The sequence below is a fragment of the Rutilus rutilus genome, assembly GCF_951802725.1.
Source record: "Rutilus rutilus genome assembly, chromosome: 1".
Classification (NCBI taxonomy): domain Eukaryota; kingdom Metazoa; phylum Chordata; class Actinopteri; order Cypriniformes; family Leuciscidae; genus Rutilus; species Rutilus rutilus.
Window position 1 is genome coordinate 8,858,841 of NC_140209.1, and position 288,358 is coordinate 9,147,198.

Consider the following 288,358-nt stretch of genomic DNA (forward strand, 5'->3'; position numbering starts at 1 on the left):
TGTCCAATATGCAGAGATCCGTAACATCAGTTTCTGTCATAAACAAGAGCCCCGTCATGTTCAAGGCCCTGGTTTTCCTGACATTACACCATCAGATGAAGAGTGCAGGGTGTTTTTTGAGATGCTTCATCACAGTGAAATGCAAGAGACAAAGCCAAAGAAAAGTGCCATCCTTTCTGTCATCGAGGGCCACTCCCACAGGTACACCGTGTTGAAATATAACTAAGTGCATCCAATAACATAATGCATATGATACTTTAATGAAGTATATACCTGAGTTTTGTGTCAGTTTTACCTGACACAACATATTTTACTATGGTATTTTTTAAAGGGATAGTTCACTCAAATATGAAAATTCTGTCATCATTTACTCACCCTCAAGTTGTTTCAAACCTGTATAAATTGAGATACAATATCATGCTTACAACATCATGCATATGCACACAAAAATGTATTTTAAAGAATGTTTGTAATCAAACGGCACTCATTATCTTTTTATAGTAGGAAAAAAAATACTATGGAAGTCAGTAGCTACCGTCAACCGTCTGGTTACCAGCATTATTTAAAATATCATCTTTTGTGTTCAGCAGAGGAAAGAAATGTATAAAAGGTTGGAACAACTTGAGGGTGAGTAAATGATGACTATCACTTTTTCAAGTCAAATATCTGAATACATCTTCCACCACTGCAGGTACATGCCAAAGGTGATGCAGCTGGACTTGCCCACTCCTTTGTCAAACATATATTCAAGCACCTGGCTGGAGATGGACTTGCCCACGCTACTGGTTGAGAGTGCCAAGGTCTTTGATAATCTACATCTGACACAGCAACAGGTAAGTATAAAAACTAGGGCTGTCAAAAGATTCATCTCGATTAATCGCATCCAAAATAAAAGTTTGTGTTTACATAATATATGTGTGTGTACTGTGTATAATTATTTTGTATATATAAATACACACACATGCTTGTATATATTTAAGGAAAATGTGTAATTTATATATAAAAAACTTATATTTATATATAATATAAATTATATATAAATATATACAGTATATGTATGCAAATATTTCTTAAATATATACAAGCATGTGTGTGTATTTATATATACAAAATAATTATACATATTATGTAAACACAAACTTTTATTTTGGATGCGATTAATCGCGATTAATCTTTTGACAGCCCTAATAAAAACGTTACCAACTAATTACTACTAATATTTCTACCTGTGCAGTTTAAATTCATGACTATCTAGATAATTGACTAAATAACTAACAAACCTTTCTCCAGTGTTTGGTAGTTGAGGAGGAGACCAGGGAGCAGAGTAAAAGTAGGGTATGGTTTGATCAAAGGGCAGGGAGAGTCACAGGGTCAGTATTCTACGAGGCAGCCAAAGCAAACAGACCGGTATCCATGATCAAAATAATTTGCTATCCACGCTCTTCTCAGTTTTCCACTGAGGCAACAAGGTAAATAGAATAAAGCACAATTAAACATGGTTACTTACCATGATGTAACCTCTTTAGCCATTCAATACAAGCAAATGAGAAGCAGTTTACAAGCAAATTAGAAGCATAAAGGCATTTATGACAGTTTTGCGGTCAGAGTGCAACACCTTAAGGTAAATGTTGATAGGCAGTAAATGTCATTCTGACAAATACTTTTTAATAAACAGTTTGTATTTACATTTTTGTCAGATGGGGTCAAGTGAATGAGGAAAGAGCAAGGGCACACTATACATCTATGATGCAAGATCACCATGGAGACTTCCAGGTCTTTCAACAATTAATACAAGTACAGCCTATCAATATTTATTTACTGTTTATCTATATATTGTGTATACATTCCAGGTTAAAGCATCTGGATTCATCATCAACCCAGACCTACCCTGGATTGGAGCATCACCCGACGGCATGGTAACATGCACTTGCCATGGTGACGGCGTCCTGGAGATAAAATGCCCATTCAACAGCAGGGACCGTTCACTCAACGAAAGCTGCAGAGATTCATCATTCTGTCTATGCATAGGAGAGGATGGGACAATGGAGCTTAAGACTGACCACAAGTTCATGTATCAAGTGCAAGTTCAGATGCATGTTTCCATGGTGAGTTACTGTGACTTTATTGTATGGACACCGCAGGAGTTTTTCATCCAGCGGATCAAGTATGATCCTGTTTTCTTCCACAATGCTTACCTCAAAGTGGTTGAATTCATCAAGACTAGAGTACTACCAGAGCTGCTGGGAAAATGGTATACAGCTCCACGCCATACTCCCACACACACTACAACCACTGAACAGCCATCTGAAATGGGATGCTACTGTGGTAAACCTTGTGACACAGATGACATCACCTGCACATCTGGACAATGTACGCGGAAGCACTTTCACAAGTCTTGCCTTAAATTGAGCAGGGTACCGAAGACATGGAAATGTGTGGAGTGCAGAAGAAAACGTGTAGTTATTTGACGTGTATATATTTACAAAAGTTTTTTGATTAATCAGTTTCACCCCTTATTTACATCATCCTTTCAACATAATCTCCATGAAACTTGTGCATTACAAACTAAAATAATATTTGACGGTTACTAAAGTATATCATTTTTTTTTTTTACCATGACTTAATAAAGTTGTAATATACCTTATTTTATGAATTATTATATTATTATGAATAATTAACAATGAATAGAATAAAAGCAATGTAGTTTACTGAAACCTGTTTTTTTTTTATTGCAAATATAAAACAGAATTGTATAAAAACAAACAACAATTCATATTATTATGTGTTACACTGGGAACACAATGTTACCCTCTATTCTGAGGGCACAACAGATGGGCAAATATTACACAAAGCACAGCAGACTTTGACCATCTTGTCCAGAGATGTAAGTTCTCCTGGAATTGTAGTCTGGCAAAGAGAGATTGGTATTGTGCTTTGCAAAATTGTGTACTTGTTTCTTACAAGACCAATGACGCGTTCCACATGGATCCGAACAGCTGCTAGTCCCCTGGTAGTTTCAAGTTCACTTGGGTGCAGTTGCTGTTTCCCTTTAGTGAAGGCAGGTAATTTGAGATGAGCACTGTACAAGCCCACAGCATCTCCTATGGTAAACCCTCGATCTCCCAAGACGACATCACCAGGTGACAGGTTTTCCAGGTAGCCGCAGTTTTCAGTCAGATGCTTATCACTTGTTCGCCCCCCCCCAACCAGTAGAAACAAATGATATGACACCCTGTGGTGTTATTGAGATCAAATACTTAACAGTATTATGATGTTTGTACTGTGAATAAGTTTGTGCTCGCGCTCTCATGTTCTTAGGCTTCTCAATGAAAATTTCAAAACAATCTATGATGGAAGTACAATTTCTGTAATTGCTGTTTTTGAAACACATAGGTAAACTGATTTGAATCTGCTCCTTGCTGGGCCACACTATGAATGAAGACAACCTACTGTTCATGACATTTAATGTACTGTTAAAAATTCGACTTACAGTAGGCTTTGACACGTGAAATATATATGTAAAAAAGTGGAGAGGTAGATTCAATCTCATTCTCATTAGAGTCATTAAAAAGCAGTGAAAAGGAGTCAGCCCAGGTCCCGCCTTTAGGAAACCTGACAAGAAGGTGAAGACGACCATCATCTTGGAATAGGATGGAAGTCCAGTTAAGTCCTGGACCATCTCATCATTTTCTTTGAACACCTCCTGCTGGAAAGATAACTTGCTTGCCCTGTCCCTAAGCTGATGAACCTCAGCCCTCAGTCTGGTACACTCTTCCGTCAGTTTCTTCACAGTTTCTCGACAGGCTTCATCAGTGCATGCTACACGGCTCTCAGTATGGATAGGTTCTTTAGAGTAGCTGTGTTCCCCACTCTGCCCGCTGTCAGTGTTGTCAATTTCAATGTCAGTAAGGTTATCATGGGGTGACACTGACACATCACTGGTACATCTCTTCCTTTTAACAGCCTGTGTCTGCTCATATTTTTTATAGCAATTTATTCTTCTTTGTCGTTGCTCAGATGACAGGTAGCCAAAAATACTTGGCACATAATCGGGGTTCAGAGGATTTTCACTTTTTTTGCCTGCAGTGGTAGAAGATGAGACACCAATTAACGTTACTTACTCAGAATTAGTTACTGTCTAACAGTGGATATAGTTAACTTAACGTTAGCAGAGACACAGATGACCTATTTTGTCTGGAAATGTTAGCTAGCTAGACATTAACTAATTCAATTTGTATGCAAAGGTTGATTGGTAAGGAACTAGTGATAATGTTAGAACAGCTAACGCTAATGCTAACCTAGCCATTATTTACCTGAAATAAAGTGCTCACTGCAGAGTCTGGAGTGTTCTGTAGGTGTCCAGTGATCCCTCTTTATAGCAGCAATCCATCTCTGACGACGCTCAGGGTTTTTGGGGATATTGTAAAACGTTAAAGGGGTCATATAATGATACATGCACTTTTACAAGTTGATTGCACTGAAATGTCTGTTGGCAGTGCCTGTACACAACCATCCTATCATGATAAAAATCCATCCAGTGGTTTTGTTTTAATCTCCTTATATGTTTGACCATCTCTGAAATCAAGCCGTTCGATATTGTGACGTCATAAGATCGTACGCCCCTCCCGCTATTGTGATTGACAGCCGTGTTTCAACACAAGACCCGCCCTGAGCAAGCTGTGACAGCCGTCGTCATAGTAGTCCGCCATTGTTGATATGCTGGAGTAGAATGGCGTCTAAGCGATTGTGGTGTTCTGTTCTTAGATGTAATAAGGAACACAGCAGTCATTTGGATGTTCCTAAATCCGAGCCGTTGAAGAAGCAGTGGCTGAGTTTTGTTTTTGAAGTGATATGCCCAAAGGATTGACGCGGGGATTCCCTCACGGGGATTCCCCGACGATCGTCTGTGCTTTCATGTTTGCGCGAATCATTTCACACCAGACAGCTTCACAAACGAGAAAAAACGGATCGGTACCAACGTGTTCCTGCTGAACCTCCAGAATATGTGAGTGTAATGTTTTATTAACCTTTATATTAGTATTTATATTAATCTTTGCGAAATTTGCAAACCTTGCTGCAGGCTTCACGATGAATGCGTCTAAGGTTTACACTCAGGGTACATTACAGCATGTTTTCTATGTACGACGTTCTCAATATAATTCATAATCCCACGTTTATAATGAATAACACGTGGTTATTGTGTTAGATACGGTCAGAGAATGTCTAATACGGTGTACCCACAGAACAGTGGGGCGGGGTGAGCAAAGCTCATTATCATTTAAAGACACATGCACTGAAACGGCGTGCTGAAAACAGAGCTGTTTTTGACCAGGTAAAATTAGTGTTTTCTTACAATACTAATGAGAATTTTTAATTAAAGTATATTACAAACTTTTAATTTAGACCCTAAAGAATCATATTAGCTTGTACAAAAATGGCATTATATGACCCCTTTAATTTCTCATTTCTTTGAGATTTGCTGTTATCGCAGCTTACAGCACAGCAGATAGACGGCATGTTTGGATTCGGTCCTACAAATGGCGGCCACACCGCTGTGTGACGTCACGTGAAACCCGTGAATTGGTTTTTACCACATTCACCCGAAAAATTCACTGAAAGAACGTGTTAATCACTAAAACCTGAGATGTTTCCATCCTTGGATGTAGCCTGTAAGCGTTTGTAGCAGCAGCCGTTCTGCAACTGCTGCCACGTCCGTCTTCAAAGAATCCAGTGTGAAGGGTAATCGATCCAGTGGACTATAAACTCATCTTTAACACAATTCTTTCTGGGACCCGTTAAAAACATTGAAAAATCACTGGACACAAAACATAAAAGTTAAGCAAATTCTTTAGAATTTATTGATTAATAACACAATATGATTGATATATGCTTAATGATTTTAATTAATGAGTGCATTTATGTAATGTATTACTAATTCTAGAATAAATAATGATACAATCTATTATATATATATATATAACATTTATGATTATTATCAGTTGTACGGCTTCATATTTTTTGTGGAAACTATGATACAGTTTTCAGTATTCTTTGAATAGAACTTTCAAAAGAGCAACATTTATTTGAAACAATTTTTTTTAAAACAATTTAAAGGTTTTTACTGCAACTTTTGATCAAATTAATCTATCTTTTCTGTATAAACATTTTTTTCAAAACAATGAATCTTTAAAATATTGAAAATGTTTATAAAACAGAACAATGGCCAATTATAACCACATTAGAAAACATTAAAGGGATAGTTCACACAGAAATGTAAATTCTGTCATTAATTACATACCTTCATGTCGCTCCAAACCCATACGACTTTTGTGGAGAACACAAATGAAGATATTTTTAACAGATGTCTTATGTGCGCAAACAATTACATCTTTATTCACAAATGATGTATCTCCAACGCATTTTGCGCCATGAGATCGCTGGTTCACTCGCCAACACAACACTGATGAATCGTGGTGCTCCGTGAACACGTGTCAGAGATGTATATTTTGTGAATAAAGATGCAATGGGTTCTTTTGCACACACACAGCATTCACTTCACTTCATAAAGTTGAGGTTAAACCACTGGAGTCATATTGATTATTGTTATAATGTCTTTACTACCTTTCTGAAGCTTGAAAGTTGTAGTTGCATAAACTGTGAAATGGAGGGATAGAAAGCTCTCAGATTTCATTAAAAATATCTACATTTGTGTTTCAAAGATGAACAAAAGTCTTACAGGTTTGCAACGACATGAAGGTGAGTGATGAAAATGTTTGGTTAAATTTTACGCATTAGGTAAATCAGTTCCTCAGGGGCACCAGTAGATCTCTTCCTGATCTCTGATCTGCTCCTTCCACCATCCCAGTCCTGGATTATTGAGCCACGACAGAAGTTTCCACTTTGAATGCTTTAGTCTGGCTGTTTTTTCTCCAGCATCTAAAGTGAGAAAGAAAACAATAACCAAAATGTAAATGTAAAAAAACAATGGTTGTCCAAAATGTGAAGTATACACTTGAGTTTTCCCTCTACATACTTGTGGAAGATTTCAGTCATAAATAAATTGTAAATGTTTGCTTGATTAGACATTACCTGTCTAGAGATGTTATGTTTATGCTGAAATATAATATTGATTTGTGTTTTACCTATCACATGTCATTTTGTAGCGAACTGTCTCGTGTGATAAAGTTTTGTGCTTCAGAACTTCCGATAACATAGTGAGTTTTTAGGGAGCGAATGTTTCAGTGCACTGTAAGGATTTTGTGATAAAGACGGCCACTGACTACTGAGATAGAGACCTGAGTGATATGCACCCAGAGTTTAGCACCTTGATTAGCTTGTTCAGGTGTGCTGGACTAGGTTGGAGTAAAGCTCTGCATGTAGCCTAAGTGGACCTTGAGAGACAATGTTGATACTGTATCTCCTGCAATATGTTCTGAACTTACAACACTGGGACACCTGAACACTGAGACCAAAGTTCTGCAGAGTTTCTGGTGATCCTGGATCAGCTGCTCAGGTCTGCTTAATTGGGTTTGGAGATAAACTCTGTGATCAGGACTAGATGGCAAACAATACTGTAAACGGGAGAAGACAAACAATATTATTTTGTTGTAAATAATTTGTTCTCTGTTCATCTGCTTACCTGTACAAAGTATGCATCATGAATAAGCGGTAGGCTATATATTTAATTTGATCTTTTAATAACACTGTTTTACTACATTAATACTAACTACAAACCTGATAAAAATGACTGGGCAGTGGAGGAAAGCCTTAGTTTGCCCTCCAGGTGGGCGTAATGGTGTGACGTCACCTGATAACTATGAATTAACCATACAGTGTGTACTTTTATATAAATAAATTAGCTTATTTCCATTCATCCATTGACCAATTGTCAGCAAAACCTTTACAAAAATATCTCATCTACATGTCACCGGTGCAGGCCGGGGCGGACTCGGATGACCAGCCGCCCCTGACTCCAGACACCACCGTGAGGAGCCGACACCACAGGCACACGACAGACGGACAAAGGAGGAGGCAAGTAATTTAGTTCACAAGTAACAATCTTTATTGAATAATAATCAACTTGAGGAAAGAATGAGCAACTCTTGTCTTCTAAGGCTATTCGGCCGGAGTAGCCGCTGGATCGACTATTCACTGTCTTCGAGACCCAATGGTGTAATAGTGGCTGGGAAGGCTTACTCCACAGCGTTGCTGCACATCTGCAGGATTCAGACAGTAAGTAACAGGCAATGTTTCTTCGCTCAGCAGCAGATTCTCTTATCAGAACATGCAAGGGAAAACGTAACTTTAAAACTCACTTCACAGCGTTGCTGCACATCTGCAGGACTCAGACGGTAGGTAACAGGTAAGGTTTCTTCTCTTAACAGCAGCTTCTCTTATCAGGTCGTGAGAGGGAAATTGTGACTTTAAAACTCACTTCACAGCGTTGCTGCACATCTGCCGGACTCAGACGGTAGGTAACAGGTACGGTTTCTTCTCTTAACAGCAGCTTCTCTTACCAGGACGTGAGAGGGGAATTGTGACTTTAAAACTCACTTCACAGCGTTGCTGCACATCTGCAGGACTCAGACGGTAGGTAACAGGTAAGGTTTCTTCTCTTAACAGCAGCTTCTCTTACCAGGACGTGAGAGGGGAATTGTGACTTTAAAACTCACTTCACAGCGTTGCTGCACATCTGCAGGACTCAGACGGTAGGTAACAGGTAAGGTTTCTTCTCTTACCAGGACATGAGAGGGAAATTGTGACTTTAAAACTCACTTCACAGCGTTGCTGCACATCTGCCGGACTCAGACGGTAGGTAACAGGTAAGGTTTCTTCTCTTAACAGCAGCTTCTCTTACCAGGACGTGAGAGGGGAATTGTGACTTTAAAACTCACTTCATAGCGTTGCTGCACATCTGCAGAACTCAGACGGTAGGTAACAGGTAAGGTTTCTTCTCTTAACAGCGGCTTCTCTTATCAGGACATGAGAGGGAATTGTGACTTTTCCACAGCCATACGATTCTTCATGAGACTTGAACTTTCAGAGAGAGGGAGGGGATTAACAGGAACCTTCAATGAGGAATTACTTCACGACAATATTCAGTGGAAGAGAGGACAATACAAAACATTACTTCACCAGTTCAGTTGTATCGTTCTGGGATTTAGATGGAGACCAGTAGATCATCTCACAAGAATGAAAGCAGGCGTTGGAAGACTCTTCTCAGCATAGCACACAGCACTCGTGTCCACTACAGTTCCACAGCATTAATTCGACGTGCATCAGGTAAGGCAAACAACTGCAAATCACTCACACAGTAGGGCTGATCAGAAGCCTCGCTTCATCCATGCATTTCAACGGAAATATTCAACTCTCAATTCCTCTCCAATATATCTGAAACAGATGTCCTCCTCAACAGTAAATTTCACATTCACAGTCTTTTCTTCAAGCTTTACATTTGATTCAATGATGAAATTAATTCACTTATCTTTCTTCCTTCCTCTTCCAGCGCAGATCCAAACAGCAGTTCAATCCAGTAGTATTCCACAACAGTTACAGGAGATCTTCTACCCCAAAACACAACGACTGAGACCCAGCCAAACAACTGATCAACTGAACACCGATCTACCTTTACCAGTTCCAACCTTCGCCTTTACCTAGTGATGGGACATTTGAACCGAGGCGTCGGAGCGTGTGTCGAGAAAAAGTGGGCGTGCCAGATGAAGCCGCGATTCGAGGCTTGTGTTGTTAACGTGAAAATCACGTGACTAATGACAAACGAGGCCTCGGTTTGTGTGGATACGTCATCGGTTCGGTCTGAGTGTCGCTTCCGGATAAAAGGCGGTTCGAAACTCGCGCCTCCTTGTGGGTGTTGCAGGAGTAGTAGAAGAAGTTGTAGTAGTGTCAGAGAGTCAGAGAGTTAGATGATAACTGTTGTGTCATATGTGAGGGCTGTATATTATTACATTATCAGGTTAGAATAGTTATAGTAGCCTATATTATTATTATAGTAGGCCTAGCTATATTATAGTCTTGTTATATTAATTAGATAAGATTATTTGGATTGCTCTGGATTTTTGCATCTGGACTGGACTGCTTTTTGATTTGGATTGCCTTTTTGGATGTGTTTGCTTTTTGTGACTCTTCTTTTTCCTGGTAATGGAGCCAGCAAGAAAGAGGGAATCCTCCCCTGTCTGGGCTCAACAGAAGCATCAGTGTCCTCATTTGTACCACTGCCATTTTTACGTTCCCCTGCATCCCCTGTTCCTTGTGAAAGGATATTTTCCAAGGCTAGAGAGATTTTGTCCAAGAAGAGGAATCGTCTAAACCCCAACACACTTGAAATAATTCTGTTTCTCAATAAAAAAATCTATTGTAATCCTTCCTTCCGGACTATTCTGTTGCAGTTTACTTTGATAATCTGTTATCTATAATCTGCTAAATGAATAAATTGACTTTATTACACTCCCTCAAACATAAGCACTGCACTCAACACAGTGTCACTGTTGTTGTTCATACTGTCACTATCCAAACAATTTATGAATAATTAATAAACTGTGTGTGTGACTCTGTACAAGTAAATTCAGACAGAGAAAGATACATATTTTATAATATACACAGTAATGGACAAATGTCTGATCATGTCTTTTTATTATTGCAAATGAAAGGTTACAGACATCAACAGTGAGTAGCCTACAAAATAAATAAATAAATATTTGTATTTATAAAAATATTTTTATAAAATATACATTTAAATAAAAATATACAAATAAATATAAATAATTATTTGTATATTTACATTACAAATAAATATTTGTATTTCTAAAAGTATTTTATAAAATATACATTTTTTATTAAAGAAAAAAAAAATGTATAGAGAGAGGGAGGGAGGGAGGGAGGGGGGGCGTGGCTCTGAACACTGGTTCAGAATGAATTAATTTGTCTGCTATTTCTTTGCACAGTAGCTAGGTGTCACTAGTGAGCAATGCTGAATGAAGCTTCGAGTAATGAACCTTTGGCTGAAGCAATGGACTGCGAGGTCTCAGTGGTTCAGGAAGCCTCATTTTGCCATCACTACCTTTACCAGTTCCAACCTTCGCCTTTACCAGTTCCAACCTTCGCCTTTACCAGTTCCAACCTTCGCCTTTACCAGTTCCAACCTTCGCCTTTACCAGTTCCAACCTTCGCCTTTACCAGTTCCAACCTTCGCCTTTACCAGTTCCAACCTTCGCCTCAACTCGACTTCGAATGGCTCTTTTATCCTCCTCCTGTGAAGCGGAAAGCCTGTGCAAACACCGCTCCTCTCTCCCTCACACCTGTCGCGCATCGGCGGTAATTAGTTTGGACAATATCTCCGCTACACCCGGAACCGGAGTGAGGCGTTACACCAAAATAATTCCCCTCGGGGAACATGGAAAGAAAACAAAGGTTCCGCTTTTCCCAGCATTTTGTCACCCGTGACATACACTTAAGTGATTAAAAGCCCAAACTTACAGCTCAAGTCTAGTCAACCTAACGTTACCTCAACGTTAGCTAGCTAAAGTTAGTTAGATGCTAACGGACTTTTTCGAAGACACTAAACCATTTCTATTAAGTAAATATTCAACGAAAGCGAGTGATTTACATGAAAGAAAGTCTCAGAAACATTTGTATGTACTATTTGTGTAATTTTATGTACTAAACTTACCTTAAAGTTGTTAAAACAACAGTGATAGACGGAGTTTCGCTGATTGTCAGTTGAGCTGCTGCCTCGTTTCCATGGTAACGCCCTCCGCTCCAGTTCAAATGCGGCTTGAATGTTCAGCGCGCGCGCCCATTAAAATACGTAAAAGTCACGCAGCATTTACATTTAGATTGATGGAATGAATTATTTGATAAGCAGCTAAAATATCATGAAACTTGATATATTATTAAGTGGATAGTGGGCCTGTGGCCATCGCTAACTGTAAATTGCAGACATGGGGACTTGTGACTTGGTGACTTGGACTCGAGTCGACTCGAGTCGCTATTTTTATGACTTGTGACTTGACTTGACAAAAAATAAAATACTTGAGACTTGACTCGGACTTGGAAGTTCAAGACTCGGGACTTGACTTGACTTGAGACACGATGACTTGAATGACTTGAGTGTTAATCACATAATTTTTTCAGTTTGAATATAAAATATATAAATTATTTAAAAAAAATAAAGTTGATTACCCAGCTGGAGCGCAGGCTGAGAATAGCATTGTCATGACTGGATCACTACACTATCATCAGTCGCGCCCTCTCGTACCTTGCACACCACGCCCACTTAGATCAGATATCACATCAACATGTCAGCCGGAGGGGTACCGAGGGTCATCGCTTTCGGCCTCGAGAATTATTCACAAGATGGCAAAAGACGAACAGCGCTTTGCAAGACATGCACCATTAACATCGCGGCCAACTCTCACGCATTCACCGTGAGACACACGCGACACTGACTTTTCACACGCTCTCATTCATTTTCTCACGCACAGAAAAATCGTGACACAAGAGCAGGTTACGATATAAAAAAATCTCAGCTCTCAGATTCTGTCATTTTTATTACGAAATTCAAACAATAAATACCGTTTTGGCGCTTGTAAATGTGACGCAGATCCCTAGCGCGGCACGTGAACCGATCATCTCTAGCTAGTAAATAAACACGAATGAACAATGTTGAAAGATACAGTACAGCTGAACTTACCGAAATGTATATTCCTCATACATAATATCGACCAATCAATCAAACAAATGGGTCAATAAAACAGCTGGAGAACAATTATGTCACATATTTACCTCAGGAAAGCCATTTGATGACCATATAGGCTATAGCACGTTAGTTGGCTATAAAACGTATTTTGCTAAATATGTGTAGGCCTACTATATTACATATTAATTATATTTTTACTTATCATTAAATAAAGTTGTTATTATAAAAAAAAACGCATTATATCTCTCTGTATGTTTACAGCATTAGGTGAGTTGTTTTTTTCTTGAAAAAAATTAGTGCCTATCTTGTGTAGCCTACCTAATATTTATCCAAATGAGTCAATATTAAGTCAGATCACAATAATTGAATTGAATTGAAATAATAAAAAAGCATAGCTTACCAGAAATTGTACCATGTAAACATTGTAACATGTTGTCACTAAACCGAATACAATTCAGTTTAGTTACTAAAATGTTTTGACAATCACAATACACTTATTGTAAACACAGTTTATGTACAACATTAAACTTTGTTACATTTTAAACACTGTTGGCCGAAGTGAAAAATAAATAATTTTATGAAGTTACAATTTTGCTTGATTCCATGATGTATTTTACTGAACATGAGTATTTACAATGCAAATCAAAATTATTGTAATTTATTGACAGTAACTGAGATCTTGTCTTTTCACTTTATTAAGATCAGATTCTGCAGGTAAAATTACAATAATAAGGTGACTTGACTTGGACTTGACTTGACCTACTACAGGACTTGACTTGACTTGACTTGACATAGCCTGTGACTTGACTTGACTTGACTTGCCCAAGAAAAAAATACTTGGGACTTACTTGAGACTTGAAGGTTAAGACTTGAGACTTACTTGAGACTTGCATATGTATGACTTGGTCCCATCTCTGGTAAATTGAATGAAACTATGAAAGCATTAAAAATGTAAAACAATGTTTCAAATCATTTATATACAGTATATATATAATAGGCTACATTATAACATAATATATGTCTACCTTTAGAAATGGTAAACGAGGTGTAGAAATAAAATAGCAAAAACTACATGATATAGGCTAATTATGAACATATTTTCATAAAGTATGTCAATCATCATTAGAGCGTCACCCTCAGGCTGCATGAATGCAAGGACATTAACATTTTTCCAAAAGTGCGTATGACATGTTCAGTGATGATTAGCGTAAAAAATGTTATCAGAAAATGTATAGGCTATTAAATGAGAAGAGACAACTGAGAGTAAGCATTCACATATCACCTCCAAGTCCTTTTGATACTTGATAATCAGGCTGCCTACAGCGATCTCGGCTGTTAGGCGGCTACTCGGTCAATGAAGAATCGCTTTAATGTTAAAATGTTATACTGTTATATTTTATACACAAACAGAACGTACCATTGGAGATTTGGCATGGTTGTATTAATACTGTCGTGACGTTTCTTTTAAAACCTATTTCAACGTGCAGACTACGTTATTTTAACACCTAAATAAAATGTCTCGCCGAAGTTGCATTTTGGTCTGGTTTTGTTTTCGCAGTAGACGAACGTGATATTTACGTTTTTTTGACTACCTAAAGAAAACATACCTGGTTGGTATTTTCACAACGTTTCTAAAACGTTTTATTTTGGTTACATTATTTTTTTTTATTTTAGGTGTGGTTTCTTAAACGTTTTTAAAACGTTGCAGTGCAACATTACCTAATTGCAACCAAAAAACAACGTTGTGAAACGTTGTAAAAACGTTTTGTGTTTTGCTGGGCTTATACGTTAAATAAGTTATCTCTGTGTGTGTTTTTGTACTGCTGTAGCGATATAAGCACGTCTTTCAATGCAATTTAGTACCATCTGACATTGCTGTGTTTTGTTGTTGGTAGTTAACGTTGTGTGTTTAATGTTGTCAGCTAACGTTAGTTTAAAAACGCATGAGAGGTAAAAAAGCGATCACACCTAAGGGGCCGATCACACCTAACGCGTTTTTTGCAGTGAGAGGCGCCTGTTTTCAATTGGTTTCCTATCGGTACGTTCACACGGGGCGTCAGCGTCAACGCTTGACTGAAGGCGTGGCTGAAGTTTGGCACTGACGCCATGGTCATAGCAGCGTCAGCCAATGAAATTAGACAGGAACTCAACAACAAGCTTCATTGCCGTGATTGGCTGCGGCCTGGCTACTGTATTTGCATAGAGCGATCCTGATTGGCTGACGCTTCCGTCTGCGGCGCTTCACTGGCGTTGCTCGCGGCAGAAGTTGAAAAATTCTCAACTTCTGCCGCGAGCAACGCCAGTGAAGCGCCGCCGACGGATCCACAATTCTTTTCGGCAACGCTTGACGTCACCCATTCAAAGTCAATGGGAAGCGTTGACGCTGACGCCCCGTGTGAACGTACCGTATGGCAGCGAGCATTCTGCGCGCTGTTTATGCGCCTGCTGCGCCTCGCGTTTTACCGCCCGCTGCGCCTCGCGTTTTTGAAGTTGAAAAAAAGCAACTCCGAGCGGAAAAAGCGCCCGACGTCATCGCGTTTTTTTTCACTGTCCAATTGAATGAAGTGAGAGGCGGGCCTTCCGTTTTAGTGATAAAAGCTACAGTTGCTTGAACGCCAGGAGAGTGCGAGGATGGAGGAGAAACTTGTGGTGCTCTCGCAGGTTCCCAGGAGCTTAACGACTTCACGACCGTAACTACCACAATGTTAACAGAAAGTAAATATATTTAATAAAAGGCTGATTTGACGTTTACTTGACTGACAGGATAGTTGTTTCAGTGGTTGCCTAGCAACATAAAAAACGCAGCGCACTGCTCGTTCTGTGTGATGGTAAAAGCTGTGCACCTCGCGTTTTCGAACCTGAAAAACGCGTTAGGTGTGATCGGCCCCTAAAGTGATAAAACAGTCATTTATTCATTAGAAGTTTACATAACCTCTTCAAACACTGATAACAGTATTGAAAATATATTTGTTTAACGTTACAATTTTTTTTTTTTTTTTTAGATCAAGCATTGGAATATTTTTTATCTGGGGAGAACACCCAACAGAAAGACCCATTCACCAACTAACTGTTACAGTAAGTTAATTTTACCCACTGTTCAAAAACCTACACTGGGATTAATATATAGTATTAAGTATGATTTTCACCTTTAAAGTAAGACATTTAATGTTACTGATAGAAAGTCTGAGTAACTTTTTTGTCCTTTTGTGTTTCTTCTGCTGAAGTGGCGCACTGAAAGTGGATTCATGTCACCTTCATCAGTCCTTTCTTTAATCTCTGGACACCATAAAGGGAAAGACCCTCAGACGTGTCATAATAGGATAAATGGCTGCAGGTAAAATTATTTGATGGTTTGATTTTGGTACCAATTGTTTTTTTGTGTGTGTGTGCTTCCCTTGCTATTATACACATTTCTGATGGGATTGCCATGCTTAAAGTTTATGTTTACATTTTTAAACATGTAACAACTAACAGTCTCAAAGATGACATTACTAGGGCTAGATTTATTGGATGGGATGCGCGCTACAATGTTCCATTCATTCATCAACTGAAAACAGGATGACTAATCGATTCTTGGGATTTAAGAATTGATATCGTTTCGTAAAAATGAGAATCAATTAAAATCGAGAAATCAATATTTTTTACCCAGCCCTTGACATTACTCAGTTCATGTTGTGTGAATGTTATAAGGCAAACGTTTTTACACTTTAAGATTGTTTAAAGGAATGATATAAAAAAATACTGCTTTTTAAGGACTTTTCATTGAATAATTTCTTCTTTCCCCCCTTCAGATTCGCCAAGGATCCAGATGATTACTGGCAATTTGGTGGAGGATTATTCTTTAGCTGCTACATTGCACTATCACTTCTGGTACAGATTCATTGGCCTTTTGTGTTATTTTTTATTTTACTTGATTTAATAAATTACTTTTAATTAGTAGCCTACAATGTATGGTTAGGATTCTGAATTAAAACAGTGTAATGTTTCTCCACAAATATTATCAGAAATATACGGAGCCCCCAGGGGTCAGGCAAAAATTGTTGAAACAATATAAACCTGCATTGAAAGATATAAGTCAAAGAGCAACAGACCACAACCCTCTCAGCTCAACACCACAATTTGTTGATTTCTTCATCTGTTTTAAAGATGAAATCATGACCTTATCATTATAGTAATCGTAACTGACACATGGGAGTAATATAATTTTTTTTACAATTCCATGTTGGGGCTCTGAAGAATTGCTTGTGTGAATACATAAAATGTGTTTTAGAATGGATAGTGTTGTATAGCCTACTTTGTTTTCTACCCGACTAATTGAACTGTAAAGTGAAAATCTTGTACATTACTTATTTTGTATTGAGTTTTCTTGCTTTTATTTATACAGGATAGTACAGACAGCGGGCAAGAAGTGAAGAGGAAGTGATGGCATCAGGAGCAGCACAACCAAAAGCTTGTGACCCCATGGAAGTTGTCCGAGTGCGTGGAAGAACAAGTGCAAGTGCAGAAGCCGATCTTAGGATGTAGTGGAGGGAGTGTATATGAAGAAGATATAAAGGAGCCAACTTGTTTAGTTTTTAAAATTGAACTAAGAGCCAGTGGAAATGTTGTAAAACAGGAGAAATATGTTCTGTAACATAACATTAGAGCGAGCAGACTTTGTAAAGTTGCTACTACTTGCATGTCAAGTGATAATCAATATTTGAGTTGGATGAATGATGGGCAAATGTTTGGTTTTCTAACTTGTCCTGGCTGGGAACCCTCAGTACTGCACACCCACTTCAGATCTTGCAGTTTCTATAAATGAGCTAATGTGATGAATCAGGTATATTAGATGAGGGAACCGTACAAAGTCTGCATCTGAAAACTTAGGCAGCTGACTCATTGCCTCGCTGCCCTATCAGGCAACGACTTAGCAGGCAGCGTTTACACACTAAGATGCCTCACAAAACCGATTCAGTTTAGTTTAGTTTTTATGTATTTGAGCAGTAACCATTCTGATTTCAGACAGACTTATGAGGCAGCATAATGGTTTAATGATCTACAACACTAATTTCTAGAAATTACTTCAAAAGTGGTAAAAGTTGGTCGCTTCCAATATGTGCAGTGTAGGGGGTGTTCCAGGACAGGTTTGCAAACCCCTTATCTAGATACACTTGATGTGGGGCACCAAAAGGCTAACCTGACACATCTGATTGAACTGTGAAAAGGAATTAAAAAAGTGGCATAATGGTTGACTGATTTATTTTCTCTTTTCAAAGGGCCGTTGGGAGAGCGACAACTGAGGAGTGAGAAGCTGCACGGTTATTGTTTTGTTTGTGAAATGGTTAATTTTTCAGATATGCATATATAACGTGTATGTATGTATATGTATATATATATATATATATATATATATATATATTTTACTTTTTTCTTTTCTTGTTTTATGATACTTGTACTTGCTTAATAAAGTAACTTTAAAAGTGAACTACTGGTTTCTGTTCATTGAATACCTTTAACATTTTAGTATAGTTTAGTGGATTACATGTAATGATTGTATTTAGGGGTTTACTGTAAAATAAGGTAACCCAAACAGACAAATATGGTAGCCCATATACCCGTTGTGGCCCTTAAGAGCCCTAGATAAGACCTATCTGGGTCCCATCATCAACCCATGTGGGCAGACTCCTGTAGGCCCTAAATGGGTGCTACCTAGGTTACCCATATGGGCCCGATATGGACCCCATCAAGAGCCCATCATCAACCCATCTGGGCTAACACATGTGGGGCCACCACGGAAACCGCGGCCAAAATTATCTGGGTTCCCAGTTGGGTAGCCCAGGTGGGCCCCGGATATGAGCCCATTTGCAGCCCGTTTGGGCCCCACATAGCAATATCAATATTGTTGTGTTAAAGTATTGCATTTCAATTATTTGCCTGTTTTTCTGGTTTAATACACAGTGTATTTGTACATACTTGAATTTGGGCAATTTTGCAATAATTATTAAATGTTTTCCTTAATGGTACATTTTTTTTTTATTATTATTATTTTTTTTTTTTTTTGGGATGGTGCAAAACGTTGGTATGGTGTTGGGAGGGTGGAGCCATAGGTAAAAAAAAAAAAAAACCCGACTTATTTGATTAGTGCAAAATCTTAAATGTATTTTCACATCATGATGTTTCTTTGTTAAAATATTGTTTTAATCCTTTATTTAAGGTACACTATGTAGCTTTTTTGTTCAAAATAAACAAAATTGTAAGTAATGAGTCAAATACATTATCAATCCTTCTTACAAAACATGATTCACTGATTCACTATGGTAAGCCTGTTATAAGTGTTTATATTTTAGACCTGTCGGACCAGTTTTCATGGGAAATTGCGGACATACATCACTCGCCTGTGCGTGTCTCGTCATATACGTAAATAGAGGAAGTAGTCAGGTCCGAATCTTCAAGATTGCGTAACCCTGTAGGCATTTTTGAGGAAAAGTTGTTATACCACATTTTTAGAAAGTTCAATGTCTCCTGAATAAGGATCCACCGTATAACATTGAAATAAGGGTCCCATTTTCTTGTAATTGTTATTGAAACAATAGGTGCATTATTCACAGCCGAAACACTACAGGTGGACAGGGTAAAATTTTTAAGTTATAGATATCACCATAAAACCTTTCCAGTTTTTCACTTACATAGAGACAGACATTTTTTGTATTACAAGTTTTCTGAAATGTCATGTTTACATATGCAAATGAGGCATACCAGTATATATATATATATATATATATATATATATATATATATATATATATATATATAATTCGAGGGGCAGGCATACCAGTACGCGGTTCTCCCTTTCGGGCTAGCCTTGTCTCCTCGCGTCTTCACGAAGGTTGTCGAGGCAGCCCTTGTTCCTCTCGACGACTGGCTGATCCTAGCTCACTCTCGAGACAAGGTTTGCGAACACAGGGACCTAGTGCTCCGGCACCTAGCTTGTCTGGGCCTTCGGGTCAACTGGGATTTGTTCAGCTGATTTGGGATCAGTTCGGGGACGCACAGGTAGATCTGTTTGCCTCCCACGACTCGTCCCACTGCGACCTGTTTTATTCTCTGACCGAGGGCACGCTCGGCACGGATGCACTGGCACACAGCTGGCTGCGGGGCCTCTGCAAGTATGCGTTTCCCCCAGTGAGCCTTCTTGCGCAGACTTTGCTCAAGATCAGGGAGGACGAGGAGCAGGTAATTTTGGTTGCCCCGTATTGGCACAACCACACCTGGTTCCAAGAACTAGTACTCCTCGCGACAGCACCTCCCTGGCCAATTCCTCTGAGAAAGAACCTGCTTTCTCAGGGACGGGGCACCCTATGGCACCCTCGTCCCGATCTTTGAAATCTCCATGTGTGGTTCCTGGACGGGACGAGGCAGGTTTGAGTACCCTACCACCAGCGGTGGTGGCTACCATCACTTCCGCTAGAGCATCGTCCACGAGACATGCCTATGCGTTGAAGTGGAACCTCTTCGTCAACTGGTGTTCTTCTAAACTTCAAGAACCCACGAAAGGCCCGATCAGTGTCGTGCTTTCCTTCCTGCAAGAAGGGTTGGAGCGAAGGCTGTCTCCCTCCACCCTGAAAGTGTATGGTGCCGCCATTGCCACACATCATGATGCAGTTGATGGTAAGTCCATTGGAAAGCACGACCTGATCATCAGTTTCCTGAGAGGAGCGAGGAGACTGAATCCTCCTCGCCCTCCTCTCGTTCCCTCTTGGGACCTCTCAGTGGTTTTAACTGCTCTGCAGAGTGCTCCCTTTGAGCCTCTGCAATCAGTGGAGCTTAAGTTCCTGTCAATGAAGACAGTGCTCCTGGTTGCATTGGCCTCCATCAAGAGGGTAGGGGACCTGCAGGCATTTTCGGTTGACGAAGCGTGCCTGGAATTTGGACCGGCTAACTCTTACGTGATCCTGAGACCCCAGCCTGGATATGTGCCCAAGGTTCCCACCACACCCTTTCGAGACCAGGTGGTGAACCTGCAAGCGCTGCCCTCGGAGGAGGCAGACCCAGCCTTGGCACTGCTCTGTCCAGTACGCACCCTCCATGCTTACGTAGACAGAACGCAGTGTTTCAGGACTTCAGACCAGCTCTTTGTCTGTCATGGTGGGAAGCTGAAGGGAAAGGCTCTCTCCAAGCAAAGGTTGTCACACTGGATAGTGGACGCCATTGCTTTGGCTTACCAGCAGCAAGGTCGACCATGCCCCCTTGGTGTGACGGCCCACTCCACCCGGAGTGTGGCATCCTCTTGGGCTCTAGCGCATGGCGCCTCGCTAACAGACATCTGTAGAGCTGCAGGCTGGGCGACACCTAACACGGCCTCTGGGCGACCCCCACGTGTATAGTCCACTGTAAGCCTCTCTGAGCATGTGTCTTTCCCTCGGCAAGCCACCTTGCCACCCCTGGGTTTGAAATATTCCACCTGCGGCTGGACACCCCAGTGATTCTCAATATGCAGCCCCCTGGGGTCATGTGTATTCCAAGTTCCCCCCTTTGGGCTGGGCATAATTGCATATTTCCACTGATATATGCTTCCCAGTGTACCTTGGTACCTTGGCATAATTCCAGCAGCCATTAAAAACTGTCCCTTTCATGTTAACCCCCTGAGGTCGGCGGTATCGCCGGCGATACCAGCTCGCTTTTTTTTTATCAGTGTAAAATAAACTCATAAATACTCTGTTGACTTTGATTTTCCATAGGAGTTTCATACATCAATCGATTCTGTTAAATGTGTATTATTTTTCTGTATACTCACAATAAAAACAAAGTGTTGTGCTTTTCGCCAAATTAAGAAAAATAATCACGGAGCGAGTTCTGCCTTCTCTCTGTCCGTGTAGTCCATTCTGAAACGCGTCCGAAAATGAATCATAACTCAGCGAATACTTCTCACACAGGCACGTGATATATGTCTTTATGAAGCTTGAAATCTCTTCTTTTAAATGAAGTAATTAATAAAAAAAACAAATGTTTTCAACTCATGTAATCCGTTTGAAAGCAAGGAGAGGTACCGTTTTTTCCTTCTGCCTAATTATCTCTATAATGAACTGAGGCCGCCCCGCCCCCGGCGCTATTGACATGGTAAATAGTTTAGGTGATCTATGCTTCGCACCCGCCCCCCGATCAATGCCTTGAAAACACGAAGTTTCATCAGATCAGATTCACTGATAGTTCATCGCGTTTAGAGAGGATGGCGCGTTTCTCCGGTAAAGACGCTCTTCAGATGATTCTGGACAGCGAGGAATAACTCACCTTGGCTTTTCCTCAGAGGAAGATTGTAACTCAGACGAACGGCAGCATGTTCAAGAGCGAATTGATCACGCCGAGTAAACACCGAGTTTTCACGTGAGTAAATACGTGAACTCAAGTGGTCTAGTGGTAGAACATTTGCCTAGCGTGTCAGAGGTTCTGAGTTTGAATCCGCACTCATATAGTTTTTTTTTTTTTTGTCAAATCAGATTATGTTTATCAGTGGTTGTATATCAGGCAGAGACATGTGTGTGTGTGTATTTTGTTTTGTAATTTCACTGGAACGAAAAGAGAGTCTCCACAACGGATTGAAGCGCGCGTCCGAGTGAAGACTGCGCGAGCCTAAAACAAACACAGTATCCGCGTCTGACTCGCGGGAATCCACGGCGCAAACCTGTGAGGGGCTGTGTTTTCTCGTTTATATTCCTTTTAGCATTTTAGCATTTATATTCCTTATAATAAAAATGAAAGACCTATGTTACAGACATATGAAAGACAACATTTCGTTGATTAGTTTTGGATAGATTATACATTTTTACTGTAAAATATCTGCCACCTCAAATAAGCTTTTATTTGCCAATTTTTTTGTCAAAAATAATCAAATAATCAATCAAATCCTTAACTTTGAAATATGTATGATAAAATGTATACTTTAGTTTGTACAAAGAAAGATTACACTTGAATTGTTGTTTATTTAAATATTTACAAGGTAGATGTAAACAAACTATTAAAAGGTAAATATAAGCCTTTTCTTTAAATAATTTTTATTGTGTTTTATTAGTGACAAATTTGGGGAGAAGATAAATATTCCAAAACTGAAAATACAGTATGAGAATTAACTGCACAATTACATGTTTTCCTTGGCTATTATAGGCCAAATTGCAAGCACAATATGTGGAAAAATAAAAAAGAATTGAGATGCTTCCAACTGTTGCTCTTGCATTCTTGTGGCTCAGTGACTCACCTGAATGAATGGCTCATTAAGTATGCGGTCCTCAGGTGTGAACCACTACATATGCATGATCTGTGACGCCCACTCCGCATATGACCTTTCCAAACAGAAAGTGCTTTGCAAAATTCAAATCAATGTATTGTGTTATGTGAAGGATTAGGCAGGGTGATTTTCACATCATTTTGAAGAAAAAACACTAGGCGATGACATCCATTAGACAAAAGTCTTATTGGCACATATTTAGTGTGTGTTTTGTGGTCTTATTTCAGAAACTTTAGTTTTTAGTTTTTTCAATAACCACGCATAAACATTATTCTCTCAAAAATGCAGACATGTACATTCTTGTTGCTCACATATTATGGTAGCCCTGTTTGTGCTAAATAGTGTGTAATTTTTTTTTGCCATTACTATGTTTATAAGCAACTGAAAAAAGCACAAATGTCAGGGCATGTCAGAACATCTCAAGGACCCCAAAAACACCTCAGACCCCAGAGGGTTAATGTTGTTTTTTCATTGTTTACATGTTTAAATATTCTGAGAATGCATAGTTTAGTTATAATGTTTAATGTTTAAACTGCAATAAATGCATTAAAACGTTTTTTTTTTTTTTTTTGCCAGCCATTTTGTTTTTATTGTTTATGCCAAAACAGTGATGTTTACAACTTGTTATACGGCAGAAATGGATTCAGCACCTAAAAATCATATAGAAACAACACTTGAAGTACTTTTCCTTAAAAATGCCTACTGCATCTTATCCAGGGCTATTTATCTATTTTGGGACTCGACTAAAGGTTGCTCTGGCTACTTTGCCATGTGTCTGGTGTGTGAGTGGCAGGGGTTAGCTTTCACATTATTTTTTTAGTCTTCACACCCGTTATAAACAAACACCGAACAGACGAGAGTCTGCTGGAGAAAATAGAACGAGACAGAGCTCGTAATAAAACAAGAATCAACATTAGCTTGGCTTTAGGAGATGGAGAGAACTGAGGGATTTGAAAAGTTGTAAAAGCAAAGTGGAGATGGTGTTTTTATTACTCAAAGGTGTTTTATTGAACAGATAGACTGTCTAACAGAGTTCACTGTAAAGCATCTATTGTGAAGCGTCGCCTTCATCTGCACTGTCATGCAAAGCTGAAGCACGACCAAAACAATGTTGCATGCCTTTTTGTGTTTTAACCGGTAAAGGGACAAAAGTTACATACTGTACCGTAAAATTATTAGTTTAATTACATGAAAGGTCATTAATGGTAAAAAAAAAGTTTTAGAAAAATAACACAAGACTTCCCTTTAACAGCCTGTTGGGCAGGATGGACTGCCTTTGGAAGCAGATGCTTCAAGTTTTTCTATAATCCTCAAACATGGAGTGATGCAGAGGTATGATACATTCATCTTCTAATATGACATAAAAATCATATAAGTATATTCTTGGTGAAATACAACTTAAGCTCTGTAAACATCTGTGACACATGTTAATTATTGCAGGAAAATAATTTCATCTTGTTCCTCAGTTTAAAAACAAAAATATGTTAACAGTAAAGAAATTACAATGGAGCTCTAGGGTGTAAACATATATCACTGATAATAAAACATCACAATGGTATGAAAATAAAGACAACACATTTCATGTTATCATGAGAGGATAACTGAAAAACTTTATATATTTGAAGTTATATCTAATCTACATCTACAGTATAGTCACGATGCGGTAGGAACGGGGAGAAAGCAGGATACACATGCAGGGGAAAGCAGGCTGCGCAGGCGACCAGGGCGGAGCAGACTGTGCAGACGGCCATGGAGGTGAAGAGGCTGAGACGACCCTTCAAGCGGCCAGGGCGGAGACGACCCTTCAGGCGAAGACAACCATTCAGGCGGCCATGGCGGAGACAACCCTTCAGGCGGCCATGGCGGAGCTGGCTGAAGAGGCGACCATGGCGGCGCGGCCTCCATGGTCAAATCGCGGGACCTACTGCCCCCCCCCCCCCCCCCCCCCCAAAAAAAAAATTTCTTGGAGACCACTACGGAGTCATAGGTTGGGGCAGGCACCGGCTCAGGAACAGACACCGGCTCAAGAACGAGCATGTCGGCGGCCATCTCTGGTGAGGGCTGAGGTTTACGCGTGTACGTAAAAATACACGCATATTCTCATGAGATCACGTTGTCCATGCACAGCCTGATAGGTGCAGGTAGATGGCAGGAACGGATTTAAAAGACAAAAATTCAAAACACTCTACTGCACACTATTGACTTTACTCTTTTATTTATTCAAAGCGAGCAACACGTTTCGCATATAGCGTCCTCAGGTTCGCTCAGTTAATGGTCTGAGCTCTCATGTTAATTACCTGTCACATGATCAGTTGTTCTTAAAGTCATAATATTTTAAATGCCAATATCCAACACATTGCCATAAATACCCAGTTAAGAAAATATAAGTCACAACCTCAAATAAATCAACACAATATACATAATTGTCATCATCAAATATACATAATTATCATCATCAAAAGCCTAACAAGAGCAAAACGTTTTGTAGAAATATATATATACATATACACATTACAGACATACATCATCAATATTTCCACAATGTTACATGCACTGCAGTGAGGATAATAGTCAATACCCTTGACTACGTAAAAGGTTACGTTTTGTTTGTTTGTTTTGTTTTGTTTGTTTGCGTAGTGTTGGCGCCAATGAGCACATCTACCACATCTATAATTCCCATAGACTTGTTGAGAAAGCCAGTTTGTCTATGTGGGTTCCTGACACATACTCAGCATATTTATATGGTATTAACTTAAAAACAAGCAAATAATATTTCTTTGAAACAGGTAAATAGCAATATCAATATCCAAAACACGTTCATCAGCTATGTATCTATTGTTATCTTCATAGTTATCGTCCTTACATTTATTAATTAATTTATTTTAAAAAAAAAAAACTTTTTTTACATTTATGCATTTGGCAGACGCTTGAATTGCATTTCAAGGTACACATCTACATTCTTATCAGTTCTTGCTTTCCCTGGGAATCAAGCCAGTGACTTTGGTGTTGCAAGTGCCCTCAGACAGGACACATAAGCCCTCAAAATCACACACACTACAACATTGTCTCAGACACTGGTGCAATAAATTCAAAACAACATTTCCAAAACTGGTAAGTTATGTTATGTGTGCTTTTTGATAAATGGCATTATGGTTTTGAAATTTTAGGTCAAAAGCCTGGTTATAGTGTTTAAGCAATCGAGAAAAACTGTAATAACAAGCAACCACTTTTGATCACATTAGTCAATTTTACTTTATGATGATGAGTGATGTATCACCTGACCATCTTTGTTAGCTAATAGTGACCTACCACATTCAGCAGAGTTATTAGAATGTCAATAGTGTATTACTCATTTGTTGCTGTGTAGTTATTCATTAATGAAGGAACAGTATTCAAAGGTCATACCATTCATAGTATATTCCAGTAAGCTACTTTCTCGAAAACAACAAATATTACCCAGAATTCATTGTTTTCCACGGTATCTACGGTTCATTACAGTCTTAATGGAAAATGTATGTTACGGTCAGAATGTGGCAGTTTTTTTTACAGCAAGGTTTTACAGTGTAAATATTTGTACATATTTGCTGATGACAGCAACAATCCTCCATTCATTCCAGGAGAACAAAGAGCATCTTATGAAGAGTGTGAGTAATAAACCATGTACATACTGTAAAACATGCACACTGATGCAATTACAGAATAGATGAATAATATCTATTTATTTATTCTGTATACATACCAATAACACACATAAAAGACACAACACAATAATGGTATTATAACAGAAGTGGCTCAAGTTCAAACTATACAAAAACAGTGTTTGCACAGGAAGAGCATGTGATGGATGATGCTGATAAACACACTACCTTCCAGTATATAAAAAGATGAACCAGGGCTCCGCTCCACAACACAATATCCAGACGTTGACATTGAACTACTGAACTGGTTCGTGTCACAAAAATAAAACTTTGTAATAATTAATTCTGTATATTTCTGTTTCAGTATTCAGAGAAACAATGGTGGCCTGGACTGTCTACCTGTCTCTCTGTCTTCTCATAGCTTTGACTGCTTCAGGTAAGAGTTATTCCACGTTTCACATCATAACTGATATTTTAACATGAACTATAGCACACCTGGGATTCTGTAATGACTAATCAGAAGAAGGAACTAATACAGTATGTGCACTAAAGTAAACCTAAGTTTGTTTCTTAATTATTATGATGACATTTAGACAATAAAACAACAACAATTATATTAGCTAACGTTATTGATTCTTATGAATGTATTTTATATTTGTATTTGTTGACAATAAACAAATACACATGTTAAATCTGTAGTATATTTATTATTATTAATATTAGTAGTAGTAGCAGGGCCGTTTCTAGGCATAGGCATTCTAGGTGGTCGCCTAGAGCCCAAACAGCTGGAGATCCGCCCCACCAATAGATTTGTTTTATTTATATGTATTTTATTATTATTATTATTATTATTATTATTATTATTATTATTATTTCATACTTTTGCTATTTCGAGGCATTATGATTACTTGCGAGTATCTGAGTGACAAGTCTCCCTGGTGATAGTGGCCGCTGCTGTTAGAGAAATGAGATGTAGCCTAGAAGGCGGCAGGGAACGTCGTCATAGCCGAAAAGGTCAAAGCCATCAGGGGCTCAGTATCATAAAAAGAAAACAGGATGAGAAAAAGAAAGCGAAATATACAGGTATGTTACTAAGGGGTTAATTGTTCTACTACAAGCTGGTCGCTCCATCATCACGAGCAAAACATGACGGTGACTGCATATTAGCACCACGGGACGGATTTACCACACGTAATGCTCATTTCAGCAGCGGAATATTATAGCATAGTAAAGTAAAAAAAAAAAAAACATTATCAGAGGTGGCTGTTTAGTGTAATTGACCAAGTGATAGTGTCATAACCATGACAAGTTTGATAACCAGTGTGGACCTGCCAAAAAACAGTTTCAACATAATTTTTTTTTTTTTTTTTATGAGTTTTACATTAATTCAGTTTAATTAAACTTATGCATACATAAATAACTGACAGGGATTGTGATTTGGGTGTGTAGATTATGAGAATCTGTTTGTTTATGCTGAAGAGTTTTATATTAAAGGGTTTGTTCACCCAAAAATGAAAATTCTGTCAGTAATTACTCACCCTCATGTTGTTCCAACCCCGTAAGACCTTCGTTCATCTTCGGAACACAAATTAAGATATTTTTGATTAAATCTGAGAGCTGTCTCACTCCTCCACAGGCTTATGGACACTATAACTTGCTGGCCCAGAAAATGTATTAAAGAGATCGTTAATATAGTCCAAGTGACTCCAGTGGCTCAATCTTAAGTTTATAAAGCGACGAGAATACTTTTTGTGCGCAAAAACAAACAAAAATAACGACTTTATTCCACTATTCATTTCATTCTCTCTCTGTGCCTCGAGTGAGTTCACGTAGTGTTTTTGCGCAGCGCGTCTGTGTTGCACGTCACCACGTAGGCTCACTATTGGGCGATGCTGGTCATGTGTGTGATGCGTGTGACGTGCAACACAGACGCGCTACGCAAAAACACTACGTGAAAAGACTCGAGGCCCAGAGAGAAGGAAATGAAAAAGTATTCTTGTCGCTTTATAAACTTAAGACTGAGCCACTGGAGTCACTTGGACTATATTAACGATGTCTTTAATACATTTTCTGGGCCAGCAAGTTATAGTGTCCATAAGCCTGTGGAGTAGTGAGACAGCTCTCAGATTTCATCAAAAATATCTTAATTTGTGTTCTGAAGATGAACGAAAGTCTTACGGGGTTGGAACAACATGAGGGTGAGTAATTACTGACAGAATTTTCATTTTTGGGTGAACTATCCCTTTAATGGTTCAAACATGTCAAATCATGACAGGTGCAAACGACACATTTTTGGAGATACACATGACAAATGCTACTGTAGGAAGAGAAGCATCAGAGGCAAGCCCCAGTCCCAACTGTAAGTGTTTACTTCTTGTTTACAGCTTAAGCTATATAGAATAGTTTCAAAAGGGTTTATAATGGTATGTGGCAATGCCATGTCTGATTGTACATGTGAAGACAACACATCGGACTCAGAGGCAGGCAGTGGATTGACACCAGGGGATTCTGGCCAGACTACACCATCAGCAGGTGTGTGCATGTTTCTCATATGAAATATTGCTGTAATAGTTACTCTCATACACTTGATAGGGTACTAAATAATTATAGAACACAAGTGAGTGGTGTATTGCTATTGATCAGTGTATCAATATTGTTGTGTTAAAGTAATTTCGTTTTTTTTGCATTTCAATTATTTGCCTGTTTTTTTCTGGTGAAGTTTAATACACAGTATATTTTTACATGTTTTAATTTGGGCAATTTTGCAATAATTATTAAATGTTTTCCTTAATGTTATGTTTAGTTATTTTATGGATGGTGCAAAACGTTGCTATGGTGTTGGGAGGGTGGAGCCATAGGTTAACAAAAACAAAATACTTTGATTAGTGCAACATCTTAAATGTATTTTCACATCATGATGTTTCTTTGTTAAAATATTGTTTTAATCCTTTATTTAAGGTACACTATGTAGCTTTTTTGTTCAAAATAAACAAAATTGTAAGTAATGAGTCAAATACATCATCAATCCTTCTTACAAAACATGATTCACTGGTTCACTATGGTAAGCCTGTTATAAGTGTTTATATTTTAGACCTGTCGGACCAGTTTTCATGGGTAATTGCGTATACGTCACTCGCCCGTGCGTGTCTCGTCATATATACGTAAATAGAGAAAAGTTGCTCCGGCTACTTTGCCATGTGTCTGGTGTGTGAGTGGCAGGGGTTAGCTTTCACATGAGCAAGAAAGGAAGAGATGGAGCAGCTAAATCTCCAACCTCTTGAGATTCACCCTGTAGACTTTGAAAAAAAAAAAAAAAAAAACACACCTATGGGTGTCTTCACACCTGTTTTAAACAAACACCGAACAGACGAGAGTCTGCTGGAGAAAAGAGAACGAGACAGAGCTCGTGATAAAACAAGAATCAACATCAGCTTGGCTTTAGGAGATGGAGAGAACTGAGGGATTTGAAAAGTTGTAAAAGCGAAGTGGAGATGATGGTGTTTTTATTACTCAAAGGTGTTTTATTGAACAGATAGACTGTCTAACAGAGTTCACTGTAAAGCATCTATTGTGAAGCGTCGCCAAAACAATGTTGCATGCCTTTTTGTTTTTTTACCGGTAAAGGGACAAAAGTTACATACTGTACCTTTAAATTATTAATTTAATTACATGAAAGGTCATTAATGGTAAAAAAAAAGTTAAAAAAAAGAACACACAAAACTTCCCTTTAACAGCCTGTATGGACGGGTGGACTGCCTTTGGAAGCAGATGCTTCAAGTTTTTCAATAACCTTCAAACATGGAGTGATGCAGAGGTATGATACATTCATCTTCTAATATGACATAAAAATCATATAAGTATATTTTTGGTTAAATACAACTTAAGCTCTGTAAACATCTGTGACACCTGTTAATTATTGCAGGAAAATAATTTCATCGTGTTCCTCAGTTTAAAAACAAAAATATGTTAACAGTAAAGAAATTACAATGGAGCTCTAGGATGTAAACATATATCACTGATAATAAAACATCACAATGGTATGAAAATAAAGACAACACATTTCATGTTATCATGAGAGGATAACTGAAAAACTTTATATATGTGAAGTTATATCTAATCTAAATCTACAGTATAACCAGAACATTTTCTAGAAAAGTAGTCCCACCTCTAATGGCAGATTTTAGACTTAACCAAATCAAAAAATAAACAGCACGAGTAAAACTTATTTCAATGGTAACTGAAGGCATGTCACAGATTTTGGAATATTAATTTAAAATAATACCTTTTTTTTATTATAAATAGTGGTGTTTGTTCATGTCTCCGCCTCTACAGAAATTATGTTTGGAGATGGAGGGGAACCTTGCTTCTGTGCACAGCCATCAGGAGTACGCTTTTATACAGAACCTGATTAGATCTGAAACTAAGGCCTCAACTCATACCTGGATCGGAGGCCATGATGCTGTTCAAGTATACAATTTTTTTTTTTTGATCATGCTTTTTGTGCTACTGGGCATTTACAGTTACATTAAAAAAAAAAATTCAAAATGCGTAAAGATAGATGTGTTTTTATCTTTTTTTTTTTTTTGGTTCTTATAATAGTTAGTTTAGGGCATTGGCAACCATGAGATGGGCACCACCACATAAGCCCTTTCTTAAGTATTTTTAACATATTCTTCACTGATACCCTGTTTGTGAAATAATTTCTGTTCATTTCTGTTTAGATTTCTGACATTTTTAAAGTGGAGACAGGGTCAATGCTAATGTGAAATAATCTTTTAGATGAATAAAGATAAAATTAAGCCATGTGAGCTGTGGACATAAACACAATGTCTTTTTTCTCTTCTGTTCACAGGAGGGAGTTTGGTTCTGGAGTGATGGATCCAAAATGAACTATGAAATATGGTCGTCTGGAGAGCCCAATAACAATGGTGGAAAAGAGAACTGCATTGAGATGAACTATGGCAGTAAGTAACTGCTGTTAATGCTCATAAACTATCTAAATAGACTAAATAAACAATTCGTTTATTTTTATTTTTATATATAATCAAATGATTAAATGATTAAAACAATGATTAACACAAATGATAAAAACAAATATTTTGTTCTGTCTTGCAACAGATGGCAACTGGAATGATGACCAATGTACTATAAAGAAGCCGTTTGTGTGTGTGAAGTGAACCAGCATGTGAAAAATCAATAGAAGAAACACCTTTAACTCATTTACTTTCCTTTAGAAATGTTCAATGGAGGTAATAAATGTGTTTTAAAGAAGGTTCATTTTGTTTCTTTGATTGTGTTTTGTTAATGACAAGTTAATGACTTGGTGACGCCTGTTAAACACCATTTTTTTTTATAATTTGTGTATCACTCCACAGTCTCTCTTTTTTCACACTAACACAAGTTAGAATAAGTAATTTGGCATCCTAAAATGGCACCAAGAGTTAAAACAACAACAAAAACACACACAGAGATTGCTAGAATAAATCCCAATAAATAAATAAATGAATAAACAAGTAAAATTATAATGTGAAAAAGTTAGTCACTGTGGAAGAAGTTTAATATGTTCTATATGTTTGCATTTAATTATATTTATAGAATCTTAGAAATATGATGGTAATTAGATTAATGTAGTGTTGATACATACCCTTATGAATATGTATGTGTATGACCTTGTATATGACCTGACAAAAGTTAATGTGTGACTAAGTGTATGATCGAGACAGAGAGTCTCCATTCAAGGGTATAATATGATTAATATGAGACAAATCTAAACAGTGTGTTAGTTATGGCAGAGAGATATCTTCATTTACCCTCTGGAAAACAGCCTTGGGGGAGGAACAACTATAAAGAAGGAAAGATGCCCCCACTCGTGGTCACACTCTGCAAGCTCTTTGTAATGACTGTATGACTGCTGACCTTTCCTTGCAAGAAAATAAATAACCTTAAAGACAATTGATACATGTTTGTCTCTTATTCGGTAATATAAATTTGTTTGCCACCACATCACACTCACCCAATATATATTAAAGCCACTCTTATTTTGTGTCTCACTACCAGGTTATTGTCCTGTACCTTTAATAAATGTCAAGTATTTACTCCACTTTCTCCAAAACCAAGTAGTCTATATGACATTTTTTCATATGCATCAACTTTCTGTAAGGCATGAAGGACGGCGATCATGGCAAATCCACAGACTAACTCGTGATGACGTGATTGGCTGCCAAAAAAACCCTGTTAATCTTTAAGGTTTTATAAATTTAGATTTTATTTATTTATTTATATGTATTGTTTTATTTATTTTAAAGTTTTTATGGGATACCAAATAAAATATACGTTTTATTTTTCATAAACACAAACTGCCCTCCACCCAGTGTTATTCCATCCAGTTACATTTTAACACACATTGTGTGTTAAAAATCTACACAACATGTGTCAAAATACCATAAACACACTCTGTTGTTTTTAACACATCTCTTTTTACAGTGTGTAGACTTTAAGATCCTGTACGCAACGTCTCTTTAAAAACTAATGTGCAGATAACGGCGACATTGCTGATCTCGTGCTGTACAACCACAATCATAAAAACCTTTTTAAAAGTCACCAATCAGACATTACACACTTGCTGAGATTAACAATACTGTATAATATTATCATATGATTATATTTTTCATAGCACATGGCTATTCTTGCTGCTTCAAAATAAACACACAGTTAGTGTAACCAGAGAAAAACTAATGTTAAAGAGTCAAGGGCCCAAATAAAGCTGACACTAATCACGATTCTGGTGACTTCAAATGAAACATTCAATGAAACGTCTACATTTAAACATCTGTTAATTCTCAACAAGCACTTCTGTAGACGTCTGACAGAAATAAAGTCGATCTGGTGACGACATAAGGGGGAAATTCAAGATCAACCCCATTTTTTCAAAGGCAGAGAAAGATAGCCAAAGCTCGGTTTACACCGACTGAAATTTCTAGCCACTTGGGGACCATATACAGGCTAGGGGAACTCATATTAATGTTAAAAAACCTTTTCATGGAATGGGACCTTTAACACATCTCTTTTTACAGAGTAGACAGAGAAGAAAGGACACCGACTGAAAGCCCTTGAGAAAGTCCAGTGATTAAATGATGAACAAAAAAGACATTGGGTGAGATGAAAGAAAGCTGGAGAGTGTTGGCGAGTAATGGAGGCTTTCCTCACGTCGCAGGTTTGTAGTGTTGAGGGCAGAGCGATTTCAGGTGCGGGTCCTTGCAAAAACTACAAACATGTGAGAATTTACACTTAGGATAAGTCCAAACAGATTTGTTGAAATGATTACACCATTAAAGGAAATGATGGACAGGCCTCTTATATCTAATGGAGCGTCTACAGATTCAGCACCATGGACAGCAGACCCGGCAGATTCAGCACCATGGACAGCAGATCCGCCACATTCAGCACCATGGAGAGCGGCTGGAGCTTTAGCCAGTAACAGACTAATCTGGTGTTGAATACAGAGATGTCTCCACAGTTATCAGATGTGTTATTATGTGTGGAGACACAGTAACAGCAGCAGCTGGAGACGAAACATATACTCGAAACCAGCGCTGGAACTGGAGAGGCAATGATGAGACGCTGAAGGAGGAGAAGACGCGGCAGTGCAAATCCATTTACTGAATTATACTAACTTGACTGCTTCATTTCCACTGTAAGAGTGTCATTAAAATGCTTCGTGTTGCAGTTACATCAGAATCAGCTCTTCCTCATCCTCTGGTCAGCTGGAAAACCCAAAGCTAGAGCTGATGTGTGCTAACAAGTTTCTATAACTCGTTCATTTGGACAATCAGTGTGAAATGAATCTGATGAACTCTTGTGACACTGAACAGAGAATGATACAAACATGAACTGTAATTGCCCAGTGGTTTTGTTGTTCAGACACACACAGGGCAGAAGTGGAAGTTCAAAGGTCATCAGTGAGAGTTTGAGGGCAGAATTAGAGATTTTGATCACAGTATTGTGTAATAAACATTATTTTCATGAGATATATTTTAGTAATGTCTAAGTAATGAATTTGAGTAAAGACTGAAATACTGTCAGCGAATTAAAAAATCTGCTATGGATCATTTCAGTTTTATCATTTCAATTAATTTCAAGTCAAAACTATATTTTTCATAATACGAGGTCTGTATTAAACAAGTGTAAAAGGACACTGGACAAGGTCAGTAAATTCAGTGATGTGGACATTATTGAGTGAAGTAGTTTCCACTGGAGTTATTTTGATATAAATCAGATCGACGGCTCTGAGATGTTTAATTTGCCGTTTATTTCTCACACTTTCCTCCAACCGTTTGATCACCAGCACTGCGCTTACAAACACATTCATATATGCACTTCAATCATATTTCAACAATCTATCATTAATATTCGTATCACAGATCTTTTTCAGTTCATGATGGAGATTAAGCTGTTTTTATTAGTAATAAACTATAATATTCATCAAGCATTTTGAACTTTATCATTTAGGCATATGTTCAGAAATATGTTTTTTTGTAGTTCAAATCATGTATGAGGAACTGGATCTTGTCTTTAACTCTCGTCTGGTGTATTTGATGATTATATCTGTGATCTGAATCTGAGAGAAGACATAAGAGTCTCATTCTTTATCTGCTTCATTATATGTATTTATCTAAACTCTCAATAGCTTCTTGTTTTAAGTATTTTCTCCATTCAGCTGGAATCTCACCACTCCCCTCAAATGTTTTACTGTAGTGTTTTTCCAGATCTTTCTGGAATCTGCACACAAACCACTTCCAGTAGTTCAGTTCAGAGAGATCAGGGCTGATGCTCCAGTCTGCATAATCTCCTCCTGCTCTTCTGTAGTCTCTATATTTAAACCTTCCATGTGGTGTATTAAAATCCTGATGACTTGCTACTAAATTTGTGCAAATATTAGGACAGAGATTCAGTGTTGGATAGTTCAAAACATATAAATAATTAGTCATTTCTGAACATTGACTCACAGTTTTTATTCACCTTTTTCTCACGTTTTCTCAATAAAATTAATAAAAGTATAGAATATAATAGCATATTTCTAATAGGGGCACATTGTAACGCAGTGTGACAACATGCCCCCGCCTGCACAACTGGGATTTAAACCCGGCTAGTGTCTTCTGCTAGTTAGCGAAACATTAAATAACTATATCAACTGTTAAATAACATCTTGGAGATTAAAATAATATTAGATTTGTCTTATTTTAAATAAACACAAAAAAAAAAAGATGAAAAATTAACTTAAGTAAGACATTTACTTTTGGTATGGTTTAATAAATGTCTGTGGATATGTTCCAAAAATAAATAATTTTGGCGGAATTTTTGTTTTCTATATAGTGTTGATATGGCAACTAGTAAATACACAAAGTTTCGTCATCCAAGCATGTGCGAAAGTATTTAAAACAAGCGTGTTAGGTTGTGCCCCGCGCTCCCCTATTTATGTTTGTCTCTCTCAAAGAATTCTGACATTGATTTTTTCACTTCTTCACTTGTCTTTTTCAGTTCTCTTTGAAGATCAGTTTCCTTAACCTCATCAACCGCTTCATTGTCTATTTTGTTGTGTAGTTTGTTCTCAGTTTCCCTCGTGGCACTGCGAAGACTCCAGGACCACTTGCTGTATTCGAGCTACAGTCTCCTGTAGGCTGAAATCTCCAGAGAATTTCTGAAGCTGAAGACGAATCGTTCATTCAGTAAAGCCTCCCAGAGATCTTTAACACGATCTTTTAGGTTTATCAGCATCATTCCATGTGATTTTGAGGCATGAGATATAATAGTCATCTTGAGGTCTTGTATATTCTCACAGTAGTTTGGGTTTGGTGGTGCCATTGGTGGGCTTCCCTCCCAGAGCTTAGCAAAATACTTCACATCATTCTGAACATCAAATCTAATGACATCACTGAAACGTTCTGCATCAGAGTCTTCCTCTTTAGCAGCGAGTTTTGTCATCTCATCCAGTGTCTGCAGCAGTCGTCTCCTTCCGTCCATGTTTTTCTCTCCAGCTGTGATGTCTGAAACGTTCTGATGCACAAACACACAGCTGGGATTCAGTCTGACCGTCTTCATCCTCATGAAGGCCTGAACAACAATCTGAAGAACGTCCTGCATCTCAGATGGGTTTTCTCCAAAGATGTTGATCAGTGTCAGATTTCCAAGACCAACAACAAATGTGGCCAATTCATTATCATGATGTCTTGTTGATCTTCCAGCCAGTTCTAGAGAACAAAGACCCTCAGTATCAACAACCAGAATATAGTCAAAGTTCATCTGTGTTTTCATCTCGTCTGAGACTCTGACCAGCTGCATGAAAGCTCCTCTGGTGCTCCTGCCAGCACTGACGGCAAACTGGAGCCCAAACATGGCGTTCAGCATGGTGGATTTCCCAGAGCTCTGAAGCCCTAAAACTGACAGCACAAAGACTCTGGTCTGGTGTCCCAGTTTCTGGATGAGTTCATCTAGAACAGCAGAGATCCAGACCAGAGGAACATGAGCAGCATCTCCATCCATCAGCTCCAGTGGAAATCCAGAGATCATCATCTCTGCTGCGAGACTCGGGAGAGAAGAGAAGTGAACCTGCAGGTCTTTCTTTTGTTTCTTCACAGATGAACATGATTCATAGATCTGACCGATCTCCCTCATGATGTGCTCCAAACCAAAAGCTGCAGCTTGAAGATCCTCAGATATTCTCTCAAGTTCAGTTTGTTTAGCTTTGAGTTGTTCAGATTTATTACTGTTGTATTTCAGTCGTAAGACTGCTGACCATTTTTCATTATACTTGTGATGTAGAGCAGAAAGGTCAGCTGATGTGTGTTCATCCAGGAGGATTCCGAACCATTTGAGAAAAAACATCTTCCCATGTTTATTATTTGAGTTCATTTCTTTAATGAATTGCATCATAAAATTATTAATGTCACTTTCATGCTGTTGTTCACGGATTTTCTTCATCTCTGTTTTTTTCACACTTGTTACCGTTTCTATATTTTCTCCTTGAGGTCGATGTAGTTCTTTGTTCTTCTGACTCCACTGATGCCACAGTTTCCCCTGATGAGGCAGAAATGATTCTTTGATTTCTATCAGATGTTTCTCCTTCAGTAAACTCATCATCTGCTGTGCTGCTTCTCTTCCTCTCCTGCAGTCTTCATCATCTTCCTCATCTACTCTGATGCCTGAGTGTTTGGCCACATCTTCAAGTCTGAAAGTGGAAGATGATTCAGAGAGACAATCATTTATCGCTCTTCTGAGTTCTTCAGATACATCTGACTGCTTTCTGTCTTTCAAACCAATCTTGAATTTCCCTTTCTTAACCTGAGTTAAAGAAGATTCACCCTCAGTAAAAAGACAAATGAGTGGCTTTCTCTCACTGTACAGGTTTTGGATTATTGTTGCACTAGCTTCTGTCATTCCTGTCCAGTTTTGGCAGAAGAACAACATTGACTGTGGCCATTTCAGAGAGGATCAGCAGCTGTTTCTCATGGTCTCCTGCATCACCGTGTAGATTACAGAACGCAACACATTCAGTGAATTTATCCGTGTCTTTCCCAGAGGGGCAGAACCAGGCGATCTCCACCACTCCATCCATCAGGACTCTGGATCTGCTGCTGCCTGGGCTGTTCCTGTGGAAGAACGTGTTGTGTCTCTCATTGATCAGACTGTTCATCAGCTGAGACTTGGATGAAGACACAGAGCCAAACCTGAAGAAAAACACCATTGGAGTTTCTGCCTTGTAGATCGGCTGGGTTTGACTCATGATTTCATGGTTGGTGTTTCTCATCTTCCAGCTCTTGTTGATTTGTCTGAATGTCCAGAGAGGAAACTCAATCTGTTGTGTGAATGGATCAGGAACAAGCAGAGGCAGAGCGTACTGACACTGGGACAGTTTAGTGACCATCAGCTGCTTCAGGAGACCATCAGCACAGTGAAATATGGCCATCTGAACATCCATCGGGTGAATGAGTTCAGATTGACTGTTTCCTTTATTAGACAAATACATATCACCAAAAATATCAAACTCATCTTCACATGAATAACTGTATATTTGTTGTGTGTAATCCTGTTCATTAATCTGTTTAGTTTTAATATATCTTGCTCTGTAGTTCATCATCAGTAGTTGTTGTGTGAAAGTCTGAATCAGCTCCTCTTCAGCACAAGACTCATGTGACTGTAATGAATGTTTGGTTATCTGGAGAACATCTGAAGCTCTCAGTTTATTGTGAAGATGGAGTCTGTGAAATAGATGCTTGATTGTTTGTCTTCCACTTCTCTTCAGTTTTTCTTCAAAGTTTTGTTGTTGATCTTCTCTTATGTTTATTTCTTCTGATGAAAATGTTTCAGTGGAGAAAAACTCTCTTCTGTTTTCTTCCACCATCTTCTTAACGTTCTCCATCAAAGTGGACACTTGTGTGGTGGGACCAAAATATAGTTGTCGTCCTCCATCAATGACAGCTTGTGCTTCTTCATTGAGCTCTGCTGTCTGATGCTCTGAATTCTGCATTATGAGGATCATGATGTGTTTGTTGATTCTGGAGCCATCCATTTCTGCTTTATCTTCATTATTGAGTGCAGCTTCAGGAACTGTGAGGAGGAAAACATGAACTCCAGGATCACAGAGAGACACACAGCGCAGAGTCTGACGCATCACTTCCTCCTCTGAGAGCTGAACGAGAGCTGGAAGCTCCACCAGACTGACCAGACGCCCATGAAGCTCCTCGTCTGATCTTCTGATCAGCTCTGATATGGAGGATTTTAATGTGCCGTCACTTCCACACACAACCAGATTCAGCTTCTCTCCCTCTGAAACTGATCAAAGAAAAACAAGAGCTAGAATTCACACACATAATACACGTGCAGAATGTGTCATTTTGTGGTAATTCTCCTGCTTAGCATTTACAGTGCTAAATATTAAAAACTGATCATAGACACAGTTCATCAAATCTGTATACTGTATATAACTATATCATAATGCAGTTACTGTAAATCAGCTTAACGTACAGTTGGGGCGATCCAACTCTGGACTTCTTCTTTCCACTGAAAAACAAAAACACAGATTGTTAGTGGATCTATTACTGCATATTACAGGATTTAATGAATTAAATGATTCAGAATAAAGATATACAGTCTGAATCTAGAAATAATATCTACAATCTTTAAAGTCCCCCTGTGGTGTAAATCAAGCTTTTAATGTTGTCTATATGTCTGAACTTTAACTAAATACAATGAAACTTGTCACACAAGTACACATGATCATTTCATTCATTCCATTTCATGTAACTAAATAACCATTAATGTCAGATTTAGATTTGTCTGTGTTCATCACCTGTGCAGTCAGGGCTGGACATGTTGATATTCTGTTCTCTCCTCTGTTTCTCTAAGTCTTCAGCTGATCATCTTCTGTGACTCCTGACATCTGTCTGTTCATCGTCCTGCAAGACATTCTTCACAATATTTAAACTGTGTTCATGTCGTACAGAGCAGCTCATCTGCTGAGAGTCACAGGTTTGAACAAACACACTGATCAAACATTCAGCTTCATTTCACTGTTAGTCACTTTAAAGCTACAATATGTATTTTTTTTCGCCGTTAGGGGTTGCTAACTTCTTCATAACAATATCAAAGGCGTAGATTGATGATGCAGTGAATAAGCGGATTGGAACTTGTCGTCATGCCGATGGATCTAATAATGTTTATGGGAAATAATGTTTATGGATGAGTGAATACATTGATGTTTTTAACATGACTGTGGTGTGAAGCAGGGCACGATTGCTAATGTGAGACAGACATCAGCGCCACACGCGAGTCCTGCGGATATAAAGGAATGAGGACATTTCAGTTTACCAAACTAACTTACCCGCAAGTGCAGAATAATACTTACACAGGTCAGTTTATTAGACAAATTAAACTTGTGAGGTAACGCAGTGCTGTTTCTCTTGCTCTACACTATCAAAGTCTGCTTGCCATGGTCCATAATGTTTGAACGAAACAACAACAGCGTGAGCATGCCGCTAGACGTAACGCAGTTGTCCACATGTGTCGCCATGGTTACTATGGCAGTACGAGCGGAAACCAGGGATAACACGGATATTACGTCATTGACAAGTGACAAGTGAACCGGGACGGGCACTATTTAAAATTGTGAATTTCTCTGAATTTACATATTCTTGGAAACATTTAAGATAATGTAAGTACACAATTTGAAAGAAATATATAACACTGTGCAAGTGTTTTATATATATATATATATATATATATATATATATATATATATATTGATACAAAATTCCTACATATTGTACCTTTAAAAAAAAAAGCATCTGCTGATTTACTGATGTAAATAAGATGCTCTCTGCGACTTGGTACAATAAAAAAGTCCAAAATATAAAATCAGTTCAACAACATGATATAGATCTTTAATCTCTACACTTACAGTTTATGCAGTCATTTGACATTGTAAAATATCATTGTACATGTTACAACTTTCACACACCGATTTGCTTCTGATATAATGAAACTGAAACCCACATTACAGCACCTCATCAAGTTATTAATCACATTCACCAGTTTTGTTACATCTCACATTTACATTTCACATACCAATCACAAAAAGAGGATTTGGTTACACTTTATTTTAGTGTCATTGTTACAGAATAATTATATATTTAAGTACTGAGTAATATTATGCAACTACATGTACTTACTATAGTGTTAGGGTAGGGTTAGGATTTGGTTGAGGGTTAGTTGCATGTAATTATGCATAATTTACTGTAATTACTATGGTAAGTACATGCTACATATGTAACAATGACACTGTAAAATAAAGTGTTACCAAGGGTTTTTTATAAGGAAACGTGATACATGTGTCGAAGTTTCATTGAGTTTAGATGTTTCTTTCTTGCCAACATGAAAGCAGGAAGAGGTATTGGCTGGAGTCAGTCACATTACAGAAGTAAAAACCTGTTTTAATCTGGTCCGACAACAAGTGCAGGTTAAAGTTCAAGATACAGTTCCTATAGAATATGCTCTGTCGTGTCTGCTGGAAAGATTACAACACAAGCATCTGCTGTGTAATCACATCATTCTCTTTACTGAACTGAGCTCGATCCTCAATACACTGTATGTAGATCACCACTAGAGGGCATAGTTACTCCAAACACTATGATACCTGATAGTGCATTTATTACACTTTCCTCCCCACTAGATTTATCTTACTAAGAAACATAAAATATAAATCTATTAACCCCTTAACGCCTGAATTTATATAGCTGTATATATAAAAAAAAATTATGTGTGTTTTTGCCTTTAAGTGGATGGTAAATAATGTTGAGATTATCAATTTCACTTTTGCACACCAAATAAATAGAATTTTTGGTATGTTGCAAATTTGCAACAACGGGCATTTAGGGTAATGTTTTTTACAAAATGGTAACATTAATAAAACACATTTTCCCATCTCAGGTATGTAGATTTTATTCATGGCACAAAGTTGTTAGAACTTATAAACTTTAATTGACAAATTAATGAATCTTGACAACAGCAAGAAACAAAACACTCTCCTACTCCCTAACATTGACAGTAGTTTTTATACATTCCATGTTACACTCTATTTAACTCTTTCCTTGTTTCTCCAGTGCATACATAATATATTCTTATAGTGTTATATCCTAACATGCTATTTTTTGTAAAAAAAATAAATAATAATAATAAAAAAAATTGGGCTGAAACCATCTAAATATAGCATTATTATAATATGTAGCCATTAGCCAAATCCAGCCGTTATGGACCAATGTCGCAAATTTGCTACAAACAGAAATCTACAAAGTACGTAAAAAATATTCGTCACATGAAGTCTATATGAATAACATAGCTATAGAAGCAATCAATAAGCTAGTACATATTTTTATCTTAGCACAACTTTTTTTCATTTTGGGCAATTTCTCCACATTTGTGCCCTTGATATGCGGATTTTGCAAACCAAAATATTAGCTTCGGTGACCCGGATGTAGTTTCCACTCCGACCGCTCCTACGAGAAACCAGTGCGTGCAAAATGTTCCTAGGTATGTATTGAATGTGCACGAACAGGCATTGGGGGAAAACACACGCTATCTCGCCTGCAGTCTGAATGGAAGGGGTTTGTTGCAAATTTGCGACAGTGGGCGTTATTCTATAGTATTTACAGTTAACTTAACACAATGCTGCAAAATGCAAAATAACTACAGATCAAGCATTTGTGGAGGTTTCCTACATCTCTCAAGATACTCTGTGGTTCAGGTGACACTGGAATTGTCACATCTGGCCTGTCCTGTCTTTGACACCTGATGTTAACAAGCAGAATCACTGAAGGAGAAAACTGAAATTGGTATGTTACCATTATGGTGATCAGTGTTTGGTTTAGTTGGACAGTTGACCCATAAGTTATTTACTTTAGGTTTTGTTTGACTGTTGTATCTGAGTTATAACAGCCAGATGAACAAAGAGAAAAGGAGATCTGATGGTGTTGGTTGTGTTTTAACATAATCATTATTTCACAATAATTTAACCTGAATCACTGAACTCATATAGATCCCAATTTCTGAGTTAGATTTACTTTATTAATTATAGCAGCACTGTCCTTGAAAAGCATAATATTTTTAACTTTTACAATGAAATTCAAATAATTTCTTAAAAGTTGTTCACATCCAAAAAAACTGTTGTTATTTTGGATCTATTATCAATCTATAAGGTAAACTTAACTCAGAAATTCTGCTCTCCAATGAGTTCAATGATTCAGGCCAACTAATGATTATGTTAAAACACAACCAACACCATCAGACCACCTTTTCTCTTTGTTCATCTGGCTGTTATAACTGAATTACAGCAGCCAAACTAAATGTAAAGTTAAAAAAGTAAGGGTCAAAAGTCCAACTAAAGCAAACACTGATCACCATAACGGTGTCTTTACAAAGTTAGATTTTCTCCTTCAGTGATTCTGCTTGTTAACATCAGGTGTCTTCAATAATGGTCAATCATCACTCAATGAATTACTTAATTATCTCATTAACTTTAACTTTGCTTCAGTGTTACTTATAACACTCTGAGTGTGCACTCATATAAACACTGAGCAGTGTTCGTTTAACACTGGGGATTTTGCTGTCTATAGACATGTGCTAAGACTTCTTGTCCAACTTGGAAGTTTCTTGAGGGTCTGTCCTTCATGTTCACGAATTGTTTGTTTTCCACAACACGTCGAACATCGGGTTTGATGAGATCCAAGCGAGATCTTAAGTTCCTCTCAAGAAACATCATCGCTGGTGTTTGACCAGTCGTGGAGTGTGTTGCGTTTCTGTACATGAAAAGGAAGTTGTCTATTTTGTGTTGTAGTGAGATGTTGTCATTGTCCTTTGCTTTTATTGCTTTCTTGATAGTCTGTACAAACCTTTCTGCCAAGCCGTTAGTGGCAGAATAGTATGTTGCGGGAGTGATGTGTTTGACTCATGAATTTCTGAAACTCATCTGAGACGGACGGTCGTCTGTTATCCGTGCACATCTGTTCTGGCATCTGAATGTTGTCCTTAACACAGAAACAGTCTTTTCAGATGTGGTTGTCTTCATCTGAACAACTGGAGTCCTTGAATGGTCCAGCAACTAAGTGGATCAGCACCTGTATGGCTTTCTGATCAGTTCTTTAATATGACTTAACACACTGTAAAATACGTTTTCTTGTTGACTCAACTTTTGTAAATTTCAGTTATACGAACTGAAAATAAGTTGTCTGTGATACAAACAAACAAATAAAAACTTTAGTTGATTCAACTTGACATTATTTGTTTTCTGGAGAGGTGCAACTATTCTGTAACAAATATTTTGTAGTTGAGCCAATTCAACATTTTTTTTGTCTAGTTTGAAGTTTAAAAGTAGTTTGAAGTTTAAAGTAGTAGTAGATAGATAGATAGATAGATAGATAGATAGATAGATAGATAGATAGATAGATAGATAGATAGATGAGTTTATTCGTTTAAATGAGTCTCAATGGCTCACAGCAAAATGGCTGCCCACTGTTCCGGGTGTGTGTGTGACCATGTCTTTCTTAACGTGTGTGCACTAACTTGGATGGGTTAAACGCAGAACTTTCACTTCATTGTATAACAGGAAAAAAAAATGTATTTGCCAGAAAACCTGAAAGAGTGACCAGCTACAACTCCAGTCTGCCCTGCTGCCTTCATGATCACTGATCTGAGGACTACGTTGGCAAATCAACATCAAAAGTCATTTATTTGATAACCAACTGTTTTGCTTTACATTACCATCTCAGACCCCTTTAAAGCGAACTAAACCGAGATCATTTTGGGAGGTGATCTGGGACCGGTTCGCTTTCAGCTTCGGTTCGCTAAAAATGTCCATTGTGAACACAAATCAGTCCGGGCTCGCTTTATTATTCCATTTGAGAATAATGAGGTTTGGTCATCAGATGCCTCCGTAAATCGGCTGTTCATCATGGCTGCTTCTTCTGGCAGATCTAAACAAATCATTCGTTCACAAGGTGCACGTGTACGAATAATCAAATATTCGATCTGTAATTATTATAAAAAAAAAAAAAAAAAAAAAAAACCTATTCGAATTTTACTACGTTTTAATTGTGTCAAAAAAAATAAGTCTTTCTCATTAAACGTCATTTAAATAAACGAAAATTGGATTTTTATGAGCCCAAATATTCGAACACAATATTTTTGAGAAAAGCCCATAGCTACTTCCGAACTGTGTAAGAGAGATGTGCCTGCATGCCTTGCCCGTTTAAAATTCTTGGCCTTAAACATTTAGCATGCAGCATTCAGGAAATTATTATATATTTTTTTTTAATTATTATTTTTTTGGTGCCAATTACACTGAATAAGAGATAATACTTTTAAACTGGACAGTTTCTACACAAACACATTGTCAAACTAGTTAAATGTACTAGTTTTGTACATTTATACAGTTTAATGTATTTCTATAGTTAAATGTAATGAATTGAATGTGAATGGAGTGAATTGGTCAAGTCTGGTCTAAATTATGAAAATCAAACCTCTTTCATTTAATACATGTGTGTGCTTCTAGTAAACTTCACACACAACAACACAACCCTCCTCCACATGATGGCATCTGAATCAGAAGTCAAAGATCTCTTCTGGAATATTCATGGCCTGAAAGCAAGACTTCGCTGTGTTTCTACAAGAGACTGATATTGATGAGAAAGACTGGGATAAAATCACTAAGGCCTTTGGAAAGGAATATCACATGGAAAAACTGGAAGATGAGAAATTCAAAGGGCAACTGGATGATCAGAGGAGGACGATGTATTTAACCTGCTTCAGTTCAGACAGCAGAGGTGTTTCCATCCTTATTAATAAACCACACAGCCGTCTGGAATCATATAGTGATGGTGGAGATTATGCTTGGGTTCATGTTGAGATCGGCAGTGAGAAGTACACCTTTCTGAATGTGTATTACCATTCTAAAGGTGACCATCTAATCTGTGATCTCATGGTAAAGATGTTCAGCAGCTTCTTAACAAGTGAGTCAGAAGCTTTTAAATGCAGGCCTGTGATTGGTGGAGACTTTAACACAACACTTGATGGCCTGGATGTGAAGATGTTAACTTAGCGCAGTTGGGATACAGCGTGACAATCTGTGTTATTAACAGTAAGTAAAAATGACTTTTTCTTGCACATAAACACTGCACATGAATGTGTGCACACGATATGATCGCTCAACTGCAGTAGCTTAGTGAATTACACTGGCAATAAAGACATTCTCGTATCATCTCATGTAAGTTCACTTCGACTCATGTTTAAAAAGCTTAAACTTAACTTTTAAATACTTAATTGTATTTTGTATTGTATCTTATCTCATATATATATATATATATATATATATATATATATATATATATATATATATATATATATGTTTTAATTTAGTACTACCCATGAGATTTATTTCTTAAACTCATTCCCCCGTTTTCATTCTCTCCCACAGACATTATGGACGCATCAGCGCACCATGAACGCCTCCGAACCCCCGTCTCCAACTCTCCTCTGTTTCATAATGTCATTGTTCTGTGGACATTATACTGCTATAATAATAACACATCCTGAAAAAACATTCAGATCCATGTCACACACGCAGATTGGGGGTCATAAACACACAACCATAAACACACCGGACATACACATGGTCAAATGTCACAAACCACCTGCTGGTTGTAAAAAAAAAAAAACACATAAATGGTTATATCATGTCATAGGGTATCAAATCATAGGGTCATAAATAGGGCTGGGACGGTTACCGCATTACCGCAATACCGCAGTCACGTGATGCCTACCGCGGGTCTGAGCTCGTCACGTCATCACCGCAAAAAAATAAATAAATAAATAAGACCCTCATAGATCTGTCCCACACCTGCAGATGGAAGCAAGGTCCAGAATTTCTGCACCAATCTCCAGACCACTGGCCAATCCACCCTTCAGTGCCAGTAGAAGATTCAGAAGAACTTCGTAAATCCACATTCTGTGGTAATGTCACAATCAGTGATGCCTCTTTACCTGATGTAGAAAACTGCAAATCATGGGACGACCTCATCATGACCACATATCAGTCTCTGCATGGTTCGGCAGCACCCCCTATGTCTGAAGACTGAAACTGCTGTACTCTAGACATACACAGACTGTTTCCTAAGGAAGTGCATGCCCTTAAAGCCAATAAATCTGTGCATTCAAACAGTCGATTACACTCCCTTGCTTCCAACTTCACTCGAACCGCCTTCTGCACTGTACAATTTACAAATTTAAAATGTGTATAAATCCTATATGACTTTAATTTGACGAGCATATGACTCAATATAAGAACTTTAAATGATTTGTATATGAATATCAGTTATTTTCTACTAATACTATACACCATTGCATACGTTTGTCATGTAAAGACTTTTTACAGTATTCATATATAATGCAAACATCCCCTACAAGTTGCATGTGTGCTATGTAGCATGAAGGTGGCCATAATCGGTCTGATTTTGTATAGGACATGTATTGGCCTTGCATGAAACACAGAAGGTAATTCTGGCTGATTTAAGTAAGGAAGATATATGGTTGCTGCATATGAACCATGCAGGGTTTTTGTTTTCATATGGGTATATTCCCTGTGTTCTTCCTCTGTCTGATGTTGGATAGTGTTTCTCCATGTAATGTTGTGTTATATGATTAAAGTCTTCCTTCTACAGTGAGTACTTATATGCACCACCTGACATAACAACCTGGGGTCTCTTGCCTTAATAAAATAATTATTGACAAATGTAAAATTTAGACAATGATATGAAATTTAAAAAATCACTTAATTCACTGCATCAGTCCATTACCAGATATTTACAACGTTTAGAAGACTTATGATTGTAAACTTGCAACAAAAACAGTTGCACTGTTTATGAAAATTATTTACTTGCAATAATTATGTTTATATAAGACATTTCTCCAACAGGCTGGTGCCACAGGTCTACAGTATGCTGTTTTTTATAGTGTGGTTTCATGTAACTTGTAGTGTTTGGCCAGAGCTCTTCTCTGAGAGGCTTCCCATGAACACATTTTTTTTCTAGAACATTCCAATAATATTTTAGCCAGGGCCAAAGCCCCTGCTTTACCTATGTGTCAAACAGAAGGTTAATTGTGAGAGGGCTACACCTGGCAGTTTACTGACTGTATAGCAGTTTTACAACAATTGTGCTGTTTCACTTCAGAAAGTAGCTTATCGAGGTAAAGGCACAATAATTACATTTAGAATGATTGAAAATGCTTGTATTTCAGGTGAGTGTCGAGTAACAGTAAAAGCAGTTGTAAATAACACGCACCTGGCTCTGACTTCTACTTCCAACTTTTCCTCATTTAGGCTGAAGAAGGGTTTCTTTGGTGTTAAAGTGATGTTGAATGCCGGGAGAACTTGGGATCAAGGATAAATAGGGTTATTCAAACCATGCATGCCAGCAGCTGAATGTCTGCACCCATGAATGTGTATTTAAAATAGGTCATTTATGTCGAAGAAATGTGAAGAAATCTTTGAATTTGGAGCTTTCTAGACTGAGAAAAGCCAGAAAATGTATTTTTGGCTCATGTGGATGAAAGACAACAACTCCCAGAATGCACTTGCTTCGCTGCCCTAGGAGGCCACTCCCAAGCCACGCCTACCGGTAAGAGAGCGCAGTTGAAAACAACAAGGCTAGGCTACTAGCGAGTCTCCGTGACGAGTTTGCCAGGGATTTCGAGATCGGCCAAAATGTCCGGGATTCGGCTTTTGCGTTCTACAGTCGCCATTCATCATGTTTACTGTGGCGAGCAGGACGAGGCTGACGGCCGCGGGAGAACGGCAAGAGGCCGGTGGTGTCATCAATGACACCACTACAAGATTCTTAATACGAGTATTAGTAGACTGTTAGGGTAGTTAAAAACTTACTTACATCTGTTATGGAGCATCAAAATCAGATTGGCTCGGACAGGCTGAGCGCCTCTAGAAAGATATTCAGTTTGGGTCCAAGTCTCAGACTTGCTGGAACTAGCATGATGAACCTGACAGTATGTGTTTGTTTACACTGACCAGACTGGGAAGTTATGTACTTACTTTGGTGCCCAGTCAAGAGCTTGATTGCCACTGTAAACACAAACAAAATACCTACATGTATCATGTCGTTCCAAACCCATAAGACTCCCGTTCATCCTCAATGCCAAAACTATATTTTTAATGACACATCAGAGATTTCTGCTATCCACCCAAAACTTTGACGTTCATAAAAAACATTGTACAAGTAATCTATAGTATTTGAGCAGTTTAATCCAAGTCTTCAGAAGAGCAGATCATTTCATATATTACAAACAGATTTCATTTACACTGTAAAAGTTAAGCAAAAAAGTTGTTGTTTTTTTGAGTGTAAAAAAAACAAAACAGTTTTAGTCTTTCTACTTCACGTTTTAATTCAATGTGTTACGTGCTGTTGCGAAAAACAAGTGTTTACCTTTTTATGTATTTTGTTTTATTAATCATGGGCTTCTGTTGCTCTTCTGAACTACTGAAACTAGTTACTCAAGATTGTCCTCATCTGTCTTGTTATTTGATTAATAAGTGGAAAAAAAATACATACATAAATAAATCACAAATCAACCGTTAAAATTCAAGAAACCTTGTGATTGGATATCAACAGTACCCATAAAAGCGGTGGAATAAGCAGCCTCAAAATGAGAAGATGGCAACAGTGGGAAAGCTGAAATAAGAAACATCCCTCTTCCTTCTAAAGCAAAAAATATATATATTTTGAAAAAAAAAAAACTCAAACACTCTTGGCCTCTGAATGGTGAGGAGACCACATAGAAAGCTGTAGTGCTGTCAAGATTCGAGTAGTTGAGTTTTCATCAAATCAATTTACGATCCATGATGATTAACCGAAAAAAACCCAGAAGTGCTGCGTCCCACAGACCAGAATCTATGAATCGCATGACATATATATTGACCATCACACTCACACACACATCAGATGGACTTTGTTTTCAGTTTGCACCATTTGTCATTTACATTTATATAGTGCTTTTAACAATATAGACTATTTCAAATGAGCTTTACAGTGATAATAGGACATTTTACAGAGATTGTTTTGGCTTTACAGCAGCTCTAGAATAAAGTTATTCTCCAGCTAAAGTTATTACCTTTTTTGTTATTACCTTGTTACCTAAATGACCTTGTTTGCCTCTTGTATTTACAGTAAGTTCCTGTGTTTCAGTTCTTAGTTTCGTCTAAGAATATGTGTGGTTGTGCTTAACCTGTTTGGATCTATGTTTGCCTTTTGTATTATATATTAAATATGTTTATTTGATGACTTTCAAATTACTATCATTTGATGACTATAAGATGACTTTCATCTTCATCGTCGTGTGCCTATCTACAACTGCTAGTTTTGACAATGAAATTTGAAATCATAATATGTAATGGTACTATTATGAGGGCAATCTGACCAATCATAACACTGCATTTTGTCTGAAAAACACACAGGAGAGTTATATGTCAGTGTACTCAAACTTAAAATGTGGTGTGCATTGACGTCTTTCTGCGGTTGAAACAACAAACCTTCTGATGTTCATTCATGTTTATTACGTGCTATAACTAGAAGAGATGATCGGTTCACATGCTGCTTAAAGTGAGGTGCTACATACAGTATAAAACCTTATTTCACTTCAATAGTAACTGCTCTGTCTGATCTGTTGGTGTGTTGTCAGTGTCCTCTTTGCTCTACGATGGATTTTTCACTGCGTGAGAACATGATGTTTGGTGTGAGAGCCCCATGGCTTATCAGACGTAGCAACAGTGACTACATGTTTCTCAGAGCTGTTCCATTAACAGTAAATGCTGCTCCACACAATCTCAGTCTCTGCATGTACTGCTTGTTTGGGTTTCCAATAAAGTGCATTCGGGGACGCATATAAAGCGCATATGTAAGCGCATATGCATATGTACCGTTTTATCAAAGAAATAAGGTACTCGAGTATTATGAATAAGTCACAACTGAAGGGTGTTGTTAGGCATGACGTGAAGCGGAGTAACCGGAGTAACGATACAGCACTAGCCTCCACACAATAAAAAATATTTAAGCCAAAAAATATGTATCAATGCATCTTTCATGAAGTAAAATCACTAAAAGCCTTCCTTCCACTAGAAAAAAATAGTCCCTGACCGTAAACAGCAACAGAGTGTTCCTATGCGTCATCTCATGGAGCTCAAATAGACTGACTGCTCCCATACACTGTGTCATTATTTTTATCTGACATTTCCAGCACATCTACTGATATGTACACAGTGACTAACAGTGATTTTGCCAAGTTAGACATGATGTTGTTCCAGGAACATGTTGGACTGTAAACACATCATATAATAACAGCATTCATTGGTGGACAGGTTTGCTCTCATTGGCTGCTAGGCTGTAACAACATCACTCTGTATACCTTGTCTAACCTCTCGAAAAAGGTGATGTTGTCAAACTTACCTCCGTTTATCTCTGATGAAGCGGTTTAGAGTATTTTAGCTCGTTATGGAAAATTGGTTGGCCAATTAAAATGATTCCTCTGGGTTTGAAAACCCCAGAGTTGAAACACGTCATGTCATTCAGACGTCAGGCTGTTATAATAATAAATGCTGAATTCACAACACTTTATGTGTCTGTTGAAAATATATGGTCACATTAAAACTAGGGGTGTGAACCTACACTGCTCTCACGGTTCGGTTCAATATGATATCACAATGCATCACCGAAAACCTAATCAGAGATTAAGAGTATTGGGATGGTGGGGTTGATGGATAAGTGTTTGAGTGAATGTCAATGTTGAATGTATGTTAAATGTTGTGGTAAACATGGATACTGTCATGTAAGAAACATTTCAGACTTCAGTCTGACAATAAAGTATAGAGTAAAGTAAAGTATCACGATGCACTGCATCCTCGATTTTCAATTTTACTTCACAAGTGATCTGTGCGTACGCCTGTTTGCCTGTTCGGGAAGTCGCAGTGACATTCCAGTTTAAGTTTCAAGGGAGTAAAGCCTGTTTATGCCAATAAGAAAATGAAATTCTGTCAAATCAATTTTGTTTTAAAGAAATGTTCATTTAAAAGCAGCACTCAATCCCTTAGTGTATTATGTGATTAGATGCAGGAACCTTGGGCACATATTCAGATTTGCTGAGAGTTAGCCAGCCCGAATTCCAGGCACGATTCGTTGACCGAAAATGCGTGCAAGTCCCTACCCTCTAGATAGAGACCAAACAAGCAGGAGAACTGTTTCTCTGAAACAGGATTTTTAACTCACTGCCTGCAGGGCTCAAGGGAGGTCTCTGCAGTGCCAGATTTAAGTCCCAAGAGGGTAAAGAGCGGGTTCTGTCTCCTTGCTCCCCTCAGTAACCTAACAAACAATCAAGTCGTGCTTCCCACGGATTTGTATCCACTGCATCATAATGTGCGTCAATACAACAACAACATTTTGAGGTGGAGACAGACAGCCCTCAGTCCAACCCATTAGCAGGAAAGAAGCACTGAAGTGATTGAACACCTTCGGGATCTCCACACAGAGAGAAGACTCAATTCAACGAATAGGTTCCACTTCTAAGGGGGAGCGAGCCTCACTTTGAGAGGGTGCTCTCACAGAAGTTTTTTTTTTTTTTTTTAACCTAAAACCACGTAAACACATTGCATTTACCCAAAATAATGTTCTTTTTAGAACCATCATAATATGACCCCTTTAACAATACAGACTGTTTCAAAGCAGCTTTACAGTGATAATAGGAAATTATAGTGCACATCGGCCCAATGGGAAAGTGCCAACATTATTAAAACATACTGGAACAGATACTGAGAAATACTTTACAGTGAGCCTATAATGAGCCACGTGAGACATTTTAAATCTATACATAAATGTTAATATAAATAAATATGAATACAGTTTGACAGAGACTTTTTTCAATGTCGGTTTTTGTACATATAAAAACTGTAATAGGTCAATGATCTAATTACATAATCACAGTGAATGCAGTTTTAAAATCAGACTATATATATATGGACATATTATGGTGCTGTATTTATTAAGGTGTATTGGTTAATGAAATTGAGTGTCATTGGTGTTTGTTTTTTATTATTGATGTTGAGAAGAACTGGGCAAGATGGGCAATATTTGAGAAAGTTAGTTCATACTGTGTTTTTTTATTATTTTTTTAGTTTATTTTTTACTGAAAGTTATGTAATTTACTGGAAAGCAGACATATGATGTCTCAGTAACATGCAGATCCTGATTGGCTGGCATACATCTTACGTCACATGAGTACACATATATAAGCCCACAATGTCGTGGTAAAAGAATACAGCAAAATAATTCAAGAAAACAAGACACATCTCTTATAAACTATCCAGCAGAAAAACTGTTTGCTGTTTGGAACACAGATTTCCTCAGGTTTGACTTTTTCACATTCACATTTACATTTATTTGTTATTTCACTTTTACTAAAACCCATGTAATATTTATTTGATTCATGCACGTTCTGTGAATGTTAGTACCGTTGAACATTCCCAGAACAGAGCCTATATATATATATTTTTTTTTTTTTGGTTATTAAGAATGTATCCTGTGTTTTATGTTGTGCATGTGTGTCTAACGCAGGTTATAGGCAGATTAGTGATTGTAAAATGCTCAATGTGGAAGTGCTGAACGTGCTTTAATGCATTAGACAGTAACATTGGAGGATACACCTCATCTAAGCAGCCCTCGTGATAATCTCTGTGGTTAGTTAAGACACATTAAGTTCAAGAACCTTACTTTCAAAACTTTTGCTTATCTCATCATGCTCTACAAAAAAGAGGAAGTCAAATACAGTTGTTTCTACATTAACTCCATTTTAAGTTATGCAGGCTCTTTCCAAGCATTATTTAAGCATTGCATTTCAACCCAAGGTCCATACCAGCCTGGTCTCATTGTTAATACAGTACGTACGTAATAGTATGTAATTTTCAAAGATAGAAAATGTACTTTTTGTATGTTTGTATAGATATGGACGTATGATATGAAACGTATGACCAACATAGCAACATTGTTTCGGCCCAGATCTGGGGGGTTAGTGGGGATTGGGGGAATGAAAAAAATTATTGCATCACAATAAGTGTATTGTGATTGTCAAAACATTTTAGTAACTAAACTGAATTTTATTAGGTTTAGTAACAACATGTTACAATGTTAACATGGTACAATTTCTGGTAAGCTATGCTTTTTTATTATTTCAATTCAATTCAATTATTGTGATTTGATTTAATATTGACTCATTTGGATAAATATTAGGTAGGCTACACAAGATAGGCATTCATTTTTCTCAAGAAAAGAACAACTCACCTAATGCTGTAAACATACAGAGAGCCCATAAGCTGGCAGTATTTAAGGTTAAAAATAACTCAAATTAAATATAATGTGTTTTTTATTATAATAATTAAATTTAATGATATAAGTAAAAATATATTAAATATGTAATATAGTACACATATTTAGCAAAATACTCTCTATAGCTCTTTTTTTTCTAGCCAACTAACGTGCTATAGCCTATATTATGGTCATTAAATGACTTTCCTGAGGTAAATGTTATGTGACATAATTGTTCTCCAGCTGTTTTATTGACCCCTTTGTTTGATTGACTGGTCGATATTATGTAGGCTATGACGAATATACATTTCGGTAAGTTGTACTGTATCTTTCAACAGTGTTCATTCGTGTTTATTAGCTAACGTTAGAGATGATGGGTTCACGTGCCGCTAGGGATCTGTCGTATCACATTTACAAAAGCCAAAACGGTATTTATTGTTTGAATTTCGTAATAAAAGTAACAGAATCTGAGAGCTGAGATTTTTTTTTTATATCATAAGTAATCTGCTCTGTCTAGTCTGTCGGTCTCGTGTCCTCTTTGCTTCGCGATTTTTCTGTGCGTGAGAAAATGAATGTGTGGCGTGAGAGCGTGTGAAAAGTGTCAATTGCGTGAGTCTCACGGTGAATGCCTGAGAGTTGGCAGCTAAAGTCTTCTAACTGATTGTTATACTATTGCTGGATCTCACACAGGGTTTGTGATGTGAATTTATTAATGGTACAACACAGTTATTAGCTTCAAATAACATTAATGCATCAGTTTATTTCATGATGATTATTAAACCATCAACAGGTAACTATCATCACCTGATCTCATTTCACTTTAGCTTTATTTGCTGCTGCAAATGTGTTTGACAAACACACTGTCACAGCAGCCAGAAAAATACAATAGATATATTAAGAGTTAAGAGCCCAACTAATGGAAACACTAATCACTGTTATGGTGACGTCAAATGAAACACATTAGAGTTAAACCTCTGTTAATTCTCAATAAAACCTTTTGTAGACGTCTGACAGAAATAAAGTCAGTCTGGTTAGTAATAAGTGAAGCTGGTAATGCTGTTTGTTGAGTTGTTTAATCCTCCTCTGCTGAGATCTTCACAGATTTAATGTGAAGGGGATGGTCCGCAGTAGTGCGGAAGTGAGAGGACGCTGGCGCGTTTTGGCTGCCGCTTCTCACACCGGACGAAAAAGTTTGTTTGCAACTAAACGGTTTTACCTACTGATTTTGTTTGGTACCGGTGGTATCTGTTCCTGCCTCAAGATCTGGACTGTGTCTTTGCCTGGTCGCCGCATCTGCTGCCTGTCACGTTGACTCTGCTGAGACCGCCAACAACAAGCTAGCTCCCGGGGTTGCCTTCGACCCATCCCCGCTGTGTTCTGCTCGAGCAGTGGATTACAGCCCGGTTACTGGCCGGCCTGCACTCCGGAGCAGCCTGTCAGCTATGCGGATACTGTTTATGACCTTCGTGCTGGCCTCTCTGCGGCTCTTGTCATCTACGGCTCTGACCATGGCGCTTCGATACACGTCCTTGCAGCTTCTCGGATTCAACCACCGCGCACCTCCTTCACTGGACATCATCTCTACTCTGCAACAACACTGTCTTCTCCGTCGTCGCCCTTACATCCACCGAGGCTCCCGTCGTAATCTTCTCTACTACTTCAGTGCCGAAAACAGTACTATTCCATCTTTCTGGTCCGGCCGTTGTTCACTCCCGCCTGGACACCGGCGAAACAACAACATCCGCATACGTCATCCGCGCACTCTTCACGTGACTTCATCTAACCTCCTGCCTGTCTCAACTTCCGTCACTTGGATTTCACAACAAAAGCCTCTTAAAACAGCGCTATTCAATACAAGATCACTTAACAATAAAAGCCTGCTCCTCTGTGAATTCATTATTGACAATAAACTGGATTTTCTCTGTCTTACTGAAACCTGGCACAAACCCATGGACTACATTGCATTAAATCAGACCACCCCACCTGGATACTCCTTCATCGACAACCCCCGTCTGGACCGGCGAGGAGGTGGCATCGCAGTCATTCACCGCAGCAATATCTCCATACGCCCCATCCCCATCCCGGTTGTATCCTCATTTGAACACTTGGCTTTCAGACTTCCTGGTTCCCAATCACTCACTGCTGCAGTCATCTACCGCCCTCCCAAAACTTGCCCATCATTTCTTTCTGATTTCACTGACTTCGTAACTCAGCTATCCGCTATTTCTCCGTCCGTTCTCCTCATTGGTGACTTCAACATTCATATCGACTCTCCGGAAGCAAAATTCACATCTGACTTTTTGGACATCTTAAACTGCCTCAACCTCACCCAGCATGTCACTTCACCTACACATAATCATGGACATATCCTGGACCTGGTCTGTTCCACACCCTCCCTCACCATACATAACCTTTCATTGACCGACCTCATAATTTCTGATCATCTGGCCATCACCTTGGATATCATTACCCCTTCTCCTATCGTCAAACACAAAAGAACAATTACATTTCGAAACCTGAAATCCATTAGTCCCATCTCTCTCACCTCCTCCATATCCCATGCCATCTCTACTTCTTCGTTTCCCTCTGATCCGACTGTCTCTGATCTAGTCAACTTCTACAACCACACACTCTCCACCTGCCTCAACCAAATAGCCCCCCTTAAAACTGCCTCAGTCTCCTTCTCCACCTCTGCACCTTGGTACACCCCAGATCTTCACATTCTCAAAAGACAAAAAAGACAACTTGAAAGGATCCATAAAAAATCCGGTCTCACTGTCCATGCCCAAGCCTACAAACATGCCATAACCACATACAATTCTGCTCTCAAAACTGCCCGGTCCAACTTCTACTTCCAACTCATCCATTCAAATTCTTCCGACACCCGCACCCTATTCTCCACATTTGCAAAACTGACCAAACCTAAGGACAATATAACCTCCACATTCACTACAGACAAATGCAATAACTTCCTGTCATCCTACCATACCAAAATCCATACCATACACTGTTCACTTGCACCCACTTCCTCCGCTTCTCCTCCTTCTGAATATCAACTCACTCCGCTCACACACCACAGTTTTTCCTCCTTCTCTCCTCTGTCTCCCTCTGACACCTCCAAACTCCTCTCGACCATGAAATTCTCCAACTGCCAGCTGGACCCGATCCCTTCTTCCCTCTTCAAAACCTGTCAACAAATCCTCATCCCTCTCATCACCATTATCATCAACACTTCCCTTGCGTCTGGATCTGTTCCATCTCCTCTAAAACTTGCGTCCATCACACCCCTCCTGAAAAAATCTGGCCTCAACACTGACAATCTGGACAACTTCAGACCCATCTCTAATCTACCGTTACTGTCAAAAATTCTGGAACGCGCCGTCATCACACAACTCCACCAACATCTCCACTCCTCTCAACTCTTCGAAACATTTCAATCCGGATTCCGTCCACACCACAGTACAGAAACAGCACTTCTTAAAGTCACAAATGATCTCCTCATTGCTGCCGACTCTGGTTCCATATCCATCCTCCTTCTCCTCGACCTCTCCGCTGCATTTGACACAATAGACCATACTGTCCTCCTCCATCGTCTTAAATCTATTGGCATCTCCGGCACAGCACTTCTCTGGCTCACCTCCTACCTCTCTGACCGTCATCACTTTGTCTCTGTTAACAACTGCAACTCCCACACCTCCCCTGTCACCCATGGTGTCCCCCAAGGTTCCGTGCTCGGCCCCCTCCTCTTCACCATCTACATGCTTCCCCTCGGTCAGATCATCCGCCACCATGGACTCCATTTTCACTGTTACGCCGATGATACCCAACTCTACATGTCCACCAAATCCATCACCCCGGCTATCCTCTCCACCATCACCAATTGCATTTCCGACATAAAAACCTGGATGGACAATAACTTTCTTAAACTCAACAGCAATAAAACAGAACTCCTTATCACCGGCCCAAAATCTCTCCTCTCTTCTATTCAGAACTTTACTCTCCTAATCGACGGACATAATGTCACCCCCTCCCTTTCTGTCCGAAACCTTGGCATCATAATGGACTCCACCCTCTCATACCGAACACACATCAACCATATCACTAAACTATCTTTCTTCCACCTCCGCAACATTGCCCGCTTTCGCCCCTCCTGTACCCTGTCAACAGCGGAAATCCTCATTCACGCATTCATAACTTCAAGACTTGACTACTGCAATAGCCTTCTCTACGGACTTCCTACCAATCAACTACAAAAACTGCAATACATCCAGAACTCAGCCGCCCGCCTCCTCACCCACACCCGGTCCCGAGAACACATCACCCCTGTTCTCCAGCAGCTCCATTGGCTACCTGTTCATCATCGCATTCATTATAAGCTCCTCCTCCTCACCTACAAGTCCCTCCATAACCTGGCCCCGCCCTACCTCACTGAGCTCCTAAATCAGCACCAACCCACCCGCCACCTTCGTTCAGCTGGCACCAACCGCCTCACCCCGATCGTCCGCACTAACCGCCGGACCTTGGGGGATCGAGCCTTCGCTATCGCCGCCCCCACCCTCTGGAACTCACTCCCTACATCCATTAGAAACTCAGACTCATTACCAAACTTCAAATCAGTACTCAAAACCCACCTGTTCAAACTAGCTTTTCCTTAAAAACCCCTTTTGTTTTGTTTTGTTTTGTTTTATTCCCCATGTGAAGCGTCTTTGAGTGTCCAGAAAAGCGCTATACAAGTGTGATGTATTATTATTATTATTATTATTATTATTATTAATGTCTTCTTTTCTCTTCAGTTGATTTCATCTAAGGCTGTGTCTGAAGTCAGTTGTAGTTCTTGTGTTTCTGCTCGTCTCTTTTTCTGTTCTCTTCTTTCCTTCAGTGATTCTGCTTGTTAACAGGCTTATTAAGGCTGAGATGACTTCGTATTTAATATACACAGGTTTTGTGGCTCAGATACGGTCCAGTTCAGGTTTATTTCTTTGCTCTTGGCTGACATGTGGCATTGCTATGGCCTGCTTGTGGCCCAGATCTGGCAAACAGGAGAGGGCCACCCAAGGGCCGTCGTTCCACGCTGCATGTGGGCCAGATCATCTTTCCACGTGTGCCAGATGTGGGCCGGATCTGGGCCGAAACAATGTTGCTATGTTGGAATTAATTCCTACCACAATGACCATTTGGAGTTCCAAAAGGCACAGAGGTTTCTGATAGTGATCTAGGCCGTGCCTGTAGGCCAAAATGTTTGTACTTTGGGGGGTCGATGAATTGTCACACCTTTAGTTCGGCGGGGGAAGTTGTAATTATCTGATTGGACAGTTTGAACGTCTCACATCTGGGCTTTAGTCACATGGTCAGGAAAGGATAATAGAAGATTGTAACTGTTGCTCTGTCTCTTTGATGCTCTGGCTCTCTTCTTCTCAGGGTCCCTTTCTTGGGGGCTCTCTTCTTATTCTTGGGGCTCTCTCCTTTTGCCTCCTCTTCTCTCTCTCTCTCTCTCTCTCTCTCTCTCTCGTAACATTTCACATGCTGGGTAAGATTAATGGTATAAGTTATCATCATCTCATACATCTATTTTGTAACTGTTTTAAGTGTAACCATAACCATATTTTGTCATTAAACCTTTTCAATTACAACTAATGTGCTAACTAGTTTTGATTTGGTATTGACTTTGAAGTGCTACATATTGCAATACAACATCGTCACTCTCTATAGCAACTCTCTACCACAAATTAATCTATTGTAATTGCGCTTATTTACGTCGTTGGTATAAGTGGCAGTGGGTGGAATAGACAAGAAATGTGCAGTTCCCTTTCAAGGGAACTCGAGCTGCGTTTGAGATGCAGTGGGAACGCCCTGCGTGATTGCGTCGTGAAGCATGTGTATAATCAGTCCAATGGAAAGATGAGACGTCGTAGGCGGGTGACGTCATCGACCAGGAAACTATAAAGCACCCCCTGAACAGTGTTGGGTATAGTTACTTTGGAAAGTAGTTAATTAGGTTACAACGTTACCATCAATTAAAAGTAATCAGTTACGTTACAGCGTTATCTATTCATAAAAGTAACGCGTTAGAGTACTCATGCGTTACCAAAAATTAAAAGCCGTTTGCAGCGGCTCACACATGACAGACACAGCCCCCGGCCCCTTTAAATGCACCTAGAAGTCGTGACTCCTGACAATGAATAACGTCAGTCATCCGACTAAATTAACACTGCAGGATAACAATAACAGTAAAGACAGTCAGCAATAGGCTATTCCACATGGCGTTTTATTTATTTATTTATTATCACAGAACATATTAATCAAAATTCGCACCTACCCAGCCCGAGTAGCCTAGGCTACTGTAGGCCTATATGAGCACCATACAAGATAACTCCTGATTTTTTCTTTAAATCTAATGCAGTTATCAAAGTGTATCAAGTGTGCTTACTTGTAAACACAACCTGAGGTAAACAGGCTTGCAGATTTAAATCCATTTAGAAATGAACAACCAGTCAACGATCTAACCGAAATTAACAGCTGCCTGTCAAACAAAAATGATTACAAACCGAATTAAATGTTTGGCGGTCGACAGAAGCTTTTCACCAACGCAGAGTGTGCATTTTCTTTTCCTTTTCGTTGACAAATTAAACATGATGTGCGTACTTCCATAATCCAAACGCTGTCTTCTCTGCCATCTTGCCGGGAGTAAAAAAAAAAAAAAAAAAAACACACACACACACACACACACACACACACACACACACACACACACACACAGGGTCAGACTCAGGCGCATGCAGGGCACAGACGTATCACAGCCATTGACTTTACGATCACAGCGCTTCGGCTCCGCTGATATACCCGCAGGTGGCAAAGTAGACCTAAGCCTACTGTCTGACAAAAAGCAGGCTGCAGTCGGGATTTTCCTTTCCTTAAAATAACGGATTACTTAAAAAAAAAAATAACGAAGTTACTGATTACTTAACGCAAGAAACTAACGCGTTAAGTTACACATTTCACGAAAAAGGTAATTAGAGTACTCTAACAACACTGCCCCTGAAACAGATCGCGCTAGCTTCTGTGCCTTCAGCAAGTGATCTGTGTATTCTGTCCTTGTCATATTTATTGTTGTCTGTTAAAGTTGCAATATATATATATATATTATGGCAAAGCGCAAGCAAGCGTTGTGTTGTTCCCTGCCCGCGTTATATCACGGGTGTGGACACACACTTCAGCTTTGTGTTGCTTGTTTGGGAGTGGAGCATGCCAACAGTCAGTTCTCGAGGAGGCTGACTGTGAGCATTGCGAGAAGCTGTCCGTGAGGACGCTCCGCTCCCGCAGGCCGTTCTTCGAGGAGGACGGTTCGGTGCGCGCCGTCCGAGGCGCGGGTCCCGCTGCTGCCAAGGCACGGCGTCGACTCGCATCTTGGGGATCGCAAATGGTTCTAAACAAACACCTGTTGGATCCAGTGTCTTATCTCGGGGAGAAGCACGCTCTGCGGTTTCTCCTCCCCGGGATGTTTTTGTTTAAAAAATAAATAAATAAAAGAAAAATATCAAAATAAGGCAGATGTTTATGAGTTTTCAATAAATAAATAAATAAGTCAGCTCATAACTCTGTTGAATAAAGAGGAGCTTATAAAGGAGGTTTTATCTAGTGCTGTTGCTAAGTTAAATATTATTGGCCAGCCGAACATATATGAAAGTGAAAATATAAGGAAAACTCTATATTTCGAGCCTCCTCGTCGGGGAGTGCCGTTTTTTTTTTTTTTTTTCTATCTCCACACTGAGGTGTCGAGATTGTGGAATAAACCGGTTCTATTTATGTGTTTAATCCCTAAACTTCTACTATAGTAATGTTATGGGTATTAAGCATCATGGTCATGATCTCTCTCCTGGGTTGGCGTCATCATAACCCCGACGGTACCCACCAGCCATCATAAATAATAGATAAATATTATTAGGCAGCACTGGTAGGTAAAGTATATAAGGACATGGATGAATGTGAGGATGTCAGCACTGACGCTATTCGAGAATTGCGTCGCGCAACATATAAACTTTACCGGGGAGGGATGGTTTCGAGAAATCGTTTCTCCTCGGCGTCTCTCTGAGGAGGGTCGCAACGTTGCCAGTTCGGTTGTTTCCTGCTGGTGGCCACTGAGTGATTATATATATATATATATATATAGTTTTTCTGATGTAAAGAATAATTCAGATAAAATATGTCTGTTCTTCTGGACGCTCCGCTTTAAAAAAAACGAAGAAATAAACGCAAGATTTGAGGACTGTTTTATCTCTAAAATAGCTTGGAAGAAGAGGCCCTGACGCCGAGGCTGGAGGCTTCTGAGGGTGGTCCCCTCCGGGGTAGGAACGGTTTTTAGAAATCGTTTCTCCTCGGCGCCCTCTGGGGTACAACTCTCTGAGGAGGGTCGCAACGCTGCCAGTTCGGTTTTCCTGCCAGTTCGCCGTTTCAGGACACCGAGGTGTCAGTGACCCCAAACGATCCTCAGAGGAGGGTCGTAGAGCAGTCAGTTCGGTTTCCCTGCCGGTTCGCCGTTTCAGGGCGCCGAGGTGCCTGCTTTTTCCAACGATCCTCCGAGGAGGGTCGTAGAAACAAAGCTAGTTAGAGGTAGGCAAGATCTAAGGACTGTCATTATCTCTAATAAAACCTAGACAGGAAGTCCTGACGATGAGGCTATCAGGCTTCTGAAGGTTCCTCCGGGGCAGGGACGGTTTTGAGAAATCGTTTCTCCTCGGCACCCTCTGGGGTGCGACTCTCTGAGGAGGGTCGCAGCACTGCCAGTTCGGTTGTTCCCTGCCGGTTCTCCATTCAGGGCACCGAGGTGTCAGCGTCCCCATACGATCCTCCGAGGATTCAATCAAATCCAGAGGCCAGTCTCGAGAGACTGGTTCCCCTAGTAGAATTTCTGGCAGCATGGAAACTACTGCCACATATTTCTCAGTGGGTCCTGCACACTATATAAAAGGGTTTCAGAATTCAGTTCGGTTCTCGTCCGCCCAGATTTCTAGGGGGCCTCCACATAGTGGTGGACCCCGAGCAGGCTCTGGTTATGGAGCAGGAAGTACTGACACTTCTTCAAAAGGAGCTATAGAAGGGGTTCCTCCTCCCAGCAGACAGTCAGGGTTTTACAGCCGTTACTTCATTGTTCCGAAAGAGGATGAGGGGTTGCGTCCTATTCTAGACCTGCGTCAATTAAACAGCAGGTTTCAGAATCTCAAGTTCAAAGTATGCTTAAGCTAATATGATTGTGTCACAGATTCAGTCCGAGGACTGGTTTGTCACAATAGACTTAAAGGACACTTATCTATCCATCCTCATCACAGGAGGTTCCTGAGGATTGCTTTCGGGGGCGAAGCATACCAGTATCGGGTTCTTCCATTCGGCTAGTTTTATCACCCCGCAACTTTAAAATATGCGTAGATGCAGCTCTGGCTCGTCTGAGACTCCAGGGCATTCGCATATTATACTTTATCGATGATTGGTTGATCCTAGCTCAATCTGAGCAGATGGCAGTTCGGCATCGAGATGTCGTTCTGTCTATTTTAAAGATGTTGGGGTTGCAGCTTCGCCGTAAATGGGGTAAAACTAGGCCAGTCACTCTGTGTGGAACAGTTTCAGACTGTTGGGGCTCATGGCAGCTGCGTCCAACGTAATCACTTTTGGCCTTCTGTACATGAGACCCCTGCAGTGGTGGCTCAGGACCAAGGGGTTTTCTCCGAGGGGAAATCCATTTCGCACGATCAAGTTCACGCGGCGATGCCTTCGTGCCTTGGTCATGTGGAAGAAACCTTGGTTCCTCGCCCAGGGCCCAGTGCTGGGGGCTTCTTGTCGACGCATAACGCTTTCGACGGATGCTTCCCTCACGGGATGGGGGGCGGTCATGAGTGGCCGCTCGGCAAAGGGTCTTTGGCAGGACCATCTTCCTTTTGGCACATAATTGGCTATAGAAGTGATGGAGGTATTCCGAGAATCTCAATACTTCCTGTCAGACCCGAGAGGTCACCATGTGCTTGTCCTTCCGGACAACACACTGATGGTCTCGTATATCAGAGCAGATATCCTGTTGAGTCAGGGGCTGAGGCCCGGGAAATGGAGACTTCACCCTGAGGTGGTGGAGCTCCTTTGGGAGAACTTCGGTCAAAACTCAAGTCTACCTTTCACATCGTTTATACAACACATTGCCCTATGTGGTTCTCTCTCAAGCTCTGCTTGAACTAGATGCAACATATTAGGTCTGGTTGAGGCTATACCTGTACGCATTTCCCGATATCTTTGCTCCCGGGAGTTACTCTCATTCGGAGTTACGAATACTGTCGGCTCGGCCTCTGAGGGGGCCCAGCTCATAGATTCAGGTCTCTCGACTGAGGTCGTGGAGACCATACTCCAGTCTAGAGCTCCCTCCACGAGAAGACTGAATATGCATTGAAATGGAAACTGTTCTCTGCCTGGTGCGGAGAACACCTTCTGAATCTTGCTATCTGCCCTATGGTACAGTACTTGATTTCTGCAATAAATGTTTCTTTGCTGGGTTATCTCTGAGGAGAGATCCTTATTTCGTCTTCTCCGTGGTACATGAGGCTGAGGCCTGCACGTACTTGGATTTGCACCTGGTATGGTGATAGTCTTTATTCCACCTTTTCTAGGTTGTATTCCTAGGTCCCTACTAAATTTGCGGGTCATTTGTGCTGCAGGCCTTCTGTCCTCCACCTTAATACCCCAGATCAGGAAAAACTTAATCTGTTATGCCCTGTCCGGGCTTTGGATGCTTATGTCCACAGAGCTGCCCTGTGGTGTATATATAAGAGCAACTATTTGTCTGCTTCGGGTTACCTAAGATAGGTTGCCCTGCATCTAAACAGATAATGAGCAAGTGAGTAGTTGAGGCCATCTCACTTGCTTATGGAGCGGCCGGACAGCCTTCACCTTTGGCTGTTCGGGCCCATTCTACGAGGAGAATGGCTGCCTCTTAAGGCTTTAATTTTGGGAGTTTCTCTTCAAGATATTTGTAATGCGGCGGGCTGGTCCTCACCACATACATTTGTCAGATTTTATGATCTAGACATCTCCACTCCTGGGGCTAGGTGGCTTGCTTTAGGTTGCTTGCTTCTTAGTGTGCGCAAGGACTTCACACAGAACAACCATTTGGCATTATGGCGTAGTGGGTATGGGGTTCCCACCGCGTCTCAAACGCAGCTCAAGTTCCCTTGAAGGGGAACGTCTCAGGTTACGAATGTAACCCTGGTTCCCTGATAGGGAACGAGACGCTGCGTTCGCCTGCCATACTTACTGCATGCCCTGATCGACTTGCTTCAGACTTTTCAGAAGCTAGCGCGATCTGTTTCAGGGGGTGCTTTATAGTTTCCTGGTCGATGACATCACCCGCCTATGACCTCTCATCTTTCCATTGGACTGATTATACACATTCTTCATGACGCAATCATGCAGGGTGTTCCCACCGCGTCTCAAATGCAGTGTCTCGTTCCCTATCCTCCAGCCGGGATTTCTAGATTCTAACCCTAACCCAAAATGTCTGTGATTCTGCTTTTGCTTTCTACAGTCACCATTCCTTATGTTTACATGCACAACTTTTGTTTCAGTCGGACTGAATTCATTCTGATTGATGAATCTGAATGTATTGTTTACATGAACACTAAACAAGGGATGTGCGTTTTTGCATTGCTTTAGGTCCCACCTTCTCACACGCCACCATTGGTTGGTCGGTCATGTACGTAACACACAAAACATTGGTCAAACTACATGTTGTAACAAAAAAGCAAGCTTCCTTATTTTATGGTTTAAATACTGCTGTTGTCGCCTGACTGGATGACTTTTCTGATCTTCTCTCATCAATGTTCCTGAGCAACTGAAGAACCTTACAAAAACAAATTACCATATTCCAAGGTAATTTACTTTTACATTTAATCATTTAGCAGACACTTTTATCCAAATTGACTTACAAATGAGAAGAGCAATATAAGCAATCAAACTAACAGTAGGACATTCAGACTCAGTTACAGTACATGTAGCAACGTTTATATATATAGAACAGATATAGAATAGATATAGAATAGTAAGTGTTAATGGGGTCAAGTGTTAACAAAAGAGATGCGTCTTCAGCAGTTTCTTGACAATGGCTAAAAAATTAGCAGCTCGGTTTGAGTTAGGCAGGTCATTCCACCAGCTTGGAACAGTCAAGGTAAAGTCCATAATAGTGATATTGTGCCTTTTTAGGATGGCACCACAAGGCGCCATTCACTTGCAGAATGCAAGCCTCTGGATGGCAAGAGGGTATTTTAAAAGATTTCAAGGGATTAAATGTATTATTCTTATTAATTCCTTAATTCATTATTTTCAAATGGTTTGCTATCTAGGACACCAGGGTAAAACTGTATTGTGAAACATTATTAGTGTGTAAATCTGTACATATTCCTGATTGGAGATTTTGTGAAATACTGTTCTCATTGTCTTTCATCGTCCGTTCTTCACTAGATCTACTAGATCATCTGAAGGATTTGACTGAATCAAAATGCTGCTCATCATTGAAGCTCTTCTTCTCATTTTAGCTGCTCTAGGACAGGTAAGCTTGTGTTCTAGTTTGAATATTACAGACATGAATACTGATGATGTGATCATTATGATTCATGTTTTTTGCAGGATCACAGAGCTGCTGCTGCTGCTGTTGAAGGACAGATATATCCATTGGATATGGCACCGAATTCAGTTGATGATCAGTATATGGCCTGTGGGAAAAAAATGGCATATTTGGTGAGGAATAAATATCTAAAGAAGGAAATCAATAACTCAGCTGAATTTAAAAGGGCTTGGCAAGAAGGTGAAAAGAATGCCAGAGCACCAGAAGATAAATTGACAAAGAATCATTCTATTGCCTTGTATGTGTACACTAACCTTAATTCTAGCATATATAGCAATCTTGAAATGGCTGTTTATAATGGTAAACAAAACTACAGAAACCGGACATTCAAATGGTATTCACTTCAATTTTTGCTAACAGATGCAATACAGATATTGACTAAAAAACAAAAGGAATGCAAGTCAACATATCGTGGTACAAAAGCTGAATTTGATAAGAATGTCACAGGCACAGAGATTCGTTTCGGCTCGTTTGCTTCATCCTCTCTTGATCGTAAAGTAGCACAGGGTTTTGGAACTAAATCTTGTTTTGAAATCAAAACTTGCAACGGTGTTAATGTGATCAAATACTCCAAGTATCCTGAACAGAAAGAGGTGCTGATTCCTCCATATGAGACGTTTAAAGTCACTGCTGTCAAGACAAGAAAAGAGCAGAAAAATCTCTGGTGTGAGACTGTGTACAAGTTGGAAAGCTCTGGAAAAAGAAGTGAGCTGAATTGTTCAGTGGCTTTCGGGAAATCAGCTATATCTACATGCGGATGCTCAAAGACAACGGGCCTTTGCATAATGTATGGAATATCACGGTAAAGCTACTCTGAAACTGCAATCTGTATTGTATAAATAAATATATAAAAGTGACAATAATGTCTCCAAGCAATCAGTATGAGGGCTTTTTCTAGGCTGGAACAAAACTGACAGGATAACAATTGAGCGAACTCAATCCCACTGAAGGAGAAATTCACATTAGGCAGAAAATTGGTCAGAACGGCACTGCCATTACTTTTTGTATTCCCTGTTATTTGATCCCATGATCTTGGCATTACTAAAGCCTTGCTGTACCGCTTGAACTAAAGTAATACTTCAAAATGTATGCTGAGTGCTTTGAATTTACATCCTTACATTGTTTACTTCACTTCCACACTTAATTACCAACTTTTTTTTTTATTCTTCGAAAATAATTTGGTTATGTAATTGTGACGTAAATGATTTAAAGATCTGTATTGATTTCTTGTTTTTTTTTCCTATTACTGTAATCTTATGTTGTGTGCTGTATTGTCTTAGTAAGTAAGTTAGATATAAGCGAATGACAATGTTGTGTAGCAGTTTCCATTGCTTTTGCTTTGCTTGAATAACAGATGTTGAATTTGTGCTAGTCAGATGAAGATTATTCAATAAACACAATAAATGTTAATTTTTATTATAACTTGGTCTCCTGAATCATGCTCTGTCTGCATCAGTTAGTTGGAAAGAGTTAAGCCTGGTTCACACTGTATGATTTTGGCCAATATTTGGGCAACTTTTGTGAATCCTAAGCGATTCTTTTCATCCTAGGCAAAAATCTCAAGTCTTCCATCACTAGTTTGACATGTTCGCCGAAAGCTGATTAATGACCATTGTGATCAAGTTTTACCTCCGATGAAATTCTGGCAGTGTCAGAAGTTTTGAGACACAGTACTGCAGTGTGACTTCTTTGACAAACATCACATCAAAAACCAATAGGAGCACAGAATCTGAAGACGCAACTTTAACGAGACAACAACAAAACACCACTTGCTCCATAAATAGATAAACTAAAATATTGTTTCAATAAAAGCCATTTATTTACTGTAGTTGTTAAAAAAAGTATTAAGCCCATGAGAATGAACAAACAACACAACAAAGTCAGCAAAAACAATATCAATAAACAAAGCAATAAACACATATCTTATCCTTAAGAGTTGAATTACAGTATTAGAGGCCATTCACCAAAGATGCATTGACATATATTGTATCTGTACATTTTCTTATTATTCTGCTCTCTTTGCCACTGACAGGCAGAACTGTACGATAACATGTTACGAAATTTGGCAGTTATAAGGGCAGTTTCTGAAAAATAATCTAACCAAATTTATTAGTCACTCAAACTCACTAGCGCCACCAACAGGTCATATTTTATTTCATTTTTAGCTAACAATTTTTTTTTGAATAAACGGTTTAACCACATTTAACCCTCCTGTTACCCTCAAATCTACCAACATTTCTTACCCAGCAATTTAAACCTCCAGAATGTGACAGTTCTTGTGTTTCTGCTTGTCTCTTTTTCTGTTCTCTTCTTTCCTTCAGTGATTCTGCTTGTTAATACAGTGCAGTCACCCTGTCCCATGTGCAGAAAAACACCCCCAAAGCATGATGCTACCACCCCCATGCTTCACAGTAGGGATGGTGTTCTTGGGATGGTACTCATCATTCTTCTTCCTCCAAACACGTTTAGTGGAATTATGACCAAAAACTTCTATTTTGGTCTCATCTGACCACATGACTTTCTCCCATGACTCCTCTGGATCATCCAAATGGTCATTGGCAAACTTAAGACAGGCCTTGACATGTGCTGGTTTAAGCAGGGGAACCTTCCGTGCCATGCATGATTTCAAACCATGACGTCTTAGTGTATTACCAACAGTAACCTTGGAAACGGTGGTCCCAGCTCTTTTCAGGTCATTGACCAGCTCCTCCCGTGTAGTTCTGGGCTGATTTCTCACCTTTCTTAGGATCATTGAGACCCCACGAGGTGAGATCTTGCATGGAGCCCCAGTCCGAGGGAGATTGACAGTCATGTTTAGCTTCTTCCATTTTCTAATGATTGCTCCAACAGTGGACCTTTTTTCACCAAGCTGCTTGGCAATTTCCCCGTAGCCCTTTCCAGCCTTGTGGAGGTGTACAATTTTGTCTCTAGTGTCTTTGGACAGCTCTTTGGTCTTGGCCATGTTAGTAGTTGGATTCTTACTGATTGTAAGGGGTGGACAGGTGTCTTTATGCAGCTAACGACCTCAAACAGGTGCATCTAATTTAGGATAATTAATGGAGTGGAGGTGGACATTTTAAAGGCAGACTAACAGGTCTTTGAGGGTCAGAATTCTAGCTGATAGACAGGTGTTCAAATACTTATTTGCAGGTGTATCATACAAATAAATAGTTAAAAAATCATATATTGTGATTTCTGGATTTTTTTTTTTAGATTATGTCTCTCACAGTGGACATGCACCTACAATGACAATTTCGGACCCCTCCATGATTTCCAAGTGGGAGAACTTGCAAAATAGCAGGGTGTTCAAATACTTATTTTCCTCACTGTATATATATATTTATGCATTTGGCAGATGCTTACATTGCATTTCAAGGTACACATTTACATTCTTATCAGTTTTTGCTTTCCCTGAGAATCGAACCCGTGACTTTGGTGTTGCAAGTGCCAACGCTCTACTGTTTGAGCTTCAGGAAAGCTGTATTCCTGTTTCTTGGTGTGAACGGGCCTTAATACTGTTATTTCTCACAATATGACATGTATAAAACATAAATAACACAAAAACAAACACTAATGACACTCGTCTTCAACCACTACAGATAAATAATTACAGCAGCATAATACGTATTGAGATTCATATGCTGATTCTTGACGTTTGTGTGTGTATCTAAAGTTTTTTTCTTTTTTTATGAAATAATTAATTAAATTCAGAATGTTTGATATCTGACAAGAAAGCATTGCTGCTGAAAATCTATTAATAACAAGCAACAACTTTTGATCACATTAGTCAATTTTCCTTTATGATGATGAGTGATGTATCACCTGACCATCTTTGTTAGCTAATAGTGACCTACCACATTCAGCAGAGTTATTAGAATGTCAATAGTGCATTACTCATTTGTTGCTGTGTAGTTATTCATTAATGAAGGAACAGTATTCAAAAGTCTTACCATTCACAGTATATTCCAGTAGGCTACTTTCTTGAAAACAACAAATATTACCCAGAATTCATTGTTTTCTACGGTATCTACGGTTCATTGATCTCAGTACAGTGTTAATGGAAAATGATATGTTACGGTCAGAATTTGGCCTTTTTTTTACAGCAAGGTTTTACAGTGTAAATATTTGTACATATTTGCTGATGACAGCAACAATCCTCCATTCATTCCAGGTGAACAAAGAGCATCTTATGAAGAGTGTGAGAAATAAACCATGTACATAAAACATGCACACTGATGCAATTACAGAATAGATGAATAATATCTATTCATTTATTCTGTATCCATACCGAGAACACACATAAAATACACATAGAACAAACTATACAAAAACAGTGTTTGCACAGGAAGAGTATGTGATGGATGATGCTGATGAACACACTCCCCTCCAGTATATAAAAAGATGAACCATTCTTTCTTTTTTTTTTCTCTCCTCTGGTGTATGTTCCGTTTCGTGTTTTCATGTTGATAATTTTATATTTGTTAACTTGTGTTTCTTTATATCTAATAAAAAAAAAAAATATATATATATATATATATATATCCTATATAAAAAAATAAAAAAAAATAAAAAGATGAACCAGGGCTCCGCTCAACAACACAATATCCAGACGTTGACATTGAACTACTGAACTGGTTCGTGTCACAAAAATACAAAACTTTGTAATAATTAATTCTGTATATTTCTGTTTCAGTATTCAGAGAAACAATGGCGGCCTGGACTGTCTACCTGTCTCTCTGTCTTCTCATAGCTTTGACTGCTTCAGGTAAGAGCATTATTCCACGTTTCACATCATTACTGTTATTTTAACATGAACTATAGCACACCTGGGACTCTGTAATGACTAATCAGAAGAATGATCTAATAGAGTATGTGCACTAAAGTAAACCTGAGTTTGTTTCTTAATTATTATGATAACATTTAGACAATAAAACAACAACAATTATATCAGCTAACGTTATTGATTCTTATGAATGTATTTTATATTTGTATTTGTTGACAATAAACAAATACGCATGTTAAATCTATAGTATATTTATTATTTCCCAAGCCCTGAAAGGGCGAAGGCCCTATTGTTTGCGTTAGGATTATTTGTTATTATTATTTTTTTCTACTTCTCGGGCACTTTTGGGGCCCTTAACATGCTCGAAAACTCTTGAAACTTTGCACACAGGTCAGATACCCGCGGCCATCAGGGCCGGACTGAAGCTGGTACCCGGGCGTGGCAGGGGGGCTTGACAGCGCCCCCTTGAACGGGGTCCGAAAACTTGGTCCATATATCAAACACGCTTGGATGAATTAATATGAAACTCGGTACACATATAGATCTCATCGGGCCGAACAACTTCCGCACTCTAAGTTATTAGGAAGTCGGCTATTATGGGTTGTTTGAAAAACGCATGCTGTGGAATTTATCTCAAACGGTTTTGCTATGGCGAGGGATTAAAGTAATGTCAAAAAAGGAAACACTAAAAGCCTCATATCTTCTAAAAATATAATTAAACACCATTTATTTCTATATAAAATTATACAAATATCAGAACAAAACCCATTTTATTCTTTTTTTTTTCAATTTAAGAATTGTTTTGTTTAAAAACAGCCAGAATGTTTTATTTTTGTCCAAAAAATAAATAAATCATGTTATTTATAGTGCTATACTGCCCTCTTGTGTTCAAAATCAGGTAGGCCTATTGTATCTATATAAAAATAAACTAGGTATGTGGATGATTTTTTTCCGTCGATATTGGAACACAAGTGAAGTACAAAGCCTATAATAAAGAATTTAGCATCCAAATACATGGCAAATGTTGAAACATTTTGATTCTAATGAGAGGGTTACGTGAGACCAACACTGCTTACTTTCGTTCTTATTTTTACATTACATTTAAAGATTTGTTGTGGAATATTTTGAGTGTATCATCAAATCAGAATAAGGCAAGACAAGTAATATTTTCTGTCTCGTCAAGTGAGGTTGCTTAACTCTATCATATGTTATAAAATAAATAAAAACTCCATATTTGTAATTTTTATAATCAGTATGTTGTTAACTGGGTTTCTTTTTTGTGTGCTGCACTCATTTGTTTACATTTCTCCTGGAGAAGCTGCACGAGCCTCAGCAGCGCAACCTTGTTACCATTGATCAGTAATACATTTATTATCAACTGTTGATTGCAACTTAAAATGAATGTAATAAAATTAGAATAATCTCTCGTTTTAGTGATTCCCAAGTTATTTTTTTGTCATTGACGTTCTAATCAGGCTACTCTGGTCGGGCAAGCTAAATTCTCTTTCAGGTAGGCCTATTGTATTTATATATAAATATATATTAGGGATGTGACTGTGGGAAAATTTTCCCACCGGTTAATCGACGTGTGACACCGCTGGGGGCTTTTAAATCACTAACTTAAAGTAAGATACAGACGTCTGCACAGACTTTAAAGGTCCCATTCCATGGATTATTTTATTATTTTATAATGTTTCCTGGGGTGCCCTTATAATGTTAGTATGTTTTCTAGATTTTTTTTTTAATATAATTTAGAAATAAAATGCATATTTCCTAGCCTGATTCCATCCCCTGATCTGAACGCTCTGTTTGAAGGGGCGTGTCTGCTGTGAGACTTCAGCGTAAACGCCCTCTGCTGTGATTGGCTGACATGCTTGCATATGAAATATCTGGCATTACATGTAGAACTATCTGGAAAACTTTTACTATTACAGCTATTATACGTTTTTACTATTACAGCTATCGGGATTAACGAATCGTGAGAAGTTTTTTAAGTATTTAGATATATTTCAATCACATAAAAGGTTGCAGTGATGAGCATTGAGCAGATGACAGCCTGCTGATCGCGTGAATGAAGATCTTATCATTGCAATGCAGTTTCTGCACTCTCACTAATGATTTCACCAATGCAAACATGAGGTATATAAATACAGTAAGAGCTTCGTTGTGCAGTGTAACAGCGTCATTGATTTCATAAAGAGTTTTGGCAAGTGTCCAGATAAACTCGCGCTGTGTGATTGACAGCTTGGGCGATTGGAAAGGGATTGTTCTTTGATCGCTTTCTGTATATATTAATCACAGTTTAAGTAAGATTATTTTCATCCTACTAAGAGAAACGATGTGAAGTTGATCGCTACTTCCATAGTAAATCACTACTTACCGCTTGCTGGAATATAGTTGAAATTGCCCCCTTCGTCAGTAAGAGACGCTGAGAGAAGCCTGCTTGATACTGTATTATCCCAGGTTAGAAAAACAGTCCGTGGTGAAATGGACAGAGCAAACTAACAACTTCGAATTAAACTTTTGCGGTATCCGATTAACGTTAGATAAACATCAACCACGTCTGTTGACATTTCGCCATCAATACGCCTGTATTCCTGTGGGCGGAGGTTAGTCAAAAAACGGTTTTACTGACGTCATTAAAGAAAGAAGTAGAGGGGTGTAGTCCAATCCAGCCATTTTCAATGAATTCCTATGGAAGTAGGAATGAACTAAAAAACGTTCGCTCTGTTCTGCTCGTTCCTCGCTGTGGGCGCACACAGTTATGAATGCCTGTTTAGCCATGAGCTTTTAGTTTAATTTTAAAATTAACGCCATTTTTGGGGGCGGATTGCTTGAATTTATTTTACAAAAGCACAATGTTGTGTTTTATTGCGAGTGTACATAAATATAAGTGAACACTTTGCAGTTTGAATGATGTCCTGAATGAACAAAATTACAGAGTATGTTTTTATGTGTCTACTGTTAAATCACACACATATTCCAGCATTGCAAACTTGACATCGCCGCCTGTTCATTATAGCCTTAATAAAATATAATAATAAAATAGTCAACCTAACATATAAAAATTACACTGCTCTGTTTAAATAGTCAGTAGTACAATTCGTACATCCACAGTAAGCAGAGCTCCACTGTGATTTTTCCAAGCACATTTTTGCACGTGTGAAGAGGATGATTTTTTCCGTCGATATTGGAACACGAGTGAAGTACAAAGCCTATAATAAAGAATAGTTTAGCATACAAATACATTGATTGCAAATGTTGAGGGTAATGTCAGCCCAACACTGCTTACTTTCGTTTTTATTTTTACATTAAATTTAAAGGATTTGTTGTGGAATATTTTGAGTGTATCATAAAATCAGAATAAGGTAAGTCAAGTAATATTTTCTGTCTTTTATATATATATATGTATGAGGCCGATCTCATGGATATAAATATTGTGAGTCGAATGAACCTCATTGGTTGTTCCGAAGTTGAACGAAAGTTTTGGAACAACATGAGGGTGACTTGGAAGAACTTTTTGGAGAACTAACCCTCCAAGTAAATTCTATAATCGCTGGTACGTTTACCTTGAAGGTCGTCCCAAGACCCAGTGTGAGGAGCAGAGAGACAGTTCTCACCTGCCTGGAGCTTTCATCCCTCAGTGTAATGAGGAGGGTCAGTACAGGCCTCGGCAGTGCTGGTCGTCCACAGGTTACTGCTGGTGTGTGGACAGTAAGGGGCAGGAGATACTGGGAACCCGAACTCCACCTGGAACCCCGCCAATAAACTGTGTCAAGCCTGGTAAGCATGTCTACCTGAACTTGAAGTTTTTTGTAGAAAATTGTCATAGTCCTCTCTCAATAGGTCACTTGTCCCATTTTAAATAACTATTTCTAATGTTTTTTTACTAATTAATTGTCTTGGGATCTGATATAGAGAGGTAGCAAATGCTTTTTTGTTTTTTGGGGTCAGTTTTAAAGTTCTTAAAATACGTCTCTTCTGCTCATGAAGGCTGCATTTATTTGATCAAAAATACAGTAAAAACTGTAATATTGTTAAATATTATTACACTTTAAAATAACTGTTTTATGTTATTAGGGCCCAAGCCCTGAAAGGGCGAAGGCCCTATTGTTTTCCTTAGGATTCTTTATTATTATTTTTCTTTCAACCTTTCGGGCACTTTTGGGGCCCTTAACATGCTCAAAAACTCTTGAAACTTTGCACTCAGAACCCGCGGCCATTAATATGAAACTCAGTACACATATAGATCTCATCGGGCCAAACAACTTTCCCTTTGTCAAGTTTTACGCCATCCCAACAGGAAGTCGGCTATTATGGGTTGTTTGGAAAACGCTTGCTGTGGAATTTGAAATACCCCTTCTAGGAAATTCATCCAATCGCCACCAAACTCGGTCAACATTAAGACATTGAGGATGCTAAATTGCGGACAGATTTTTGATATCTCGAACGCTTTGGCAGTGGCGAGGAAACTAATTTATGGCGAATAAGGGACACAGGAAGTGTATTATAACTTCAGCGTACATTAACTGATCTTGGTGAAACTTCAAGCAGTGTGTTCATTGTAAGAGGCCAATCACATGGATGCAACTATTGTGAGTCAAATTAATAGCGCCACCAACGGGCAGCAGGAAGTGTGTCACTTTCAAAATGCTTTTGACAAAAGTGTGTGTGGGGGGGGGGGGGGGGGGGGTTAGTTTTACATACAGTAACAAAAATCAAGACGTTTATTGTTCTCATCGAGCCGGACAACTTTCTAATTTACAGTCATTAGCTCCGACCACCAAACTTTTTCAACATGATGAAAATACATTAAAGATGCTAAATTGTGAATGGATATTAAACATCTCAAACGGTTTTGCTATAGAGAGGGATTAAAATAATGTCCAAAAAGGAAACACTAAAAGCCTCATATCTTCTAAAAATGTAATTATACACCATTTATTTCTATATAAATGTATACAAATTAGGGCTGCACGCAAGGCCGGACTTACCATTGGGCTTGACTGGGCTCAAGCCCATGGGCCCCGCCCAATAGGGGGCCCCGCCGGTTTACGTTTGATTTTTTTCAATAATATGTCAGTCATTTAATTTTTCATTTAAAGTTTGTTGATTGGTCTAGCATTGTTACCTGGCCCTGCCCTGCAATGAAAAATGTAATTTAATTAGCTAAATTAAATGTCAGTCATCTTGAGGTTTGCTGATTGGTTATTGGCAGTTACTTAGAGCCTCGTTTACTGCCGAACCGTTGAAAAAACCTGTCTGCATTAGACAGTAGCCGCGTTTCCATTAGGCCTACCCTTCAAATTGCGCAAATTGAAATTGCGAATTGAAAATAAGCACAATGGAAACACGTCAATTTCGCAAAAACTCCCGTTTATCGCAAAAAAATTTTTTTACGCTCGCATGAGGTGGTTTTTCAGGCAATTCGAAAAAGGAATATTTCGCTAAACTGCAATGGAAACAGTTTTTGCGCATTACAGTCACCTGACTTAGAAGACGCGGTGTGTTTGAGGTCCATGTATAGCTACGCAAATAATAATAATTTTATATTATTTAATTATAATATCTAATAGGCTATATTTAGCAGACGCTTTTATGCAAAAAAGGAACAAAGCTGTGTGGAGCGCGCACTGCATGACACGGAGGCGCGGGCGCGCCGCGAACACTTGCATTTTCCAACATTGGAAACAACTTAAAATACTCTATCATTTCTGGTCATACAGTAAATAATAATACATTATTCTCAACTACTTTTATTTGTGTAAACTCACAATAACAAGAAAACGTGTTTTTGTAAAATAAAAGAAAACAACCAGACGCACTTTCTTGATCTCCGTAAACTGGAGCGCGAGAACTGAAACAAAATAGCCTATGTAGGCTAAAGCTTGAAATGTCCACTTTAAAACGAACAAATTCGAATCGAAAGCGAATAATTTCTGATTAATCTGTATGAAAGGAGCATTTCTCTCTGAAAGCGCATCTGCTTAACAGCGGAGATGGAGATGTGATTTTAGCCAAAACAATAGTTTTTTAATAGGCTAATATTAATGGCTCTTCTCATCCAGCACTGCGGGAAAAACACCAATTCCAGGTTCTAATTTGGCCTTAGAAAACCAGTAAAATCGACATGTTTTCCATATTAATTTGTGAATATTTTAAATGTTTAATAAAGGGGCAAAAAGTCATAAACAGAAATCTGAAAATTCGTCGATATTTACTTTTTTGCGCAGCAGTTGGTGTAGCCAGTTCAAATTAAAATGTTGGTGTTCAACTTTGCGTTTTAAAAAGACAACAACCGTTCATTTTTCGTTTTTCAATTACGGGTTAAAAAAGGAAAAACGAATGGACACAAAAGTAGCCTACATGGATCGTATGGACAGAATATGAGACAGAGTTCTTTATTAAATTCATAAAAGAAACAATAATTAGCCTATAGGAATACTGGATTCTAAATCTCAAAGAAATGCCACAATCAAAACATAATGTTTTCCAGGTAAATAAGTGTTTTATTCTCATTCTGACCAAGACATTTGTGCATTGCAATAAACATGATCACTTTGAACTTTTTTAATCATTATTTATTTATTGGAAAAAACTTTTTCAAGCATCAATCAGTGGTCATATAAATAAATTATTACGTTTTTTTTAACATGTAACACTGTCTATGGTACCAGTCACCTTTTGAAAGTAGCTTTGCACTTCAAATAACGATTGGATCGATTATATTGTTACACCACCAGATGGCGACAAATGACTTTTAAAAAACATTTGTCATTGAATCGTTCATTCAGGAGCTTCGTTCAAAAATGCTGATTCATCTATGAAACAAGTGTATTTGATTGAGGAATTGAATCATTCATTCAAACCCAAGTTTTTTTTAAAAATAATTCAGATTAATTAAACATTTTTAATAGACTTCAGCAATTAACATAAATTATGTTATTTTGTTTAGCCTAGTTGTTTGTTCAGAATCGTGATCTCTATTTTTATTCTCAGTTTATCCAGAATTGTGTAGCTCTAATACATAGCTTGTGTATGTATCATTTTGTTCTATTTAAAGTAATGTATAGAAGGTAGGGCCCGAAAGTGACTCAAGCCCAGGGGCCCCCACCACCCTAAGTCCTGCCCTGGCTGCACGATATTGGGAAAAAATTACATTGCGATATTTTTTCCCCCAACGATATATATTGTGATATTGAGAGCCATAAATCCAGGCTAAAGTCAATAATTACCATTCCATGATATTAATAATTTCACTAATAAGCAAGCTTCATTACAAGTGACAAAAAGGTCACTTAATATTTTATTCCAAAATTAGAACATTTCTGTAAACACAAAAGCAGAACACAGCAGCTTTACACCAACCCCCCTGATTGGTTTACAACAATATAACTTAAAATAAATAATTTTTTTATAAAACAAATTATAAGAAGCATTTTGGTTCACAATCTTTTAAGTCAACTTTTCTTAACTAAAGTGTCAAAGTAAAACAGTGTTGGTGTTGGTCATCATAATCATGAAATAAACAAAATGAAATAAAACTTTAATATATTTTGTATTAAATCTTCTAAACAGATTAGAGAACATACTTCTGTAAACAGAAAAGCCGAACACGTTTAAACAGCAGCTTTACAACACCAACCCCCCGATTGGTTCATAACATAACTTAAAATAAATATAATTTTTATTAAAAAAACTTATAAGCATTTTGGTTGACAATCTTTTGTTTTTAAGTCAACTTTTCTTAGCAAAAGTGCCAAAGTAAAACAGTGTTGGTCATCATCATAATCATGGCTAAACAAAATGAAATTAAACTTCTAAACTGAGTATTCTTTTGCATGATCATGATCATGCATGCTTATGTATGCTGTATGCTTTGCTTACTCAAGGTTTTTAGCTAAGAACACAAGTCTATCAACCTTTGCAGGCTTAAGACAGGTTCGTTGGCAAGTGACGATGTTGCCACTAGTACTGAAAAGTCTCTCCGACGGCGAGCTTGTCTCAGGAATACACAGGTATTTGCGGGCAAGTCTGGCGAGACGAGGAAAGCTTAGTTTGTGTACTTTCCACCATGCAAGTGGATCCTCCTCTTTGTCTATTGGAGGTGTTAGCAGGTAGGTGTTTAACTCTGCTTCCAAAGCATCCTTTAGGGTCAGAGAGGAATCACCCTTTGCTGCAGTTTCACTCTGTTTAAAGAAGCTTCCCAATGACTTCTTTGCTTTCTTTGCCTGGGGTGCACTGGTAACGTTGGGCTCCATGTCAGTGCTGCAGCTTGATTTCTCCTGGCATTCCATCATCTCTGATGCCACTCTGGCCTTAACTTGAGTCTTGTCTGCACTGATGAAGTCCATCTTGAACCGGGGGTCCAAAAAAGATGCCATATCTAGCAGCTTCTGAGTATCATCATCTTCGTATTTCTCGTTGAGGTAGTCCAGCATCTTCTTCTTTATGTTCTTGGTCAGGTCTGTGTCTTCCTCTCGCATTTCCAGTAGTGAAGTGTTGAAGAGCTGAAGAACTGGCTTTACAAAGGAGACACTGACGTATTCATCCCCTGAAAGTGCATCAGTGAAATCCAGCATTGGGCCCAGTGACTTGCTTACAGATTCCAGGACATCTATATCTTGCCAGGTTGGAATTAGATGCCGCAACTTCTTGTCTGCAGACAAGACCTGAGTTAAAGCCTGCTGCTGCTCTAATATCCTGCTGATCATCATCTGTCTGGAACCCCATCTTGTTTGGCATTCTGAGATGAGACAATGTGATGGTAGATTGAGCTCCTTCTGGACTTTTGCCAGGGCATCGCTGGCCTTCCAGCTGTGAGAGAAGTGGCTCACCAGCTTCTTGCAGACTCCTACAGCACGATCAATGCGGCCATCCTTTTTCACTGCATTTTCTAAGCGGAGAAAACAAAAAAAAAAACATTGCAAACTTTAATCATTGAAGCACAGTTTTAATTTAAACAATAAATGAATAGCTCTTTTCCAAAACGCGATAAACGATAATAATAATTTCCTTGTTTAAAATGTACTGCAAGATGCAGTTTCTTTTCAAACCCCAATATGCGCCGAACCTATTTTTAGCCTAAACGCGATAAATCCTCTCGACTAATCAGAATTCGGTGAACGTTCTACGCAATCCTCTCTCTCTCTCTCTCTCTCTCTCTCTCTCTCTCTCTCTCTCTCTCTCTCTCTCTCGGTGCTAATGCAGTGACGCGTTCATGTAAACGGCACCTAAAAGCTGTCACAAAGAACCAGCAAAAGTATAAATATGTCAAATATTCTTCCATATTTTTGTAAAATATTGCAATGAGACATTTTAATTTTTTATTAATAAACAAGTGTTTTCTGTGTGGGCTGCAAAGATGAAGTTACTATACGATACTGACTCGCGATCTTCGCAGTAGTGAACGCGCCAGAGAGAAATGCACATTTCATACGAATTACATAGTTTTATTTTGTTTTGAATGGTTCTATTTAAAAGTAGAGATTTCTGTAGATAATAGATATATTTCTATTTTTTTAGGTGTGTGAGGCGAGTAGGCTACCTTATACGCTGGGTTTCGGTTCATGGATGATAGTTTAAGTTCCAGTTCAGGCGCTGTCGTGATCAATTGTCTGCTATATTTACTTTTTATTTATTAAAAGGAAATTGGATAACGAAACACTGATTGAAATTAAGATACAATTAATACAAAACGAAATTCGCTTTAAAGAAAGGCTTTGTGATTTCTGTTTGAGGTCTCTGTGAAGGTTTTAAATCAGTCTTAGTGCTGCTTTCAGAGCGCTCGCGTCCGTAATGGAGAACTGATACGTAACATTGTGTTTTCCTCATAAATGCGAACACGAAAAATAAAAGCCTTTAAAAAAATTACAAATAATTTTTTTTTTTCATTTTTGGAAAAAAATGGATGGATTTATAGCGTTTTGAAAAAGAAAAACAACAATATAGTTGTTTGATTTAATAATCATTATTCAACATGTTCAGACTGAGCAAAAAAAAAAAAAACACAAAAAAACACACACATTTTAACAGGATAAATTGAATATTCACAAAATGTGTGGGTCTAGGTAATAATGTAATTTTCCTGAAAACTACTGAAATGGATTTATCGCGTTTTGGAAAAGAGCTCCTCAAATGTGCTCAAACTCAAAACTATTTTTTGCCACTGATTCAATAATAACTTGTTTAAAATTAAATGTTTTGTGTCTGTATTTTTTCTTACGTTTTAAAGCTCAACACATGCAACACATTCATTTTACAAGTTTTGTTCAGGACATGTTATTAAGTAAAACAGCTGAGTACAAATGTATATTTATTTAGGATAAAGATCATGGTCATTACTCACCAACTGCAAGATGCAGTCTGTGGCCGAAGCACTGTAGTCTGGTCCACTTGTTCAGATCGACAGCTTTTACCATGTTCGCTGCATTATCTGTTGTTATACAGACTTGACGTGTCTCGTCTAAGCCCCAAGCGGTCACCGCTTCTCTCAGGGCCTCTGCGATATTCTCGGCTGAAAAATGCCGTCTGCAAACAGCGACTTTTTAGCTCGAAGTCCTCTGTGATGAAATGGACCGTCAGACTTATGTAGGGCTCCGTTGTCCTGCTGGACCACAAGTCTGTTGTAGTTGCATAGTATTCCACGTGCGACAGTTCTGCTTCAATCTTAGATTTGCATTTTTCATACAGCTCTTTTATCGCAACTTGGGAAAAATATGTGCGGGATGGTATAACATACCGCCTGTCAAGCGTTCGGATCATTTTCTTAAATCCCTCTTTGGCGACGGTATTTAATGGCAACATATCTTTAGCAATATGAAACATTATTGCGTCTGTTATTTCTTTCTGTCGTTGAGAGCCTTTCTGGTAAGGTGTTGCACTGGCAAAGGCATCGCAAATATTTGGTTGTTTTGGTTGACATCCAGATTTGACTTTGTATTCGTCATAAAGAGCTTTGTGGTGCCGTTTTAAGTGATCAGACAAATTGGTGGTGTTTCCTTTTTTTGTGGCCACAACTTTACGACACTCCATGCAAAGTACCTCTTTTTGGTCGACATCCTCCTTTTTGTAGCCGAAATAGTCCCAAATAGATGATTTCGACTTTCTGTTTGGTACGAATAAATAATTTTTTTGCGGCGGATCCTCTTCGTCGCGCATTTTTAGCAGTGATGTTGGCTGTGAGCAGTGAGCAGCAGCTGCACAGCGAACCAATCACTGTCCAGGCACGCGGAACGTGCATGTCACCCCAGCAACAAGCCATACAACAAACTCGTGTTTACTGTGTGCTACCCTGGTGGTGCTACTACAAACCTTAACATCGCATGTTCCGGCGATGTGACTATCGCTCACGCGCACATCGCGATGTCGATGTTAAAACAGAATATCGTTCAGCCCTAATACAAATATCACAACTAAACCCATTTTATTCTTTTTTATTTATTTAAGAATTATTTATTATTTATTTATATAATTTAACTTATTATTTATAAGTTTGAAAACAGTAAAGTAAAAAAAAAAAAAAAAATCAAGTCATACATAGTGCTATACTGCCCTATTGTGTTCAAAATCAGGTATGGCCTATTGTATCTATATAAAAATATACTAGGTATGAGACAGAGAAAATATTTTACAACCGATTAATCGACGTGTGACACCGCTGGGGGCTTTTGAATCGCTAACTTAAAAACGAAAGTAAAATATGTTCGTCTGCACAGACATTGATAATGATGCGGAGCAGAGCGAGCGTTTTCAATTAATTCCTATGGAAGTAGGAATGAACTAAAAAACACTAAAAACACTAAGAACTAAAAACGTCCTCGCCGTGGACGCGCACCGTAATGAATGCCCGTGCAGCCATGAGAATTTTTGTTTAATTTTAAAATTAGTGCCTTTCGGGAGGCGGATTGCTTGAATTTATTTTACAAACGCACAATGTTGTGTTTTATTGCGAGTGTACACAAATATAAGTGAACACTTTGCAGTTTGAAAAATGTCCTGTATGAACAAAATGACGGACTATGTTTTTATGTGTCCACTGTTCAATCGCGCCCGCGCCACACACACACACACATTCCAGAATAGCAATCTTGACATCGCAGCCTGTTCATTATAGCTTTAATAAAATGTAATAATAAAATAGTCAACCTAACATATAAAAATTACACTGCTCTGTTTAAATAGTCAGAAGTACAATTTGAACCATTCACAGTAAGCACCGCTCCACTGTGATGTTTCCAAGCTAATTTTTGTGCGTGTGAAGAGGATGATTTTCTCCGTCGATATTGGAAAGTGAGTGAAGTACAAAGCCTATGATAAAGAATAGTTTAGCATCCAAATACATTGCAGATGTTGAAACATTTTGATTCTAATGAAAGAGTTACGTGAGCCCTACACTGACCAATTGACCAAGTGATAGTGTCATAACCATGACAAGTTTGACAACCAGTGTGGACCTGCCAAAAAACAGTTTCAACAGATTATTATTATTTTATTTTTTTTATGAGTTTTACATGAATTCAGTGCATATCAATAAATATTTTTGGAGATACACAAGACAGATGCTACTGTAGGAAGAGAAGCATCAGAGGCTATTATAGAATAGTTTCAAAAGGGTTTAAAATGGTATGTGGCAATGCCATGTCTGATTGTACATGTAGGTGAAGACGACACATCGAACTCAGAGGCAGGCAGTGGATTGACACCATGGGATTCTGGCCAGCCTAGGCCATCAGCAGGTGTGTGCATGTTTCTCATATGAAATACTGCTGTAATAGTTACTCTCATACACTGTATTTAATACACAGTATTATACACAGTATATTTTGCATACTTGAATTTAGGCAATTCTGCAATAATTATTAAATGTTTTCCTTAATGTTATGTTGTTGTTGTTTTTTATGGATGGTGCAAAACGTTGGTATGGTGTTGGGAGGGTGGAGCCATAAGAAACATCATGATGTGAAAAGACATTTAAGATTTTGCACTAATCAAATAAGTATTTTTTGAAGGATCAATTTTCATGGGAAATTGCGTATACATCACTCGCCTGTGTCAGGTTTTTGCAGGTTAAAGATGAGGAGACAGGATTTCAATACATCTGGTTTATTCCCAAACACAGATTACATGCACACTCAACACAAACCTTGACACTACAACGACCGACCATGACTGAAGGAACACACAGGGCTTAAATACACAAGGAAACAGATCAGGGAAATAAGACACAGCTGGGGCAAAACAAACGAGATAACTAAATGAGGTGATTAACAGGGCACAGGTGAGACAGGTGAATTAAAAACAATGACAACACAGTCCAAACACAACGGAAACGTGACAGTACTCCCCCCCTCCCCGAAGGCGCATCCTCGCGCCATATAACATCCAAAGGGGTGGGAGGGTGGGCGCCCTGGAGGCAGATGAAGGCGTGGTTGCACAGGACAGGGAGCCTCCAGGGCGGAGCTGGCTGCTCAGGGAACCAGGGCAGAACAGGCTGTGGGCGTGGCCACGACAGAGCTGTCGGACCCTCGAGCGTCCATGGCAGTGAAGACACTTCAGGTGACCAAGGCGGTGAGGACCCTTTGGGTGGCCATGGCAGAGAAGACCCTTCGGGCGGCCATGGCGGTGAAGACCCTTCAGGTGACCAAGGCGGTGACGACCCTTTGGGTGGCCATGGCGGTGAGGACCCTTCGGACGGCCATGGCGAAGAGGACTTATAGCCCCCCCCAAAAAAATTTCCTAGGGGAAATTCTCAGGTTTTGACACTGGGCTGGATGAGGCAGGGGGCGAAAGTGGCTCTGGGCTGGACAGGACCAGTGACGAAGGCGGCTCTGGGCTGGACAGGACCAGCCGCGACGAGGGCTCTGAGCTGGACAGGACCAGCGGTGAAAACGCCTTTGGGAAGACTGGTTCTGGCTCTTGCTCGAAGACTGGCTCTGGCTCTTGCTCGACAGGGCAGCCGACTTCATGACTCGGAACTAGACTCGAAACTAGACTCGGGACTGGACTCGGAACTGGATCTGGCCTCTCTGGGCCAACAACTGTCTCAGGCTCGGCGGGCATGACGCGAACTGCCTTGGCTTCGGCAGATCTGGCGTGAAGTGCGGGCTCGGCTGGACTCGGAACTGGACTCGGAACTGGACTCGGAACTGGATCTGGCCTCTCTGGACCAACAACTGTCTTAGGCTCGGCGGGCATGACGCGAACTGCCTTGGCTTCGGCAGATCTGGCGTGAAGTGCGGGCTCGGCTGGACTCAGAACTGGACTCGGAACTGGATCTGGCCTCTCTAGGCCAACAACTGTCTCAGGCTCGGCGGGCATGACGCAAACTGCCTTGGCTTCGGCAGATCTGACGTGAAGTGCGGGCTCGGCTGGACTCAGAACTGGACTCGGAACTGGATCTGGCCTCTCTACGCCAACAACTGGCTCAGGCTCGGCGGGTATGACGCTCTCAATCTCAGGCGCGGCGGGCATGACGCAAACTGCCTTTGCTTCGGCAGATCTGGCGTGAAGTGCGGGCTCGGCTGGACTGGCGTGAAGTGCAGGCTCGGCTGGACTGGCGTGAATTGCAGGCTCGGCTGGACTGGCGTGAAGTGCAGGCTCGGCTGGACTGGCGTGATGCAACAGATTGCGGCTATCCCGAGCCAAAGCCGCGATCTGTCCAGTGAGCTCCCAGCTCATGATGTGGTCGGTCGTTCTGTCAGGGTTTTGCAGGTTGAGAGACGAGGAGACAGGATTTCAATACATCTGGTTTATTCCCAAACACAGATTACATGCACACTCAACACAAACCTTGACACTACAACGACCGACCAAAACTGAAGGAACACACAGGGCTTAAATACACAAGGAAACAGATCAGGGAAATAAGACACAGCTGGGGCAAAACAAATGAGATAACTAAATGAGGCACAGGTGAGACAGGTGAATTAAAGACAATGACAACACAGTCCAAACACAACGGAAACGTGACAGCCTGTGCGTGTCTCGTCATATACGTAAAGAGAGAAAAGTTGTTCTGGCTACTTTGCCATGTGTCTGGTGTGTGAGTGGCAGGGGTTAGCTTTCACATGAGCAAGAAAGGAAGAGATGGAGCAGCTAAATCTCCAACCTCTTGAGATTCACCCTGTAGACTTTGAAAAAAAAAACATTAAACAGTAAAAAAATTTGTCTTCACACCCGTTTTAAATAGAGATGCACCGATTGATCGGCTGGTGACCGGAATTGGCCGATTTTCACGTGATCAGGATTTTTATTTCTGTGCCCCTGAGAGTACGGTGCCACATTTACAATGTTCAGTGACGTTGCATAACTGCCAGATTCAAACTGTGCTTTCGCGCATTGGCTAGCGCTGAGCCAGAGTCGGACGCGTTCAGCGCTGTCATATATCAACTATGCAGTGTTTTCAATGTTTATTTTAGGTTTCAGATATTTAAATACACATAAGCACGAGTAAAACAATACATTTGGAGTTTGTAAAACACACACTGATGTCTGTGGAAGCAGCAATAACAATCTATTCAAATATAATTTGCCGACATGTGTTATTCATATCAGACAAACAGAGAGGAAGAAACTATAAAGTTTACTCTATTCTTCTCAGTTCACCGGCCACTTTCTTGCATTTATTTCGGGAGAAACTGATGAATTCACGTGCTGTAAATCCGACGGACAGGACAACATTGTGGCGCCCATCTCATGTTAAAGATCAAGATTATTTATAAAGGTTTTTAAACGACCAAACACACTCACTTACACGTATTTGAGAATCGGAATATCAGATAGGCTAGTTGATGACATGGTAAGCAAGTTTGTGAATATTTTGAATAAAAAAGAAAAGCGAAATAAAAGCGACACATCTGTCATACAGTATTATTGTGGCTGCGGTGTATCGCGTGACGCGTCGCCATGGAAACATTAAAGGGAACGTTCGCCTTGAAAAAACTCACTCTGGGGGTGGGGGTGTCAGTTAGAATATTTTAAACTTACGCGTGAAAGGGTTAAAGAAAAGATCGAAAATAAATATTTGTGTGTGCTGTAAAGTAATTAGAAAAAAATGTAATCGGTATCGGCAGGTCAAACTCAATGAAAAATCAGAAATCGGAATCGGCCTAGAAAATTGTAAACGGTGCATCTCTAGTTTTAAACAAACTCCGAACAGACGAGAGTCTGCTGGAGAAAAGAGAACGAGACAGAGCTTGTAATAAAACAAGAATCAACATCAGCTTGGCTTTAGGAGATGGAGAGAACTGAGGGATTTGAAAAGTTGTAAAAGCGAAGTGGAGATGATGGTGTTTTTATTACTCGACTGTTGAATAAGGTGTTTTATTGAACAGATGTCATATGTATCTCTCTAACAGAGTTCACTGTAAAGCATCTATTGTGAAGCGTCGCCTTCATCTGCACTGTCATGCAAAGCCGAAGCATGACCAAAACAATGTTGCATGCCTTTTTTGTTTTTTAACCGGTAAAGGGACAAAAATTACATACTGTACCTTAAAATTATTAATTTAATTAGATGAAAGGTCATTAATGGTAAAAAATGTTTCAAAAAAATAACACACAAAACTTCCCTTTAACAGGCTGTTGGGCAGGATGGTCTGCCTTAGAAGGCAGATGCTTCAAGTTTTTCTATTACTTTCAAACATGGATTGATGCAGAGGTATGATACATTCATCTTCTAATATGACATAAAAATCATATAAGTATATTCTTGGTTAAATACAACTTAAGCTCTGTAAACATCTGTGACACCTGTTAATTATTGCAGGAAAAAAATTTCATCGTGTTCCTCGGTATAAAAACAAAAATATGTTAATAGTAAATAAATTACAATGGAGCTCTAGGCTGTAAACATATATCACTGATAATAAAACATCACAATGGTATGAAAATAAAGACAACACATTTCATGTTATCATGAGAGAATAACTGAAAAACTTCATATATGTGAAGTTATATCTAATCTACATCTACAGTATAACCAGAACCTTTTCTAGAAAAGTAGTCCCACCTCTAATGGCAGATTTTAGACTTAGCCAAAACAAAAAATAAACAGCACGAGTAAAAATTATTTCGATGGTAACTGAAGGCATGTCACAGATTTTGGAATATTAATTTTAAATAATATATATATTTTTATATATATATAAATAGTGGTGTTTGTTCATGTCTCTGTCTCTACAGAAATTCTGTTTGCAGTCTGATGGGAACCTTGCTTCTGTGCACAGCCTTGATGAGTACACTTTTATACAGAACCTGATTAGATCCGAAACTGCGAACTCAACTCGTGCCTGGATTGGAGGAAATGATGCTGTTCATGTATGCAATTCTTTTTTTGATCATGCTTTTTGTGCTACTGTGCATTTACAGTTACATTTACATTAAAACATTTTTCAAAATGCATAAAGATAGATGTGTTTTAATCTTTTTTGGTCCTTAGAATAGTTAGTTTAGGGCATTGGAAATCATGAGAAATCGTGAGACCACATAAGCCCAACATATTCTTCACTGATACCCTGTTTGTGAAATCATTTCTGTTCATTTCTGTTTAGATTTCTGACATTTTTAAATTAAGCCATGTGAGCTGTGGACATAAACACAATGTCTTTTTTCTCTTCTGTTCACAGGAGGGAGTTTGGCTCTGGAGTGATGGAACCAGAATGAACTTTCAAATATGGACGCCTGGAGAGCCCAATAACCTTCAAGGAGAGCACTGCCTTGGGATGAACTATGGCTGTAACTACTGCTGTTAATGCTCATCTAAATAGACTAAATAAACATTCTTTTATATATATATATATATATATATATATATATATATATATATAATACAAAAATCTAATATTTTGTTCTATCTTGCAACAGATGGCATCTGGAATGATGACCCATGTACTGATAAGAAGCCGTTTGTGTGTGTGAAGAGAATCAGCATGTGAAAAATCAATAGAAGAAACAAGCTACTTTAACTCATTTACTTTCCTTTAGAAATGTTCAATGGAGGTAATAAATGTGTTTTAAAGAAGGTTAATTTTGTTTCTTTGATTGTGTTTTGTGAATGATAAGTTAATGACTCAGTGACGCCTGTTAAACACCATTTTTTTAAATAATTTGTGTATCACACAAGTTAGAATAAGTAATTTGGCATCCTAAAATGGCACCAAGAGTTAAAACAACAACAAAAACACACACGGAGATTGCTAGAATAAATCCCAATAAATAAATAAATGAATAAACAAGTAAAATTATAATGTGAAAAAGTTAGTCACTGTGGAAGAAGTTTAATATGTTCTATATGTTTGCATTTAATTATATTTATAGAATCTTAGAAATATTATGGTAATTAGATTAATGTAGTGTTGATACATACCCTTATGAATATGTATGTGTATGACCTTGTATATGACCTGACAAAAGTTAATGTGTGACTAAGTGTATGATCGAGATCGAGAGTCTCCATTCAAGGGTATAATATGATTAATATGAGACAAATCTAAACAGTGTGTTAGTTATGGCTGAGAGATATCTTCATTTATCCTCGGGAAAACAACCTTGGGGGAGGAACAACTATAAAGAAGGAAAGATGCCCCCACTCGTGGTCACACTCTGCAGGCTCTTTGTAATGACTGTATGACTGCTGACCTTTCCTTGCAAAAAAATAAATAACCTTAAAGACAAGTGATACATGTTTGTCTCTTATTCGGTAATATAAATTTGTTTGCCACCCCATCACACTCACCCAATATATTAAAGCCACTCTTATTTTGTGTCTCACTACCAGGTTATTATCCTGTACCTTTAATAAATGTCAAGTATTTACTCCACTTTCTCCAAAACCAAGTAGTCTATATGACATTTTTTCATATGCATCAACTTTCTGTAACCCATGAAAGACGGCGATCATGGCAAATCCACAGACTAACTCGTGAAAGCTCAGTAAATGCAGTATTTGAAAAAGACAAGAGGCATGACGTGATTGGCTGCCAAAAAACCCTGTTAATCTTTAAGGTTTTATAAATTTAGATTTTATTTATTTATTTATATGTATTGTTTTATTTATTTTAAAGTTTTTATGGGATACCAAATAAAATATACCTTTTATTTTTCATAAACACAAACTGCCCTCCACCCAGTGTTATTCCATCCAGTTACAATTTAACACACATTGTGTGTTAAAAATCTACACAACATGTGTCAAAATACCATAAACACACTCTGTTGTTTTTAACACATCTCTTTTTACAGTGTGTAGACTTTAAGATCCTGAACGCAACGTCTCTTTAAAAACTAATGTGCAGATAACGGCGACATTGCTGATCTCGTGCTGTACAAACACAATCATAAAAACCTTTTTAAAAGTCACCAATCAGACATTACACACTTGCTGAGATTAACAATACTGTATAATATTATCATATGATTATATTTTTCATATCACATGGCTATTCTTGCTGCTTCAAATGTGCAAAATAAACACACAGTTAGTGTAACCAGAGAGAAACTAATGTTAAAGAGTCAAGAGCCCAAATAAAGCTGACACTAATCACGATTCTGGTGACTTCAAATGAAACATTCAATGAAACGTCTACATTTAAACATCTGTTAATTCTCAACAAGCACTTCTGTAGATGTATACAGTTTTTTTACTTTACGTAAAAATACACACGTATTCTCATGAGATCACGTTGTCCATGCACAGCCTGATAGGTGCAGGTAGATGGCAGGAACGGATTTAAATGACAAAAATGAAAAACTCTCTACTGCACACTATTGACTTTACTCTTTTATTTATTCAAAGCGAGCAACGCGTTTCGCATTAAGCGTCCTCAGGTTCGCTCAGTTAATGGTCTGAGCTCTCAGGTGTTAATTCAGGTCTTAAAGGAGAACTCTGCAACTCTAGCGAACTCTAGTCACTTCTTCGCTGATTTTCCCTTTTGTTGTCGCATGTTTTCCCCACGAGCTCCCCCTACAGCTGTGGGGCGTATATTTCACAACACAGTCGTAAAAAACTCACTTGCGGCGGCCTCCTCCCCCTCTCTACCGCTGCTCATGTGCGTTTGTTTTGATCGGAGCAAGCCAACTGTATCGTGTGGAGCTATGTCTACCGAGGTGGGTAATCTGGTAATACATCATACATGCGTGTGTGTTTATGTCGAATTGCCGTAAAGCAATTTGTGTTTCGCGCTCGTTCTCGTTCTAGTTCTTGCTTCTCACGAGACTTCCAATTTCTATCTTGCCGGGACGGTAGTCCCCAAGTTGCAAGGTTGGTTTTCCGCCTGGGAACGCTGGGGGGAGCGGGGAAAGTCACCAATATCACCAGAACAGGTTGTTTAACCATCCAAATGATTTCTAGACAGTTTTATTAAGTTAAAAAAGTTACTGTCACGGCCGGCTCTGAGCCGTGACAAATGAGGGAGGCAACGAGAACGAAAGCGGATTAAAAAATATTTTTTAATCAAACATAACAAACACCACTACGGAAAACATTCCGTTCAGAGAACCAACATAAATAAAGAATAAGCTACATAATTAACACAAGATATACACTCCAAAATACAGGCCTGCAAACTACCCAAACTTAAACTAATACATAAAACAAACGATTAATAAATAAATACAGCAACAACTCAAAATAACAGATGACAAAGGGGTAGGCAAAAAAGGCTGAAGTCTGTGATTCCTCACCTTTTATCATTATCTACAGGTGTTTCACATCATGATTAACTCAAAGCCCCCCCCAACACTCATTACAATAATACGGGCCCAGAGGCACGTCACACACCCCCCCTTAAAAGGTAAACCCCTATACCACCCACACACAAACGAAAAAAAAAACTATATACATACCCAAACATAACCTAATTCCAATAGGGTACATCCCAACCTCCTAACTAACATACAAACTACCTAAAGCCTATCTAGTCTTCAGTGGCTTGCCGAGCTCGGGGCGGCTTTAAACACTAAACTCAGCATCCTCAACAATCCCATAATCAGGACTGCCGAAGGACACTGAAGTGTACCCCCACTCAGGATTACCACCCAAAACAAAAAAAACAAGCCCCCCCCCCTCTAACTAAACTGGGATGTACACATACCAAAAAAAACAAAAAAAAAAAACATCTTCACTAACTATAACTCCCAAACAACTCCGATGCCACAACATCCTCCAGAATCCACTCATCTCCCCCTAATACTCATCAACCTCGGCACCTAGGAGAAGAGACAGGTAGGAGAAAGAAACAGAAAAACAGAAGACACAACATTGTAGCAACACATTATACTCTAGATAGAGCATCCGCAATCACATTTTCGGTTCCCTTGATGTGTCTTATATCAAGATGATACCCTTGTAGGAAGATACACCATCTCATGAGTCGCTGGTTTGGATTCTGCAAGGAATGAAGGAATGTTAGAGGGTTGTGATCCCGGACGAGCCCCCATATTTGTCACGGCCGGCTCTGAGCCGCGACAAATGAGGGAGGCAACGAGAACAAAAGCGGATTAAAAAATATTTATTTAATCAAACATAACAAACACCACTACGGAAAACATTCCGTTCAGAGAACCAACATAAATAAAGAATAAGCTACATAATTAACACAAGATATACACTCCAAAATACAGGCCTGCAAACTACCCAAACTTAAACTAATACATAAAACAAACGATTAATAAATAAATACAGCAACAACTCAAAATAACAGATGATAAAGGGGTAGCCAAAAAAGGCTGAAGTCTGTGATTCCTCACCTTTTATCATTATCTACAGGTGTTTCACATCATGATTAACTCAAAGCCCCCCCCCCCCCCCCCCCCAACACTCATTACAATAATACGGGCCCAGAGGCACGTCACATTACCAAGTTCTCCTTTAATTACCTTGAGTCACATGATCAGTTGTTATTAAAGTCATAATATTTTAAATGCCAATATCCAACACATTCCCATAAATACCCAGTTAAGAAAATATAAGTCACATCCTCAAATAAATCAACACAATATACATTGTCAACACCAAATATACATAATTATCATCATCAAAAGCCTAACAAGAGCAAAACGTTTTGTAGAAATATATATAATATATATATATATATATATATATATATATATATATATATATATATATATATATATATATATATATATACACACACATTACAGACATACATCATCAATATGTCCACAATGTTACATGCACTGCAGTGAGGATAATAGTCAATATCCTATAACCCACATTTATAGAAAACAGCTAAAATCCTGTGATTCGTTCATACCAGAGGGTTCAACAGAAGACAGTTCATTTATCCAAAAAGCTTCTCTTCTCAAGAGCAGTTTAATGATGTGACCTCCTCTAGGGTTTGGCAATACCCTCTCATTGCCAGTAAACCTGAGGGAGGCTGCTGGACTATGGTTCTTCTCTGTATAATGTTTAGCAATGGCATAGTCAAGGTTATTGTTTCTGATAGCAGCCTTATGTTCTGCGATCCTCAGCTTAAGGTTACGTTTTGTTTTGTTTTGTTTTGTTTTGTTTTGTTTTGTTTTGTTTTGTTTTGTTTGTTTGCGTAGTGTTGGTGCAATGAGCACATCTATCACATCTATAATTCCCATTGACTTGTTGAGAAAGCCAGTTTGTCTGTGTTTCTCATTAACTTAAAAACAAGCAAATAATATTTCTTTGAAACAGGTAAATAGCAATATCATTATCCAAAACACGTTCATCAGCTACTGTATATCTTTATTGTTATTTTCATAGTTATCGTCCTTACATTTACTGTATTAATTAATTTATATAAAAAAAAAATCACATTTACATTTTTATCAGTTCTTGCTTTCCCTGGGAATCAAACCCGTGACTTTGGTGTTGCAAGCGCCAACGCTCTACTGTTTGAGCTTCAGGAAAGCTGTATTCCTGTTTCTTGGTGTGAACGGGCCTTAATACTGTTATTTCTCACAATATGACATGTATAAAACATAAATAACACAGAAAACAAACAACAAATCTTCATAATCCACTACAGATAAATGATTACAGCAGCATTATATGTATTGAGATTCATATGCTGATTCTTGACGTTTGTGTGTGTATCTAAAGTTTTTTTTTATTATTATTATTTATTTTTTTAAGATTATATCTGGCAAGAAAGCATTGCTGCTGAAAATCTATTAATAACAAGCAACCACTTTTGATCACATTAGTCAATTTTTCTTTATGATGATGAGTGATGTATCACCTGACCATCTTTGTTAGCTAATAGTGACCTACCACATTCAGCAGAGTTTCTAGAATGTCAATAGTGCATTAATCATTTGTTGCTGTGTAGTTATTCATTAATGAAGGAACAGTATTCAAAAGTCTTACCATTCACAGTATATTCCAGTAGGCTACTTTCTCGAAAGCAACAAATATTACCCAGAATTCATTGTTTTCTACGGTATCTACGGTTCATTGATCTCATTACAGTCTTAATGGGAAATGGTATGTTACGGTCAGAATTTGGCCTTTTTTTTACAGCAAGGTTTTACAGTGTAAATATTTGTACATATTTGCTGATGACAGCAACAATCCTCCATTCATTCCAGGTGAACAAAGAGCATCTTATGAAGAGTGTGAGAAATGAATAAACCATGTACATAAAACATGCACACTGATGCAATTACAGAATAGATTAATATCTATTTATTCTTTATAACATTTATAACATTTATTTGCATACCAAGAACACACATAAAATACACATAACACAATAATGGTATTATAACAGAAGTGGCTCAAGTACAAACTATACAAAAACAGTGTTTGCACAGGAAGAGCATGTGATGGATGATGCTGATGAACACACTCCCCTCCAGTATATAAAAAGATCAACCAGGGCTCCGCTCCACAACGCAATATCCAGACGTTGACATTAATCTATTGAACTGGTTTGTGTCACAAAAATACAAATCTTTGAAATAATTAATTTTGAATATTTCTGTTTCAGTATTCAGAGAAACAATGGCGGTCTGGACTGTCTACCTGTCTCTCTGTCTTCTCGTAGCTTTGACTGCTTCAGGTAAGAGCATTATTCCACGTTTCACATCATTACTGTTATTTTAACATGAATTATAGCACACCTGGGACTCTGTAATGAATAATCAGAAGAATGATCTAATACAGTATGTGCACTAAAGTAAACCTGAGTTTGTTTCTTAATTATTATGATAACATTTAGACAATAAAACAACAACAATTATATCAGCTAACGTTATTGATTCTTATGAATGTATTTTATATTTGTATTTGGTGACAATAAACACATACGCATGTTAAATCTATAGTATATTTATTAGGGCCCAAGCCCTGAAAGGGCGAAGGCCCTATTGTTTTCCTAAGGATTATTATTATTAGGGCCCGAGCACCGATGGTGTGAGGACCCTCTTGGAATTGCTCTGTTTATTATTAGGGCCCAAGCCCTGAAAGAGCAAAGGCCCTAGTGTTTCCGGAAGGATTATAATTTTTTTTATTCTTCATTATTATTTTTTGTGTGCCTTTTTACCACTTTTGGGACCCTTAACGTGCTCAAAAACTCTTGAAACTTTGCACACAGGTCAGAACCGGCGGCCATCAGGGCCGGACTGAAGCTGGTACCCGGGCGTGGCAGGGGGGCTCGACAGCGCCCCCTGGAATGGGGTCCGAAAACTTGGTCCATAAATCAAACACGCTTGCATGTAATAATATGAAACTCAGTACACATATAGATCTCATCGGGCTGAAGAACTGCTCTAAGTTTTACAAAAGCCCAACAGGAAGTCTGTTATTATACATTGTTTGGAAAACGCATACAATGGAATGTGAAATACTCCTCCTAGGGAATTCATCCGATCGCCACCAAACTCAGTGTGAATGAAGTCAAGACAATGAGGATGAACTCTTGCGAACGGATTTTTGATATCTCGAACGGTTTGGCCGTGGCGAGGAAACGAATTTATGGCGAATAAGGGACACAGGAAGTGTATTATAACTTCTGCATACATTAACTGATCTTGATGAAACTTCAGCAGTGTGTTTGTTGTAAGAGGCCGATCACATGGATGTGACTATTGTGAGTCAAAGTTATAGCGCCACCAACTGGCAGCAGGAAGTGTGTCACTTTCAAAATGCTTTGAAATCACTCTCTTATTTTTACCCGATTTGCTTTAAACTTTATGTGTATAATGTAGACACACGGCAGATGTAGACCTGTGAAAGGATTATTGATATCTTAGATACTGTTGCCGTGGCAACGCATCAAACTTCAATATTCTTTTTGGATGCTTTTGAGACTATTCACATGCTTGAAAATGCATGAAACTCGACAGACACATCACATTTATTATCCACTAGACGTGCAAAGTTTCAGAAATGGGCGTGGTGAGGGGCTCAGTAGCGCCACCTTTAGTCAAAAATGGGGGCTTAGGTTTTCCTAGAATCACAAAAATCGGTATGTATACAGTCATTAGATCTGACCAACAGGAAGTCAGATATTTTGGTTTGAATGTGATTTTTTGGAGAATTCTCTCTCTCTCTCTCTCTCTCTCTCTCTCTCTCTCTCTCTCTCTCTCTCTCTGTATCTGTGTCTCTGTGTGAGTGTGTGGGGTGTGGGGGATTTGTCTGTTAGGAGACATTTGCTTTTATAATTGTTTTTCAAGGTTTCAGGGGCTTTTGGGGCCCTTAACATGTTCGAAAACTCTTGACACTTTGCACACAGGTCAGAACCTGCGGCCATCAAGGCCGGGCAGAAGCTGGTACCTGGGCGTGGCAGGGGGGCTCAACAGCGCCCCCTTGAATGGGGACCAAAAACTTGGTCCATAGATCAAACTAGCTTGCATGAATTAATATGAAACTCAGCACACATATAGATTTCATTGGGCCGAACAACTTTCCCTTGGTCAAGTTTTACGCCAGCTAAACAGGAAGTTGGGTATTATGGGTTGTTTGGAAAACGCTTGCTGTGGAATGTGAAACACTCCTCCTAGAGAATTCATCCAATCCCCACCAAACTCGGTGTGCATAAAGTCAAGACATTGAGGATGCTAAATTACGGACGGATTTTAAATATATCGAACGGTTTGGCCGTAGCGAGGAAACAAATTTATGGCGAGAAAAGAGAAACACAAAGTGGTATAACTTCTGCATACATTAACTGATCTTGATGAAACTTCAGCAGTGTGTTCATGGTAAGAGGTCGATCAGATGGTTGTAACTATTGTGAGTCAAAGTTATAGCGCCACCAACTGGCAGCAGGAAGTGTGTCACTTTCAAAATGCTTTTGACAAAAGTGGGTGGGTCAGTTTTACCCACAATTACAAAAATCAGTACGTATATTGGCCTCATCGAGCCGGACAACTTTCTAATTTACAGTCATTAGCTCCGGCCAACAGGAAGTCAGATATTTTGGTTTGAATGTGGATTTATTTGCAAATTCAGCCTCTGCATTTTTACCCACTCCTGCTAAGTGGTTTATTTTATTCACACCAAACTTTTTCAACATGATTAAAATACATTAAAGATGCTAAATTGTGAACGGATATTGAATATCTCAAACGGTTTTGCTATGGCGAGGGATTAAAGTAATGTCAAAAAAGGAAACATTAAAAGCCTCATATCTTCTAAAAATGTAGCCTAATTATACACAATTTATTTCTATATAAAATTATACAAATATCAGAACTAAACCCATTTTATTCTTTTTTTTTCAATTGAAGAATTGTTTAGTACAATTTGTACCATTCACGGTTAGCAGCGCCTCACTGTGATGTTTCCAAGCACATTTTTGCACGTGTGAAGAGGATGATTTTTTCCGTCGATATTGGAACACGAGTGAAGTACAAAGCCTATAATAAAGATAAGTTTAGCATCCAAATACATCGCAAATGTTGAAACATTTTGATTCTAATGAGAGAGTTACGTGAGGCCAACACTGCTTACTTTCATTTTTATTTTTACATTAAATTTAAAGGATTTGTTGTGAAATATTTTGAGTGTATCATAAAATCAGAATAAGGTAATAAGGTTTCTGTGCAACAACATGAGGGTGACTTATTGATGACAGAATTACATTTTTTTGGAGAACTAACCCTCCAAGTAAATTCTATAATCTCTGGTATGTTTTCCTTGAAGGTCGTCCCAAGACCCAGTGTGAGCAGCAGAGAGACAGTCCTCACCTGCTTGGAGCTTTCATCCCTCAGTGTGATGAGGAGGGTCAGTACAGGCCTCGGCAGTGCCACGACTCCACAGGTTACTGCTGGTGTGTTGACAGTAGGGGGCAGGAGATACCGGGAACCCGAACCCCACCTGGAACCCCGCCAAGAAACGGTGACAAGCCTGGTAAGCATGTCTACCTGAACTTGAAGTTTTTTGTAGAAAATTGTCATAGTCCTCTCTCAATAGGTCACATGTCCTATTTTAAATAACTATTTCTAATGTTTTTTACTAATTAATTGTCTTGGGATCTGATATAGAGAGGTAGCAAATGCTTTTTTGTTTTTTTGGGGTCAGTTTTAAAGTTCTTAAAATGAGTCTCTTCTGCTCACGAAGGCTGCATTTATTTGATCAAAAATACAGTAAAACCTGTAATATTGTTAAATACTAGATGTACCGCATGGCGGTACAAAATATGACCGCCGCTCAGGCCTGCACTGCCTTTCCACAAAAATAAATGACGTGGATCAATTTGGCTGTATTGCGTGTTTATGTATATACCTAAAAAAAGTAGTAGTATGTGCATGTCTGTCTGTGTGTGTGTGTATGTGTGTGTGTTTGTGTATGTGTGTGTCTGTGTGTGTGTGTGTGTCTGTGCGTGTATGTATGCGTGCGTACATGTGTGTGCGCGTGTGTGTTTGTGTGTGTGTGTCTGTGCATGTGGATTTGTATGTGTGTGTATGGGTGTGTGTCTGTGCGTGTGGATGTCAGAGTGTGTGCATGCTTGCGTTTGTTTGTATTCCTGCATGTCTGTGTGTGACAATATCATCCTAAACCAGCAACCCTTCGCTCAACACCAGCATCTACAGGCCGATGAGTGTACAGTCACTAAATGTGCACATAAATGAATTTATTTTATACCCCCCCATGGATGAAATTCTACGAAACTTAGCATACCCCCAGAGGATGTCAAGTTAATCATACACATGAAATATGGTGCAGTTCTGAACATCTCAACTGAAGATAGGGGTGATTAAAGCAGAATAATATTGCATTTTCATTTTTTATGGGAAGGGGCGCAAATCACAAATGAGTGATTATGGGCTAGGTTGATGTGGGCCCTTAAGACCAACATACCATAAAAATTTCTTCATCCTCGGTGCCACGGTTCAGGTAGTTATTTAGGAAAAACTGAATTTTTTGGGTTTGGGGGGGCCCAGCGCGGGGGGGGGAGTGGCCCCCGGGGACCACACGAAATTTTTCCGTAAAAGTCTAGTGGGGCTACATGCCCACCAAATTTCATGTTCCCCGGTGTTTCGGTGTCCCTGGTATCGTTGACGAAAAATTCACGGGGGGCCCAGCGTGGGGGGGGGAGTGGCCCCCGGGGACCAAACCAAATTTTTTCCGTAAAAGTCTAGTGGGGCTACATGCCCACCAAATTTCATGTTCCCCTGTGTTTCGGTGTCCCTGGTATCGTTGACGAAAAATTCACGGGGGGCCCAGCGCGGGGGGGAGTGGCCCCCGGGGACCAAACAAAATTTTTCCGTAAAAGTCTAGTGGGGCTACATGCCCACCAAATTTCATGTTCCCCGGTGTTTCGGTGACCCTGGTATCGTTGACGAAAAATTCAGTAGATGACACAAAAAAAAAAAAAAAAAACTTTGACAATCCCTATATCATAATTATTACACTTTAAAATAACTGTTTTATGTTATTAGGGCCCAAGAATGGCCCGAATGGCCGAAGGCCCTATTGTTTTCCTTAGGATTCTTTATTATTATTTTTCTTTTAACCTTTCGGGCACTTTTGGGGCCCTTAATATGCTCAAAAACTCTTGAAACTTTGCACTCAGAACCCGCAGCCATTAGGGCCGGGCTGAAGCTGGTGACGGGGTCCGAAAACTTGGTCCATATATCAAACACGCTTGCATGAATTAATATGAAACTCGGTACACATATAGATCTCATAGGGCCGAACAACTTTCCCTTGGTCAAGTTTTACGCCAGCCCAACAGGAAGTCGGCTATTATGGGTTGTTTGGAAAACGCTTGCTGTGGAATTTGAAATACTCCTCCTAGAGAATTCATCTTATCCCCACCAAACTCGGTGTGCATGAAGTCAAGAAATTGAGGATGCTAAATTGGGGACGGATTTTTGATATCTCGAACGGTTTGGCCGTGGCGAGGAAACAAATTTATGGCGAGAAAAGAAAAACACGAAATGGTATAACTTCTGCATACATTAACTGATCTTGATGAAACTTCAGCAGTGTGTTCGTGGTAAGAGGCCGATCAGATGAATGTAACTGAGTCAAAGTTAGAGCGCCACCAACTGGCAGCAGGAAGTGTGTCACTTTCAAAATGCTTTTGACAAAAGTGTGTGTGGGGTGTGGGGGGTGTGTGTGTGTGTGTGTGTGTGTGTGGGGGGGGGGGGGGGGGGGGGGGTTAGCTTTACCAAAAGTTACAAAAATCAGTACGTATATTGGTCTCATCGAGCCGGACAACTTTCTAATTTACAGTCATTAGCTCCGGCCAACAGGAAGTCAGATATTTTGGTTTGAATGTGGATTTCTTTGCAAAATCAGCCTCTGAATTTTTACCCACTCCTCTTAAGTGGTTTATTTTATTCTCAACAAACTTTTTCAACATGATGAAAATACATTAAAGATGCTAAATTGTGAACGAATAATAAATACCTCAAACAGTTTTGCTATGGCGAGGGATTAAAGTAATGTCAAAAAAAAGGAAACACTAAAAGCCTCATATCTTGTAAAAATGTAATTATACAACATTTATTTCTATATAAAATTATACAAATATCAGAACTAAACCCATTTTATTCTTTTTTTTTTCAATTTAATAATTTTTTAAGTTTAAAAACAGTATTAGTTAAAAAAAATCAAGTCATATATAGGGCTATACTGCCCTCTTGTGTTCAAAATCAGGTTGGCCTATTGTATCTATATAAAAACATACTAGGTATGTGACAGTGAGAATATTTTACCACTGGGTTAATCGACGTGTGACACCGCTGGGGGCTTTTGAATCGCTAACTTAAAAACGAAAGTAAAATATGTTAGTCCGCACGGACATTGATAATGGTGCGGAGTAGAGCGAGCGTTTTCAATGAATTCCTGTGGAAGTAGGAATGAACTAAAAAACGTTGACTCTGTTCTGCTCGTTCCTAGCCATGGACACGCACCGTTATGAATACCCGTGCAACCGTGAGCATTTTTTTTGTTTAATTTTAAAATTAGCGCCATTTCGGGGGGCAGATTGCTTGAATTTATTTTACAAAAGCACAATGTTGTGTTTAATTGCGAGTGTACACAAATATAAGTTAAAGCAACACTATGTAGCTTTTCAACCTTTATAATATATTTCCAAGATCCTTGTGATAATACATCGACTTACAATAGGTTGAATGACACGTCTGCCATAGCCTGACAGGGTCTGTATCGCTTTTACTGGCACTATGTAATTTCGGGGTTCGGGTAGTAACCAGAGCACAAAAAGAACTACAAAATTCGACTGCTTTACGGCATACGTCACTTCCCCCACCACTTCCTCAAATTTGGACGTGAGAGGCCAACCAGCGTTTGTTTTCGGCTTTCGTGCGTATGTTTTTGTCATGGGGGGTGTTTACACCTGGCCACTTCATGCATTTTCTCAGATCGGATAGCTATCCGATTCTGAAAAGACCAGGTGTAAATGCTCTCCGAAACGCATTCGAGACGGATTTGAATCCGATCGCTCAAACCACTTCAAGAGGAGGTCTGAGACGCATTCCAGACGAAACTGGACAAGTGTAAATGCATCTGGTTGTTGAAACCACATATGTAAATTGTACTCCTCCCAAAAATGCTAAAAAATTAAAATTAAAAAAACGTGTGAGAGCGTGTTATAGGCAAATGTTATATCCAGATATGACGACGCTACTGGAACACGCATCACCGCAGATGAGCAACTGCATCAAGTCAACGTGCAAACTATTGCAAATCAAAGTGAAAGTAAGTCGCAGACGCTTAACACACTATCATCATCATCATTAAAAGTAAAGAAACGAAATGATCTTACCAGGGCTGTTGCTGCTCTTATTGCGGTCTTTGATTTAGAAATTTTAGCTGATGATCAATAAAATGCAGCTCATATCTGTTGCTTTCGGTGATGTGCACTCCATTAAATATGCATATAGCACGGGAATTGAAGATCGGATTTAAATCCGTTTCGCAAAAACACATTTATGTGACCAGGTGTAGCCTAAATAGAATCGTTTCGATAAATCAGATAGCTATGCCTCACGAACTAGTTTGCCAGCTGAACTCAGGTGTTGTGAGGTGTATTTATCATATAGTCCTGAGGGATATCAGACGACGCTGTTGACGTTGACATGATTATCATGAGAACAGTATTTAACTTTATTGATGTTATCTGGCATTTTGTAATGTTTACATTCCAATAAAAACAACACAAATTAAATTATACAGTAGGCCTAGACTATAGACTATTTACTTGTGATTTAGCTGCAATCATGTAAAAACGTTATAATATAATATATTTACGACAGTGCAAGTATTCCACAGCGACTCTAGGGGTCGCTGTTTGACAAAAACACAATTTCTACATAGTGTGGCTTTAACACTTTGCAGTTTGAATGATGTCCTGTATGAACAAAATGACAGAGTATCTTTTATGTGCCCACTGTTCAATCGCGCCCACACAAACACACACACACACACACCACACACACACACACACACACATTCCAGCATTGCAATCTTGACATCGCAGCCTGTTCATTATAGCTTTAATAAAATGTAATAATAAAATAGTCTAACATATAAAAATTACACTGCTCTTTTTAAATAGTCAGAAGTACAATTTGTACCATTCACAGTAAGCACCGCTCCACTGTGATGTTTCCAAGCTAATTTTTGCACGTGATGGAAAAGGATAATTTTTTCCGTCGATATTGGAACGTGAGTTAAGTACAAAGCCTATGATAAAGAATAGTTTAGCATCCAAATACATTGCAAATGTTGAAACATTTTGATTCTAATGAGAGAGTTACGTGAGCCCAACCCTGCTTACTTTTGTTTTCATTTTTATTTTATTTCGTTTTGGCTTGTTTATAGTTTTTTTTTTTTTTATTATTCTTGTTCCGTTCTGAATATCATTAAATTTAAAGTATTTGTTGTGGAATATTTTGAGTGTATCATAAAATCAGAATAATTCTCTCGTTTTAGTGATTCCCTATTTTATTGTGATTATTTATTTTATTTTATTTTATATATATAATAAATATAGCTGCGAGCAGCGATGACGGGCCCAAGACAGTGGCACCGCCACCCTGGTGCCTTTATCGTAACTTAAATGCACCAAGGTGGCGGTGCCACCGGCTTGGGCCCGTCATCGCTGCTCGCAGCTATATTTATTATTAATATTAGTAGTAGTAGTAGTAGTAGTAGCAGGGCCGTTTCTAGGCATAGGCATTCTAGTGGTCGCCTAGAGCGCAAACAGCTGGAGATCCGCCCCACCAAGAGATTTGTTTTATTTATATCTATTTTATTAATATTATTATTATTATTATTTCATACTTTTGCTATTTCGAGGTATTATGATTACTTGCGAGTATCTGAGTGACAAGTCTCCCTGGTGATAGTGGCCGCTGCTGTTAGATAAATGAGATGTAGCCTAGAAGGCGGCAGGGAACGTCGTCATAGCCGAAAAGGTCAAAGCCATCAGGGGCTCAGTATCATAAAAAGAAAACAGGATGAGCAAAAGAAAGCGAAATATACAGGTATGTTACTAAGTGGTTAATTGTTCTACTACAAGCTGGTCGCTCCATCATCACGAGCAAAACATGACGGTGACTGCATATTAGCACCACGGGACAGATTTACCACACATAATGCTCATTTCAGCACCGGAATATTATAGCATAGAAATGTAAAAAAAAAAAACATTATCAGAGATGGTTGTTTAGTGTAATTGTCCAAGTGATATTGTCATAATCATGACAAGTTTGACAACCAGCGTGGACCTGCCAAAAAAAAAAACAGGCTTTTTTAAAATGAGTTTTACATGAATACAGTGCATATCAAGAAATAACATGCATTAATAAATAACTGCATTTCTTTCTGCTGTAACAGTGCAGTTGAAGTCACAGACAGACAGGCATTGTGATTTGGGTGTGTAGATTATGAGAATCTGATTGTTTATGCTGGAGAGTTTTATATTAATGGTTCAAACATGTCAAATCATGACAGGTGCATTTTTGGAGATACACAAGACAGATGGTACTGTAGGAAGAGAAGCATCAGAGGCAAGCCCCAGTCCCAACTGTAAGTGTTTACTTCTTGTTTACAGCTTTAGCTATATAGAATAGTTTCAAAAGGGTTTATAATGGTATGTGGCAATGCCATGTCTGATTGTACATGTAGATGAAGACGACACATCGAGGCAGCCAGTGGACTGACAGCATGGGATTCTGGCCAGACTACACCATCAGCAGGTGTGTGCATGTTTCTCATATGAAATACTGCTGTAATAGTTACTCTCATGCACTGGATAGGGTACTAAATAATTATAGAACACAAGTGAGTGGTGTATTGCTATTGATCAGTGTATCAATATCAATATTGTTATGTTAAAGTAATTTAGTTTTTTTGCATTTCAATTATTTGCCTGTTTTCCTTGTGAAGTTTAATACACAGTATATTTTTACATACTTGAATTTGGGCAATTTTGCAATAATTATTAAATGTTTTCCTTAATGTTATGTTTTGTTTTTTAATGGATGGTGCAAAACGTTGCTATGGTGTTGGGAGGGTGGAGCCATAGGTTAACAAAAACAAAATACTTTGATTAGTGCAAAATCTTAAATGTCTTTTCACATCATGATGTTTCTTTGTTAAAATATTTTTTTAATCCTTTGTTTATTTAAGGTACACTATGTAGCTTTTTTGTTCAAAATAAACAAAATTGTAAGTAATGAGTCAAATACATCATCAATCCTTCTTACAAAACATGATTCACTGATTCACTATGGTAAGCCTGTTATAAGTGTTTATATTTTAGACCTGTCGGACCAGTTTTCATGGGAGATTGCGTATACATCACTTGCCCGTGCGTGTCTCGTCATATATACGTAAATAGAGAAAAGTTGCTCCGGCTACTTTGCCATGTGTCTGGTGTGTGAGTGGCAGGGGTTAGCTTTCACATGAGCAAGAAAGGAAGAGATGGAGCAGCTAAATCTCCAACCTCTTGAGATTCACCCTGTAGACTTTTTTTTTTTTTTTAAACACACCTACGGGTGTCTTTACACCTGTTTTAAACAAACACCGAACAGACGAGAGTCTGCTGGAGAAAATAGAACGAGACTCATAATAAAACAAGAATCAACATCAGCTTGGCTTTAGGAGATGGAGAGAACTGAGGGATTTGAAAAGTTGTAAAAGCGAAGTGGAGATGATGGTGTTTTTTATTACTTGACTGTTGAGTAAGGTGTTTTATTGAACAGATAGACTGTCATATGTATCTCTCTAACAGAGTTCACTGTAAAGCATCTATTGTGAAGCGTCGCCTTCATCTGCACTGTCATGCAAAGCCGAAGCACGACCAAAACAATGTTGCATGCCTTTTTGTTTTTAACCGGTAAAGGGACAAAAGTTACATACTGTACCTTAACATTATTAATTTAATTACATATAAGGTCATTCATGGTAAAAAAAAAAAAAAGTTTTAGAAAAATAACACACAAAACTTCACTTTAACAGCCTGTAATGACGGGTGGACTGCCTTTGGAAACAGATGCTTCAAGTTTTTCAATAACGCTCAAACATGGATTGAGGCAGAGGTATGATACATTCAGCTTGTAATATGACATAAAAATCATATAAGTATATTTTTGGTTAAATACAACTTAAGCTCTGTCAACACCTGTGACACCTGTCAATTATCGCAGAAAAATAATTTCATCTTGTTCCTCAGTTTAAAAACAAAAATATGTTAACAGTAAATAAATTACAATGGAGCTCTAGGCTGTAAACATATATCACTGATAATAAAACATCACAATGGTATGAAAATAAAGACAACACATTTCATGTTATCATGAGAGGATAACTGAAAAACGTTATATATGTGAAGTTATATCTAATCTACATCTACAGTATAACCAGAACCTTTCCTAGAAAAGTAGTCCCACCTCTAATGGCAGATTTTCGACTTAACCAAAACAAAAAAATAAACAGCACGAGTAAAAATTATTTCGATGGTAATTTAAGGCATGTCACAGATATTGGAATATTAATTTAAAATAATACCTTTATATATATATATATACACTCTAAGAAATAAATCCGTAAAATAACAGAAAAAGTACTGGCAGCTCATTACCCGGACTTTGTCCCGTAATTAAAAAACGGAAATTTTCTGTTAATTCACAATGTGCCCACAGTAAATAAAACAGAAATCTTCTGTTATTTAATGGTGTATCTGTAGTAAAAAAAACAGGACACTTTCTGCCATTTAATGGTGTATCTATAGTAAAAAAAACAGATAAAACTGTACTGTACTTTTCCTACAGTAAAAATAAAACTTGTGAATTTAGGCAATATACCTACAGCAAATAGAAATTTTACTTTTCTGTTAGTTAACAGTGTACCTATAATAATGATAACTCTTGTTGAAAACATTCCAAACAGAAATATAGACCCATTTCCCTGGAGGTGAGAGGTTGGCCTTCTAAAGCTCTTGGTGTCATCTTGAAGATGTAATGCTATACGGAGGGCTTGTTTGGACAGTTTGGTCATAGACAGTGATATTTTGTTCTGAAATAAATGCTCTTACATAAAATGGTAAAAATTACTTCATTTTTTATTATTTATTCATATCCAATATTTTGTCAAACCACTGTTGTATTAAACAGTAGTGTATATAAAACAACAACATTGGGACATCTCTCAAAAAATATTATTTTTTTAATCATTGTTTTAGATTGTCACTAGTTTGGGTCAAAATGACCAATTTCACAGTTTAACATAACTGAAACACGCATTAACATTTTCTTTTAAGAATGACACTTGACATTGTAGTTGACATAAAAAAAATAATAATAATAAATAAATAAATAAAAATAAAAAATTTGACCCTGTTGTCCAGAATAGCAATGAAACAAACCCAACCCAGTTCAGGAACAGAGTGCAGATTAAGCGAGAAAAAGTGATACATGCATTCTACAGCTACTGTGTGAAAAATAATCAATATGCTGCCAAAAAACATATATTATATGTTTGTACTATATCTATCGTTTTGAGTGCCTAGTTGGTGATGGGAGTACAATAGCATGCCTGTTGAGACTGAGAAACACAAACACACCACACTCCTTTCTCTCCGTTCCAGATGCTACTTCTATGGCTGTAAAACAAAAACAAAATATTAATTAGCAAATGGATCTTGCTGAGGTGCTTTAAATAGCATTGAACATGTATCCCAAGAAATTAACTTGGAACATACATGGCATTTCACTTCCTCTTTATCTTTGACTTTAGTGAAATTAAGCCAAGCCTTTCACTGCATCGCATATTCAGCCATCCTAGCAAACAACCAACTGACCAAATGAGAAATGAAGCAAGCGTGTAAGGACAGCCTGCATGATAGAAGGAAAATCTGCGATGTGCGATAACATTGATATATTGTGATGACAATAAGACTTGCCATAAATAAACAAACACTAAAGGCCTCATTATACTTCTGCGTCGAACTCACGTCGTAGGCTGTGTGTAGCGCGCGTACCCTTCGGCGTAACCTGACGCGCACCTCTCCAAAAATGTAACAATGCGTCAACTCTACGCAGATGCAAGCGCTGTGATTGGTCTGCTAGGACCCCTCCCTCAGGTTTCACAGGCTCCCTCTGCATGTGTAATTGCGCGTCAACGTGGACAACGACGAAGAAGTATAAATGAAAACCAACGAGTTGCCTACAGTGTAGAGGCTCCGGCGTAGGTCCGACGCAGAAGTATAAATCAGCCTTAAGGTGTGCATATTAGCTCCGTGGTTGTTTTTAAAGGTTGTATCAGTGATTTCAGGCCCAAAAAAGGCCCAAACATAAATGATCACATTCATCTAATCTTTCCTAACGATCCGCTAGCTGCCCGCCCCATTAGCATGCCGTCAAAAAACGCATCTCTGTAGGCAGCCTAGGCTCTGAGATCTGCACACAAAAACAAATGGTTTCACCAACCACTCAAAACCAAAACAAATAGTGTTCCAACCAATCACCGACAGGGGTGGGTGTTGTGAGGTTTTGCGTGCTGCACGCGAAAACCTCACAACATTTATTTTGGTTGAGTGGTTGGTGAAACCAATTGTTTTTGTGTGCAGATCTCAGAGCCTAGGCTGCCTACAGAGATGCGTTTTTTGACGGCATGCTTATGGGGCGGGCAGCTAGCGGATCGTTAGGAAAGATTAGATGAATGTGATCATTTATGTTTGGGCCTTTTTTTGGGCCTGAAATCACTGATACAACCTTTAAATTCAGAATAGGACTAGAATTTAATATTTTAATTATAACTTGCTAGAGCAGCAACAATAAAGCTTACAACAGCAAAGTCACTATACAAACTCAATATCTGACAATCAAAATTCTGGGCAACATTTGCAAAAGAATGAAGAACTCGGGCATCAGTCCTTCCTCCTCTCTCTCTGCTGTTATTTCCTGCCTGCAGGTAACGTTACCTGGTAGAGAGGAGCTGCCGGTTTGTTTCAGCCAGCAGCTGAGTTTACAGAGTTGTGCCAAATGTACAAGATTTCAACAGAATAAGACAGTGTGAGTAACAAAGGAGTTTGTGTAATGACCTTTAAATCTTCCAAGGATTCTCAAAGTCACTCAGGTCTGACAGGAATCGAAGCAGTTTTGGTGGAATGTTGTACTGTTTTGTGCCCTTTTTTCTGTTTTAGACCCACGTGGAGCTGGAGATGAAGTTTTTGCTCGTTCACAGCCAACCTGTTCACATACAGAGGAAACGCGGTGTTTTTTTCCAAACAGCAGTCAAATTTTTAAACAGTTAACGTTTGCAGCTTACAATACCAAGAAAACACTAACGTTAACTTCTATGACACTTCAAAATTACCTTTTACACGCAAAGTGGAGCTGGAGATGAAGTTTTTGCTCGTTCACAGCCAACCTGTTCACATACAGAGGAGAAGCGGTGTTTTTTTACAAACAGCAGTCAAATTTTTAAACAGTTAACGTTAACGTTTGCAGCTTACAATACCAAGAAAACACTAACGTTAACTTCTATGACACTTCAAAATTACCTTTTACACGCAAAGAGGAGCTGGAGATGAAGTTTTTGCTCGTTCACAGCCAACCTGTTCACATACAGAGGAGACGCGGTGTTTTTTTCCAAACAGCAGTCAAAATCTCCCGCTCCAAATAAAAATACTGACAATAGTTCCGTAAATTAACAGACCCACTGCCACAAAGACTGGAGAAGCGGGACATGACCAAATAAGGGATGATACTTTGCTCTAACCTAATATTACAAAAAACAACTCACACAAACCTGGTCAGTTTTAAATCTTCTGAGAAAAAAAAAACAGCTCTTTAATATCTCCCTATAACTAAGCGCTGGTTAATAACAGCAGCTCACGAACGCTAACGTTAGCAATAGCCAACGGAAATTCAAAATGGTAACGTTATACACGATGAACCCAGACAATATAGCTAACATTTAAAACTACTGCAAATAAAACAGTCACTTGGATAACGTACATTTTTCCAAAAGAAAATGACTTACCACGGAAAGGCAGACCGTTGCAAAATCTTTTTTTTTTTGACGTTCTGCTTAAAACGTCCGTCTCCGGCCACGGCAGTTGGCAGTTGCATCAGAGATCAAACAAAGTCCCATAATGCAATTCGAAACGTAAATAAACAGAAATACACCCGTAAATGACGTTCTACGGACAATTTCTGTAAAAATATACAGTAATACAACTGTTAATAAACAGATATTTCTTAGAGTGATATATATATATATATATATATATATATATATATATATATATTGGTGTTTGTTCATGTCTCTGCCTCTACAGAAATTCTGTTTGCAGTTTGATGGGAACCTTGCTTCTGTGCACAGCCATAAGGAGTACACTTTTATACAGGACCTGGTTAGATCTGAAACTCAGGCCTCAACTCATACCTGGATCGGAGGAAATGATGCTGTTCATGTATGCAATTTTTTTTTTTTGATCTTGCTTTTTGTGCTACTGGGCATTTACAGTTACATTAAAACATTTTTCAAAATGCATAAAGATAGATGTGTTTTTATAATTTTTTTTTTTTATTTTTTTATTTTTTGGGGTCCTCTGAATAGTTCAGTTTGGGGCATTGGCAACCATGACATGGGCACCATCACATAAGCCCTTAAGTATTTTTCACATATTCTTCACTGATACCCGGTTTGTGAAATAATTTCTGTTCATTTCTGTTTAGATTTCTGACATTTTTAAAGTGGAGACGGGGTTAGGGTTCATGAAGAATCTTCTTTTAGATGAATAAAGATAAAATTAAGTCATGTGAGCTGTGGACATAAACACAATGTCTTTTTTCTCTTCTGTTCACAGGAGGGAGTTTGGCTCTGGAGTGATGGAACCAGAATGAACTTTCAAATATGGATGCCTGGAGAGCCCAATAACTATGCTAGAAAAGAGCACTGCATTGAGATGAACTATGGCAGTAAGTAACTGCTGTTAATGCTCATAAATCTAAATAAACTAAATAAACATTAATTAAAAAAATAAATAAAAATAAATAAATACACATGATAAAAACAAATATTTTGTTCTATCTTGCAGCAGATGGCAACTGGAATGATGACAAATGTACTATAAAGAAGCCGTTTGTGTGTGTGAACTGAACCAGCATGTGAAAAAATCAGTAGAAGAAACAAGCTACTTTAACTCATTTACTTTCCTTTAGAAATGTTCAATGGAGGTAATAAAAGTGTTTTAAAGAAGGTTAATTTTGTTTCTTTGATTGTGTTTTGTGAATGATAAGTTAACGACGCCTGTTAAACACCATTTTATAATTTGTGTATCACTCCACAGTCTCTCTTTTTTCACACTAACACAAGTTAGAATAAGTAATTTGGCATCCTAAAATGGCACCAAAAGTTAAAACAACAACAAAAACACACACAGAGATTGCTAGAATAAATCCCAATAAATAAATAAATGAATAAACAAGTAAAATTATAATGTGAAAAAGTTAGTCACTGTGGAAGAAGTTTAATATGTTCTATATGTTTGCATTTAATTATATTTATAGAAATATGATGGTAATTAGATTAGTGTAGTGTTGATACATACCCTTATGAATATGTATGTGTATGACCTTGTATATGACCTGACAAAAGTTAATGTGTGACTAAGTGTATGATCGAGATCGAGAGTCTCCATTCAAGGGTATAATATGATTAATATGAGACAAATCTAAACAGTGTGTTAGTTATGGCTGAGAGATATCTTCATTTATCCTCGGGAAAACAACCTTGGGGGAGGAACAACTATAAAGAAGGAAAGATGCCCCCACTCGTGGTCACACTCTGCAGGCTCTTTGTAATGACTGTATGACTGCTGACCTTTCCTTGCAAAAAAATAAATAACCTTAAAGACAAGTGATACATGTTTGTCTCTTATTCGGTAATATAAATTTGTTTGCCACCCCATCACACTCACCCAATATATTAAAGCCACTCTTATTTTGTGTCTCACTACCAGGTTATTATCCTGTACCTTTAATAAATGGCAAGTATTTACTCCACTTTCTCCAAAACCAAGTAGTCTATATGACATTTTTTCATATGCATCAACTTTCTGTAACCCATGAAAGACGGCGATCATGGCAAATCCACAGACTGACTCGTGATGACGTGATTGTCTGCCAAAAAAACCTGTTAATCTTTAAGGTTTTATAAATTTAGATTTTATTTATTTATTTATATGTATTGTTTTATTTATTTTAAAGTTTTTATGGGATACCAAATAAAATATACCTTTTATTTTTCATAAACACAAACTGCCCTCCACCCAGTGTTATTCCATCCAGTTACATTTTAACACACATTGTGTGTTAAAAATCTACACACATTGTGTCAAAATACCATAAACACACTCTGTTGTTTTTAACACATCTCTTTTTACAGTGTGTAGACTTTAAGTTCCTGTACGCAACGTCTCTTTAAAAACTAATGTGCAGATAACGGCAACATGGGGTGGTGTGGTGCAATGGATAAGACACATGCCTTTGGTGTGAGAGACCCGGGTTCGAATCCACTGTGAGACACCAATGTGTCCCTGAGCAAGACACTTAACCTCTAGTTGCTCCAGAGGCGTGCGACCTCTGACATATATAGCAATTGTAAGTTGCTTTGGATAAAAGCGTCAGCTAAATGAATAAATGTAACATTGCTGATCTCGTGCTGTATAAACACAATCATAAAAACCTTTTTAAAAGTCACCAATCAGACATTACACACTTGCTGAGATAAACAATACTGTATAATATTATCATATGATTATATTTTTCATATCACATGGCTATTCTTGCTGCTTCAAATGTGCAAAATAAACACACAGTTAGTGTAACCAGAGAAAAACTAATGTTAAAGAGTCAAGGGCCCAAATAAAGCTGACACTAATCACGATTCTGGTGACTTCAAATGAAACATTCAATGAAACGTCTACATTTAAACATCTGTTAATTCTCAACAAGCACTTCTGTAGACGTCTGACAGAAATAAAGTCAATCTGGTGACGACATAAGGGGAAAATTCAAGATCAGCCCGTCTGAGATTTCATTTTTTCGAAGGCAGAGAAAGATAGCCAAAGCTCGGTTTACACCGACTGAAATTTCTAGCCACTTGGGGACCATATACAGGGGAACTCATATTAATGTTAAAAAACCTCAGAAAATGAAACTTTCATGGAATGGGACCTTTAACACATTTCTTTTTACAGAGTAGACAGAGAAGAAAGGACACCGACTGAAAGCCCTTGAGAAAGTCCAGTGATTAAATGATGAACAAAAAAGAAAAAATTGGGTGAGATGAAAGAAAGCTGGAGAGTGTTGGCGAGTAATGGAGGCTTTCCTCGCATCGCAGGTTTTGTAGTTTTGAGGGCAGAGCGATTTCAGGTGCGGGTCCTTGCAAAAACTACAAACATGCGAGAATTTACATTTAGGATAAGTCCAAACAGATTCGTTGAAATGATTACACCATTAAAGGAAATGATGGACAGGCCTCTTATATCTAATGGAGCGTCTACAGATTCAGCACCACGGACAGCAGATCCGACAGGTTCAGCACCATGGGCAGCAGATCCGACAGATTCAGCACCATGGACAGCGGCTGAAGCTTTAGCCAGTAACAGACTAATCTGGTGTTGAATACAGAGATGAATGAAGCAGATTTAGCTGAAAATGATCTGTGGTGTTCGTATCGGTGGCTAAAGTCTGCCATCATAGCCAGATAAAGGTCTAGTTCCTCCCTGTGCTCTGGGAAAACTTGACTGAGGATATCTCTGTAAATACCTAAAGCAATTCAATAACAGAGAAAGTTTTCAGGAAGACCACAGCCATGTCTCCACAGTTATCAGATGTGTTCTTATGTGTGGAGACACAGTAACAGCAGCAGCTGGAGACGAAACATCTACTGGAAACCAGCGCTGGAACTGGAGAGGCAATGATGAGATGCTGAAGGAGGAGAAGATGCGGCAGTGCAAATCCATTTACTGAATTATACTAACTTGACTGCTTCATTTCCACTGTAAGAGTGTCATTAAAATCCTTTGTGTTGCAGTTACATCAGAATCAGCTCTTCCTCATCCTCTGGTCAGCTGGAGAACCCAAAGCTAGAGCTGATGTGCGCTAACAAGTTTCTATAACTCGTTCATATGGACAATCAGTGTGAAATGAATCTGATGAACTCTTGTGACACTGAACAGAGAATGATACAAACATGAACTGTAATTGCCCAGTGGTTTTGTTGTTCAGACACACACAGGGCAGAAGTGGAAGATCAAAGGTCATCAGTGAGAGTTTGAAGGCAGCATTAGAAATTTTGATCACAGTATTGTGTAATAAACATTATTTTCATGAGATATATTTTAGTAATGTCTAAGTAATGAATTTGAGTAAAGACTGAAATACTGTCAGCGAATTAAAAAATCTGCTATGGATCATTTCAGTTTTATCATTTCAATTAATTTCAAGTCAAAACTATATTTTTCATAATACGAGGTCTGTATTAAACAAGTGTAAAAGGACACTGGACAAGGTCAGTAAATTCATGATGTGTCCTCACAGATGTGGACATTATTGAGTGAAGTAGTTTCCACTGGAGTAATTTTGATATAAATCAGATCGACGGCTCTGAGATGTTTAATTTGCTGTTTATTTCTCACACTTTCCTCCAACCGTTTGATCATCAGCACTTTAACAAACACATTTATATATGCACTTCAATCATAAATCAACAATCTATCATTAATATCCTTATCACAGATCTTTTTCAGTTCATGATAGAGATTAAGCTGTTTTGATTAGTAATAAACTCTAATATTCATCAAGCATTTTGAACTTTATCATTTAAGCATATGTTCAGAAACATGTTGTTTTGTAGTTCAGATCATGTATGAGGAACTGAATATTGTCTTTAACTCTCGTCTGGTGTATTTGATGATTATATCTGTGATCTGAATCTGAGAGGAGACATAAGAGTCTCATTCTTTATCTGCTTCATTATATGTATTGTAAACTCTCAATAGCTTCCTGTTTTGAGTATTTTCTCCATTCATGTGGAATCTCACCACTCCCCTCAAATGTTTTACTGTAGTGTTTTTCCAGATCTTTCTGGAATCTGCACACAAACCACTTCCAGTAGTTCAGTTCAGAGAGATCAGGGCTGATGCTCCAGTCTGCATAAACTCCTCCTGCTCTTCTGTAGTCTCTATATTTAAACCTTCCATGTGGTGTATTAAAATCCTGATGACTTGCTACTACATTTGTGCAAATATTAGGACAGAGATTCTGTGTTGAACTGTAATATGTTCCATTAATTCCCCACACTCTGTGGAAAGGAGCACTGTGATCTCCATGATGGTCTTCTATGGTGTTGGTGCAGATGGCTTTACAGAACGGACACTGAACCCAACAGCACTGACAGAAGTGATCAACCAGAAGCTCATCTGGCCTGAGTTTACTGTCCAGCTTTACTGGAAATGACTTTGTGTTGAATCTACTGCTGATGTCAGTCATTATATCAGGAAGTTCATGTCTTATCACATCTTCTAGGAGGCTGAAGTCATTAACATCATCATGTTTGACTCCACTGAGGTCTTTTTCAGAGAAGATCAGCACATCTGAGAGCCTCTGTGTGAAACTCTTCAACCACAGACCAACATCTCCTCTGTTCTCTTCAACATGTTCAGTAGATTCATGTGCAGCTTTCATGATCTTCTGCTGCAGGAGTTTAATGTTCTCCTTCATCTTGGGTAAAACACTGACACTGAACTTATCAGTGATGTACCGACTGACTTCATCTCTGATGAAACTCTTGAAGTGATCTCTGGGTTTATGAATGTAGTTCATGTATTTGTTAAAATCCTCCTCTTCTGCTAGTGTCTTCAGGATGTGTTTCTCCAGATTTGATCTGTTTCCATTCAGTGATGGACAGTTTAATCTCATTTCATATGCCAGATCTCTGGAAGTCTTCTTGTAGACGCTCTGCTCAATGGGATCTTTCAGTTTCTGACAGATGATCTCACCAAAAATGGCAGCTTATATTGCTCCATGACAGTATTTCTGGAAAATACTATAGTACTCTTCTCTCTTCTTCTCAACATATATTACAGGATCATTGGCTTCTCTGAACTTTCTGTGTTGGTCAGTGATCGTCTTCTTTGATCTCTTACAGATGGAAATAACCAAATCCATGAAGAATTCATTCTTGAACACATATTTCACTGATCCGAACTGATGTTCTGTCACTCTTGCCTTGATGTAACGTGTGAGCTGTTGAATGTAACTGATGTTGTAGCCCATCTTTGAAATGTTAAATGACTGAATCATTCTGTCTGTCTGCTGAGCAACATCTGTGATTAATGATCTTATTTGGACTTCATCCCCTAAAGACAGATTTTGATTATATCCAAATGATTCTTTTATTACTGTTCTGTAAGCCTTTTGCATCCAAACTTTTCGGGACTTTTTGAGAACAACACAATCTGAATAACTCTGCAAGGTGAAAATATCTCTGCTCTCCCCCAGGTGATCTACAGGAACACTTTGATAGATGTCACTGATGATCTCTCTCACATCTCTCATTATGTCAATGTCTCTGTTTGGAGGATTGTCTGTGATGATTGTTTTCATCCACTGTTCCCAAAACAAACCAAACTCTTTCTTCAGCGTTTCTTTGTCATTTGCTTTTAGTTTCCAGGCAAGTGTTTTGCTCTTTTCATAGAGAGTGTTTACATGATGATACCTTTGAGCATCTATCTTTTTCTTCAGGTCTCGCTGCTGAAGAATCTCGTTTAATTTCCTCTTTGTTTCTCTCACAATGTTTTCCTGAAGATATTTGATTTTGATTTCAAATGACGTTTTCCACTGAATCAATATATCTTTATCTTTGTCTTCCTCAAATAATTCTGACATTGATTTCTCCACTTCTTCACTTGTCTTCTTCAGTTCTCTTTGAAGATCTGTTTCCTCAACCTCATGAATTGCTCCATATTCTATTATGTTGTATAGTTTGTTCTCAGTTTCCATCATGGCACTGCGAAGACTCCAGGACCACTTGCTGTATTCGGTCTCCAGTCTCCTGTAGGCTGAAATCTCCAGAGAATTTCTGAAGCTGAAGACGAATCGTTCATTCAGTAAAGCCTCCCAGAGATCTCTAACACGATATTTTAGGTCTATCAGCATCATTCCATGTGAGTTTGAGGCATGAGACATTATAGTCTTCTTTAGTTCTTGTATATTCCTACAGTAGTTTGGGTTTGGTGGTGCCATTGGTGGGCTTCCCTCCCAGAGCTGAGCAAAATACTTCACATCATACTGAACGTCAAATCCAATGACATCACTGAAACATTCTTCATCACAGACTTCCTCTTTAGCAGCGAGTTTAGTCATCTCATCCAGTTTCTCCTGCAGTCGTCTCCTTCCCTCCATGTTTTTCTCTCCAGCTGTGACGTCTGAAACGTTCTGATGCACAAACACACAGCTGGGATTCAGTTTGACCTTCTTCATCCTCATGAAGGCCTGAACAACAATCTGAAGAATATCCTGCATCTCAGATGGGTTTTCTCCAAAGATGTTGATCATTGTCAGATTTCCAATACCAACAACAAATGTGGCCAATTCATTGTCATGATGCTGTGTTGATCTTCCAGACAGTTCTAGAGCACGAAGACCCTCAGTATCAACAACCAGAATATAGTCAAAGTTCATCTGTGGTTTCATCTCGTCTGAGACTCTGACCAGCTGCATGAAAGCTCCTCTGGTGGTCCTGCCAGCACTGATGGCAAACTGGAGCCCAAACATGGCGTTCAGCATGGTGGATTTCCCAGAGCTCTGAAGCCCTAAAACTGACAGCACAAAGACTCTGGTCTGATCTCCCAGTTTCTGGATGAGTTGATCTAGAACAGCAGAGATCCAGATCACAGGAACATAAGCAGCATCTCCATCCATCAGCTCCAGTGGAAATCCAGAGATCATCATCTCTGCTGCAAGACTCGGGAGAGAAGAGAAGTCAAACTGCAGGTCTTTCTTGTTCTTCTTCACAGATGAACATGATTCATAGATCTGACCGATCTCCCTCATGATGTCCTCCAAACCAAAGCCTGTAGCCTGAAGATCCTCAGATATTCTCTCAAGTTCTGCTTGTTCAGCTTTGATTTGTTCAGATTTATCATGATTCTCTTTCAGTTTCATGACTTTTGACCATTTTTCATTATACTTGTGATGTAGAGCAGAAACATCAGCTGAGGTATATTCATCAAGGAAGATTCTGAGCCATTTAAGGAAAAACATCTTATGCTTATAATCTGAGATAATTTCTTTAATAAAGTGCTTCATAATCTTGCTGATGTCAGATTCATGCTGTTGTTGACGGATTCGTTCAATTTCTGATTTTTTTCTACTTATTTCAATTTCTGTCTCATCTTCTCGAAGTCGATGTAGTTCTTTGTTCTTCTGGATCCACTGATGCCACAGTTTCCCCTGATGAGGCAGAAATGAATCTTTGATTTCTATCAGATCTTTCTCCTTCAGTAAACTCATCATCTGCTGTGCTGCTTCTCTTCCTCTCCTACAGTCTTCATCATCTTCCTCATCTACTCTGATGTCTGAGTGTTTGGACACATCTTCAAGTCTGAAAGTGGAAGATGATTCTGAGAGACAATCATTTATCACTCTTCTTATTTCTTCAGATACTTCTGACTGATGTCTGTCTTTCAGACCCATCTTGAATTTCCCTTTCTTCGGCTCAGATAATGCAGATTCATCCTCAGTAAATAGACAAATGAGTGGCTTTCTGTCCTTGTACAGGTTTTGGATTATTGTTGCACTTCTGTCATTCCTGTCCAGTTTTGGCAGAATAACAACATTGACTGAGGCCATTTCAGAGAGGATCTGCATCTGTTTCTCATGGTCTCCTGCATCACCGTGTAGATTACAGAACGCAACACAGTCAGTGAATTTATCCGTGTTTGTCCCAGAGGGGCAGAACCAGGCGATCTCCACTACTCCATCCATCAGGACTCTGGATCTGCTGCTGCCTGGGCAGTTCCTGTGGAAGAACGTGTTGTGTCTCTCATTGATCAGACTGTTCATCAGCTCAGACTTGGATGAAGACACTGAGCCAAACCTGAAGAAAAACACCATTGGAGTTTCTGCCTTGTAGCTCGGCTGGGTTTGACTGATGATTTCATGGCTGGTGTTTCTCTTCTTCCAGCTCTTGTTGATTTGTCTGAATGTCCAGAGAGGAAACTCAATCTGTTGTGTGAATGGATCAGGAACAAGCAGAGGCAGAGCGTACTGACACTGGGACAGTTTAGTGACCATCAGCTGCTTCAGGAGACCATCAGCACAATGAAATACAGCCATCTGAACATCCATCGGGTGAATGAGTTCAGATCGACTGTCTCCTTCATTAGACAAAGACATTTCACTGGTCTCTTTAGCATGAATGTATCTTGCTCTGTAGTTCATCATCAGTAGTTTTTGCGTGAAAGTCTGAATCAGCTCCTCTTCAGCACAAGACTCATGTGACTGTAATGAATGTTTGGTTATCTGAAGAACATCTGAAGCTCTCAGTTTATTGAGGTGTTTGACTTCAACATGGAGTCTGTGAAATAGATGTTTGATTGTTTGTCTTCCAATTCTCTTCAGTTGTTCTTCAAAGTTCTGTTGATCTTCTCTTATGTTTATTTCTTCTTTCAGTCTCTTCTCTAAATCCTCTAGTTGTCCTCGTCTCTCTCTTTCTATTCTCTCTTTCTCTCTGATTATTCCCTCCATTTCAATCTTCAGTCTCTGTATCGTTTCATCAAAAATTAGTTTTTCTCTTTCTCTTCTTTTCTCATCTTCTCCTCTTCTCGTCTTTTCCTCCAGTTTCTGCTGGTCCCATTCCTCTCGTTCTCTTCTCATCTGGATTTTATATCGTTCTTCTCTTTCTGTATATTCATCGTCTCTTCTCTTTCTCTCTTTTTCATGATTATGTCGTTCATTCTGTATTCTGTTCATCAGACTGTCTATTTCTGTGTTGTATGAGATCTGAAGTTTTTCTTTTTCTTGCCTCATTTCCTTTATTTCATCTTTAAAGATCTCTTGTTCTTTCTTCATCTCATCTCGTATCTTTCTCTCGAGCTCCTCTCTCTCTTTCATTTCTCTTTTAAATCGTTCTTCTCTCTCATTAAATTCTTCTTCTCTTCTCTTTCTTTCTTTATCATGATTCTGTCTTTCTTCTTCCATCATCATCTTCATTCTTTCTTTCTCTACTTTATGTTTCATCAGTTCTTCTCTTTCTCTGCTCATTTGCTCCACTCTCTCCATCAGGATGTTCATCTTGTTTTCTTCTGCTTCATGATTAGACTGAAGATCTTCTTTCTCTTTCATTAATGTTTTATATTGTTCTTCTCTTTTTATATATTCCTCTTCTCTATTCTTCCTCTCATTCTCTATTCTGTTCATCAGTCTGTCTATTTCTGTGTCGTATTTCATGAGCAGTTTTTCTTTTTCTTTCATCAGTTGCTCTATTTTATTTTTAAATGTCTCTCGTTCTCTTATCATTTCTTCTTCTAGTTTCTTCATCAGCTCTTCTCTTTCTCTGACTCTGTCCATCAGGATCTTCATCTGTTGTTCTTGTCTTTCTCTCTCCATCTGTCTGAACATCTTACACGTGTAGAAAATCCCTCCGTTTGCTTTCACCATGTTGTCTATCTTCTCCAGTAGATCAGACACCTGTGTTCGGTCTCCAGGCTGATTATTATTCAACACATGATATCTGTTTCCACACGCTTCAATCAGCTTCATCAGAGCAGATCCAGGTTTCCCCAAACACTGTTCAATAGTTTTGTCCTTCAGATAATCACCTCTGGTGAAGAGCACCATGGTGAACATTAAAGATTTCTCACCAAACGTCTCTTGGATGATCTTCACTGTTGTCGCTTCTTCTTGAGTGAATCGTTGTCCTAAATTGAGCACAATGATGAACACATGTGGTCCAGGCAGGATCATGGAGATGCAGTTGCTGATTTCTCTCTGGATCTCCTCATTAGTAAGTTCAGTATCAAACAGTCCTGGAGTGTCGATCACAGTAACGTGTCGGCCGTTGATTTCAGATGATTCTTTTTGACTCTCTTTAGTCACGGACTCTTGAGATGTTTCTGCTGTAAACGCTCCTCTTCCTAAGAGGGTGTTTCCAGTTGCACTCTTCCCGACTCCCGTTTTTCCCAGCAGCACAATCCTCAGATCATCTTCACTCTCTGTTGAACCTGCAAAAGAGGAAATGTTTAAAGCCTAAAAAGTTTACTAAGTGTACAGTTTGTGCTATAGTTTAGAGTAATATTGTTACCCTCCTCCACACAATGGCCAATCAGATGCATTTAAGATAGAATTTTGAGTTTTTGTTCAGTGTTGAATTTTGTACGCTGGCAAATCCTCTAATTATAGCAAACAGTGTTATGAAAGATTCATTGTGCAGTCAGCTTCATTGATTATAATGAGACTTTGTGAGATCGAGATGAACTGAGATGTCAGCTAGGGATTATTAACATTGCATGCATTCTGTCATGCCAAACCATGCACACAGTAGTCTGCTTGCTTTCATGCTAAATTAACGTAAACGTGAAGACAGATTTAAAACAGGAGTGATTATGCTGGGATGTGTAGGTTGTGGCTAGGCGACACGATACTTGAAACTATTTCATACCTTCGGGAGAAGGTAACATATTTTAGCTGGAGCAGGACTGAAAAATCTGTCTCTACATCAACACCCTCAAAGCTTCACAGTCCTGTAGCTCGTCCTGGGTCGACATTTCATTCTGTAACATCAGGCGGTTTTGATTTACATGCCGTTTAATGATGATGATCGCATTATTTTACATTTGAGTGAGCAATCTTCTATCGCTTGTTTCTGCTTCTTCTTCGCCGTGGTGCAAGTCTTTCAGAAGATGTGTCGTATATCATATATCAGTGAAAACACGGAAAGCTAGAAAATTCCTTCAATGGTGAGGAAAGAGTTAAGAGATAACAAACTATGTCTGCATGAATGCACGGTTAGACGGATATTTTAAAATGCTGTAATTCAGTGCGTAAATGAACGTTCAATCGCAATGCGGCGCTAAAGAGAACTGACTTCAGGATTGCATGCTGTGTAAGGCATCTTTCTGTGCACACACTTCAGGTGTTTCAGCGCAAGTAACGCATTGAGATCTATTTTGTGCTTAACTCTTTTAACGTCTGCCATTGTCAAGTATGGCCAAATCCCAAGGCATTTGGATAAATACAGAGGTCTTGATCAAAGCAACGCATTATAGTAAAACTTTCAGCCTCACCATTCCAAGGGATTGTAGTCGTTTGATTATTGTAATAATCTACTTTTTATTTGGAACACTGAAGCTTGACCTTTGACCTTGTTTTTGTACAGTCAGAATGTTTTTATTTTATTTTAGAATATTCTGAATTTCACCTCTACTGTTGTAAAATACAGAGCACCACATAAACGAGTCCATTCAGTAAATGTCCCATCTAGTTTAGTTTAAATTGTTCTGGTCATTACCTTGTGACAGTAAATGTGTCTCTAATGAGTCGATTTTCTTCTTCATCTCTTCAAATTGCAGCAGTTTTTTCACCTGCGCCTCCAAAAATGTTTCTGTGGAGAAAAACTCTCCTCTGTTTTCTTCCACCATCTTCTCGACGTTCTCCATCAATGTGGACACTTGTGTGCTGGGACCGAAATATTGTTGTCGTCCTCCATCAATGACAGACTGTGTTTCTTCATTGAGCTCTGCTGTCTGATGCTCTGAATTCTGCATTATGAGGATCATGATGTGTTTGTTGATTCTGGAGCCGAATATCCTCTGGATCTCATCCATTTCTGCTTTATCTTCATTATTGAGTGGAGCTTCAGGAACTGTGAGGAGGAAAACATGAACTCCAGGATCACAGAGAGACACACAGCGGAGAGTCTGACGCATCACTTCCTCCTCTGAGAGCTGAACGAGAGCTGGAAGCTCCACCAGACTGACCGGACGCCCATGAAGCTCCTCGTCTGATCTTCTGATCAGCTCTGATATGGAGGATTTTAATGTGCCGTCACTTCCACACACAACCAGATTCAGCTTCTCTCCCTCTGAAACTGATCAAAGAAAAACAAGTGCTAGAATTTACAAATTCACAAATTAGCATTTACAGCGCTAAATATTACAAACTGATCATAGACACAGTTCATCAAATCTATATAACTATATCATAATGCAGTTACTGTAAATCAGCTTAACATACAGTAGGGGCGATCCAAATCTGGACTACTTCTTTTCACTGCAAAATAAACACACACACACACACACACACACACACACACACACACACACAGAGAGAGATTGTTAGTGGATCTATTACTGTGTATTACAGGATTTAATTAATTAAATGATTCAGAATAAAGATATACAGTCTGAATCTAGAAATAATATCTACAATCTTTAAAGTCCCCCTGTGGTGTAAATCTAGCCTTTAATGTTGTTTATGTCTGAACTTTAACTAAATACGATGAAACTGTTTCACAAGTTCACATAATCATTTAATTCATTCCATTCCATGGAATTAAATAACCATTAATGTCAGATTTAGATTTGTCTGTGTTCCTCACCTGTGCTGTCAGGACTGGACATGTTGATATGCTGTTCTCTCCTCTGTTTCTCTAAGTCTTCAGCTGATTAATTCTTCAGCTGATCATCTTCTGTGACTCCTGACATCTGTCTGTTCATCTTCCTGCAAGACATTCTTCACAATATTTGTGTTCATGTCGTATGGAGCTGCTCATCTGCTGAGAGTCACAGGTTTGATTTCCAATCAACAAACACACTGATCAAACATTCAGCTTCAATTCACTGTTAGTCACTTTAAAGCTACAATGTGTATTTTTTTTGCCACTAGGGGTTGCTAACTTCTTCATAACAATATCAAAGGCGTAGATTGATGATGTAGTGAATAAGCGGATTGGAACTTGTCGTCATGCCGATGGATCTAATAATGTTTATGGGAAATAATGTTTATGGATGAGTGAATACATTGATGTTTTTACATGACTGTGGTATGAAGACTGACAGATATCGTCTCCGGTTACTTAACTGTAACCTTGTTCCCTGAGAAAGCTACAGTCAATGCTGCGCTGCTCAGCGCATTGGGAACGTCTTTAATCGTGACCAGCTGTGAATATTGTGTATAACACGTCAATGAAATTGACCCGGAGGCAATATAGCCTCGGTCGGTGACGTCATCACCGCACCCCCGCGACACGAGGCTATAAGTAGATGAGCCACAGGTGCATCGTCAGGATATTTTGTCTGAAGAGCAGTCCTGGGACATCTTCAGCACGGCAAAGTAGCGTAGCATCTCGTTCCACTTTCTCAGGGAACAAGGTTACAGTTAAGTAACCGGAGACGTTCCCTTTCGAAAGCCACAATCGATGCTGCGCTGCTCAGCGCATTGGGAACGAGAATACCCACGCCGCCGTGCTTGAACATGTCTGGACTCCCACGGTTGTGCAGGTGTGTTTCACAAGAACGTGAGAAGGCCTAGACATTAGCTTGCGATGACGACTCAAGGACATGAGAGCCCGGAGTGGCATGAACATCCAAATTATAAAATCTTATGAATGTGTGCGGAGAGGACCAGCCTGCCGCATCACAAATAAACTGCAAGGGGCACCTCTTGCCAAGGCAGCAGAGGAGGCGACCCCTCTGGTGGAGTGAGCCCTTAAAGCCATTGGCGAAGCTTGACCGCGCGCCTCATAGGCAAGAACAATAGCATCCCTGACCCAATATAACATGGTCTGCTTAGTGGCGGCAGCCATTGGTTGCGGCCCCCATAACAGACGAAAAGTCGCTCTGACTTACGCCACTAGCTAGTGTGGTGGACGTAGGCCTGAAGAGCACGGACTGGACATAGTCTATAAGATCTCCCCTGTTCCGGCGTCGTGAACGGCGGAGAGCAGAAGGCCTCAAGCGTGACAGGATGTATAGCCGAAAAAGGCACCTTAGGCAGGTAATCAGGATGAGGATGCAAAATCACTTTCACCATTCCTGGGGCAAAGTTTAAACAGGGTGGCGAAATCGACAGAGCCTGCATATTCCCAATTCTTTTCAAATAAGTTATTGCCATAAGAAAAAAACATCTTTAGAGTCAGAAGTTTTCAGACGCTGATTCTAGAGTTTCAAAAGGTGTCTCAACCAGACCCTTCTAGGACTACTGCTATGTCCCATGATGGGATATTGGTTTTTACGGGAGGCCTCAGTCATCTGGCCCCACGAATGAAACAAGCGAGCAGAGGATGTCTCCCGAGTGGCACCCCGTAAACCAAGGCATGGCAAGCCAAAAGAGCGGCCAAATAAACCTTGAGAGTGGCGGGGCATGTGCCTGTTGTTAATTTTTCCCGCAGAAAATCCAGAACTGAAGCAATCTGGCAGTTGACCGGATCTGCATTATGTACACCACCTTTCAAAGACACTCCATTTGTTGGCATAACTCTTTCTAGTGGAGGAATCCCTAGCACTTAGAATGGTCTCAATAACGGCAGGCGAAAGCCCAGTGTCCCTCAGTTGGTACCCATCAGGGGCCAAACATGAAGGTTCCAGAGGTTGGGCCTGGGATGGAATATCGTGGCCTCCGTCTGAAACAGAAAGTCCCTCCTCTCCGGAATCGTCCATAGCGAGCCGTTGAGGAGAGATATTATCTCGGAGAACCAAACTCTGGCTAGAACTCCTGGAAGCAGAGAAACTGGAGGAAACGCATACAGGCACATTCTGGGCCATGTGTGTGCCATCGCATCCAGACCCAGGGGCTGGGTGATTCAGAGAGAAGTAGAGGGGACATTGCGCTTTCCGATAAGAGGCGAAGAGGTCCAACACCACTTCGTAAAATCTGGTCCAAATCTGTTTGACTTCTTCTGGGTGGAGTTTCCATTCCCCTATCGGTAGTTTCTGTCTGGACAGTAAATCCGCTCCCACATTCAGGTGCCCTGAAATGTACACTGCCCTGAGTGACAGGAACTTTTCCTGGGCCCAGAGAAAGATCTGCCTCACTATTCTGTTCAGATTGCGTGAGCACAAACCTCCCTGGTAATTTATGTAAGAGACTGCCGCTGTGCTGCACTAGGACATGACTGTCTCTCAACTGAGGGAGAAAGTATTTCAGGGCCAGAAATACAGTCATCAGCTTGAGGCAGTTGATGTGCCAATTGAGCTGATGACCCTCCCATTCCCCTTGAGCTGGACGACCACTTAAGACCGCTCCCCCAGCTCATCAGGGAGACGTCTGCCGTTAGCATTCTGCGACAGCAAGACGCACCTAAAGTGGGACCCAAAGCAAGGAACTGGGGTCTGAACCACATAGAAAGGGAACGAAGCCGCAGCGCGTAACCCTTACCATAAACATGGATTTTAGAAAGGACACGAAGCACTCAGCGAGTGTTCTTGCCTTTATTTGCCCTTGGGGATTGTAGTTGAAATCCCCCATTTTGAGCCACAACTGACATGGTCTCATGCGCAAAAGGCCCAGAGGAATCATTGTGGACGCAGCTGCCATGAGACCTATGTAATGTCCTGACCTAGCTAGATGTTGCATAGGGTGTTAATTGGTCCTGACACGAGCGGGAGGCAATTATGCCCGATGGTGACAGAATCCCATTTAACCCCAAACATGTTAACCTCAGGGTGGGAGAGAGTACACCCTTGGCGTTGACCTCAGCCCCCTAGAGATAACATGGCTAGGTCGAATGGAAGGACCCAATATTGGTAAGCTTTGCCCCCAAAAGCAAACTTGGGAACCTCCTGTGTTGTGGCAATATTCTATATGAAAATATACATCCCTCAGATCGATCATGACGAACCAAACGTGATGTTGAATTTACGACACGATCGTCTTTACAGTTAACATCTTGAACTTGAGTGCTTTAACTGTACGGTTTAAGCCTCAAAGACTGAAGATTGGACGCAACCCCCCATCCTTCTTGGGGACCAGGAAGTATCTGCTGTAATAGCCTGACTCTCTCTCTGAAAGAGGAACATGTTCTATGGCCTCTTTGTTCAGCAGAGATTGTAGCTCTTGTGACAGTACATGCGCCAGTTCCGGTCTCACAGAAGTGAATACCACGCCGTTGAAACGCGGAGGACGATTAATAAATTGGATTCTATCCTATTTGTACTGTACTTAATACCCAAGAAGAAAAAACTGGCAGAAGTTTCCACGCTGCCAGACTCTCTGAGAGTGGTATCAACTTAACACTTCCTTTTGAGGGGATATTAGATGTTCTGTGTCCTGGATGACAGCAGAAAAGCAACAGAACATCTAACATTTCGCTGGAAACCGCTGCTCCCCGAATCACCAGAGGTGGCGAGGAAGTACAGTGGTTTCGTGAGGGTGTCAGGTAGGAGCTGTTTGATTTAAATGTCTCATCCCGTTGGGGCACACCCCCACAGACCTGGGACAAAACAACCCTCAGGATTTTGTCTTAGGTCTATTATGCAGCTGCTGAGTGCAACGAGCAGGTCCCCAGTTTTTTTTTTTTTTTCGAGGGAGAGCGCAACTCGTTACACTCTGCTTTAAACCCTCCTAAAATGACGATGAACAAAAAGAAGAGAAGAAAATGTCTCTTCAGACTGGCCCATCATCGTAAAACCACACAACCCCACACCCGTGATAGTCTTAATACGTCAAGGGCACAAAGATGCATGAAGAATAAGGTTTTCCCATGAACGAGTTAACGTCATGGAGATCCTCAAGGAGGGCAGTCTAGCTGTAATCCGACCATCACACAAGTCACCACCTCGAGAACCTCCCAAATGTTTTATCATAACGAGAGATATGTTCGGAGGCAGCTTTAATTTCTCAGAATTAAATGTGGCCGAAGAACAGTCAGACAATTTTATATTATATATAATACATACATATATATATAGTTATATTATATAAAATATTATATATATATATATAAATCAGTTTCTCAGCAATAAACACATCCCAATCAGACATGCAAACACGGTCTGGATGATAAGCTGTGTTTAAATCTTTCATAAGATCAACCTGGTATGCCTTTAACACGGCCATGGTGTACAACGCACTACCAGCCTGACCGCTGAAAATGCATCTGATAATGTGATCCCAGGGGAGAGATAGCCCGCGAGCTTCTCTCCAAACTGAGACAATATCATATAATCGCGTGCCCTCGCACCCGCGATAGTAGAATGGCTCGATGTCGAGGACACAAGACATAAATATTTACAGTCTTTATTTATAGACTGTTTTATGGGACTCTTTTTGTTGTGATCAGAATAATCCGGCCACTGCACGAGCGATCGCCACGAGCGTTCTCCTTTTATCAACACGGGAGAAACGCTCGGAGGCGACAAACCCACGAGATTCAATGTCCTCTGCCCGAGCCGAAGAAGCGCCGAGGCATGCTTCGGTAGTCAGGCAAAAGGACATCGCGATCTGGAGAGAGAGCGAGCGATAAGGACGCACCGTCTCTCACTTCTCAGCCAGATCGACACGCGAGCCCCACAATCATTATGGGCGCTACCCCTTTGAAATAAGCAAAGCGAACGCGAAGCACTTTAACTGTGAACATTCCACTGTGCTCGCAATCACCATGCTCAAATGCAAGGGCAGCATGCTCTATCCCCAAACAAACAAAGCAGTAAGTGTGTGTATTCAGTTCTGACATGGGACGGGAGCATGGAGGAACACAACACTTATTGTTTTGTTGGCTCATTTCTCCTGTTTTTTTACTTTTTAAACTCTTTGATGTACGAGAGAGAAAAAGGCTTGAGAAATGAGAAATTTTCTGCACACTGCCTGAATAAACTAACTCCTAGCAAAGATCTGTAGCAGATAAAAGGTAGAGTATAAAGGTTTTGACGTTCACACATGCACAGTAATGGTCTGAAGACAAAAGACCTGACGATGCACCTGTGGCTCATCTACTTATAGCCTCGTGTCGCGGGGGTGCGGTGATGACGTCACCGACCGAGGCTATATTGCCTCCGGGTCAATTTCATTGACTTGTTATACACAATATTCACAGCTGGTCACGATTAAAGACGTTCCCAATGCGCTGAGCAGCGCAGCATCGATTGTAGCTTTCGAAAGGGAACAGGGCCACACACGAGTCCTGTGGATATAAAGGAATGAGGGCATTTCATTCTACCAAACTAACTTACCCGCAAGTGCAGAATAATACTCACACAGGTCAGTTTATTAGACGAATGAAACTTGTGAGGTAACGCAGCGCTGTTTCTCTTGCTCTACACTATCAAAGTCTGCTTGCCATGGTCCATAATGTTTGAACGAAACAAACATTCTTACATATTGTACCTTTAAATAAAAGCATCTGCTGATTTACTGATGTAAATAAGATGCTCTCTGCGACTTGGTACAATAAAAACGTCCAAAATATAAAATCAGTTGAACAACATGATATAGATCTTTAATCTCTACACTTACAGTTTATGCAGTAATTTGACATTGTTTGTGCTCCAAAATCTCATTGTACATGTTACATTTGTACCTAAAGAACTTTCACACAGATTTGATTCTGATATAATAAACTGAAACCCACGTTACAGCACCTCATCAAATTATGAATCACATTCATCAGTTTTGTTACATCTCATATTTATATTTGGTTACTATTTATTTTAGTGTCATTGTTACAGTGTAATTATATATTTAAATACTGAGTAATATTAAGCAACTACATGTACTTACTATAGGGTTAGGGTAGGATTAGGATTTGGTTGAGTGTTAGTTGCATGAAATTATGCATCATTTACTGTAATTACTATGGTAAGTACATGTTACATATGTAACAATGATACTGTAAAATAAAGTGTTACCGAGGGTTTTTATAAGGAAACGTGATACCTGTGTCGAAGTTTCATTGAGTCTGACGTTTCTTTCTTGCCAACATGAAAGCAGGAAGAGGTTTGGAGGCGGAGTCAGTCGCATTGCAGAAGTAAAAACAAGAAGTCCAGGTTAAAGTTCAAGATACAGATACAGAAGATACAGATGTCTGCTGGAAAGATAACAACACAAGCGTCTGCTGTGTAATCACATCATTCTCTTTACTGAACTTTGAACTGAGCTCGATCCTCAATACACTGTATGTAGATCACCACTAGAGGGCATAGTTACTCTAAACACTATGATACCCAATAGTGCATTCATCACACTTTCCTCCTCACTAGATTTATCTTACTAAGAAACATAAAATATAAAACTATTAACTTATTACATAGCATTTACACTTAACTTAACACAATGCTGCTAAATGCAAAATAACTACAGATCAAGCCTTTGTGGAGGTTTCCTACATCTCTCATGATAACGTCTCTGTGGTTCAGGTGACACTGGAATTGTCACATCTGGTTTGTCTTTGTGCGTCTCAGAGTCATTCACGTTAACTGAGGTAGGAGGAACAGTGTCAACAGTATCACTGTCCTCGTCATTTGAATCAGGGACAGGTGAAGGTGAGGGTTTTGATCCACTAACTGATCCACCATGTGTTATCTCCAACAACACGTTGGTTTGTTTTCCACAACACGTCGAACATCGGGTTTGATGAGATCCAAGCGAGATCTTAAGTTCCTCTTAAGAAACATCATCGCTGGTGTTTGACCAGTCTGTTGCGTTTCTGTACATGAAAAGGAAGTTGTCTATTTTGTGTTGTAGTGAGATGTTGTCATTGTCCTTTGCTTTTATTGCTTTCTTGATAGTCTGTACAAACCTTTCTGCCAAGCCGTTAGTGGCAGAATAGTATGGTGCGGAAGTGATGTGTTTGACTCCATTCAGCTTCATGACTTTCTGAAACTCATCTGAGACGAACTGTCGTCCGTTATCCGTGCACATCTGTTCTGGCAATCCGTTCCTGGCGAATATTGTCCTCAACACAGAAACAGTCTTTTCAGATGTGGTTGTCTTCATCTGAACAACTGGAGTCCTTGAATGGTCCAGCAAATATGCCGGTTATAGATAGAGGCTCGTTGGAGATGTGAAATGTAGGCGTCTGCAGTGAGAGAAGTGAAAACAGCAAGACAGACCGTTCTCTCGTCTCGTAGTGGATCAGCAACTGTATGGCTTTCTGATCAGTTCTTTAAAATGACTTAACACTGAGTTAAGACTAAAAACTTAGTACTAATTTTCCCTAGCTTTTTCTTGTAGACTCAACTTTTGTAAAAAACAGTTATACGAACTGAAAATAAGTTGTATGTGACACACACACACACACACACACAAAATGTTTAGTTGAGTTAACTTGACATTATTTGTTTTCTGGAGAGGTGCAACTATTTTGTAACAAATCTTCAAAATTTCCTAATTCAAAATGTATTTGTCTATTGGAAACAGAAGTTCTTATTAAGAATAAGGTTCAGATGTAGATTTTTTATTGAAAAAGTTTGGTCACCATTTTGGTGATGAGCGTTTCCTTGAGTCTCAACAATGGTTACATGTTTCATGCCACAATGCATGCTGTGAGCCATGATTTGAATACTATGGTGACTCCCAGCATGCTTTGCAACATTGTCACCATTGTTGAGATTCATATGCTGATTCCTGATGTCTGTGTGTGTATCAAAATAAAATTTTCCCTTATAATGTATTTTAAAATCAGAATTCAGAATTTCTGACCTGCTGCAAGAAAGTTTTGCTGGTAAAATATTAATAAAAAAAAACAATCAATTTTGGTCAGAAATAAGATTAGTGATTTATTCTAGTTTATGAGGCTGAAAAATTGATCATGTGTCTCGCCTGAAAAAAGTGCAGGAAAAATGGACAGTTTTCTCTTCTCGCAGTGGATCAGACATGGATATCTGCTTGGTTACCTCATAAACGTTTGAAACAACTTGAGGGTGAGTAAATGAAGACAGAATTTTCATTTTTAAGTGAACTATTCCTTTCAGACTTCTCTCTGTTCCTCAGCAAGAGTTGCTCTCGTCAGTTTGTGAACAGGTTTTAAGAGGAAACTCTTAAAGGGATAGTTCACCCAAAAATGAAAATTCTGTCAGTAATTACTCACCCTCATGTTGTTTCAACCCCGTAAGACCTTCGTTCATCTTCGGAACACAAATTAAGATATTTTTGATGAAATCTGAGCCTTGTCTCACTCCTCCATAGGCTGCTAGGTGGCCCAAACTTGCTGGCCCAAAAAAGTTATTAAAGAGATCGTTAATATAGTCCAAGTGACTCCAGTGGCTCAACCTTAAGTATATCAAGCGACGAGTATGAATAGTAGAATAAAGTCGTTATTTTTGTTTGTTTTTGCGCACAAAAAGTATTCTCGTCGCTTGATATACTTAAGATTGAGCCACTGGAGTCACTTGGACTATATTAACGATCTCTTTAATAACTTTTTTTGGGCCAGCAAGTTTGGGCCACCTAGCAGCCTATGGAGGAGTGAGACAAGGCTCAGATTTCATCAAAAATATCTTAATTTGTGTTCCGAAGATGAACGAAGGTCTTACGCGGTTGGAACAACATGAGGGTGAGTAATTACTGACAGAATTTTCATTTTTGGGTGAACTATCCCTTTAACTAAGAACTTTTACTGTTATTTAGGAGAACTCTTAGTGGTAAAATCAAATGTTTTGGTAACACTTTATAATAACGTTCAGTTATAAGTCGTCTACAAGTGCTAAATGATTAACTAATTATTTGAGAAACATCACTATGCGTTCATAAATGATTAATAAGTGATATGAATTTAAACGCAGAAATTTCACTTCATTGTATAACAAGAAAAAATTGTATTTGCGAGAAAACCTGAAAGAGTGACCAGCAGAGATGGGACCAAGTCACACATGTGCAAGTCTCAAGTAAGTCTCAAGTCTTAACCTTCAAGTCTCAAGTAAGTCCCAAGTATTTTTTTCTTGGGCAAGTCAAGTCAAGTCAAGTCACAGGCTATGTCAAGTCAAGTCAAGTCAAGTCCTGTAGTAGGTCAAGTCAAGTCCAAGTCAAGTCACCTTATTATTATAATTTTATCTGCAGAATCTGATCTTAATAAAGTGAAAAGACAAGAAATAAGTAACTGTCAGTAAATTACAATAATTTGGATTTGTATTGTAAATAGCCTACTCATGTTCAGTAAAATACATAATGGGATCAAACAAAATTGTAACTTCATAAAATTATTTATTTTTCACTTCTGCCAACAGTGTTTGAAATGTTTTAAATTTTCAACACATTGAGTCCATAAAACAAATAACAGCTTAACAGCTTAATCTCTCAAACACAGTTTACGTACAACATTAAACTTTGTTACATTTCTCCTCTCTCTCTCACACACACACACACACACACACACACACACACACACACACTCATTCTCGCTCTCTCTCACTCACTCACACACACACTCTCTCTCTCTCTCTCTCAGACACACACACTCTCACTCTCTCTCTCTCTCTCTCTCACACACACACGCACACACACACTCCCTCACTCTCTCACACACTCTCTCTCTCTCTCTCTCTCTCTCTCTCTCTCTCTCACACACACACACGCGGTTTTTTTTTTTGACGGCCTGCTTAAGCCTCTGTATACTCCAGTTTGGACGCGTACACGACAGCTGCGCACAGCTCGGACGCGGACTACTTGTATTTATACTTTCTGCTGAGGTCCGCTCGGTGAAAGCGTTCAACGCATGCGCAGTAGATCAGCTTGCGCTGTTTAGCCTAGTGACCGCGCATACTTGACAGCGCAGTCATAAAAAATGGGAGGCACGCGGATGTCCGCAAGTAGCCTGATTTAACACTCAAGTCATTCAAGTCATCGTGTCTCAAGTCAAGTCAAGTCCCGAGTCTTCAACTTCCAAGTCCGAGTCAAGTCTCAAGTATTTTATTTTTTGTCAAGTCAAGTCACAAGTCATAAAAACAGCGACTCGAGTCGACTCGAGTCAAAGAGTATAGAAGCCCAAGAGGCGAAACTCTGTTGTGTTATGGGTAACAGTCTGTAGATGGCGCTGCGGAGGCGAATCCGCCATTATGGACTGAAAGCTGCTGGAATCGTTGGCGCCAGTCAATGGCAAAATCCATTTTAGTATGTGTTAATAGTTCATGTGTGCACTGCTAGATTGCACATCTTTTTTGTACCTTTCCGCCTGTAATAGGACATTCATAGTTTTTTTTTTCTTGCCATTGAAACGTTCACTGTGTAAAATATTAACTGTCTTTAGAAATGTTCATTTATAAAAAAATTTTTCCAAATCATATATATGGTGATGTTTACTAATTTCAAAATCAACATTTGAATAAATATCTTATTACTTATATCTAATTACTGTGTATCTGCCTATAGACAAGCGAACATATATTATTTCATGAATTTCTGTTAGTCATATAACAAGGAAAATGCATAATAGAACATAAATATTGATAGATTAAAGTTTTGCAGTAATTTTATAATTGTATCTTTGCAAACCGTAAGTGGTAGGCTAATGAAGCCGATTCGGTGGGGATACCCTTACTAAAAAGTACTAAGGAATCTTATAGTATTTTGGGACAAAATAAATGTTTTTTATTATTATTGTTTTCATATTTATAGTATTTTGGGACAACATATTATAGTAATCTTATAGGAATACTATAGTAATTTGGGACATACTACATAAGTACGATAAGACTACTATAGCAGCTTAAAAATATTATAGAGAGGCTATACAGAACATCACAGAAGTATGTTATGTTCTGTAATACCTCTATAATATCCTAGAGCCGCTATAGTATTTCTATAGTAGTCTTATAGTACTTCTATAGTAATATTTTGTCCCAAAATACTATTTTCCTAACCAACACATATACGTATATTTTCTGTCATTTAACGTCATTTAACGTCGGTCATCCTCATTAATGTATTTTAAATTGTTTTCATATTTAGATATGACGGCCAGAAAAAATTAAGCTATGTTAAGTTTTTGTTATTTTAAGTTTTTCAGTGCCATTGACTCCCTTTATTTTTCGGCGTTTTCCTTCAGTTTTCAGTCCATAATGGCGGCCGTGCCGTCAAGTCATGGGGGCAACTGTTGCTATGGGGCGTTCTATTGAGTTTCGCCTCTTGGGCTTCTATACTCTTTGCTCGAGTCCAAGTCACCAAGTCACAAGTCCCCATGTCTGGTGACCAGCTACAACTCCAGTCTGCCCTGCTGCCTTCTTGATCACTGATCTGAGGACTACGTTGTCAAATCAACATCAAAAGTCATTTATTTGATAACCAACTGTTTTGCTTTACATTACCATCTCAGACCCCTTTAAAGCGAATTAAACCGAGATCATCCTGGGAGGTGATCTGGGACCGGTTCACTTTCAGCTTCGGTTCGCTAAAAATGTCCATTGTGAACACAAATCAGTCCGGGCTCGCTTGATTATTCCATTTGAGAATAATGAGGTTTGGTCATCAGATGCCTCCGTAAATCGACTGTTCATCATGGCTGCTTCTTCTGGCAGATCTAAACAAATCATTCGTTCACAAGGTACACGTGCACGAATAGTCAAATATTCGATCTGTAATTATTATTAAAAAAAAACACTATTCGAATTTTACTACATTATAATGGTGTCAAAAAATTGATGAATAAAAAAAAAACGTCTTTCTCATTAAATGTCATTTAAATCACCGAAAATTGGATTTTTATGAGCCCAAATATTCTAACACAATATATTTGAAAAATGCCCATCTCTACTTCCGAACTGTGTAAGAGAGATGTGCCTGCATGCCTTGCCCGTTTAAAATTATTGGCCTTACACATTTAACATGCAGCATTCAGGAAATTATATATATATATATATAAACAAACAAAAAAAAAATATATATATATATATATATATATATATTTTTTTTTTTTTGTGCCAATTACACTGACTAAGAAAGCAATCATTTTAAACTGGACAGTTTCTACACAGTTTCTACACAAACACATTGTCAAACTAGTTAAATGTACTAGTTTTGTGCATTTATATAGTTTAATGTATTTATTAATTGCACCGAGTAAAATGTAATGAATTGAATGTGAATGGAGTGAATGGGTCAAGTCTGGTCTAAATGATGAAAAACAAACCGCTGTCATTTAATACATGTGTGTGCTTACAGTAAACTTCACACACAACAACACAACCCTCCTCCACATGATGGCATCTGAATCAGAAGTCAAAGATCTCTTCTGGAATATTCATGACCTGAAAGCAAGACTTAGCTGTGTTTCTACAAGAGACTGATATTGATGAGAAAGACGGGGATAAAATCACTTAGGCCTTTGGAAAGGAATATCACATGGGAAAACTGGAAGATGAGAAATTCAAAGGGCAACTGGATGATCAGATGAGGACGATGTATTTAACCCGCTTCAGTTCAAACAGCAGAGGTGTTTCCATCCTTATTAATAAACCACACAGCCGTCTGGAATCATATAGTGATGGTGGAGATTATGCTTGGGTTCATGTTGAGATCGGCAGTCAGAAGTACACCTTTCTGAGTGTGTATTACCATCCTAAAGGTGACCATCTAATCTGTGATCTCATGGTAAAGATGTTCAGCAGCTTCTTAACAAGTGAGTCAGAAGCTTTTAAATGCAGGCCTGTGATTGGTGGAGACTTTAACACAACACTTGATGGCCTGGATGTGAAGATGTTAACTTAGCGCAGTTGGGATACAGCGTGACAATCTGTGTTATTAACAGTAAGTAAAAATTACTTTTTCTTGCACATGAATGTGTGCACACGATATGATCGCTCAACTGCAGTAGCTTAGTGAATTACACTGGCAATAAAGACATTCTCATATCATCTCAGGTAAGTTCACTTCAACTCATGTTTAAAAAGCTTAAACTTAACTTTTAAATACTTAATTGTATTTTGTATTGTATCTTATCTCATATCTCATTTTTTTTTTTTTTTTTTTTTTACTAACAATGAGATTTATTTCTTAAACTCATTCCCCCGTTTTCATTCTCTCCCACAGACATTATGGACGCATCAGCGCACCATGAATAGCCACGCCTCCAACTCTCCTCTGTTTCATAATGTCATTGTTCTGTGGACATTATACTGCTATAATAATAACACATCCTGAAAAAACATTCACATCCTTGTCACACAAGCAGATTGGGGGTCATAAACCATAAACACACCGGACACACACATGGTCAAATGTCACAAACCACCTGTTGGTTGTAAAAAAAAACATAAATGGTCATATCATGTCATAGGGCATCAAATCATAGGGTCATAAATCATTTTGACACAAGCGCCCCTATATAAACTACTATGGTGCAATCACTATTGAAGAGGGTTGGAGGTTGGGATGAACCTCTGCCAGCTGACCTCTTCTCAGAATGGCACGTATGGGAAGAACAGCTTCTTAACCTACAGAGAATAACACTGCCTAGGTGTTACACACCAGCATGCAACAACACCTCCTCCATTATCGATACGCATGTCTTCTGTGATGCCTCGGAGAAGGCATATGGCTCTGTAACCTATTTGCGGGTGGAAACGGGTGATGACATCCAAATTGCATTCATCATGGCGAGGTCACGAGTGTCACCCAAGAAGCAACTCTCCATTCCACGCCTTGAACTCTGAACACAGAACTTACACTCAACCTCAGACAGACAATCATGTGGTCCGATTCAACAACCGTATTACACTGGATACAGTCTGAGTCATGCAACTGTAAAGTGTTTGTTGGTACGCGTATCGCAGAGATTCAAGACCTCGTTGGATACGAGAACTGGAAATACGTGGACTCGAATAACAACCCTGCCGACGATATAACCCGGGGTAAGACCCTCATAGATCTGTCCCACACCTGCAGATGGAAGCAAGGTCCAGAATTTCTGCACCAATCTCCAGACCACTGGCCAATCCACCCTTCAGTGCCAGTAGAAGATTCAGAAGAACTCTGTAAATCCACATTCTGCGGTAATGTCACAATCAGTGATGCCTCTTTACCTGATGTAGATAACTGCGAATCATGGGACGACCTCATCATGACCACATATCAGTCTCTGCATGGTTCGGCAGCACCCCCTATGTCTGAAGACTGAAACTGCTGTACTCTAGACATACACAGACTGTTTCCTAAGGAAGTGTATGCCCTTAAAGCCAATAAATCTGTGCATTCAAACAGTCGATTACACTCCCTTGCTTCCAACTTCACTCGAACCGGCTTCTGCACTGTACAATTTACACATTAGCCAACTGCATATAAGTGATGTTGGTCATCAAAACATGAAATCTGTATGAAACACATATAAACAAATGACACAAAATGTGTATAAATCCTATATGACTTTAATTTGACGAGCATATGACTCAATATAAGAACTTTAAATGATTTGTGAATATCAGTTATTTTCTACTAATACTATACACCATTGCATACGTTTGTCATGTAAAGACTTTTTACAGTATTCATATATAATGCAAACATCCCCTACAAGTTGTATGTGTGCTATTTAGCATGAAGGTGGCCATAATCGGTCTGATTTTGTATAGGACATGTATTGGCCTTACATGAAACACAGAAGGTAATTCTGGCTGATTTAAGTAAGGAAGATATATGGTTGCTGCATATGAACCATGCAGGGTTTTTTTTGTTTTCATATGGGTATATTCCCTGTGTTCTTCCTCTGTCTGATGTTGGATAGTGTTTCTCCTGAGTTTCTCCATGTAATGTTGTGTTATATGATTAAAGTCTTCCTTCTACAGTGAGTACTTCTATGCACCACCTGACGTAACAACCTAGGGTCTCTTGCCTTAATAAAATAATTATTGACAAATGTAAAATTTAGACAATGATATGAAATTTAAAAAAATCACTTAATTCACTGCATCAGTCCATTACCAGATATTTACAACGTTTAGAAGACTTATGATTATAAACTTGCAACAAAAACAGTTACACTGTTTATGAAAATTATTTACTTGCAATAATTATGTTTATATAAGACATTTCTCCAACAGGCTGGTGCCACAGGTCTACAGTATGTCGTTGTTTTATAGTGTGGTTTCATGTAACTTTGTAGTGTTTGGCCAGAGCTCTTCTCTGAGAGGCTTCCCATGAACACATTTTTTTCTAGAACATTCCAATAATATTTTAGCCAGGCCCAAAGCCCCTGCTTTACCTATGAGTCAAACAGAAGGTTAATTGTGAGAGGGCTACACCTGGCAGTTTACTGACTGCACTGTTAGACTTTTCTGTAATTTCTACAGTTATTTACTTTAAATCCCCCAGTATTATACTGCTATTTCTCTTTACAGTAAATAACTGTGATTCCAATTGCATCATGGGAATTTTCTGTGACGTCTAACACCACATACAGAGACTTACTGTATTTTTTAAATTTGCTGTATACTACTGTATTTGACGTAACTGCCTCTCTGGCTGGCACCATTCCACCGTGCTTTTAATTTCCTAATTTTTGCCTTACACCGCGTGTCTACAACGCTATAATAGCCAGAGGCTGTCTATATTGGACACATTGAAGCGACCGGACCTTTAAATGCAAACCTGTTTATCCCTTGTAAAGAACTAGCGCGAGCGCTTGGACTCGTATCGGACTACGTCTGAAATATAATGGCCGCGGCGCATCACTACACTGTCTGGGATTTGTCGTGTCGCGTCAGACAGACATCCAGTGTAGGTAATGGGGTCTGTCTTTTGTTGGATCGCGACGTTCGTGTCTGGCCCGGGGAAGAGACGGAATTCACTTCACCGAGAGAGAGATCAGCAAGCAAGGTAAAAAAAAAAAACATTCTGTGTAGCCTATGTTGACCATAGACTGGCTGTTGACAGGATTGTGCCCAGTTTAACGTATGTTATAACGTTTACGTTAGCCTAACGTTACTCGTCGTCAACATGGCGGTAACGAACTTTACCATGGTAAACTGAGCTAACGTTTCATTTTACACACCTTGTTAGATTATTGAATTGTCGAGTTAAAATATGCCAATGAGCAGCGTTTACATTAACAATAAATGTGAATAAACTAATGTCAAATTCTGTTTATAGCCTAATGTTGGCCTACTGATGAGAACCTTTATAGTTTTAGCATTAGTTTGCAAACTATACCATATTATAGTTTTTTTTTTTATGGAATTTAATATTTACTTCCATTTTTGTGTTTAAAGGCAACTGCAACAAAGCGCCAATTCGCGCCAGTGACTTAGCAAGATTCCAGAGGTAGGCCAGCCCATTTGTGATATATTTTGAGATAAGTTTGCTGAAATGATTAGCATACACTATGTGAAAATTGCTTTTGAGCCACTGGTGCAGACTAGGTAGCTTACAATATCTTATAAAATCTCTATAAAATTGGCTAACTTTATATCAAATAAGTGACCTTTGCATTATGTCTAACTTTATTACACAGTAAATGAAACAATCAGAAGATGGACCATTGTCTTTGTTCAGTCTCACCAGATTAAATGTATCCAGGTAAGCACTGCAGTAAAACTCTCACTAGGCTAATTCATTCAGACCAAATCTAGCATTCTAAACAACTTAAGTTTATATTTTTGCATTATTTTTATATTTTATTAGCCAGAAGACTCTACCATTGCAGTTCCACCTGACTAGGAAGGTCCTAATATCAGCGCACAGGTGGGTTAACTACTGTAGGAAGGAGAACAATCATCACACAGTGATTTCTTGCATGTGTCTTACTGTGTATTTGTCTCAAACAGGTACTCCTTCACTGCAGACAAGCTGAAATGGGCTAAAATCATCTATTTCAGTCGTTCTTTCTATAGATCTCAGCATTTTTGGACAGAATTTAGGATTTGTAAGTATTAAAATTTAATCTGGCATAATTTAATTTAGTTCTTTTGTATGCTATTTATTGACAAAAGCTGTTTACAAATATATATTCTTAAGTTTTTGTGAAAATAATAATAAAAATTAACAAAAAAGGAGGTTAAAAATAATGTGACACTAATATTCTCTCTCTCTCTCTCTCTCTCTCTCTCTCTCTCTCTCTCTCTCTCTCTCTCTCATATAGTTTTGGAACCGGGATCTCCTCTGAAGGACTGAGTACATTTGTGTTTGTGGGCACGCATGCAGACCAGGGAACACTCTGATGTTGTCAATCAAGTTCTGAACAGGAACCAATCTTTGGAGAAGTTCATTTATTCACAAAGGTGGACAAAAACATTGTGTTGGCTTTTTAAAGATTATTTTGATGATGACTTTTACTCCTATGCTGTAGAAAAGATGGAGTAGACAGTCAGACATTGATAATAATAAGAAATGTTTCTTGAGCATCAAAGAGACTTCTTTCAAAAACATTACGACACTTAAATACTTCTTTTGGCCACCAGTGTACATGAATCCAACACATTTTTGGAAATAAGTGAAATTATTTTTAAGGTGGGGTTATGTGTCTTGTATTGTGAAAAGAACGGTGTTTTGTCCTGTTTTGGACATTTCCTTTTTGAATGCTTAAAAATGTATTTATATTCTGCAGTTTTATGAATGTAATGGTTGATATTTCATTATAATACTTGTATAAGCTAAACAACCAATGACTCTACATTAATTTAGTCAAATGCTAATGTTTTGTTTATGGTTTTATATATGTTTTCAAAAATGTTTGCAGTGAAGGACAGCACATAATGTGTTAATTTAACACGTTTACACATCTTTGTGCTAACCTCTCTGACATATTTACTTTGTTAAAATCATTAACACAATGAATGAGTTAAAATTAACACAAAAAATGTTGTCTCTAAACTCACCCATTAATGTGTAAAAATTTCACACATCATTTCCAGCATTGGCATGTTTATGTGGCATGTTTATGTGATATATATGAAATGTTTTAAATAAAAAAAATGGTATTTTGTGATAACTTTGTCTAATTGGTTTGTATGAAAGTAGTACTTATGTAGGATAAAAATAAAATTAATCATATTTCAAAATTATCAAATCTAATTTATATTTAGTACAAATAAAAATAATTACAGTAGTGTACTGATTAGCTTAGTTTTTACAGTAATGCACTGTATTACACAAAACTGAAATACGGTTTGGTACTGTAACTCTTAATTACAGTAACTTACTGGCAACAGTGTTGCCAGTAAGTTACTGTAAAAAACCCTTGAAAAGTCTAACAGTGTGTATAGCAGTTTTATAACAATTGTGCTGTTTCACTTCAGAAAGTAGCTTATCGAGGTAAAGGCACAATAATTACATTTAGAATGATTGAAAAAGCTTGTATTTCAGGTGAGTGTCGAGTAACAGTAAAAGCGGCTGTAATTGACACGCACCTGGCTCTGACTTCTACTTCAAACTTTTCCTCATGTTGGCTGAAGTAGGGTTTCTTTGGTGTTAAAGTGATGTTGAATGCCGGGAGAACTTGGGATCAAGGATAAATAGGGTTATTCAAACCATGCATGCCAGCAGCTAAATGTCTGCACCATGAAGAATGTAAATAACTTTCTTTACATTAAAGGGATACTTCACCTCTGGAAAGATGAATGTGTATTTAAAATAGGTCATTTATGTAGAAGAAATGTGAAGACATTTTTGAATTTGGAGCTTTCTAGACTGAGAAAAGCCAGAAAATGTATTTTTGGCTCATGTGGATGAAAGACAACAACTCCCAGAATGCACTTGCTTCGCTGCCCAAGGAGGCCACTCCCAAGCCACGCCTACCGGTAAGAGAGCGCAGTTGAAAACAACAAGGCTAGGCTACTAGCGAGTCTCCGTGACGAGTTTGCCAGGGATTTCGAGATCGGCCAAAATGTCCGGGATTCGGCTTTTGCGTTCTACAGTCGCCATTCATCATGTTTACTGTGGCGAGCAGGACGAGGCTGACGGCCGCGGGAGATCGGCAAGAGGCCGGTGGTGTCATTAATGACACCACTACAAGATTCTTAATACGAGTATTAGTAGACTGTTAGGGTAGTTAAAAACTTACTTACATCTGTTATGGAGCATCAAAATCAGATTGGCTCGGACAGGCTGTGCGCCTCTAGAAAGATATTCAGTTTGGTTCCAAGTCTCAGACTTGCTGGAACTAGCATGATAAACCTGACAGTATGTGTTTACACTGACCAGACTGGGAAGTTATGTACTTACTTTGCTCCCGAGTCAAGAGCTTGATTGCCACTGTAAACACAAACAAAATACCTACATTTATCATGTCGTTCCAAACCCATAAGACTCCCGTTCATCCTCAATGCCAAAACTATATTTTTAATGACACATCAGAGATTTCTGCTATCCACCCAAAACTTTGACGTTCATAAAAACATTGTACAAGTAATCTATAGTATTTGAGCAGTTTAATCCAAGTCTTCTGAAGAGCAGATAATTACAAGCAGATTTCATTTACACTGTAAAAGTTAAGCAAAAAACTTTTTTTTTTTTTTTGAGTGTTAAAAAAAACAAACAGTTTTAGTCTTTCTACTTAATGTTTTAATTCAATGTGTTACGTGCTGTTGCGAAAAACAAGTGTTTACCTTTTTATGTATTTTGTTTTATTAATCATGGGCTTCTGTTGCTCTCCTGAACTACTGAAACTAGTTACTCAAGATTGTCCTCATCTGTCTTGTTATTTGATTAATAAGTGAAAAAAATACATAAATAAATAAATCACAAATCAAACATTAAAATTCAAGAAACCTTGTAATTGGATACCAACAGTACCCATAAAAGCGGTGGAATAAGCAGCCTCAAAATGAGAAGATGGCAACAGTGGGAAAGCTGAAATAAGAAACATCCCTCCTCCTTCTAAAGCAAAAAAAATATATATATTGAAAAAAAAAAAAACCTCAAACACTCTTGGCCTCTGATTGGTGAGGAGACCACATAGAAAGCTGTAGTGCTGTCAAGATTCGAGTAGTTGAGGTTTCATCAAATCAATTTACGATCCATGATGATTAACCAGAAAAAATTCTCCAGCTAAAGTTATTACCTTTTTTTGTTATTACCTTGTTACCTAAATGACCTTGTTTGTCTCTTGTATTTACAGTAAGTTCCTGTGTTTCAGTTCTTAGTTTCGTCTAAGAATATGTGTGGTTGTGCTTAACCTGTTTGGATCTATGTTTGCCTTTTGTATTATATATTAAATATGTTTATTTGATGACTTTCAAATTACAGCACATGCCTCCAGTACCTTATTGTTTTTTTTATAAAATGGTTACCACACAATAAAAAAATATTTAAGCCAAAAAAATATGTATCAATATGCATCTTTTATGAAGTAAAATCACTAAAAGCCTTCCTTCCACTAGAAAAAAATAGTCCCTGACCGTAAACAGCAACAGAGTGTTCCTATGCGTCATCTCATGGAGTTCAAATAGAAAAAACAGACTAACTGCTCCCATACACTGTGTCATTATTTGTATGTAACATTTCCAGCACATCTACTGATATGTACACAGTGACTAAAAGGGATTTTGCCAAGTTATCAAAAAAAGATTCAAGATGGCGCCGATGTGTGTGGCTAGCCGTCTGTCTGGGGGATATGTTGGTGTGTTGTTTTTACTGTGCTTAACTTGTTTTACCAAACAAATCTGTGGACTCTTGTCTTATGACCGGGACCAACTTCTGTCCATCAAGTCAACTTTGAATGATGCGCTGACAGCGGATTGTACAGGAGAGGGCCGTGATCCCCCTCCCTTCCTGGCCAGCGTCCCCAGCTATCTTTGGCACCCGGTATACGACGTGCCACGCAAAAAGCGCCGCCGTAAAAGAGGATGTCGAGGCGGCTTCGCGGTCAAATTGAAGACACTGCGGACACCCCATCTGATGTCCAGGGGATGGATATCATCGTTCCTGCAGGCAGGTGTTCATGGCCACTTTGTCTCGCGACGCTTCTTGGAGGGACTGTGCGGCTGGATTCAACCGGTGGGGATGAGCTCTCCTGGAGTTCCCCGAAGGTTCGTGCCACCACGCTTAAAGGGGAGAGGTGTGGATCTCAAGAATCTCCGCAGCCTGCGCCATGTGAAATGCCCGGTTAAAGATTTAATACCAACCAAGCTGGCCTTGGCAAATGCCCGCTCTGTGGTAAACAAAACTTTCATTTTAAATGATTTTATTATGACAAACGATCTGGACTTCTTCTTCATAACGGAAACCTGGCTTAAGGTAGGAGACTCATTACCGCTGTCTGAACTGTTGCCTGAGGGATATGTATGTATGTATAAATTCTCCTCGCCCGTCTGGTCGCGGGGGAGGACTAATGACTATATACAAAAAATCCACTCAATGCCAATCACTCACGGTCGAACCACCAAAGAGTTTTGAACTACAACTGTTTCAAATCGCAGCTACAAACCCTGTTACGGTGGCTTTAATATACCGGCCCCCAAAACCAAATGATGTTTTATTAACAAAGTTCGGGAGGAGCAGGTTCAGATAATTAACCAAATTATGCACAGCTGGAGATTAATCAGTAATCAACTCAATGACAGAGTATAAATTCACAGCAGACCTATCTCTGTTCATTGAAAGTTTGTCAGCATTTGGCTGTGCCCTATCTTCTCAACATGTCCGAATCAAGCTCTCCCATCCAGTGAAGGAATTCTCCGTCCTTTTGGAATATTTGCCAGAATTTTTGGGTGTTATATTGCGGGCGTCAAGCCAAATAAACAGGTCCCTACCACCACGGGCGAAATACCATGCGATCTTCTTCCGCTTTTTCTTTTTCTTTTCTAAACCAGATTCAAGTAACGTTTTTTTTTCCTGCCATGGAGAATGGTCATAAGGCCTGCAAAGCACCACGCTCGCGTTTCGGACAATGCCGCCCTCTTCACGCGAAAGAACGGGCTTCTCCAGCAGCTCTAGGCCGAAGCCGCAGGCCCTCAAAGAGCAGCGCAGCAGATTCAGTACCGGTCGGCCAGCCTACGCTCTCAACCCCGTTGGCTGAACTCGGCGAGCGCTGCGCTCCGCTCCGCTCCGCTCCGTGGTTAAATTTCGCATCGCATTCAGTTGTTCAGTTATAACGAGGGGAACACGTTTTAAATGGTGTCGGTCCAAATTATTTTCTGTCATTAACGCGCTGCTTTCTTGTGGCTAAAACTCACAAGTAGGCCTACAGTAGCTCGCTCGCGGCCTCGTGCATTACGTGCTGAACGCATGCGCTCAGAATCTTCAACCTAACTTATATCGTTAACGATGTCCTGCAATTTATCTGCATAAATCGCGTAGAAACTTAGTTATAGCATAAACGTTTTTATATATGGGTACAAGCAATGTGCTTCACACCAATAGTTTAATGATCCTTAAATGAAACAAAATTAAACCAACACAAAGTGCCTAAACTAAATTCATGCAAAGCGTCGTCTTTTACGTAAGCTGTCTCCTTAGAAACGAGCAACAAATAAACGAACAATCGTTATCTAAATCAGAGTTTACTTTGACGTTGCTAATCATCAAACTTCAATAATTGATCTTTCAGCCCTGCACAGTTTGGCTAAGAGCTGGATTCCAAACGCAGGTTAAAACCATGGGTTCAGCCTAATCGAATCCTGGCCATTAATTTGAACACAGTTGATCTACAGTCTACAGCAAAAAATAAATAAATAGGACTTTCGGATCTCGTCCACCTCTCAGACAGTCAATATCGTTCTAAGCAAACTGATATCTGTGCTCGGCCACTTAAACATCAGAAATGCATAATCCTGCAAGGATTTCATCTCTAACCTCCTCTTCATCGCGTCTTAGATTAACGCACAAAAAGATGACCATCGGCTCTCCAAGCCCCACTCTCCTCCCTTTGCTCATCCACACACTGCAGGAGCTCATTTCCTGGTTTCATGTTACTCTGGCTATTTTTTCCTCTGCCACAGCAGTGATGTTTCCTCTGCTCCTACAGGTTCTCCGTAACTCTGGCTATTTGCTCCATTGCCGCAGCAGTGATGTTTTCTTCTGCTACCACAGGTTTTATCTTACTCCGGCTTTTTCTCTATTGCCGCAACAGTGATGTCTCCTCTGCTCCCGCAGGAGCTCTGTTCCCTTAGCTAATCTTGTTTACTGCCACTGCAGTGTCTCCCCTGCTCCCACAGGATTTATGTTTCTCTCGCTATTTTTCTCCCCTGCCACAGCTGTGATGTCTCCTCTGCTCCTGCAGGTTTTCTGTTACTCCGGCTATTTTCTCCACTGCCACAGCAGTGATGTCTCCTCTGCTCCTGCAGGTTTTCTGTTACTCCGGCTATTTTCTCCACTGCCACAGCAGTGATGTCTCCTCTGCTCCCGCAAGTTTTCTGTTACTCCGGCTATTTTCTCCACTGCCACAGCAGTGATGTCTCCTCTGCTCCCGCAAGTTTTCTGTTACTCCGGCTATTTTCTCCACTGCCACAGCAGTGATGTCTCCTCTGCTCCCGCAAGTTTTCTGTTACTCCGGCTATTTTCTCCACTGCCACAGCAGTGATGTCTCCTCTGCTCCCGCAAGTTTTCTGTTACTCCGGCTATTTTCTCCACTGCCACAGCACTGATGTCTCCTCTGTTCCCGCAGGAACTCTATTTCTCTGGCTAATTTTCTATACTGCTGTAACAAGGCTGTCTCCTCTGCTCCCGCAGGAACCCTGTTTCTTTAGCTAATCTTGTTTACTGCCACTGCAGTGATGTCTCCTCTGCTCCCGCAGGAACCCTGTTTCTTTAGCTAATCTTGTTTACTGCCACTGCAGTGATGTCTCCTCTGCTCCCGCAGGAACTCTATTTCCCTGACTAATTTTCTATACTGCTGTAACAAGGCTGTCTCCTGCTCCCGCAAGAGCTCTGTTTCTCTGGCTAATTCTCTACTGCCACAGCAGTAAGGTTTTCCTTCGCTCTCATGGGTTTTCTGTTACTGGCTATTTTCTCCCCTGCCGCAGCAGCAATGTCTCCGCTCCTGCAGGAACTGTTTCTCCGGCTAATTCTCCACTACCACAGCAATGAGGTTCCTTTGCTCCTCAGGATTTCTGTTACTCTAGCTACTTTCTCCACTGCCGCAGTAGTGATGTCTCCTATGCTCCCGCAAGCTCTGTTTCTCTGGCTAATTCTCTACTGCCACAGCAGTGAGGTTTCCTTTGCTCCCACAGGATTTGTTACTCCAGTTTCTCCATTTTCTCTGCTGCTAGCAGGGATGTGTCTGCTCCAGCAGGAGCACTGTTTCTCCGGCTAATCTCATCTTCTGCTACAGCCTTTCTCCGTCCAGCGAGCTTCGGTCTCCCAGAGGATGAACTGTAGCATGCATCTAAGTTTTCTCTTCTGTCCAGCGAGCATTGGTCTCCCAGCGGACACTGCATGCACCCATTTTTCTCTCTTCTCTGTCTAGCGAGCATTGGTCTCCCAGCGGACACTGCATGCATCTATGTTTTCTCTTCTCTGCAAGCATCGGTCTAACAGAGGAGGCAGTCCTTCCGTCTAACCTCATAGACCGCCCAAATAATTCCAAACACGAATTCTTCTCGCCGCTCGGACACCTAAACCATGCTATACACATAATTCCGCAAGGCCGCCATTTCATCACGCACCTCACCCTAAGTTTATGGATAACTTACTCTAATCAGTGGAATGGCTTAACCTTTTTCTACGATTACATCTCTCTCTCCCCTTCGATTTAGCTCCTTCCAATCGTCGTCACGGCTTTCCCAGGGGGGAAAGTGGTCAACTAACAGAATCCTGGTCCATCGCGACAAACTAAACTATGCACTGCATCAACAAAGGTCGTTCTTACTCACCTGTGTTAAATGCCACTCCTCAGATGCCTCATCTGGAACTCCGCTTGATCAGTTCGTAATAACTGCCAAACACGTTCCAGGAGCACAAAATCAAATCACTTACTCTCTCCCATTACTCTTTCCAGAAATTCAGGAAGTTGGTGCCAGAAGCATAAAAAGCTTAATAGAGCTATCTAACCAGCATTCAGTTTTCAATAAATTTAGTCTATGGTAAGCCCGCCCCCGCCATAAATCTCAAACATCCCTGCTCATTAAAGGATTCAAGAACTTATCCCACTCGTCCGGATACCAGTCAATCTATTGCAATTGACATACTCACCAATGTATTCCAACACTCCGTCTCGCATACCATTCCACCAACTCCGTCTGCACACTGGAAGCTCGTCTGTCCTAGCTGTCTTCGGTTTTCTCCACCGCTCCGAATTGGCTATCACATCTAACGTCGACTCAAATACCTATCCTTCAATCTCAGATTTACAGATCGTAGATATCGAAACCATATTTTCTTCATTAAATAAGTAGTAAACTGATCGAGCAAAAAGGTCACTTCGTTATATTTTCAATCCGCCAACCCCCATCCAACTGTACCACTCTCGTTTGATTTACTGCAGTATAAACGTTCAATGTTCAAATCCCTACTCGGCCCACATCAGAAGCGTTCAAAACCTACATCAGATCCAGCCGCTTCCACATCAAAACGCTCACCAAGCCATAATTAAATCATTCATTTCCATCACCTGCTGCGCTCCATCCATTGTCACTCGCAGTACCAGTACCAAGTTCCAACCCATTTCCAGTATCATTTGGTTCGCTGCGTTCAAGCTCGATACAATAAACATCTACACTACAGCGTATTTGTTATAAACAATGGCAGGCTCCCCCGTTCGCACGCGTAACGGCTCCTCGTTCAAGGGCTGGGCTCTGTCCCCCTTCCGAAGCGCTGATTGAGCCCTCCCGTTCGAATCGCAGTGAGAGTCTGCCCGTCTTAGTCGTCGTGGGACAGCCGCGCTCGTGTCGCTGTGTGGGCTCCCCATTCGTCGGGCCGCGAGGGTTCTGTTCCCGTGTCCCAGCCCCCTTCGAAGCGCTGGTCGAGCCCCCTGACAGAGTCCAGCGGGCGCCCTCCCTTCCGCTGGCGAGGCCTACCCATCCGATGCCATGAGCATCCAAGTTCCCGTCGGATGCTGCGAGGGCCCTCCCAGTTGAATGGCTAAACTCTCTCTCAAATCACGCTCGTAAAAATCTTGCGTCATCGAGTTGACAGTTCAACTGCCGAATGGGCTTATCCGTCCGATGCCGTGAGCATCCAAGTTCCCGTTGGATGTCGCGAGAGCCCTCCCGGTCGAACAGTCAAGCTCGTTTTTAGTAAATACCTGCTCATGCCCTGCACTTTTTGGGGGGATTAATTCCACATTTTACGATTGCTGTCCTGCGCTCACCTGGCTTTTATGGGGGGAGTACTCTGGGTTCGGGCCTAACTCCGAGCTCGGAGCCCTCCCCCCGGACAGCACGCCAAATACGCATAAACTTATTGTATTAATTATATGTAGATGTGAACTCGTGAAATGATGTTTTATTAACAAAGTTCGGGAGGAGCAGGTTCAGATAATTAACCAAATTATGCACAGCTGGAGATTAATCAGTAATCAACTCAATGACAGAGTATAAATTCACAGCAGACCTATCTCTGTTCATTGAAAGTTTGTCAGCATCCCTCCTCCACCCCATCTCCTCACTTCCAGTTCCATCTACACTTACCAACTGGGGGGAGTACTCTGGGTTCGGGCCTAACTCCGAGCTCGGAGCCCTCCCCCCGGAAAGCACGCCAAATACGCATAAACTTATTGTACTAATTATATGTAGATGTGAACTCGTGAAACAAGGCTTTCGTTCAGGAATTCTCTGATCTTTTGAGCACAATGTCTACGAATTATGACTGTTTCTTACTTCTAGTTGATTTTAATGTTCATATTTGTTGTGCAAATGATACCCTCTCAAGTGAATTTCTAAATTTGATAGAGTCGTTTGATTTAATGCAATGGGTTAAAAGCCCTACCCATAAACGAGGACACATGTTAGACTTAATTTTAACCCATAACCTGCAAATAGACGATGTAAATATCTGTGAGACTAACTTTTCTGACCATATGCCAATAATCTTCAAGACTTCTACTACCATCAAACCTGTTTCCCAGGAGGACTCTAGGCGTTGGTCAAGGAGACTAAACAGCACCTCTAGCACTGACTTTGCAGCACTATTTAAAACTAAGTGCAATATTTTGATGCTGGAAACCCCGCTTCATCTTTTAAATGTTGATGAGCATTAGACTGTACTAAACTCAACCTGCATGGATATTTTAGACGTTATTGCTCCGCTCAGACTGACAAGCAATAAAAGAAAAATAAATCCATGGTTAAATGATAACACTCGGGACCTCAGAAAGCAATGTAGGCAGAGTGAGAGGAAATGGAAAAAGAGTAAACTACAAGTCCACTATGACGTTCTTAGAGACGCTCTATTTAGTTATCAAAAATCTGTAACCAAGGCCAAAAATACTTACTTCTCCAATATAATTAGGGCCAATAGTAATAACTCAAAACTCCTATTTTCTATTATTAACTCTGTAATGCAACCTTTAAATAACATACATCAAAAGCCCTCACTTATTTCCTGTGAGGACTTTCTTAATTTCTTCAGCCAAAAAATTGTTAATCAACGCTCCCAGATTCCTTTGGTAAATACAGATCCATCTAACTATTCTGCCTGCACTGCTAAATGGGGTGCCTTTGAACCTATTACCTTGACAATTTTGGAGGATATTGTACAAAAACTGAAACCAACTTGCTGTGCAAATGACCTGATGCCTAGTCGTTTGTTAAAGCAGACCTTTGACTGTGTAGCACTGAGTTTCGCACATTTGTTTAATAAGAGCCTGTCCAGTGGGACATATCCTCAAGAGTTTAAACATGCTGTGGTGACACCGCTGTTGAAGCGGCCAAACTTGGGCCAGGATGATATGAAAAATTACAGGCCAATTTCTCAGATTTCATTCGTTTCTAAAATTTTTGAAAAAGTTGTGTTGCAGCAACTACTATCATTTCTAAATAAAAATGTAATAGGAGAAATGTTCCAATCAGGGTTTAAAACTGCCCACAGCACAGAGTCGGCGCTACTGAAAGTGTTAAGTGACATCTTTTTGGCCTTAGACAAAGGAGATGATGTTGTTTTAGTGCTGCTTGATCTAAGCGCAGCTTTCGACATGATCGACCATGACATCCTTATTTCCCGTCTCGAACACTCAGTAGGTTTAAAAGGCACAGTTTTGAAATGGTTTCAGTCCTACTTGAGTGGTAGATGTTTTTCAGTTAACTATAATAATAGGACCTCAGGAAAAAAAAACCTTCCGTGGGGGGTCCTGCAAGGGTCTATCCTTTCTCCAATACTATTCTCATTATATTTGCTCCCTTTGGGAAGCATTTTTAGAAAGTATGGAGTGTAATTTCATTGTTACGCCGACGACACGCAAATGTATCTACCACTCAGCTCTACCAGTTCATTCGAGTCACTTTTAGAGTGTTTAAAGGACGTCAAAAACTGGATGGCTAAAAACTTTTTAATGTTAAATGAGGACAAAACAGAGGTTATTATATTTGGCCATCAAAATAAATCCGCAGAAACTATATTAGATTCAAGTCCTCTAGCATCTTACACGAAATCTACAGTCAGAGATTTAGGCTTTTTTATCGACAATAACCTAAAAATGGACAAGCAAATTAATTCTGTGGTTCGGGCTTGTTTTTACAATCTGCGTCTATTAGCTAAAACAAAACCATTTCTATCAAATAAAGACTTTTAAAGAGTTATCCACACTTTTATCTTCTCAAGGCTCGACTTTTGTAATTCGTTGTATTGTGGCATCACCGCCGCATCTCTGTCTCGACTGCAATCGGTCCAAAATGCGGCGGGCGGTTGAGGCTTTTAATGAGGATAAAGAAATATGAGTCGATCACACCTGCACTGGAGTCTCTAAATTGGCTTCCAGTACAGTACAGAATAAGACACAAAATTTTACTGTTTGTATATAAATCGCTAAATAATCAGGCCCCACCATATTTGGCGAATCTCTTAACTTTGTATACCCCCTCCAGAACACTACGCTCAGAGAATCAGGAACTATTGATAGTGCCTAGAACAAAACGCCTTCATAAGGGCGACCGGGCGTTTGCGGTAACAGGGCCGAGACAGTGGAATGAGCTGCCGCTATCTATCAGGTCTGCAAAATCGCTGTCGATTTTTAAGCATTTGTGTAAATCGCATCTGATGTCGTTAGCCTATAATGAGTAGATGTGAAATTCTATATGTTATTTATTGACTGGCTAGGTATGTTGTTATTTTTATTCCTCATTGGAATCTGTATGTAAAGCACTTTGGTTCAACCCTGGTTGTGTTTTAATAGTGCTATATAAATAAACAAACAGAAACAGAAGTTAGACATGATGTTGTTCCTGGAACATGTTGTACTGTAAACAACATATAATAACAGCATTCATTGGTGGACAGGTTTGCTCTCATTGGCTGCTAGGCTGTAACAACAGCACTCTGTATACCTTATCTAACCTCTCGAAAAAGGTGATGTTGTCAAACTTACCTCCGTTTATCTCTGATAAAGCGTTTTAGAGTATTTTAGCTCGTTATGGAAAATTGGTTGGGCAATTAAAATGATTCCTCTGGGTTTGAAAACCCCAGAGTTGAAACACGTCATGTCATTCAGACGTCAGGCTGTTATAATAATAAATGCTGAATTCACAACACTTGATGTGTCTGTTGAAAATATATGGTCACATTAAAACTAGGGGTGTGAACCTACACTGCTCTCACGGTTCGGTTCAATATGATATCACAATGCATCACCGAAAACCTAATCAGAGATTAAGAGTATTGGGATGGTGGGGTTGATGGATAAGTGTTTGAGTGAATGTCAATGTTGAATGTATGTTAAATGTTGTGGTAAACATGGATACTGTCATGTAAGAAACATTTCAGACTTCAGTCTGACAATAAAGTATAAAGTAAAGTAAAGTATCACGATGCACTGCATCCTCGATCTTCAATTTTACTTCACAAGTGATCTGTGCGTAAGCCTGTTTGCCTGTTCGGGAAGTCACAGTGACATTCCAGTTTAAGTTTCAAGGGAGTAAAGCCTGTTTATGCCAATAAGAAAATGAAATTCTGTCAAATCAATTTTGTTTTAAAGAAATGTTCATTTAAAAGCAGCGCTCATTCCTCAGTGTATTATGTGATTAGATGCAGGAACCATGAGCACATATCCAGGCCGGGTCTCAGATTTGCTGAGAGTTAGCCAGCCCGAATTCCAGGCACGATTCGTTGACCGAAAATGCGTGCAAGTCCCTACCCTCTAGATAGAGACCAAACAAGCAGGAGAACTGTTTCTCTGAAAACAGGATTTTTAACTCACTGCCTGCAGGGCTCAAGGGAGGTCTCTGCAGTGCCAGATTTAAGTCCCAAGAGGGTAAAGAGCGGGTTCTGTCTCCTTGCTCTCCTCAGTAACCTAACAAACAATCAAGTCGTGCTTCCCACGGATTTGTATCCACTGCATCATAATGTGCGTCAATACAACAACAACATTTTGAGGTGGAGGAGACAGCCCTCAGTCCAACCCATTAGCAGGAAAGAAGCACTGAAGTGATTGAACACCTTCGGGATCTCCACAGAGAGAAGACTCAATTCAATGAATAGGTTCCACTTCTAAGGGGGAGCGTGCCTCACTTTGAGAGGGTGCTCTCACAGAAGTTTTTTTTTTTACCTAAAACCACGTAAACACATTGCATTTACCCAAAATAATGTTCTTTTTAGAACCATCATATGACCCCTTTAACAATACAGACTGTTTCAAAGCAGCTTTACAGTGATAATAGGAAATTAAAGTGCACATCGGCCCAATTGGAAAGTGCCAACATTATTAAAACATACTAGAACAGATACTGAGAAATACTTTACAGTGAGCCTATAATGAGCCACGTGAGACATTTTAAATCTATACATAAATGTTAATATAAATAAATATGAATACAGTTTGACTGAGACTCGTTGTCGGTTTTTGTACATATAAAAACTGTAACATGTCAATGATCTAATTACATAATCACAGTGAATGCAGTTTTAAAATCAGACTATATGGACATATTATGGTGCTGTATTTATTAAGGTGTAGTGGTTGATGAAATTGAGTGTCATTGGTGTTTGTTTTTGTATTATTGATGTTTTGTCCATGTCATATTGCAAGAACAGTATTAAGGCCCGTTCACACCAAGAATGATAACTACAAAGATAACGATAAAGATATAGTTCTTAAAATTGTTCTAAATAAAGAATAGCTGAGTTCACTTCAATGATAACGGCACAGAGAAACAATATTGTTGGAATTACTTTCAGAACGTGTTTTGGATATTGATGTTGATATTGCTATTCAAAAGAAACCATTATCAAATAAATGTTATTTTGCTTGCTTTTAAGTTAATGCCATATAAAGATGTTTGAATGCTGCTTGGAAAGAACCTGCAATACTTGAAACTTGTATTTGACTTCCACTTTTTGAAGAAGAAGAAGAAGAAGAAGAACTGGGCGAGATGGGCAGTAGTTGATCAAGTTAGTTTCCTGAACTTAATGTTTCTTAACCAACCATGAGGGGGAAGAGAATCTTTCTGAAACCACCAGACAGACGAAGACTACAGTGAAGAAGAGCAAGCGTGCTTGAAGAAGACAACAATGTAAATGACAGAAGAAGGACAGTCTGTATAATTACAAACTGAACCTCAAAAAAGAAGCAGCACAAGTGAGTCTCCGTCAATTCTGAAAGTCTTCAACCAGCGGGCAGGGGAATATTACGAGTGAGCTGATTCAACTGAAGCACATCCTTCAAAATGACAATAATGTATAGCTATAGGATCTAACAATGACAAATCATGCATTCAGTTAACATCCAACAGTTATCTGCTATGAATACACAGAGTATGTGTCTTGAGACATCTCAAGATCAAATAAGATATTCATGTTCATTTCCAGTCACAATCCTGCCTCCCACTCTCCCACCCGGACCCATACTGTGTTTGTTTGTTTTAGTTTTTCCTGAAAGTTATGTCATTTACTGGAAAGAGAAAGCAGACATATGATGTCTCAATAACATGCAGATCCTGATTGGCTGGCATACTGGAACAGATACTGAGAAATACTTTACAGTGAGCCTATAATGAGCCACGTGAGACATTTTAAATCTATACATAAATGTTAATATAGATAAATATGAATACAGTTTGACAGAGACTTTTTTTCATTGTCGGTTTTTGTACATATAAAAACGTCTCAGGTTACGACTGTAACCTATGTTCCCTGAGAACAGGGAACGAGACACTACGTCAGAATGACGCTATGGGGAACGCCTCAGGCGTGACAGGTGTCTGAAATCAAATATCAACTCACGGCAATCATGTTGACCGGCGACAGCCCGTGAATCATCAGCTTGATTGATTAACGCGCGACCAGAATGTATAAAAGGGAGCCTGGAAAACATGACAACATCCCATCGTCTGAAGGGACTGTTGCAGGCAGGCCCCGAGGCATGGCAGGAAGACGTAGTGTCTCGTTCCCTGTTCTCAGGGAACATAGGTTACAGTCGTAACCTGAGACGTTCCCTTTCGAAAGGGAACTCTACACTACGTCAGAATGACGCTATGGGGAACGATATACCAACGCCACCATGCTAAGGGGAGTGCATGCCCTCAGGTCACACTGGGCTGTCAGTGACAGCATTCCCTACGGTCATAGCCCTAGGCCCCAAGCTAAAGGATACCACAGAAAAACCTCCACAGATTTAAAGGAAGGTCTACCTGGGCCAGCTCAAAGGCCTAGGACCACAATTCAAAAACTAGAAAGGGTCCCCTTCTAGGGAATGTGGCTAGGGGACCCGAGGGAACCCCAGCCAGTCACTATTCAGGGGAACGTGCCACCTGAAATGCCACCAGGCAGGCCTGACCTGGTGTCACTACATAAGACACTAAGTCTGGCCACTTCCTGTCTGTCTGAAGACAGAGCCTCTGGACACTTGCCTTTAGGTAAGGCATCCAACCCAAGAGACTGCAAAGCAGGCAGTGAACCACTTGGCCCGGATTTCAGAGACGGGATATCCTGGAGAGTATGACTCAGCATAGTGCTTTACAACCCTTGCCAGCGAGGGGAGTTTCTCTACTCGATCCACGGATCTACCCAGTGTTTGTATTTCAAAACACTGAGGAGGTCTTTGAGGACCTAGGACTGAAATGCGGGATATCCCGGAGAGTATAACTCAGCATAGTGCTTTACAACCCTTGCCAGTGAGGGGAGTTTCTCTACTCGATCCACGGATCTACCCAGTGTTTGTGTTTCAAACCACTGAGGAGGCCTGTGAGGGCCTAAGGGAGTTCATGGGAGTTCACTTACAGAGAGGCCTGGAGAGGCCTACTACCTGTTACCAGAAGACCACCTTAAGTGGAAACTCAAAATATGTTGGAACTAAACTCCAGGGAGGCCTGGAGAGGCCTACAACCTGAAAACCATGCTGAGTGAAAACACATACAGTATGAGTTAGCTCACCTTCAGGAAGGCCTGGTGAGGCCTCTGACCTGATAACCACAACATGTGGGAGCTCATATTCAGGAAGGCCTAGTGAGGCCTATAACCTTATAACCACGTTATGTGGAAGCTATATTCAGGAAGGCCTGGTGAGGCCTATAACCTGATAACCACTGTATGTGGGTGCTTATACTCAGGAGAGCCTATTGAGGCCTCTGACCCTTTCGGGGGGACCAAAAACGACCCCCATGCCAGGGAGGCTATCACACTTAATGCTGAAGCCAACAACCTGTTTAGTACCTAAGGGAAGCGGCAGCCTCCACAGGACGACTAGAGAGCAGAGGAAGCCTGCACATTTACACCAACATGGTCTCCAGAACTTATTCTCAAAGTGAAAAGTTCATAATACAGAGCTCAGACAGAGAAAGGCTAAAAACAACTCTCCAATATTGAGAGGGCCCTTATTCTAAACTACTGCCTGCAATACCGTTTGCATGAAAGCCTCAGCAGGATGACTCTCGAAAGAGAGGAGGCCTGACATGCTAGAATATAACTACTGCACTCTTTTAGGGAGTGAAGCCGAACTGTATATATGGAGGCCCCAGCAGGATGACTCTCAAAGGAGAGGAAGCCTAACACATTTCTAGCAACCATAATCAAAGCTCAGGAAGCGAAGGGCTTGAAACACCTCCTCAGAGAGGGAGGGCCCACTTCTCAGACTTCAACTCAAATGCTGCTTGCATGGAGGCCTCAACAGGATGACTCTCAAAGAGAGGAAGCCTGACACATGCTAGAGTATAAACCAAAAACAGCCAACTGTATATATGGAGGCCTCAACAGGATGACTCTCGAAAGAGAGGAGGCCTGGCACATATATCTAACCATAAACAGCCTAACTATGTATATGGTGGCCTCAGCAGGAAGACTCTCAGTGGAGAGAAGGCCTGACACATATCTAACCATAGACAGCTTAACTATGTATATGGTAGCCTCAGCAGGAAGACTCTCAATGGAGAGGAGGCCTAACACAATCTAACCATAGACAGCTTAACTATGAATATGGTGACCTCAGCAGGAAGACTCTCAGTGGAGAGGAGGCCTGACACATATCTTACCACAGACAGCTTAACTATGAATATGGTAGCCTCAGCAGGAAGACTCTCAATGGAGAGGAGGCCTGACACATATCTAACCACAGACAGCTTAACTATGAATATGGTAGCCTCAGCAGGAAGACTCTCAATGGAGAGGAGGCCTGACACATATCTAGCCATAGACAGCTTAACTATGTATATGGTGGCCTCAGCAGGTAGACTCTCAGTGGAGAGGAGGCCTGACACATATCTAACCATAGACAGCTTAACTATGTATATGGTGGCCTCAGCAGGAAGACTCTCAGTGGAGAGGAGGCCTGACACATCTCTAACCATAGACAGCTTAACTATGTATATGGTGGCCTCAGCAGGAAGACTCTCAGTGGAGAGGAGGCCTGACACATATCTAACCATAGACAGCCTAACTATGTATATGGTGGCCTCAGCAGGAAGACTCTCAGTGGAGAGGAGGCCTGACACATATCTAACCATAGACAGCTTAGATATGTATATGGTGGCCTCAGCAGGAAGACTCTCAATGGAGAGGAGGCCTGACACATATCTAACCATAGACAGCCTAACTATGTATATGGTGGCCTCAGCAGGAAGACTCTCAGTGGAGAGGAGGCCTGACACATATCTGACCATAGACAGCTTAGATATGTATATGGTGGCCTCAGCAGGAAGACTCTCAATGGAGAGGAGGCCTAACACATATCTAACCATAGACAGCTTAACTATGAATATGGAGGCCTCAGCAGGAAGACTCTCAGTGGAGAGGAGGCCTGACACACATCCTTATGATGGCCACTGTATATATGGAGGCCTCAACAGAATGACTCTCGAAGGAGAGGAGGCCTAACACACATAGCTAGGCCACTTCTAAAACTCCATCTACAAAGCTGTTGGCATGGAGGCCTCAACAGGATGACTCTTGAATAAGAGGAGGCCTAACACATATGACTGTATATATATGGAGGTCTCAGCAGGATGACTCTCAATGGAGAGGAAACCAACACACATACCTATGATAACTAGCTTATTTACTACCAGAGCTCAGGGAGCGAAGGGCCTAAAGCACCTTCCCCAGAGAGGGAGGGGCCACCTCTCAGCTCCACCTGCAAAGCTGGTTGCATGGGGCCTTAATAGGATGACTCTCAAGGGAGAAGCGGCCTACCACATGCTACAGACTTAACTATGTATACGGAGGCTTCAACAGGATGACTCTCTAAGGAGAGGAGGCCTGGCACATATATCAGAGCTTCAAGGAGTGAAGGGCCTGAATCACCTCCCCAGAGGGGGAGGGGCCACTTCTAAGACTCTACCTGCAACATCTGTACACATGGAAGCCTCAGCAGGATGACTCTCGAAGGAGAGGAGGCCTGACAGATAGTAGGACCATCAGAGCTCATGGAGTGAAGGGCCTAAGGCACCCCCTCAGAGAGGGAGGGGCCACTCCTCAACTCCGACTGTAATGCTGTTTGCATGGAGGCCTCAGGATAACTCTCGAAGGAGAGGAAGCCTGACACATGCTAGAGTACAGACCAAAACTGCCGAACTATATAGTTGGAACATGTATTTATGGAGGCCTCAGCAGAATGACTCTCCAAGGAGAGGAGGCCTGCCACAGGATGTGGGAGCTCATATTCAGGAAGGCCTGGTGAAGCCTCTGACCTGATAACCTGAACACCACATAATTATTTATTTATTTATTTTTTGGGGGGGGGGAAATACTCCTTGACAGTCACTCTATACAGGAGACGCGGTCTGTAAGAGAAACAAACAAAAGAAAATGTTATTTGCGCACAAAAACATTTTACAAAAAGACCAGACAGTACACCTGCAGTGTATCATTCTAATTCCTCAGAATTAAATGCAGCCAAAAACACTGGATAAGTGAAACACGGTCTGGATGGTAGGCTGAATTAAAATATCTAACTTCTTAAAGTCAGATAAAATTCCATCATTTTAATTCCATAGAATTAAATGCAGCTGTTTTAATTACTATTATTATTTATGGTCTCATAATCTACACACTGCCTAGGCAAACGCGAGATTCGAGCCGTAAAATATATTTGGCTTTCATCCCTCGAGAAGAAAGTCAACAGGTGCTAGGTTGAAACATCCGAAAGTGCACGGATGCACGCGCACAGAGATATTTTCAATGAACACTGCCAGCACCCTCAGGAGCTGGCTGTGAATGCCTCGCACCCAACAGTATTATTTCACAGATCGCGTGCACCATAGGGCTCAAATGCTGACCCTCCTCCCTCGAAAAAAAGGGTCAGACGAGAGCGGAGCGTTTCTTCAAATGAAACACGCTCACAGTTTGCACAAGAGGCTCTCTCGAGAGCCGTGCGTGCTCTTAATGCCTCTTCAAAGCGATATTCTCTTAAACAGACAAACAGTCCCTGAAGACGAAAAGATGTTGTCATGTTTTCCAGGCTCCCTTTTATACATTCTGGTCGCGCGTTAATCAATCAAGCTGATGATTCACGGGCTGTCGCCGGTCAACATGATTGCCGTGAGTTGATATTTGATTTCAGACACCTGTCACGCCTGAGGCGTTCCCCATAGCGTCATTCTGACGTAGTGTAGAGTTCCCTTTCGAAAGGGAACTGTAACATGTCAATGATCTAATTACATAATCACAGTGAATGCAGTTTTAAAATCAGACTATATATTTAAATCAATATGGACATATTATGGTGCTGTATTTATTAAGGTGTAGTGGTTAATGAAATTGAGTGTCATTGGTGTTTGTTTTTGTATTATTGATGTTTTGTCCATGTCATATTGCGAGAACAGTATTAAGGCCCGTTCACACCAAGAATGATAACTACAAAGATAACGATAATGATATAGTTCTTAAAATTGTTCTAAATGAAGAACAGTTTTAATGATAACGGCACAGAGAAACAATATTGTTGGAATTACTTTCAGAACTATTTTCTCCAGCTGATAAACGTGTTTTGGATATTGATGTTGATATTGCTATTCAAAAGAAACCATTATCAAATAAATGTTATTTTGCTTGCTTTTAAGTTAATGCCATATAAAGATGTTTGAATGCTGCTTGGAAAGAACCTGCAATACTTGAAACTTGTATTTGACTTCCACTTTTTGAAGAAGAAGAAGAAGAAGAAGAACTGGGCGAGATGGGCAAAAGTTGTGAAAGTTAGTTTCCTGAACTTAATGTTTCTTAACCAACCATGAGGGGGAAGAGAACCTTTTTGAAACCACCAGACAGACGAAGACTACAGTGAAGAAGAGCAAGAGTGCTTGAAGAAGACAACAATGTAAATGACAGAAGAAGGACGGTTTGTATAACTACAAACTGAACCTCAAAAAAGAAGCAGCACAAGTGAGTCTCCGTCAATTCTGAAAGTCTTCAACCTGCGGGCGGGGGAATATTATGAGTGAGCTGATTCAACTGAAGCACATCCTTCAAAATGACAATAATGTATAGCTATAGGATCTAACAATGACAAATCATGCATTCAGTTAACATCCAACAGTTATCTGCTAATACACAGAGTATGTGTCTAGAGACATCTCAAGATCAAATAAGACATTCATGTTCATTTCCAGTCACAATCCTGCCTCCCACTCTCCCACCCGGACCCATACTGTGTTTGTTTGTTTTAGTTTTTCCTGAAAGTTATGTAATTTACTGGAAAGAGAAAGTAGACATATGATGTCTCAGTAACATGCAGATCCTGATTGGCTGACATGCATCTTACGTCACATGGGTACACGTATATAAGCCCACAATGTCGTGGTAAAAGAATACAGCAAAATAATTCAAGAAAACAAGACACATCTCTTATAAACTATCCAGCAGAAAAACTGTTTGCTGTTTGGAACACAGATTTCCTCAGGTTTGACTTTTTCACATTCACATTTACATTTATTTGTTATTTCACTTTTACTAAAACCCATGTAATATTTTTTTGATTCATGCACGTTCTGTGAATGTTAGTACTGTTGAACAATCCCAGAACATTTTTAATTTTTTTTGGTTATTAAGAATGTAGCCTGTGTTTTATGTTGTGCATGTGTGTCTCACAGCATGTGTGTCTTATAGGCAGATTAGTGATTGTAAAATGCTCAATGTGGAAGTGCTGAACGTGCTTTAATGCATTAGACAGTAACATTGGAGCATACACCTCATCTAAGCAACCCCTCTTGATAATCTCTGTGCTTGGTTAAGAAACATTAAGTTCAAGAACCTACATTTCAAAACTTTTGCTTATCTCATCATGCTCTACAAAAAAGAGGAAGTCAAATACAGTTGTTTCTACATTAACTCCATTTTAAGAAATGTTCTTTCCAAGCATTATTTAAGCATTGCATTTCAACCCAAGGTCCATACCAGCCTGGTCTCATTGTTAATACGTACGTAATAGTATGTCATTTTCAAAGATAGAAAATGTACTTTTTGTACGTTTGTATAGATATGGACGTATGATATGAAACGTATGACCCACATAGCAACATTGTTTCGGCCCAGGTCCGGCACTTGTGGAAAGATGATCTGGCCCTCATGCAGCGTGGAATGACGGCCCTTGAGCGGACCGCTCCTGTTTGCCAGATCTGGGCCACAAGCAGGCCATAGCAATGCCACATGCCAGCCAAGAGCAAAGAAATAAACCAGAACTGGAGCTCATCTGAGCCACAAAACCTGTGTATATTAAATATGGAGTCATCTCAGCCTTAATAAGCCTGTTTAACAAGCAGAATCACTGAAGGAAAGAAGAGGACAGAAAAAGAGACGAGCAGAAACACAAGAACTACAACTGACTTCAGACACAGCCTTAGATGAAATCATATGTTTATGTTTTATACTGCTGTTGTCGCCAGACTGGATGACTTTTCTGATCTTCTCTCATCAATGTTCCTGAGCAACTGAAGAACCTTACAAAAAAAAATTACCATATTCCAAGGTAATTTACATTTACATTTACATTTAATCATTTAGCAGACACTTTTATCTAGATTGACTTACAAATGAGAAGAGCAATATAAGCAATCAAACTAACAGTAGGACATTCAGACTCAGTTACAGTACATGTAGCAACGTTTCTATATATATACTAATTACAAAAAGTTAGGGATATGCGATTTTCAGGTGAAATTTCAGAATGCCCCTAAAATGCAACCTTTGCACGTGAACTTAATTTAGCATTTCTACTTAAATGCCCTACTTTCATGATATAATATCACTGTAGCATGAACTTTTTTAATTTTCTATAAATTTCACACGAAACGAAAGTCGAATATCCCTAACCTTTTGTGAGTAGTGTATATAATAGATATAGAATAGTAAGTGTTAATGGGTCAAGTGTTAACAAAAGAGATGTGTCTTCAGCAGTTTCTTGACAATGGCTAAAACAGTAGCAGCTCGGTTTGAGTTAGGCCGGTCATTCCACCAGCTTGGAAAAGTCAAGTGATATTGTGCCTTTTTGGGATGGCACCACAAGGCGCCGTTCACTTGCAGAATGCAAGCCTCTGGATGGCAAGAGGGTATTTTAAAAGATTTCAAGGGATTAAATGTATTATTCTTGTTTTATAAATTCACTGATTAATTCCTTCATTCATTATTTTCAAATGGTTTGCTATCTAGCAGAACAGTCCAAGGACACCAGGGTAAAACTTTATTGTGAAACATTTTTAGTGTGTATATCTGTACATATTCCTGATTGGAGATTTTGTGAAATACTGTTCTCATTGTCTTTCATCATCCGTCCTCCACTAGATCTACTAGATCATCTGAAGGATTTGACTGAATCAAAATGCTGCTCATCATTGAAGCTCTTCTTCTCATTTTAGCTGCTCTAGGACAGGTAAGCTTGTGTTCTAGTTTGAATATTACAGACATGAATACTGATGATGTGATCATTATGATTCATGTTTTTTGCAGGATCACAGAGCTGCTGCTGCTGCTGTTGAAGGACAGATATATCCATTGGATATGGCACCGAATTCAGTTGATGATCAATATATGGCCTGTGGGAAAAAAATGGCATATTTGGTGAGGAATAAATATCTAAAGAAGGAAATCAATAACTCAGCTGAATTTGAAAAGGCTTGGCAAGAAGGTGAAAAGAATGCCAGAGCGCCAGAAGATAAACTGACAAATAATCATTCTATTGCCTTGTATGTGTACACTAACCTTAATTCTAGCATATATAGCAATTTTGATACGGCTGTTTATAATGGTAAACAAAACTACAGAAACCGGACATTCAAATGGTATTCACTTCAATTTTTGATAACAGATGCAATACAGATATTGACTAATAAACAAAAGGAATGCAAGTCAACATATCGTGGTACTAAAGCTGAATTTGATAAGAATGTCACAGGCACAGAGATTCGTTTCGGCTCGTTTGCTTCATCCTCTCTTGATCGTAAAGTAGCACAGGGTTTTGGAACTAAATCTTGTTTTGAAATCAAAACTTGCAACGGTGTTAATGTGATCAAATACTCCAAGTATCCTGAACAGAAAGAGGTGCTGATTCCTCCATATGAGACGTTTAAAGTCACTGCTGTCAAGACAAGACAAGACCAGAAAAATCTCTGGTGTGAGACTGTGTACAAGTTGGAAAGCTCTGGAAAAAGTAGTGAGCTGAATTGTTCAGTGGCTTTCCGGAAATCAACTATATCTAAATGCAGATGCTCAAAGGCAAAGGGCCTTTGCATAATGTATAGAATATCGCGGTAAAGCGACTCTGAAACTACAATCTGTATTGTATAAATACATATATAAAAAATACTATACATAAAAGTGACAATGTCTCCAAGCAATCAGTATGAGGGCTTTTTCTAGGTTGGAACAAAACTGACAGGATAACAATTGAGCGAACTCAATCCCACTGAAGGAGAAATTCACATTAGGCAGAAAATTGGTCAAAATTTGTATTCCCTGTTATTTGATCCCATGATCCTGGCATTACTAAAGCCTTGCTGTACCGCTTGAACTAAAGTAATACTTCAAAATGTATGCTGAGTGCTCTAAATTTACATCCTTACATTGTTTACTTCACTTCCACACTTAATTACCCACATTTTTTTTTTATTCTTCGAAAATAATTTGATTATGTAATTGTGACGTGAATGATTTAAAGATCTGTATTGATTTCTGTTTTTTTTTTCTATTACTGTATTATCTTATGTTGTGTGCTGTATTGTCTTTACAAGTAAGTAAGTTATATATAAGCGAATGATAATGTTTTGTAGCAGTTTCCATTGCTTTTGCTTTGCTTGAATAACATATGTTGAATTTGTGCTAGTCAGATGAAGATTATTCAATAAACACAATAAATGCTCCTTTTTATTATAACTTGGTCTCCTGAATCATGCTCTGTCTGCATCAGTTAGTTGGAAAGAGTGAAGCCTGGATCACACTGTATGATTTTGGTCAATATTTGGGCAACTTTTGTGAATCCTAAACGATTCTCTTCATCCAAGGCAAAAATCTCAAGTCTTCCATCACTAGTTTGACATGTTCGCCGAAAGCTGATTAATGACCATTGTGATCAAGTTTTGCCTTCGACGAAATTCTGGCAGTGTCAGAAGTTTTGAGACACAGTCCTGCAGTGTGACTTCTTTGACAAACATCAAATCAAAAACCAATAGGAGCACATAATCTGAAGACGCAACTTTAATGAGACAACAGCAAAACACCACTTGCTCCAAATACACAAAAACTGGTGACAAGTACACAGGGGCGCTGCTAAGGATTTTGGGCCCCATGAAAAGAATCTTGACAGGGCCCCCAACACAGCTGAGACTTTTTTCATATTAATTTACATAAAATCATGGTTTATGGTATTTTGACTATCATTCTCATATATTTAAGTCAATCAGACAATTTCCACACCCGTAATTTGTCCTCTGTAATACTGCACTACTTCAGTACTGTATAATGTATACTGTGCATAGCTGTACATGTGTCATATAGTGTATTCACATATATTTATATTTGTATGTATGTGAGGCAAAGCCGTGCACCCGCTGCACCCTGCTCTATCGAAACGTGCTAACTTGTCGAAAAATGCTACCGTAGAGACCTGGGGCCTCATGTACAAAGCGTGCGTATGCACAGAAAAGTGCCGTAGGCTACGATCATTGTCACGGGCGGTCCACTAACAATTTAGGCCTACTTACAAACCCACCTTTTCTTGTGAAATATTGGGTAACATACTGTCGACCCTTTGCCTCTTTCCAGGGTTTCCCCAGGTTTGATCACCCCAAATTTAAGACTTTTTTAAAGACCTTTTTAAGACCACTTTAATGAAAATTAAGACCTACATCGCACCCATTATGCGTGTCGTAAAACACCAGATCAAATCCCAATAATGACTATTAATAACAAATGTTTTAATTAAAAATACATTTATTATAAAAAAACTCATTCAACAAAACACTGCAAAGTGATGTTTTTGGTAAATATCAAACATTCATAACAATAAACAGATAAACTAACTTTTCAAATCGTCTTAGTAAAGTTTCTCAGCATTCAAATTGCTTCAACCATTGTTTCAGAGGGGTAGACAGATAGGTAAGAGAGATATAGATAGTAGGGGTGTAACGGTTCACAAAATTCACAGTTCGGTTTAATACGATACTCTTGTGTCACGGTTTGGTACGCTTTCGATACAGCAAAAAGAAATAAATGCCAGAGAATTTTTTTATTATTATTATTATTTTATTTATTAAAACTAACACACTTTGACCAATGATGGAGCTATAATAGACTTTTCTTAGGAGCATAAACAAAACTGCTCCTTGGAAAAAAATTAAATGTAACCTAATATTGTAGTAGTTATAAACAAAGGTCTATTTCTAGTTCAGATTAACATTTGAGGGCAGCAATTGTACCGACGTAATGTTACTTGAAGCCATTATAGCCTACTATTCCTGCCAAACTTCCATGGTTGCAGTTAGTGTTACTACAGTAAATCCATGGTGAATGTTGCAGATCTGTGGACACTGATAGTTCATTCATGGCACAATGTTTCTTCCTGGCTTCCACGCGCTGTTTGATCCGTTAAAAACGGACAAATGTGAATGTTTCTCACTAGATCTCGTAGCGATGTTATTACTTCTGTGGCGAATTAAAATGATTTATTTACTGGATCTCTTATTACCGCTGTGTAGTAACAGTGTCGCTTGATCAAGATCGCTCGCGCTGCACTGGTCCAAACTGATGAGCGGTCCTTCAACCACACAATAACGAGTAGCCCAGTTTCGTTCCGCTTACATTACGTTTGCACATTTGATGTTGGACAATGTTGTGGTCGCGCCGGCGTCTCTTACATTATGAGCGCGCTTGCCACGCGCAACGCGCCTACATTTGAAATAGTGAAATTTTGGTCGGCAGGAAAAATGGTCCAACGAACCGTTCCGTTCTATGATACTTCATCACACCGGCGATATAAGTGAAGTCAAGCTGTTTGTGTTGCCTGGATACAATTTGGGCGGACTGAACCATTTTATGATAATCGAGAGGGGGAGGGGGCCCACGGACGTTTGTGTTTCCTAAACAAATACATTTATTTGACACCAGGAAACACCAAATAGAATAATTTAAAGTTTACTATCAAATATTTTTTTTAGCACCACAATTTTATTGGGGGCTTCTCTGGGCCCCCTCTGTAATGTATTGAAGACAGGAGACCGCATGTGGTTGAACTGAACTCGCTTTACTTGTGTGTTGTTGTTCTAGACAGCTGGTGAAGCAATAGCGCCTCACAGTGTTCACACAATTACACTACAACATGTCACATACATGACATCTCCCTTTTTTTTTCTTTTTTTTTTACATATAACTTGCACACAACATTAAACTTAAGTTACTCTTAGGACTTGATGCTATTCTGCATTACTCCCGGTACCTACTAGGCACTCTGATAGGCCGACCAAATCTTGACAGTCTCTCACTACCCACTCCACGAAATGGACTATTTCTCACAGGTGAACTCTTGGCACTCACAGTAGATGAACAACTTGCACTGGCGTTATTGTTCATATTGTTTTCTTGCTCTGAATTCAGCTCAGAATCTGGTGATGGAAGGGGTAAATCATCCTCAACTTCAGTTTGATGTGAAGAAGGACACACTGTCTCCTTTGTTTTCAGCAAATCTCTTCTATTCCTTCTGAAGATGCGACTTTCTGGTGTTTGAACAATGTAAGATCTTGGTTGTTGAAGTTTGTCGAGAACAACTGCAGGTTGCCATTTGTTATCCTGTCTAATTCTCACTCCTTCTCCTTTCTTCAATTCCGGCAGCTTTCTTGTCCCACGATCAAAGTATTGCTTTTGTTTGACTTGTCTGTGACCCAGTCTGTTACGCACCTGTCTGAAAACCTTGGGCATCAGCAGTTTCTTTGATACTGGAATCTTTGACTTCAGTCTTCTTCCCATGAGTAACTGTGCAGGGGAAAGGCCTATTCCACTCAACGGTGTGTTTCTAAACTCCAGGAGAGCAATGTATGGATCTCTGTTACTGTCTTGTGCTTTTTTCAGCAGATTTTTTATTGTTTGCACTGCCCTCTCTGCCTGACCGTTTGACTGCGGAAATCCAGGACTTGAGGTAGTATGAATGAACTCCCAGCTGGCTGCAAACGCTCGCATTTCAGCACTTACAAACTGACTACCATTATCTGAAAAAAGTTCATCTGGCACTCCATGTCTGGCGAACATTGATTTGAGAACCGCAATGACTGACTTGCTTGTCATATCACTTAATTTAGCGATTTCAGGGTACTTGGAAAAGTAGTCCACAACGAGGAGGTAATCCGCATCTCTGAAGTGAAACAAATCCATTCCAAGCTTTGACCATGCTCTTTCTGGGACAGGATGTGACACAAGTGGCTCTCTGGGATTGCTGTTTCTGTGCATATTGCAGATGTCACACTTGCTGACAACATCTTCGATCTGCTTTGCCATCCCTGGCCAGAACAAGACGTCTCTAGCTCTTTCCTTGCACTTTACGATACCCATGTGTGCTTCATGGATCCTCTCAAGCATTTCATCTCGCATTTTGTTTGGGACTACTAGTTTACCGTTTTTGAATAACAGTCCATCTGTGAAACTCAGTTCCTCTCTAAAAGTCCAGTACTGCTGGATAGGTTTTGGTACTTGGCTTCTTGAGTTTGGCCACCCAGACTGAACCGCTTCTCTGACTAATCTCAGTTCTTCATCCTGTAAAGTCGCTGACTGAAACTGTTCTTTTTTCTCCTCTGAAACAGGTAACTGGTGAAGTATAAAACTCACTTCCATCTCGTCCTCTTCTCTGTTGTCCTGATTGCAATGCTCTTGAAGGTAAGCTCTGCTCAATGCATCTGCAATGTGCAACTCCTTTCCTGGAACATATCTCACCATCAGGCTATACTTTTGCAGTCTCATCATCATTTTTTGAAGTCTGGACGGAGCTTTATAGAGTGGCTTTTTGAAAATGATCTCCAACGGCTTGTGGTCGGACTCAACCTGAATGCAGCGTCCATACAGATATTGGTGAAATTTTTCGCAGCCATGCACAATTGCTAAAAGCTCTTTTTCAATTTGTGCATAGTTTTTTTCACAATCTGTTAGTGCTCTTGAGCCGTACGCTACTGGCTGTCCCTCCTGAAGAATCACAGCTCCTAAACCTTCTGAACTGGCATCCACCGACAAGGTAACTGGCTGGCTCACATCATAAAATTTCAACACTGGTGCTGTACTCACTAGCACTTTCAGTCGATTGAAACTGTCTTGTTGTTTACTCTCCCAGTGCCAGAGTGTTTTTTCTTCCAGCAGCTTCCTGAGAGGTGCAGTCACTTCTGAAAGATTTGGGATGAACTTTGCTAAGTACTGCAACATGCCTAAGAACCTCTGCAGGGCTGCCTTGTCCGCTGGCTCCGGCATCTCAAGAATAGCTCTCACTTTTTCATTGTCAGGTTTCAGTCCATCTTTACTCAGCACATGACCTATGTAGCTGATTTCACTTAGGCCAATCTTGCATTTGTTTCTATTCAATTTCAGGTTTATGCTTCTCAGTTTTTCAAACAACTTCCTCAGTCTGTAGTCATGTGAGTTTTTGTCTTCTCCCCACACCAGAATGTCATCCATTACGTTAACTACTCCTTCCATTCCTTCCAGATGCTGAGACAAACACCTTTGGAACACCTCTGGAGCGGATGAAATCCCAAAAGGAAGTCTTGTAAAACTGTACCTCCCCAAGGGTGTGTTAAATGTACAGAGTTTAGAACTGTCGTCATCCAGACGGATCTGCCAAAATCCCTGATTTGCATCAACCACAGAGAATACTTTGGCTCTGGGCATTTCTGCGACGACTTCCTCAATTGTTTTAAGAGGATAATGTTCCCTTCGTATTGCTCTGTTTAGGTCTTGGGGGTCAATACAGATCCTAATCTTGTTTGGTTTTACTATTGTCACCATACTATTTACCCATTCTGTGGGCTCAGTCTGTTTTTTGATGACACCCATCTCTTCCATGCGTTTCAGTTCTCTTTCAATGTCCTTTTTCAATGCCACTGGAACTTTCCTGGGTGCATGAATCACTGGCCGGACCTCAGGGTTTGTCTGAATCTGGTAGACCCCTGGAACACAACCCAGCCCTGTAAACAAATCTTCATATTCACTCAGAATATCTTTTGATGTGTCTTTTGTTATTTCGTACATCCTTTTTATCACTCCTAAAGCACTGCATGATTCTCTTCCCAGAATTGCACAGGCATTTTGCTCTATGACTTGAAATTCAAGAGTGTACAGCTTGTCTTTGTACTGACATTCAAGGCATTGCTGACCCAAGGGCGACATCTTGTGGCCTGAATATGTCACTAGACTACATCCTGATTTTCTTATGTCATTTCTGTCAATCTTTAATGCATCCAGGTCTCGCACTGATATGACATTACAGTCTGCACCTGTATCTAACTTTACAATCAGCTTCTGGTTGTTTACCTTGAGTGTTTCAGTCCACTGTTGTACTCCAGTTTGCAGCTCTTTCTTTTTCACTTCATCACTGATTTGATACAGTTCAGTCTCCATCTCAATGGTTCCAAGAAACATTTCCTCGTCTTGATTGATTCCATGAACTCTTCTTTGTTTCTCTGTTTGTACACGAGTCATGCACTTCTTTGCATAATGATTCTTTTTGTTGCAGGCTTCCCAGCCAGCAATGACATGTGGGGCCCAGATGAGGGCTTCATGGGCGGCAAATGTGGGCCCCATTATGGGCTTGCACCCGGGATCCACATTGGGGCCAGCCGTGGAAGCCCAGACGTACTAAAAGTGGGACCTGTAAGGGTACTGCATGGGTCTTAATTGGGCAATTCATGTCAGACCCATTTGGGCCCCACCTGCCCGATGGGGTCCAAAGTGGGCTTTGCAACATGGCTACACAGATGGGTTTTAAGTGGGATCTGTAAGGGTCTTATGTGGGTCTTAACTGGGCAATTCATGTCAGACCCATTTGGGGCCCACTGGCTTAAAGGGGTTTAAAATGGGCTTGCACCCGGGATCCACATGGGGGCCAGCCATGGATGCCCAGATGGGTTTTAAGTGGGATCTGTAAGGGTCTTATGTGGGTCTTAACTGGGCAATTCATGACAGACCCATTTGGGGCCCACCAGTCTGAAGGGGTTTAAAGTGGGTTTGCACCCGGGATCCACATGGGGGCCAGCCGTGGATGCCCAGATGGGTTTTAAGTGGGATCTGTAAGGTTCTTATGTGGGTCTTAACTGGGCAATTCATGTCAGACCCATTTGGGGCCCACCTGCTTAAAGGGGTTTAAAGTGGGTTTGCACCCGGGATCCACATGGGGGCCAGCCATGGATGCCCAGGTGGGTTTTAAGTGGGATCTGTAAGGGTCTTATGTGGGTCTTAACTGGGCAATTCATGACAGACCCATTTGGGGCCCACCTGCTTAAAGGGGTTTAAAGTGGGTTTGCACCCGGGATCCACATGGGGGCCAGCCATGGATGCCCAGGTGGGTTTTAAGTGGGATCTGTATGGGTCTTATGTGGGTCTTAACTGGGCAATTCATGTCAGACCCATTTGGGGCCCACCTGCTTAAAGGGGTTTAAAATGGGCTTGCACCCGGGATCCACATGGGGGCCAGCCATGGATGCCCAGGTGGGTTTTAAGTGGGATCTGTAAGGGTCTTATGTGAGTCTTAACTGGGCAATTCATGACAGACCCATTTGGGGCCCACCTGCTTAAAGGGGTTTAAAGTGGGTTTGCACCCGGGATCCACATGGGGGCCAGCCGTGGATGCCCAGGTGGGTTTTAAGTCGGATCTGTAAGGGTCTTATGTGGGTCTTAACTGGGCAATTCATGACAGACCCATTTGGGGCCCACCAGTCTGAAGGGGTTTAAAGTGGGTTTGCACCCGGGATCCACATGGGGGCCAGCCGGATGCCCAGATGGGTTTTAAGTGGGATCTGTAAGGGTCTTATGTGGGTCTTAACTGGGCAATTCATGACAGACCCATTTGGGGCCCACCAGTCTGAAGGGGTTTAAAGTGGGTTTGCACCCGGGATCCACATGGGGGCCAGCCGTGGATGCCCAGATGGGTTTTAAGTGGGATCTGTAAGGGTCTTATGTGGGTCTTAACTGGGTAATTCATGTCAGACCCATTTGGGCCCCACCTGCCTAAAGGGGTTTAAAGTGGGCTTGCACCAGGATTCAACCATGAATGCCCCTATGGGCTTAAAGTGGGCTCTGTAAGGATCTTATGTGGGTCCTAACTGGGCAATTCATGCAAGGCCTATCTAAGCCCAACCATGCCAAATAATTCGTTACATTTATATAGCGCTTTATCTGAGACCTCAAAGCGATTTACATAGAAAGGGGGAATCTCCTCAACCACCACCGATGTGCAGCATCCACCTGGATGATGCGACGGCAGCCATATCGCGCCAGAACGCCCACCACACACCAGCTTATTGGTGGAGAGGAGACAGTGATGAAGCCAAATGGTTTAAAGGAGAACTCCGGTCAATTTTAACATTGACATTTTAACATTTTTTTGTACATTTGGAGTGCTGTCAATACAGAGAACAACGACATTGGTGTTGCCTACACCGTGTTATCCTCTTTTTAAAATTTGCACCCTGTTGACTTCAATGGGGCAAGTTTTAAACCTGCTTTTAGCCTCTTAACATCCTTGATGTGTCATTACAAGTGCACAGCCAATGTGAGTGATTCCTTCAGAGTGAACACGGGTGAATCTGACTGCAGTAGATGTGAAAGATATGAATAAAAATGATGTTATTTAAGCCAGCGCACATACCTGTATTTACATCCTGTTTTCGGTCAAAGTCCATAGTAATCGATTGTCGAGTTCACGCGCATTGGTTTAGTACCTATGATCATGTGCGTGAACTCGACAATTGATTACTATGGACTTTGACCGAAAACAGGATGTAAATACAGGTATGAGCGCTGGCTAAATAAATATCATTTTTATCCATATCTTTCACATCTACTGCAGTCAGATTGACCTGCGTTCACTCTGAAGGAATCACTCACATTGGCTGTGCACTTGTAATGACACATCAAGTATGTTAAGAGGCTAAAAGCAGGTTTAAAACTTGCCCCATTGAAGTCAACAGGGTGCAAATTTTAAAAACAGGATAACACGGTGTAGGCAACACCAATGTCGTTGTTCTCTGTATTGACAGCACTCCAAATGTACAAAAAAATGAGCTCAATGTTAAAATTGACCGTAGTTCTCCTTTAAGGAAACAATCTAAGAAAACGCTTTGAACTGCAAGAAATATATTGTTAAATTGAACAACAAAAATGATCTTTAAAAAACAATTTAAATGTCACAATGTAACGGGTACCGTAGCAACGGCACCGTGGATAACAGATTAATTCCTGTAAAACAGGAGAGAAACGAGGAGACAGTATTATCAGTTTCGAGCTCTCTGCAGTAATTTATTTTCTGAATTTTCCTCAGCAATCACATCTCTATTGTTAAGTATCATTGTATGTTTCACATATAGAGGGTTTTCATGACGCATCATCAATCCGGAAGTCGGCCATTTTGGAGGCACTGAACGTAAACAGTGCCATTGAACTGAACGGACTCGCAAATTTGGCTGATTATTGCTTCTGAAAAATGGTCAAGTTTTGGTCTGTACTCATCGGTCGCACCGAGAAAAAACATTTCTAGTTCTATAGACTGCCGAAAGTTAAAGAGAAGAGTGCAAAAAACTGATGAAAGATGGCGTTTGTGGTTGAGAGAGGCACAGCATCAGCCACATGTGTAAATGAAGCGTTAACTATGGCTAAAATTTTGACGTAAAATAGTTAACTATGGGTACATACACACTGTCAATCCGATTATCTTTGTATCCGATTGGAATATGATCTAAAATGATGTCCACACTGTATTGCAACTGTTCAGAACCGATTTGTGTGTCCACGCAGCTCTTTGACAACACGGCAATGATGTTGCGTTGATGGAGGGGTTTGCATTTGCAATATAAATGTTTTCTTATTTAAATTTTACAATATGGAGATGTGTAGCCGCTGCGCTGGACTACTGCGTCTCGAGCTGCAGAACTGTAGGAGGCTGGTAGGTTACTGTATGCACAACTCTTTTTCCGCGCCGGTTTCAAAATACTTTTCAAAAATAATAATTTTCTGCTTGTCCGGCACTTTGCAACAACACAGCCTTGTTTCGGCAGCGACTTTCAGCATGTTCCCTATAACAACGTCTGATGTTTACATTTTACGTGGCGTGAGAAAGTCACATAAACCACGCGAAAGAGCGTTCAGACTGGTGGATTTCCTGATATGTGATTTGAATAGGATATTAAACCACATATGGATGTAGCTTGAAACGGATTTCATGTGCTTTTTTTTTTGGACTGACAATCTGAACGTAGCCAATGTCAAAATAGAAGTAAGGACTAGTTGGAGAAGCTAGCTCGTTCAGATCTTTACCACATATTACCTTAAGTTTGTCAAAATGTTGAGCTCTTTCCTGCTTTAAGTCCTTCTCTATATGATTTCGCAGCTTCCATGTGTTGTTCCCGTGGTTTAGACATCAGAAATTAGTGTAACAATGTGTTCAGTAGTACATAAACAGTGCAATCCATGCTGTTGTTTACATCCGAGTACCTCCAATATGGCCGCGCATCCGGGTAACTGACCAAATCGTGACGTAGGTGAAAACCCTCTATTACATGTCCAGTGTCTTTTTAACATTACAATTAATTTTCAGTGTCCATGTCAATGCAAAATCCATATTAAAATAAACCTCTTTCCACCAAATGCATGTTCACTTACTCTTCATGCTTGTATTTTATACTATTTATCAAAATGAAATGTAAAGACAATGGTAATATTCACCAGCTTTTTTTTAGATACTTAGAATCTTCCATTCACAGTATTTTATCAGTATCATGTTATTACAGTACTGCAAAATCATGCTCAGAACTCATAAAGTGCTTAAAGTGTAACTTTTAACCTCATTTTAAACTGTAAACATTTTTGTATAAACTCATTGAGCAAAAAAACATTTCCAACAGATGGTGGGAAACTGACATACAGTGAGCTAAACATCTGTTAACATTACAAGCTCAAAAAAATATCATATACACGGGGAAAGTGTGCGTTGAGCTGACTTGCTCTCTAGTAATGTCTCTCGACCGTTACTCTGTAGGACTTTGCCCTCTCGTTTCAACTCATTTCAAACTAAATCAAAAACAGACCCTAACGAAACTCATTTCACTAAAAACAGTTCACTCATATCTCACATACATTCCAGCATAGATAAATGCTACTTCTGGGGTGTTTTTATACATTTACCCAGCTGTAAAACAGGAGAGAAACGAGGAGACAGTGTTATCAGTTTCGAGCTCTCTGCAGTAATGAAAAACCCGCGCAACTCACGCAGCTACAGTAACTCGTCACTCTACACTGCCCCTACTGGCCTGGAGCAAACACTACACAATTCACTTTAAGTCACGAAAATTCACATTAAAAATAAAACAATTGGGATACTTGTTTTTTTTTTTAAATACAATCACTTGTTTCAAATAAAAGACAATAATTGTGAATATTCTTAAAACACAAATACAACACTTTTGTGGTCGTCACAACAATATACCGGTAAACAAATCAAAAATATATTTAAATTTAAAAGAAATCTCTGAAAAAAAAACAGCTCTCCAAAAAATACATTAATACAAAATTGTTACATCGAACAACAAACATAACCTTTAAAAAACAATTCAAATGTCACAACATACCGGTAAATAAATCAAAAATATATTTTTATATATATTATCCCAGTTCAAACCCATGCCCACTTTGCCCATAAATGTACCATGCAGGATGTAGAAAAGGAACTGTATTGCACTAATTACTAATACGATGCCAACCGTTTCAGAGAGTCGATTACCACATTTTGATGTCCAATGACTACGAGAGTAATGAAGAGCAGACAGAATTACTATGTTGTTCTATTTTACTTTAAGAATGTTGGATAACAAGTCAAATACAATGTGTAAATATTCACAGTCAAAAAAATCACATAAATGTAAAAGAAAATGTACATATGAAGAGCGTAGGCCTACGCACAATAATAAACAAATAAACAATGAATTATTTCAACAAAGTTGAATTTCAAGGATACAGCTGGTCTGTGATTCGGCAGTGAAACAATGATTATAAGAGTCCGTGTTAGTCTCTTCGAAATGTAAATTATCAGTGATGTGAAGCTGTCGTCTCAGACCTTCCGATGAATGGTGAATCCTCTGCGACAATAAATGCAAGTAGACCTAGGATGTGTATCACTCGATGTATGACTCTCAAATGTGGTTCTACAATCAACAAATAATGTAATCAGTAACAGAAAACTGTATAGATATGCAATTAACACGGCAGAACTGCTGAGACGTTACAAGTATATAATGGCTGATCACGTATGCCGCTATTAACATAATATCTCACACGATCAGGTAACCACACTCTCATATAACAAAATATAATGTAGCAGCCGTACATCAAACTGAACAGTGAATAAGTGACACAATAATAATAAAATGAATACTCAAAATGTAACTCACAATCTTCAATGACGCACATTCGAGAATCGTCACCATGGAAACTTCAGCACGAAGTTAATACCATCTGCTGCCAATGAAGACCACAAATATTCTTTCCTGCAGTTCACAAAGTGAAGGCGCTGCAGAAAGAGATTTTAATCGATCTTATTTTCTGCCTTTCAGGGAAGATTGCAGGACTTCAACTTTCCCTCAGGATCCAAACCGAAACAATGATCCGCTCTCTCGCGCGCGCTCAGCTTAAGCCACGCCTCCTCACATTCAAATCAATGACCAACATAATAGCTGCACAGCCCTTGTAATAAATGAACATAAACTGAACATGGGCTTTTTTACAGCCGCCCCCAAATTTGGTAGACAAATTTGCCCGTAGTAAATCTACTACTGTGTATAATCTGAGCCCTGCGGTAAACCGGGTAATCTAATCAATCGGGCAACTGGTCGAGTGTAAGTATGATCTTTCACTTTAACAACAGCAGTTCTAACTCTACCATCAGAGCTAGGAATGATGGATGAAACTGTACCCACTCGCCAGAGCGCTCTCGGTAACTGCTCGTCAGCTATAAGGACTACAGTTCCAACTGTAATGTTCTCCCTCTCTCGATTCCATTTCTGACGTGACTGTAAAGTAGGCAGAAAGTCATGCACGAAATGCTTCCAGAAGTGATCACTGAGAATCTGGCTGTGTCTCCACCTCTTCCGGCTGAGCAGATCAGACTCAGGATAGACCACCTGAGGTAATGAGGAGTCAGGCCGCCCCATCAGCAATGAATTCGGAGTCACAGGATCTGGATCGGCCACATCACTGGAGACATACCCCAAAGGTCTTGAATTTAAGATACCTTCAACCTCTACTAATACTGTCCTCAAAACCTCTTCAGTGACAATCTGAGCGCCCAGTGTGGTCCGTAGGGCTGTTTTCACAGACCTCACTTCTCTTTCCCAGGAGCCCCCAAAGTGAGGAGCACTGGGAGGATTAAAGCGAAACCTGATCTGTTCTTTGGCTAGTTGTTCTCTGAGAGTGGGTTGTATCTGACTGAAAACTTCTTCCAATTCACGACTCCCACCTTTGAAATTGGTTCCCTGGTCAGATAAAAGTTCGTAGGGCTTCCCCCTACGTGAAATAAAGCGTCTGAGGGACAACAAGAATGAATCAGTGTCCATATGATCAAGTAGATCAAGGTGAACCGCTCGAGTGGTGAGACATTTATAGAGAATACCCCACCTTTTCTCTGTGCGACGACCCACCTTTATTGTAAAGGGACCAAAACAATCAACCCCAGTGGAATAAAAGGGAGGTTTGAATAACCTAAGGCTGGAAGGTGGAATGTCTGCCATCCTTGGAATTTCTGGTTGAGCCCTCCACTTTTGGCACTCAGGGCAGTAACGCTGATGTTTCTTAACTGCCTCTCTCCCTCGTAAAATCCAGAACTTCCGTCGTAGTTCGCCGAACACCCGTCCAGGACCAGGGTGAAGTAGTTGAGTGTCATAGTGCTTAATGAGGAGTTTCACCACTGGATGAGTCGGAGATAAAACCACAGGATGTAGAACGTCTTTGGCCAAGCTGTCACATCTTCTAAGTCTGCCACCCACTCTGATCAGGTTGGAATCTTTGTCATACTCAGGTGCAAGACCTATCAGCCGACTGCTGGTTGGGAGTGTCTTTTCTTCCTTGAGCAAGGCAAAATCTTCAGGGAAGTCTTGCATTTGACAATGCCTAAGAAGAGTCAATTCTGCATCATGGAATTCATCTGCATCTGGTGGTTCTCTACTGCCAGCCGCCCCATGCAGGGACTGCACTGTGGCTTCTAATAGCTCTTGATAGCTATTGAATTGATGGTAGTCTGGAAGGTCAGGTGTTGCAGACTCATTAAGCAATCCACTGAATACAGGTCTCTTAAGCTCCTGACTATCATCAAGGGTTTGACCTTCAGGTGCCTTTGGCCAATTGCAGCTAGATTGCATCAAGAAGGCTGGACCCTTCCTCCAGCGAGTGTCTTGAGCCAGTTGAGTCAATGCCAAACCACGTGTGATGTCATCAGCAGGATTAGTTGACGAATCAACGTAGCGCCAGGATTTTGGATCAGACAACTCTTGTATTTCACAGACTCTGACTCCAACAAATACTTTGTACCTGCAAGAATCAGATTGCAGCCACGTGAGGACTGTGGTAGAATCAGACCAATACACAACGTTGTGGATGTCTAAAGTCAGCTCTTTCTTCAATACAGCACCCAGCTGTGCTCCTGTCATTGCAGCACAAAGTTCTAAGCGTGCGATGGAGAGCTGCTTCTTTGGAGCGACTCTGGATCTTGCGGCCAAAAAGGCTACCTCAATATTGTTCTGATCGTCCTCGGTACTTAAGTACGCAACAGAGCCATAAGCTCTCTCAGAAGCATCGCAGAATACATGAATACTGCGGCTCTTGACTGCATTCTGTGTGCTGGAGCTGTAGCATCTGGGCTGAGAGATCTCTGATAGCTGAGGGAGCTCATTCTCCCATTGCTGCCAAGCAGTCAGTAATTCAGCAGGGAGGCAAGGGTCATCCCAGCCTCGTTTCTTGCCCCAGAGCAATTGCACAATGATCTTAGCCCTTGTAGTGAAAGGAATCAGATACCCAAGGGGATCATACTGCTTTGCGAGTGTGCGGTAAATCTTACGCATGGTGGTTTCACCTTCCTCTTTCTGGTATGGTTTGTAGCCCAAAGTATCAGATTTGCAGTGCCATATCAGTCCGAGGGTACGCTCTTGAGGATTGGCTGTTTCTTGGTTAATCCAGATCTCACTGCTCTTTGATTGTAGCTCAGACGGAAAGTGGTTAATGACCGTAGGAACATTACTGGCCCATTGTCGCAACTCAAATCCACCCTCCATTAGTTGGTGCTGTAATCTGTGTACTAGTTTCTTGGCCTGTTCTTCATTTGGTACACTTTTTAGACAGTTGTCTACATAAAAACTGTGTTCAACAGTTTGACGCACCTCATCTGTTGGTTCAAGGTAGTTCCCTACTTGCGACTGAAGGGCAAATGTAGCACAACAGGGGCTACAGGTGGTTCCAAAGGGCAAAACTTCCCACTGATAGATTGTTGGAGTCTCAGCAGTTTTGCCATTACGCCACAGAAATCGGAGGAAAGGCTTGTCTTCATCAAGGAGACGGACTTGATGAAACATGCCTCGCACATCGCTACAAACAGCTACAGGGTGCTCCCTGAAGCGGAGGAGAACTCCCAACAAGCTTGCCCCGAGAGTAGGCCCAGGTAAGAGATACTCATTCAGAGACTGGCCTTGGAACTCAAAGGAGCAATTGAATACAATACGGTCCTTACCATTATGATGGACCATATGGTGTGGTATGTACCACGAATGAGGACTCAATTCACACTCCTTGGATGATAGTGGGGAGACGTAGCCTGCCTGCAGCAACTTCTGAATTTCAGCATTATAAGTGGCGGCCCTTTGTGGCTCTCTGGACAACCGTCTCTCCGTGCTACATAGGAGAGCCAGGACAGCTTCCTTTGGAGCATTCAACGGGGGAAGTGACTCTTTCCAGAGTAATGGGGTAGCGTATCGATTGACTCCATCCACACTAACTCTAATGGTCTTTTCTTCCAGAATACGGATGGCTTCTGAATCTTGACGCGAGCGTGTGACCACCTTATCGGATCGATAAGGCAAAACGTCCAGTTTCCACAGCTTTTCAACCTGGTTAAAGAGGTCAGAATCTGGTGTCACACAAGAAACAAAGAGACATTCCTGTGGCTGAAGACGAGGGCGAAGAAACCTTGATGGACCTTGCAATGTCCACCCAAGTCTCGTATGCACAGCTGCTGGTCCACCTTTGGGCCCCAATATCACTGGCTCCACCGGCGTGATCAAATGTGGATAGTCTGAACCTATAAGCACTAATGGTTGTGCTTGATTGATATCGTCCAAGGGCAGGTCTCTAAGATAGCGATACTTTTGCTGCAAGTCAGTGATGGGATAAGTATGCTGGACAAGACCTAGGTCCTTGGCTGTAAAGGCTCCATGAATTTGGAATGATCTGTCAGGTAGTGAAGCTGGAGCTATAGAGAAGGACACCGAACTTCCCCGTATGGTGTGAACCTCATGCCTCACAGTACGAAGAGCTAGATCTTCAACTGTACCTTGAAGGCCTAAACGTTGAGCGGCCTCATGCAGCAGAATCGTTCGCTCTGAACCGTCGTCCAGTACAGCGTAGGTCTCTAGCGACTTGTCTCCATTCTGAATCACAACTCGACTCAATTTAAGTAACACCTGCTTTCCGCTTGTAGAACGGTCAAGATACAAGGTCTGAGAAGTGGAACTCACAGGACCTCTGCCCTATGACTCTCTGATGTTGCCTTTCCCACTTGAATCTGAGCTGGCATTAACATCATGAAGAACCTCAAGATGTTTTCTATCGCATTTCTTGCACTTTGCTTTCAATGTACACTTTGAGGTCTGATGACTTCGGCCGCATCTCCAGCATCTACGACCCATTTTAATCCAATTCTCAACCTGCTCCTTGTTCAAAAGCTTAAAGTTTGAACACTGATTCATGTAATGCTGGATGGTATCGCAGAACGGACAATATCTTTTGGGCTTCTCCTGCATCCTATCTGAGGACACTGACCCTGTCTTTGAGTTCTCTACTGACTCTCCCTTATGCTCGCCTCCATGCAGAACAGTAGTCAGCTTTCGAGGTGGGAAACCATACTTCTTGTCTTTGCGGGGGGCATGTTTCTCATAATCAGGGTATGAGCTGTACTGGGTTCCCTCCACCTGCACGCGAACCTCATATTCAAGCCAATCTGCCAAGTCAAGCAAAGTAGGAATTGGAGTCTGAAGAGGGTTAACAAATCTCTTAAAGTTGGCTCTTAGGTCATAAGGTAACTTAGCTAAGAGGCGAGATACATGAGAACCGCACTTCAACTCAGTCCAACCTGAGCTACCCAACTGATTCAACATTCCAACTAATGCCCGCACACGAAGAGCGAATCCCTTGAATGCCTTTACATCACCACTCTTAATTGTGGGTCCATCCATTAAACTGGTGATCCGCTGCAATGCCAGCTGATGTGGTTGCCCATACATGTCGGTAAGAGCTCGCATAGTGTCACTAAAGGGAAAACGACTGTGACTGTAAGAATCTGCAACAAGTAAAGCATCTTCCAATTTCAAATGATCCATTAATATTTGAAACTTAAAAGATTCAGAAGCGTCGTCAGGCAGTACGTTGCCTAAAGCGAGCTTAAGTCTGGCGAACTCTCGTGGATCATCATGAATGAAATTTGGGATTGTTGGTGTAGGCCCACGATATTGCACTGGCAGCGTGTGCAAAGAACGGTTAAGATCTTGATCCAAAATTGGATATGAATGATCAGACGGATATAACCGTCCGTTGCCAGGATAGTTCTCAGTTTTAAGATTACGTTGAAATAGAGGAGAACGGTCAGCTAAGGCAGTTCCTTGCAAAGTGTGCACTCGGCCCCCATAGTATGGATCATGAAGATTTCTAATGGGCCGATACTCTGAATGCGAATGACAAGTATGTGCATCGGCAGGAGCATGACCGAAAACGCGAGGGGGGTAAGATGAAGGATGGGGCTGCAACAACATGTCATCATCATACTGACAACAAGGAGGATTCGACTGACTCTGATGCAAACCACGGACTTTAGCAACTCGGCCAGGAACGTGTTGCGATGAGTCATTCGCCCAATGAGGAGGTTCAGTATACTGAGGTGTGGACTGACCTGAATGTAATTGGCTACCACTGAGTTCACCTACTCTCTTTAGACGATTAGTAAGATCTTCAATAAGATCTTGATAACCATCACGACGTGCGTGCAGAGAATCATCCCTAGGAGGCACCAATGGCACATACTCAGATTGACCTGGATTTCGATCATCCTGATGTGAGGCCAACATACTTGTAGCCATCGGTGTAGAAGATACCTCATTTCCCGCACTAGGTGATTGCCGTGAGGGTGATGAAACCTGTAGTGGAGCTGACACAGGGGAACTAGCGATTATATCTGAAATACGTTTCACATCTTGCCGCAGCTGCTTACTCTCCTCTCTCATTTCACGAATACATGAGAGAATATCAGCATTCATTACCGTATTGACCTGCTCGTCTGCAAATGTGAGTTGCCTCTGAGGATGACTAACCTCATAGTCCTGAAGATACAACGGCTGTCGAGTAATTCTGCGTGGCCTTACCACCTCATCCTCTATCATTCCCTCTCTAAGTCTGGACATCATCGCTGAAACGGTTAAAGCATCCGGCTCGAAGGACCATTAAATGTAGAAAAGGAACTGTATTGCACTAATTACTAATACGATGCCAACCGTTTCAGAGAGTCGATTACCACATTTTGATGTCCAATGACTACGAGAGTAATGAAGAGCAGACAGAATTACTATGTTGTTCTATTTTACTTTAAGAATGTTGGATAACAAGTCAAATACAATGTGTAAATATTCACAGTCAAAAAAATCACATAAATGTAAAAGAAAATGTACATATGAAGAGCGTAGGCCTACACACAATAATAAACAAATAAACAATGAATTATTTCAACAAAGTTGAATTTCAAGGATACAGCTGGTCTGTGATTCGGCAGTGAAACAATGATTATAAGAGTCCGTGTTAGTCTCTTCGAAATGTAAATTATCAGTGATGTGAAGCTGTCGTCTCAGACCTTCCGATGAATGGTGAATCCTCTGCGACAATAAATGCAAGTAGACCTAGGATGTGTATCACTCGATGTATGACTCTCAAATGTGGTTCTACAATCAACAAATAATGTAATCAGTAACAGAAAACTGTATAGATATGCAATTAACACGGCAGAACTGCTGAGACGTTACAAGTATATAATGGCTGATCACGTATGCCGCTATTAACATAATATCTCACACGATCAGGTAACCACACTCTCATATAACAAAATATAATGTAGCAGCCGTACATCAAACTGAACAGTGAATAAGTGACACAATAATAATAAAATGAATACTCAAAATGTAACTCACAATCTTCAATGACGCACATTCGAGAATCGTCACCATGGAAACTTCAGCACGAAGTTAATACCATCTGCTGCCAATGAAGACCACAAATATTCTTTCCTGCAGTTCACAAAGTGAAGGCGCTGCAGAAAGAGATTTTAATCGATCTTATTTTCTGCCTTTCAGGGAAGATTGCAGGACTTCAACTTTCCCTCAGGATCCAAACCGAAACAATGATCCGCTCTCTCGCGCGCGCTCAGCTTAAGCCACGCCTCCTCACATTCAAATCAATGACCAACATAATAGCTGCACAGCCCTTGTAATAAATGAACATAAACTGAACATGGGCTTTTTTACACAGGACCCATATATGTGTTCACAGATCAAACACATGCCCACTTGGCCCATAAATAAACCATGCAGGACCCATATATGCATTCCCAGTTCAAACCCATGCCCACTCGGCCCATAAATGTGCCATTCAAGACCCATATATGTGTTCCCAGTTCAAACCCATGCCCACTTGGCTCATAAAAATTCTATGCAGGACCCATATATGCATTCCCAGTTCAAACCCATGCCCACTTGGACCATAAATATGCCATTCAAGACCCATATATGTGTTCCCAGTTCAAACCCATGCCCACTTGGACCATAAATATGCCATTCAAGACCCACATATGTGTTCCCAGATCAAACCCATGCCCACTTGGCCCATAAATATGCTATGCAGGACCCATATATGTGTTCCCAGTTCAAACCCATGGACACTTGGCCCATAAAAATTCTATGCAGGACCCATATATGTGTTCCCAGATCAAACCCATGCCCACTCGGCCCATAAATATGTCATGCAAGACCCATATATGTGTTCCCAGATCAAACCCATGCCCACTTGGCCCATAAATATGCTATGCAGGACCCATATATGTGTTCCCAGTTCAAACACATGGACACTTGGCCCATAAAAATTCTATGCAGGACCCATATATGCATTCCCAGTTCAAACCCATGCCCACTTGGACCATAAATATGCCATTCAAGACCCACATATGTGTTCCCAGATCAAACCCATGCCCACTTGGCCCATAAAAATTCTATGCAGGACCCATATATGCATTCCCAGTTCAAACCCATGCCCACTTGGACAATAAATATGCCATTCAAGACCCATATATGCATTCCCAGTTCAAACCCATGCCCACTTGGACCATAAATATGCCATTCAAGACCCACATATGTGTTCCCAGTTCAAACCCATGCCCACTTGGACCATAAATATGCCATTCAAGACCCATATATGTGTTCCCAGATCAAACCCATGCCCACTTGGCCCATAAATATGCTATGCAGGACCCATATATGTGTTCCCAGTTCAAACCCATGGCCACTTGGCCCATAAAAATTCTATGCAGGACCCATATATGTGTTCCCAGATCAAACCCATGCCCACTCGGCCCATAAATAAACCATGCAGGACCCATATATGCGTTCTCAGTTCAAACCCATGCCCACTTGGCCCATAAATATGTCATGCAAGACCCATATATGTGTTCCCAGATCAAACCCATGCCCACTCGGCCCATAAATATGTTATGCAAGACCCATATATGTGTTCCCAGATCAAACCCATGCCCACTTGGCCCATGCCTGTCCCTTATGGGGCCCATGTAATCAGCTCATATGGGCTTCCTATGTGGGACTCGTACTACAAAACCTACATGGGACCCGCTGATTTCACCCAGCCAAAGCCCATGCCCACACAGTACCCATGGAACCCGTAGTTAACCCATCTGGGCCCCACGTGTCATTGCTGGCTGGGTTTGCATGTCTGTCCATATGCAGGGCATTTTTTTGGTTCGTGTTTGTATCCACATCTTGTGCATTCTCCTGGTGACTTCTTGGGCTGAATAAACTCTTTTTCCTTTTTCACATTTTTCTGCTTGTGAATTTTGTGCACTGGGATTTCTATTTCTTCTTGCAGTGACTTTAATTGGTTTTGACTCACTTCACTGGCACGGCAAATATCCACTGACCTACCCAGGGTTAAATCGGGTTCCCGTAGCAACCTGCCTCTGATCTGGTCATTTGTAATACCACAAACAATTCTGTCCCTTATCAGTGACTCAGTAAGTTCTCCAAATTCGCAATCCTTCGCTTTATTCTTTAAATCTGTCACATAAGCATCAATCGACTCCGTTTGGCCTTGTGCTCTAATAAAGAACAAATGTCTCAGGTATGTCAGGTTTTTTCGTGGTTCGCAGTATTTGGCAAACAGCTCTTTTAATACCTCAAAGTCGTCAACATCATCATCAAATGTAAACGTGTTGAATACCTTGATTGCATCGTCTCCTGCGACGTGCAGAAAAGTGGCACACTTTATCTTTTCCGACTTCTCTGAGATTCCACTCGCGATTAGATACAGTTCAAATCGCTGGATCCAACCTCTCCAGTTTTCGGCTAGGTTTCCTTCCAAGCACAAAGCTCCCGGGGGCTTCAGCTGATCCATAATTTATACTTTTAACCACTTCTGACACCATGTAATGTATTGAAGACAGGAGACCGCATGTGGTTGAACTGAACTCGCTTTACTTGTGTGTTGTTGTTCTAGACAGCTGGTGAAGCAATAGCGCCTCACAGTGTTCACACAATTACACTACAACATGTCACATACATGACACCCTCTTAGTCATGGGCCCCGAGAATCGTCATCGTTTACCCCCCCTTTACAGCGCCCCAGCAAGTACACACCGACGCGTTGTGGCTTACAAGCCTTCGTCAGGATGGCCACCCTATAATAATACACCCTGACGAAGGCTTGTTAGCCACAACGCGTCAGTGTGTACTTGTCACCAGTTTTTTAATTATAAAGCCATGATGAAATTAAAGGCTTTTTAACTTTTTTTCTTATTATACTTATTATCTTATTATTCTTAATTTATTTATATTGTTTCACTTAGTATATCAAATTTTAAAACATGCCCTATAGGCGGGGGACTCTGTAAAGTGAGAAGCATGTTAAAACATGTTCATTTGACAGTTTAAAACTTAGTCTTAACTAAAAAATTACATAAAAACACAAGATAAACTCAAATATTGTTTCAATAAAAGCCATTTCTTTACTGTAGTTGTTAAAAAATGTATAAAGCTCATGAGAATGAACAAACAACACAACAAAGTCAGCAAAAACAATATCAATAAACAAAGCAATAAACACATATCTTATCCTTTAGAGTTGGTTTACAGTATTAGAGGCCATTCACCAAAGTTGCATTGACATTGATATTATATTGTATCTGTACATTTTCTTATTATTCTGCTCTCTTTGCCACTGACAGGCGACAGTACGAAAACATGTTATGAAATTTGGCAGTTATAAGGGCAGTTTCTGAAAAATAATCTAACCAAATTTATTAGTCACTCAAACCCACACACACAAACACACACAAACACACTGCACAGGTCAAATAGACCTATATTCAGTCTGTCCAATGGTTGATACAACACAGTATCCCACCGGTCACAATTGTGACCGATCATAAAACACACTTTTCCATGAAAATTTCTAAAAATTATGACTGATTGTTTCAAAGGGATACTAATGACACATGATTTGGATATTTTTGTGTCTGGGAAAAAATTGGGATTAAAGCTAGGGTAGGTAATCCTGTTCAGAAAAAAAAAACATTCCAAATTTGTTTAAACTGTCTTTATATACCAATACATAATTAAAATTTAAGTACTCTGAAAAAGAAAGTATAAAAATCGAGTGTCTGTAGACCTCTCACGACTGTTGTAAACACAGGTCATTATTTCCATTCACTCCACCCCCTCCCTTCTGGGCTCCTTCCAAAGCCACGCCCCCAAAACACATGAACGCGCGACGCCAAACGCTCAGGCTCAGCTGAAGACGCATTTATTATTTACCTGAGACGAGCGGAGAGGAAGGAGCGCAGTGCATGCAGTGACATCATGTCAGAATCACATGTAATAAAATACCTAACTTTATCACTATGAATATAAACAAATATGATGGCTTTTAGTACTCACTATCAAGCTAGCATATCGATACTGGTAAAGTTTAAAATATATTTTGTTTGATTCGGTAACGAGCTATATATATTTAGGCTATAGGTAACGAGCTATATTTATAAGGCAAAGCTAGGTTGCATTGATACACGTTTTTCCATTACCATCAGTTACACTGTGATGAAGGTGAATTTCGTGTAAGAGTCATAACATATACGGTGTTTTGCATGTAAGAGTTTCCATGATGAAAACATTGTTGACTCTGATGAGGACTAACGTTACACTCCGGTGACAAGTACCGCATCGTCGGTTCGAGGACAGGTCCACTCCGGGGTCGAGGGCTAAGCAGAGTAGGTCGTTCAAGAGTGCGGGCAGGGTCCGAGGAAGTAGTTTAGCAAAGTAGCAAAGCTGGCATTGGTACTTTTTGCTGCATTTTCTCAGCCGAGCCATTGTGCCGCAAACTCCTGCTTACTCGGTGTAGTGAGCTGAATATTTCCGGGAACGGTGACATGTGATGATGAGTGCACGCAGGGCTGTGCACGCAGTGGTGCTCGGGCACGAGACATGAAGGCATCTGATTGGTTCTTTACATTCGCACTGAATGGCAGTGATTGGTCAGAGTTTTTACTGTCCTGCAGCTGCTACAGAGGTCAGATTTTTTCCATTCCTTTTTCTGAACACATAATGTATTGACTACTATCAGAATGGAAGGACCATTTCACCCAGTATAAAAAAAAATGTTTCTGAACAGGATTACCTACCCTACCTTTAAATGGGTTAATCCTCCATCCGTTACAGTTACGTCAAAAAACGGAGTAATCAGATTATAGTTACATTTTGAAAAAAGGGGGGATACTTTCAGGATTACAATGGTTTAATTTAAAACTAAATAAATAAGTATTTTGGCATAATAACACTATATTAAGCGCTGCTTGATTATACAGTAGTTCCTGGTTCTGTTGCCAGCAATGCAAATAAGTGCAAATAACAGCTTTCTACAATCTCCTCAGACGCAGATTGAATCACTGCTGCTAGTAGAAACGATGCTGCCTGTGGGTAAAATTTTAATTCATGGAAATTCGCTGCTATTTTGTAGAAATTAGGAGAGTAGCTTTTTAGAACCCAAAAATGTCCTTTCTTAATCTTTTCTCATGTAAAGGTATGTTCAGATTCAGATTCAGTTCTCTTACGAGAGGTTCTCTCGTATTGCGTAAGGAACTTACGCTACGGGAAAAGTCATCTTTTCTCGAGATACTGAAGCCAAAAAATTATCCTTAATTTTTCATAATTTGTCAACGCAATGCAGCAGGCGGCACAGCAGAGCTAGAGCGGGCAATACTGCGTGCTCATTGGCTGCCGCGCGGCAACTGCTTAAGTCTACCAGTGAGCCCCGCGTGACGTCACGCCCAATCAGGGCGCGCGCGTCACAGCCCGCCAGAAGGGGCAGCGTCAGAGCGTATAAAAACAGGGCTCAGAGGCTTAATTCTCTGATTTCTGTCTCTTCAGCGAAGCTCTCGCATCGCTGCACTCTGAGAGAAGCCGTCGCCGTCGAAACCAGCAACGAGCCAGCCTAGGACAGCCTGAGGAAGCCGGTCGAATCTTCGTCGCCTTCAGCCTGCCGTGCCAGCTCAGCTATCCGGCGATATATCCTTTCTCGCTTGTTTTGTGTGTGTTTTTCTTGCAGCACTCACTAAAAGAGCAAGGCGTTTGTTTCAAAATGCCTCGAGTTTCATGCGGTTCATGCCGCTCTCCGCTCAGCGAGAGAGACCGCCACGTGGTCTGCGCTCTCTGCCTGGGACGTGACCATGCAGCCGTTGCCTTGTCTTCGGGCGGCTGCGAATTCTGCGAGGAACTGCCGATGTCGACCCTGCGGGCTCGACTCGCCTTGTTCAATGCAGAACCCGCTCCAACTGTCTCCGGGCCGCGTAAGAAGAAACGCCGCTCGCAGAGACCACCGGAGCCGGAGATTCGAGCCAGGCCCTCGCCGGAGCACCTCCCGCGAGCCTCGCTCTCTCCCTCGCCTCCCCCGCTTCCCGACGCGCAGCCGCCGGCTACGGCCCGCGATGCCATCGCCTCTGAGGATGAAGCGGAAGTGGACGCGCTTCTGGACAGCTGCTCTCTTCTGGCGTCAGACAGCGAAGAGTGGTCCGGTTCACTCCGCTCCGCCTCGTCTTCAAGAGAGTCTGGCAGGACCCATACCGGTGTGGACGCCGAGCTTCTCCGCCTCCTCACGAAGGCAGTCAAGCGCTTAGGCCTCGAGTGGTCCCCGCCTGCGGTGCCTCCACCGAACAGGCTCGATGGATGCTTCCTGCCCAACCGCCGCCAGTCTACAGCGTCCAGACCAGCGCCTTTTCTGCCCGAGCTCCACGAGGAACTCTCCAAAGCGTGGAACGCTCCGGTTTCGGCCAGGCTCCGCTCTTCAGCTTCAGCTACTCTCTCCCGAGTGGACAAAGCCGCGGAGAAGGGATACAACGACATCCCTCCGGTCGAACAGGCGGTCGCAGCGCACCTTTGCCCCCCATCCGCGAGATGGCGCTCAAAGTCTGCCCTCCCGTCCAAGGCCTGCAGGACTACTTCGGCGTTCGTCCACCGCGCCTTCTCGGCTAACGGACAGGACGCTTCAGCCCTGCACACGATGGCGGTCCTTCAGGCCGACCTCCTCCGCCAGCTGGACGAGAAGGGCCCCGACCAGAACACCTTGACCGACCTGCGCAGCGCGACAGATCTCTCTCTCCGCGCTACCAAGGTAGCTGCACAAGCTATCGGTCGCTCAATGGCCTCGCTCACCGTCACAGAGCGCCACCTGTGGCTGACGCTGGCCGATATGGGAGAATCAGAGCGGTCCGTCTTCCTTAACGCCCCGCTCTCCCCCACCGGCCTCTTCGGACCAGCAGTGAGTGGCCTCGTGGACCGGTTTACGGAGGTGCAGAAGGCATCACAGGCTATGAGCCTCTTCCTGCCTCGCCGCTCGAGCTCCGCTGCAGGCCGCTCTAGCACAGAGCCTCCTGCACGCAGCTCTGCCCAGCGCTCTTCCCGCCCTCCGACCACACAGCAGCGCCAGCGCGGCCGCCCTAGGTCCCGCTCAATCAGCCAGCGCAGGCCGGCCGTGTTTTATTAGGGACTTTAAGCAACAGCTGCGAATGGAACGGCTACGGCGACCGGAAGTATGCTGTCACACCGCCGTAGCCAAGAACGTAAAAATCACTAAGCAACCGTAAACAGGACAGGGCAACGCGACATTAATTCATTTATTGAGATACAAACAAAATGTAATTTAAAAAAGCAAGAGAAGGATTGCTTTTGGCATTAAATGACAATCTCTTGTCAGAAGAGGAGTTTTTACTATTGTATGATGTAAATAAGTCTAAAAACCTAGATTTACTCTCTCGTTGTAGCGACTCCGGCAAATCAGCTGTTCTCCCGTAGTAGACCGTTACAATAGAACGTCGCAAAGTAGCAGTTAAATTCGCGCATGCGCAATACAACGCCAGAATGCCGTTGCCGTTCCACCAGAAGCTGTTGCTTAAAGTCCCTAATAAAGAGTCCTGTGCCCACTCCCCCGCGTTCACACTCTGCTGTAAACACTCACGCGCACTCTCCCAGCGCAATTCGGCCGGTCACTGCTATCAGCGAGTCCCCGTCTCGCAGCACTGTCTCAGCGCGCAGCGCGCGCCCGCCACTGCAGACTCCTCGTCCCGCGCTATGCGACGGACGGGACTCAGAGGCCATTCGACCCCTAGCTATGAGTGCGAATGCATGGAAGGCTATTCCGGGTGTGTCGACATGGGTGCTGGACACGGTAATACAGGGCTATTCGCTACAGTTCAGTCGTCGGCCTCCGCGCTTTCTAGCCCGGACCGAAACGAAAGTGAACGCAGAAGCAGCCCATCTGCTGCATGCAGAGATAGCGAAGCTGCTGCGAAAAAAGGCGATAGAGAGAGTCCCTCCTTCTCTGACCGAGGTGGGCTTTTACAGCCGTTATTTCCTCGTGCCCAAGAAGGACGGCGGGCTCAGACCCATATTAGATCTGAGACATTTGAACAGAGCCCTCATGAGACGGCCGTTCAAAATGCTTACGACCAGGCAGATCCTCGCGCTAATTCGCCCGAGGGACTGGTTTATATCTCTCGATCTGAAAGACGCGTATTTTCAAATCCAGATTATACCCCGTCACAGGCCATTCTTGAGATTCGCCTTCGACGGCCAGGTGTATCAATATACCGTCCTGCCTTTCGGCCTGTCCCTAGCACCCCGCACATTCACGAAGTGCATGGATTCAGCTCTCGCTCCCCTGAGAAAACAGGGCATGCGAATCCTGAACTATCTGGACGATTGGCTCATTCTAGCGCAGTCAAAAGAGGAACTCATCTCTCACAAGATAGCGCTTCTCAGTCATCTGGAAAGCCTGGGTCTTTCGGTGAACTGGGACAAAAGCTCACTTATCCCCAGTCAGTCTATTTCCTTCCTAGGAATAGAACTGGACTCGGTGGCGATGACTGCCAGGCTGTCAGAACAGCGCGCACGCTGTGTTCGACACCTCGCCGCATCCGTCCAAAAGGGCAGATACCTCCCTCTGAAACGTTTCCAAAGGCTGTTAGGCCATATGGCATCAGCCGCAGCGGTCCTACGGCTGGGTTTACTTCGTATGCGCCCGCTACAATGCTGGCTGAAATCGAAAGTACCCCGCGGAGCATGGGTTTCGGAGAGCTCGAGTCAGCGTAACTCAGGTCTGTGTCTCAGCCCTGCAGCCCTGGCTAGCGCCCGAATGGTACCGTCAGGGAGTGACAATGGGAGCCATCTCACACCGCAAAGTGGTCTCGACAGACGCGTCCAACATGGGTTGGGGAGCGCTTTACGAGGGCAGACCAATCTGCGGCCCCTGGTCGGGCCCAGAGCGGAACCTCCATATAAACTGTCTGGAGATGTTAGCGATCGAGAAAGCTTTGAAGCATTTTCTCCCATACTTGCGGGGACACCACGTGCTAGTTCGCTCAGACAACATGTCAGTGGTGTCCTACGTGAACCGCCAGGGCGGACTCAGATCCAGAGCCCTGCGCGCTCTAAAAGAACGCCTTTTGGTCTGGGCTCAGGGCTCGCGGCGCTCGCTGAGAGCCGCACACGTGCCCGGGCACCTGAACGACGGCCCGGACAAACTGTCCAGGGACAATGTTCCCCCAGGGGAATGGGCGTTACACAGCCAGACGATACAGACGTTGTAGCTCCGCTTCGGCGAAGCGAAATTGGACCTTTTTGCCACAAGCGAGAACGCTCAGTGCAAAAGGTTCTTTTCGAAGAGCGAGGACGCACTGGCCCAGGCTTGGCCCAGTGTCCCGTTGTACGCTTTCCCCCCGATCTCAATGCTGCCTCAGGTATTAGCGAAGATCAGGGAAACACGCTGCGCAGTGCTCCTCATAGCCCCGCACTGGGAGAACCAACCCTGGTTCCCGGAGCTGGTGAACATGTCAGACACAGCCCCGTGGCCGATTCCGGTGAGGAGAGACCTTCTCTCTCAAGCCCGAGGGTCAATTCTGCATCCCCATCCAGAGCACTGGTCTCTGCATGCGTGGGTAATCAACGAATATTCGTTGATCTGCCAGAAGGGGTAGTTAACACGATCTCGCAGTCCAGAGCCCCCTGAGCTGCGCCGCTCTGTTTCTCCCTATGGGTGCTTATGTACATGTGTTGGCCCGCATTGCTGGCCACCCCTCTCCCCACTCTTCACTCCCCGGGTCCCCTCCCCCTGGAGTTGTGTGTGGATGCATGGCGCGCACGGCGTTGACAAAGGGTTCCCGTAGCGCAAGTTCCTTACGCAATACGAGAGAACCTCTTGTAAGAGAACGATACTTGGTTACTCACGTAACCTCGGTTCTCTCTAGCTCTGCTGTGCCGCCTGCTGCACTGCGTTGACAAATTATGAAAAATTAAGGATAATTTTTTGGCTTCAGTATCTCGAGAAAAGATGACTTTTCCCGTAGCGTAAGTTCCTTACGCAATACTCGTTCCCTCTCTAGAGAGAACCGAGGTTACGTGAGTAACCAAGTATCGATATCTTTATTAGTCCCCAAGGGGGCAATTCAGTTCTACAGCCAACCCATCCAATAAGGTTAAAGTTCAAATTATTAACACACAATAAATATAGAATGTAAAGTTAAAAAAAATGTATACAAAAACAACCACACCCAAATACACACACACAGCACAACACACACATTCACCTGCGAGTGACAGAACAAAGCAATGGAATACAGAGCCATTTTATATAGTTATGAATTATCATTATTATCATTATTATTAGTATTCTTTTAGAATGTGCTGCATATGAAAGGGAGAGACAACAGTTAAGTCAAGAGCTACGATGGATGGGAGTTGATACAATTTCAATATAAGTATTGTTAGGAAATGGGTCAAGACAATGAAGAATTCATGAATTAATATTTAAATATCTAAATAAAACAGGAATAATAAATAGAATTTTTTTTTTTTCCAAAGCCAAGTATACTCCACACTCCAGATCAGTAGGTGGCTGAAATGCACCATTTATGTTGGTCTGCCAATCCGCCATTAAACACCAGAAGAAGAAAAAGAAAAGTTTCACCGTCGAGTCTTCTGAGGTGAGGAGAGCAGTTCACGGTATTTCTCACATTTACACAACCATCACGCACACTTTATACAGTTTGATTAAGCGACAGACTCATTTCTGTATTGTTTTCATCGATCACAGCAATACTTGTGCGTCTTTTCTGGCGTCTTCCTTCTGAAATAAACATTTAGTGCAGCAGCAGCGAGCATGAGGAGAATATGTTGAGTTCATTCAGACCTGAGCGATGTTGAGTTCGTTTGTGTGATTGTCTCGATGTTTGGTGTGAGAACTGTTACTGAATGTCGAGTCGAGAGTTAAAGTTTGAGATCTGTGAGAGGAATTGATGTGAATTGATCTCTTACTTTACGTTGAGCCTATAATGAGCCACGTGAGACATTAAATCAACTCTTAAATGTTAATATTATAAATGAATAGCGCTTTACTCTTTGAACAATATTACTTTGTGATGCTCTTTATTTTTAAACGTTTTATGATCAGTTTCAGCGCACATAAAATGTAATATTTAACAATTTAAGTACTTCGTGATTGTCATAAAATGTAACTATTCAAATGTACATATTATGCTTCTGTAATTATTTATCTGTAGAGCAGTTTAACAGGCTTTTATCAGGTATCCTGACTCAAATAATGTGTTTCTAACAGCAAACACTCAGAATAAAGTGAGATGATCTGCTGATGATCCTGAATGGCTTGTTGAATGAGTGTTGATAGTCTGAGGCTCATCAATATTAACAGATCTGCAGCAGGCTGAAAACACTCTTTCCCTTTCGTGGTCACTCCGAGTTACGTCGGATGACGACGATTGGGGTTTCGCTTAGAAGCCTATCACCTTCGAGTATATAAAACGAGCCAATGGCAATGAAATGCCATGGGTCTGCGGAATTTGCATAGCGTATCTCCGCCCACCGCAGGGGGTATAAAGGAAGTACGCTGGCATAATGCAGATATGTTTTCGCTTCGGAGCCAAGAGTTTTCTTCACTCCTACAAGCCATTCTGTATCATCTTCACTCTACGAGACGAGCGGCTCTTCAGTGTGTTTGTGTGATGGCGTATTCCAGCGAGATCGCATTGCCTGCTGCTGATCTGTGCAGTGATCTGCCGACAGTGAGTGTGTTTCTCCCTGGGCGCTTCAGCACATTGCTGAGCTTTTCCTTTCTCTAAAAGAGCTGCACGCGGCACGTCTTTTTCAAGACGGTTCGCCCGTGTATTACTGGATGTGGGCGCGTGACTCATCTGTTTAACGGTCGCGAGCGCTGTTTTGCGTGTTGGGCTTAATCGCGCTCGGCAGCGCTCGTGGATGAGTTATGTTTTCATTACGGGAACATGACCATCGCGATGTTTATAGATCGAGACTCAATGATCTTTGTGTGAGAGTCCCCTCTGCCACACCCCAATCTATCTCTTCCTAAAACGTGAAGGATACTTTGGCTGGTGGCCAGGGTGATCTGAGGGTTATAGTGTGGCATAATTCCGACGAGCTTTCCTCGGGCCACGCCCCCCTCCACATCGCAAACTGTGGAGCTTCCGTGTGTGCCTGGTTCCTCTCAGGGACCCAGTGTTTTCATTCGGGACTCCAGCAGATGGTGTCATGTCACTCACAGCATCATAAGGCGGGCTTGATTCCTCTGGAAATGAGGATTCGACTGCGCTGCCTCCCTCGGGAGTGTCAGCGTTAGTCGAGTCAGATCCAGAGCTGATGGCCATGCTTTCCCGGGCAGCTGAAATTATCGGTTGGAGTGGCATCCTCCCCCCGAGCGCTGTAGGCTTCCCGGATGTGCATCAGGACGCTTCCGGCCTGCGGGAGTCCACGTGACTTTTGCGGCCCGCGGGCGTCCTCCGCCTTCGCTGCCCTTGATCGTGGGGCGATCCTGGTCTGTATGTTCTCTGTCACTATTATGACACAGGCATGCAGTCCTGTGTGTCGCCTTCGCCTTCGAGGCAGTGCTGACTCTGGAGTTCTGTCAGAACCGCCCGCAGTGGAACGCTGGTCCTTCCCTGGCCAACACTGACAGAATGCGGAAACTCGACCACGCCCCCTTGCTGGGACGCTATGCCTCCCATGCCTGGCCTGGTCATTCCGCCACGCACACTACTGACCTCGCTCTCGGGCGACATCGGTACCTGCGTGTTCCTGGGTCAGGTGGTGTCCACAAGAGTGGTCCAGTTATGGGCTTAGCCAGGTTGATGTGAGGGGGTCTGGGAGTTCACTTTCTCAGCTCCCCCATGTCCCAGGCTGGGCTCTTCGGCGGGGTGGCTTCGGCCACCAGAAGCAGACTGAGGCGAGCACATTCTGCCCCGACGCTTCGCTGCTCAGCCGTCGGCACAGAATCCTCAGCCTGCCCACCGCCGAGGGCGCCCTCCCGCGGCTCCCGCTCCTCCCGCACGGCCCCAGTAGCAGCCTTCATCTGGGCCGCGTCGTGGAGGAAGCCGCAGGAAGGCGCCACAGCCCTCTCCAGCCCCGCCGCCCGCTAAACGCCAGGCCAAGCGGCGCTCCTGAGACGGGCTGCTCAGGGTTGGCTTCAATTCTGTCCCAGGAGCTGGTAGCAGGGCCACTCCTTCCCCCGGTGGAGGGCCGGGGGAGAATCTTTTGTTCTCCACTCCCCGCTGCTCGTCCAACGACAAGCAGTACTCTGATGTGGTTGAAGACAGAATTGAATTCCCCAATCCTGAGCCGACAGAGTCCGAGGGCCGCAGAGCGGGTCCCGCCACTGCCGCCCTCCTCTGTCCCAGAGGTGCGGGATGACAGCACGCGCCGCCCACGGGCCACGCTCCTCTCATCCCCCTCTGTCGCCAGACCCCTGCCAGAGCACGCCCCCGTGGGACGCGCGCCCTCCCCTGGCCTCCTCTGGCAGGACGCGGTTAATGACCGTGCCCCCGCACAGGGCCGCTATGCCACCCTCGCCGGTGCCGGTCATTCCGCCTCGCTGCCCCACCGACGGTACGTCTGTGGTTCGTATGACCCCGCTGGTGCACTTTCTGGAGGCCTGGCTAGAGCTTCCCAGACTGTCCCGCTGGGTCGCGAGAACCATCAGGCTCGGCTACGCGATTCAGTTCGCGAGATCTCCTCCCCGCTTCAGGGGAGTCCGCTTCACTATGGTCGGTGGCAATGCCCCTGTCATGAGAGCGGAGGTCGCCACCCTACTGGCGAAGGGTGCGATCGAGATTGTCCCTCCAGCCGAGATGAAGTCCGGCTTCTACAGCCCTTACTTCATTGTACCCAAGAAGTCCGGTGGGTTACGGCCAATCCTCAACCTGCGCGTCTTGAACCGCTCCCTTCACAGGCTGCCGTTCAAGATGCTAACGGCCAAACACATCCTCCAGTGTGTGCGGCCGCAGGATTGGTTTGCAGCGATCGACCTGAAGGACGCCTACTTCCATGTCTCCATTTTACCTCGACACAGACCGTTTCTACGGTTTGCTTTCGAGGGGCAGGCATACCAGTACGCGGTTCTCCCTTTCGGGCTAACCCTGTCTCCTCGCGTCTTTACGAAGGTCGTCGAGGCAGCCCTTGTTCCCCTCCGGGAACACGGGGTTCGCATCCTGAACTATCTCGACGACTGGCTGATCCTAGCTCACTCTCGAGACCAGGTTTGCGAACACAGGAACCTAGTGCTCCGGCACCTAGCTCGTCTGGGCCTTCGGGTCAACTGGGAGAAGAGCAAACTCTGCCCCGTGCAGAGGATCTCTTTTCTCGGTATGGAGGTCGACTCGGTCGCCATGTGTGCGCAGCTTACGAGCGAGCGCGCGCAGTCACTGCTGACTTGTCTTCGTCAGTTCGAGGGCAAGAGTGCGGTTCCACTGAAACTTTTCAGAGGCTCCTGGGGCATATGGCATCCGCAGCCGCAGTAACGCCGCTGGGATTGCTTCATATGAGACCGCTTCAGCTTTGGCTTCGCGATCGAGTCCCGAGGTGGGCATGGCAACACGGCACGCTCCGAGTCCCAGTGACTCCAGCCTGCCGTCAGACCTTCACCCCGTGGACGAACCTCAATTTTCTACGGGCCGGAGTGCCCTTAGAACGAGTTTCCCGGCATGTTGTTGTATCAACAGATGCCTCCACCACGGGCTGGGGCGCCATGTGCAATGGTCATGCTGCCGCGGGCTCCTGGACAGGACCCCAGCGCCTTTGGCATGTCTATTGCCTCGAGTTGCTGGCTGTATGTCTCGCCCTGCACTGCTTCCATGCGCTGCTCAGGGGTCAGCACGTACTAGTCCGATCAGACAATACCGCAACAGTAGCGTACATCAACCATCAGGGTGGTCTACGCTCCCGCCGTATGTCGCAACTCGCTCGCCACCTCCTCATATGGAGTCAGAAGCATCTGAGGTCGCTTCGAGCCATTTATATCCCGGGACACCTGAACCAGGCGGCCGACGAGCTGTCTCGAGTTCGGCCTCTCGCTGGAGAATGGCGACTCCATCCCCAGACGGTCCAGCTGATTTGGGATCAGTTCGGCGACGCACAGGTAGACCTGTTTGCCTCCCACAACTCGTCCCATTGCGACCTGTTTTATTCCCTGACCGAGGGCACGCTCGGCACGGATGCACTGGCGCACAGCTGGCCGCGGGGCCTTCGCAAGTATGCGTTTCCCCCAGTGAGCCTTCTTGCGCAGACCTTGCGCAAGATCAGGGAGGACGAGGAGCAGGTCATTTTGGTTGCCCCGTATTGGCACAACCGGACCTGGTTCTCCGAACTAGTACTCCTCGCGACAGCACCTCCCTGGCCAATTCCTCTGAGGAAGGACCTCCTTTCTCAGGGACGGGGCACCCTTTGGCACCCTCGTCCCGATCTTTGGAACCTCCACGTGTGGCTCCTGGACGGGACGAGGCAGGTTTGAGTACCCTACCACCTGCGGTGGTGGCTACCATCACTTCCGCTAGAGCATCGTCCACGAGACATGCCTATGCGTTGAAGTGGAACCTCTTTGTCAACTGGTGTTCTTCTAAACATCAAGAACCCACGAAATGCCCCATCAGTGTCGTGCTTTCCTTCCTGCAAGAAGGGTTGGAGCGAAGGCTGTCTCCCTCCACCCTGAAAGTGTATGTTGCCGCCATTGCCGCACATCACAAAGCAGTTGATGGTAAGTCTTTGGGGAAGCACGACCTGATCGTCAGGTTCCTGAGGGGAGCGAGGAGACTAAATCCTCCTCGTCCTCCCCTCGTACCCTCTTGGGACCTCTCAGTGGTTCTAACTGCCCTGCAGAGTGCTCCATTGAGCCTTTACAATCAGTGGAGCTTAAGTTCCTGTCAATGAAGACAGCGCTCCTGGTTGCATTGGCCTCCATCAAGAGGGTAGGGGACCTGCAGGCATTTTCGGTTGACGAAGCGTGCCTGGAATTCGGGCCGGCTAACTCTCACGTGATCCTGAGACCCCGGCTTGGATACGTGCCCATGGTTCCTACCACACCCTTTCGAGCAGGTAGTGAACCTGCAAGCGCTGCCCTTGGAGGAGGCAGACCCAGCCTTGGCACTGCTCTGTCCAGTACGCGCCCTTCGTGCTTACGTAGACAGAACGCGGTGTTTCAGGACCTCAGACCAGCTCTTTGTCTGTTATGGTGGGAAGCTGAAGGGAAAGGCTCTCTCAAAGCAAAAGTTATCACTCTGGTTAGTGGATACCATTGCTTTGGCATACCAGCAGCAAGGCCGTCAATGCCCCCTTGGTGTGAAAGCCCACTCCACTCGTAGTGTGGCTTCCTCTTGGGCTCTAGCGCATGGCGCCTCGCTAACAGACATTTGTAGAGCTGCAGGCTGGGTGACACCCAACACATTCGCGAGATTCTATAATCTCCGCGTAGAGCCAGTTTCTTCTCATGTACTCGCTTCAACCAGCCGGTGCTAGATTCTGCTCAGGTGTCTTCGCTTGCTCGCCATTCCTCTCCACGGACGGGATACGTGCGATTTTCTTCTCAGGTGAGTCTGATAAGCTCTGAGTTTCCTCCAGCACTGGTGACGTCAACGCCTGACTTATGCCATTCTGCCATAACGCAGCTTTTGCGCTTGACTAGGTGCCTCCATGTGCATGGTTCCCCCTCTGGGCGACCCCCACATGTGTATTCCACTGTAAGTCTCCTTGTGAGCGTGTGTCTTTCCCTTGGCAAGCCACCTTGCCACCCCTGGGGTTTAAAATTCCACCTGCGGCTGGACACCCCAGTGATTTTCCATATGCATCCCTCTGGGTCATATGTGTATTCTAAGTCCCCCCCATCAATGGCTGGGCATAATTGCATATTTCTCTCTGGAGATATGCTTCCCAGTGTACCTTGGTATCCCTGTGTTAAGTAGGACTCCTTCGTTCGTGCTAGTCTCACAACAGGGAGCTCAGACTTACGCAGGGCACTGGAAGACAGCCGAGGTGGCGTGATTAGACTGGAACCCCAATCGTCGTCATCCGACGTAACTCGGAGTGACCACGAAAGGGAACGTCTCGGTTACGGATGTAACCCTCGTTCCCTGAGTGGGAACGGAGACGTTACGTCTTCCTGCCACTTCCGCTGTACCGCTGAAAAACGCCTGAGTTCAGTCTCGGCTCCTCAGCGAAGACATATCTGCATTATGCCAGCGTACTTCCTTTATACCCCCTGCGGTGGGCGGAGATACGCTATGCAAATTCCGCAGACCCATGGCATTTCATTGCCATTGGCTCGTTTTATATACTCGAAGGTGATAGGCTTCTAAGCGAAACCCCAATCGTCGTCATCCGACGTAACGTCTCCGTTCCCACTCAGGGAACGAGGGTTACATCCGTAACCGAGACGTTATTTCATGACAATAGTTCCTGTTTTCACCTCATTTATTAGATCTCCTGTAAATTTGTCATCAGTGAAGCTCCTCCCACTGCAATTCTCCAATAAATGCTGTAAATTCCCATCAGCTACAAGTGAAGACGAGCATCAGAGCATCAGGAAGAGCTGAAATCTGCAAAGACTGAGTTTATTAAAGAGGACAGTGAGAACATGAGTGATCCAGAACCCTGCAGAATGAAACACACTGAAGATCCTGAAGAACAAAGAGGTTGGTGTTTATTCTTCATTCATTCATGATGCTGAATAACATTCATGTTAGGAACATTCAAGCACTTCAGCACATTTATATTTCAACAGTTACACTATTTATTTATTGTTTATTTAACAGGGACAAATGCATTGAACATTGATTTATAAAGAATACAAAGTAGATGCCATGCATGCAGGTTTATATAGTCATGACTAATTTGCAAACCCTGTCCCTGGTTAGGCTTGTAAAATTAAAACAGAAATTACAGAGTATTGAATTTAAAAGATTATAACTATTAAAATACATACAATAAATACATCCTATACATGCAATAAGATATGGGCTTAAATAGAAGTAGAAATCTAGACACATTTAACAATACAAAATCACGAAACTTTATGTTTGTATGCGTTGTGTTGTATCCTGTACAGTCAGTGTTCACACAATTGTTTCAGTTTCAGCCATTGCTGTAAATGTGCATTAAAAACCTTGAGCTCTGTTAATGTTTTCCACAATTTTATGCCTTTTACTGAAAATGATGTCTGACCAAATGTTGTTCTACGTTTTGCGGCTGTACAGTTTCCACTTATTGTGCCTCTAGTTCTTATTCCGCTCTTTTGTTTCACTACTAGTTGACAGAATATTTCTGGTGCAAGGTTGTCAACACATTTAAAAAGTAGGTTTAGAAATTAATAATTTACAAAATTGTCAAAACTCTAAACATTATGCTTCCTTAGAATGAGGCAATGGTGCCATCTTACAGGTTTCTGGTCCATTACTTTTAATGCCTGTTTATATAATGACCTAACGGGTGTAATTGTTGTTTGATTGGCCTGAATCAGTTGAACTGTTTGCCATATTGATGGCGTTGGAATGGACATATTAGTGAGAAGGAAATCTTAATATATAGTGACTCTGTGGCAGCTCTTATAAGCATGAAGACAGGTGTAACTAAAAGTCATCTAGACATTTTTATGAAGTGTTATTTGTGAACTCAAGACTCGTTAGACAGGGGAAAAATGACATATTTCTGTGGGTCCCTGCACACTCTGGAATTCAGGGAAATGAGAAAGCGGATAAGGTGGCAAAAGAAGCAGTTAAAAAAGGAGATTAGAGGGGAAAGGTGTGGAGAAGTATAAAGCAACAGAGCTGGGATAATGCAATAAAAGGGAGACATTTACATTAAATTCAAAGCAAAGTATGTATATCAAGAAGTAGGGGAACAAAGAGGAAAGAGCAGGTGATAATAAGCAGACTGAGAATTGGGCATAGCAATCTTAACGGTACACTGTTAATTATAGGAAAACATCCTACAGGAATGTGTAAGCATTGTCAGGAAGCTGAAAGAGTAGAACATATTCTTACAACATGCAGGAAATTTGCACAGGAAAGAAGAGAAATGATAACACAGTTAAAAAAAATAGGACGGGTAGAAAATACATTAAAAAGTTTATTGGGGTATGGAGAGAGTGCGGAGGGTAGGAAATGGTTATTTGTTTTTTTGAGGATAACTGGATTAGATAGGCGGATTTAGTATGAATGAAAAAAAAAAAGGATAAATAAAACCGAAAGGTGGCAGTAATGCAACTCAAAGGATGCCAGCTGCTGTAAAAATCCAAAAAAGAAGATGAAGAAGAAGAAGAAGAAGAAGGTTTCGTTTTGAGTTAGTAGTGAGAGAGTGACCACGGGCAGCACATCGTAGATATTTCTGAAGTGCATAGTTGTCTTCTGTGCCGTTATCTGTGCATGTGTGCGTTCAGAGACATGTGAGTACCCTGGTCTTAATGTTTACATATACAGTGCTATGCATACGTTTAGACACCCATGCTAAAGTTGACTAAAGAGAGGAATAAAAAAACCTCCTTTGGAAATTGAATAATGCCTTAATGCCTTAATTTAAAAAATTTAAGGACACCAAATTTCTTTGTGAATAAATAATTTATCTGTCAGAATATAAAGAAATTCCAACACAAAGTGGCTTTTTCTCTCTGTCCTTTATTTAGGTAATGAATGAATAAAACAAAAAGAAAGAAAGAAAACCAGCGCTGGGAAGCTCAGAAAAATAGCTCAGCTTCCAGTATTCTGAACAAAGAATATATACTGAAAATGTATAGGGAGTATCACAATCTTAACCAATGAAAAGATCCATGATATCATATCATATCAGATATACTTATATAACAGTCCTATAAATGGTAAATATCCGGTAAAGTTTCCTTCTGAGCCTTGTGGTCCGAAAGCTTTTCTATACCATTTATGGAAAAGAACGAGAGCCCTTCTCCTTCACAATCTAAGGGTCCTCTCTAATGTAAAACAGATGTTGCCTTACATACATACAAAAGGAATTTGCAAGCAAAGCCTTTTCACTGTACAAGACAGAGCCTTTTTTATGGACAAAGCTGAGATAGAGAAAATACATTTCTAACAGTATCGTAAATAAATAAATGTTCTTCCTTAAAATACAGGGTGCATAAGTTTGGACACCCTTATGTTAAATTCCCATAGATGCAGGCAGATTTTTATTTTTAAAGGCCAGTTACTTCATGGATCCAGGATACTATGCATCCTGATAAAGTTCCCTTGGCCTTTGGAATTAAAATAGCCCCACATCATCACATAGCCTTCACCGTACCTCGAGATTGGCATGGAGTACTTTCCATAAGATCATCTCTCAATGCAAATCAAACTAGCTTTTAGGCTAACTGAAATAAAACCATGCCAATCTCTAGGTATGGTGAAGGCTATGTGATGATGTGGGGCTATTTTAATTACACTACTAGTGTGTTTATGTGTGGACTCACCTGACATTGTATAGTTATTAGCTAATATGTGTGCTATCTGGTATATTATTTGGTTATATAAGCAGCTAAAGTTACTTGAAGGGAAAGTTGTAGTAATTAGGCTACCATTTAGTAGCTTTACTTATTGCATCATACTATATACTCACGAAGACAGATAATCATCTGCTGGCTGTCAATGAATCCATTGAAGAGCATTAGAGCATTGGATTGTATTCTTACCGATGCGCCAGTGGTCACCTATTCTCAACTAGCTACAGTCCTAGCTATTAAGTCACCATAGACATAAGTGGTTGTTTCACCAGTGTTTGATTAAAATGATTTAAAAATCTAAATGTTAAGCTGTAATTTTAATAGATATATAATATTAAACTAATTTTAAATGCATAGCAATGATTTATTAGAGGAAAAGATACTGCTAAATGTTTTACATTGAGCCTATGATGAGCCACGTGAGACATTAAATCAATACTAATAAATATGAATAGTGTTTTAGTCTAGGAACAATAGTGCTTTGTGGTGATCTTTATCTGATCATTTTCAGTTTCTGCGCATATAAAATGTTATTAATTTAATTGAGAAAGCCACTTTTATGATCCCAGACTAAGGTTAGCCTACAATTTAAATTTCTGGATTGTTTTGAAATAAAGTTTTTAAAGAGTAATATAAAGTGATGTGTTTATTTCAAAGTGATTTTTTTTTTCTTCAGATTACATGATTTGTCAGTGTATTTTACAGTTCTTTAAAGTAGGTAATGCAGAATAGGTGTTCATATTTCACTCTCTTAGTGTTCATGTTGTAACTCTGTGTCGGTGTTGCGAGAGGCAACACTCTTGAAAGTGTCGAACTAACATTTTGAGGGTTGTTCCCATATTTACACATTTAAAGTGTTGAAATTAAGTACATTGGTGTTGATTTCCGGATCTCAAATTCACTGTGTAGTGATTAATTTAGTTATTATAAGATCAAACTATATATTTAGATTGATTTGGACATTATGCTGCTGTAATCTGTAGTGGTTGAGGAAGATGAGTGTCATTGTTTTGTGTTATTGATGTTTTTATCCATGTTATAGTTTGAGAAATAAGAGTATTGTCTTTCAGTAGAGCAGTTTTACAGGCTTTTATCATGTATCCTGACTCAAATAATGTGTTTCTAACAGCAAACACTCAGAATAAAGTGAGATGATCTGCTGATGATCCTGAATGGCTTGTTGAATGAGTGTTGATAGTCTGAGGCTCATCAATATTAACAGATCTGCTGAAAACACTCTTTATTTCATGACAATAGTTCCTGTTTTCACCTCATTTATTATGCTGATGTCTTCAGATCTCCTGTAAATTGACACTTAAAGGAACCGTATGTAGGATTGTGGCCAAAACTGGTACTGAAATCACTTTAAAAATACTGTAGAGCGGTGTATCCCCTCCCCCTACCCCCTGACTCGAGGTTGCCAGATAAGCTGCAGGATTCAGCAGAAACGTAGGCTGCTTCAATGGTCATACAGGTCAACTTGAAGCATGAGTAACTTAGTCCACGATATACTGTACGTGAAGAACGAATGACGAATATTTTTTTCTGAGGTAAAGTTAGGCTTCTGTCTCAATTAAGTTTCAAATTGCCATAATGGGCGTGCTAATGTTGTTTTCCTCAGCGTCTCAGCATAATGACAGAGAAACGGGCTCCTATAATGCATTGCTAATGTTAGCATACGTCCATGTGAGCTAATGTTACGTTACTTTGCACGAACATGCATAACTTTGTTCGACTGTCATGAATATATGAAATGTCCATTGACATCAAGTAAAAGTTGGCCAAGCAAGACTAGAGTTGGCCAAGACTAGAGTTAGGGTACGTTAGAGCAAAGCTGGCAACCCGGATCCCGAAACACTACTGACTTTGTTATTGGTAGATAGATGGAGGGAGGCGCGTCAGGCCAAAACACAAAATGACAACATCAACATCAGTTGAGGGCTGCAAGTCCACTTTTTAAATGACAATATCCTAGCCATACTACTGTTGTCAGTGATATAAGTATTTGAAATGAACATGATTTCTTAACCCTCTGAGGTCTGAGCTGTTTTCTGGGCCCTGGAGGTGTTCTGACATGCTCTGACATTTCTGGTTATTTCTGTTACTTGTGACATTTTCATGGCTAAAGTCTAATTACACTGTATTCAGCACAAACTGCTACAATAATATATCAGCAGCATGTATGTAAAAGTTTGTAGATTTGAGATAATGACATTTATGCATGGTTTTTGAAAATACAAAAAAAAAAATTCTCACTGAAATAAGGCCATGAAACCCATACTGATTATTTCTTCACAAGACTTTTGAAAATTGTATGACATAGACTAGAATATTTGCTGCAAAACTATGTGAAAATCACCCTGACTGCTCATTCAGATAAGACAATATATTGTCGTGTTTTGTGTGAAAAAGCTTTATGCGGGAGCTCATTAATATGTAAGCTTTTCACACCTGAGAAAGACAAAGAACCTCCCCTAACGGCCCTATTAGGAGCTATCAGGCCCCTATCATTCTGAGCAACCTTGCACAATACTGTAAATGAGGAGATTTAAAAAAGAATGGCTTTTAAATTGTTTGGATTTATTTACAACACAACATAATCCAAAGATACACAACAAATGCCAAAAAAACACTTCAAAGACAGAGACCTTTCCTAAAAACATTGTACATACCTTTCATTTCCAAGATTTTCACTTTACAATGTTCACGTACTGAGACTCATGTGAATGTTGAAGTCCTCAGTGGCATCTGGGCCCTGAAAAAAAAAAAGTGAACATACTGATATCAAGAGAATGGCCTGCACGATTTTCTACCCCGCAGGAACAGTTTTCCCTAATGTAATGGCACATCTTAAATACTGGGTATGTTCTTGCAGATGTTTTTACAATTTACTCAGTAAGTAAAGTGCAACTGTACTGTAAAATGAAGCCTTGTTTATTTCCATGGTATTACTGGAATTGTACCATATAACCTGATCATTCCCTTTTCCATATAGTCACAATTTTTTACCTCGTATGTCCTGCAGCGTTACCAAGGAAAACATGACAATTTACTCAGTAAGTATAGTGCAACTGTGCTGAAAAAGGAAGCCTTGTTTATTTCTATTGTATTACCAGACTCTTACCGTATCCTTTGCTACTGCTTAAACATTTTTGAAATCACAAACTTTTACCATGTGTGTTCTGCAACTTAACTAAAACATTCCAGCCTGGTCTCATTAATACAGTATTAATATGTAATTTTCAAAGATAGAAAACTACATAGGCTTCAAAGAAAAGTTCAAGTTCAAGTTTCAAGTTTAGTTTATTTATAGAGCACATTTAAAACAACCTTGGTTGACCAAAGTGCTGTACAAGATATATCTAGGTCCATCCCATAGAATTAAAATCACAAGAAATCACAATCACTTTCACAAGACATTAAACGCACAAGAATACAAATAGGTTTTTAAAAGATTTCTAAATTCCAACATAGTGGACGCTGTTTTGATGTGTAATGGTAAATTGTTCCATAACCTGGGGCCAGCTATTGCGAAGGCTCTGTCGCCCCTGCATTTCAATCTGGATCTGGGTACTCGTAGCAGATAGTTGGTCTGTGATCTGAGCAGTCTGGGTGGTTTGTGTTCCGTAACCAACTCGGTAAGGTACTGAGGAGCAAGATTGTTTAATGATTTATACACAAACAGCAAAACTTTAAATTTAATGCGATACTGGACAGGTAGCCAGTGCAGTGAACGTAGTGTAGGCGTGATGTGATCCCGTTTGCGAATGCCTGTAAGCAGACGGGCAGCTGCATTTTGAACCAGTTGAAGCCGGTGGATAGATGAAGCCGGCAGCCCTTGATACAGTGAATTACAGTAATCAATCCGTGATGAAATAAAAGCATGAATTACGATCTCAAAACTGTTCTTGTTAAGGAATGGTTTAACTTTGGCTAATCTCCTGAGGTGGTAAAAACTGGAACTGACAACTGTGTTAGTTTGTTTGTTCAATTTTAGTCCACTATCCAATATAAAACCCAGATTCTTTGCAGAAAACGACCGATATGGAGTGAGAGAACCCAAGTCAACATTGCTCAAATCATTATTCTCAGATGGCCCAAACAGGACTATTTGAGTTTTGTTGTCATTCAAGTGGAGAAAGTTATTATTGAGCCATGCTTTCAATTCTTGAAGGCATTCCATCAGTTGATTTATGGCAGACCTGTCATTGCGCTTAAATGGTATATAAAGCTGCGTGTCGTCGGCATAGCAATGATAAGAAACTCCAAATCTTCTAAATATAGAACCTATGGGTAACATGTACAATGAAAACAGCAACGGTGCTAAAGTTGAGCCCTGGGGGACACCACATATAACATGTGCTACAGTTGAAGAATGCTTCCCTATATTTACAGAGAATCTTCTGTTAGACAAGAAGGACCGAAACCAGTCGAGTACAGTGCCTCTTAAACCGATGTAGTGCTCCAAGCGATACAGGAGGATACCATGATCAACAAAATCAAATGCAGAGCTGAGATCTAACATTATTAGGGCCATGGTGTTACCAGCATCAGTGGACATTAAGATGTCATTAAAAACTTTCAAAAGGGCAGTCTCTGTGCTATGTAAAATTTTAAAACCAGACTGAAAGATATCTGAAATACCGTTGCTATTCAAGTAGTTTTGTAGCTGCGTAAATACAATTTTTTCTAAAATTTTGGATAAAAACGGCAGGTTGGAGATTGGTCGAAAGTTTGAGTAAGCTGAAGGATCAGGCGAGGGCTTCTTAGGGATCGGTGATACTGAAGCTAGTTTAAAGCAGTTAGGAACTGTCCCATTCAAAAAGCAGTTGTTTATTATTAATACTAGATCAGAACCAATGGTGTCAAAAATTTGTTTTATGAATCGTGAGGGCAAAACATCGTGGGGAGAAAAGGTGTTTTTTAATTTTAGAGCGATTTCTTTGCATGTCTGTAAAGAGACTAGTTCAAAATTGCTCCATTGGGTAGTGAATAATATTGGGTCTGGAATAGAATTTGGCATTGTAGATAATTGAACCCGTGCGTCTTTACCTTTATCTAGGAAATAATTAAGAAAGTTTTCACATAATGAAAATGAAACCTCTGGAAATATCTGCATCGGGGGATTTAAGACTGAATCTATCGTTGAAAATAAAATTCTAGGACAGTATGAATTTTGGGCTATGATGTCTGATAAATATTTCGTTTTGGCAGTTTTGGTAGCCTTTTGAAAATTGTGTAACGAGGCCTTCAGCATTTCAAATGATATCTGTAGCCTATCCTTCTTCCACTTTCGTTCACACTGACGACATTGCTGTCTGAGTTCCCGAATTTCATTATTTATCCATGGTTGGGATTTGCATTTCCGATTAATGAGCTTTTGAGGTGCGATAACATCTAAGATATTATGACATCTATTGTTGAACCGTTGCACTTGATCATCAACACTCAAGTGAGATGGAACAGAGTCTGAGGTGAGAGGTTGATGTTCTTCCAGATACATTTTAGAAAATGCATTACAGGATTGTGCAGTCAGAGTACGAGACCAGCATGCTTGAGCTGGTTTGGTACTGGGTAAAAAAGGGAGAATAGTAGAGAACAGCACTGGTTTATGATCGGAAAAGGAAATGTCACTAGTGACAACATCAGCAACAGATAAACCATAAGTCAGTATCAAATCTAATGTATGACCAAGACAGTGAGTGGGGCCATTTACCCATTGTACAAAGTTTAGTGAAGATATAAGATTTAAAAAATCCTTTGCTAAGGCATTATCTGCACAGCAGACATGAATATTGAAATCGCCCAAAAGTAGAATGCTGTCGTATTTAGTAAGAATATCTCCCAAAAAGTCAGCAAATTCTTCAATAAAGTCATTGTTGTTTGATGCCGGTGGTCGGTAGATTAAAATAATCAGTACAGAATTAGAGGAATTCAGAAGAATCAATTGAACCTCAAAGTTATTGGGGCTGACAGTAGTCAATAATCTGCATTGCCAGTTATTTCTAAAAACCGTCACAAGACCTCCTCCTCGCCCTGTAGGACGAGGGGTATTAAAAAATTCAAAGTTAGGAGGAACAAGATCAGAGAAAGGGCTTAGGTCACCTGATTTCACCCATGACTCAGTCACAAAAAAGAATTCCAAATCATTTGAAGTGATGAAGTCGTTGCAGATGAAAGTTTTATTTACCAGGGAGCGAGCATTGACTAGCGCCATCTTGAGCTGCGGAGATTCACGTTGAACTTGAGTCGATCTGCGAAGCGAGCGCAGATAGCCATGGTCGGCCTTCCTTCGCCGAACCCGAGGGGAGTTGCGTTGTGGAGAGCAGGCAGTTAAATCCATCGAGTTGGGCTGGATATACACAGTGGACACCCTGGATCGCTGTACCACCCGTAGACCCCCCTCCGCGTCAATTGCGTAATGAGCCAACACAGTATGGGTGGAACAGCCCGCTGCCAGAGCCAACTTAATCCTCGCGGCAATACCTGCTCGTTTGCCGCGTCGTCTTCTGCGTCGTCTGCCTGCAATGTTGAAGATTTGCCAGCGCAGATATTCGGGGAGACCAGCGGACTCCGGTGGTAAGTTGAAACCAGAACTATCAAGTTCAGATAGAGTCTCATGGGTCATGTACGGCTTGGGCATGTGTTGGTAAATGTCGATCAATTGTTGACGTTCGTAGATAATTAGAGAGTGGCAATAAAATGTCAAAGGAGACAATAAAAACGATAAAAACAAGACATGTAACACAGAGAGTAGACGGCCTGCCACACACACCGGCGCCATCTTGCCCAAGAATGTATCAACATTGTATCAAAAACAAAAACAACATACCAATTGTAATCACAATAATTTATTTATTGCGAAAATGTCAAAACCGGTACCAAAAGTCGTTCACATGACGATGTGTTGCAGTCACAGTCCTCTCTTTCAGTAGTTTTGAATGAGGTACAGAGCAGAATTTTAGTTATTAATCCATGAAAATGTTAATCCGGCTTCACTCTGTGTGAAGGCGCGCGCGCTTCTCCATTTCAAATGTAGTTTACCGACTGAAATACGACATGTCGCAATCTGTGACGAACATGGACGAACAGGCGAGAGCCAATGAGCGTTTGATATCACTGCCGTAAAACATGTCGTAACGCTTCTTGAGGGCGCAATTTTTGAATTTGAATTCATCACGAGCGCGGGATTTGACAGTTACAGACTGCGCTGCTGATAGCCTGTGAAATGGAGATGAAGATCACTCACTGGATAAAGGGCTGAATTTGGATCTCTTTCTTGCAAACGTATGGATTCTAAAGATTTGGATTATATCACGTATAATAAAATTGATGTCTGTAGCGACTATGGCTCGATGGGTAAAAATGGACTTTTAATTTATATACTAATTAAAAGTGAAGACACTTTCTAATTCCCACAGACTTGGCAAAGTCTGTATCTCAAACCTTTTTTTTTATGACTCACTTCCCCCTCTCCACAGCGTCAAAGACATTCCTGACATTCCGATCCCAATAGAAAACCCGCTCTGAATCACGCACACACACCAAACCACTCTGAAACTCCTAAAACACAAGTTACACACACGCATGAACCATTATCAAAATGTTTTTATGTAGTTTTCTTGTCTATGGGATGTGATGGGATAAATTGAGATATTTATGCCCTTCTGCAGATGTAATGGACACGTGTGTTGATACATTTGAGATGTATCTGTTTCATTAACTGATATTAATATCGGGTTTGATATCCTACAGACCGCAATGAGGTTCTTTGTACAGAAATATAAACTATATTCCGCACAAATGTTTATTTCTTAGACATAATGTGGTATTAAAGTTTGAATGCATTTTTCTGTGTAAAGATCAGAAGAGGCGTTCCTTCACAAACAATGAAACGCTCCCGCCTCAGAACCGGAAGATTTCATTGGGTACCGTCATCAAACAGGGCGTTACCCCGCTCTGCTTTAAAAACCACAACACAAGCAGACGTCTCTCTCTCTCGGCTTTCATCCTCGCTCATCCTCGGGACTCCGAACTCTGAACTCTCACCCCTCCCTGCACCAAGAGCAGCGGAGCGGGGGAAGGCACCACCGGGCCTTCATCCGAACTAACCGGGATGTAGAAATCCAGTCTCTTACTGTAACCAAGTTGTCTCGCCCTTTCCGCACCGGAAAGAGACTTCCGTACCTCTCGGTAATGTTACATTCAGTAAGCTTTTAAGAACTTCACGCGAAACGCCAGCACAAATCGGTGAGACACGATCCAGAAGAAGGAAGCACGTGGTCCCTAAGCCCAGCTTCACACAGACAAAGGAACAGAATCGCAAGTACAAAATTGATCTCTCTCGAAGCTGCTTTCACAGTTGTCTCTTAAAAGGTTCTGTTTGTAAATTACCATACCTTTTCCCTCACTTTCTTCCTATTTTCATTCTGATCAAGTCATGTTTTATGTTTGTTTGTTTAAACGTTCGTGGGTCTTGTGTAATGTTACGTACGTAGATTAGCCTATATTACTGCCTATATGCATATAATCCTTTGTGTGTTAATTTTTGATTAAATAAATCTTTTATACTTTGACTGACTCTGTGTTACAATCCCACCAATGTAATAGTCAATGAAATTGCGAATAAGATCTGGCTACCAAGTTAGCTCTTTATTTTAATTCATAAACCCAGCAATCTGGATCCACGGCCAGGAGAGGATTTGTTTGAGGTTTGATAATATAAATATTCGTTCTTAACTGGTATAATCAAAGCATTCGCTGGCCGAATGACTGATGAGAGACCAGTTATAGAACGAAATATTTTTGATAAGTAGCAGGTAATGTAATAGCATATGTGAAATTTATGAATTGACTACGAGTTATGATTTTAATATTTCCCCAAATTTCCTTACTGTTCGAGCTAATATTTCATATATGACCTAATTACGATTGTTACCGTATAATTGTTACATGTCTTTTGTGAATTTATGTTGGGTTTTGGTGTATTATTGTTCTATTGGAGAAAACGCATTTTGTGTCTCACTGTAAATAAACTAAATATTAAAATGGTTAAACGATTAAATAAGGTATTTTTAAGGTTTTAAAGTGTATTCTTGTTTAACTGCATGTAGGCTAATCGTTTTTGTGCTGTTAATACATAAACATTTTACATTTTAGTGCTGTAAATACGTCAGTATTATACGTTTCTGTGTGTATGAAACGTAAGTAAATGTACGTATGGTAGAATTACACTTTACATAAAAATACACACGTATTCTCATGAGATCACGTTGAACATTCTCAGTAAGTAAAGTGAAATTGTACTGTAAAAGGAAGCCTTGTTTATTTCCATGGAATTACTGGGATCTTACCCAATAATCTGTAATAGCTACAGTTATGTAGCTATTACAGATTATAGGGTAAGATCCCAGTAATTCCATAGAAATAAACAAGGCTTCCTTTTACAGTACAGTTGCACTTTACTTATTACCGAGTAAATTGTCATGTTTTCCTTGGTAACGTTGGTAACAAAAAATTGTGACTATATGGAAAAGGGAATGATCAGGTTATATGGTACAATTCCGGTAATACCATGGAAATAAACAAGGCTTCAAGGAGTTATTACCAACCTAAACAGGTAACAAGTACACAGTACTTTGTTGAGTTGATATTTAACAGTGGTGTTTTTTTTCCCTGGTAGTTTCTCTGTAATTGCATACTAATCACCTTAAGTAATTACACACTAAAATACTATAATTGTACATACCATATGCTTACCAGGTAAATACTAGTTTGTAGTTTCTCTGCATTTACATACTTGTTACCTGTGGTAATTACCAATAACCAACTATAACTTACCATATATTTACCCGGTAAATACCTAGTAATTAGTTTGTAGTTTATCTGCATTTACATTCTTGTTAATTGTGGTAATTACCAATAACCAACTATAACTTACCATATATTTACCAGGTAAATACCTAGTAATTAGGGGACTGTAAAAGGAAGGGTTACCAAAATGGTGCATTTCAGAAAGGAAGGACATAGAGGAGCAACAATAATGTACAGTATGTGTAAATTTGTTTGTGTACAAAACACATTGTACGTGTATGTGTTTTTTTTTTTAACCTAAAACCGCGTAAACACATTGCATTCAACCAAATATACAATATAATGCTCTTTTTATAACCATCATATGACCCCTTTAACAATACAGATGGTTTCAAAGCAGCTTTACAGTGATAATAGGAAATTAAAGTGCACATCGGCCCAATGGGAAAGTGCCCGGTCTGCCAGATGGCCAGTCCACCCCTGGGGGTCACCCAGCCCGCAGCTCTACAAATATCTGGCAGCGAGGCACCTTGAGCCAGCACCCAAGAAGAAGCTACACTCCGAGTGGAGTGTGCTCGCAACCTGAGGGGGCATTGATACGCCAAAACGATATCCAGTATCCAGTATCCAGTTGGACAACCTCTGCTTGGAGACAGCCTTTCCCTTCAGCTGGCCTCCATAACAGACACAGAGCTGATCTGAGGTCCTGAGGCTTTGCAATCTGTCCACGTACAGGCGCAGAGCACGGATGGGACAGAGAAAAGCAAGGGCTGGGTCTGCCTCCTCCGAAGGCATCGCTTTCCGGTTCACCACCTGGTCCCTGAAGGGAGTGGTGTAAGGACCACCCATTGGCCCATTCGTTCATTAAGGACCCGGTGTCGCTTTGAGACGTCACGTTGCGAATGTGCGCTCACGATCACAAACTAGCCAGTCCTGAAATAGTCAGAGGATACAGTGCAAGTATTTTACCCTAAGCGGCCGCTCACTGCTGACTCATAACAAAGGTGTAATTTTTTTAATAGTAGAGAGCTTGCAACGTGCTAAGTCAGTGATAGTCAGAAATCGGAAGGTCTCTCTAATGATGTGCCCCATGCTCCATTCATAGTGCCTTCGGTGTGATCTATCCTTGACAGAGATTTGCGGAAACACCAGACTGCACTTTAATCTACTAGTAATAATGATTTGTGAAAAATGCAGAATGAATTAAGATGTAACATTTATTTGTCAGGTAAAATGTATCATGCCAATTACACAAGTGATTAAAAGCCAATTCAGAAATAATAAATACATGACATCAATTAGATGACTCTAAAAGTAAGCAAAAGTAAGCATTTCTGATGGAGACACACAGTGGTGTGTCAGGGCTTGCCAACAGGAAAACACTGAAACAGCACTGTATGGGGGATGTTCCTGGTAAAGGGTCCCAAAGACTGCTCTGTCACCTAGCCTTAAATACCCAGACCAGAACAAAAGGGTTGTACCAATATGTTTGGGTCAATTCATGTACCCCAGGGGGTAGCACCTGGTTTCGGGAGATATTTTGAAGAGACATCACCCAGAGAGGAGAACAGGATTCTCCTAAGTTCTCAATCTTTCTCATTAAACCAATGACTACAATGAAATTAAGACATTAGAAAGAAATTAAGAGGGGGATGCAGAGATAAGGAAAGAGAAAAGTTTGGACAGGACAATGTCCTGTGCTCTCTTTGCTATCTTCTGTCCAGGGTGCGTTTTATGGCTTTATTGCAGGGTGAGTTTTGTCTTAGCAAGAAAATCAGTTCTTACAGTGGTATGAACCTTGGGCACGTATCCGAACACCACTCAACAAACAGGTTCCACTTCTGTAAAAAAAAAAGGTTCCACTCCACAAATGTAAAAATGAGGGGTAAAATATTGATTGGTTTATCCTTAGTACTGATATTAACATTTAGTGCAGCAGCAGCGAGCATGTGAGGAGAATATGTTGAATTATTTCAGACCTCGCTCAATCACTGAAGCTGTCAGTTGAGCACAAAATCACTGATTTCAGCACGCTTCCAAAAACTCCCATTTTAATCAATTCAATCTTTAATTTACAGTGTCAATGATTTTTTCACACAAAAATGTAATTTCTTCTCTTCTACTGACATATTTGACAGACCCAATTTGTTAGTTACTTTACATTATTATAACATACTGGAACATATACTGATAAATACTTTACAGTGAGCCTATAATAAGCCACGTGAGACATTTTAAATCTATACATAAATGTTAATATAGTTAAATATGAATACAGTTTGACAGAAACATTGTTTTTCATTGTCAGTTTCTGTACATATAAAAACTGTAATATGTCAATGATCTAATTACATAATCGCAGTGAATGTAGTTTTAAAATCAGACCATATATTTAAATCAATATGGACATATTATGGTGCTGTATTTATTAAGGTGTAGTGGCTGATGAAATTGGGTGTCATTGGTGTTTGTTTTTGTATTATTGATGTTTTGTCCATGTCATATTGCAAGAACAGTATTAAGGCCCGTTCACACCAAGAATGATAACTACAAAGATAACGATAAAGATATAGTTCTTAAAATTGTTCTAAATAAAGAATAGCTGAGTTCACTCCACAGCTTTAATGATAACGGCACAGAGAAACAATATTGTTGGAATTACTTTCAGAACTATTTTCTCCAGCTGATAAACGTGTTTTGGATATTGATGTTGATATTGCTATTCAAAAGAAACCATTATCAAATAAATGTTATTTTGCTTGCTTTTAAGTTAATGCCATATAAAGATGTTTGAATGCTGCTTGGAAAGAACCTGCAATACTTAAAATGGAGTTCATGTAGAAATAAATGTATTTTACTTCCTTTTTTTTGAAGAAGAAGAAGAAGAAGAAGAAGAAGAAGAAGAAGAAGAAGAAGAAGAAGAAGAAGAAGAAGAAGAAGAAGAACAGGGCGAGATGGGCAAAAGTTGTGAAAGTTAGTTTCCTGAACTTAATGTTTCTTAACCAACCATGAGGGGGAAGAGATCTTTCTGAAACCACCAGACAGACAAAGACTACAGTGAAGAAGAGCAAGAGTGCTTGAAGAAGACAACAATGTAAATGACAGAAGAAGGACGGTTTGTATAACTACAAACTGAACCTCAAAAAAGAAGCAGCACAAGTGGGTCTCCGTCAATTCTGAAAGTCTTCAACCAGCGGGCAGGGGAATATTACGACTGTGTTGTTTCAACTGAAGCACATCCTTCAAAATGACAATAATGTATAGCTATAGGATATAGCAATGACAAATCATGCATTCAATTAACATCCAACAGTCATCTGCTATGAATACACAGAGTATGTGTCTTGAGACATCTCAAGATCAAATAAGACATTCATGTTCATTTCCAGTCACAATCCTGCCTCCCACTCTCCCACCCAGACCCATACTGTGTTTGTTTGTTTTTGTTTTTCCTGAAAGTTTTACTTCAATTTACTGGAAAGAGAAAGTAGACATATGATATCTCAGTAACATGCAGATCCTGATTGGCTGACATGCATCTTACGTTACATGAGTACACGTATATAAGCCCACAATGTCGTGGTAAAAGAATACAGCAAAATAATTCAAGAAAACAAGACACATCTCTTATATACTATCCAGCAGAAAAACTGTTTGCTGTTTGGAACACAGATTTCCTCAGGTTTGACTTTTTCACATTTACATTTACTTGTTATTTCACTTTTACTAAAACCCATGTAATAATTTTTTGATTCATGCGCGTTCTGTGAATGTTAGTACTGTTGAACATTCCCAGAACAGAGCCCAGATTTTTTTTAAAGAATTTTAAGGTTATTAAGAATGTATCCTGTGTTTTATGTTGTGCGTGTGTCTCTCACTCAGGTTATAGGCAGATCAGTGATTGTAAAAGGCTCAATGTGGAACCGCTGAACGTGCTTTAATGCATTAGACAGTAATGTTGGAGGATACTTTCTCGAAAACAACAAATATTACCCAGAATTCATTGTTTTCCACGGTATCTATGGTTCATTGATCTCAGTCTTAATGGGAAATGTATGTTACGGTCAGAATGTGGCCGTTTTTACAGCAAGGTTTTACAGTGTAAATATTTGTACATATTTGCTGATGACAGCAACAATCCTCCATTCATTCCAGGTGAACAAAGAGCATCTTATGAAGAGAGGGAGAAATAAACCATGTACATAAAACATGCACACTGATGCAATTACAGCATAGATGAATAATATCTATTTATTTATTCTGTATACATACCAAGAACACACATAAAAGACACATAACACAATAATGGTATTATAACAGAAGTGGCTCAAGTACAAACTATACAAAAACAGTGTTTGTACAGGAAGTGAGAACATGAGCATGTGAATGATGATGCTGATAAACCCACTCACCTCCAGTATATATAAAGATGAACCAGGGCTCCGCTCAACAACGCAATATCCAGATGTTGACATTGACCTACTGAACTGGTTTGTGTCACAAAAATAAAACTTTGAAATAATTAATTCTGTATATTTCTGTTTCAGTATTCAGAGAAACAATGGCGGTCTGGACTGTCTACCTGTCTATCTGTCTTCTCATAGCTTTGACTGTTTCAGGTAAGAGCATTATTCCACGTTTCACATCATTACTGTTATTTTACCATGAACTATAGCACACCTGGGACTCTGTAATGAATAATCAGAAGAAGGATCTAATACAGTATGTGCACTAAAGTAAACCTGAGTTTGTTTCTTAATTATTATGATGACATTTAGACAATAAAACAACAACAATTATATTAGCTAACGTTATTGATTCTTATAAATGTATTTTATATGTGTATTTGTTGACAATAAACAAATACACATGTTAAATCTGTAGTATATTTATTATTAGTAGTAGTAGTAGTAGCAGGGCCGTTTCTAGGCATAGGCAAACTAGGTGGTCGCCTAGAGCGCAAACAGCTGGAGATCCGCCCCACCAAGAGATTTGTTTTATTTATATCTATTTTATTATTATTATTATTATTATTATTTCATACTTTAACTATTTTGAGGCATTATGATTACTTGCGAGTATCTGAGTGACAAGTCTCCCTGGTGATAGTGGCCGCTGCTGTTAGAGAAATGAGATGAAGCCTAGAAGGCGGCAGGGAACGTCGTCATAGCCGAAAAGGTCAAAGCCATCAGGGGCTCAGTATCATAAAAAGAAAACAGGATGAGAAAAAGAAAGTGAAATATACAGGTATGTTACTAAGTGGTTAATTGTTCTACTACAAGCTGGTCGCTCCATCATCACGAGCAAAACATGACGGTGACTGCATATTAGCACCACGGGACGGATTTACCACACGTAATGCTCATTTCAGCAGCCGAATATTATAGCATAGTAAAGTTGAATAAAAAAAACAACATTATCAGAGATGGCTGTTTAGTGTAATTGACCAAGTGATAGTGTCATAACCATGACAAGTTTGACAACCAGCGTGGACCTGCCAAAAAAACATGAATTCAGTGCATATCCAGAAATAACGTATGCATAAATAAATAACTGTATTTCTTTCTGCTGTAATAGTGCAGTTGAAGTCACAGACAGACAGGCATTGTGATTTTGGTGTGTAGATTATGAGAATCTGTTTGTTTATGCTGAAGAGTTTTATATTAATGGTTCAAACATGTCAAATCATGACAGGTGCATTTTTGGAGAAACACATGACAGATGTGGAAGAAGGAAGAGAAGCATCAGAGGCAAGCCCCAGTCCCAACTGTAAGTGTTTACTTCTTGTTTACAGCTTGAGCTATATAGAATAGTTTCAAAAGAGTTTATAATGGTATGTGGCAATGCCATGTCTGATTGTACATGTAGATGGAGACAACACATCGGACTCAGAGGCAGGCAGTGGATTGACACCACGGGATCCTGTCAAGCCTAGGCCATCACCAGGTGTGTGCATGTTTCTCATATGAAATACTGCTGTAATAGTTACTCTCATACACTGGATAGAGTACTAAATAATTATACAACACAAGTGAGTGGTGTATTGCTATTGATCAGTATATCAATATCAATATTGTTGTGTTAAAGTCATTTAGTTTTTTTGCCTTTCAATTATTTGCCTGTTTTCCTTGTCAAGTTTAATACACAGTATATTTTTACATACTTGAATTTGGGCAATTTTGCAACAATTATTAAATGTTTTCCTTAATGTTATGTTTAGTTCTTTTATGGATGGTGCAAAACGTTGGTATGGTGTTGGGAGGGTGGAGCCATAGGTTAACAAAAACAAAATACTTTGATTAGTGCAAAATCTTAAATGTCTTTTCACATCATGATGTTTCTTTGTTAAAATATTGTTTTAATCCTTTATTTAAGGTACACTATGTAGCTTTTTTGTTCAAAATAAACAAAATTGTAAGTAATGAGTCAAATACATCATCAATCCTTCTTACAAAACATGATTCACTGATTCACTATGGTAAGCCTGTTATAAGTGTTTATATTTTAGACCTGTCGGACCAGTTTTCATGGGTAATTGCGTACATACATCACTCGCCCGTGCGTGTCTCGTCATATATGTAAATAGAGTAAGGTTGCTCCGGCTACTTTGCCATGTGTCTGGTGTGTGAGTGGCAGGGGTTAGCTTTCACATGAGCAAGAAAGGAAGACATTGAGCTGCTAAATCTCCAACCTCTTGAGATTCACCCTGTAGACTTTGGAAAAAAACAACAACATTAAACAGTAATTTTTTTAGTCTTCACACCCGTTTTAAACAAACACCGAACAGACGAGAGTCTGCAGGAGAAAATAGAACGAGACAGAGCTTGTAATAAAACTGAGGGAATTGAAAAGTTGTAAAAGCGAAGTGGAGCTGATGGTGTTTTTATTACTCGACTGTTGTGTAAGGTGTTTTATTGTACAGATAGACTGTCATGTATCTCTCTAACAGAGTTCACTGTAAAGCATCTATTGTGAAGCGTCACCTTCATCTGCTCTGTCATGCAATGCCGAAGCACGACCAAAACAATGTTGCATGCCTTTTTGTTTTTTAACCGGTAAAGGGACAAAAGTTACATACTGTACCTTAAAATTATTCATTTAATTACATGAAAGGTCATTAATGGTAAAAAAAAAGTTTAAAAAAAATAACACACTTCCCTTTAACAGGCTGTGTGGCAGGATGGTTTGCCTTTGGAAGCAGATGCTTCAAGTTTTTCAATATCCTTAAAAAATGGATTGATGCAGAGGTATGATACATTCAGCTTCTAATATGACATACAAATCATACAAGTATATTATAGGTTAAATACAACTTAAGCTCTGCAAACATCTGTGACACCTGTCAATTACTGCAGGAAAATAATTTAAACTTCCTCAGTTTAAAAACAAAATATGTTAACAGTAAATAAATCACAAAGGAGCTCTAGGGTGTAAACATATATCACTGTGGTAATAAAATATCACAATGGTATGAAAATAAAGACAACACATTTCATGTTATCATGAGAGGATAACTGAAAAACTTTATATAATGTGAAGTTATATCTAATCTACATCTACAGTATAACCAGACCCTTTTCTAGAAAAGTAGTGCCACCTCAAACGGCAGATTTTAGACTTAACCAAAACAAAAAATAAACAGCACGAGTAAAAATTATTTTGATGGTAATTGAAGGCATGTCACAGATTTTGAAATATTAATTTAAAATAATACCTTTTTTTTATTATAAATATTGGTGTTTGTTTATGTCTCCGCCTATATAGAAATTCTGTTTGGACTTTGATGGGAACCTTGCTTCTGTGCACAGCCCTGAGGAGTACATGTTTATACAGAACCTGATTAGATCTGAAACTCTGGCCACAACTCGTGCCTGGATCGGAGGAAATGATGCTGTTCATGTATGCAATTATTTTTTTGATCTTGCTTTTTGTGCTACTGGGCATTTACAGTTACATTTACTTTAAAACATTTTTCAAAATGCGTAAAGATAGATGTGTTTTTATCTTTTTTATTTTTTTTTATTTTTTTTGTCGTCCTTATAATAGTTAGTTTAGGGCATTGGCAACCATGAGATGCCTTAATGCTTAATACTTACTTCTTAAGTATTTTTAACATATTCTTCACTGATACCCTGTTTGTGAAATAATTTTTGTTCATTTCTGTTTAGATTTCTGACATTTTTAAAGTGGAGACGGGGTTAGGGTTCACGAGGAATCATCTTTTAGATGAATAAAGATAAAATTAAGCCATCTGAGCTGTGGACATAAACACAATGTCTTTTTTCTCTTCTGTTCACAGGACAAAATTTGGCTCTGGAGTGATGGAACCAAAATGAACATTGAAATATGGGCGCCTAACCAGCCCGATAACACTTTTGGAATTGAGCACTGCATGGAGATGAACTATGACAGTAAGTAACTGCTGTTAATGCTCATAAACTATCTAAATAGACTAAATAAACATTTTTTTTTTTATTATTTTTTTTTTATAATACACAAATGATAAAATCAAATATTTTGTTCTTTCTTGCAACAGATGGCAACTGGAATGATGACACATGTACTGTAAAGAAGCCGTTTGTGTGTGTGAAGAGAACCAGCATGTGAAAAATCAATAGAAGAAACAAGCACCTTTAACTCATTTACTTTCCTTTAGAAATGTTCAATGGAGCTAATAAAAGTGTTTTAAAGAAGAAAATTGTGTTTCTTTGATTGTGTTTTGTGAATGATAAGTTAATGACGGTGACGGCTGTTAAACACCATTTTTTTATAATTTGGTATTTGGGTATCACTCCACAGTCTTTCTTTTCTCACTAACACAAGTTAGAATAACTAATTTTGCATCCTAAAATGGCACCAAGAGTTAAAACAACAACAAAAACACACACGGACATTGCTAGAATAAATCCCAATAAATAAATAAATGAATAAACAAGTAAAATTATAATGTGAAAAAGTTACTCACTGTGGAAAAAATGTATGTTATATATGTTTGCATTTAATTATATTTATAGAATCTTATAAATAGGATGGTAATTAGATTAATGTAGTGTCGATACATACCCTTATGAATGTATTTATGTGTATGACCTTGTATATGACCCGACAAAAGTTAATGTGTGACTAAATGTATGATCGAGATCAAGAGTCTCCATTCAAGGGTATAATATGATTATTATGAGACAAATCTAAACAGTGTGTTAGTTATGTCTAAGATGATATATCTTAATGTAGCCTCGGGAAAACAACCTTGGGGGAGGAACAACTATAAAGAAGGAAAGATCCCCCCACTCATGGTCACACTCTGCAGGCTCTTTGTAATGACTGTATGACTGTTGACCTTTCCTTGAAAGAAAATAAACTAGATGTACCGCATGGCGGTACAAAATATGACCGCCGCTCAGGCCTGCACTGGCTTTCCACAAAAATAAATGACGTGGAGCAATTTGGCTGTATTGCATGTTTATGTATATACCTAAAAAAAGTAGCAGTATGTGCATGTCTGTCTGTGTGTATGTGTGTGTGTATGTGTGTGTGTTTGTGTATGTGTGTGTGTGTGTGTGTGTGTGTGTGTGTCTGTGCGTGTATGTATGCGTGCGTACATGTGTGTGCGCGTGTGTGTTTGTGTGTGTGTGTGTCTGTGCATGTGGATTTGTATGTGTGTGTATGGGTGTGTGTCTGTGCGTGTGGATGTCAGTGTGTGTGTGCATGCTTGCATTTGTTTGTATTACTGCATGTGTGTGTGTGACAGTATCATCCTAAACCAGCAACCCTTCGCTCAACAGCACCATCTACAGGCCGATGAGTGTACAGTCACTAAATGTGCACATAAATGAATTTATTTTATACACCCCCCCCCCCCCCCCCCCATGGATGAAATTCTACGAAACTTAGCAGAGGATACCCCCAGAGGATGTCAAGTTAATCATACACATGAAATATGGTGCAGTTCTGAACATCTCCACTGAAGATAGGGGCGATTAAAGCAGAATAATATTGCATTTTCATTATTTATGGGAGGGGCGCAAATCACAAATGAGTGATTATGGGCTAGGTTGATGTGGGCCCTTAAGACCAACATACCATAAACATTTTTTCATCCTCTGTGCCACGGTTCAGGTAGTTATTTAGTTATTTTTGGGTTTGGGGGGGCCCAGCGCGGGGGGGGGGAGTGGCCCCCGGGGACCAAACGAAATTTTTCCGTAAAAGTCTAGTGGGGCTACATGCCCACCAAATGTCATGTTCCCCGGTGTTTCGGTGTCCCTGGTATCGTTGACGAAAAATTCACGGGGGCCCCAGCGCAGGGGGGGAGTGGCCCCCGGGGACCAAACGAATTTTTTCGTAAAAGTCTAGTAGACCAACATACCATAAAAATTTCTTCATCCTCGGTGCCACGGTTCAGGTAGTTATTTAGGAAAAACTGCATTTTTTGGGTTTGGGGGGGCCCAGCGCGGGGGGGGGGGGGGGGGGGAGTGGCCCCCGGGGACCAAACGAAATTTTTACGTAAAAGTCTAGTGGGGCTACATGCCCACCAAATTTCATGTTCCCCGGTGTTTCGGTGTCCCTGGTATCGTTGACGAAAAATTCACGGGGGGCCCCAGCGCGGGGGGGGAGTGGCCCCCGGGGACCAAACGAATTTTTTCGTAAAAGTCTAGTAGACCAGCATACCATAAAAATTTCTTCATCCTCGGTGCCACGGTTCAGGTAGTTATTTAGGAAAAACTGCATTTTTTGGGGTTTGGGGGGGCCAAAATTCATGTCATCTAATTAAGTTTGCTGATGACACCGTTTTACTGTCTCTGCTCTCAGGCCCTTCACAGCATCATGGCCCAACACTTCAGAAATGTGTTGAGTGGTGTGACATCTCTTTGGAACTTAATGTGAATAAGACCAAAGAGATGGTTTTAACCTTTTCTAACAAGCAGAGGCAGATGGCTATGGCAGCCCCTACTGTTATTCATGGAAAACCAATTGAGATTGTTAAGGAGTACAAGTACCGGGGACAATTTTTGATAGCCTGTTTAAATTTGCTTCTAATACAGAGGAGATATTGAGGAAATTTCAGCAGCGGCAGTACCTTTTAAGGAAGCTTAATTCCTTTGTAGTTAGTAAGAACATTCTTATCATGTTCTACTACTCCTACAATGAAAGCGTCATTACATTTTCTATTGTCTACTGGTTTCATTCTATTAGCCTTCATGATAGAAATAGTTTGAAGCGTACAGTCAAAGTCTGTTCAAAAATAATTGAACTCCCTATTAGGGCTCTTTCTACTGTAAGTGATCAACAAACATTGAGATTGGCTGGAATGATTTTACAAGACACTTCACATGTCATGTTCTCTGTTTTTGAGTGGCTTCCTTCAGGGCGACGGCGTTGTTGCCCATGTTGTAGGACTCAAAGGAGGAAGGCAACTTTTGTTCCAAAATCAGTGCAGCTTTTAAACTCTCAACCATTACTGGCCCCCTGGGTTACCAAGTCGAAATCTTAGAGAATTTTTTTTTTTTTTGTACTCCGTATACAAATAATTACATATTTATTTATTCTTATTTATGGTTTGGACTAGTTGTGTTTTTAAGGTATCCACTTGTAGTGGACTTTTATTAATATGTACTTTGTGTAGGCCCTACACTGTTATTATTTATTTAATGTTGATGTTTTTATGTATATTGTTTACGTGACTCTACATGGCCTCAATAATTGCCCCTTGGAGACAAATAAAGTGTTATGAAATGAAATGAAATGAAATGAAATGAAATGAAATGAAATGAAATGCAATGATATGATGACGTGATTGGCTGCCAAAAACACCCGTTAATCTTTAAGGTTTTATAAATTTAGATTTGATCTATTTATTTATATGTATTGTTTTATTTAATTTAAAGTTTTTATGGGATACCAAATAAAATATACCTACTATTTTTTTATAAACACAAACTGCCCTCCACCCAGTGCTATTCTATCAAGTTACATTTTAACACACATTGTGTGTAGACTTTAAGATCCTGAACACATTTCTTTAAAAACTAATGTGCAGATAACGGCAACATTGCTGATCTCGTGCTGTACAACCACAATCATAAAAACCTTTTAAAAGTCACCAATCAGACATTACACACTTGCTGAGATTAACAATACTGTATAATATTATCATATGATTATATTTTTCATATCACATGGCTATTCTTGCTGCTTCAAAAGTGCAAAATAAACACACAGTTAGTGTAACCAAAGAAAAACTAATGTTAAAGAGTCAAGGGCCCAATAAAGCTGATACTAATCACGATTCTGGTGACTTCAAATGAAACATTCAATGACACGTCTACATTTAAACATCTGTTAATTCTCAACAATAACTTATATAGACGTCTGACAGAAATAAAGTCAATCTGGTGACGACATAAGGGGAAAATTCAAGATCAGCCTGTCTGAGATTTCATTTTTTCAAAGGCAGAGAAAGATAGCCAAAGCTTGGTTTACACCGACTGAAATTTTTAGCCACTTGGGGACCATATACAGGCTAGGGGAACTCATATTAATGTTAAAAAAAAAACTCATAAAAATGAAAATTTCATATAATGGGACCTTTAACACATCTCTTTTTACAGAGTAGACAGAGAAGAAAGGACACTGACCAAAAGCCCTTGAGAAAGTCCAGTGATTAAATGATGAACAAAATAGACATTGGGTGAGATGAAATCACCAGAGCGATTTCAGGTGCGGATCCTTGCAAAAACTACAAAAATGCGAGAATTTACATTTAAGATGAGTCCAAACAGATTCGTTGAAATGATTACACCATTAAATGAAATTATAGGATGGCCTCTTATATCTAATGGAGCGTCTACAGGTTCAGCCCCATGGACAGCGGCTGGAGCTTTAGCCAGTAACAGACTAATCTGGTGTTGAATACAGAGATGAATGAAGCAGATTTAGCTGAATATGATCTGTGGTGTTCGTATCGGTGGCTAAAGTCTGCCATCATAGCCAGATAAAGCTCTAGTTCTTCCCTGTGCTCTGGGAAAACTTGACTGAGGATATCTCTGTAAATACCTAAAGCAATTCAATAACAGAGAAAGATTTCAGGAAGACCACAGCCATGTCTCCACAGTTATCAGATTTGCTCTTATGTGTGGAACGAAACATCTACTGGAAACCAGCGCTGGAACTGAAGAGGTGATGATGAGACGCTGAAGGAGGAGAAGACGCGGCAGTGCAAATCCATTTACTCAATTATACTAACTTGACTGCTTCATTTCCACTGTAAGAGTGTCATTAAAATCCTCCGTGTTGCAGATACATCTGAATCAGCTCTTCCTCATCCTCTGGTCAACTGGAGAACCCAAAGCTAGAGCTGATGTGCGCTAACAAGTTTATATAACTCGTTCATTTGGACAATCAGTGTGAAATGAATCTGATGAACTCTTGTGACACTGAACAGAGAATGATACAAATATGAACTGCAACTGCCCAATGGTTTTGTTGTTCAGACACACACAGGGCAGAAGTGGGAGTTCAAAGGTCATCAGTGAGAGTTTGAGGGCAGCATTAGAGACTTTGATCACAGTATTGTGTAATAAACATTATTTTCATGAAAAATATTTTAATAATGTCTAAGTAATGAATTTGAGTAAAGACTGAAATACTGTCAGCGAATTAAAAAATCTGCTATGGATCATTTCAGTTTTATCAGTTTTATTTCAAGTCAAAACTAATTTTTTTCATAATACGAGGTCTGTATTAAACAAGTGTAAAAGGACACTGGACAAGGTCAGTAAATTCATGATGTGTCCTCAGAGATGTGGGCATTATTGAGTGAAGTAGTTTCCACTGGAGTAATTTTCATATAAATCAGATTGACGGCTCTGAGATGTTTAATTTGCCGTTTATTTCTCACACTTTCCTCCAACCGTTTGATCATCAGCACTTTAACAAACACATTTATATAGGGACTTTAATCATAAATCAACAATCTATCATTAATATTCATATCACAGATCTTTTTCAGTTCATGATAGAGATTAAGCTGTTTTGATTAGTAATAAACTATAATATCCATCAAGCATTTGAGCTTTATCATTTAGGCATATGTTCAGAAATATGTTGTTTTGTAGTTCAAATCATGTATGAGGAACTGGATCTTGCATTTAACTCTCGTCTGGTGTATCTGATGATTATATCTGTGATCTGAATCTGAGAGGAGACACAAGAGTCTCATTCTTTATCTGCTCCATTATATGTATGTATGCAAACTCTCAATAGCTTCATGTTTTGAGTATTTTCTCCATTCATCTGGAATCTCACCACTCCCCTCAAATGTTTTACTGTAGTGTTTTTCCAGATCTTTCTGGAATCTGCACACAAACCACTTCCAGTAGTTCAGATCAGAGAGATCAGGGCTGATGCTCCACTCTGCATAATCTCCTCCTGCTCTTCTGTAGTCTCTATATTTAAACCTTCCATGTGGTGTACTAAAGTCCTGATGACTTGCTACTAAACTTGTGCAAATATTATGAGAGAGATTCTGTGTTGAGCTGTAATATGTTCCATTAATTCCCCACACTCTGTGGTAAGGAGCACTGTGATCTCCATGATGGTCTTCCATGGTGTTGGTGCAGACGGCTTTACAGAACGGACACTGAACCCAACAGCACTGACAGAAGTGATCAATCAGAAGCTCATCTGGCCTGAGTTTACTGTCCAGCTTTACTGCAAATAACTCTGTGTTGAATCTACTGCTGATGTCAGTCATTATAGCAGGAAGTTTGTGTCTTATCACATCTTCTAGGAGGTTGAAATCATCAACATCATCATGTTTGACTCCACTGAGGTCTTTTTCAGAGAAGATCAGCTCATCTGAGAGCTTCTGTGTGAAACTCTTCAACCACAATCCAGCATCTCCTCTGTTCTCTTCAACATGTTCAGTAGATTCATGTGCTGCGTTCATGATCTTCTCCTGCAGGAGTTTAATGTTCTCCTTCATCCTGGGTAAAACACTGAACCTGAACGTATCAGTGATGTACCGACTGACTTCATCTCTGATGAAACTCTTGAAATGATCTCTGGGTTTATGAATGTATTTCATGTATTTGTTAAAATCCTCCTCTTCAGCCAGTGTCTTCAGGATGTGTTTCTCCAGATTTGATCTGTTTGCATTCAGTGATGGACAGTTTAATCTCATTTTATCAGTCAGGGGCCGTATTCACAAAGAATTTTAAGGCTAAAAGTAGCTCCTAACTGGCGAATTTAGGAGCAACTCCTAAAAATAATGGGCGTGTCACTCGTAACTTTAGGACTCCTAATTTTTTTGACTAAGAGTAATTCACAAAGCATTTTAGCCCTAAAAGTAGCACCTAAGCCTGGGACAGCTTAAAAGAAGTCGAGAGGACTCCTAACTCACTAAGACCTTCACAAACCGCTTTTTGTGGCATTTCACGTTGCGATGTTTTGAAATGCGTAGCGGCGGCTACAGGAGAGGGAACAATTTTGCATTGTAGGCATAACTAGGGATGCAATAACGCCACCAACAACAACCAAAACTAGGCTACTCATTGCATGTAAACTAACGTTTCATTGTGAATCAAATAAAAATGTTCTTCTCTTTGCAAACGTAGGCAGAGGCATATAGTGACAGATTAATTCAATAATGTTGCAAAGATATTGCATCAATCCATATGTTTCATTAGGCTACTAGGCTATTTGTTTTGCCTTACTCTTTATTCATTTCGGCTATTTATTCAGTTATTCATCATCTTCCGTCCTTCTTGTGTAGCGCACGCATTCTCAGACCTGTCACCTGTCACTCATCACCGTAGGGGAGGTGTTTGGAATCATTCCCGCGTTACAATCATCAGCCAATCAAGGTGGTCACTTCAGTCAAGCTCGTGCATGAGTAATGACGTCATCCATAGCAACGAAGACTCACTCTTAGTTTAGGAGTTGTCATTTTTCTTTACTAAGAGTAGATCTGAAAGGCGTTGTGAATAACTTTTAAGAGAAAACTCCTTGCTAAAATCTTTTAGTGCGATTTAGGAGTACTCCTAGTGGTAAGATAAAATGCTTTGTGAATACGGCCCCAGATCTCTGGTGGTCTTCTTGTAGACGCTCTGCTCTTTCAGTTTCTGACAGATGATCTCACCAAAAATCACAGTTTATATTGCTCCATGACAGTATTTCTGAAAATTTCTGAAAGCTCTAACAGATTTCTTTACCATCACATAATCCGAATAACACAGCAAAGAGAAAATATCCCTGCTCTCCCAAAGAATTTTAAGGCTAAAAGTAGCTCCTAACTGGCGAATTTAGGAGCAACTCCTACAAAATAATGGGCGTGTCACTCGTAACTTTAGGACTCCTAATTTTTTTGACTAAGAGTAATTCATGAAGCATTTTAGCCCTAAAAGTAGCACCTAAGCCTGGGACAGCTTAAAAGAAGTCGAGAGGACTCCTAACTCACTAAGACCGATTCACAAACCGCTTTTTGTGGCATTTCACGTTGCGATGTTTTGAAATGCGTACGTGGCGGCAACAGCTTCCAATCGAGAGGGAACAATTTTGCATTGTAGGCATAACTAGGGATGCAATAACGCCACCAACAACAACCAAAACTAGGCTACTCATTGCATGTAAACTAATTGTAACGTTTCATTGTGAATCAAATTAAAATGTTCTTCTCTTTGCAAACGTAGGCAGAGACATATAGTGACAGATTAATTCAATAATGTTGCAAAGATATTGCATCAATCCATATGTTTCATTAGGCTACTAGGCTATTTGTTTTGCCTTACTCTTTATTCATTTAGGCTATTTATTCAGTTATTCACTATTTTCCGTCCTTCGCACACATTCTCAGACCTGTCACCTGTCACTCATCATCGTAGGGGAGGGGTTTGGAATCATTCCCGCGTTACAATCATCAGCCAATCAAGGTGGTCACTTCAGTCAAGCTCGTGCATGAGTAATGACGTCATCCATAGCAACGAAGACTCACTCTTAGTTTAGGAGTTGTCATTTTTCTCTACTAAGAGCAAGGTTATAATCGTTAACGAAAACTAACGAAAAAACAAAAACTAGGTGGGAAAAAACATTGTCGTTAACTGAAATAAAAATAAAAACGAGGCATTACAAAAAAACGATAACTAACTAAAACTGTAAAGTGTGTTTGGCAAAACTAACTAAAATAAAATAAAATTATAGAGTAAATGTCCTTAGTTTTCGTCTTTGTCAAGGTCTTTCATTTTTTAACGCTATTTAAAACACGCAGCATATTCGTTCAGCTGCATTTCCTTTCCTTGCTCTCCCTCCATCTCTGTCACTCATGCGTCTATCACATGCACGCGCGCGCACACACACACACACACACAGCCCCTCCCCTCCGTGCACACGCGTCTCCATGAGAACGAGTGTTCGTCCGATGTTGAAAGCAAGTTCGCTAAAGGTTAGTATCTCTATCTCGTGAATGTCAGGCTTCTGGGTGGATGAAGTAGGAGACGAACACGAAGATGAAGAATTCCAAGGTTTTAATTCTCAATGATAACAGATAACACAAAAACAGGGAGCGTGTGCTCAGAACAAGACAACCTAACATTAAACAAACCTAACATTAACATTGACCGACAAGTGAAGAGTGAAAACCAGGAACTTAAATACACACACAGAAGAACACAAGACAGGTGATGCAGATCATGATGAAGAACAGGTGGGTAATGAAGGGAGTGAGTTCAGGTGTGGAAACAGGGAGGATTCTGGGAACTGTAGTGCAGACTGGACGATGACAGACAGTGAATGTGACAGTGAACACCTTACAATCACACATTAAAAAGTGGTATCAAAATATTTTAAATTCTGAATATAATTTTGTCAGTGTGTTAATGTCGATCCGAGAAGCGATTGCGCCTTTTTTTTAGAAAGTTAACTAGTCGCAAGTTTGAGGTAAAATGCACTTTTTGGTTGTGGTTGTCGATGTCAAAACACTATATAAGCTTTGATTCAAATATTAAATAATGTTATGTCATTTTTTTACTTTTACACTTAATGTTTGCTGCTTCAATCCAGATGAGTAGGCTATTGACTGTAGGGAAAGTGGGGTGAGTTTTGCCAGTTTTTACTCAAAGTGACTTTAAAGTGAGGCCATGGCAGTAATTCCTTCAGCTTAACGATGTACATATATTTCAGGATGTGGTGCATCCCTGAGAACAATAACTTTGGATCTGAAATAAATTGTTTCAGAAATATACTAAAGCACTAAAACATGTGTGAAATGTTTTCAAACTTGTCTATAATTGTTCAGACACTACAATCAAAAAACCTTAATTATAGAAATTTTACTTTGAAAGGGAAAAAACTGTTTTTTGCACTAAAATGTGCTTAACTCTCATGCCATGTGTCTCTCTTCTTTGGAGGATGAGTAAAAGTGATTGCTTTTCAAAATTATGTGGTCACATGACCAATTTCTTCTAGGGTTTTCCAGAAACAAGGGGTGGAACTACTTCCCCCCAGGCACAAATCACTCCACTCTCCCCATAGGGTAAATTTAGTATAGGGTGTGGAAATTGTACAGCTGTGGTATTTGTATAGGGTGTGAATTCTGTATAGAGGATGTGTAGATTTTTGGTACAGCGTGTGGATTTTGTAAGAGGTAAAGGAATTTCAATGGGGTGTGAATTTTTTTCTAAAATTGTATTATGTTTTTATTATTACACAATAATTTTTCTGACTTTTTTTAATATTGCCCCTGACAAATAACCCAAATTACAAAAAAAAAACTAAAACTAACACTAAAACTAATAAAAACTAAACTAAAACTAAGCATTTTCAAAAAATAAAAACTAAACTAAACTAGCAAACCCACTTTAAAAACTAATTAAAACTAAACTGAATTTGAAAACAAAAAGTCAAAACGAAATAAAAATAAAAACTAATGAAAAATGCAAAACTATAATAACCCTGACTAAGAGTAGGTCTGAAACGCGTTGTGAATGACTTTTAAGAGAAAACTCCTAGCTAAAATCTTTTAGTGCGATTTAGGAGTATTCCTAGTGGTAAGATAAAATGCTTTGTGAATACGGCCCCTGGGTGTTATACTCGACTGTAACCTGTCTTTTGAAAATCATATTTCATATGTTACAAAAACAGCCTTTTTCCACCTTAGAAACATTGCTAAGCTACGTAATATGCTATCTGTTTCTGATGCAGAAAAGTTAGTTCATGCATTCATGACCTCAAGACTAGATTACTGTAATGCTTTATTAGCTGGTTGTCCTGCATCCTCAATAAACAAGCTACAGTTAGTCCAAAATGCCGCCGCTAGAGTTCTAACTAGATCAAGAAAATATGATCATATAACACTGATTTTATCATCACTACATTGGTTACCTATAAAGTTCCGTATTAATTACAAGGTATGCTACTGACTTATAAAGCCCTAAACGGCTTAGCTCCAGTCTATTTAACGGATCTTCTATCGCCCTATAATCCATCGCGCTCTTTAAGATCACTAAATTCAAGGCTTTTGGTCATACCTAGGATATCCAGATCCACCAAAGGAGGGAGAGCATTCTCACATTTAGCTCCAAAACTCTGGAATAGTCTTCCGGATACTGTTCGTTGCTCAGACTCGCTCTCTCAGTTTAAAACTAGATTAAAGACGCATCTCTTCAGCCAGGCATTCATATAATACTTTTAATCTTACAGTAAAATCCGGTCTTTACCTCATAAACGCCAGAGGAGAACTGGCCCCCGACTGAGCCTGGGTTCTCCCAAGGTTTTTTTTTCTCCATTAGGTCACCTGATGGAGTTTTTCGGTTCCTTGCCACTGTTGCCTTTGGCTTGCTCAGTTGGGGATACTTAATTTAATTAATCAATCAACAATACTATTGATCAGCATTACCAAACGTGGATGTTCCACTAGAAACAAACATTGATGTATTTTAATACTGTGAAGCAGCTTTGAAACAACCTATGTTGTGAAAAGCGCTATATAAATAAAATTGACTTGACTTGACATGTCGTATGGAGCTGCACATCTGCTGAAAGTCACAGGTTTGATTCCCAATCAGCAAACACACACTGATCAAACATTCAGCTTCAATTCACTGCAAGTATCTTTAAATAAAAGCAACTGCTGATTTACTGATGTAAATAAGCTGCTCTCTGGGACTTGATGCAATAAAAAGGTCCAAAATATAAAATCAGTTGAACATCATGATAGGGATGCACCGATACCGAGCTCAAGTACTTATACTCGTATAAATACTCCAATACCAAAGACCGATACCTCATGTGACGTAACTGACAGAACTTTCCAGTGCACAGAGACACTGGCCGCAGCAGACACAATGTCAGTCTCAGCAGTGTGGAATTAATGATGACGACCCACATATGGCAAGAGCAGGTACAAAAGCCAATACATATAATACAAGCATGGAGAATTTGCCGCTAGCGAAACGCTGCAGGAAACCATTGCAAGACAAGAGAAAATGTCAAGAGATACCCCAAGAGCTATACAAATAACAGAGGTGCTTACCCAATTCATTATTCTTGATGATCAACCACTGTCAGTTGTTGATAATGTGGGTTTTAGTCACCTTGTTAATGTCTTGGAGCCGAAGTACGAGATTCCCGGTATGTCACATAGGTTGTATTACCACAGATACACAACGCCGTGAAAAAGCACATCACCAGCATGACATAAAAGAGTCTAGCTTTACCACTGACATTTGGAGTTGTAGTGTAACCCTTTATTTACACCGCTCACGTCTGCGGCGCATTTCAAGGGCGTCCCCTCCGCGCTGCTTCGCTAAAGATAGGTACCGAGTCTATTTTTGACGGACGCTTCCAAGCCGCACCGTAAATACAAAATAAAAGTAAAAAAAATCCTGTCAGTTTCAAAATAAACACCCTGTGCAATATATCCTTGGTAGAAACCCAAAAATCAAGAAAAAACACGTCGGACAGGCAAATCATGTGATTTCGCGCATCCAGCCGCTTCGCTTTTGAAATGCTCCAGGTGTGAGTTGGCACCGCGTGGAGGACGGAACAAAACCTTGTCGGAGCCGTAATGTGCCGCAGACGTGTGCAGTGTAAATAAGAGGTAAGTCCATTATCTCTCATCAGCTTAACAATGGATAGATGGTGATTTCAATTTACAACAAATCATGCTCCATGTAAATGTAGCGGGACCTTAAAGGAGAACTCCGGTCAATTTTAACATTGAGCTCATTTGTTTGTCAATTTGGAGTGCTGTCAGTCATAGTTCACTATGATCACGCACGTGAACTCGGCAATCGACTACTTTGGACTTCAGCCGAAAACAGGATGTAAATACAGGTATGTGCGCTGGCTTAAATAACATAATTTTTATTCATTTCTTTCACATCTACTGCAGTCAGATTCACCCCTGATCACTCTGAAGGAATCACTCACATGACCTGGGCACTTGTAATGACACATCAAGGATGTTAAGAGGCTAAAAGCAAGTTTAAATATTGCTCCATTGAAGTCAACAGGGTGCAAATTTTAAAAAGAGGATAACACGGTGTAGGCAACACCGATTTTTGTCGTTGTTCTCTGTATTGACAGCACTCCAAATAAAAAAAAAAAATAGCTCAATGTTAAAATTGACCGGAGTTCTCCTTTAACCCTCCTATTATCTTTGGGGTCAATTTGACCCCATTCAATGTTTAACGTCTGTAAATACATGATTTAAATTTTTTTCTTTTCTTAATTTAATGGGGACAACTCTGTAAACATAAAATTAACCTGCTGATATTTTTTCAATGTCCTGTACACATTTTGTAGCATCGGTGTTCCTTGGGGTCAATTTGACCCCAGGCTCTTTTAGCTGTATAAAACATAAGACATATTAAAATTTCACACACATTTGTTTTGGTTGTTTTATTGAGGTCACTATAACATGTTATAGCATAGTTATAACATTTTATAATGTTCATTATAATTTTACATATTCAATATTATATTCAAAAAACTTCCCTCTGTTTTAGGGCTCTAACCTAACATAACCATATCTGTAGTATTGCGAGAACCACTATTAGTTCACATGACATGATGGGACATAATTCTCATGAGAACTTTGATGATTCCTGTGCCATGGGGGAGGGTAAAACATCATTTTTGCGAGAACTTTGATGTTTCCCGTGCCGCGGGGGAGGGGAAAACATCATTTTTGTGAGAAGTTTGATATTTCCCGTGCCGTGGGGGAGGGGAAAACCTAATTCTCATGGTTTACCAAACAAAGGGGAGGAGCAAACATTATAAAAGCATGAACAGAAGCCTTCTAAACCATTTCTCTGTGTGCTCTCTATGTTCTCCATCTCTCTCATTTAAAAATGACATCTAAGCAAAGATTTTCTGTCAATGAGATTTTGTCACAGGTTTTTGGCAGTGAAAGTGACATAGAGGAGAATGTGTCTGAGATCGATGATAATATTGAGGACCCTGATTATGAGGCATCCTCCTCAGATGAGAATGAGACTCCTAATGTTGACCCTCCTGTTGTCTCTCAGCCACCCACAAACCCATTACATTCCAAAAATGGAAAGTTTTCATGGTCCCGCTCACCACCTGAACAACAGGGTAGACTTAGTGCTGCTAATGTCATCAAAATGGTTCCAGGGCCCACTAGATATGCTGTCAGCCATGTCCAAGATATAAAATCAGCATTTCATCTTTTCATCACACCATCAATTGAAAAGGATGTACTTGAAATGACAAACTTAGAGGGTAGGCGTGTGTATGGGGACGGTTGGAAAGACTTCGATGTGACTGACTTGCAAGCCTACATTGGGTTGCTCATTTTGGCAGGAGTATACAAGTCAAAAGGAGAAGCAACAGCAAGCCTTTGGAATGCTGACACTGGAAGGGCAATATTTTCAGCCACCATGTCTCTAAAGACATTCCATGTTTTCTCCCGTGTCATACGCTTTGATGACAAAGAAACAAGACAGGGCAGACGAGAGCGTGACAAACTCGCAGCAATACGGGATGTATGGGACAAGTGGGTCCAGCGATTACCCTTTCTTTACAATCCAGGCCCCCACATCACTGTGGATGAATGTCTGGTTCCATTTCGTGGGCGCTGTCCTTTCAGACAATACATACCAAGCAAACCAGCCAAATATGGCATAAAAATATGGGCCGGATGTGATGCACAGTCCAGCTATGCCTGGAATATGCAGGTGTACACGGGTAAATCCCCTGGAGAAGCACCTGAAAAAAATCAGGGCATGAGGGTGGTACTAGACATGGCTGAGGGACTGAATGGCCATAACATTACATGTGATAATTTTTTCACATCGTACGCCCTGGGTGAAGAACTGCTAAAAAGGAAGGTTACCATGTTGGGGACAGTGAGAAAAAATAAGCCAGAATTTCCCTCTGAGCTTCTTGCGATGAAGAACAGGAAGGTAACATCTTCAATTTTTGCCTTCACTGAAAAAGCCACTGTCGTCTCCTATTGCCCCAAGAAAGGGAAAAATGTCCTGCTAATGAGCACTATGCACAAATATGCTGTTCTGAGCACCAGAGAAGACCGAAAACCACAAATGGTGCTGGATTACAATGAGACAAAGGGAGGGGTTGATAATTTGGACAAGGTTACAGCCACCTATAGCTGCCGACGCATGACTCCCCGCTGGCCCCTTGTCATTTTCTTCAACATCATTGATGTGAGCGCCTACAATGCCTTTGTGCTATGGAGTGAAATAAACAAGGACTGGAACAGCGGAAAACTGAGTCGAAGGAGAATTTTCCTGGAGCAGCTGGGTTACGAGCTAGTGATACCTCACATCGAGAGAAGACGGTGCCTTCCAAGAGCATCAACGGCTGCTGCAACTGTTGTGAAGGACATCCAAATGGAGACACACACTCCATTGGTTCAAACTGCAAGCAGGAAACGTGGCAGGTGCCAGGTCTGTCCCAACAGAAATGACACCAAGACTAGCAACACTTGTGTGAAATGCAAAAAATACATCTGCAAGGAGCACGCACACACTTTCTGCACATCATGTGTAAAGTAGTGCAGACAAAAGACTGGAATGTACCTTATGGCGAGCAGTAGGAAAAAAAACAATATGCTGTTCATATTCTGTCTATGCTGTTTGTATTCTGTCTAACTTATATCTTTGCATAAAGCACTTACAGTCTCAAAACAATTCCTGACAAAATGCTCAAATTTACTTTTTATAGGTGGTTTTGTAAATCTATCTTTCTTTCTTTCTTTCTTTCTTTCTTTCTTTCTTTCTTTCTTTCTTTCTTTCATTAACTGTTATGTGTTCCTTACTGTTGTTCTGATGGTAATGATGTTCTGTTTTAGAAATAAAATCCTTCTGAATGTTTGAAATTGATTGTTTTTCACATTATGTATGTTGTAATCCTTGATAACAAAAAGGACTGTTATGTGTTCCTTACTGATGTTTTGATTGTAATGATGTTCTGTTTTAGAAATAAAATCCTTCTAAATGATTGAAATTGTGTTTGTTTTTCCCGGGGTCAAATTGACCCCAAACATAACTCGTGTTACTATCCTTGATAAAATAAATAGTTTTTCTTTCCAAATGTTATAGATTACAAAAATCTATACTTAGAAATATTATAAAACAAATAAAACACCAAAAATATATATACTTTTCCAATTTAAGGTCAATCAGTAAGATTTTATGGTGATTTGTAAATGTGTCCATAGTCATGCAATGGGAATTCTGGATGTATAAGGGGTGGGGAGGGGGGTGGTGGGTGGATGTCAACTTAAAAGGTTTTTTAATTAGTCAACAAAGACATAAATTACCTGAGACACAAACCTTTGTAAAAAAAAATCATATTCTGGAGGTTTAAATTACTGGGGTCAAATTGACCCCAGTGGGTAAAAAATGTTATCAAATTTGAGGGTAACAGGAGGGTTAAGAGGAGAAAACGTCTCGGTTACGGATGTAACCCTCGTTCCCTGAGTGGGAACGGAGACGTTACGTCGGATGACGACGATTGGGGTTTCGCTTAGAAGCCTATCACCTTCGAGTATATAAAACGAGCCAATGGCAATGAAATGCCATGGGTCTGCGGAATTTGCATAGCGTAACTCCGCCCGCCGCAGGGGGTATATAAGGAAGTACGCTGGCACAATGCAGACATGCCTTCGCTGAGGAGCCGAGACTGGCCCCAGGCGTTTTTCAGCGGTACAGCGGAAGTGGCAGGAAGACGTAACGTCTCCGTTCCCACTCAGGGAACGAGGGTTACATCCGTAACCGAGACGTTCCCTTTCGTGGTCACTCCGAGTTACGTCGGATGACGACGATTGGGGTTCCAGTCTAATCACGCCACCTCAGCTGTCTTCCAGTGCCCTGCGTAAGTCTGAGCTCCCTGTTGTGAGACTAGCACGAACGAAGGAGTCCTACTTAACACAGGGATACCAAGGTACACTGGGGAGCATATCTCCAGAGAGAAATATGCAATTATGCCCAGCCATTGATGGGGGGGACTTAGAATACACATATGACCCAGAGAGCTGCATATGGAAGATCACTGGGGTGTCCAGCCGCAGGTGGAATTTTCAACCCCAGGGGTGGCAAGGGTGGCTTGCCAAGGGAAAGACACACGCTCACAAGGAGACTTATAGTGGAATACACATGTGGGGGTCGCCCAGAGGGGGAACCATGCACATGGAGGCACCTAGTCAAGCGCAAAAGCTGTGTTATGGAATTTGGCATAACTCAGGCGATGACGTAACCAGCTTATCAGACTCACCTGAGAGAAATATCGCACGTATCCCGTCCGTGGAGAGGAATGGCGAGCAAGCGAAGACACCTGAGCAGAATCTAGCACCAGCTGGTTGAAGCGAGTACATGAGAAGAAACTGGCTCTACTCGGAGATTATAGAATCTCGCGAATGTGTTGGGTGTCGCCCAGCCTGCAGCTCTACAAATGTCTGTTAGCGAGGCGCCATGCGCTAGAGCCCAAGAGGAAGCCACACTACGTGTGGAGTGGGCTTTCACACCAAGGGGGCACGGACGACCTTGCTGCTGGTATGCCAAAGCAATGGTATCCACTATCCAGTGAGATAACCTTTGCTTTGAGAGAGCCTTTCCCTTCAGCTTCCCACCATGACAGACAAAGAGCTGGTCTGAGGTCCTGAAACACCGCGTTCTGTCTACGTAAGCACGGAGGGCGCGTACTGGACAGAGCAGTGCCAAGGCTGGGTCTGCCTCCTCCAAGGGCAGCGCTTGCAGGTTCACTACCTGGTCTCGAAAGGGTGTGGTAGGAACCTTGGGCACGTATCCAAGCCGGGGTCTCAGGATCACGTGAGAGTCAGCCGGCCCGAATTCCAGGCACGCTTCGTCAACCGAAAATGCAGGTCCCCTACCCTCTTGATGGAGGCCAATGCAACCAGGAGCGCTGTCTTCATTGACAGAAACTTAAGCTCCACTGATTGCAAAGGCTCAAATGGAGCACTCTGCAGGGCAGTTAGAACCACTGAGAGGTCCCAAGAGGGAACGAGGGGAGGACGAGGAGGATTTAGTCTCCTCGCTCCCCTCAGGAACCTGACGATCAGGTCGTGCTTTCCCAAAGACTTACCATCAACTGCTTCGTGATGTGCGGCAATGGCGGTAACATACACTTTCAGGGTGGAGGGAGACAGCCTTCGCTCCAACCCTTCTTGCAGGAAGGAAAGCACGACACTGATCGGGCATTTCGTGGGTTCTTGATGTTTAGAAGAACACCAGTTGACGAAGAGGTTCCACTTCAACGCATAGGCATGTCTCGTGGACGATGCTCTAGCGGAAGTGATGGTAGCCACCACCGCAGGTGGTAGGGTACTCAAACCTGCCTCGTCCCGTCCAGGAGCCACACGTGGAGGTTCCAAAGATCGGGACGAGGGTGCCATAAGGTGCCCCGTCCCTGAGAAAGGAGGTCCTTCCTCAGAGGAATTGGCCAGGGAGGTGCTGTCGCGAGGAGTACTAGTTCGGAGAACCAGGTCCGGTTGGGCCAATACGGGGCAACCAAAATGACCTGCTCCTCGTCCTCCCTGATCTTGCGCAAGGTCTGCGCAAGGAGGCTCACTGGGGGAAACGCATACTTGCGTAGGCCCCGCGGCCAGCTGTGCGCCAGTGCATCCGTGCCGAGCGTGCCCTCGGTCAGGGAATAAAACAGGTCGCAATGGGACGAGTCGTGGGAGGCAAACAGGTCTACCTGTGCGTCGCCGAACTGATCCCAAATCAGCTGGACCGTCTGGGGATGGAGTCGCCATTCTCCAGCGAGAGGCCGAACTCGAGACAGCTCGTCGGCCGCCTGGTTCAGGTGTCCCGGGATATAAATGGCTCGAAGCGACCTCAGATGCTTCTGACTCCATATGAGGAGGTGGCGAGCGAGTTGCGACATACGGCGGAAGCGTAGACCACCTTGATGGTTGATGTACGCTACTGTTGCGGTATTGTCTGATCGGACTAGTACGTGCTGACCCCTGAGCAACGCCCGGAAGCGGTGCAGGGCGAGACGTACAGCCAGCAACTCGAGGCAATTGACATGCCAAAGGCGCTGGGGTCCTGTCCAGGAGCCCGCGGCAGCATGACCATTGCACATGGCGCCCCAGCCCGTGTTGGAGGCATCTGTTGATACAACAACATGCCGGGAAACTCGTTCTAAGGGCACTCCGGCTCGTAGAAAATTGAGGTTCGCCCACGGGGTGAAGGTCTGACGGCAGGCTGGAGTCACTGGGACTTGGAGCGTGCCGTGTTGCCATGCCCACCTCGGGACTCGATCGCGAAGCCAAAGCTGAAGCGGTCTCATATGAAGCAATCCCAGCGGCGTTATTGCGGCTGCGGATGCCATATGCCCCAGGAGCCTCTGAAAAAGTTTCAGTGGAACCGCACTCTTGCCCTCGAACTGACGAAGACAAGTCAGCAGTGACTGCGCGCGCTCGCTCGTAAGCTGCGCGCACATGGCGACCGAGTCGATCTCCATACCGAGAAAAGAGATCCTCTGCACGGGGCAAAGTTTGCTCTTCTCCCAGTTGACCCGAAGGCCCAGACGAACTAGGTGCCGGAGCACTAGGTCCCTGTGTTCGCAAACCTGGTCTCGAGAGTGAGCTAGGATCAGCCAGTCGTCGAGATAGTTCAGGATGCGAACCCCGTGTTCCCGGAGGGGAACAAGGGCTGCCTCGACGACCTTCATAAAGACGCGAGGAGACAGGGCTAGCCCGAAAGGGAGAACCGCGTACTGGTATGCCCGCCCCTCGAAAGCAAACCGTAGAAACGGTCTGTGTCGAGGTAAAATGGAGACATGGAAGTAGGCGTCCTTTAGGTCGATCGCTGCAAACCAATCCTGCGGCCGCACACACTGGAGGATGTGTTTGGCCGTTAGCATCTTGAACGGCAGCCTGTGAAGGGAGCGGTTCAAGACGCGCAGGTCGAGGATTGGCCGTAACACACCGGACTTCTTGGGTACAATGAAGTAAGGGCTGTAGAAGCCGGACTTCATTTCGGCTGGAGGGACAATCTCGATCGCACCCTTTGCCAGCAGGGTGGCGACCTCCGCTCTCATGACAGGGGCATTGCCACCGACCATAGTGAAGCGGACTCCCCTGAAGCGGGGAGGAGATCTCGCGAACTGAATCGCGTAGCCGAGCCTGATGGTTCTCGCGACCCAGCGGGACAGTCTGGGAAGCTCTAGCCAGGCCTCCAGAAAGTGCACCAGCGGGGTCATACGAACCACAGACGTACCGTCGGTGGGGCAGCGAGGCGGAATGACCGGCACCGGCGAGGGTGGCATAGCGGCCCTGTGCGGGGGCACGGTCATTAACCGCGTCCTGCCAGTCAGAGGAGGCCAGGGGAGGGCGCGCGTCCCACGGGGGCGTGCTCTGGCGACAGAGGGGGATGAGAGGAGCGTGGCCCGTGGGCGGCGCATGCTGTCATCCCGCACCTCTGGGACAGAGGAGGGCGGCAGTGGCGGGACCCGAGGGTGGCGCGCACTGTGGCCCTCGGGCTCTGTGGGCTCAGGATTGGGGATTTCGATTCTGTCTTTAACCACATTAGGGTGCTGCCCGTCGTGGGACGAGCAGCGGGGAGTGGAGAACAAAAGATTCTCCCCCGGCCCTCCACCGGGGGAAGGAGTGGCCCTGCTACCACCTCCTGAACAGAAAGGAAAGCCAATCCTGAGCTGCCCGTCTCAGGAGCGCCGCTTGGCCTGGCGTTTAGCGGGCGGCGGGGCTGGAGAGGGCTGTGGCGCCTTCCTGCGGCTTCCTCCACGACGCGGCCCAGATGAAGACTGCTGCTGGGGCCGTGCTGGAGGGGCGGGAGCCGCAGGAGGGCGCCCTTGGCGGCGAGCAGGCTGAGGATTCTGTACCGGTGGCTTAGCAGCAACAGCACGCCGGGGCAGAATGTGCTTGATCGCCTCAGTCTGCTTCTGAGCAGTCGAGAACTGTTGGGCAAAGTCCTCGACCGCACCGCCGAAAAGGCCGGCCTGGGATATGGGAGCGTCAAGCAGACGAGTCCGTTCCGGCTCACGCATATCAGCCAGGTTCAGCCAGAGATGTCTCTCCTGGACCACAGCTGTGGACATCACCAGACCCAGGGAGCGCGCGGTCACCTTCGTCGCCCGGAGAGCGAGGTCGGTGGCGGCGCGCAGCTCATCAAAGAGCCCTGGGTCTGTCCTACCCTCGTGCATGTCACGGAGCATCTTGGCCTGGTAAACCTGCAAGATGGCCATGGCATGCAGAGAAGCAGCTGCCTGTCCTGCCGCTCTGTAAGACTTCGCCACCATACTGGACGAGAATCTACAGGCTTTGGATGGGTACTTTGGATCACCACGTGATGAAGCGCTTGCCGGACACAGCTGCATCGCGACAGAACGTTCAACCGTGGGAATCCCAGTGTACCCATAAGCATCAGCTCTATCGAGGGGAGGAAAGGCAGAGAAAGCCGACGAACGATCGCGGGAAGACATGGGAGCCTTCCAGGACCGCGTGACTTCCTCATGCACTTCCGGGAAGAAAGGAATTGGGGTTGGGCGGCGACGGGTGTCAGCGGCCGCTCCCAAAAACCAATCGTCCAGCCGCGAGTGCACTGGATCAGGTGGCGGGGACCACTCAATACCAATGGCCGCGGCTGGCCGGGAAAGCATGGCGGTCAGCTCGGAATCAGACTCGGGCAATGCTGGCACGCCCGAGGGCGGCAACACAGCCGAATCCTCACTTCCCGAGGACTCGCGCCCACCTTGTGATGCCGCGATCAACATGGTATCTTCCTCTGGAGCTCCAAACGAGACGCGCTGGGGCTCCAAAGAGGGACCAGCGGTCTCAGTTTGTACACTCGCGGGTACCGATGCTGAAGAGGGGTGTGTGGACCGTGGACGTGTCGGCGGTATGTCCCACACAGTCACCCTCAGGTCACCCCGGCCACCAGCCGAAGTACTAGCCCTCTCGGAGCCAGTAGATCGGGGTGTGGGTAGGGGGACTCTCGCTCTGGTGAGCTCATTGAGTCTCGACCGCAGCATGGAGATGGTCATATTCCCGCAGTGGGAACATGAGTCATCCACGAACGCTGCTTTAGCGTGATCAACGCCCAAACACGCTAAGCAGAGATCGTGCCCATCAGAGAAAAATATCTCGCGACCGCAACCAGAAGTGCACGGGCGAGGCATCTTTAAAAAGACGTGCCACGTGCAATGCTCTTTTTGTGAGAGGATAAACTCCGCGGATGCTGAAGCGAACAGGGAGAAACACACTAACTGTCAGATCACTGAACAGATCAGCAGGGTAGTGAGCACTCCCTGAAATCGCCGTCACACCAACACCGGAGAGTTCGCTCGTCTCGAAGGTAAGAGAAGACTAACTCAGAATATTTGGCTTGCAGGAGTGGAGAAGTTCTCGGCTCCGAAGCGAAAGCATGTCTGCATTGTGCCAGCGTACTTCCTTATATACCCCCTGCGGCGGGCGGAGTTACGCTATGCAAATTCCGCAGACCCATGGCATTTCATTGCCATTGGCTCGTTTTATATACTCGAAGGTGATAGGCTTCTAAGCGAAACCCCAATCGTCGTCATCCGACGTAACTCGGAGTGACCACGAAAGGGAACTACCTCTACATATGCACGACTACGCCACCCTGTTAACCAGGGAAATATTAATACTAGTGATTTTAACCACCTGCGAGGGACACACAGGAGCGTGGTTTTCGAAAGGAGGGCCAGAGACGTGGATACAAAAATGTACAAAAGCTTTATTTAAGTAATCAACAACAATCTTAAAAGGCAGCATTAAAAGACTGGGTCAACATTCATCATTCAACATTCACGGCTCTAACAAACCCAAAAAGGAGACCGAGGCTTAACAATGGCAGGTACACTATTTTAGTGTGCACAAGGCTCCTATAATCACTCTTACCACCCTGTGCACACAGGTATCAACACACACACTCCAATAAGGTCAAGCATGAATGCACAGCACTTAAAAAAACAAATGATAAACATTTAAATTAATAAAAGAAAATCATGAAACAATACTACAATGATGGAAATCAGGATTTGGTATCAAAGCTGGGTGTATGTTCACCTCACTGTCCTTCTTACAGCATCCTTAAAGCAAAATCACTGCAAGACAACTTCACAAAACAAGCCAAATAAAGAATACAGTTAAGCAAAACAACATTCATAAAGGAATGCACTAAAAATAAGTAAAATAAATACACCAAAAACAAATAAAGCAAATTACAACAAATTGAAGGACTAGTTAAAAAAAAAAAAAAAAAAAAAACAACGATCACAAGAACAAATGCTGGAGAGCGGGTGGTCACACAAAACACATAGATTGAGCGTGCACGTGTTGATGAGAAAGTTTGTCACTGAAGAAAATCCGGATAGGCCTACAAAGCAGCAGCGTCAAACAGCCTTGCCCAGCAGGCCTCGCCAAACAGTCTATTCCTCCTTCATTTCATAACCAGTCGCACATCCACGTCACGCACACACAGAAGGATACCACCATGTCACAAAGCACAGGAATGCAGGAGGGGCATATGAATAGCCACCGCCAACAACCCCCAACAACGAACCATTGGCCATAATGCTCAAGCAGAAGGGATACAATAAACCAGGGCTGTAGTACTCGAGTCCGGTCTTGGACTCGAGTCCGGACTCGAAACCGCTTTTCTATGGTCTCGGACTTGTCTCGGACTCGCTGGTATTCGGACTCGGACTTGTCTCGGTCTCGGCCACTGGTCTTGCCAAATATGGCTTTTGGTCTCGACCGAGTCCAGGTGTCTTTATTATATTCCCAATAATCACAGATACGTCGCCGCGATATTAAAACAAAATATTATTGGAGGGAAAGTGAAACACTGCCACCTAAATATGGGCATTTCGGCTCTTTTTCGTGAGCCGGCTCGTTTCACTCAGCTTACTGAAAAGAGACGGCTCTTTTGACTCACAAAAAGTTTCCGACTTTTTATCTTACATTTCTTTCTTTGCCTATTCCACGAGTGGCAGGCGCAATGACTGGCTGTTTTAAAATGTAGCTAATATCGAAACAAAATAACCCAGCTCATAACTTGCAGGTTTGCTTAGTGGCAAACTTTTTTCATTTGATTGCTTCAGCCGCCACCCGCCCGATTTTATTTAAAATATTATTTTTCGTCACTCATCCACCCGATCCGCGGTTTATCCGCATCTCTTTTGTGTGTGTGTGTGTGTCTGTGAGTTGGCTCGGCCCTCCCTCATGCAGTTTAATTGGTTGACATCGCGTGTATGATTGACAGGAACATAATGTAAGGCTGATCAAACAGTCGAAACGAATGTGTGTGCTTCTTTAGGCCTATATAATTATTACTTTTTTGTTGTTCTTTGAATTAGTCAATTATTTTAAATAAAATTTAAAAATAAAATTTAAATTATTCATTATTTCATTATTACATAATGATTTAATTTCTATTGGCTAGCCTATATTTTTTTAGCAGACTTTTTTTTCCTGTCCTGGACTCGGTCTTGACTCGGACTCGAACCTTTTTGGACTCGGTCTTGACTCGGACTCAAACCTCTTTGGACTCGGTCTTGACTTGGACTCGACTAGTCCTGGTCTTGGACTTGTCTTGGACTCGACAAAGGTGTTCTTGACTACAGCCCAACCGGAATGGGCAGTCCCTGGCAATGACGCACAGACAGTGACCACACACTCAAACGGTGCATCTGAATCCCTTTTTATACACTCCCTCGCGGAATATAATTGGACACTACATTACCCACAAGCATTAATTAAAAAACGAAACTCTATACATCCCACCAAATAAAGCAATTCCGAGGCTCACACAATTGGTAATTCACGAAAGTTCTGTACATGTTGTGGTCCGGGACCAAATTGGATGTTGCATTCCTATATAGAAACAATATTTTAAATTCTTTTATCTGGCTCCACCCATTTTGGGCATAATCATGTTGCATAATTTATGCTCAAAACCTTTTCTAATCTTGACAAAATATTGTCAGAGTCTCAAGGTTCGATATTTTGTGACAGAAGTGACATTTGGACAGAAATTTGTTACGGCAGACTGCATACAATAAAATTCAATGGCATGTATATCACCCGGTGGTTATTTTTGGTATTACACCTAAACAAAATCTCATGGGAACTTCAAGTTTTGTGATATCAACTTCAAATTTGGAACACAACTTGGTTAGATATATGGCTTTGATTCTATATTAATTTTAGAGTAAAAAATATTTTGTAAAATATATATTTTATATAAAATTATATATTTTATATATAATATATTTTATATAAAAAGTACAGCATATAATAGAATATAAGTAAAAATATTAAGTACAGCACATTTGATTTACTGTAAATTTAAACTTCCATAACTTTTTCATACTTTCATTTTTTTTAAGTGATTACACTTCAGCAATAATCTGCTAAGTGTTTTCTTTAAAACAAGATGACAATTAGGTTTATACCCAAAAACATTCTTGAATTACAACCATTTAAGTTTGAATAGTTCTCAAAAAGGGGGGTGAGAGTTAAGGGGTTAAAGTACCATTTTTATGGTCTGATTTCAAAACAGTTTTCGAATGATATATAATTTGTCAACATTAGATCAGATGAAGTAATTGTTTTAAACATGCAGTAGCAAGTGGGCCAGTAACAGTTAACATATTGGACTTGGTCCTTTTTTTATACCCTAATCGGGCAACGTGAACTGGGAGTCACAACTCATAAAATCCAAAATATAGCAAATATTAAAAAAATTCTTTTGGTTATGTTTTACTTGAGTCCAGATGATCTAAAACATGACATGACATGGAGAAGATTCTAAATGACTTATGGAGAAGATTCTAAATGTCTTGGCTCCCTTTGAAGAAATGACTCGTCAAGTTCTTCAATGCTTTAGCCTCAGATGTAGTTCCTGCTGTTACTGTGCTACAGAGACTGTTATTGAAACATATGGACTTTGCAAGATGCTTTGCTGAAGTGCTTCTCCAACATTGAACAAAACCCGCTTTACTGCATTGCAACATTACTCGATCCAAGGTAAAAAAATTTTTTTTTTAAAGAATTTAAATTATAATAAGTAAGTTTACATTTTTAATTAAATAAGTGTATATATCATTATTATATATTAAGTTTCTATATTAAATAATTTCATCATAATGATAAAATAAAAAAGTGACAGTGATCTATTCAATTTAAATTCTAAAATGTAAGATTTTTTTTCTTACTGCATAGAATGAATGCTTATATTGTCTTTTTTTTCTTTCTTTTTTAAGGTATAAAGTTCAATTCTTCTCCAACACAGACACTGCAGGAGAGACAGCCACAGCTGAGGAGCACAGATGTCACGAAACTGCTCCGAGACTCGAAGGTGAGATCCAATTGCAGCTTTATTCCAGACACGTAATCCAATAAACAGGCAATGGGTCAAAACACAGGTAGACAGTCCAAACAAACAAACAAAAAAAAAATAAAAACAAGAAAGGCAGGGGGCAGAGGCAAGAGAGTAATCCAAGGAACAGGCAAGAAATCCAAAAACCAAGAAACAAAAAAACCAGGGAAAACGCTCAGAAGTGTAGTGCAACAACATACAAAAACTTCACAGTGAATGATGGGGTGAACCAGGCTTATATTGGGTGAACTAAACAAGATAATAAGACACAGGTGAATGTGATAATGAGTGTTGATGGGTCCGGGCAGTGAGTTCTGGGAAATGTAGTTTGTGAGTGAACGTGAGAGTCTGGTGTGGAGTGCCCTCTGGTGGCTCTCAAGGGCACTCCAGCTGGTGACCGTTACAACAGAGAACTGCGATTTCCGGCTCTGGCTCAAATGGCACAAACATATCTTTCAGCCCCTTGCAGTAGTGTGGAAAGTGAAATATTGTTTAGCTCCATGTCACGCATTCTGAATGAAAGCAGAAGTAGGCTTGCCTTGTTGCTGAACATGCAGAAATGCTGTTCCTTAAAAAGAATCTGCCACTTACTTTTGAAAACTAATCCTAATGGATTTACTGCCTTCTTCAAAAACAAAGTGTACCAAAGCTGTTAGGAACATCCTTAGCTTATATTTCTCAATTCTTATGAACTGTCCTCCTGCAGTTAAAGTGTTGCTCACCTAGATTTAAAAGTGCACTTTAATATTTCACTGTACACGGCTGTGATTACATTGTTACACAGTATTACAGTATGGTATAAACATTTGTTCTGTGATATTTGTTTGTCACTTTATGATAACTTTGTGACAGGCAGGTAAAAATGCCATCTATTTTGCCCTTTGGAGGTTATTGGACACTGTGATATTTGTGCTTTGAAAATTTGTGACAAGCACATAAGAATTTTTTATTTTATTTTTTTCATAATATGTTTGAGTTGAAGTTGTTCATAATAAAGACGTTGTCCTATATTCATTAGTCTCACTGTGTTGTTCTTGGAAAAATTGCCTCATCACAAGAGAGAGAGAGAGAGAGAGAGAGAGAGAGAGAGAGAGAGAGAGAGAGAGAGAGAGAGAGAGAGAGAGAGAGAGAGAGAGAGAGAGTTAACACTCATGTAACAAACCTGAAAGAGTTTTAATTAATCCTCATGATAAAGTAAAACTATGTGCACACAGAGCCTCCTTGTACTATTCATCATTGAAACGTAAACACAACAATACTTGATCCTTAAAAAGTGGTATAGGTACATACAACAGTCCTTGGCTGATATTTTTATTCTTAAATACAAGTGAATGTGTTTTGTCATTTAAGAAACCGGCGCCATGTTAGTACGCACCGCAGATCAGAGAATTGTATCTGTCAGGCTACAACACGTCAGTGCCAGTCACAACACTGTTGGCAGTAATATATTGTTAATTGTACAGTTAATTACTGTAATCTACAGCATGTTGCTGTAAAAATACCACGCACTAAATTAAGGAAATATGTAAGTGGTTGTTGAGCATTAGTGATGAACACCTGCTGAACACAAGCAGAATCACTGAACAAAAGAGGAACAACAAGAACAGAAAATAGAGAAACACAAGAACTACAACTGACTTCCAACCATTACACATTATAACACTTATTATTAACCAGTATGACTTTATTTCTGTTTTTAAAGCTGGTTTGTGGCATACCAAGAATACAGACTACTTTGCTGTTATTAGAACTGTAATGTTATTTAGTGTTAAATTATTGTATTTGGATTAGGTGGCTAAGGTTTTATTGTGAATTTATGTAAATTTGTTTGAGTTTTGTATTTAGACTACTACTTATATTTATATATTTACTCTAAAAAAAATTTAAGATTTTATTTTATTTTTCAATAAAAAAAAGTTTTTTTAATGTCATTCACCATCGTTTTGAGACAATCTTTTTTTCTTTCTTTTTTTTAAGTATCGGTCCAGGCACCATTTAGGCACCTGTAGCATTTTAAAAGTATTGATTTGTCACCGGTATTAAATTCAATAAATTAATAGTTATATATATTTACCACATGGAAAATACTTTCTTTTAGTATATATAAACTAAAAGAATAGTTGATATACTGTATATATATATATATATATATATATATATATATTGAGTATGGATGAAACGTGAATAATATGGCGAGTGAAGGGGAGACAGAACCGGGTGACCCGAACAGGAGAAGGACCAGCCAGAACAAACCGAGGAGCTCGCTCCTAAATGAGGGCTACCTCTGTAGTGTGGACATGAGAAATGTTGCTAGATTTTATGTTGTAGATTCACAGATATATGATATGAAATACCCATTCAAATCTTACGCACAGTGTGAGATCAGAGATGTCCAGAATGATTATGGCATAATCACACCAGCCACACACACCTGATCAACTTCCTCTTGACTTTTTCTTGCCGTAACAAATGTGCTTTATAAACTCACAGTTACAGCAGCCAGAGAGAAACTAATGCTAAAGAGTCAAGAGCCCAACTAAAGCAAACACTGATCTCCATCATGGTGACTACCAACTTTATTATTTTCATTTAATCATCAACAACTAAATATCTGTCAATTTTTAACAAAAACCCTCTTTGTGTTTGTTATATGACATGTAAATGTGAGATGTAAATGGTAAGGAAACATGTTACCTCTGTCTCTGTGTCGAAGTTACATGGAGTTTAGACGTTTCTTTCTTGCCAACATGAAAGCAGGAAGAGGTTTGCAGGAGGAGTCAGTCACATTACAGAAGTAAAAACATGTTTCATTCTGGTCTGACAACAAGTGCAGGTTAAAGTTCAAGATACAGTTCCTATGAGAATAGGCTCATTAGAGTTGAGCAAAATCTGTGCAGAAACGATTACCATGAGATGTGTGCCGGTTAGAAATAAGCTTGTCTGAGATGTAGGCGCTGCAGTGAAAGGAGAACAGGAAACAGGAACAGGAACAGAAAAACAGCAAGACAGACTGTTCTTCCTTCTCGTAGTGGATCAGCAACTGTATGGCTTTCTGATCAGTTCTTTAATATGACTTAAAGACATGCACTCGTCTCAATGAACGTCTCACTCAATGTCGTATTTTATTTTATTCTGCTATTTATTCCATTCAATAGAAGGCACAGATGAGGCGTAGATGTCACGTAAACCACGTGTGGCTTTAGGCTTGTTTGAGATGCGCCTCACCAGAGTCCTACGAGATCAAAGATGGATGTCGTGGGATTCACACTCATGAGCTGTGTTGCTAATCTGGGTGTCATTTAAGTTCTGTTGCTTTTATATAAAAATACAAATGATGAACAAGACACCCAATTAATTCATCACTTGTTTATCAATAATTTTAACTTTAATACATACTTGTTTTTATAGCCTATATATACACATTATTTATACACATAAAAATTATATCAGAGTTTTTATGTGTATACATTTTGAGTGAATATTCCCAAACTTTCTGACAGTGTGATCTCTATATGGGTTATGTGATGTATTTATTTATATATATATATATATATACATATATATATATATATATATATATATATATATATACACATGTCAGTATATTGAAGAAAGAGTTACTGATAAACACGTATTTGGAATGGGATTAAATAACAATAACTCTGTGTGTCTTGTTCATTATATTTATTTTCATATAAAAGCAACAGAACTTACATCCAGTGTATTAACAACACTGTGCACAAGCGTGAATATCCCGTGATATCCGCCTGATCTCGTGGAAGTCTGATCCACTGCGAGAAGAGAGATCTGTCCGTCCTGCACTGTTTTCACTCCTCCTCTCCTCACTGAGTACGTTTACAAGCTGTCAATATCCGGGTTATGGTCGGGTTAAGGTCACTATTTGGGTTTCTGAAACATTCGGAATAACCCGTTTACATGCGTGAGCAGAGAGAGTTACTCCTGTATACATGGAATTTGTAATCAATGGGCAATATCCCGATGTAAACGGCGACGCACGGTTAGCGTCTGGATGTACGGACAACCTTAAGACGCAATATGCGTCATTTCCGATTCTTCTTCCTGTATCCAAAGACAACAACAACAGCAGCAGCACGCGGATAATGAATAGTTCGGGGCAGATAGCGATTGCCTTTGTTTGCGCTTTCCTCTTCGCTCCAAAAGTGTGGTGCTGTGCTGCGTCTCGCCATGTTTACCTCTACTTCTTGTTTACTTCCGGAATACTGCACGCGGGGTTTCTGTATGCACCGTCTCTACTCAAAAGACCAAGATTCCTTGCGAATAGAACATGCGCAGAACACAAATCAATGATCCTTTTGATGGGGATATGCCGATACGCGTTTACATGACCAAATATTCGGGTTAGAAAAGGGGTACCCCAGGTATAATATCCGGGTTTTTAAAAACCGGGATATGAGCATATCCGGGTTTTTGCCGGTGTTTACATGGCCGTGCACAACCGGGTTATTGCTAATATCCCGGTTTTGAACGGGTTATTGGCTGCATGTAAACGTAGTCACTGTAGCGCCTACTCTCGACTACATTTCAGGCGAAGCAAGGCACATCTCAAACAAGCCTGGCTTGTTTGATGAGCAAAATCTGCGCAGAACCAATCACCGTGAGATGCATGCCAGTTCGAAATAAGCTTGTTTGAGATAGTTTATTTAGAAATTAGTAAAAAGGAAGAAAATGTATTCAGTTAACAACCGCTTGAACTGAGGAGCTACAATGAGAATGAGGAGCTACAACACCTAAGCACGTTAAAAAAAATTGACTTTGAATTAGCGTAAGTTCACACATTGCTTAAAGGTGCCATGTGTCAGAACTGAGGTAAAAATATTCAAAAAATGAGCTACACACATCAAAAGAATGAGAAGAAATAAGGGCGATGATGTCATTAAAAAAATGACAAGTTATAGTGCTGCAGAGATATCAACCTGAATTAGCAGTAGCATTAGGCTACTAGCCACGGCCCGACAGATGTCGTAATACCAGTTTCGGCCATGGGAGGCGGTATGTGGGCAACATAACCACCAGTCAAACATGCAATACACGAATAACTCGCACAGCTTGTGGCCGTACTTGAACCTGATGTCAATCGTGTGGAAAGTAGCCTACTGCCCACTACTACATTCAAATAAAATCTGATAAAAAAAAGGAACAGAACCAGAGTAAACATTGGTTCTGCTTTCCATCGCTGGAGACAACTGATGGACGTGAAAGAAATGAGGTTCGACTCCGAACTTGCAACATTTCTTTTGGATTGGTAAGTAAGATGCTGTTAGTATTTCATTAGAAGTTTGTTTTATATGTTTGTGTAGTTGTTTCGGGAAGTTATAACATAGAAATGTATCGAAGGCTGTTCGATAAACGTATAACGTACATAAATATAGTATTGTAATAGTACACATAGCACAATCTCTATACAGTAGCTCTTTTTTTTCTTGCCAAATACGTGACCTATATTATGTTTATTAAATGGCTTTCCTGAGGTAAATCTGACATAATTGTTCTCCAGCTGTGTTATTGACCTCTTCACGCTGATAAAAAACACTGATTGGCCGATATTATGTATGAGGAATACATTTTGGTAAGTCGTAGCCTACTGTATCTTTCAACAGTGTTCGTGTTTTTTTACTATTAGTAGAGATGATCGGATCATGTGCGCTAGGGATCTGTCGTGTAACATTTACAAGCACCAAAACGTAATAAAATTGACAGAATCTGAGAGCTGAGATTTTTTTTATATCATAACTAACCTGCTCTGTCTAGTCTGTCGGTATCCGTGTCCTCTTTGCTTCGCGATTTTTCTGTGCGTGAGAAAATTGATGTGTGGCGTGAGAGTGTGTGAAAAGTGTCAATTGCGTGTGTCTCAAGGTGAATGCGTGAGAGTTGGCAGCTCTGGTTACGTTGGCGCTAGCTTGGTCAACATCAGCGAATGCTGTCTGTCAAATTAATGTAATTCAAACTAACAATAAACATGTAATATGAACAAAACGAATATGAACATATTCACTGGTAAAGGTGAAGGGGAGTAGCTTGAAGATGTCATATTTTACCTTTTATAGCCTACTACAGTTGAATCAGATTGAAAGCATTAATATTATGAACAGCAGCTACGCTAATTATTTCCCATCTGCTTTTTCTGTTGTCATCTCGGGACGCTAAATACAGATCGTTAGCTCCAGTTTGTATTCAGCCTCCCATGGAAACTACAGATGCCCCAACACCCGTGCAGAGACGACTCGAAGCCTGTGAAGAGACGACTCGACGCTGGCGATATGTTTATGCCCTAAATTAATACATGATTAACTAACTGTATTTTTCTATGTACATTTATGAAATCTGTAAAGCTGCTTTGAAACAATATGTATTGTGAAAAGTGCTATACAAATAAATTTGAATTGAATTGAATTGAATATTTCAAAATCACTGTGAAGGTAGAGGCGGAGCATAGAGACTATGCCGTTTCTCGGTTGTTAGACCAACTCACTTTCTGGAGGTATACTGCCCCCATCTGGTATGGAATGTGGAGTATGAATTGTATTTTTTTTGGCAGACATTACACAAGGCAATCACACAAACAACTCCGCTAACACAAACAACTGTTGCTGACTTTTTTTAATGTTAATCAACAGACTCTTCCAATAAAACACAGGAATCCAGTCTTCAAACGGCACATAACCAACAAAATATTTCACACATTAAATCAGGCAAGGGTAGTTTGGGATCCATTATCAAAAGTAAAGGGACTATTTGGCGGACACTTAAATATACGCAGTAGGAAATCAAAACGTGAAGAACTGGAACATCTGCTGTGCAGTTCCAATATTGACTTTTTAGGACTTTCAGAGACGTGGTTAACCAATTCTTCCCCTGAGGCTGTTGTAAATATGCCTGGGTATAATGTATTTAGAAAGGACAGAAATAATGGGAGTGGTGAGGGAGTAATAATGTACAGTATGTTAGAAATACTTTTAAAGTGCACAATGATTGAATGGCCAAGTGAAATTGTTTTGGAATGTGTAGGTGTTGACATATCACTTTCTGCAACAATGTATTTTGTTATAGTGTGTATATATAGAAAGCCCACTGCAAAAAATGATTTTTATGAACAACTTAAACTTCTCCTTAAACACTGTGATAAAAACAAGGAAATTATTTTAACGGGTGATTTTAATATTAACTGGAATATAAAGAGGGAACGAACAACTCTTAAACAAAGTACTGACTATTTTCATTTAACACAAATGATAAAAACACCAACCAGAATAGCAAACTATTCGAAAACTCTAATAGATCTGTCATTCACAAACCACGCTGAGAGGATAAGTAAAACATACTTACATACATACATCTCATAACAGCAATTTTTAAATCAGAAGACAAGACAAACATTTCAAATGATCGCCGCATCAGCATCCTTCCTGTTGTATCTAAGGTTGCAGAAAAGTGGATCGTCAAGCTGCTGAATAAACAGCTAAGTCATGGCCATTCTCTCCTGGCTGCACCCCATGAAATTTGGGTTTCGCCTGTACCATCTACAGAGACTGCAAACTGTGTCTTCATAGAAACAGTGAAATCCTCGCTTGATAAAACCACATGTGTTGGTGCAGTCTTTTTGGATTTTTGGTTTCAATCTTACTTGTCCAATAGAAGACAAGCTATGATTGTTGGTGGCACTATGTTGTCTTACCTTGAATGTTCAGCAGGAGTCCCACAAGGCTCTATTTTGGGACCATGCTGATGATGCGGTTATTTTTACACCAGCTAAAAGCACACAGGAAGCATCATTCATTCTTACATCAGCAGTGGAGAATATTCAGCATTGGCTGCTTAAATCCTGCCTACTATTGAACAAAAAGAAAACTGTTACCATGATTTTCTCAAAAAAAAATTATAAAACTGGAGTGGTCCAATGTGTTCCTGGGGGAGTGGAACTTGACATTGTTGAAGAGTTCAAGTACCTCGGGGTCGCACTGGACCCAACACTTTCATTCAAAAAACACATCAAACTTACGGCGAATAGAATCAAATTCAATTTACATAACTTTAAACAAATCAGACCATCATTGACAATTACTTCTGCTAAAATGTTCCTACATTCAATGATATTTTCATATATAGATTACTGCGTCACAACCTGGTCACTCACTGGAAATACAATTTTAAAACCCATAGAAATGTTATTAAAAAAAATCTATAAAAATACTTGATCAAAAGCCTCTGTCATTCCATCAGTGTAATATTTTGGGAAAAAAACAATATGCTCAATTTTTTAAATTGTATTAATTTTAAAAATAGCTGTTTAATTTATAACGTTTTTCACGGACTGGCCCCACCTTCACTTTCTACATACAGAACCAAGGTCTGACAGAGGTTTTTGCACTTGAGCCTCATTTAGAGGAGACCTAGAGATCCCGCACAGAAAAACAACCTTTGGACAAACTGTTCTGTCCATCAGAGGAGGTCATTTTTGGAACAGCCTCCCAACAAACATTAGAGAATGTCCTACTTACTGCACATTTAAAATGCACCTTAAACAGCTTATTAAAAGTTCCCAGATATGTCCTCATTTTGACTAATTTTATTGATGTAATGTAATCTGCCTGAATGTGTGCTAATGTGTTTCTTGCTTGATACTGTATATTGTCTGTTCTTTTGTGTTGCATTATTTTTTATGTTGTTGTCTTCCTGCCTCGGGACTAAAGGTGAAAATTAGTATTCATGCTATAACCTGGCTCATTTACAGTCTGTACAGAAATGTTAGATTGTTCATTAATGTGCACTGTCCCAAATAAATAAATAAATAAATCTCAAAAATTGTATTTATTGTTTAAATTTGGTAAAATAATAGACATAATTTGAAATATAAAACTTTATAACAAAGCACAAAGCATATTGTGATTTATTGGATAGAAGGTGCACTGCTATGTTCTGTTCGTTCATCAACTGAAAATGACTGACTAAAAGATTGATTCTTCGAATTTAACAATTCATATTCCTTCATAAAAAAAGAAGCGAATAACAATGAGAAATAGTTATTTTTACTACTACAATTACTACTATAATCAGCAGAGATTTATTGTAATGCTTTACCTGCATTAGGAGGAAAACAATTACATGAAACAAATAAGTATGACTTATGTTTGGAGATCAGTGTTGCACTTTTACCAAATAATACTGCACAGGGAGGAAAAATTAGCGAATACATGATTGAGTTAAAAAGCTTAAGAGCAGAAGTTAAGGAAAACTTGATTTAAAGTTTGGAGAAGTTTACTAAATTAGGAATGTTTTTTGGAGTTGCAAAGGGGGTTATTATTCTGTTGTGTACTTCCCATATTACGATCACTAGTTGTCAAAACCACGGTTAAGCAAATGGAAATGCTGAAATATCATGATGAGCCAGACCCAGGGTGTATGTGCTATAGCCAAACCCCTCCCCAGCGATGCGCAAAGTGTCTAGGTCGAAGAAGATCTCTACACCGCAAGAAAACTTTTAATAGTATAATGGATTTTATGTTTGACATACTCTACATAACTGTGACAATAACAGGCAATGCTAAACAATTTAATCCTCACACTTATAACAATGTTTTATTATGGAGGATTCAAGCCTTTTCCTCTCTTTAAAGAAAGAAAATGAAAATACAACTGATTGAAAGCAAAATGTATGTTGAGAGATGTTTGGCTCGAAGGCTCCTCCGGAGTGTGGTGGCATATCTAATCTAAGTCTAATATTTCTGGCATAAAAAATCTCTGAGAAGTGATTTTTCACAAATGTGAGAAACCACAAGTCTCACAGCAGCCAATCACAGCAGTGGGTGTTTACTCTGAAGTCTCACAGCAGCCAATCAGAGCAATGGGCGTTTACACTGAAGTCTCACAGCAGCCAATCACAGCAGTGGGCGTTTACACTGAAGTCTCACAGCAGCCAATCACAGCAGTGGGCGTTTACACTGAAGTCTCACAGCAGCCAATCACAGCAGTGGGCGTTTACACTGAAGTCTCACAGCAGCCAATCACAGCAGTGGGCGTTTACACTGAAGTCTCACAGCAGCCAATCACAGCAGAGGGCGTTTACACTTAAGTCTCACACAGACACTCCCCTTCAAACAGAGTGTTCAAATCAGAGGCTAAAATCAGGGTAGGATAAAATGTAATTTCTGTAATTAATCGTGTTAACATTGACAACAATAAAAATAATGTGAAATAAACAAAATTGTACATTTTTTTTGGATAAAACAAAACAAAAGTTTTGCTCTTCAGGGATAATAATAATAATAATCATAATTTTATTTTGATTGACAATATTTTCAGACCAAAATTCCAATCAATACGCTCACCGCACTCTCCCAGCGATCAAATAAAAAATGCAAAGAAGGTCGGCACTCGGCACACACACTTGGGAAACAATCAGAAACACAAGAACAAAACTGCTAATTTAATAAAATTATCAATGTTTTCATTTTTATTTACATTTTTAATGATTAGCTTTGCTGGGTCTGAGAGGAAAAGTTGTTTTTCAGCTTTTGTTAAATACTCTTAGAAGTGTCTATGCTATGTTTAATTATATCCAAAATAATCTTAAACTGAGCAGCTGTTTCTTTCACCTGAAGGATATATTTCAGCGTTTCTGATTTGATTTCTTCTGCATTTCTCTTGTTTGCTGATTGATTCATTTCTGAGAGCTCTTTTGGATCTTGAATGATACTGTAAACATCAAGAGCAAGAGGCACAACTGAGAGTGCGCCAGTGAATGCTGCTGTCGTACGGAGAGATTTGGCAGTCTGTGTAGTCGCACGCATATCACTGACACCTTTCACATACGCACGCATTTCTTTGGCAGCCTCTGCACACATTTTCCCAATTTTAGCCACATTAACTACATCTGCAATATGTGATATGTCTCCAGCACCTCTTACTGCTCTCTGAAACTTATGCTGCTTTAATGTCTCCTTTGAAAATTCCATTTTCTCTGTGATGTTTTCAATTTTACCCAGAAGATCAATCATTGGGAAGATTGTGCTCTGGAATTCATTGATGATCTTCTCAATAGTTTCATGTAGGGTTTTCTGCTTGACCGCGTTAGTAATGTTAGATGCTATACCTGGGACTCCTCCAGCCACAGCACCAGTAAGAGCCAAAGAAGCACCAAATGTGAACGGGGCCAACGCCAGACCCACTAGTGCTGAGATTCCTCCTGCGGCTCCTATGGATGATCCTACCAAACGGCCCTTCGTAGTGTTCTTGTGCATGGACTCCAGGACATCTGTGATGTCATTCAGATCATTTATTTGGTTTGTCAGAGTTTGATGATTTCTGTTAAATTCTGATTTGAGTTCTTCGATACTTCTTTTCAATTCAAGTATCCTGAAATATCAAACCTTTTATCAGGATTAAAGAGTATTTGATTGCTTTAGTCTTATTGGTCATAAAAAGAGAACACATTCTGTTAACGTACATTGAATGACTAACCACTATAAAATAACTTGTACAAGTATTCAACCACTCAATATTTGCCTTGATGTGACTTAAAATATTGCTGCACTTCTAATACCATCAATAAACTGATTAAGTCAAGACAAGCTTACCTTTGAAAAATGTCTTCTGTTTGATTTTCATCACCTGTATTTGATGTAAAACATAATTATAGAATATGATAGTAAATAATATGCAATATAAGTTACTTTTTTTAATTTGTCTATATTTTCTATTGCAATTAATTATCTTATACAGGGCTCCAGACTGTGGAGCTATAGTGGTTGCATTTGCAACCAAAAATATTAATTTGCGTGTGATATTTTTTTGTTGAGATCATCATAGCTGAGAATATAAATGTACATGTAATGCCTTTTTATGTGCTTTTTCTGTGACAATAGGCCTACTCATTTAAAGGCACAATATGTAACTTTTTTGCTTTAAAAATAGCAAAAATCACTATATCTATGTTATATATATATTTTTTAGTTGTGTACTTACATTATCCCGACTGTTTCCAACAACTTTCAAACCAGGAGAAATTTGTAATTTAATTCGAGAAACGTCCCGTTTCTTTATTTCCGTTTTGTCGCAGTCAATGGCGTCATATCCGCGTTGTTCCTGGTTTCCGCTTGTGCTGCCATGGCAACCAGAACCATGAGCCAGAGCCGTCTGATATTAACCAAAGCGACTGACGCGGACAACTTTGTAGTTCGCAATGTCTATTTGCACGCTGTTGTTGTTTCGTTCAAACATTAAGGACCATGGCAAGCAGACTTTGGATAAAAAAGGAGAACTAAAACGAGAATCAATATCAGCGCGGTGTTTTCGAGATGCCGAGAGCTCCCATAGACAGTATATAAACGAGAGCTCCACGTCCGAGACTTCGACCGCTCCTACATGTAACTTATTAAACAGGTGAGCACATTTACATAAAACGAATCAATGTTTTATAGTTCAACAATGATAAAATGTCAGAATATGATCTGTACAGTATGTTATTCTAATGTTGATCTAGCTTACTGCTAGACCCCTAGTGGAGAAAAATTCTATACTGTACGTTTAAAATAATTTAAATATTCTAATCATTCTATTTTCATTTTATATATATATATATATATATATATATATATATATATATATATATGAAGAGTCAGATGCAAAAGCCTCTAAGTGCTATCTGAAATTTGATAATTTTTGACTAGAATGATCATTTTTATCAAGCTCGTATATTTAAGTTCAGTAATTTCACCTAAATGACCATTCATAGGTAATTTGCATTGCCATTTAAGTGAAATTATTGAACTTAAATATACGAGTTTGATAAAAATGATCATTCTAGAAGAAAATTTCAGATGGCACTTAGAAGCTTTTGCATCTGAACTTTCATTCATATATATATATATATATATATATATATATATATATATATATATATATATATATATATATATATATATATATACATACTGTATATAAAAAGTACATGGAATTTCTGAGCTGCAACAGCTTTAAGCTAATTTGTGTTCTTCATGTCAAAGTAGGACTGTCATAAATAGAACTGGGAATCCATTTACTATCAGGGATTTGTTGTGTCATGTCATGCCGCATCCCGCGTAGCAGCATCAATGAGTATAATCGATTCTACTGTCCTTGTCACATCCTGTTTTATTAATGTTCTTTCATGGTTGAAACAAATTGAGCTTAATCGGCTCGATTAAAGGGGACATATCATGCTAAATCCACTTTTTTAGCCCTTAAATGTATATTTTTGTATATTTGGAGTGTTTAGAAGTACAGCAAAGTTGAAATTATTCTCTTCAGGTGCCTCGTTGATATCTTTATATTCTGTTTTGGTCATATTTTTCAACCTGTTCTGATTTTTCTGTTATCTATGACGTTTTTTGAACTACTACGTCACAGTATTTGCAGCGGAACTGCCAAATAAGGCCATCGACTTCCAGCCCAGCCCCATTTTTATTTCTCGCAATTTTGTAGTCCAAGCTAAAGGATGCAGAAGTTACGAGAGGGTAAGTTAAAATGTTCGGTTGTTGGATGTAGTAACCCACACGCTTCATTACACCGTCTAATGTAGATGAACTACCGCGCTTGTGACATGGTGCATGTTTAACTGAAAGAACGAGCAGAGAGAGAGAGACCCGGTCGTGCGCACGCACTCTCTCTCTCTTCGGAGCCAGGCGAAAGTGTAAACAAGACACCGTCTCCAAACTAGACGCTGCCTTGCTCTCTCTCCCTCGCACATATTAATCAAAATAAATCGACACGGTGGTAAAAGGTCGGAAGACCAAAGTTTCATGTGTAAATACAGTAACACATCATTGCGATATACATCCATATAAAGATGTTGTTCTGCAGGTTCGTCGTCTTCATTTTCATCTCGCTCCGGCTCCGACTCTGGCTCGAACATGTAAGGCTGGCTGGACAAGTCTTCCGTTGTTGATATTTTGTTAATAACGTGTGAATAAAAAGTTTCTGTGCTGCTAGATAATCGTATCTCTGCTATCAAACTACAAAAATGTCCGAACGGGGTGGAGTTGAACCGAGTGTCACCACTGCATCCTGGAGAGGGAGCGGGGTATGAAGTATTTAAAGAGACCGCACCAAAACGAGTTGCTCTCAGACGCACATCAGAAAAGGGGTAGAAAAGGGGCCTCTGGAGCTATAATAATGAGGAATTCAGACAGAAGCATTGCAGTTACGCTTTATATAGACTACAAATGTATGATTTATATGTAAAAAGGAACAATTTATAAGCATGATATGTCTCCTTTAAGGCGTTTACATGAAGGCTTTCGAGAGCGATTTAGCCGTCAATCCGATTACTAACAGATCATTTGTTTGCATGTAAACGTAGCCAGTGATGCTGAAATAATTTTAGTCTGTGACACTGATTCTGTGTAAAGAACAGTTCTTTGTGACGGTTGTTCTCAAGCTAAAGAAGCTGTTTAATTTCCTTAAATTATGTTTAAAAAATAAATAAAACATCAATTCTCAGTTGCCTTTTTTTGTTCAACTGCTTCGCAATTGATATTATTTATTTTTTGCTCTGGAATCCTAATATATTTTATACCAGGTTGTGATTTCTGAGGGTTATTTGTTTTTTTAATAAACACAAGATTAATTTATCCATCTCCTTTTGGCTTTCGCCACAGCAGAATCTGCACATTGGACTTCACACAGGTTCCCCTTCAGGGACTACCGCTGCGTGAAATCGCAGTGGGAACGCCTCCAGCGTAGTGCTTCTGAAGCATGAATGAAATCAGTCAATGGCGAGACGGAACGTAGTAGGCGGGTGACGTCACCGACCAGGAAACTATAAAGCACCCCTGAAACACAAGCGAAACAGCCTTTGTGTCAGGGATTTCAGCTGAGACTATTAATGAGCTCAGGCAGACAGCTGATCTCACTCTCCGGGCCACAAAGGAGACCGCGAAATCATTCGGTCGGTCTATGGCAGCTCTGGTGGCCATGGAGAGGCATTTGTGGTTAAATCAGACTTCCATGAAAGAGAAAGATAAATCTATTCTTTTAGATTCCCCTATTTCGCTTGCTGGTCTCTTTGGTGGTGCACTACATTCAGTCACAGAGAGGTTCCAGGAAGAAAAGAAACAGGCAGCAGCTTTTCATAAATATATTCCCCTCAAAATAAAGGTTCAAAGTGGGGCTGCTGAGCGAGGACAGTCCCACCCGCCGAGTAGCTCATCGAGGCAGAGAGCGCAGCAGATACAGAGCGTTGCGTCTCGTGCCCCCCCGCAGAGAGGCTGGAGGGATGAGACGGGGCGCTCTCAGACGAGGTCTTCGCGGGGCAGGGCTGATCTGAGGTCAGTCATTGTCGCCAAGAAGGCCGCGTCTAAACGGTCCTGGCATCCACAGTGTCAGAATTAAATCTGAGGGTGGCCCCCATCGAGAGAGACCTGTGTTCACCTCCCGTAAGGGTGCCTAGTTTCTCCCGTTACCCTCAGGGGTCTGTACTACTAACCCTGCCAGAACAGGGTGTAGTAAGATCCGGCGAGTGTTTTCCCGAGGGTCGCTCGCCCCCTCCTTTGAGGGCTTTGGAGTGCGCAGACCATTTGTTCCCTGCAGGTGTGCAGTTACAGGGCACTGTGTCTGTCACACAGAATATTCAACCAGAGGCCAGCCTCGAGAGGCTGGTACCCTTAGTAGATTTTCTAGTGGAATGGAAAAATCTTCCCAATGTGTCTCAGTGGGTCCTGCACACAATCGAAAGAGGTTACGCTATACAGTTCAGGTCTCGTCCGCCTCGGTTCAGCGGGGTTCTTCCCACTGTGGTGGGCCCCGAGCAGGCTCTGGTAATGGAACAGGAAGTTATGACTCTTCTTCAAAAAGGAGCTATAGAAAGGGTTCCTCCTCCCAGCAGGGAGTCAGGCTATTACAGCCGATACTTCATTGTTCCAAAGAAAGACGGAGGGTTGCGTCCGATTTTAGATCTGCGTCTCTTAAATCGCTCTGTAGGGAAACTCAAGTTCAAGATGCTGACTCTCAAACAGATCGTGTCACAAATCAGGTCCGAGGACTGGTTTGTCACGATAGATCTAAAGGACGCCTACTTCCATGTGTCTATTCTTCCTCAACATCGGAAGTTCCTGAGGTTCGCTTTCGGGGGCGAAGCGTACCAGTATCGGGTTCTTCCGTTCGGCCTAGCACTCTCACCCCGAACATTCACAAAATGTGTGGATGCGGCTCTAGTTCCTCTGCGCTTACAGGGTATCCGCTTTCTGAATTATATAGACGATTGGTTGATCCTAGCTCAATCGCAGTCTCAGGCGGTTCAGCATCGAGATGTCGTTCTCGCTCACATCAAGAAATTGGGTTTGAGGCTCAACGCCAAGAAGAGTGTGCTTTCTCCATTACAGAGATCCACCTTTCCCGGTGTGGTGTGGGATTCAACGACGATGCAGGCACAACTTTCCCCTGCTCGTATTGTTTCGATTCTCGCTGCAGTGAATCAGATCAAGCTAGGCCAGTCACTCACTGTAAAACAGTTCCAGAGACTGTTAGGTCTCATGGCAGCAGCGTCCAACGTTATTCCTCTTGGCCTGCTGTACATGAGACCGCTTCAGTGGTGGCTCAGAACCAAGGGTTTTTCACCGAGGGGAAATCCGCTCCGCATGATCGTGTGTTCGCGACTGTGTCTTCGCCCTGGTCATGTGGAAGGATCCTCAGTTCTTGTCCCAGGGCCCCGTGCTGGGAGCTCCTTGTCGTCGCGTGGCGCTAACGACGGATGCTTCCCTCACGGGCTAGGGGGCGATCATGAGTGGTCGCCTGGCTCAGGGTCTGTGGCAGGATCATCATCTCTTGTGGCACATAAACTGCTTAGAAATGTTGGCGGTGTTTCAGGCTCTGAAACACTTCCTCCCAGACCTGAGGGGCCACCATGTGCTTGTCCGCTCAGACAACACATTGGTGGTCTCTTACATAAACCATCAGGGGGGTCTGTGGTCGTGTCCATTATGCAAGCTAGCCAGTCAGATCCTTCTATGGTCCCAGGGGAAACTTCGGTCTGTGAGAGCGATTTATCTCCCGGGGTATCTGAATCGAGGGGCAGACATCCTGTCGAGGCAGGGGCCGAGGCCCAGGAATGGAGACTTCACCCCGAGGTGGTGGAGCTCCTGTGGGAACATTTCGGTGGGAACAACCCCGCTGGGGTTGGATGCTATGGTACAGGCGTGGCCGAGGTCACGCCTGTATGCTTTTCCCCCGATCGCTCTGCTCCCTGGAGTTCTGGAAAGGGTTTGCCGGGACGGAGTCAGCCTACTCCTGATAGCCCCGTTCTGGCCGGCCCGAGTATGGTTCTCAGACCTTGTGTCCCTCCTCGACGGCTCTCCCCTAGAGATTCCGATCAGGACGGACCTACTCTCTCAGGCGCGTGGGTCGATCCTTCACCCCCGCCCAGAGCTATGGAGACTATGGGCTTGGCCTCTGAGGGGGCTCAGCTCATAGAATCTGGTCTCTCGACTGAGTTCGTTGAGACCATTCTCCAATCCAGAGCTCCTGCTACGAGGAGGTTATATGCCGCGAGGTGGAAACTTTTCACCGCTTGGTGTGGAGAGCGCCAACAGGACCCAGTTAACTGCCCGGTTGGTACAGTGCTGGAGTTCCTGCAGGCCCGTTTCTCCACGGGGCTATCCCACTCCACACTAAAGGTGTACGTGGCGGCCCTGGCTGCTTACCACGCCCCTTTGAGTGGAGTTTCTCTTGGGAGACACCCACTTATATCTCGCTTCCTTCGTGGCACTTTGAGGCTGAGGCCAGCAGTACGCACGAGGGTGCCATCATGGGATATGGCCATCGTCCTATAAGGTCTTTCCCTAGCTCCTTTCGAGCCCATTGAAGAGGTTTCCGAGAAGTTCCTTACTCTCAAAACTATTTTCCTGCTTGCTATCTCGTCTCTAAAGAGGATTGGAGACATTCAAGCACTTTCGGTTGCTCCCTCATGCCTGGAATTTTCTCCTGGCATGGCCAAGGCTTTCCTTTATCCTAGGCCAGGTTATGTTCCTAAAGTTCCAACTACTGTAGTTAGACCGGTTATACTGCAGGCTTTCTGTCCTCCTCCGTTTGTGACGTCGGACCAGGAGAAACTTAATTTGCTCTGCCCAGTGCGGGCTTTAGATGCTTATGTCCACAGAGCTGCCCTGTGGAGGAAGTCTGAACAGCTGTTCGTTTGTTTTGGGCAGCCCAACAAGGGGTGCCCGGCATCTAAGCAAAAGATGAGCAAGTGGATGGTTGAGGCCATCTCACTTTCTTACGAGTCGGCCGGTCAGCCTTCACCTTTGGCTGTACGGGCTCACTCTACCCGGGGTATGGCTGCTTCTAGTGTTCTCCTTTCAGGACCTTCTCTTCAGGACGTTTGTGATGCGGCAGGCTGGTCCTCACCGCACACATTCGTCAGGTTTTACAGTCTTGATTTCAGCTCCACTCCTGGGGCGCAAGTTCTTTCATCAGCCTGTGCGCCTTAATTTCACACGACGGGGGCTTGCTCGCATGGGGACGTGGGTATTGCGTTCCCACTGCGATTTCACGCAGCGGTAGTCCCAGAAGGGGAACGTCCCGGGTTACGTATGTAACCCTAGTTCCCCGAAGGGACGGATGCTGCGTGTCCTGCCATGCTCCCGACATCCCCGTGGATTGCTTGCTTCAGTAACATCGTAAGCTGTTTCACTTGTGTTTCAGGGGTGCTTTATAGTTTCCTGGTCGGTGACGTCACCCGCCTACTACGTTCCGTCTCGCCATTGACTGATTTCATTCTTGCTTCAGACGCACTACGCTGGAGGTGTTCCCACTGCGATTTCACGCAGCGTCCGTCCCTTCGGGGAACTAGGGTTACATACGTAACCCGGGACGTTTTTTCACCAGATGCCCATCCTGACGCAACCCAACACTGAATGCTTACTAATTCGTGCAACTTCAGTGTTGGGACATACACTCTCAGCCAATTTAGCATATCCAATCCACTCACTGCAATGGTGATCCGTTTCTTGGAATAAGTTTCCTTGCCTCACTTTATAGTCAACAGTTTAACGGTGAATTAAAAAAATTTATATTAAATGATTAATATTTTTTTTGAGGCCAAAACACAAACTATAGCCTACTTCAGTGGTTATTAATCCTGCACATTTTCTACGTATCTCTTATCACTTATCACAGAAGTTTGTTCTATTTGGACCGTAAGTTCCCTGCGAAGTGAACTTCACAGGATACTCCGCCATGATTCCAGTTTGACGGGAGCGTATATGTAAGTGTACGAAATGTGAATTTAAATTCTATTTATTTACAGAGGTATATTAACTCAAACTTCTCTAGTAAGTTTGGTCTGTGCGTGTGTGTGTAAAGATGCTGCAGGCCGTGGTGCAGCGCAAATCTGTGAATGAGTGTTCCGAGGTGAAGCAAACTTCAACAGATTTCCCGTGCTTAGGGAGTAGGGAGCAATGAACACTGTGTAGGGATGCTGTCAATCACAACACAGTTCATTCATGGAGCTCTCTTCTCACAAGCTAATGTTTTGAATCATTTGTGTTAAATAAGAGAGACATGCAAAACATGCAGAGTGGGGGTCGTGAGGGTAGGAGTAAAAACCACGTGTCTATTTTATCAGGTGATATTCATACACCTGGATATTTACACCTGGATGTTTCGGGCGTGGCCAAGCATGTTGAAACCAGTAAATTTACGCTTGACCACATATAAATGAGTGTGTTGAGCACAATTTCAGGTTAAATTTGGGGCAGTTTGCACAACGACTTGGTGAAGATATTCTCCTCATCTGTAGCGTTACATATCTTCGGCAATCTGGCTGCTGGAAGCTGGTTTAAAACGTTCTCACAATCATATTTTTTTTAACCATTTTGAGAGGAGTAACATTTACATATGTGTTTTAAACAGTCAGATGCATTTACACTTGTCCACTTCTGAATGAAACACGTTTCAGACCTCCTCCTGAAATGAGTGATCAGATTTAAATCTGTCATAAAAATGTTTGGCTTTTCACGATCGGATAGCCATCCGAAACGCATGAAGTCACCAAGTGTAAGGCCCAAAGTGACTGTGGCAAATCCATAAACAATTTATATAATATAACAATGTGTATATATATCTTTCAGTCAGGTTCTCACCTTCCATACTGCTTAGAAGCCTCATTAAAAAGTATATGGGCCAAAATAAATGATGTTTTCCAGTCTGGCTCACATCTCCTGTGCTTTCAGCCCTCTTCAACTCCATTACAGCATCTTGAATGTTCATCTTGAGAAGGTCTGCAATGATCATCTTCACTCGAAACTGTTCGGCAAGCAAAGTCTTGTCTTCACTCCGTGGGTTTACACAAGTCAGAATCCGTGCCAGTTGTGACTTGTATGAATCTATAGCCTTTTCAGCCATAACAAGGTCAGGTAGTGCTTTAGCAATATAACCACCATCTTTCTTCATAACTGTGGCCAGTGCACGATTACAGAGAGGAATATACTTCCAGCAAACACCCTCCTCCAAAGCTTTAGTATACATCTCAATGCTCTCTGCAAGGCATCCCTTCTCACGGAGACTGTCTCCAGACCTGATGTAATAGTAGACCATAGTGGATGGAGACTGTTTGCTTAAAAGTTTCTGCTTTGCATTTGACAAGTCCTTTTCCAGCTGTTTCTTCAGCGTCTCAATGGATGTTTCCTCATTGAAGTACATCAAGAACCACAAACCCCAACACTCATGAAGACAGGACACAAATACATCTTGCTGGTCTGAAAAAACATAATCTTTATAAATGTTGTCCAAAACATCAAGGTAAACAGAAAAAAGATTTTCCTTTTTTGTGATTTCTGGAATGTCTTTTTCAAGGAACCTTGAGATTCTGATTTTCACCATAATGTTCCTGGCTATTTTTGCCTCTTCCAGATCTTGTGATGAGAATGATTTTGTGGTTAAGAGGTCTGTTAGGACAGATACCATTGCATCATGATTTTGAAAGCTGTGGTTTTCAAGGTAATGATTAAGTGCATCCTCAAACAAATTCTCAGTGGAATTAATTGACATCAGTTTATATCTAAGATGGCTCAGACATTTGAGTAAGCTGGTGATAGGTGTGTTCAGGGTCATCACTTGTTTAACAGAGTCAGAGAGGTGACTGGTGCACACAATGAGTTGAGCAGATCCTAGACTTCCTTGGCGAGCCGTTCGTCCAAAGGCTTGCTGTTCAACACGGACATTCAGAGGTAAGAAGGTTTGCACCACAAACAGTCCTCCTGCCTCATTAACACTTTCACAGACCTTTAGGTCTGTTCCTCGACCTGCTAGATTAGTTGCAATGATGATGACTCCTGCTTTAACTGTTGAATTTATTATTGTAGAGTTATCCATGTTGTTGTTCACATAGAGTTTAAGTTTGTCTTTTGTGATGGTCTTTGCGAGGGCCCTATGCAACATTTCTGCACGATTGATTGTTTCACAGACGACGAGAGCTGCTCGTGGACCTCGATAGACTGTGGAGGACACTTGATGCTTAACAACGTTACAAACGGTCCTGATCCACTCGTCCTCTTCAGGGATCACCATGCCTTCAAGCTCATAAAGTTTCCTTTGTTTAAATGAGGGAATCTTGCAGGTCTTAATGCCTTTGTAGAGCTCCTTCAGCATATCAAGCTCTGTTTGGTCACCCAAAGTTCCTGTGATCCCATAGATCTGGTCTGAGTATTTCTTGAATAAACAAACATTAGACATGAAGTTTGTGATTAGACTCATGTTGGACAGTTTAGTTTGGTGTTTCATCTCCAGGAACTGCTGAAGTCCTTCCCCCCATATCATGTTGTTCTGCACAACACCAGTGCATTTGTAATCAACAGGAACAACTCCATCTCCATGAAGGATGTATTCGTGGCCCAGAGTCATTTTGGTGGCTAGCAGAGCATTTTCAATCCAAGTTTGCATCTTACCATTAATGAGATCTTGAAGGCCTGGAATACGAGATTCATTTTGTTCCTTTTTTGTCTCAGACTGACAACCATTTTTAATCATTTCACCCAAAGACTTAACTAGTGAGTCTTCATCAAAGTACACAACATGACATTTTCCATTTCCCTGGAGAACAATTGATATTTCTTGCCTGTTATTTGTACCTGCAGAACTGATTTCATTTTGTTTCTGTAAAGTACCATCAGGCTCTTGCTGGTATAGTTTGAAGAAATACTGAGGGAAATTTCTCACTAACGTGGTTAAAAATGCCACCATTTGCAAAACACTTGCATTATCTAGTTGTTTTAAATCTAGTTGTTCTTGCATTTGCATTGAGGGTTTCGTAGGAATAATTCCTGCATCCACAGCCATCTTCACAATCCTGAGTTGATCAATGTTTTTATTTTCATGCATGATTTCAGACAGAACCCCAGAGAAGAGCTGAATGGGCCCTAAAATCTCCCCAGTCTCTAAACGCTTTAGCTGGTTGACGATCAGCCAAATTTCAGCCAGTGTTGCATTCAATGGTTCCATGAGAGGCATGTTACTATTCAGGTAGACCACTTCAGGACCTTTGTCCAACATCAGAGAGTCCACCTCATCCACTATAACACACTGAAACTCTCTTTTAGGTCTGACATCACTTCTCTGGAAGCGTTGTCTCAGAAAATCACCTGCAAAGCTGTCAGTCGTACCATAGACCACCTGACACTCATAGCACTTCTTGAGATCTTTAGATTTGTTTGTGTTGACATCAATGGTTATATCTAGTTCCTTATAAAATGGAAACCATTGGTCAGCGTCTCTCTCAGCGAGTACAGGGGAACTGGAGATGATATCAGGGGTTTTTCCCATCATGGCCTGATATGCTGCAAACATTGCCACGATGCATGACTTTCCTTCTCCTGTTAAAACTTGAACGAGCCGACTCGATTCAGAAAGAACAAGAATGCACCAGCTCACCATCTGAGTCACTCGAGGTGTATATTTCATTGTCTTTTCCACGGCTTTGCAGAGCTTGAACAAACTTTGCTTTATGTCTTTTAGATGTGGAGCTGTAGAAGCTGATAGACATTTGGACACAGAGAGGACAATATCATGCACTTTTTCAATAGTTTGTTCATCAATTTCTGATTGTCCACAGATTTCCTCCACAATCTCATCCAGTGTTTTTTCATTATTGTTTTCGGCCATGTCATTAATTTTGGCCTCAACATGATCCACCATCTTTTCATTCTCTTTCAAATCTGATGCACTTATTTTATGAATCTCAACTTTATGAAGGATACTCATCATCCATGTGTGAAAATATTCATTCCTGCCATTATATTGCTCAGCAAGGGTTTTAAATAACATAACAACATCATCTTTTCTCCATTGTCCGTTCTTAAACAGGGAAATCAGTCTTGATGACAGCAGTTTTCCTGATGCCTCCATTTTCAGAACTCTGGAAATTCACTTTTTCATATCTTTCACAATGCAATGACTGTGTTTATAAAACAAACAAACAGAAAATCTTAAATTATTTCAGCTTCTGCTCATCTAGCAAACAATATTAGAAAAGCAAGAGATGATTAGCATAGCTACAATAGGCTTTATTTTAATTAAAGAGTAATATGTTTGTTTAATTTAAAAGTGATTTCAAATCAGATCATTCATATTTCCACTAAGAAGGCATTTGTTTTTTTATACTTACATCATCTGAGGCACTATTCTTCTGTGGAGGTGACAGGGAAGCTCTTAATGTATTTGTGAAAAGACAAAGTGACTTGTTTTATATCTGTATAAAAAGAGGCCGTGCCCTAGTGTTCTGGAATTTCAAGTATCCAGTATTTCAAGTATGTCACGTGATTTGAAGGAATATGAGCTGCTTATTTTTAATACATTTAGGAGACATTTTGTGTAAATCTGATTTAATAACTTATGAACTGTGTTATGCCCTAATTCCACATTTATTTATTTTTTACTTTTGTACACTCAAAGCTTATTGTACAGCTCTTTGAAGTCGGCAAACTATTTACATATTCTGCAGAATATTCTTTCACTTTCAGTATTGTTGGTAGGTACCGAAATGATTTACAGTTGATCACTGTAGGTGTGGTTGTCACAACACAGAATGAAACAGACAGGTGTTATAGTAACAATGTTTATTGAGCAGAGTGGTGAGAACCAGCGGGAACAATGGTGGGTGGGTTGTTTGAGATGCGCCTTGCTTTGTCTGAAATGTAGTCGAGAGTATAGACTGGACTGGACTGTAGACTGGCGCTACAGTGAGGAGAGGAGGAGTGAAAACAATGCAGGACGGACAGATCTCTCTTCTCGCAGAGGATCAGACTCCTACGAGATCAGGCGGATATCACGGGATATTCACGCTCGTGCTAATAAACTAGATGTAATTTAAGTTCTGTTGCTTTTATATGAAAATAAATAAAATGAAAAAGACACCAAGAGTTCTTGTTATTTAATTCAATTCCAAATACATGTTTATTAATCTTTTTTTTTTCTTTAATTCAGACATGTTTATATATATATATATTGTTTTTATTAAAAAAACATCACATAACCCATAGAGAGATCACACTGTCAGAGATTTTGGGAATATTCACACATAATTTACACATAAAACATGAGATCAGAGTTTTGAACTCAAACATTTTAAAAGAGAACAAAACATCACGGTTGTTTAAATCAATGAGCATTAAGCTGTGTCGTCAGCAAGTCATTTCCCATCATGCTTTTGCTCAGCGCAGTCGGTGGAGAGAATCCATAACAACGAGGTCAAGCCCGCACTTTCTCTTAGATTAAAGGAATAGATCACTTAAAAAAAATTAAATTATGTCATTTACTGTTTGGTTACTGACATTATTTAAAATATCTTCTTTAGTGTTCAGTAGAAGAAATAAAAGGTTGTTTCAAACCTTCATACAGGTTTGAAACAACTTGAGGGTGAGTATATGATGACATCATTTTCATTTTTAAGTGAACTATTCCTTTCAGACTTCTCTCTGTTCCTCAGCAAGAGTTGCTCTCGTCCGCTTGTGAACAGGTTTTAAGAGGAAACTCTTAACTGAGAACTATTACTGTTATTTAGGAGAACTCTTAGTGGTAAGATCAAATGTTTTGTGAATATGGCCTCTATTCTATAGTCTGCTCCATTTTGCATATTGCTTCTATTTTCAACACTTTTAAATAATTTAGACTGATATAATCATACTTAGGTTATTTTTAGAATAAGGTTATACATGCATACATCTATAGTAGAAAAATTAGTTTAATAATATACTGTTAAAATAAAGACTTTAGCAATTTGTCTGCATTGTATTTTAGAGGCTAATAAGAGCAAATGAATGTTCTCATCTAAAATATACAGTAGTCAACATTTTAAGTGGATCAAAAAAGTTAATCAAAGTTATACATGGATTTTGAACAATACCCATTCTTGTCTTAGGACAACTTTGATCAACCTTTTTGATCCACTTTAAATGTTGACTACTGTATAAGTATAAAATATGTCTCTTTTCCTTGAAGTCACATGACATGTAAGAAATTTCAAGTGTTTTTTTTTTTTTTTTTAAACAATGCCCATTGTGCTTTTGGAGTATTGTTTGCAGGACAGCAGCAACAGCCCTGGATTTACTCTCCGTTGTACTCTCCTACTGTAGTGGACATGATTTTGTAGTTTTATCCAGCTTTGTGCATCTCTATAATGTGTCTTTAGGTCCTGTGAATGTTGTCCGGATGGATGTATGTTTACCACTAACCAATATATTTTAATAAGAACAGATTTTTGACAGATTTGACATGTACAACCCACACTTGTATAATTTCCTCTTTTGGAGAAGCTGAACTACTATGGAATGATAACCCAATGTCTTCAGTAAATTTAAAAGTAAAAAAAGATATGACTTATGGGTGACAATCTATAAAATAAATAGCATAAAGGTTCTGTACAAAACTGTTTGTACTTATTTCTATCATATATACCACACATTTTTTTAAAAATACAAATATAAACACTTTCTCTTTCTGCTTTGTCGTGTTACTTCAAGGAACAGCTGTCATGTGATTTCAAGGTAACCTGTAAAATAAAACACACCTGACTACGACGTTAAAGGGTTAGTTCACCCAAAAATGAAAATTCTGTCAGTAATTACTCACCCTCATGTTGTTCCAACCCCGTAAGACCTTCGTTCATCTTCGGAACACAAATTAAGATATTTTTTATTAAATCAGGGAGCGTATTCACAAAGAATTTTAAGGCTAAAAGTAGCTCCTAACTGGTGAATTTAGGAGCAACTCCTAAAAATAATGGCCGTGTCACTCGTAACTTTAGGACTCCTAATTTTTTTGACTAAGAGTAATTCACGAAGCATTTTTGTCATGATCCTGGTCTCCTTTCCTCTATCTTTGTCTCCCTCTTGTGGTCACACACTCACTCGCACACACTATCACACACACACATCCATTCCTCCGCTCATTATCTCTTACAGCTGTTTCTCCTTTCTTTCCCTTCTCACCTGTTCCCTTTTACCTCTTGATTGTTTCTGCTTCTTATTCTCCCCTCTTAGCCCTGTCCTGTTGTCGGATTATTCTATGACCTCTCACGAGATACGCGACGTGCCGTTGATTCCCTGACCGCCCAGCTCTCGGATCTTACCCAACAGTTCCATCACTACCGTCATGAGACCACCGCCTCAGCTGTACAGCGTGACTCTTCTGAGCCACGTATTAACAACCCGCCGTGCTACTCTGGTGAGTCCTTACAGTGCCGAGCCTTTCTCACCCAATGCGAGGTTGTATTTTCCCTCCAGCCGTCAACTTATGCCAAGGATCGATCTAAGGTGGCTTATGTGATTTCTCTTCTCAATGGACGAGCTCGAGAGTGGGCGGCAGCGAACTGGGAGGCAGAGGAGGACTGTATTTTCAAGTTTGCTCTTTTTAAGGAAGAGATGATCCGAGTCTTTGACCGGTCTGCACATGGTGACGAAGCATCCCGCCTCCTGTCCACCTTGCGCCAGGGGAAGAGGTCAGTTACCGATTTTTCAATTGAATTCCGAACCCTGGCCACCACGAGCGGATGGAACGGTCCGGCACTCATTGCTCGCTTCCTCGAGGGTCTGAATGCGGAGATTAAGGATGAGGTCTTTGTCCGAGAGGTGCCTGACAGTTTTGATTCCCTGGTCGAGCTGGCTCTTCGCGTCGAAAGACGCTTTGACATGCGACGAAGGGCTCGCAGAATGGAGGCTTCATTGCTTCCCGCTGCCCAGCCACCACTGCCATCTGCTGCCGATCCCGAGCCGATGCAGCTAGGGGGGCTTCGTATTTCTACACGGGAACGCCAACGCAGAGTTATGAATCGCCTTTGCATGTACTGTGCTGCCGCTGATCATTTCGTCTCCAGGTGCCCAGTAAAAGCCAGCGCTCGTCAGTAGGCGGAGGGTTACTGGCGAGCGCTACATCATGGGTCTCTCCGTCTAAGTCCTGCACTTCTCTTCCCGTTCACCTCCGCTGGCTGGGTTCATCTGTTTCCTGCGCTGCATTGGTTGACTCAGGGGCAGAGGGAAACTTTGTTGACGAGACTTGGGCTTTAGAACAAGGTATTCCTCTCTTAGATTTACAAGACTCCACCCCCCTGTTCGCCCTAGATGGCAGTTCCCTTCCTAGGGTACAGAGAAGAACTTCTCCATTGACTCTTACTGTTTCAGGAAATCATAGAGAGACTATTTCTTTTTTTATTTTTCATTCCCCTTTCACTCCAGTGGTTTTAGGCCACCCATGGTTAGTTCTCCACAACCCCCAGATTAACTGGGCGGAAGGCTCTATATTATCTTGGAAATTGTCTTGTCATGTTGATTGTCTGTCTTCTGCTGTGCTCCCTGTCTCTTTTGTGACTGTTTTTCAGGAGGAGCCAGGTGATTTGTCTGGAGTTCCGGAGGAGTATCACGATTTGCGGGAGGTCTTCAGCCGTTCCCGGGCCACTTCTCTCCCCCCTCATCGCCCGTATGACTGCAGTATAGATCTTCTCCCGGGTACCACACCCCCCGGGGAAGACTATACTCGTTATCTGCTCCCGAGCGGGAGGCGCTCGAGAAATACCTTTCTGACTCGCTTAATGCCGGTACCATTGTTCCCTCCTCGTCTCCTGCGGGAGCCGGTTTTTTCTTTGTTAAGAAAAAGGACGGTTCCCTGCGTCCCTGCATAGACTATCGGGGTTTAAATGATATCACGGTCAAAAATCGTTATCCTTTGCCTCTGATGCGGCCAATCAGATAGTCGCGCGTATGCTTCGTAGTCTCACCCATCAGAATCCCGCGTCTTGGTCACAGCAACTTTCCTGGGCCGAATATGCCCATAATTCGCTGCCCTCGTCGGCTACTGGCCTTTCGCCCTTTCATTGCTGTCTTGGCTATCAACCTCCGTTATTTACGTCCCAAGATTCTGAGTCCAATGTTCCGTCAGTGCAAGCTTTTATTAGCCGATGCAAACGTACCTGGAGGAGAGTGCGATCTGCTCTATGTCGAGCTAGAAGACACATGACTGAGACGGCCAACAGACGCAGAATTAAGAGTCCTCGTTACGTTTGCGGTCAGAGAGTGTGGTTATCCACTTCAAATTTGCCTCTCCGTTCCGATTCACGTAAGTTGTCTCCTCGCTTTATTGGACCATTCCGCATTGTTAAAGTCATTAGTCCTGTCGCAGTAAAGCTTCACCTTCCGCCTAAATTACGCCGAGTACATCCCGTGTTTCATGTCTCTTGTGTCAAGCCGGTCATTCGTCCCCCTTCTCGTCCAGTTTGTGCCCCTTGTCTTGTCGATGATGTCCCTGTCTACAGGGTTCGCCGGATTCTCGACATGCGCCGTCGGGGACGCGGCCATCAGTATCTCGTCGACTGGGATGGGTATGGTCCTGAGGAGAGAAGTTGGGTTCCCTCCCGGGACGTCCTGGATCCCTCGCTCATCGATGATTTCCTCCGGTCTCGCCAGTTGTCCTCAGCAGCGCCAGGTGGCGCTCGTTGAGGAAGGGGTACTGTCATGATCCTGGTCTCCTTTCCTCTATCTTTGTCTCCCTCTTGTGGTCACACACTCACTCGCACACACTATCACGCACACACATCCATTCCTTCGCTCATTATCTCTTACAGCTGTTTCTCCTTTCTTTCCCTTCTCACCTGTTCCCTTTTACCTCTTGATTGTTTCTGCTTCTTATTCTCCCCTCTTAGCCCTGTCCTGTTGTCGGATTATTCTTTGACCTCTCACGAGATACGTCAACCTTTCAGTCTTGTCCTGTCCTGTCTTGTCTCATTTGTGGAAAGTGATTCTACTAATTCTACTGTGAGTAACTGCCATCAGACTGTGAATTATCCAGCTGTGCCTGTTTGCAGAGTACCTGTTCTGTGCCTGCTCTCTGCTGCTCGCCCTTATCTGCTGTCTCACATTTCCTGACCGGCTGTTTGCTTCACTGGGTCCCTGCCTCTGTCCTCGTGGAGGCTGATGCTGTTTTTCTAAAGAGTTCCAGTCGTCTGGCAGTTTCTGTTCTGGCTGAGATTTAAGCCTGTGATTTGTGTTCTGGTATTGAGGACTATTTCCTTTTATTAAAGACTCTAAACTGCATTCCAGCCTGGTTTTCCATCATTCATCCCATAACAATTTTAGCCCTAAAAGTAGCACCTAAGACTGGGACATCTTAAAAGAAGTCGAGAGGACTCCTAACTCACTAAGACCTATTCACAAACCGCTTTTTGTGGTATTTCACGCTGAGATGTTTTGAAATGCGTATGTCGCCGGCTACAGGAGCTTCCAATCGCGAGGGAACAATTCTGCATTGTAGGCATAACTAGGGATACAATAACGCCACCAACAACAACCAAAACTAGGCTACTCATTGCATGTAAACTATTTGTAACGTTTCATTGTGAATCAAATTAAAATGTTCTTCTCTTTGCAAACGTAGGCAGAGGCATATAGTGACAGATTAATTCAATAATGTTGCAAAGATAATGCATCAATCCATATGTTTCATTAGGCTACTAGGCTATTTGTTTTGCCTTACTCTTTATTCATTTTTCTTTACTAAGAGTAGGTCTGAAAGGCCTTGTGAATAACTTTTAAGAGAAAACTCCTAGCTAAAATATTTTAATGCGATTTAGGAGTACTCCTAGTGGTAAGATAAAATGCTTTGTGAATACGGCCCCTTGAACTTTAACTAAATGCGATGAAACTGTTTCACATGTTCATTTAATTCATTCCATTCCATGTGTGGCGAACAGTAGGTTTATTACGGAAAGAGGTTTAAGGAAGAGTCGACTACGCCACCCTGGTCACTAAACCAGAGAAGTATCCTAATGAGGACACACAGGTTCGGTGTTTCCCTTACACAAGGAATTGGAGACGTGGGTATAAGAAAATACAAAAATATTCTTTATTGGACAAATGTAAAATATTAAAATATGCGGCAATTGGGATCAATCATCACTCCACACACACACACACACACACTAACAATACAGACTTATCAGGACTTGTGATTACCGGAAGCAGGATGAGGTAGCGACAAACTTCTCCACATCAGCAATGGTCGAGAAGCACAAACACGTGCACTACACTGCACCCTCACATCAACCAAGATCAATCACTATAGGCTATAGACCACACACACACGGTGCATCAGGCCCCACCACCCAAATAGAGCAACTAGCTCTCCTGCTCCGGACTCACAGTGCCTGAAAGACAAAAACGAATTACAACAAAAGAAATAGTTTACATGAATTCTAATTTACAAGGCACAACAACAATACTCAATATCACAAAACAAAATATATGATGCACTCAAACCTGCAGTTATGGGCTTCAGTAAGGTTTTCAGTGCATTGGTTTACAGTCACCAGCCTGTCCCAGCTTCACAGGCCGGCTCACACCCACAACCCTCTTTCCTCTGACAGGCTGAGGATCACTCACAAAATTATTAAGTAATGCGAATATTCACAAAAGAAATACAGGGCGAACCCATAAGAAATCAAAAACAAACAAAGTAATGCAGTTGAGTTATCCCAATAATAAAGCAAACTAACTCAAAATATATTAAATGCTGAGCGTGCTCACATGAGAGCCACTACTGGCCAGCAGATTATTGAAATAAAACAAACAAAAATAAAAGATATTGGGAACAAAACAGCAGCAATGAAAGTCCCAATCCGAGCAGCAGTCTTCACGTACTTTTATAACAGCAGATTCATTCACCTGCAAAAGCCCGGATGTGAACTAAAATATACACCGTACTGGATCATCATTATAATACAGTGATCACACATACCAACATGCGGCGATCGCGTCATTCGTCCGGCAGCAACAGAGTGAGAACCAAATAATACCAAGGCGAGCTGAAATACACAGATAACCCCATGGCTAAAGATTACTCAAAATAAATACGACCACAAGAGCCAAAAAGACACTTACCAGAAAGCCAAACAGCAATACACCAGCGATGATTATTGTAGTAGTATGACGTGCGTTTGTATACGGCAAACGAAGCGCGTTCATCAACCACTGTAAACACTCAGCTTGAACACGCGCTTCTCCACAAGCCGCACAGCACCTGACAAGAGTTACGTGGTTAACCGTTTAGTGTCCGGTAGATTCGAGCAATAATAACCAGCTGCCGTCACACTCACCTCCAGCCAGAATGAAAACGCAACGACTGCAAAACACTCAGCACCACATGTGCTTATCCACAAACCGCACGGCAACTCCAGCCAGGATGAACGCAGAGAAATGACGCGCCAGCGAAACAGTCACACATCAATGCAATGTCCGGTGGCCAAACAGCCACCTTGATATACCCGTATGAATCAGACGCTGATTACCTGCGGGCCTCTAGGGCGGAGTCAACACATGCAAACGAGGTGCTACCCAACAGCAGCACTTCACTACACATGGAATTAAATAACCATTAATGTCAGATTTAGATTTGTCTGTGTTCATCACCTGTGCAGTCAGGGCTGGACATGTTGATATTCTGTTCTCTCCTCTGTTTCTCTAAGTCTTCAGCTGATCATCTTCTGTGACTCCTGACATCTGCCTGTTCATCGTCCTGCAAGACTTTCTTCACAATATTTAAACTGTGCTCATGTCGTATGGAGCTGCACATCTGCTGAGAGTCACAGGTTTGAACAAACACACTGATCAAACATTCAGCTTCAATTCACTGTTAGTCACTTTAACCCTCTGGGGTCTGAGAGGTTTTTGGGGTCCTTGAGATGTTCTGACATGCCCTGACATTTGTGCTTTTTTCAGTTGCTTATAAACATATTAATGGCAAAAGTGTAAATTCACTCTATTTAGCACAAACAGGGCTACCATAATATGTGAACAACTTGCATGTACATGTTTGTATTTTTGAGAGAATAATGTTTATGCATGTTTTTTTAAAAAACAAAAAACTAAAGTTTCTGAAATAAGGCCATAAAACACATTCTAAATATATGTAAATAAGACTTTTGACTAATGGATGTCATTGCCTACTGTTTTTTCTTCAAAATTATGTGAAAATCATCCTGCCTAATCATTCACATAACACAATACATTGATTTAAATCTTGTAAAACACTTTTTGTTTGGAAAGGCAATATGCGGGTGGGCGTGATTCACACCTGCAGTCAATGGGGCCGCATAATGAGGCTGCATACGTAATGAGCCTTTCATTCAGGTGTGTGACTGAGCCATAAGAATGCAAGGACAATATATAACTGGTTTGTTGTTTTTTTCCACAAATTTTGCTTGCAAATTGTACAATATCCAAGGTAAACATTTCTAGTAATTGTGCAGTTAATTGTTCTCATACTGTCAGATTTGGAATATATTCTCTTCCCAAATGTGTCACTAATAAAGCATAATAAAATTATTTAAAGAGAAGGCTTATAATGACCTTTTAAGATTTTGTTTACATCTATCCATATATATATATATATATATATATATATATATATATATATATATATATATATATATATTTTTTTTTTTATATATATATATATATATAGATATATTTATATATTTTTTTTTTAAGGTTATACAATTACAACAACATTTAAAATTGTAACAGTATTTCCAGTGTAATCTTTCTTTGTATTCGCGATTCATATTAAAACAGTATTTTTGCCAGCTGTAGTAGCTCCACAACAGCGCGCATCTGTGCGTTCATTCATTCCGATTAGAACAAAGCAAACTGACCTATAGCGGGATCCGTTTGCTCCTCGAAATGATACTTCCAGAACTTCTGATGTACATTTTTGCAGGATTATTATCAAGATAGTATTATTCCTCACAGCATCGTAAAGTACATACGTCTGAAAGTGAACTCGCGGTGTGTGTTATCCAGCTGATGTGGGCGTTTCACAGGTTTGTATGGATCGGCTTACATTTGCGTTTGAATAGCGCGCGCTCTCCGTGGGCGGAGCACATTATAACGTAATTAGCTGAGATGAGAACGACTGACATCTCTCTCTTTGCATACATATTACATAAACTGTGAATATTTGTTTTTTATAAAAATTACTTCATTTTAAAGTAGAGAATTCAAGCTTCATGTCTGTATGCCTGTATGCCTGTTTGACTGAGTATTCGCTGGGTTATGGTTCATTTTCGGACGCGTTTCAGAATGGACTACACTGAAAGAGAGGAGGCAGAACTCGCTTCGTTTTTATTTTTCTTTATTTGGCAAAAAGCACAACACTTTGTTTTTATTGTGAGTATACACAAAAATAATACACATTTAACAGAATCTATTGATGTATGAAACTCCAATGAAAAATCAAAGTCAACAGAGTATTCATGAGTTTCTTTTACACTGCTAAAAAAAAAGCGAGCTGGTATCGCCGGCGATACCGCCGACCTCAGGGGGTTAAAGTATGGTTTGGTATGAAACAGGGTGCGATTGCTAATGAGAGACAGATCTCAGCGTCACACGTGAGTCCTGCGAATATAAAGGAATGAGGACATTTCATTCTACCAAACTAACTTACCCGCAAGAGCAGAATAATACTCACACAGGTCAGTTTATTAGACGAATGAAACTTGTGAGGTAACGCAGCGCTGTTTCTCTTGCTCTACATCAAAGTCTCATATCAAAGTCTGCTTGCCATGGTCTTTAATGTTTGAACGAAACAACAAACATTCTTACATATTGTACCTTTAAATAAAAGCATCTGCTGATTTACCCTAAACCATAACACTATAGTAAGTACATGTAGTTGCTTAATATTACTCAGTACTTAAATATATAATTACTCTGTAACAATGACACTAAAATAAAGTGTAACCAAACCCTATATATTTTTTTATTATTATTATTTATTTATTTTTTTTGACTGATTTTATATTTTGGACTTGATACAGTAAAAAAGTCCAAAATATAAAATCAGTTGAACAACATGATATAGATCTTTAAAGGGTTACTTCAGGATTTAGCATTAAGCTTTGTATTAGTAGAAAACCTGTAGTATTTTTGAATTACCATGCTTTCCACCCTCATATCCCCCTGAGACAAGAGATTTATGTATTTTTTGTCTGGAAAAAATCCTCCGATGACGCAAAAATCGTCATTTTGCGTCATCGGAGGATTTTCTGGACAGAGGCTAAAGACTACAGCCAGTAGATGGCGTTGTTCCGCATGTTTTCAGCCCGCCCATAGAGGGTGGGATCTCACTCACAGAATGTACACAATGTCAGCCGTCTTTCTTTGGAAGCTAAGCTAGCAGGCTCTTGTTCTGTGGAGAAAGCTGAATAGTAGGAGAAAGCTGAGTAAGTAACCATCCTCCTTTTCCCGGACTTGTCCGGCGGGCGAGATCGTTCAAAATGTCCGGGATTCAGCTTTTGCTTTCTGCAGTCGACATTCATTGTTTAGCTGCTACATGCACACCTTTCAATCTAACTGAATTCATTCCGATTGGTGAATTTGAATGTAGTGTTTACATGAACGCTAAACAAGTGATCGGTTGATGTGCGTTTTACCATTGCTAAGAAAAATTCCCGCTCCTCCGTGAGAGATGCGAGACCCGCCGGCGCGTCTCAGTAATCATGCCACCGGCATTGCGCTGTTCTCCCGCGGCCGTCAGCCTCGTCCTGCTCGCCACAGTAAACATGATGAATGAATGGCGACTGTAGAACGCAAAAGCCGAATCCCGGACATTTTGGACGATCTCTAAATCCCTCACAAACTCATCACGTAGGCTAGCTTTGTTGTTTTCAACAACTGCGCACTCTTACCGGTAGGCGTGGCCTCCTAAGGCAGCGAAGCAAGTGCATTCTGGGAGTTGTTGTCTTTCATCCACATAAGCTAAAAATACATTTTCTGGCTTTTCTCAGTCTAGAAAGCTCCAAATTCAAAAATTTCTTCACATTTCTTCTACTTAAATGACCTATTTTAAATACACATTAATCTTCCCAGAGGTGAAGTATCCCTTTAATCTCTACACTAACAGTTTTTGCAGTAATTTGACATTGTTTGTGCTTCAAAATCTCATTGTACATGTTACACACAGCATTCACACACAGCTTTCACACACAGCTTTGCTTCTGATATAATGAAACTGAAACCCACGTTACAGCACCTCATCAAGTTATTAATCACATTCATCAGTTTTGTTACATTTACAAACATTTCATATAACAAACATCACATTTACATTTCATATAACAAACACAAAGAGGGTTTGGTTATACTATATTTTAGTGTCATTGTTACAGATTAATTATATATTTAAGTACTGAGTAATATTAAGCAACTACATGTACTTACTATAGTGTTAGGGTTTGGTTGAAGGTTAGTTGCATGCAATTACGCATAATTTACTGTAATTACTATGGTAAGTACATGTTACATATGTAACAATGACACTGTAAAATAAAGTGTTACCGAGTTTTTTTATATATATATATAAGGAAACATGATACCTGTGTGTCGAAGTTTCATTGAGTTTAGTCGTTTCTTTCTTGCCAACATGAAAGCAGGAAGAGGTTTGGAGGAGGAGTCAGTCACATTACTAAAGTAAAAACCTGTTTCAATCTGGTCCGACAACAAGTGCAGGTTAAAGTTTAAGATACAGTTCCTATGATAATAGGCTCTGTCGTGTCTGCTGGAGAGATAACAACACAAGAGTCTGCTGTGTAATCACATCATTGTTTTTTCAAAACTTTGAACTGAGCTCGATCCTCAATCAGTGATGGGAATAACGGCGTTATAAATAAACGGCGTGTGATCGAGCCAATTCAGTGAATGTGTGTTCTCGACACATTGTGTGATTGTTGTTTTGCATGTAGCTTGTAGGCCATATCAGGTAAGCCTAATATTAAAATAGTTAGCCCGAAGTTATGAAATAGGCCTACTGCATATTATTTGTATTTTTCTTGGGTTATAAAAATAAACCCCCAAAAGATTATATTTTATTGTTATTATTTATGTTGGTACATTGTTCTGTATTATATTGAGAGCACTTTTTGTTAAACTTACTATTGTGAGGAAGAAAATAATTCAAGTAGGCTATACAGTATGTCTACCAGTTGTAAAGGTGTGTGAGTTATATAATTTTAATTATATTATATATATTATTTAATATGCAGTAGTGTATGAGTATGTATATTTTTTATTTATATTTATTTATTTTTGGTACATTTCTTAAGAAGCATAATTTATTTTTAGACATATTTGTTGGCCAGTTATGGTCTGTGCAATAAATATTAAAAGTTCTAAACCATCTATTGTGTTTTGTTGCTCCACTATAGTAGTGATAATATTTTAATATTTAAGTTAATAGGTGTCTCTCACATTGTCCCACAGCACCATTAAACTAGTGTAGATTAGTGTACAAAGTTTTATCATAATAAGATGTTCTATTTAGTGTCCATTTCATTCATTTAACATTTCATATTGGGGGTATATAAGAAATTTATATATTTAAACTATTTTTTTTTTAAGTAACGCAATAATTACTTTCTATGGTAATTAGTTACTTTTGTAATGATGTAATTCAGTTACTAACGCAGTTACTTTTTGTGAGAAGTAACTAGTAACTATAACTAATTACTTTTTAAAGTAACTTACCCAAAACTGTTCTCCACTAGAGGGCATAGTTACTCCAAAAACTATGATACCCAATAGTGCATTCATTACACTTTCCTCCCCACTAGATTTATCTTACTAAGAAACATAAAATATAATTCTATTAATTTATTCTATAGCATTTACAGTTAACTTAACACAATGCTGCAAAATAACTACAGATCAAGCCTTTGTGGAGGTTTCCTACATCTCTCAGGATAACGTCTCTGTGAGCTTGGCTGAGGTTCAGGTGACACTGGAATTGTCACATCTGGTTTGTCTTTGTGCGTCTCAGAGTCATCCACGTTAACTGAGGTAGGAAGAACAGTGTCAACAGTATCATTGTCCTCGTCATTTGAATCAGGGACCGGTGAAGGTGAAGGTTTTGATCCACCAACTGATCCACCATGTGTTATCTCCAACCTTCACTGTGTACGTCAAAGGTCCAGTTCTGGTGGTGATGGTACCTGGTTGCCACTTTTCCAGTCTATAGTCATGTGCTAAGACTTCTTGTCCAACTTGGAAGTTTCTTGCAGGTCTTTCACAAATTGTTTGTTTTCCACAACACGTCGAACAACGGGTTTGATGAGATCCAAGCGAGATCTTAAGTTCCTCTTAAGGAACATCATCGCTGGTGTTTGACCAGTCGTGGAGTGTGTTGCGTTTCTGTACA

At 40.5% G+C, this 288,358-nt stretch overlaps 7 protein-coding genes and 2 long non-coding RNA genes across 14 annotated transcripts in view; 8 read left to right on the plus strand and 1 right to left on the minus strand.

The window, feature by feature from the left end:
- LOC311304033 (uncharacterized protein) overlaps window positions 1-2,576 on the plus strand; it is a gene marked incomplete at its 5' end in the record, with an annotated part of 2,593 nt that extends 17 nt beyond the window's left edge. The window contains 3 exons of the mRNA XM_084430839.1: window positions 1-201; window positions 692-833; window positions 1,698-2,576. The exon at window positions 1-201 is cut by the window's left edge and continues 17 nt beyond it. Of these exons, the coding sequence (XP_084286965.1) occupies window positions 1-201; window positions 692-833; window positions 1,698-1,715 (361 nt within the window). The 3' untranslated portion in view covers window positions 1,716-2,576. The remainder of the gene's footprint in view (window positions 202-691; window positions 834-1,697) is intronic.
- A 24,296-nt stretch (window positions 2,577-26,872) lies between these two features.
- LOC311287159 (galactose-specific lectin nattectin-like) lies at window positions 26,873-31,796 on the plus strand. The gene is made up of 7 exons (XM_084403806.1): window positions 26,873-27,047; window positions 28,887-28,970; window positions 29,072-29,143; window positions 30,346-30,425; window positions 30,944-31,078; window positions 31,464-31,575; window positions 31,730-31,796. The coding sequence occupies exons 1-7, from the start codon at window positions 26,990-26,992 to the stop codon at window positions 31,786-31,788; spliced, it is 600 nt and encodes a 199-aa protein (XP_084259932.1). The 5' UTR covers window positions 26,873-26,989; the 3' UTR covers window positions 31,789-31,796.
- Window positions 31,797-53,521: 21,725 nt separating this feature from the next.
- Window positions 53,522-90,677, plus strand: LOC311287150 (galactose-specific lectin nattectin-like). The gene is made up of 8 exons (XM_084403782.1): window positions 53,522-53,613; window positions 71,913-71,984; window positions 75,579-75,785; window positions 84,662-84,739; window positions 88,583-88,662; window positions 89,187-89,321; window positions 89,630-89,738; window positions 89,868-90,677. Exons 2-8 carry the CDS (start codon window positions 71,927-71,929, stop codon window positions 89,936-89,938), a joined length of 738 nt encoding a protein of 245 aa, XP_084259908.1. The 5' UTR covers window positions 53,522-53,613; window positions 71,913-71,926; the 3' UTR covers window positions 89,939-90,677.
- A 5,975-nt stretch (window positions 90,678-96,652) lies between these two features.
- Window positions 96,653-224,364, plus strand: LOC311287137 (galactose-specific lectin nattectin-like). 2 transcript variants are annotated; one of them, XM_084403760.1, is made up of 8 exons: window positions 96,653-96,710; window positions 99,142-99,348; window positions 105,430-105,504; window positions 221,622-221,699; window positions 222,921-223,000; window positions 223,518-223,652; window positions 224,053-224,164; window positions 224,290-224,364. In XM_084403760.1, exons 1-8 carry the CDS (start codon window positions 96,668-96,670, stop codon window positions 224,358-224,360), a joined length of 801 nt encoding a protein of 266 aa, XP_084259886.1. In that variant the 5' UTR covers window positions 96,653-96,667; the 3' UTR covers window positions 224,361-224,364. The 2 variants fall into 2 exon arrangements, with proteins under 2 accessions (XP_084259886.1, XP_084259887.1); XM_084403761.1 differs by lacking the exons at window positions 96,653-96,710; window positions 99,142-99,348; window positions 105,430-105,504 and adding exons at window positions 204,740-204,875; window positions 218,628-220,372; window positions 221,448-221,522.
- On the plus strand, window positions 105,648-112,845 carry LOC311287222. The gene is made up of 5 exons (XR_014626713.1): window positions 105,648-105,674; window positions 106,939-107,018; window positions 111,263-111,397; window positions 111,794-111,905; window positions 112,025-112,845. It is a non-coding gene; the product is annotated as an uncharacterized lncRNA (long non-coding RNA).
- On the minus strand, window positions 115,888-124,417 carry LOC311287061 (interferon-induced very large GTPase 1-like). The gene is made up of 3 exons (XM_084403642.1): window positions 124,230-124,417; window positions 123,505-124,083; window positions 115,888-122,218 (listed from the first exon to the last, which is right to left on the minus strand). The coding sequence occupies exons 2-3, from the start codon at window positions 123,920-123,922 to the stop codon at window positions 117,006-117,008; spliced, it is 5,631 nt and encodes a 1,876-aa protein (XP_084259768.1). The 5' UTR covers window positions 123,923-124,083; window positions 124,230-124,417; the 3' UTR covers window positions 115,888-117,005.
- On the plus strand, window positions 140,582-142,766 carry LOC311287228. 2 transcript variants are annotated; one of them, XR_014626717.1, is made up of 6 exons: window positions 140,582-140,729; window positions 141,122-141,173; window positions 141,364-141,428; window positions 141,534-141,593; window positions 141,677-141,774; window positions 141,991-142,766. It is a non-coding gene; the product is annotated as an uncharacterized lncRNA (long non-coding RNA). The 2 variants fall into 2 exon arrangements; XR_014626716.1 differs by having other exon boundaries at window positions 141,122-141,428.
- Window positions 163,174-166,699, plus strand: LOC311287116 (ecto-ADP-ribosyltransferase 5-like). Of its 4 annotated transcripts, none has more exons than XM_084403723.1 (4): window positions 163,174-163,257; window positions 163,890-164,322; window positions 165,135-165,222; window positions 165,300-166,699. In XM_084403723.1, the coding sequence occupies exons 3-4, from the start codon at window positions 165,172-165,174 to the stop codon at window positions 166,101-166,103; spliced, it is 855 nt and encodes a 284-aa protein (XP_084259849.1). In that variant the 5' UTR covers window positions 163,174-163,257; window positions 163,890-164,322; window positions 165,135-165,171; the 3' UTR covers window positions 166,104-166,699. The 4 variants fall into 4 exon arrangements, with proteins under 4 accessions (XP_084259849.1, XP_084259851.1, XP_084259850.1 ...); XM_084403725.1 differs by having other exon boundaries at window positions 163,182-163,257; window positions 164,240-164,322; XM_084403724.1 differs by having other exon boundaries at window positions 163,183-163,257; window positions 163,834-164,322.
- Window positions 224,365-238,099: 13,735 nt separating the features above from the next.
- On the plus strand, window positions 238,100-239,788 carry LOC311304039 (piggyBac transposable element-derived protein 4-like; the record flags this gene model as incomplete). The annotated part of the gene is made up of 1 exon (XM_084430852.1): window positions 238,100-239,788. The coding sequence occupies one exon, from the start codon at window positions 238,100-238,102 to the stop codon at window positions 239,786-239,788; it is 1,689 nt and encodes a 562-aa protein (XP_084286978.1).
- Between the last annotated feature and the right edge of the window lie 48,570 nt (window positions 239,789-288,358).

What these genes read in the sequence shown, in the direction of transcription:
- LOC311287137 (XM_084403760.1), top strand. Translation starts at nt 96,668, where the DNA reads ATGGGGTCCGAAAACTTGGTCCATAAATCAAACACGCTTGCAT. An exon ending in AAGAAACGGTGACAAGCCTG is followed by an intron (nt 99,349 to 105,429) that starts GTAAGCATGTCT and finishes AAATCATGACAG; the next exon opens with GTGCATTTTTGGAGATACAC. An exon ending in AAAAATGGATTGATGCAGAG is followed by an intron (nt 223,001 to 223,517) that starts GTATGATACATT and finishes CCGCCTATATAG; the next exon opens with AAATTCTGTTTGGACTTTGA.
- LOC311287159 (XM_084403806.1), top strand. Translation starts at nt 26,990, where the DNA reads ATGGTGGCCTGGACTGTCTACCTGTCTCTCTGTCTTCTCATAGCTTTG. An exon ending in CATAGCTTTGACTGCTTCAG is followed by an intron (nt 27,048 to 28,886) that starts GTAAGAGTTATT and finishes AAATCATGACAG; the next exon opens with GTGCAAACGACACATTTTTG. An exon ending in CATTGAGATGAACTATGGCA is followed by an intron (nt 31,576 to 31,729) that starts GTAAGTAACTGC and finishes GTCTTGCAACAG; the next exon opens with ATGGCAACTGGAATGATGAC.
- LOC311287061 (XM_084403642.1), bottom strand. Translation starts at nt 123,922, where the DNA reads ATGCGTCAGACTCTCCGCTGTGTGTCTCTCTGTGATCCTGGAGTTCAT. An exon ending in GACACATTTACTGTCACAAG is followed by an intron (nt 122,219 to 123,504) that starts GTAATGACCAGA and finishes CCTCTTTTGCAG; the next exon opens with GTTCAACAGAGAGTGAAGAT.
- LOC311287116 (XM_084403723.1), top strand. Translation starts at nt 165,172, where the DNA reads ATGCTGCTCATCATTGAAGCTCTTCTTCTCATTTTAGCTGCTCTAGGA. An exon ending in TTTTAGCTGCTCTAGGACAG is followed by an intron (nt 165,223 to 165,299) that starts GTAAGCTTGTGT and finishes TGTTTTTTGCAG; the next exon opens with GATCACAGAGCTGCTGCTGC.
- LOC311287150 (XM_084403782.1), top strand. Translation starts at nt 71,927, where the DNA reads ATGGCGGCCTGGACTGTCTACCTGTCTCTCTGTCTTCTCATAGCTTTG. An exon ending in AAACATGGATTGATGCAGAG is followed by an intron (nt 88,663 to 89,186) that starts GTATGATACATT and finishes CTGTCTCTACAG; the next exon opens with AAATTCTGTTTGCAGTCTGA. An exon ending in CCTTGGGATGAACTATGGCT is followed by an intron (nt 89,739 to 89,867) that starts GTAACTACTGCT and finishes ATCTTGCAACAG; the next exon opens with ATGGCATCTGGAATGATGAC.